This window comes from Schistocerca gregaria, chromosome 11 (genome assembly GCF_023897955.1).
Source record: "Schistocerca gregaria isolate iqSchGreg1 chromosome 11, iqSchGreg1.2, whole genome shotgun sequence".
NCBI lineage: Eukaryota > Metazoa > Arthropoda > Insecta > Orthoptera > Acrididae > Schistocerca > Schistocerca gregaria.
Window position 1 is genome coordinate 50590501 of NC_064930.1, and position 288358 is coordinate 50878858.

The 288358-nt window shown below is 40.3% G+C and overlaps 1 protein-coding gene across 5 annotated transcripts; it reads right to left on the bottom strand.

Annotated features, from left to right (window-relative positions):
• Positions 1-13925: 13925 nt before the first annotated feature.
• LOC126295151 (zinc finger protein 721-like) lies at positions 13926-215019 on the bottom strand. 5 transcript variants are annotated; one of them, XM_049987441.1, is made up of 7 exons: positions 214883-215007; positions 143567-143626; positions 129119-129193; positions 106160-106375; positions 53459-53496; positions 43588-43735; positions 19874-19952 (listed from the first exon to the last, which is right to left on the bottom strand). In XM_049987441.1, the coding sequence occupies exons 1-6, from the start codon at positions 214934-214936 to the stop codon at positions 43615-43617; spliced, it is 564 nt and encodes a 187-aa protein (XP_049843398.1). In that variant the 5' UTR covers positions 214937-215007; the 3' UTR covers positions 19874-19952; positions 43588-43614. The 5 variants fall into 5 exon arrangements, 4 of the variants coding, with proteins under 4 accessions (XP_049843396.1, XP_049843397.1, XP_049843398.1 ...); XR_007552392.1 differs by lacking the exon at positions 43588-43735 and adding an exon at positions 20059-25163 and having other exon boundaries at positions 19877-19952; XM_049987439.1 differs by lacking the exon at positions 43588-43735 and having other exon boundaries at positions 13926-19952; positions 214883-215019.
• Positions 215020-288358: the final 73339 nt, after the last annotated feature.

Sequence of the window (288358 nt, forward strand, 5' to 3'; positions counted from 1 at the left end):
ACCTTCACTCCATTACAGTAGACGTTCAGTTACTGTATATTGGACATTTACTGTATATTGGACAATAGAACAATGGAATATTACACTACTTGATCTAATTGATCAATAACACGGTCTTTCTACATTTTTACTCCAACTTTAAAGTCATTTATTATTGTATGTACATGCATATTATTCCTATGTTTATTTGCTTTATGTTCCACTTCTTTGCCACATATCAAGGAAGGAAATTTGTTTTAATTTCCTGTTCAAAATTGTTTTTTCTAGGCTTTTTTTTTTGCACCATACAATAGCTCCACAAGTTTGGAGAATTTGTGTGTGCTGCAAATTGCATAACATCGTTTACACATGCAATGGCTTCTTCAGGCGTATTAATTTTTCTAGGGACATCATTTTGCTCCCCTTCTTCGTACTATATTTCTTTTTCGTCACCCTCTGTGTTGCAGATTTTTATCAAATCTGTTGGTGAAGTGAAAGTGGATTGAGTTGAGAGAAAGTCATCACTTCTAATCTAATCATCTGCACTAAATGAAATGTCTCGCATTTTTATTAATTCACCAACTGCTGCTGCATTTTCTTGAACTTCGATGGCCACAGACGCGTCTTGTTCTTGAGCCCCAAACGCCGCTTTGTTGAAGCATTTGATGACAGTTATGGATTTTATTTCCTTTCCTGCCAAGCCAATCCAATTTACTGCATCTCGAAGGAAGCTGACTGTGCAAGAGCAAACGCACTTTCGACTTCTTTAACACTGAGAATAAAATATTGCATCTGTAATCGCCTTTAATGACGCTTGAATGTGTAAAAAAACATCTGGTAGATGGGTTGTGTGAGGCTGGTTGAACCTGGAGGGAACCAAGCCAATTTCACTTTTTCTAACGTTACGTTCGGATGACAGATAGCACTGTCTAGGAAAAGGAGAACTTGGCGATTTCCTTGTTTCATTTTGGCACTGAAAGAGCCCTGTCATTCTTCCATAAGACGACTCACAATCCACGCCTTTTTATCTCTTCGCCATGTGACTGGAAGCTTACTGACGCCTGTTTTTGAAACAACGCAGTTTTCTGCCATTCCAATCACCAGTGGCTTCTCCATTTCACCAAACATGTTTCCACACAGCAGTACAGTGAGTCTTTCCTTGGACATTTTTCCCGCTGGAATTGCTAGCGACGTTGAAGGCAGAGCGCAATGAAACAGTCCCGTTTCATCGGCATTGAATACATCTTTTGGATCATTATTCTCAATTAAGTTGGGCAGTATTGTTTTCCATTCTGCTTCTACATTTTCCTGCCCATCCTTAGCTCCTCCACACACTTCATTCCACACGATGTTGTGCCTAGCTTCGAAATTGTCCAGCCATCCTGTGGATGCCTTTAACTCCGTAATTCCAGGCTCTTTAGCGACTTTCAGACCCTCACTCTGCAACATGGGTCCAGATAAAGCTAAGTTTTTGCCCGCATACTTACGAACCATTCCAATACTGTTTTGTTAATTTCTTCATTTCCGGTGTTCTTTGCCTTTCTTTTCATCTACCCATTCCCTTTCATCAATTCATCCCGAATCTTATGCTTGTTTCTTAAAGTCTCATAAACTGCTGTTTTACCGCATTTGAAACGCAACATAATTTCGTTCACAGAGAGTTTGTCTTTCTCACTCCCTCCTATTACATTAATCTTTTCGTTAAACATTAACGACACATATCGTTTGTTAAACATCATGTTACTTTATCTCTTGAAGTGCTACTAGTCAGCTGAAACTGGCAGAAAATATTGACCTAGCCGGATAAAACCATTGTTTAACGGAACAATATCCACCTCTTTCACTGTGCACACTGCAGTAGAGTGTTGGTAGATGAGCAACAATGTTCCTGTATGCGACGGCGTGCGTCAATAATGAGGAAAACGAGAAAGCCAACAAACAAAGCGGTAACGAACGAACCATTTCCTTTGATGCACCACACCGTTTTTGCGCGGGTTAAGGTCCTCACCAGCAGTGCCGCACTGCTCTAGTCCCCTTTCCTTGGTTTTGCACCTTAACAGAAGTGTTAAAAGTAACGTCCTTGTAGAGTCGTGAATAACTAATTAACTGTAATACAGTAGTACTGCATAGGCTCTCTTTCGCTTTATACAATGAATTATTAAATATGTTCTAAGATATGCTTTCCGTTTCCGCATAAAGCACGTTTCGCTTTATATTAAAAAAATCAGCATATAAAAGTCCACTGAACGCGTAACCACTGAAATACTTGTACGGTTTTGGCAGTTTTTTCGAATTATACATATGCCGATTTGAGCACGTTTTACTGTAATTGACACTAGAACTACAGAGCACAGGAAAAGCTATATATGAGTGAATGATCTGAAAATCTCATGTGGATGAGTTGGTAGAGCATGTGGTCATCATAGCATAGGTCCCGTATTTAAAACGCACTAATGACAATTTTTTTTTAAATGTTTGCAAGTGAAACTGTTATATACGAGAACATTTTCCTGACATGTAAAAGGATTTTTCAGAGATTGCATATTCTTTTGTTAGTCTGTTTTCATTTTGTAAGCTGAACATTATGCACTTATTATTGACCTTATTTTTTGTTTATTATTACTACTAGCAGTTTTATTATTATTATTAAAATTAATATTATTATTACTATTACTTCCGCATGTTTGATGCAATATTTCTGATTGTATGTTCTGTGAAACAACGAATAAAGCCAGGTTCACAAATGCAACGAAAGTATCACCACAAGTCAAGTCATTCTGGGGTGGCGCTGTGAGCTACCGTTCACACAGGACGCCACAAATTCTTCATCATTGCACAGTTTTCAAAATGGTGTCACCTGTCTCAGCTGATTAAACGGCTGTACATATTACTAAATAAGATGTTTTGGAAACATAATAAATATAAAATATTACTTACCAAAGTGTTTCTCGTCTCTCTTGTCTCGACTACATGTTTTAAGACCCGGTCTGCAGCTTCAAACCAAGCAAGGCTGGGTTTATAAATACCGCCTTTAGACACACCAGTCTTAAGTGATTTCAGTACTTTTTAATGTTCATTCATGTAAGCATTTCGAATGCTCCGAATTTTTAATTTTGTTGTAGCTACATCAATTCCAGGTACATATTCACACATACTGTTTACTATTTCAATTACTGCAGCATCTCTCAAATTTCTGTCTTTGTATGATATGCTTCTGTGGTGCCAAAGGCATTCTCGTTCTTGATACACCTCCAAGAATATCATAATTGTCGTTGTTGACAAGTTTTTCGACATATTAATAGCAAAAGCACAAACAAAAGCACTATCTGCGAACGAATACGCACTAGAAAGGTTTGAATCCAGCCGCGAGGTAGCAATCGAATGACGTTATTCGATTGTGGAGAAGGCAAAATGGCGCAACAAAGTAGAACCAAGTTCAACTTTTTGTGGAATGACAAAAGTTACGCTTCTTAAATGGCGCCACCGAAAACTAGGTGTCCACACATGCAACTACAAGGCAACTGCAGTTCGCCATTAACAGTGGTGATACTTTTGTTGCCTGTGTGGACCCGGCTTAACTCAATAGCTTTACTACTTTCAAGGATACGAAGTGAAATCAGGCTGCCAAAAGAACATTGCAGTAAACTTCAAACATCCATTTTACATGTCACAAAGTTATTGCTCCATATAAATCTTTCACACATAATATCATAAAAAAGTTTCTCATTATTGGGGTTTGAACCCAGGACCCTCGGTACGAGGACCTAATGCTGTACCAATTTCCCCACAGGAGCAGTGTATGTAACATACTCACAGTTATTCTTTTCTTGTGCTATTTAAATCAAGTGTTATTTTTAATCATTGCTTATGCACATTCTGCTGGACGACAGCACAACGTATGAATCAAATCGGAGTTTTGGTTGATACTCATATCAACTTGGAATGCTTGGTAACGATCTGAGTGTCTGACGTCTAAAGGTTTGAGTGTAGCAGCCAGTTTGAATGCGTGAGTGGAATCAGATATGTTATTGATCTGTGAAATGTATTCCATTTAGTCATTCTGGATCTATTTTGGGTGGCCTGTTTGACTGCCTTTCCTGTATACATTCTTATAACAGTGCAATAAATGAAGGGTACATTCCATAAAAACAGTTCTTCAACACACACAGCTGGTGTCATAGATAAATATCTTCAAAAGTAAAAAGATTTCGGCACTGAGAACAGCCACCTCAGTCTTTCAAGTCAATGCTGATTGGCATTCTATAGACACATCCTGCTAATTGCATTTCTCTCTCCATATCCTTGCTCCAATACGAGCATTTTTTGACGAAGACTGTCTCTCACTTTCTATGTAACTCTCTGAATCACATGACCAACAATTTCTGTATATGTGCTATTGCTAAATTTTGATATTACATATGTCATGTCAAAGTTGAAGGCCTATTTTTGGTCACTATTTTTCTTGCAAGGAGTAGATGATTTCCCCACCTTGTAGTAGAGGAAGTTTTAACCACAAATTTCTTCAAATGTCGCTATGACAAAACTTTCTTTGGTATTCTTCCATCAATTTCAGGTGTGAAAGTCATCTTTATTTTTTCTGATGTTATCTTTTACATCTACATCTACAAACATACTCTGCAAGCCACTGTGCAGCATGCATTGGAACGTACCCTGTAACACTACTAGTCATTTCCTATCTTGTTCCACTCACAAATAGTGAAATAGAAAAATAACTATCTACTGTATATGCCTCTGTATGAGTCCTATTTTCTCGTATCTTTGTGTTCCTCGTGTGAAATAATTCTGCAGTCAGCTTCAAATGTCTGTTTTACAAATGTTTCCAATAGTTCTCCTGGAAAAGAATGTCAACCTTACAAAACATCTCGATTTCAAAATAATTCTATTTTCTCTGCACACTGTTATCTTCAATTGATCAAGTCTCATGTAGTCTGTCACGGATCTGTAGAATCACATTTCTGATGCCTCTAACTCAGCCTCTCAGCTGAAGACAAAAACTAGTGCAGCCATCAAATTATAAAATTTGATTCTTGCGCACTTCCTCATAGATACAGTTCTCTGAATCATCTCACATATCGTCCAGAACTTACATACTTTAGTATTGATATTGTAATCATTGTTGTAAGATATGTCACAGCCAATGTAATCAAAGTACGACAGTTGTTCAAATGGTTTTGCTATCGAGAGTTAGCTCTGTTTCAACTGAGTGTTTACCTATTAAAGAAATAGTCTTGGTCTTTTGTGTGAAGATCTTAGTCAGGTAACTCGAACAGATCTTTCAAAGATATTGCCTGGATCTCTGCAGGCCATTCCCAGTTTGTTCAATAATCAGATAATAGTATTACATTCTTTCATTTATTTTAATTCATGGGCTCCTCCAGTATCATCTCTGTGGATATAAAAAATGTAAAAGATAAGCTACACCTCTCACTTACCACTTGATCGATGTGCCCCTGTATCTAAAACAACTTTAGTGCTTCATATTACATCCGTAAAATGGTGGGAGGAGAACATGTAGCTATAATATTCCACAGGCAAGCTCTGACTCAATTAATTAATTATTTTTTTGCAATCAGTGAAAAGAAGGTGTCTCTCCAGATTAAAATCACTTCTGCTTAGAAGTTTTAAAATGTGTTGTGAGATGAAGCATAATGACTTACTTTGAACAAACTGGTCTTCTACATGTTAATAAGACTCTGAGGACATCAATCATATGAATCCTAACTGCACTTCGCAGTCATGGCACTCAAAACCAAACACCTCCAGTCCTGTAACCCGGAAGATGTACACGATCAAAGGCAGAGTCACGTGTGAAAGCACCCACGTGATTTACCAACTGACCTGCCTACACTGTGAAACTTTCTATGTGGGAATGACCAGCAACAAACTGTCCATTCGCATGAATAGACACAGGCAGACAGTGTCTGTTGGTAATGAGGATCGCCCTGTGGCTAAACATGTCTTGGTGCAAGGCCAGCACATCTTGGCACAGTGTTACACAGTCCGAATTATCTGGATACTTCCCACTGACACCAACCTGTCAGAACTCCGGAGATGGGAACTGGCCCTTCAGTATATCCTCTCTCCTCATTATCCGCCAGGCCTCAACCTCCGCTAATTTCAAGTTGCTGCCACTCATACTTCACCTGTCATTCAACAACATCTTTGCTTTGTACTTCCGTCTCGACTGACATCTCTGCCCAAACTCTTTGCCTTTACAAATGTCTGCTTGTGTCTGTGTATATGCAGATGGATATGTGTGTGTATGCGAGTGTATACCTGTCCTCCTTTCCACCTAAGGTTAAGTCTTTCCGCTCTCGGGATTGGAATGACTTATTACCCTTTCCCTTAAACGCCCACATCCTTTCGTCTTTCCCTCTTTCCTGATGAAGCAACCATTGGTTGCGAAAGCTTGAATTTTGTGTGTATGTTTGTGTGTCTATCAACCTGCCAGCGCTTTCGTTTGGTAAGTCACATCTTCTTTGTTTTTAGATATATTTTTCCCACGTGGAATGTTTCCCTCTATTATATATATATATATATATATATATATATATATATATATATATATATATATATATATATATATATATATATATATATATATATATATATATATGACTTACCAAACGAAAGCGCTGGTAGGTTGATAGACACACAAACATACACACAAAATTCAAGCTTTCGCAACCAATGGTTGCTTCATCAGGTAAGAGGGAAGAAGAGGGAAAGACGAAAGGATGTGGGCGTTTAAGATAAGGGTAAGGAGTCATTCCAATCCCGAGAGCGGAAAGACTTACCTTAGGGGGAAAGGAGGACAGGTATACACTCGCATACACACACATTCTGCACAATTGCAGTGCAGTAATGTGTTCATTGTAAATATGTAAATAAGTATTTAGTAGTTGTATTACACGTTTATTACCTTATAAATGAATAAAAACCTTTTTTATTTTAAATTCAGTGCATTAGTATTTGTAAAATGATTCTTTCATATAGCGTTCATTAAAAAATGACGATCATGCCGCTTGAGACCTATGGAATGGTACATTACCTTATTTGTTTGAGTTGTAAATATTTGTCATGTATTGTTGTTTTTCTGACATGTTCTACATCCTGGAGGACCTCCTCACTACAGATCAAGTGGAATGAAAGTAAATCTAATTTAATCTAATACTGAAAAACTGCAATTCAGCAAAAAAACATTGTAAAAAATCTGTGAGGTGTAAAATAAATTACTGTTCTTCAAGTATGAGACCTATTGAAGAAAGGATTAAAAGGGGACATTAAAGACAGACTCTGTGAAAGTTCATTTATTGTTTGGCTTATGTGTTACAAAACTGATCAAACATTCTTTGACAAATAGCTATAAATATGTCAAAATCTATACATACTCTTTAACCCTTACATACTGCTACCATGGGATGAGGAAGACAATATTAGACAGAAATCTCATAGTACACAAACACCCATTCTTCCTAGAAACCAACCACGAATGGAACTGGGTAGAACATAATATATTAAATATTAAAGTGCACAAAAATGTTTTGCATCACTTCTGTGAACATGAGAAGGAATGAAAAATAAGCCTCACTAACCTAAAGGAATAATCTGACTGTTAAATAACCAAAAAATAAAGGCAGTCTGTTTGAAACTGTACAAGAATGAAATTACAACCTCTTGTCAGATAATGTTCAACACCATGTTGTACCACATCATGCATTTAAACGTGCTCACCTGTGTTTGCCTTACTGGGTGGTCGAGACACCGTTTATCAAGGCTGTCCCAGTCTCCATCAAGGCTGTCCCAGTCTCCTGAGGTCATCCAGTGTGTGATGGGATTGCTATGATGAGGCATTGCAAGCTCCAACTGGGCCAGAGCTTCCTCAGATTGATTCATGTCAGCATATACTGCAGCAACCCATTTGTTCGATTTTTACCTCTTGGAAGAAAGTGCTCACACATTACTTAATGAGGCGAGCACAGTGCTTGAACATTTTTTCACGATTTGGGCACAGTATGCTCTTACATCAGTGTCCCAAAAGATGAAACTGTCACTGAAATATGGACTCTAGGACTGGACGATAGGTCAGTGGATCTAGTCCCAGTACTTCACATTCCTGAAATCATTATAATTAGCATCAGATGCATCCACCATCAGTATGTGATAGGTCAGAGTGTGAGCAAACAAACTCAATCCTCAACCTGTAGAAGTGAGTGTGTGATATGTACAATGTAACTCACTGCCTCCACACTCTCCTGCAACAGTTATCAGGTGCAAGACAAAACCTGCACTCATCAGTGCAGACACCCTCGATCTGGGTTCCATTGTGGGAGTTATCCTCACGACCTTCCTTGCACACCACAGTGCTGGGAGGGATTCATCTTGTCGTTTGTAATGGACACTCGAAGGCCAAGTCAATTGTGTAGAGGCAGCTGTAGAGGTGACACAGCTTTTCCAGTTGCCTCCAAACATGTAGTGTGTAGTTCTAACACGTATCTGTAAGTACCAGTGGGACATAATTTGTAGGCACTAATCATCAGTTAGTATTGTTGACCACAGGTGACTACTACAAAACGGATCTTAAATGTTCACTGTTTCAGAATAACAGCTGAATGCTTGAATGACTTTGTACTGGTGCAAGCCAATCAGGCAGGCAACTTCTCATGTGGATAACGCTTCATGTCATGAGGTGATAGTGTACTTATAGTCAAAACTTTAAAAGCCTTTGGAGGCATGTTGACTGACAGAATGGTGTACACAAGCATCACTGCCTCTTTCATAACTGAAGACACAGCACGCTACACTGGACTGAGAACACAGGGTTTACTGTTGCCTCCATTACACAGGAGGTAGTACAGAAAGCCATTCTGTGGTCATACAAATATTGAAAAAAGGTTTCCAATCCAAAAACAACGCTTGCAAGTCATCAGAAGTTTATAATCTGTGTGGCACACATCTTAGTGATTTTTTTAATTTTTTAAATTTATTTATAAATGGAGGTTCAGGAATGAACCATGGATCTAAAATAGACATTACACTGTGTGCATTATAATATACTCATAAAGGGATTTCCCATCATAAAGTGCATACTGTATGCAAGATGTGGGATGACTTTAATACAGATAATGTACAGGCACACAGTGATAAAATTTCCTGACAAATTAAATCTGTAGGTTGGACCAAATGCTAACCTGCACCATTCTCCCACAGAAGTGGGCAAAGCTTTCACTGACTGAGGTATTGAGACCCTTACTGAGCAACTTCAACTCTGTCATTAGCTCTCACTGACTTTCCAAACTTTAGACAAGTTCTCCCAGATACCTTGCTCGACTAACACTCCTGGAATAAAACAAGTTACAAAACAAGGCAAACTCCACTATGGAGTGAAGGATTCATTGTGTGACATTCAGACACTTCAGACAAGACAAGATTACATTAATATTAAAAGTGTATGTGGGTGGGATGTGGCAGGGGGGGGGGAGGGAGGGGGGAGAAATGAAAACCATATTGTGCAAGAGAGGGAGAAAAAGTAGCACACAAATTAAAAAGGTAATAAGCAAAGTACATGTTAAACCAACTTTTCCTGCAGAATGATTTGGTTGTTTAATATTTGAACTAGAAAGGGTTTCCAAAAGTCTTGTGCTCATTTTCTTGTCTATGTTTAATTTCCATAAAGCATTAGTGTTGTTTGAATTACCTATGACGACAATAAAGACACAGCATAGTCTCCTTTTAGGAACATACACTTTTCCCAACATTTCAATCTGTTCCATACCCTCCAAAACAGTAGGAAGTGACAAACTCTCTACAATATGCCTCTGTCTAGACAATGACTTCTGCGCATGAGAAGAATATACTACTGGTCATTACAATTGCCACGCCATGAAGATGACGTGCTACAGACGTGAAATTTAACCAACAGGAAGAAGATGCTGTGATATGAAAATGAGTAGCTTTTCAGAGCATTCACATAAGGTTGCGCCGGTGGCAACACCAACAATGTGCTAAAAAAATGGCTCTGAGCACTATGCGACTTAACTTCTGAGGTCATGAGTCCCCTAGAACTTAGAACTACTTAAACCTACTGGCCAGTACTGTATTATCTGCAAGCATTTTCTTTGTCTTTAAAATTTAGGAGAATCCTCAGGGAAACAGTTTGGATGGGAAAAGGAGGTGCAGCAATAAATCACAATGAAATTCATGCAGTTTTAAGGCGACATCTACATACAAGTATACTCGTAATGTGTTGTTGTGAAACAGCACTTTCTCCTCTGCCAGATGGGGCTCTTGTATTCTTCCAATAAGCTGTGCCAGCAGTGCAATATCTCAATACAGTATTTTCCCGTGATCCATCTCCTTGTTCTAAGAAAGCTGTAGCCTGAGTGCACTCACATTCCAAAAAATATAGTCGCTGCTTTTCCAAGCAGAGAGACCATCTTCTCCAACTTTAGAACAGATTGATTAGAAGCAAATGATTCTTTTGATTGTTGCTCAGTTTCTGATGTTTAAAAACGAATTCAGATCTCAAAACTACCTGGCAAATTAAAATTATGTGCATTGGTACTCCAACATATAAACTGGGTTTTGAGTTCAAGACCCACTACGGCACAGAGTTTTAAACTGCTAGGAACTTTCAAAACAGCAAACACTCCACTGCAGATCGACATAACAATGGTCTCATTGACAGTGACAACTAGATGGAAAACTCTCTTTTAAATTATTTATGATTCCCACTTACCTCTGCTATTCGTGCACTTTCACTTGATGATATACTTAAGAGTAACTACATATACGCAATCAGTCCCACAGGAAAGGTGACTGACTGGAAATAAAATACATTATGGCTTTTTTAGTTCACATGACTTTTTATTTAAAATATGGCCCTAGTGAGACAATACACAAAAGGAAGCATGGGAAAAAATTTTCAAACATTGTGATACTCAACCTTTGAAATCATTTGCAGTGCCATGGACGCAGTCTTCTGGATATCTCAAATCTTGTCAAAACACTTCCCTTTCATTCCCATTTTCAGCTTTGGAAACAACCAGAAGTCTCACAGTGACAAATCAGATGAATAAGGAGGATGTTCAGGCACCACACTACATCTTTGAGCCAAGGAATTGTGTGTGATCTTGCTTTTTGGCGCTGTTGATTGTCATGCAACAAACACCTTGCTCCGTTATTCCAGTATTCAAGTTGAGCCCCATGCAGCCTGCAAAATGTCTATTTCTCCAAAGTGAACGAGGGTACCAGCAGGAGTACAATAGGTTCTGTGCTAACCTTCTTAACACCAAAAATCTGTTTGTCACAGTTTATAATTACAAATGAACTCCACTGCTTCTGCTGTTCCGAAGAAAATACAATTATGAGGATTTGGCCCCATATAACTCCCTGAAGTTGGAACTAAACACCGAAATGACCAACGCTCGAAGAACGCTGTTTTCCAATGCAGAAGCCTACTTCTCAGCTTTATGTTGTCATCACCGAAGGCACATGGATGAGAGATTAATTGGGAGGCAGCAAGCAGTCAGTGTATGAATCAGGCATCTCTCATCAGCAGGGACTGTTCACATCAATCCCTGTATTTCGTTAAATAGCTGTTTTCCAGGAACAGATGTGCTGCCCTAGTAACTTGTGACTGGACTTAGGTGTAATCTTGTCATGTGACCAGCGTCCTCTCACTGCTGCCTGGTGAGGTATCTGGTGATTCGTAGTTCTCGGCGCACCTCATGGTGCTTTGCGGGAATCCTTGAAAGTCCTGTTTGGCTGCTAAGGACCATGTGATTGTTGATTTCTGTGACTTGCACATTATAGACGTCATGTGCTTTGCAGCTGGTGCCCCTGGGCACCGTAACACAATGCTCGCCCATAAATGATTTAAAAGACCCAAGTAGTAATCAGAACTAACCATCTGACACTATGGAACGAATTATTTATGCACAATTCATTTTGAATCAAATAAAGCACTGAGCAGTGTCTTGATGTAGCTTCTATGTATATACAGTTTTTTGAGTGTCAGAGATATCATGTCTTTCCATTCTGAGCTTTGCCAATTTCTAAGTGGCTCATGGTCAAAAAACACAATGTCTCAGTACCTACTAAAATGCACGACATGAAGCCTGGTCCCAATCAGCTGATCTTTTCATGTCACTGTAGTGTTCCACCTTACAATTTTTTTTATTGTCACTTAATTAGTGGGGCATGCATAAATGACAAGTGATCTTTTCCCCCAAATTTGCATGGGCTCCTAAATTGAAGTGGTAAACACATGACAATAACGGCAAAGAATTTCAGATGCTTCTTGAACATTTTCCTTGATGCAAATTGCTGATGATGCTCCTGGATGTGGACCATTTGCAATACAGTCTTTACCGCCATGAAACATTGCATATCAGTTAAAAATGTGTCTACACCTCACTGTTTCACTCTCATAAACTCTTTGTATCACTTCAAAAGTGTCTGGGCACTTTTGCCCAATTTAAAATAAGATTTAATGTTTGCAAGCTACTTTATCATTCTTTTCATTATTGACTTCAAAACATACTGTTAAAAGTTTTGGTTATTATGACCCACCCCTGATGCACAGGAAATTAAAATTAAACTGATGGTAGTCGAAATACTAAACTATATAATTCCTCCAAATAGTATTAGTAATTATGTGATTATAAAATCAGTTACAATTCATGGGGGGGGGGGGGGGGGCGGGCAGACTGTGCTCTCATCAATTAAGTATTCAACAACATACAAATTCACAGCACTTATATATAACTATTGCCATTTACTGTGAATGGTAATGATAAACAGCATATAATGTTGTCAAACACTTTCCTATCCAAAAGCGAAATTCAGATCACACGATGATATTGAACTTCTTCCGCCTAACCAGAAACCACCTAGTGCAACTTGCGGTAACTGCTGATAAATTCAAACTAACCTACAAATCTTTCATTTTTGTTCAGCCTGGTAACGCAAACAAAGCAATGCTAAGACAAACTTGCATTAGCTGTGACATCCATCCCCAAACACAGGTACTTGTGAACTGATCTGACAGACCACTGGGAGCAGTTACTTTCATAAAAAGTCTAAGAGTGTGCATATGGAGTGATTTAAAGTGGAATTGCCTCAGAAAACTACTCACAGATAAGGCAGATACCTGACTGATGTTCAGAAGAATTCTCAGGAAGGGTAGTCCACTCACAAAGGAGATAAATTCACAAAACTCTCATTTCACCAATACTTCAATACTGTTAGTCAGTCCGGGATCCGCAGCAGATAGGATTGATAGAGGAAATAGAGAAGACAAAAAAGCAATGTCTCTCTTTATAGGTTCATTCACTAAGCTCAAAAGTTTCACAGAGATGCCCAGCCAACTCCAGTGGCAGATGCTTCTAGTGGGACGTTCTGCATCATCTCGTGATTTACTGCCGAAGATCCAATCGCGTGCATTTCTAGAAGTCAAGCAATGTTTTGTTTCTTCCTACATATATGTTGCCTAACGACAATGATGGTAAAATTAGAGATATGAGTTCCACAGAAGCTTACAAGCAATCATACTTCCCGCAAACCATTCATGACTAGGACAGGAGAAAGGGATAAAGAGACACTAACCTCTGCCACACACAGTAAAAAGATGTAGATGTAAAAGAATAAAATATGTTTACAGAACTTGGCAGTGGAAAAAAGTGAGTTACAAAGAAAGAGGGAAGAATCAATATTTGTAAGTATTCACACAAATAAAACTTTTCATTAAGCCTAATAAATAAATAAATTCAGTTCATTAGTATAGAACCGAAACTTCTGAAGATATTGTTGTAAAAAATGTTAGTAATGCACTAATTGAAAACCTATTATTACTTCAACAGCACTTAAAAATATGTCAAAATAGTGATGGAAGGTCATCTTGTAATGGAGTCACAAAACAGATATAAACTAAAAAAATGTAATTCTTATACTATCAATGCAAATAAATAATGAACTGAATATATTATAGTTGTCTGATTATGTAAATGGAAAACATGTCAAGTGTCTCCATTGTACTTTAACGATAAAACAAAGAAATATGATGTAATGCACATTTAGTGAGATTAATAAATGTAGTTCAGAAGTATTTCAAAATAATATGAGTTTTTGCCAGTTTACTTGGTATGACAAATTCTTACATGCTAGCTCATTTTGAAATTGTTTTCAATCTTATGTGAATATACAAGTCACTTAAAAAAATCATGATCATGCATGGTCTACAGAAGAAAACTCCACAACACTGGATAACGAAAATTAGACCTTTCATTCTTAAATGTCATTATTAGCATTGATCACAAATACATGACATTGCGTTCATAGCCATTAATCTGTTACAGAAAGGAGATAAATGTCTAAAGGGATTATTTCACACAGTCTGCATGACACACGAAAATGCTGCTGTTACACGACATCATCTAGAACACATGAGGGCTGTTCAGTTAAGTTAACTTGGGAAATAATGACATTTTATTTGAATTTTCCACTGTCAGTACCACACTGCAATTATCCTACTTCTGTTGTGTAAATACAGGCACTGACTACAACTGTTACACTCATCTTGACTTATTGTCTAGATAGAATATTTTTCAAATTACACAAACCCCAGCTGAAAGTGTACCTGCCCTTAGTCTGCTAAAAATCACCCATCATGTGTTTTATTTACAGATGATCTATCAGTACACGATCTTCAATGTAATGAATTGAAGACATGAACTTTCCCAGTTGAAAACAAAATCCTTTTATTCCTTTATAGGAACTGTGCTGCAAAGAGCTGTGTACCTACAAGGTACTTATAAAACTTACTTCTAGCCAGTACTGTACCCTGCTGTACAAATGTAGACTACTCAATGCAAACATTATCTCTAAATCTTAAACTCGCATTTTCCAAGTATGACAAATGTTCCGTGCCCCTTAAAAGAAACTTGTAGTCTCCATGCTTTTATACATGCTTATCTTACAGAAAAATGAATGTTGTGAATTCTGAATAGAAATTAAATGCTTTCCTCATTGTTCAAAATGTGAATAATAGTCAAGACTGGTGAGAACACTGTAAAGTCTACTGAGACAGGTTTCAAATACTGAAAACAAATAAACAAACTCTCAATATGTTTTCAACAAATACAAATACAATTAAAATTGAAAGAAAAAAATTTCAGTAAGATTGTGACAAATACAATTAAAAAAACTATTTCCACTCAAGCAGTTTCACTGTAATAACATCTTTAACCTCCTTCACTCATCAATTACTCACAAGTGGACGTACACCATCACAGCAACAGCCAAGATATACAAATATATCTTGTCATGTTTACTTGTCAATGAAAATGGATCCACAGTCCAAACAGTCCAAGTGGAAATTGTTCTGTCGTTCACTGAATTTACTAAATGCTGTGGTTGCTGACAGTAAAAAATATAGGCTCACAGATAATTTATTTCAACTTAATTCACAATTCTAAAGATGAAAATGATTAGCATTAAAGTCTTGCTAGTAAAAAATTTAGTCATGCATTTTCAGCCCTTGTCAGCAAGTACTGTCCCAAATGTCTGTTGTGATCAATGTTTGTTTACAACAATCAATCAATTCAGGCAAAGTTATTTTTCTTGCAAACATGTATTTAAAAATGATGGTTTTCTGAGCAACTCTCATGTAATTTAAATTATAAAGCTGTGGATTCTGAAGTGAAATGAAATCTTTTGAGTACTTGCATACGCATTGCAACAGTTAAAATTAACATGTACATGGCTTTTAGACAAAAAACCAAAATGCTATAGCACATACAATACCAAAGGAGTTCCATTACAATGAATGAAGACGCATCCAACAATGACAATGTGATTTTCAACACTCAATTGTTTTTGTACATACTAAGCTCTGATGATATTGCTAATCATAAGTATGACTGAGCTTCTTGCAAACATTATTTAAACTGTTGCACAAAGTAGTCTTTCACAGACTAAAATTCTTGCAATATGTACATGCCATAAAGAAAACTCACAAAGTTGATGCAGCTGTTTCCTTAATGCACAAAAAACATTTTTCACATAAGATAACCAGTCAGCTCTTACGCTAAGATATGCAGAAGGACAGTTCATCCATGGCAAGCATTTTCTTTCTTTTAGTGACCCAATGTAGCAGTATCACATTACAACCAAATTTACTACTATTACCTTTCAACATTTGGATGTGAAACCTATATTTGGAGTCTTCAACTCTATATCTAGTATGCGGAACTTTAATGTGTTCCAGTGCTGTAAAACCAGTACAATGCAAACACTACCAGCACATAAATAGGAACAGTGAGTTTCACTGCTCTAATGTGGAAATCTGTCAATACTGACACTTAAAATGTTAATTAACAATGTTTTCAACATACAGTATTAGGTGTACACAACTCTATGTTGTTATACTAAGTTACTTATTAATCATTACAAAAAGCATATAAAACAATATCCAACGAATCATCTGCATGTGCTAAAATGCCTATGAACATTTTGTTCACAGAATTATTACAAACAAGCACCCAACAGCTCATTCATCAGTTTTTAAACATACATGAACTTGCAGTTCGTCCCTGGATTTTGATTCATTCCCACACGTAGTGCAAGAAAATGGCCACTCACCTGCATGTATGTCAGAATGAGTCTTGAGTTCGCCAATTGTCTCAAATGACTCACCACATTCCTCACAGATATGTACTTGACCACCAATATGCCTACGGAGATGAAGTCTCAGGTTACTTTGATAGCTGAATGATTTTCCACATATTCGACACACATACGAGCATACACCCAAGTGTGAACGAGAATGGATCTTCAGAGTGCGACTCTTCTGAAACGATTTTCCGCAAACAGCACACCTATATGGTCGTTTGCCTAAATGGATGCGGCAGTGAGACCTTAGTTCACTATTCGATTTGAATGTTTTTTCACAATTACTACATTTGTATGGACGTTCTCCCGTGTGAATGCGTACGTGTATCTTCAACTCTGTATTTGATTTGTATGATTTTCCACACTCAGAGCAGCTAAATGGTAGCTCGCCTGTGTGTATGCGAAAATGAATCTTGAGGTTACCACTCTGGCTAAAGGACTTACCACATATGGCACACCAATAAGGACGTTCACCCGTATGGACACGGTAATGGAACTTCAGTTCCCGACTTGTTTTAAATGACTTCCTGCAAGCAGGGCAACTATGATAACGTTTAGCTATGTGTGTCCGTGCATGAGATCTGAGCTCACTACTTGCTTTAAATGATTTCCCACATACCAGACATGTATACGGGCGTTCACCAGAGTGAATCCGAGAATGAATCTTCAGTTCTCCATTTGTCTTGAATGTTTTCGTACAGTCACTACAAGCATAGGGACGCTCTCCTGTGTGGACACGGATGTGAACTTTTAGATTACTTGAACAACCAAATGACTTTCCACAATCATTACAACTATACGGACGTTCACCAGTATGGATTTGGAAATGGGACTTAAGCTCACTGTTAGACTTGAAGGATTTCTCACATTCAGTACATTTATATGGCCTTTCACCAGAGTGAATGCGAAAATGTATGTTAAGTTCAACTTTAGACTTGAAAGACTTCTCACATTCACTGCATTTGTATGGTCGTTCACCAGAATGAACGCGAATATGAACTTTAAGGTTACTCGATGAGCTGAATGATTTCCCGCAACTAATACAACTGTATGGGCGTATCCCTGTATGCACATACGAATGTGATTTTAATTCACCACTCGTCTTAAAAGCTTTCTCACACTCAGTACATTTATATGGTCGCTCGCCAGAATGTACACGGAAATGGACTTTTAGCTCAGACTTCGACTTGAAGGCTTTCTCACATGCAGTACATTTGTATGGTCGCTCAGTGGTATGGACAAGAGAGTGAACTTTTAGCTCTGTAGTCGATTTAAATGACTTGTCACACTCAGGACACTTGTAAGGACACTCACCCGTGTGTATGCGAAAATGCACTTTCAAGTTGCTTCTCTGAGTAAATGACTTCCCACAGACATTGCAGTGATATGGCCGTTCACCAGTGTGAATCCTAAAGTGAAATGTTAGTTCTCTATTAGTTTTGAATGACTTCCTGCAAAGAATACAGCTGTAAGGGCGTTTGCCACAGTGAATCCGTGAATGAGACTTAAGTTCACCACTCCCTTTGAACGATTTTCCGCATTGAATGCAGCTATATGGGCGTTCATCTGAGTGTATTCGCAAATGAGACTTTAATTCATAACTTGATTTGTACGATTTCCTACAAACAGGACAAGTATAGGGCCGGGCACCTGTATGAACACGTGAATGAGACTTTAATTCGCTGCTAGTCTTAAAGGACTTCCCACACTCGTTGCAACTATATGGTCGTTCCCCTGTATGAGTACGGAAGTGAACCTTCAACTCTCCATTTGTTTTGAACGCCTTTTGACATTCAGAACAGGAGTAAGGCCGTTCACCAGTGTGCACTCGTAAGTGACATTTCAGTTCACTGCCCGTTTTAAACAGCTTACCGCATTCTGGACACTTATATGGTCGTTCACCAGTGTGTACCCGATTATGTATTTTAAGATTGCCAATCTGAGTAAAAGATTTGCCACATTGACCACAAGTATACGGGCGTTCACCAGTGTGTACACGGGAGTGTGATTTCAGCTCGTGTCTTGTCTTGAAAGACTTTCCACACTCGGCACAAACGTGTGCCCGTTCTCCGGTATGAACACGGAAATGCGACTTGAGTTCAAAACTTGCTTTAAATGACTTTCCACACTGCTCACAGCAATATGGCCTTTCCTCACTGTGGATGCGAAAATGATACTTTAAATCCATACTCGTCTTATAAGACTTCCCACATTCGGCACAACTGTATGGTCTTTCCTCTGAGTGCACGCGATGATGAGACTTAAGCTCCGCATTAGATTTAAATGCCTTTCCACAGATGCTGCAGCTGTATGGTCGCTCACCAGTGTGGATTCTGGAATGAATCTTTAGTTGGCTATTTCCCGTAAACGACTTTCCACAATGAATGCAGGTGTAAGGCCGTTCATCGGTGTGAACACGTGAGTGAACCTTCAAATCACGACCAGTTTTGTATGATTTCCCACACTCTGCACAACTAAATAGACGTGTAACTACATGAACCAATGAATGGGATTTTAGCTCACCAACTGACTTGAAAAATTTTCCGCATGCAATACAACTGTAAGGCCTTTCACCTGTATGAAGACGATTGTGTATTTTTAAATTGCTACTATGGCTGAATGACTTGCCACAAACGCCACAGGAATATGGACGTTCGCCAGTATGTGACCGAATATGGACTCTCAGTTCAGTTTTCGTTCTGAACATCTTGTTACATTCTGCACAACTAATCCTCGGTGTACTCTTGTGAGCCTTAACTACAGAACCTTTGTCTAAGTTTCCGTGATGAATCCTTACGTGCCGCCTCAGGGAACCTCTGTACCGGAATATCTTTGGACAGTCATTACATGCGTACTTATCTAGAAACTGACTACCTTCATGTTGTCTTTGACTGGTTCTTTGCATCTGGCCTTGTGATACATCATGGTGATGCTCCGGTCCAGGTGAAACTTCACCACATGCTTTACATATTTGTGATGGCACTTGTGCATCTGGAATATGACTGAAGACATGATTGGTTAGGTCATACCTAGTGTAAAAAGTCTCTGAGCAAGAACTGCACGAAAACTGGGGAATTCCATTTTCAGGGTCCTGTGGAATACAATAACTTAGTGAAATACTACTAAAAGTGTGATTATTTCTCCACTGTAAATTATCACTCTGTTCACAAGTCTCTGTCTTGATATCGCAGGCAGCAAAACCATGCTCCCCTTCTCTCTCCAGTGCTTCAGAATGTCCCGCCAGGGGGACCCTTTCTCCTCTATGTTTTGGCTCCAAGGACCTATATTTTAAATGAATACATACTGAGGAATTTAAACAGTACACAGAATTAGTGTTAAAAAGACAATGTATGTAATGTACTTAGTCAAAATTTATAAATCACATACCGTGCATTTTTGGTAAGAAACTTCTGATAGACATACACGTCTGTACACTATTATCTTGACAGACGAAAGTCTTTCTGTTGAATGAAAACAAATATAGTATGGAATGGGTGAAGGTGAAGTGAAGACCTCTGTTAGGAAATTTGTTGCTTGGAAATTTATTTAATAAAGGCCACATCAAAATGTCTCACTGAGTTATATGAATGAGAAGTTACAAAATATAACTATGTGGCTGAAAGTCTCCAAAACGTGTCGTTATTTATTCCAAAGGTGCAAGTGATGTAACTGACTGTGTGCACGACATGTTTCATCTTTTGGGAATTGTCTGTTTAGCTTCGATGGGATGAAAGTGGTATTTGTTTCTATTCTGGAGCTCTGCCAAGGTTTATGCTGCAAATTCATTGCATTTCCTTCAAATCACAATCTGACAATGTTTGCTTTATGAGTAAAGCCATTAATGAGCGAACATAGAAGACATTAGATTCCAAACGCATGTCACAGTGTGAGAGTCCTACAGCTGGCAAAAATGTTTCCATAAAAATGGCTTTTCATTTGTTATCAAATGAAACTGTTGATCCTACCCAAAACTAGAAAAAACAGCACCACACTCTCAAGTTATCTTCACTGAATTTCATTACTGTCACAATACAAGTTCATAAATACCACTGTCAGATCTACCTATGTCCATCTAAGTGTAACATCTTACTCTGTTAACTCATCATGTCATGAAACTTCCTTCCACTGATCAACAATGGCATTGCTTACATTGCTTCAATTGATCTAGTTCAATTGATCTTCATTGCTTCTTGTGATCCTTGAATTCGGGCTAACGGCACAATTATGAAAACAATGTTCCCTTGCCTTTCAACAGCCCCACCTGTCACTGATGCCAGTATCTGAGCTACAATGGAAAACAATTGCAATAGCCGACAAGGATGTCTGACATTCGATCAATACATTATTTCTTTAGACACTTGCAGATCCTATTATGGGAGGAAGGAGGATTACATTATGCATTCAATAAGGAATTCATTAAAGACAAAGCTCATGTTCCTAATGAACAAGGGTGGTGAAGGACAAAAGCTGTATCTCTTTGAAAGAGAGCAGCAATTTTGGGAAACACAGGTAACCTTTTCTGGATGGCGAAACAGCAATTCAGCCACAATTCCCCGGTTGCAATGTCAGTTCTTTAATCAATGCGTGACTTTGTTCCATCAGTACCTAATAGATAGTTTCCTATGCTTACCGTAGTCACAGATGATGTTAGCGTTTACACGGGACAATTTTAAGCAAAAAGAATTAATATTAGAGTTTAACATGCAGTCAATGATGATGTTATTTGAGACAGGGCAAAATATCAGATTAGGTTATGGATGAAGTAGCAAATTGACCATGTTCTTTCGACGGAACCAACCAGACATTTTTCTCCAGCAACTCAGGAAAAATGCTCTAAATCTATATCTGGATGTCCTGGCAGGAATTTAAATCACTGTTATATGTCTAGATCATTAACCACTTCTTTAGCCCCCAATGCTCAGTTCCACTTAAAATAACATAGTGGACTTTGGCACTTACAAAGATATGAAATTCTATTCAGAGTCATCCATACTTCTCCAGAGATTTGTTCTGACAGAAAACATTTGCATGATTGTGAAACATTGTACCTCCACTTATGTGCACAAGGATAACATCACAAAGCACATCTGGAAGTGTATGGAGACTTTTAACCACTAAGTGTTGAAGAAATTGCTTGTGGCAGCAAACAACTGCTGTGAAACATGAAAACAATGGCATGCAATGGAATGTTTGCCAAAATCTGTAATGAGCATTCTGAATACTTGTACAGTTTAATTGGCACAGGTCAGTTAGCATATAATGTGATTAGAAGAAACTATTTCTAAAAAAAAATATCATTACTATTTATAAAAAAAATATCATAAGAATAAAACAGTGGAAAGTCCAGAATGCAATGACAACAGGATCATGAAAACATTAGATTGCCACTCACCATACAGGGGAGATGCTGGGTCACAGGCAGGCACAACAAAATGACTGCTATATATTTTAGCTTTTGGCTAAAAGGCCTTCTTCTGAAGAAGCGCACACAAATTTGCACAAGCAAAACTTATACACACTGACTGCCATATCTGGTCAGTCCAGCCATAGCAGCCAAAGCCTGTAGTCATGTGTGTGAGTTGTGTTTGTGTGAATGTGTGTTTTCTTCTTCAGAAGGAGGACTTTTGGCCATTGGTCAAAATCAGAAATGTATAGCAGTCTTTTTGTTGTGCCTGTCTGCAGCTCAACGATTTTTCTATATGGTGCGATGCAATCTATCCTTTTCATAATATTGTTGTTCACATGACTAAAAGATGTATACATTTACTATCAGTCTGTTGTAAGACTAGATCAATAAAAAATCCAGGATAAAAGACAATAATATGGAAATGATAGATTGTTACTCACCCCAAAGAGGAGGCATTCTGTCGCAGACTGCTGAAATATTTAAGCTTTTAGACAAAGCCCTGCTTCTGAAATACAAAATATACAAATTCACACAAGTGAACTTGCATACACAGCCACTGTCACCTGGCACTGGAGCCCAACTATAACTCTGTCTGTGTCTGACATGAGCAGCAGTCTGCTGGAGTGGTTAGTAGGGGTAAATAGAAGGCATGAAGTGGGAGGGGGAAGGTAGGGATAGCAGGTTATGGGTGGAGAATGATAAACTGTGCCACCTGAGAGAGTGTGCAAGAATGTGTTGGAAACAGGGTACACCACTAGGTGCAGTATCAGTAGGCTGTGCAGGGGGCAAGGGATGAGAAGAGAAGGGGAAAAAACTAATAGCACATGTTGGAGGTGTGTGTAGTGCTGGAGTGGGAGCAGGGAAGGCACAGGTAGCTGCAGAACAGGGACTAGCAAGGGTTGGGGCCACGATATTATGGGAACACAGGACATGTAATGAGGGCTCTCACTTGCACAATTCAGAGAAGTTGGTGTTGGTAAGAAGAAACCAGATGGTGCACGCTGTGATGTTGTCATTCAAGTGAAGCACGTCGTGTTGGACAGCACGTTCAGCAATTGGGTGGTCCACCTCTATTGGTCATTCCGACAGACAGCCTGTTAAGTGTCATAGCCATGTGGAAAGCAGCACGGTTTCTGCAGCTTAGTTTTCATATCACATGGCTGCTTTCACAGATAGCCCTGTCTTTGATGAGGTAGAAAGTGCCTGTGACAGGACTGGAGTAGGTGGCAGTTGGAGAATGTATGGGACAGGTCTTGTATCTAGCTCTATTGCAGGGATACGAGCCATGAGGGAAGGGGTTCCCACTTCTCCCCCACCTCTACCCTAAAAACAGCCTCCTTACCCTAGCATCTAGCAGCCCTATCTTGTCCCCACCACTGCCCTGTACACTCTCACTGGCATCACAGCATCTTCCCCCATCATTAACTTGTATCCCTCCCTCTCCCATACCCTCTCCATACCTCATCACCCACAATGACAGATTGCTGCAGTTACAGTTGCAGCTGGGCCCCAGAACCTGGGCACACAGGACTGTGTGTGTGGGGGGGGGGGGGGGGGAGGAAGCACATGGATGTGTGAGAGACACGGAGATATATGTACTTGTCTGAATGTGTGTGTTTCCCATATTGAAAGGAGGCCTTTGTCCAAAAGCTTAAATATATTATCAGTCTTAACCATTGTGCCCCCTCTATGGTGAGTATCAATTTATCCTTTCCATATTCTGATGTACAACTATATCTGTGAATACAAGAACCATTGTTGTGGGCACATAATTCTCATGTTAAAACCAGCACCGATTTTGCCAGCAATACAGCAACACATAGGCTATATCCATTTTTAGAAGCAGAAGCTATAGACAGTGGCCACATAAACCTAATTTTAAAATCAGCACTACTTTTGCCAGTGATACAGCAACACAACAAGCTATACCCATTTTTAGATGCAGAAGCTATAGACAGTGGCAAAAAGCTAGTTACCATGTTTCTTCTTTTCAGTGAATGTTCCTGCACACTGCTGCATTGTGGATTATTGACAGACTCGTGCAATTTAATGAAAGTTAGCAGGAGGTGACAAAAATGATCATTTTAAGCAAAAATGTTTGGACAGACATATGCTTCATTTCAAATGGTACCCTAAAACAAACATATTTCAAGTATGAATATATTAGTCTTTGTTAGTGGCATTCATAACATGCAGATGTGATATATATAAGGGAGTGCTCCAGATGCTGTTGAATACCATTAGTGTTATACAGCACATCGACTTCAGATCTTTACCTCTTTTGAATGTGTGCATGTACCTACACATTGAGTGAAAGCAGTAGACTGCCGTGTGTGTGTGTGTGTGTGTGTGTGTGTGTGTTGTCATCTCAATTAGGAATTTGACAACATTTTAACAACATTCAGCATAGTTGTACAGTTAACATGTGGTAGCTTTCTGTAAGCCTTGATGTTCCATAGTTACATGTATGATGGACATTACATGTAAAAAAACTTGTAGCTTGTGTCCATCACATCTACAGCATGTACATCTTCACATTTACGATACTGGTGTGTGACACTGACATTTGTTACGTGCCATCAGTGATGACTATTACATTATACTGAATTAATAACACCAGCCATCAACACTTTCGGAGCAACTCAAAAAGTACAGAGAAAAAATTCACTGTTTGTCTCTGTGGCAATGTATGATACTGCCACAGTCAATTTTATGTCTGTACATCTTGTTACTCTGGAGAAAAGAATAACAGAGCATGGCTACCTGTATTGTTTTGCAAAATACATTAGCTAAATAATTTTAGGTATTATACTAGCCATACATAATGCAATGCAACTCCAGCATAAAGGAATCCTCTCATATTCTATCGTTCTTGTGTGGCAACTCCTAAACTACACTTTCCAAAAGTTCATGGCTGAGATCTGTGGACCTAGCACTATCTGATATTCATTCATGATTGAATTGGAACAGAAGGGTAAAGAAGAAAAGTGCTATGTGAAATAAGATGCTAGGTCACATCTTGCATGCTGCTGCAGTCCTCAAGGAACGCCAAGGTGTGCCAGGGTAAGGAACACGACATGCTCTCCTGAAAGTAAAAATGTGAACTGAAGTTGCTGATGGACATTCAGAAAATTAAAATGATTGTGAAATGTTGTATATTTATTGTGGATTTCTGAAATGTACTGTGAACTGTCAAAAACTTGTTGGAAATGTGCTATGTAATCTTCAAAATTTTTAAACTTGACAAATAACCAACAAATAAAAATAAATAAAATCATTTGATAATAATGGTAAGCATTTGCAAACATGTATCTCAGGAGCCATTCGAAATAACAGTGTATGTCTACAGTAACATTCTTGCTTAAAAGGATCATTTGTGTCATCCCCAGGATGCGGACTCTTCCTCCTCATATGATTCAGGTAACATCAACAGCTCTCTACCAGTGTTAAGTGTGGTTGCTGTAATTTACACAGATTGTGTCCTGAGTGAACAACTGTAAAACTCAGGAATCACAGACAATTGTTTTCTGCAGTGACTATCAATTGATCTTGAAATTATAATGTATAATATGCGCCATAGGTAACACAAAACTTCAAATGTGTACTAATAAGAGCACTAATAAGAGGAACAATCTATATATCTGATGGGCATTTGTGATTTTCTACTGGATTTGTGTCGTATCAAATACACTAACTCAAAAAAAAAAAAAAAAGACATGGTCAGATGCAAGTCTAATTTGATTAGATATGCAGTTCTCTGGAACATATAGAACAGCCACCACAGTGCATTAAATTAATGATTTTTCCTTTGTGGGGGGGGGGGGGGGGCACAGTCATGTAGAACTTTTTCAACAAAATTTCCACATTTTAATGTAAAGTACTGTTCATTTATTTCAAATAATCATGATTTTGACTTGACAGTGATACTCAAGTGCATGCTGAAATGTTACAATATATCTGACATGTCACATGGGCAGATGATATATCATATAACATTTCAATATGTGCACTTGGGAATGGCTGTAAAGTTGTCATAATGATCATTTGAATTAAATTAACATTATTATATAGTTCATTATACAGTGCATTAGTGTTGTTTCCCGGCCTGGTAGTGTATACAAGAGGCATAAGAAGCATCAGATGTTGAATGATCACTGTGAAGAATAAGGAGATGCCACATACTCATGTGAAACAACATTATCGCCATCTGATAGAGCTTGACAGCACCATAATTGTAGGTCTCCATTTGGTTGGCTGGATGAACCATGCATTACCCAGATTTGTGGCGCATCTGGAAGTGAAAGTGGCCCTATGGTAGAATGCACACAAATTTGAGGACAGCCATACTCATCATCAAGGTTCTGAACAACCATCTCTAAACCACCACATGGGAGGATCTCTCTATTACACACTGGACACATTATAACCACTTCACATCAATGCCTGCCATTCAAGAAGAAGGTATTGACTCCCTGCAACATTCTGTATCCTTGTGTTCTCCCAAACCACTGGTCAGAGACTAGCAGTAGATGTTGTTGTTGTGGTCATCAGTCCTGAGACTGGTTTGATGCAGCTCTCCATGCTACTCTATTTTGCGCAAGCTTCTTCATCTCCCAGTACCTACTGCAACCTACATCCTTCTGAATCTGCTTAGTGTATTCATCTCTTGGTCTCCCTCTACGATTTTTACCCTCCACAATACCCTCCAATAATAAATTGGTGATCCCTTGATGCCTCACGTCCTACCAACCGATCCCTTCTTCTGGTCAAATTGTGCCACAAACTTCTCTTCTCCACAATCCTATTCAATACCTCCTCATTAGTTATGTGATCTACCCACCTAATCCTTCAGCATTCTTCTGTAGCACCACATTTCGAAAGCTTCTATTCTCTTCTTGTCCAAACTATTTATCGTCCATGTTTCACTTCCATACATGGCTACACTCCATAAAATACTTTCAAAAATGACTTCCTGACACTTAAATCAATACTCAATGTTAACATATTTCTCTTCTTCAGAAACGCTTTTCTTGCCATTGCCAGTCTACATTTTATATCCTCTCTACTTCGACCATCAACAGTTATTTTGCTCCCCAAATAGCAAAACTCCTTTACTACTTTAAGTGTCTCGTTTCCTAATCTAATTCCCTCAGCATCACCTGACTTAGTTTGACTACATTCCATTATCCTCGTTTTGCTTTTCTTGATGTTCATCTTATATCCTCCTTTCAAGACACTGTCCATTCCTTTCAACTGCTCTTCTAAGTCCTTTGCTGTCTCTGACAGAATTACAATGTCATCGGCGAACCTCAAAGTTTTTATTTCTTCTCCATGGATTTTAATACCTACTCCGAATTTTTCTTTTGTTTCCTTTATTGATTGCTCAATATACAGATTGAATAACATCGGGGAGAGGCTACAACCCTGTCTCACTCCCTTCCCTTTCATGCCCCTCGACTCTTATAACTGCCATCTGGTTTCTGTACAAATTGTAAATAGCCTTTCGCTCCCTGTATTTTACCCCTGCCACCTTTAGAATTTGAAAGAGAGTATTCCACTCAACATTGTCAAAAGCTTTCCCTAAGTCTACAAATGCTAGAAATGTAGCTTTGCCTTTCCTTAATCTTTCTTCTAAGGTCAGTCGTCAGGTCAGTATTGCTTCACGTATTCCAATATATCTACGAAATCCAAACTGATCTTCCCCAAGGTCGGCTTCTATCAGTTTTTCCATTCGTCTGTAAAGAAATCGTCTAAGTATTTTGCAGCTGTGGCTTATTAAACTGATAGTTTGGTAAAAAAGTCTGAGGGTATTTCGCCCGTTTCATACATCTTGCTCACCAGATGGTAGAGTTTTGTCAGGACTGGCTCTCCCAAAGCCGTCAGTAGTTCCAATGGAATGTTGTCTACTCCAGGTTCTTTGTTTCGACTTAGGTCTTTCAGAGCTCTGTCAAACTCTTCCCGCAGTATCGTATCTCCCATTTCATCTTCATCTACATCCTCTTTCTTTTCCATAATATTGTCCTCAAGTACATCGCCCTTGTATAGGCCCTCTATAAACTCCTTCCACCTTTCTGCTTTCCCTTCTTTGCTTAGAACTGGGTTTCCATCTGAGCTCTTGATGTTCATACAAGTGGTTCTCTTATCTCCAAAGGTCTCTTTAATTTTCCTGTAGGCAGTATTTATCTTACCCCTAGTGAGATAAGCCTTTACATCCTTACATTTGTCCTCTAGCCATCCCTGCTTAACCATTTTGCACTTCCTGTCGATCTCATTTTTGAGACATTTGTATTCCTTTTTGCCTGCTTCATTTACTGCATTTTTATATTTCCTGCTTTCATCAATTAAATTCAATATTTCTTCTGTTACTCAAGGATTTCTACTAGCCCTTGTCTTTTTACCTACTTGATCCTCTGCTGCCTTCACTACTTCATCCATCAAAGCTATCCATTCTTCTTCTACTGTATTTCTTTCCCCCATTCCTGTCAATTGTTCCCTTATGCTCTCCCTGAAACTCTGTACAACCTCTGGTTCTTTCAGTTTATCCAGGTCCCATCTCCTTAAATGCCCACCTTTTTGCAGTTTCTTCAGTTTTAATCCACAGGTCATAACCAACAGATTGTGGTCAGAATCCACATCTGCCCCTGGAAATGTCTTACAATTTACAACCTGATTCCTAAATCTCTGTCTTACCATTATATAATCTATCTGATACCTTTTAGTATCTCCAGGGTTCTTCCATGTATACAACCTTCTTTCATGATTCTTAAACCAAGTGATAGCTATGATTAAGTTGTGCTCTGTGCAAAATTCTACCAGGCCGCTTCCCCTTTCGTTTCTTAGCCCCAATCCATAGTCACCTACTATGTTTCCTTCTCTCCCTTTTTGTACACTCGAATTCCAGTCACCGATGACTATTAAATTTTCGTCTCCCTTCACTATCTGAATAATTTCTTTTCTTTCATTATACATTTCTTCAATTTCTTCATCATCTGCAGAGCTAGTTGGCATATAAACTTGTACTACTGTAGTAGGTGTGGGTTTCATATCTATCTTGGCCACAATAATGTGTTCACTATGCTGATTTGTAGTAGCTTACCCGCATTCCTATTTTTCTATTCATTATTAAACCTACTCCTGCATTACCCCTATTTGATTTTGTGTTTATAACCCTGTAGTCACCTGACCAGAAGTCTTGTTCCTCCTGCCACCGAACTTCACTAATTCCCACTATATCTACCCTTAACCTATCCATTTCCCTTTTTAAATTTTCTAACCTACCTGCCCGAATAAGGGATCTGACATTCCACGATCTGATCTGTAGAACGCCAGTTTTCTTTCTCCTGATAACAACATCCTCTTGAGTAGTCCCCACCCGGAGATCCGAATGGGGGACTATTTTACCTCCGGAATATTTTACCCAAGAGGACACCATCATCATTTAATCATACAGTAAAGCTGCATGCCCTCGGGATAAATTACGGCCGTAGTTTCCCCTTGCTTTCAGCCATTCACAGTACCAACACAGCAAGGCCGTTTTGGTTAATGTTACAAGGCCAGATCAGTCAATCATCCATACTGTTGCCCTTGGAACTACTGAAAAGGCTGCTGCCCCTCTTCAGGAACCACACGTTTGTCTGTCCTCTCAACAGATACCCACCCCTCCGTTGTGGTTGTACCTACGGTACGGCTATTTGTATCGCTCAGGCACGCAAGCCCCCCCATCAACGGCGAGGTCCATGGTTCATGGGGGAGGGGGGAGGGGGTAGCAGTAGATAGGGGGAATTATTGTCTCCTGCATACAATGCCGCCAACACCACAAAACAATCTACTGCATTTGGAGTGGCGTCATGACTGGGCAATATGGACTGGTGATGATTGTTTTCACATTGTATTGAGTGATAAATTGCACTTCTGCACTACTACCAATGTTCTGAAGAGGCACAGCGGTGTTACTCCTGGTGTCACAGTCTGGGGGGCCACCATCACGAATCACTTCTGTTCACATCTGGTAGTGATAGAAGGAATTCTGATTGCACATCTGTATGTCATGGGCATCCTGTGTCTTCATGTGTTACTTCTAACGTGACAATACTGTGGTGCCATTTGTCACTATGACAATATTGATACACACGTGTCACATATCTTCATGAACTGTTTGCATGACACTGAGGTACTCTTGTTGGCAGTAAGCTCCACAGATATGTTCCTGATGGAGACCAGCAAAAATATCAACTCCATCCCATAGCCAACATCCACACTATCAAGGTCCAGTTACTTCAGTTGTAGGCCAGCTTGCCTCAGGAGAGGATGCAACACCTCTATGATACCCATCCCAACCAAATCAATGCAATCATCACATTGATAAGTGGGGTCATATTGCAAAGTTGTTTGTAAATTTGACTCAATATTGCAATCACTGAAATAGTATAATGTACCTTTTCAATATATGATATTTCATTTAGTTTCCTCTTCCCCTTCTGGGGGCTTTTTTTTCTTTTCAGCCAATGTATGTAGCTGTACCATTATAAAGTGATGTGCAACATCAACAGCAGGAAGGGCTCGATTTTTATCGGGAAAAACAATGGAAAAAAGCACTATACCTGCAAAGGAGACAATCTCTGTGAGCCCTGCACAATCAATTCTTGAACACTTTCTGTGTGTTTGGGATACTCACCAGGACAGATTAGAGTAGTCAAAGAATTCAGAGGCGTGAAGCTAAATTTATAACTGGATACTTCAGTCAGTGCATGAACGTAAGAGAAGTGTTCTGAGATGTCACACGGGAGTCTATACAACAAACACTTTTATTCCCACCAAATGAACTGAATTTAGTGATATGAGGCAAGAGGATTGCAGGTGATGAAATAGATGAAGATATAACAACATGTAATTATATAAGTGAAAATCACTCACAAACACTGAACAATGTACAATGAATGCTGATACTGCTGGACCTCTGTGTCAGACAAGGACATTAACGAGGACCTCCACATTTTACACACACTCACCTTAATCATTACACTACATGAGCATGAATCAAGTCCAGACTCAAACTGACAAAAACAAGTCAGTGAATTTCCAGTATGGTATGTGGGAATAGCACCACTGAGCGAACAGATTTGATGGTGCAGAGTGGAGCACCACTTGACAGGTATATACACTCCAGGAAAAAATGCAATGCCCTCAAAGACAAGGTCACTTGAGAAGTGAGGCAGAAGCTCATGTTCTCTTCAACTTCTTCCAAACACTAGTACCAGAGCCTCTCTCACAGTGAAATGCACCAGCATGAAATAGTTACACCCATTATAATACTTCTCTTACCATAAATATCTTTTTTATGAACTGTGTTCATTTGTAATGTGTATATTGAGTGTACTTGACATTATTAAATTCTCATTCATGATGTATTTCACTAAACTTTAGTGTTTAATGTACAGTTTTCAGTCAATTTGTGATTGCAGTATCATTAGTTTATACGGAAACTTTTTGTTCACAGAAATATTCACAGTTTTGGAGTAATGTAAACAATATGCACTTCAAAATTCGACCCTGTTAATAATCATTTGTTTTAGAAGTAACACACATTATTTGAAAAATCTAATTTTCCTACTTCAATTAAATGTTTTACATATTCTGAAAAATTGGTGTTTCAACAGTTACTCTTATTCTAAATTATAATATTATAGACTGTTCAAGTCTTAAAAATGTATACTGTCCAATATCCAGTGTTATACTTTCTTAGACCCCAATTTTTATTGCTCCAAAAATGAGTAATTTTCCTAGAATAATGTATTAATTTACAAAATATTCAGATTAGAAAATTTAACTATCCATAATGAATAATTTGTGACAGCTTATGGATATCACTGTGTTCGGGCGTAATGTAAATCTATATTCTACATTTTACATGCCTTTTCGGTATATTACCATCATAGCTGTAATAGCTTTACATTTTAACAATTTTGGAATACCTGTACTATGTACCTCTTTAAAAAGTGTCACACATGAAGCGACAGTCACAATTTGATACACAAAGTCATGTGTCAGTCTGTTCAATATGTAAGGTTTCAGAGTCAGTCAGTGGCTACTATTCATAGAGTGCAGTTGCTGTGTTATTTATCTGTTCCATCTGTGACTTTCTGTTATACCACTCATGGGAGATGTGGCATTTACCAATCTGTGATGTTAAAAGTTACATAACTCATTGCGAGCAAGCTGATCAGCATGTGTTTCATAAGAACAGATGTGCTTGAATGAAAAGTAAACTCAACTGTGGAGTGCTATTATTAACTGTTTAGAGCAACCAACAATAACAGCAACAAGACTGGCGAGAATCTACGAGACTTAAGAAGCATCAAAAGAGGTTACTGAAATTCCAATCAGATATGTGGGAATAGCACCACTCAGCAAATGGATATGGTGGAGAAGACTTGTCCACCATTCCAAAGGGATATACATTGCTGGGGAAAAAAAATCTAACTTCCTCATTGTATTTCATCATTGCAGGAGTATACGATAACAAGTTCAGACCAAATACAACACATCACAGAAGAGGAATGGCACCATGTGACAGATGTCCCACACGTCACGACCCTTTTCTTGTGCTTTGTCAGTGGTTCTTGCAGGCCTTCGAGAATGAGTAGGTTTCCATTTCATGTTCCATGCATGTTCAGTATTGCTGAAATCAGGAGTTCATGCACAAGATAGGCAACATCTTGGAAATTTTGAGCCCAGGAGTGCCGTGGTCCCGTGTTAGCGTGAGCAGCTGCGGAACAACAGGTCCTGGGTTCAAAACTTCCCTCAAGTCGAAAATCTTGATTTTTTTATTTTCAGACAATTATCAAAGTTCAGGCACTCACACATAATCAACTTCGCTCTCCAAAATTCCAGGACATGTTCAGATTTGTTTGGACATATGCAGGATTTGACAATCTACACACGGAACAATTTTAAAACGTTAAAAACATATGTTCTGACAGAGCACAAGGAAAATTGTGCAACTGTGAAACTGTTGGATTCATTTGTTCCAGTTTATTTGACAAACTCATGTTTTCATCACTTTGTTGGAAGTGATTGTCACATCCACAAGAAAACCTAAATTGGGCAAGGTAGAAGAATCTTTTTACCCATTTGCCAAGTGTACAAGTTACATGGGTCAACAACATATTCCTGTAATGTGACGCACATGCCGTCACCAGTGTCATATAGAATATATCAGACGTATTTTCCTGTGCAGGAATCGACTGACCTATGACATAGCGATCAAATGTTTTCGGTTCCCATTGGAGAGGCACGTCCTTCCGTCTTCTAAGCGCACAGTTTTGCGGTGCGGTCACAAAACACAGATACTAAACTTATTACAGTGAACAGAGACGTCAATGAGTGAATGGATAGATCATAACTTTTCGAAAATAATGAAATTAAATTTTCCACTTGAGGGGAGATTTGAACCAAGGACCACTCGTTCCGTAGCTGCTCACACTAACCACAGGACCACAGCGTGCCTCAACTTAAGTTCTGCTTGATGTTGCCTATCTTACCCATAGGCTACTCAGTTTGGATATTTTGCTTATTTTTTTGATAGTTCCACAGAACTTCTTCCTGTTTTCTTGATTGATCTGTGTTCAGTTTTTCAAGGCCTATCCACTGTGCCAACTTATAACTAAATATGAGGGGGGTGCGATGGGGAGGTTCCCTTGTCAGTGTCCAATTCAGTTGAGTTAATGTTGTGAAGTGTTAAAGGAGTACCAGAGAGTTCTGTTTTTGTGACAGTATTCATCAGTTTGCAGTGTTATGAAGTGCTTCTTCTCAGTTTGATTTCTTTGTCTGGACTCAGAGATCAATAATGCTGGACCCTACAACCTGTTTTACTTGTGGTAAATCTGTTTCGGAAGGAAAGACATCAATAATGATGAAGGCCTTGGAAACTCTGATGTGCAGCAGCAAGGAACGGAAAGAAGGGGGTCATAATCTTTTACAGAACACTGGACTAGCTGAAGTGCATAAGTTACATCGACATTAATATATTAATCAATGCAATATAAGGAAACTAATTAATCTTTATGTTGCACAAGCAAATGATAAAAGTTTGAGATCCTCTTCCTCTTATACATTCAATTTCAAAAACGACTGTTTCATATGTGCTGAAAAGTGTGACATAGAGGCATAAACAAGAGAACCACTCCGCAAACACCATGGAGTGTTTGATGTTCACTCTTTAACTGTGAAACATATACTGCTTGAGAAAGTAGAGAAACACGATGCTGATTTTGGTAGAAAGGTTGTCGAAAGCATCAACAGTGTTTCGTTTTAGAAGCTGCGAAAGCCTGTTATCATTAAGATTGCTATGCTAAATTAGTGTTGAACCCCTCCTCTGTTTGAAAAAGATACCACCCTCAAGATACCAACATTGATGCTGCTTTTCAACAATTACGAAAATTTATAGATAGTTCAGAGGAACATCAATTTTCATTGCTCAATTTGTTGCAGTAAATTAATGTGCCTCCCAGAAGGAAAGACAGTGACTATAAAAACTCTTAAAATAAACTGACTGGACACTTCAGTGATGGGGTCTTGTTTGCCACAATGCCAAAAAATCCCCCAGTTGTATGTTTACGTGGCACTTGCCTCAAACCTTTCAATCAACAGTACAATGAACGAGCTGTTAATGAAAAAGATGAGAGGAAGAGAACAGCAGAAAAAGCAGCAGCTATCATCTGTGAAGATATAAGAATGACTCCCTACAGTGTTGCACATTATCCAGATACCAATGACAACAGAGAATGCTGAAGTTATGGTTCCTGATACTTTACACGAATTTGTGAAGAGTGTGGTTTTGTCAAAAATGAAAGATACAGCAATATCCCATGCGATGGTGTCAGCTACCAGGCCTTGTTCACTTATCTTCCCACTGCAACTTGGTCTTGCAGTGTACATGTTTTGTAAAGTGGGCTCAAAAAACGTTGTAATTGTTTTGAATAAGGATTTCTGCTCTTCCTGTAGCACTGTGGCTTTATTTGAGGCTTCAGCCATTGGATTCCAGAAACCAAATATTTCAAATGATTCATTCTAACAGTTCATTTTCAATAATTCTGATTCCAACATTGTGACAATGATGGGCAAAGGTACATTCCATGCTATGGGTGGAATCAGGTGTGAGACTCCTAGGGGAGTGACAGAACATCAGAAAGTAATGGAACTCTGTCATATCAAGCTCTACTGAAACAGCAAGTAGTCTGCTAACACTCCAAAGCCAGAATAGGGTTGGAATTGAAGAAATTGTTCCACAAAACGTCTACTCAGAACAATCATTCACGAAAACAGCAGTGGCTACCAATCACAATTTGAAGCAATGGAACAGTTATGCAACTTACATTTGCTTTTGAGTGATCAACATCTTTAACTGAGGAGTGAAAGGATAGCAATTGATGAGAAAATTTGCATAAGATTTCAGCAATGGCTGCAACAACACACTCCATCTGCTTATAAGGAACAATTGTACTCATTAGGATCTGGATTAGTGGTGTCAGGAAGTGAACTGCTACAAAGCTGTGCCTGTTGGTGAAAAAGCTCTACAAACAATAGTTACTGTCTCATCAAAATTTGGTTCTCTGAAGCTTAAGCAATACAGCTTGGTTAGGACAATGTGCATGATAAAACCATAACTGAAGTAGATACAACACACTCATTTCAGAGACTACTGTGCACGTTTCCTTCACCTGATGATTTAAAGGATTTCTTCGCATTTGAATTGTCAGTGTACCAGTGTCTCTGTTTGGCAGCAGTGGATTGATGAGGAAAACAAAAAACTTGTTGCTGTACAATCTTTTTCAATCAAGTATCTGAAAGGAATATTGACAATAATGAATAGAAGTTCTTTGTTATAGATGGAGGGTTTCTCATCCACTACATGTGGCCCGAGAATGGAAGTTTTGGTGACATTTGTAAAACCTTAGTAGCCTATATTCATAGATATTATCATGATAATAATGCTGTTGTATTTGACAGATATTCAGAAGGCTCTCTGAATATAAAAACTATTGAATGCCAAAGGCGAACAATGAAGCGGGCCTCATGTGAAATTTTCCTTAATGAAGAGACATTATGGATTGAATCACAGTCTGCCTTTCTTAGTAATCTCAGCAATAAGGAAATGTTTATTACACAGCTTGTGCAAAAACTAGACAGTTTTGGTATTGAAACCAGGATTGCGAATGACGATGCAGGTGTTGAAATTGTTGCAAAAGCAATAAATGCCTCAAAATTTTACCAGCAGGTGATTATTGTGGGTCAAGATGTGCTGCTCCAGATGACACAGACATAATCCCGATGAAGCAATGCAAAGACAGCATCAGATCAAAGTGTTACAGTTCTAAAGATGTATGTAACTGCTCGCTCGTTCATGAATGCAAGAATTCAATACTGCTTTTTCATGTGGTTCTTCGTGTGGCTGCAACAGCACTTCATCCTTGTTTGAGAAAGGAAAGCTGCAAGCTTCCCAACTATTCAACTGGTATCCCCAACTTCATATTATTCCACGGATATTCAACGAGCCTTCTTCCTGTCCTGATACCATTGCAAAATCAGGAGAAAAATTTATACTTTCTCTCTCTCTACACAAAAACAGTAGAGAGTCCTGATGAGAACTTAAATGCCATTTGATTTAAATGTTTTGGGTCAGGCAAACAATGCTGTCACACTCCCTCGTTTGCCACACACTACTGATGCAGGATGCCTCTGCTCTTACTGAGTTTAGCTACAAGTCCAGCTATGGCTGGGAAACAACTTGGATCCCATAAACTGGGGCTGGAGGGAATCAAACTCATCCGTCTCTGCAATTCACATGAAATGATCACCTGACCCAGAGAAAATACTGCTACTGATTTCATGTGGCGGCACTCAAGGCTGCAGAAGTAGGTGTGGATGTGTGAAGGCTGATCTACATTGGATGGCAATGTGCAAAAACTGTCATGGACAAAGTTGCACTAATTTGCCTCACAGTGATTTGACAGAAGATTTGGATAATGGTTTGATAGATACTGTGGTATTTTTATTGTATGCATGCTGCATGTATGATTGTAAATATATTAACACATAATTGCTGATAATTTTTACAGTAATTCTTAATTTTCATGAAAAAGATTTTCATTCCAAAAATTTAAGTTGCATACATCTAAAGTAAAAGACAGCAAAATTGTTCTGTATAAATAAAAGTATGTTTTAAAAGAAATTTCACTTTCTTTATCTACAAATTTTAGCACTCATAAACTAAGTACCTTGCTTAAACATGCATTTGACCTTCTCTGAGTAGAATTTCACTTGAGATATTTTCTGTCATATAGATAAATTAGTTAAATGAACTGTTTTTCAAACAGTTTGGAAAAAGGAAAATAAATTACATTACGGGGTGGGGAAGGGGGAAGCTCCACCGATAAGGGAGGGAACTTTTCTGATTTTTACTTCTTCATCCCTAAGAGTTTTTCCTGAAGTTTCAAAACTTTATAAATTTTTCCCCCTTTTTTTCCTAATTTGCCTGGACTAGAATGGGTCTGTAGATGTTCAGTCAGTTGGCCTAAAGTGTCTGAAATAAACTACTGACAGGATATTGCTATGAAAATATTTGAAGCATGTATTATTCAAGGGGACCTTACAATGTAGAAGACAATTTTCTGACTAGTCCCTACAATTCTAAGGAGGTATAGATTATCTATGGGCAATAGTAACTCAATCCATTACCAAGTTTGTGTGCACTAGATTTTTGCAAAGTTTGTAGCTAGAATGACAAACGAAAATCAAAAGGTTGGAACAGGCACACAAGTTGAGAGATTTTGTTGTCTCAATATTGTGCATCATGTGAAATGTTATTTCCAAAGTTGTAACTATTTTATTCTTTCTCTACATAAATAAGCTCATTAGCCAAAACATTAGCTAATTGGTGTTTTGAAACTCAATGGCATTTTCATGAACCTTAATATGAAGATGAAGAAGATGAGGATGACGGAAAGTAATTGGAAAGCAGAGACTACTCATTATATTTAGTGTGTGCACAGGGCACAAAGCTGAGACATTGGAGTTGCAGGACAAGGTCCCAAAGGTTAACCAGTCAGTGAAATGATACATTTCACAGATGTGTTGCTGCATGCTATCTTGCAGGATTAGGAGGAGTTTATACCAGACTTACTGATTAACACTGATCGAAACAGACTCAGAATCAAGACATAAACTTCCAACTGGGGTTAAAAGATCACTTCACTGTGAAGAAGGAACTGTTGCAGGTTATAAAAGATTTGTCTTCCTGTTCCAGACATTCTGGAAATAACTTTGTAAAAATGAGCATTGGAGCAGAGGAGCAAAGAGGAGAATGAGGCTTTATCCTGCCCCATAGTTGTCGAGTTACACTGTACAAGGTAACATGAAAAGTCACGTGTGGGGGACAGAAAATGTACTACCTATAAATCATGTTGGTGTCTGAAATTTCCTGGCATATTAAAACTGTGTGCTGAACCAACACTCAAACTCAGGACCTTTGCATTTTGCAGTCAAGTGCTCTACTGACTGAGCTACCCAAGCACAACTCATGCCCCCTCCTCACAGCTTTTATCCCGACAGTATCTCATCTCCAACCTTGTCTCCTAGTTCCCAAACTTCACAGAAGCTCTCCTGCAGACCTCACAGAACTAACTCTCCTGAAAGAAAGGACATTGTGGAGAAGTGGCTTTGCCACAGACTGGGGAATGTTTCCAGAATGAAATTTTCACTCTGCAATGGAGTGTGCACTGTCTGTTAGTGAATGATGTGCAACATCAGTTTGGTGTTGTTGTCTTCAGTCCAAAGACTAATCTGATGTAGCTCTCCATGTTAGTCTATTCTGTTCAAACTACTTCATCTCTGCGTTACTACCACAACCTACACCCATTTGAGGTTTCTTAATGTATTCAAGCCTTGGCCACTCTTCACAATTTTTAGCTCTCAAATTTCCTTCCATTATCAAATTAACAACTCCTTAATGTTTCAGGGTGTGTCCTATCAACCAATCCCTTCTTTAGTCAAGCTGTGCCAAAATTACTTTTTTCCCCAATTTTATTAAACCTCCTCTTCTGTTATTCACTCTCCTCATCTAATCTTCAGCATTGCTCTGTAGCACCTATCTTTAAAAGCTTCTATTCTCTTCCTGTCTGAAGTGCTTATTGTCCATGTTTCATTTCTGTACATGGCTGCAGTCCAGACAATTATATATATATATTTTTTTTAAAAAAGAAGGCTTCCTAGATGTTAATAAATTCCTCTCTTTCAGAGGAGCTATTCTTGCCATTGCCAGTCTACATTTTATATCCTTTTTACTTTGGCCATCGTCAGTTATTCTCCTGCCCAAATACCAAAACTCATATGTTATTTTCAATGTCTTATTTCCTAATCTAATTCCCTCAAATTGACCTGATTTAATTTTACTACATCCCATTACCTTTGGTTTACTATTGTCAGTGTTTCATCTCTTTTGACACACTATCTGTTCTGTTCAACTGTTCTCCCTATTTCTCTACTGTCTCTGAGAGAATCACAATGTCATCAGCAAACCTAAAACGTTTTATTTCTTTTTCCTGAACTTTAACTCCCTTTCCAAATTTTCCTTTGCTTTCTTCAACTGTTTGCTCAATTTACAGATTGAATAACATTGGGGATGGACTACAATCACGTCACACTCCCTTCTCATATGACTTCCCTTTTACATTCTTTCTGGTTTCTGTATAACTGCAACCATATCACACTCCCTTCTCAACTATGACTTCCCTTTTGTGTTCTTTGACTCATAACTGTAGCCTGGTTTCTGTACAAGTTATAAATAATCTCTCAGTCCTTGTATTTTATCCTCACTACCTTCAAAATTTCAAAGAGTGTATTCCACTCAACATTGTCAAGGGCTTTCTCTGTAACTACACATGATATAAATGCAAGGTTGCCTTTCTTCAATCTACCTTCTAGGCTAAGTTGTAGGGTCAGTACTGACTCACATGCTCCTACATTTCTCCTTAATCCAAACCAATCTTCCCCAAGGACAGCTTCTACCAGTTTTCATTCTTCTGTAAATAATTTGTGTTAGTACATTATAACTATGACTTATTAAATGAATGGCTCAACAGTATTCACACCTGCCTTCTTCAGAACTGTAATTATTATTTTCTTCATGAAGCTCAATTTGGCGATCTCATAGTCTTGCATACCAGACAGAATAATTTTGCCATGACTGGCCATCCCAAGAATCTCAATAATTGTAATGGAATTTTGTCTACTCTAAGGGCCTCAATTCCTCTTAGATCTTCCAGTTTTCTGTCAAATCCTTCCCACAGTACCGTATGTCCCAACTCATCTTCACCTACTTAATCATCTCTTTCAGCAACATTGTACTCAAGTTTGTTTCCTTTGCACGGACTAATTATACAGACTGGAACAGGTATAGGTGAAGATATTTTCATATGTGGTGCTTAATATGTACATACATCAGTATGTTGGTTGTTTTTATTCTGCATCGAACCCATAAACACATCACAAACTTTACGCCCTGGCATTTTTTGCACGATCACAACTGCATTACTAAGTGAACTACTCCTGTCGCTATGCGCTTATCATTTTGCATCCGTGTCCACACTTCAATACCTGATCGGCTGGCCAGTGGAAAACAGGTATTAATGGCTAACTCTTACCAAATGTACTTGAAGGTACTAACCAACCTAAAAACATACAATTTATAATCGCTATAACTATTAGTCGGCGAATGATGTAAATACTGATGTAATGTTGTTCAGTACAGTACACCATTCTCAATCACGAATAGAAAAATATGCGCTTATTCCCATTACACCCAGTACATTACTTCCACTATGTATTCCCTTCTTTGCTTACTTTTGGTATGCCATCTTGATAAGCTACTTAACTTTTCTCCAAAGGTCTCGTTAATTTTCCTATAGGCAGCACAACCCTTTCCCTAGCTATGTATGCTTCTATGGCTTTGCACTTGTCCACTAGACATTCCTGCTTAGTCATTATGCACTTTCTGTCAATCTCATTTCTTAGATGCCTGTATTCCATTTTGTTTGCTTTATTTTTATACTTTCTCATTTCACCCCTCACATTCAGTATCTCTTGCATTATGCTATACATAGCACCGTACTCACATTCCTATTTTTTTATACATTACTTATCCCACATTACCCCTGCTTGATTTCCTGTTGATAACTCTGCACTGATATAGCCAGAACTCCTGTTCTTCCTGCCACCACACTTCACTAATTGCCAGTTTACTGAACTCTAATCTGTCAATTTCCCTTTTTAAAACCAACCTACTTCATTAACGGCTCAAACATTCCACTCTCCAAGCTGTAAAATACCATTTTTGTCTTTTCGTATAATGATATCCTCCTGAGTAGTCATCCCCCTTCCTCCACTCCCCCCCCCCCCCCTCACGGGCACTCACTCTCTCTCTCTCTCTCTCTCACACACACACACACACACACACACAGAGAGAGAGAGAGAGAGAGAGAGAGAGAGAGAGAGAGAGAGAGAGAGAGAGGGGGGGGGGGGGGGGGGAGGGAGGGAGAGAGAGACCGAATGGCAAACTATTTTACCTCTGTAATATTTTATCCAAGAGAATGCCATCATCATTAAGTCATACAATAAAGACACATGTCCTCAGGAAGGAAATATCAGCTCTCATTTCCCCTTGCTCTCAACATTTTTCATTTTTGGACCACTTGTTGGGTGAGTCAATGACAAAAATACACTCCTCGAAATGGAAAAAAGAAAACATTGACACCGGTGTGTCAGACCCACCATACTTGCTCCAGACACTGCGAGGGGGCTGTACAAGCGATGATCACATGCACGGCACAGCGGACACACCAGGAACCGCGGTGTTGGCCGTCGAATGGCGCTAGCTGCGCAGCATTTGTGCACCGCCGCCGTCAGTGTCAGCCAGTTTGCCATGGCATACAGAGCTCCATCGCAGTCTTTAACACTGGTAGCATGCCGCGACAGCGTGGACGTGAACCGTATGTGCAGTTGACTGACTTTGAGCGAGGGCGTATAGTGGGCATGCGGGAGGCCGGGTGGACGTACCGCCGAATTGCTCAACACGTGGGGCGTGAGGTCTCCGCAGTACATCGATGTTGTTGCCAGTGGTCGGAGGAAGGTGCACGTGCCCGTCGACCTGGGACCGGACCGCAGCGATGCACGGATGCACGCCAAGACCGTAGGATCCTACACAGTGCCGTAGGGGACCGCACCGCCACTTCCCAGCAAATTAGGGACACTGTTGCTCCTGGGGTATCGGCGAGGACCATTCGCAACCGTCTCCATGAAGCTGGGCTACGGTCCCGCACACCGTTAGGCCGTCTTCCGCTCACGCCCCAACATCGTGCAGCCCGCCTCCAGTGGTGTCTTGACAGGCGTGAATGGAGGGACGAATGGAGACGTGTCGTCTTCAGCGATGAGAGTCGCTTCTGCCTTGGTGCCAATGATGGTCGTATGCGTGTTTGGCGCCGTGCAGGTGAGCGCCACAATCAGGACTGCATACGACCGAGGCACACAGGGCCAACACCCGGCATCATGGTGTGGGGAGCGATCTCCTGCACTGGCCGTACACCTCTGGTGATCGTCGAGGGGACACTGAATAGTGCACGGTACATCCAAACCGTCATCGAACCCATCGTTCTACCATTCCTAGACCGGCAAGGGAACTTGCTGTTCCAACAGGACAATGCACGTCCGCATGTATCCCGTGCCACCCAACGTGCTCTAGAAGGTGTAAGTCAACTACCCTGGCCAGCAAGATCTCCGGATCTGTCCCCCATTGAGCATGTTTGGGACTGGATGAAGCGTCGTCTCACGCGGTCTGCACGTCCAGCACGAATGCTGGTCCAACTGAGGCGTCAGGGGGAAATGGCATGGCAAGTCGTTCCACAGGACTACATCCAGCATCTCTATGATCGTCTCCATGGGAGAATAGCAGCCTGCATTGTTGCGAAAGGTGGATATACACTGTACTAGTGCCGACATTGTGCATGCCCTGTTGCCTGTGTCTATGTGCCTGTGGTTCTTTCAGTGTGATCATGTGATGTATCTGACCCCAGGAATGTGTCAATAAAGTTTCCCCTTCCTGGGACAATGAATTCACGGTGTTCTTATTGAAATTTCTAGGAGTGTAGATTCAGGGTCTGGATTCCTTCAAAATGTAACATAGTCTCAAGTTATGATGTAACATTTAAGCCAGAAGAAGTCTGTAGTTTCTGTTGGGGTCATGGACGGCAGGGGGGGGGGGGTTTAGTGCTCAATAATCCTTACTAGACAACTGACAATCAAGGGGTGAAACCAGCTTTGTGATGTTCTGCAAGCATTTTAAATACTTCAATAAGTGTCAGTTAATTAAAATGATAGGTATTTTCAATGTGAACAGCGTCAAGATGCTGCAGAATTAGGTGTTTTCAGTTTCCAGATCATACTGAATACTGTAACATTACCAGCCACATATTCCGCGACGATAATTTTCATGCCAACCAGTCCAGAACTGCGACTACAGGATGAAAAAAAATGTTCTGGGTCAATAATATGCCTGAATAGCCTGTAACGTCCTTATATTTGAGCCTCAGAGAAAATCTCTGGAACAACCTGAAACAACACATCAATCACGCATGGCGTTGCACAGTCCGTTGGGAATATGAAATGGAACGATCAAATAAACTCAATGAAAGGTGGGGCAGGTGCCAGACATTAGTTGATTGGTAGGATACTAGAAAAATGCAACCTATAAAGGAGATGCTTCGAAATACACATGCAGCTATCCTAGAACATTGCTGATACTTTGGGATCCATACCAAATAGGGACAACAGGTGATACTGAAAGCACACAAAGAAGACAGGATGAACTGTCACAGGTTTGTTTGACCAATGGGAAGTGTCATGCAAATGCTGAAAAATCTTAACTGGATGACACCAACTTTCCTGTAATAACCCCTTACAAAGTTCTGAAAATCAATATCAAGTGAAGAATATAGGGATATACTACAAATGCCTACATATTTTTCCCAAAAGGACTGCAAAGATAAGGCCAGACTAATAACAGCATACACAGAGACATTTAAGCAATTGCTCTTCTCACTCTGGATTGGGAATAAAACCTTAATATGTGGTAGGCACAATGGGAAGCACCCTGTGTCATGCATGTCACAAAATATGGATGTGGATATAGATGTTGATGTAGATGTACATCTGACTGAGATGTGGTGAGAATAAGATGGGTATACACATATGTCTGCTCAATTCAAAATGCTGTCCTGTTCTTACCACAGTGAAACAAGTGTTTTTAACATATGTGGAGGTGTTAAAGTTATCATAATGACATTACCAATTTTTATATCCATGCGCTCACAACATGAGGTAGTCTTTTCTCTCATGCAGTGTACGTGAATGAAGCAGGAAGAAGAGCAAACAACAAGTGATAGCAGAAACCCTACAGACACCATACAGTGGCTTGAAAAATATACACAAGTGAGCCAAAACATTACGACTATTACCAACTGTGAGACTAAAGTCGGAAAGAAAGGATCCAAGTGCAGCAAGGAGATACGGTGTATCATTCTAGCAATGATGTGTGCTCCAAATGGGAAAATCCACTGACGGAAGCAAGTTTGAGAAAGGACGCATTATTACTTATTCAGTTACATACAATTTCTAAGTGGTGACTAATTTCAAACATAATGTTCATTCTGAAACCTTGGATGCATTTCAGTTATTAGTTTGAGCACAATTCCACTGATATAGTTACATGACATCTACATGGTATGGATCAGTACAACAAACGTGTTACAGCCTTAACAAACAATTGGTACATATGACAGAATATCTTAAGTGTAAGCCTGAGCGTAAGCTAGTCTGTTGAATGTACCACTTCTGTATTATGTAACAATATTAGGGAAGGAAAGTAGCTACTCGCTATATAGCAGAGATGCTGAGCCGCAGATAGACACAACAATCATAGCTTTCGGCCATTAAGGTCTCTGTCACAAGCGGGAAAGCGCCGGTAGACAGGCATAATAAAATAACACACACACAAAATTACGAGCTTTCGCAACCGGCGGTTGCTTCGTCAGGAAAAAGGGAAGGAGAAGACAAGATGAAAGGATGTGGGTTTTAAAGGAGAGAGTATGGAGTCATTCCAATTCCGGGAGCGGAAAGACTTACCTTAGGGGGAAAAAAGGATAGGTGTATACTCGCGCACACACACACACATATCCATCCATACATATACAGACACAAGCAGACATATTTAAAGGCAAAGAGTTTGGGCAGAGATGTCAGTCGAGGCGGATGTGCAGAGGCAAAGATGATGTTGAATGACAGGTGAGGTATGAGTGGTGGCAACTTGAAATTACTGGAGATTGAGGCCTGGTGATTAATGAGAAGAGAGGATATATTGAAGGGCAAGTTCCCATCTCCAGAGATCGGATAGGTTGGTGTTAGTGGGAAGTATCCAGATAACCCGGACGGTGTAACACTGTGCCAAGATGTGCTGGCCGTGCACCAAGGCATGTTTAGCCACAGGGTGATCCTCATTACCAACAAACACTGTTTGCCTGTGTCCATTCATGCGAATGGACAGTTTGTTGCTGGTCATTCCCACATAGAAACCGTCACAGTGTAGGCACATCAGTTGGTAAATCACGTGGGTCCTTTCACATGTGGCTCTGCCTTTGATCGTGTACACCTTCTGGGTTACAGGACTGGAGTAGGTGGTGGTGGGAGGGTGCATGGGACAGGTTTTACACAGGGGCGGTTACAAGGGTAGGAGCCAGAGGGTAGGGAAGTTGTTTTGTGGATTTCATAGGGATGAACCAAGAGGTTACGAAGGTTAGGTGGAAGGAGGAAAGACACACTTTGTGGAGTGGGGAGGATTTCATGAAGGATGGATCTCATTTCGGGGCAGGATTTTAGGAAGTTGTATCCCTGCTGGAGAGCCACATTCAGAGTCTGATCCAGTCCCGGGAAGTATCCTGTCACAAGTGGGGAACTTTTGGAGTTCTTCTGTGAGAGGTTCTGGGTTAGAGGGGATGAGGAAGTGGCTCTGGTTATTTGCTTCTGTACCAGGTTGGGAGGGTAGTTGCGGGATGCGAAAACTGTTTTCAGGTTGTTGGTGTAATGGTTCAGGGATTCAGGACTGGAGCAGATTCGTTTCCCACGAAGGCCTAGGCTGTAGGGAAGGGACCATTTGACATGGAATGGTTGGCACCTGTCATAATGGAGGTACTGTTGCTTGTTGGTGAGTTTGATGTGGACGGATATGTGAAGCTGGCCACTGGACAGATGGAGGTCAACGTCAAGGAAAATGGCATGGGATTTGGAGTAGGACCAGGTTAATCTGATGGAACCAAAAGAGTTGAGGTTGGAGAGGAAATTCTGGAGTTGTTCTTCACTGTGAGTCCAGATCATGAAGATGTCATCAATAAATCTGTACCAAACTTTGGGTCGGCAGGCCTGGGTATCCAAGAAGGCTTCCTCTAAGTGACCCATGAATAGGTTGGCATACGAGGGGGCCATCCTGGTACCCATGGCTGTTCCCTCTAATTATTGGTATGTCTGGCCTTCAAAAGTGAAGAAGTTGTGGGTCAGGATGAAGCTAGCTAAGGTAATGAGGAAAGGGGTTTTAGGTAGGGTGGCAGGTGATCGGCGTGAAAGGAAGTGCTCCATCACAGTGAGGCCCTCGACGTGCGGGATATTTGTGTATAAGGAAGTGGCATCAATGGTAACAAGGATGGTTTCCGGAGGTAACAGATTGGGTAAGGATTCCAGGCGTTCGAGAAAGTGGTTGGTGTCTTTGATGAAGGATGGAAGACTGCATGTAATGGGTTGAAGGTGTTGATGTACGTAGGCAGAGATACGTTCTGTGGGGGCTTAGTAACCAGCTACAATGGGGCGGCCGGGATGATTGGGTTTGTGAATTTTAGGAAGAAGGTAGAAGGTATACCTTGACAAATACCTCAATGGCCAAAAGCTGTAATTGTGAGAATCTTTTTGTTGTGCCTATCTGTGACTCAGCATCTCCACTATACGATGAGTAGCAACACTCCTTCTCTAACATTGTTACATTCCTTCCCTGATTTTCCATTGTTTGGCTTCTGTATTATGGTCATACCACATTTATTATACAGATTCGTATTACATAGATGCCAAGCAAGTACATCAGTGGAATTATGCTCTAACAAATACTTGAAATGTAAGCAATTGTCTGAGAATTATCATTAATGTTCAAAAGTAATCAACACCGAGAAATTGTATACAACTGTGTCACAACCCTGAATAAACAATAATGCAATTTAAGTTGCTGGTCCTTTACCAATAAAATGTTAGAATTACATAAAGACACTGATTGTTATGGCACAGGGTCCAGGAATGTGGAACTCAGACTCTGAAGTTGATCAGCTGTTCTTGTGCCACTGTCATGATTGTCTATGGAAAGCAGTTTAACCTTTGGCCAGGTGTGGCTGATCAAACTGACACACCCTGAAATTTTCTGTCAATTATATTTCAACACTTGGCAGAAATTATGCATTTTCACTAGCAGTTTCTCTTCTCCATATCCTTTTCACTATCAAGTGCTTCGGTATTAGTGTGACTGCTTTGTTGTGAAGAAACGTGCTGATTGCTCAATTTTCATATTTCACTTCAACAGTACATTATCTGATTATCAACATAGCGTTGTAAGCAGTACAAAACTACTTTAGAATGCAAAATGGATTTCTCTTCTTTTTGGGCCATTCAATCATTTGTTATGACTATGTGAGTATCAAGTGTCAAATTGATACAGCACATCTGATTGCATTATTTTAGATCAGGCGTACTTGATCACGGCAGACATAAGTTAACATGTGTAATCTCCTCAACTCAAAACATGTTAAAGGAGCTCAACAGGTGTCTGAAGTAGACAGTAATGTTTTTTAAAAGATTTTGAAAATTAAGTGGAAACAGATTGTGATGACAAAACGGAAGCTCATCAGGAAGATTCAAAAACACGAAGATGACAAAGAAGATGAACTTTTTGAGAAAAATGATCATTACTACACTACAACACAAAAACAGACAAAATAAAATGAAGTTCCACCATCACGCAGAATAAAGTTCTGCACCCACAATATTATTTGAAAGTTACCTGGACCTGTAGGTCCGCGGCAAAAGTACTGAGAATGCTTCTGGAGTGCTGAAGCTACCTAATGGGTGACACCATTTCATCCATTTTAGTGCTGTACAATATCATCACAATGAGAACATCAAAGCCTCATTACAGCATGAAAGAGACAGGAACCAGTACATGTTACTCAACTGAAAACTTTCACCAGTCTCTTATTTTTAACCTGTGCTACAAAAACTAACAGATAATGCTTAAAGATTCTGTCAGGAAATTATGGGGATGGACTGTCAGAAGTCTTGTACTCTCACAGAAAAAATGTTACGGTAGGGTAGGTGAGAACTGGAAGGATTTCATGGGAAATGCAGCTTTCAGCAGTACATACTGAGAAACTCAAACGAATGACATATTACAATACATGCTTCTGGATTCCCAGGTATTTTTCTGGCATAATTTAGAAATATATGCTGGGCTGCAACAATAATTATACCATATGAGCAACACACCTTCAGATCTTGTTCTGTGACTGTGTGAACCTATCAGTCAGGTCAAAATGTGACAGCAGACAACTAGTTCACCAGTACTGTCTTACAGAAGAGTTCAGGACGGGAAAAAAATCTTTCTTTTTTTGGAACAATGAAGAAACATAAGCATGAGTTTCTTCTGACATTTACTACCAACAAAGAGAGAAACATCCACAGTACATTACAAAATGTATCAAAAGACAATCTATTTGATGCACAGTGATACTTTTTGCTCTGATTGTGGTAAAATTCCTCACTTGTTAAGACACTCATACAATGATGGCCACGCGGGGTAGCCACGCGGTCAGAAGCATTTTGTCACGGTCTGCGTGGCTCCCCCCATCGAATGTTCAAGTCCTCCCTTGTGTGTGTGTGTGTGTGTGTGTGTGTGTGTGTGTGTGTGTGTGTGTCATCCTTAGAGTAAGTTAGTTTAAGTTAGGATTAAATAGTGTGAAAGCTTAGGGACCAATGACCTCAGTAGTTTGGTCCCATAAGACCATACCACAAATTTCCATTTCAAACAGTGGTGATAAGACAGAATGATTAATATTTCTACTGTTGTTGAGCTCTTATGCCATATTTTTCTTTCTATCTATTAAGATGCTTACCATTTATAGGGCGTTTAATTAGTGAAATTTAATTGAAAAGCAAATGAATAAGTGATGTGATCAATCTGATAAGCCACCTACAACCTGTTGTGGAGAACACTGTGACTGACAGACAGTTAAGGATGATGAAACCATAGGTAAGGGACAGAGTATCACATTTCCAAGCTTTTCACAGAAAATAGAAATTGAAGGTTTCCTCACTCTGTAAAGCAGAATAGTTGGTGATCTGTGGTAGACCTGATGACAGAGTACAATGCTGGTACAGCCACAAGTGTTTCAGAGCATACTGTTGAATGTGAAATTCCACATCAGATGAGCCATTCATGTTCCCATACAGATCCAATGAGTTTGTGATCAATGATTTCAATGGATACAGTGTCATCGAGAATAGGGTGTGGATCAACGGAGATGTACTGCACAGTAAGAAGAATCACGTTTCTGGTTATAATAGGTCAATGGTCAACTCCCGACACTCCGTTATCCAGGCAAACGGCTGCTTGAAATGTGTATTGTGTCCCAGATGCATGCCAGTTAGGGCAGTATTATGCTACAGGGGATGCTCACGTGAGCATCCATGGGGCATTTTGCAATAATCCAAGGCACCATGACAACTGTATAAGGTATGTGAGAAAAGTAATAAGACTCATGTTTTTATCTCCCAAAGCTTTTATTTTGTTTTTCCAAATATCAATGCAGTCCCTTCAAAGTAATTCCCTTTGGTAGCTATACATCAGCAGAGTCACTGTTTGCACTCTTGGTAGCAGTGCTGAAAGGTTTCAAATGATAGGGCCTTTAACATGTCAGTCACATTCTTTTGAACATTCTCCAGAGTCCCAAAATAATGTCTTTTTAAGACACCATTCAATTTAAGGAAAAGAAAAAAAAGACACAACTGAGATCAGGTGAGTAGGGAACTGCGGAACAACAGGAATTTCTTTTGAGGTCAAAAATTCCGTGATGTAAGTGGCTGCGTGACATGAGGCACTGTCATGATGCAGCATCCAATTGTCTGCAATGTCTGGTCTCACTTGATTCACCCTTTTTCTGACCCTTTCAAGGACATATTTGAGAAATACCTAGTTGACCGTTTGTCCTGGAGGAACAAACTCTTGATGAACCACACCCATACTGTAAATCAAATCAGCATTGTTCTGATCTATGATTTGCTTATTCGAGCTTTCTTCAGTCAATGAGTTGTCTCAGTGTGCCATTCCTCTGCCACTTTGTCTCAGAATTATACTAAAAAATCTGGGATTCATCACCTGAGATCACAACTGAACCATTTGCGGTCATTGGCAATCCTCTCAAAAAGATCAACAAGTGTTTCTTTGACTGAGCTTCTGCTCAGTTGTGAGGTTTTCTGGTACCATTTTAGCACAAACCTTCTGTATGTGCAAAATTTTGGTCCTAATTTGAGGTACAGTGAAAGTGTTTAGTTTAATGGGTCATCCATCATCCTTGTTAAATGTCGATCCAATCACACAAGAGCATGCACACATTCAACATTTTTGTCAGTCTTTGAAGTTGAAGATCTCCCATACCGATGTTCTTCTTCAAACTATTCTCCTTCCAAAAATGTTTTGTACCAGTGAAAATCCTGTGCTCTCGATGATTAATGTTCCCCATAGGCCAGTTTCAACTTTTTAAAGGTCACAATCGTGGATTCCTCAAGTTTAACACAAAACTTGATGGCACAACATTCTGTAAATTCTATAGTGCCATTTTTGTGACACACAAAGTGAAACAGAACTTTCCTGATGGTGCTCTCAAACATCACAAGCTGTGTGTACGGAGCTTAAACTCGAACTGAGAATCTGGAAGGGATGAACACAGTGGTCTGTGTAAGTAGAACAACACAGTGTTGCCAGATCACTCTCAGTGTTGTCAGTCTCATTACTTTTTACACACACCTCATAGGCTATGTGAGCATTACTATGAACCACCTCCAACCCTTCACATTTCACTTATTCTCTTTCAGCAACAGCACCTTCCAGCATGATAACTGTCTGTTCCACAAGGACAGAATTGTGCTGCAGCAGTTCAAGGAGCAGAACAGTGATCTCATGTCAATGTCACAACCACCCTATTTTCTTCATCTGAACTCGATGAAGCACATCTGGGTTGTTATTGGGCTCCAACTGTGTGTCCAGAAACCACTATAAGTGGACATCTTGGGGAACATATGTCTGCAGACCCACTGAGGACTTTTTGAATCCATGTTACACAGAATAACTGCTGTACTGTGTTCCTAAGGTGTGCCAATGGATTATTAAGGAGGTGATCGTAAAGTTTTGGCCCACCGGTTTCTACAGGAGCAAATCAGAACTAATGGACACCATCTACTATAAAGAAACTATTTTTTTTATTTATTTATTTTGCAATATTAATAGTCTATTTTGTAGAGTGCGAAGTAATATAAGAAGTAAACTGTATGTGAAAGGGGTATAGGACACACAGAACAAACATATCTTGTGTGACATCTACTGTGCTGGCTCTGTTTCACTATCAAAGCACTGATAAGTAACGAAATAGATTTTTGTCTTCATGATTTAAGACCTTGGTACTAAGGCACAAATATGAAGTAGTGGTGACTGTACAATGCCTTACAAAAAAGAAGTGAAGCACCCAGAAGGGGAGGAAGAAATGAAAAGCAATGACGCTTCACGGCTCGGGAGAGTACACGATATTACTTCAGTGATTACAAAATTGAGTCTGATTTACAAAAAATCTTATAACTATGATTCAACTTATCAGTATGACGTTCCACCCTCTTTGGCACGGATGCACACACTGATTCAGATGGGAAGAGTGTCATAATGCCACTGTACCTGCTCCCGATGCGAGCTGGCCAAGAACTGTAATAGCCAGTTCTCAATGTGCTGGGTACTGGCACTCAGAAAGACTTGACATCTAAGTTAGTCCCACACATTCTATTAGGGACAGGTCTGTGAATTTTGCTGGTGACGTCAGCATCACAGAGACAGTTCGTAGAGGTGTGTGCCACATGTGGACTACCCGTCCCTTTGAAAACTGTCACCAAAATTCTGTGCCACAAGAGGAATCGGGAAGTCCGAGTCGTATTGATGTGCCACCAGAGTTCCCTCAGTCACTATTAGTCATAATATGAAGTTAAACCCGGTGATTTGAACTTCGGTGACACCAAGAGTAATACTGCTGTGCCTCCGCAAAATACTGGTAAAATGGGACTTCGCCCCAGGTCGCCGCCATACTCGCTGATGACAGTCGGCGGGGTGGTGCAGAAATGCAACCCGTCGCTAAACACAATGTGATGCCATTCACCGGCACTCCGTACATCACAGTCTTGGCAATCCTTCAAATGCAGCCATTTGTTTTTAACATGTTACTGGAAGTCTGCACAGGGGACTGTAAATCCCTAGGCAGGCTGCTGCCAGTCTCTGAGCAATGGTGTGGGATGACACAAAATGATACAGAGAATACATTACATGTTTTTGAATGGCAGGCACAGATATGAAGGGGTTATCACATGCTCAATGTACAACACAACAGTCCCCACTCGTGGTGGTCCAGACATGGTTGATCAGAATCTTGACAAGTATACCTGTCCTCACATACCCGTGCAGTCCGACACTGGACCACTGTCTCAACCGAATGCCCCACAAATATTGATGCTGCACTATTTGATACCAAATGGAGATCCTCAACACCATCAAGAGCTGATGAAAATATCTCACACAAGTACAAAGCATCTGTATCCTTCACAGGGATCACTCAACATCTGATACAGTACACACACTCTGGTGGATGTTCTACCAGTCACAGAGAATTATAACTATAATCATTTACATACCTGCCAATGTTGTGTATGTGCACAAAGCAAAATTGACACCTGACCATGTCTTCTGGGTGCTTCACTTTTTCTGTCAGTGTGTGGATGATGTTCACCATTGGTTATAAAAAAGTATTATGGATCTATTAAAAAAATTAAGTTGCACAAAACAAAACTTCAGCTGAATTTCATATCATACTGGTACGTCAAATTAGTTATGTACCACATTATTTAAAGATTTATTTGGGCTTTTGTGGTAGAGAATAATCTTACCAGGTTCTCGGAGAAGTTGCATCACTCGCATCCCGCATCTGGAACCGAGAAAGTGATCTGTGTATATGTAAGTGTACTACTTGTCTGCCCTGAAAGACAACTAAATGTAAAAGAGGAATCTGTGCTTTAACTAATTTTACTGAACAGACATACTATTTTTCATTTTTCTTCTGAAACAGAAATAATTATATTCAATGACACTGACTGCACAAAGAATGCTGATATTTTGTTTGTTGCTTTAACAGCAGCAATTATTTATTTTTGCCTTTTATATTGATTTCATTTATGAAAGTGGCTATCAGAATTGTTACAACGTGCACTATTGAAGCATCCTGAAAAGCTTTTTATGCTGTAACAATGTTGTGAAAATTTATTGTATTTATGAAGAGGTGAGATTCCTTGTATAAATATTCTTTGTAGATCCTTAAATATATGCAGAAACATGATGCATATCTAACTGTTTCTTGAATCACCATAATATGTAGTCAAAAAGTACTAAAACCCTACCAATGTTATGCAATGTTCTACTATTTTAACAGTAGTAACGCCCAGTGTGACTGCTGTGTCTTTATTAATGAGATGATGTGACATTATGCATGCAATTCACGATAAGAAAGGCAACTGTGAGCCTGTTCCCTTAACAATTATGAGTAAATAAAAACTAGTGAACAAAATGATCGTCACTATCTCCTTTGTTCATACAGTTGTCTATGGGAATAGGAGAAAGTGATGGGGGAACAGTTCTTCATAATCTTCGATCCGATGTCGCGCAACCAAAAGAAACGAGTAAAAGTTTTGTGAGTAAACATTATTCAACACTTCTGCTGCATACACATTTTGAAAGTGCAGAACTTCTGAAACAATGAGTTTTCGGTTCAAGAACTATCTTCAACATCATATTTTACAGACTTTTGCTTATTTTTTGACATTATGTTTGGGCCACTGGAACAGCCTTTCATGTTACAAAATTAATGTATGTATGTATGTATTGTAAATGAAATCTTTTAACCCCCATAACTTGCACAATAGCTCTTGACATAGTCACCTGTGTGGATGACAGGTGTCATCCACAGCATAAACAGTGTATTTGTACACTTTGAACAGTGTATCTGGATTCTTTTAGTAGTGTTTTATTTAAATCAAAACATAATACATTTAATACACCAACGCAGTAAGTTATGCACTAGGTGAAAAATATTTTTGGCACTTGTTTGTAAATGGCTGCAGTACCTCCCTCACAGCACCCAACTTGTCATTCTCTGTAAACCCTTCTATTGAGGAGAGTATAAAAACTTCAGATACCTCCACTGACCCCCCCATGAACCATGGACCTTGCCATTGGTGGGCCATGAACCATGGACCTTGCCATTGGTGGGGAGGCTTTCGTGCCTGAGCGATACAGATGGCCGTACCGTAGGTGCAACCACAACGGAGGGGTATCTGTTGAGAGGCCAGACAAACGTGTGGTTCCTGAAGAGGGGCAGCAGCCTTTTCAGTAGTTGCAGGGGCAACAGTCTGGATGATTGACTGATCTGGCCTTGCAACATTAACCAAAACGGCCTTGCTGTGCTGGTACTGCGAACGGCTGAAAGCAAGGGGAAACTACAGCCGTAATTTATCCCGAGGACATGCAGCTTTACTGTATGAAAGTATTTGTTTAGAGTGTAGTCATGTATGGCAGTGAAACATGGACGATACCTAGTTTGGACAAGAAGAGAATAGAAGCTTTCGAAATGTGGTGCTACAGAATAATACTGAAGATAAGGTGGATAGATCACGTAACTAATGAGGAGGTATTGAATAGGATTGGGGAGAAGAGAAGTTTGTGGCACAACTTGACTAGAAGAAGGGATCGGTTGGTAGGACATGTTTTGAGGCATCAAGGGATCACAAATTTAGCATTGGAGGGCAGTGTGGAGGGTAAAAATCGTAGAGGGAGACCGAGAGATGAGTACACTAAGTCGATTCAGAAGGATGTAGGTTGCAGTAGGTACTGGGAGATGAAGAAGCTTGCACAGGATAGAGCAGCATGGAGAGCTGCATCAAACCAGTCTCAGGACTGAAGACAACAACAACAACAACCTCCACTGAAACCTGGAATGGTTTTCATTCAGGCATAGGAAGCATGATTCAAGTCTGTTGCCCTTCTAATTAACCCACAACCTTGATAAACTTATTCTAGAACGTCTCAAGAGATCCACACAAACATTCCAAACCCTAGAAGAGATATCATGAACTTCACTGTTGTGAATATTTGTACACATTGCAATAATGGATACTACATTTTATTCAAAAATAACTTCATAACATCAATTTCCATCATTTTTACACTACCTTCATTTTTTGCTACATATATGTGCATAATATGATTACAAGATCTTGTTCTAACATTGGTAGAATATTTACTTTTCCTCCACTAAGCTATTCCATCTTTTCCTAAGAGAAATATGTCCTCTTTATTACTTCTTCCTGCGATTCACATTCAGCATTTTCTGCACTTCTTATTCTCTTACTCAATCATGACCACTTTCTTGTACACTATCCTCATTCTCTGAGTCAGCAACACCATTGTTAGGACTTCATCACTGAGCTCATGGAATCATTCCAGCCATACATCAGGAATTCTGCTAAGCTCTGTACATGTTTTTTATTACTTTTGACACTTACTGGAAAAACTAAAAGCATAGAGGATATTTACTTCTCATAAATAAGTACTGTATGCATAAAGCAAACCAACTGTAATTAGTTTTGATATGCCTGAAATTATACAGATGAAGGTTGCATTGACTCTAACAAAGTGCTAAAGGAAATACACTTACTTTGTTTCAAATTGTAACTACATTGCTCACACAGATGGTCACTCTTCTCCATGCTATAATAACATTTCATAAACAATGCAACCCTGTGTACTTGAAAGTCAATGATGGCTAAAGCTAACAGATGGAGAGTTAATGGAAAGGTACTCTAAATGCTGCAAATTCGATCCAGTCCAATTAAAAAAAAACTGAGCTGCAAATAACATGGCTGACAAGCATCACCTGTGTAAGCAACGGAAGATTAAGAAGCATGATGGTCTACCCATTATCAGTTCTACAGAATACACCTCTTGCAGATTGGAGTATAAATATTAGAAAAGATTTTTATTATTGTTTTATGGCACTAGTCTTAGTGGCTATCAATGCCTCAGATGTAAAAAAATTACGACGATAGAATATGGTGTCATATGTATAGATATGGCATTAAAACATGATAAAAAATCGATCACATAATATAACAACTATGTGCCTAAACACTCAACACATTATACTAGCAAAAGAAACTATGATGTATCAAAGTCAAAAAAATACAAATCCCTAAGCTGGAGAGATAGAAAACAAGAACAGCACATAAAAATAAAAAGATTGTTAAGGCATTACAGTAGAAGCTTTCCTTCACAAATCACAGGAAACACTCTATGCCAACACGTGTGAGCAATAGAGGTGTGCCTTCAATTAGCTCACTCCTTAGTTCATCCAAATTAGCACACTGAATTAAAATACGTGGCTCAATGAGACCGCACCCACACATATTCATATCACATTAAAGTGAGTGAACAATGTATGCCCAATGTGAAATCAACACAGTATAGCAGACATCTTTGACAAAAGCAAAAGGAAACACAACCATACAACAGCACTGCTCTGAATTTCTTGTGACAGGCAGCATCTTGCCATTCTGTGTGCAAAGCTCACAAAATTATGTGCCTTGGCTCTGATCACAGTCTCCATTAGAATTTCTAAAACAGACTTCTTAGCCTTTCACTCACCAAATACATTCTCTGGTACACAGTAGGCAGCTGCAAAGAAGGGCTGGAAAGAGTCAGGCGAGAAGTGGGAAATAGTACTTCCCCTTTCTCCCTTCTGCCCTTCTACTGTCCACCATCTGTGCTGTCAGCTGTCACTGGAAGACTAAATTGTTATACTGTTCACCATTCATGGTTTTCCTTTTTCTTTTTACTTCTTATGTACTGCACCAGTGAGAAATATCAAAGATCTAGTTAAGTGCAGACATCGCATCTGCATTGTTATTGTTGTTGTGGTCTTCAGTCCTGAGACTGGTTTGATGCAGCTCTCCTTGCTACTCTATCCTGTGCAAGCTTCTTCATCTCCCAGTACTTACTGCAGCCTACATCCTTCTGAATCTGCTTAGTGTATTCATCTCTCGGTCTCCACGATTTTTACCATCCACGCTGCCCTCCAATGCTAAATTTGTGATCCCTTGATGCCTCAGAACATGTCCTACCAACCGATCCCTTCTTCTTGTCAAGTTGTGCCATAAACTCCTCTTCTCCCCAATTCTATTCAATATCTCCTCATCAGTTATGTGATCTACCCAGCTAATCTTCAGCATTCTTCTGTAGCACCACATTTTGGAAGCTTCTATTCTCTCCTTGTCCAAACTATTTATCGTCCACATTTCACTTCCATACATGGCTACACTTCATACAGATACTTCCAGAAACGACTTCCTGACACTTAAATCTATACTTGATATTAACAAATTTCTCTTCTTGAGAAACGCTTTCCTTGCCATTGCCAGTCTACATTTTATATCCTCTCTACTTCGACCATCATCAGTTATTTTGCTCCCCAAATAGCAAAACTCCTTTACTACTTTAAGTGTCTCATTTCCTAATCTAATTCCCTCAGCATCACCCGACTTAAATCGACTACATTCCATTATCCTCGTTTTGCTTTTGTTGATGTTCATCTTATATCCTCCTTTCAAGACACAGTCCATTCCGTTCAACTGCTCTTCCAAGTCCTTTGCTGTCTCTGACAGATTTACAATGTCATCAGCGAACCTCAAAGTTTTTATTTCTTCTCCATGGATTTTACTACCTACTCAAATTTTTTCGTTTGTTTCCTTTACTGGTTGCTCAATATACAGATTGAATAACATCGGGGAGAGGCTACAACCCTGTCTCACTCCATTCCCAACCACTGCTTCCCTTTCATGCCACTCGACTCTTATAACTGCCATCTAGTTTCTGTACAAATTGTAAATAGCCTTTCGCTCCCTGTATTTTACCCCTGCCACCTACAGAATTTGAAAGACAGTATTCCAGTCAACGTTGTCAAAAGCTTTCTCTAAGTCTACAAATGCTAGAAACGTAGGTTTGCCTTTTCTTAATCTTTCTTCTAACATAAGTCGTAAGGTCAGTATTGCCTCATGTGTTCCGACATTTCTATGGAATCCAAACTGATCCTTCCCGAGGTCGGCTTCTACCAGTTTTTCCATTCGTCTGTAAAGAATTCGTGTTAGTATTTTGCAGCTGTAACTTATTAAACTGATAGTTTGGTATAATGAATCTGCATTATAAGCAAGAAATGGATAGAAAATCCATTCTCAAATTTTTAACTGAATAAAAAAAAAACACATATTTTGCCTACAAAACTTAGTCCACAAGTTGGATACACAGTACCAGTATCAATGCTAACAATACATCAGCTAATTACACCACATATACACAAATAATTTAACTGATATTATTCTGAAAGTTTCAGCCCACTGATGAGGCGAGAGGCTTTATGTATTTATGGCACTTGGACCTCTTCAAGTCAGTCACAGTTAATAATTGCTATGTAATTATATCTGTGAACATGTTTTCAGAAGAGTGAGCACCTTTCTCAGTAGAGCACGTCACTGACTCACAGTCGGATTCCTATTGCATACATTCCTCTCAACTGCAAACAGTAACTCTGTACTTGTACACATTTAACACAGGTGCACACACGAGTATCTTAAACATCAAACCAACGTATGTGATAGTAGGCAGCACCAATCAGTTGCACCTTGACATCAGACTGGATCATAACATAGCGTGAAATCACAGTTTGCTGGGGCCCACACTTCGTACCATATCACTTCCTGGCCACACATATGCCCTCATCCCACTCACTACCTCGTACACCAGGCATGTTCATTTACAGTGTCTAGGGGATGGAAGCTTTCACCTCACATAAAGAGAATGGACCAGAGTCTTCCCTCAATCTTCTGAAATGGGCGGGGATGTGGACTTACTACACTGTTTATGAAGGTGAACTATTTCCCCAGCCTGGCTAGTATTTTAGCAGCACCTGTACCACCTGTATGAAACACACCATAGAAAACAGCTATTTTCTAAGTGCTATTAATGAGAGATGTAAATGGGCCATAGAAATACACCGCCCGCGAAAAAAGTGAAGCACCACAAGATATGGTCATAAGTCAATGTAACTTTGCACACTTAAACACCACCAGCAAATATGTAAGCGATTAGAGATGCAATTCCCTGTGACAGGTAGAACTATCGCTAAAGCATATTAGTGTCAGTTACATTTAATGTCATTAGCAGGCCAGGAGGGGTATATTAATGGCATGAACAGCATCAGACATTCAGTGATTACTGCAAAGAACATGGAGATACTACATACTTGTGTGAGACAGCATTATCAGTTTCTGACAAGAGCTTGAAAAGGGCCCCATTGTGGGCATCCATTCGGCCGTCTCATCAAATAATACAGTATCTAGATTTGTGGGGCATTCAGATGTGACAGTGGCCCGATGTTTGACTGCACGGAAATGTGAGTGGAGGCATCATCCTCGTCAATTTTTCGGACACGCGTCTAATCACCACGAGGGAGGATCACCGTATTGTTCACTGAGTATGTTGTAACCCCTACATATTTGTGTCTACCATCTGAAAACAATTAAAGCACTCCCTGTAATGTTTGGTGTTGTCCTGTGCCATCAGTCAGAGACTAGACGCAGGCAGCCTCACGTGTAGGCTACTTTTAACATTACAATATAAAATGTCTCCGTTCGGAGGGTTGCAAGACTGTGCCGCACGGTCTGCCGATGAATGCCACCGCATTACCTTCGGCAATGAATCGCAGTTCTACACTACTCCAGATGACCGTAACAACTGAGTATGAATGTGAATTGGGGAGAGCTCTCATTCTTCCAACATTCCTGAGAGGCACAGTGGCATTATAATTATTGTACTCCCAGTACCACAATGCTGGGAGCTATCACATATGACTTCTGGTTAAAGCTGGTAGTGATTAAAGGAATTTCAATGGCACTCTGGAACATCACGTACATCCTGCACCCTCACATGTTACCTCTCATGTGACAGCATTGTGGTGCCAGTTTTCAACAGGACAGTGCTCGCCCACACACGGTACGTGTTTCTACGGACAGTCTGCACAGTGTTGTGGTACTCCGGTAGCCAAAGAGATCCCCGTATCTGCCCTGACAGAACTCCTGTGGAACTAACTCAGATGTCAACTCCACCCCAGTGCCAGTATCCAGGATAATGAAGACCAGTTACAACACTTTCCCGCCAGGAGAGGGTGTGACAGCTTTACGACAACCTTCATGACTGAATCAGTGCATACATCCAGACCACACTGGATGCAATGTCACAATGATAAAGCGGCTCACACTGCCATGTTCTTCACAAATCTGACTCAATATCACATACCCACATAGTCCATTAAGTTCCATTTTCTTTTGTCCTTCCCTTGTGAGTGCTTCACTTTTTAGTCAGGCTGTGTATTCCTGAAGCAGACTGACCAAAAGACTGGAATATTAAAATAATTTCACGGAACAGTTTTGGGAATTCACAACATGGGTAGTGAAGGTAGTAGGTAAGTCATGGGTCGTGTCAGGCAGATGTGTCATTTTAAAACAGAGTTGAGAGTATCGAATTGGGAATGAATGATCCTGCCTGCACAGAAAGTTTTGGAAGAGTTCACAATTTCATTCTGGGACATGTGTACGGAAACCTGTTTGGTCACTGACCAGTTCTCTAGGGCAATATTGGAACTTAGTGAGCCAAATTCTTGGTAGGAAGAGGCCACACAACAGAGTGTAAAACCATCAGCTACTCATTTAACTGACAAAGTAGACTGTGAAAGATCTAACAGAACACAATAAATTCCATTTGTCCCAATGAAACCTGAAGTGTGGTGTTGCTCTGTGCGCTCCTCATCATCGACTTATAAACATCTATCCTAGTTTATTTATGTAGGAAATAATCGGTGGGATTTGCTAGAGACTAGCTGGAGATAGTGCAGTGGCAGATCTCATTTTCTCATCTAGTGGTCAGATTAAAGAGGCTTCTGAAAGTAGTTCAATTGTTACACATTTTAAATCCTGACTTATAGGTCAAAGTGAGCCTTATGACCCTTATTTAAACTGATTTAATATTGTGACAATGCAGCAAATTAATGCATGTCTGCCAACTAATGTTCCTGAATAAATTTGTGGATTAGTAATTTGCACCCATGTTGCGCATTTCTAAGAATGTGCAGATTCTGTCTGTGGCTGAGAGTAGGTCTTCACACAACCTTACAGAAGCTCTAAGTATGGACAAGAAGGAACATTTCAACATGTTGCAAAGCTTTAAGAAGGACAAGGAACTTAGGGTAGAATTTAATGTCCCTTTGACAACTAGATAACTGGAAACTGAGCAGGAGCTTCAACTGGGGAAGGAAACCAGCTGTGCATTTTTTAAAAGAACTCTATTGACATTCACCTTAAGCACTTTAGGCTAACCACTGACAACCAAATACTATGTGCAAGATGCAGGTATAAACTGCTGTCTTCTCAAATGTAGGTCCAGTGCATTCCCAGTGGATCGCCAAACTCGGTGTAAAGCTTGTGCTGTGGGTACCACCCTGGCAGAAAATGTGCCCCGTACAGTGGGCAAAGCCTTCTGTTTTTACACATCTGGACACACTGTGCTCACTGACTCTGGACCCAACTGAGCCCACAATTTTCAAGCAGAAGTGTCTGTAAATTACAGAAAGAAATGTGTGTTAGTACTGTAGGCTACCTTGAAGAATTGCGACTCAATGACGAATCGTGGTCACATGTGCTCGCCCAGGCTCCGTCACGCGAACAGCACCCAATTCACATTGTCTTGTATCCACGGAAATGACAGCCAAGTCCTCAGAGTTAATAACAAGGGAAAGCTTCACGAGCATAACAAAGGTAAATTTACAAGACCTGCATCACCAGGGTATGACAACAGGCTTAAATAAAGTTTCAGATGCTCCAAGTCATGCAGAAGGAATCTTTCTAACCAGTGGCACCAGAGGGATGCCGGTCAAACTTAAAAAATAACACTGTAAGGTGTAAATTCAATTTCAGGATGAGAGTAAGAGAGGGATAAGGAAGAGTGTCCCTGGAAGGGGCACATACATACCTTGACGAGCCTATAGCAGGTCCAGGATATAAACTTACAACAGACGTCTCCCTACCTCCACCCAGCTTCTGAAAGACAGTGCATAATTGGAGCCAATGAGACAGAGAGGGTTTTACAACATTACGCCAAGTCAGGTACTTGCAGGGGTGAAGGGGTAATTTATTAAAATTGGGATGCTGATGCTCTGAAGAGAGAATCATGGCAGTCAGAGCAGACAGGAGCAGAAGATAGATAGGACAGGCAGGTCCTAGTGGAGGTGGAGAGATAGCAGTACTGGAAAAATAGCCAAAGTTATTGGTTGAGCAGGACTGAGCCTAGCTGGATAGCTGAGGTCTCCTGAGTGCCATGTCATGGGCAGAGACACAGTTAGTACTGACAAGTTCTTTAAAAACACAGAACAGTGCCAGTTACTCACTACCCCTTTGTAAAGACTTAGTGTTTTATGGATACTACCCATTTTGAGCAAATGTATATTATGTTGAGGGTGTTCTCTGAATAAAGTCAAACACTCAGTGTTTGCCACTCAGTGCCAATTTGAAGGAAGATTTAATGTCGCCAACATCGATGTCATTACAGGTGGAGCACAAGTTCAGATGGTGTCAAGGATGGAGAAGGAAATGGGCTGTGACTTTTCAAAGGAACCATACTGACAATTGCCTGGAATGATTTAGGGAAATCACAGAAACCTTCATCTTGATGAAAGGTTTGAACTAATGTCCTCCCAAATGCGAGTCTAGTGTGCTAACCATTGCAAAACCTCATTTTGTTATTAATTCGAATCCTTACCTTTTGTAATAAAGAAATTTTAACAACATAGATGAGGACTCCCTCTCACTTAGGCCAACTGACTATTTCTGCTTCTCCCCAAACTTTGATGCCTAATCCCAAGAAACAATCACTTTTGGGGTACAACAGCATGTGAGTAGATTTTCAGATAATTCAACCTCTATATGCACAGTATCTTGTCTTCCATATGCATACAAAACCCCTACTTGATGATATAAATAAATAAGTCATTGTCTTGATGATAATAAGATTCTAAAACATACACTGATGTGCCAAAACATTCCACTCATCTCCTTAATAGCATGCAGGACTACCTCCTGAAGCAATGAAGCAGAAATTTAATCTGGCACAGATTCAACAAGGACTCAGTACATTTTCAGATGTATGTGGCACCATATGTCTATGTACAATTCACACAGTTCACATAAATTATGGGCCAGTGGTTTCTGGGCACAGAATTGGCACCTAATAGCGTCCATAATGTGTTCCGTAGCCTTCATATTAGGCAAATATGGTGGCCGAGACATCAATGTAAATTCAGTATTATGCTCCTTAAACCATACAGCACAACTTTGGCCTCTGACATGAATAGTTATTCTGCAGGAAGATACCATCATTGTTGGGACAGATACCAAGCATGACAGGATGCAGGCGATGTGCAATAATGTTCACATATTCCACATCTGTCACAATGCCTTTGATCAGCCCCACAGGTGGCACAGGTGACTCTCACACACAGCATAATACGACCCACAGAAGCTTGTGTCTGCCACACGGTGCACATTAGAGAAGCTATTTGCCGGGATGACCAAGTATCCAGATGTGACTGTCGACCTGGCATACAAAGAAACATCGGTCGTCCAACAATGCAACACATTGGCATTGATCTGAGGTCCAATCTCAATTTTGCCCACTGAAACTGTAACTGATGATGTCAACGTGGAAACATATAGAGTTCTTCCGTGTAGTTTCACATCTGATAATCTGTGGTTAATTATGTGCTCTGAAACACTTGTACCAACTTTGTACTCTGTCATCAGATCGCTGCCTATCCTGCTTCACATAGCAGACATTCTGTGATGAGGTGTGCACATCCAACACCTTGTAACCTATTTGTGGTTTCACTGCCATACAAGCACTTTCCATAGATGCTCAAGGCAAAGCACATGGAACAGCTTCCCCATTTCTGAGATGTTGTTTCCAGGCACAGAGTCATAACAATCTGCCCTCTGTCAAAGTCACTTACCTCAGTGGACTACCCATTTGCAGGCTGAACCATCAGTAGGTTGCTTTCCCGTGCATCTTTGCTCCTCTTACATACTTTCATTCCAGAGTCACTTACCTACACCACCAGGCAGCATTTAATTTTATGATTGGCAATGATCACAATATTTAGCTCATCAGTTTACATTTTTTTAAATACTGCTTGATGTTTAATTCTCTTGAAGTCCACAGGAAATTGGTCTGCAGATAGCAGGCAGTGGCAGATATCAATGCTGCTGTTGAGGTAGTGCTGGCAGGGTTTCGTGTCCCGAAATAAGAATTATCTTCCCCTCTATCCTCATAACTCCTCTCACAATACTACTCTACAGCTCAACCAACCTACACAATATCCTCATCTGTCTCTATTCCACCCCTGCTTTGAACCCCTTGACACTGCCATATATCCCTGCAAAAAGACCTAAATGCACGACCTGTCCCATACATCCTCCCGCTTCCACCTTCTCCAGCATTGTCACAGTATTTCCTACATCAGGGCTATCTGTGAAAGTAGCTATGTAGTCTATCAACATAGCTGCAAAGACTGGGCAAGACCACTAGCAATCTGTCTGCCTGCTTTTCAGCTGCTGACAAACTGTGGCCAAGAGACAGCTGAGCCAACCTGTTTCTGAGCAGTATCATAGCATCTTCTCCCACTTCTCAGCTGCTATCCATTCCCGTTGCCATCCCAAGTCTCTTCTGTACTCCCACACCCCATCTCAACTGAAATCGTTACTCACAGCAGTGACATCATAGTGCCCGGAGATGACAGTGGCCGCAAGTTTGTGAGTTGTGTATGTGTGAATATGCATTTGTCTCTCATCTGATGAATAACTTTCTCTGATGGCTGGTATATTGCAACCATCTACTTTTAAATGTGCCTGTACGAATACCAATCGGTCCAGTTGATATTGTTATTACATTACGAATTTTCCTTTGCATAAGTAAATGAATGAATGGAAACTGGAAGCATAGGTGGACATTCTATAAAGAGGAAATATCTATTATACAAAAATAAAAAGGAAATTTTTATGTCAAGTACCACTGTCTGGTTGAATGTAAAGAGTGATGCATAAGTGATGCCACAGAATTGAATAAAGGGCCGATGATCAACAGTGGGTATAAAAAGAATCTACACAGAAGAGAAAGAAAGTCACATGCAAACAGTATTCCATTAAGGAAAATCACTGGACAGTATTGCTCCCTCATAGCCACATCATGACTTCTACAACTTTAATATATAAATAAGCGATGAAATTTGTAACAAATTCTGGGCTAACGTTGAGTGGCTCCAAATGTTCCTATGCTTGTGTTGAAGATGGTTCCAGCACAGCCCATGTGTCTGCATTGTGTTGTTTTAGAGCAGGCGTCATGTAACTTGGCGGATGAGAACTGGATGCGCAGTAGCATGGAAGTCACATGACCTGCCAACCAATAGGAGTCAATCAGCCGTAGCGAGCACCCGATTTAATGTCGTTCTGTGCAGAGCAAGTTTACTACTGGTTTTAGCATTGTGTGTGGTGCTTTTTCGGAAGTTATTGCAAGGCATTGTGGTAATATGAGTGGCAACAGCAATTCTCACCCAGTATTATGCAGGCAGGCAAGAGAAATAATAAGTCCCCTCGTAAGTGCCGAAATCGAAAGAAATTCGTAAGGGAGCTCGACAATTTTAGCAAGCATGCGTTACGGCGCAAAATATTCGACTTGTATAGCCAAGGTGAATATCCTACGGCAGATAAATTATGTTCCTACATGAAAGAAGCCAAAAGTTTCAAAAGTCAGCAAATCAACCATGCTCAAAATACTAAGGGAGATGAGATTTAAATACAAAAGAGCAATGACGGAAGAAAACTGCTCTTAGAAACAAGTGACTTTGTAGCAGCAAGAACTGTGTTCTTGAGAGAAATGCACTTGATAAAACAAGCCGGAAAATCACGTACTTATCATCTCGATGAAACACACATTCACCAGAACCATTCAAGACCAATGTGCTAGAAGACAAGTGACGATGATGGTGGCCTGGAGGTTCCTGTGGGAAAAGGGAGACGCCTTACAGTGATTCACACTGGCTCTGCAGAGACAGGCTTCATACCACAGAGTAAATTAATATTTAAAGCATTGAAGATGAAGGAATCAGATGACTATCACTCTGAAATGACCTATTCTGTCTTCAGGCAGTGGTTTGCGCGACAGCTACTTCCGTACATGGAAGAGAATTCTGTTATTGTCATGGACAACGCAGTGTGCACTCTGTACAACCGAATAAGGCTCCTACTTCAAATACCAGGAAGGATGAAATTATTTCATGGAATTCCTCACACAGCATCACAGATGAGGGCAGAGTTACTCATGCTCCTACATGCATACAAACCTGCATATCGCACTTACGACAAAGATGAAATGGCAAGAACACATGGTCATCGAGTAATCAGGTTACCACCATATCACTGCCACTAAAATCCTATTGAGCTGGTATGGGCGCAAGTACAAGCCCATATCTCAGAAAGAAACAGCACGTTCCAAATTGCTGACATGGAAAGATTCACACATGAAGCAGTGCACAACGTAAGCATGTCTGCATGGGCAAACTGCATCAGACATTCGGAAATACTCCAGGAAGAAGATTTTAAAAAGGAAATCAACACACTCATTGATGGAGTCTTCCATAATTAATCTTCATGATTCTGATTCGTCTTTATCAGACAGCAAATATAAAAACAATGTTTTGGAATACCTGTGACAGTACTACAATGCTGCGGTAAGCATTTAAACATACGTCATAAATGATAAGCCTATATTATGTAACTTGAGTCTAGGTTTGCCTGGCTGGTGAAGTAATTATAAAAAGATTTTAGTTTCTTACGCAATTTCGTTGTGAACTTTGTTTAAAGCTTGTCTTCAGTGATTACACTCGTCAATTTTCTTATTGAATTATCTGTCAAAATACGTAAAATTTTATTTCTATTTATGCTAGTCAGACTTTTATCTTCATTTTTGAAAAAGTAATTGCTCTTGCTTTCCCAAAAATTAGTCCCAACAAACAGCACACGGAAACTTGTTTTATGTTATGACAATAACTATGTACAATAGACACAATATCAACAACTTGTTGTTAAGTGAGGTGTCTAGAAATAGAAAATTCCTTTGGTTCGTTTAATAACGGTTTTTAATGTATGACAGATTCTTTTTATATTTTCTGAAATATGATTCTGAATATGTGCCAAAAAGATGCTCAGATATTTGATTAGGTCACTTAAAAAATTTGCATGTAAAAATTTCACAAGTGCAAATATTTTCCCTGCAATCCAAATAAATAATTTTGACTACAGATGGCAAGCCACCACAGGGTGAACATATTCTCTGGCTTCGAAAGGGAAACAGAAATATTCCTGCATGTGCCGCAATTTTTCCCAGTACTCAAATATATTGCAATACATTTTATGTGTATTATAAAAATGGTTTGAGTATCAGTAGGTATACATTTTTTTGCGAGGTTTCTTCTACTTTTCAAATTTTATTTTCAAGGCAGCACAAGACGATTGTATTTTCTGAGTTAGAATAGGAAAGATAAATAAATGCGCAGCAGTTTTCCCAGTTACTCAAGACGGTATTCTTGTGTTGATCGACAGACATAATAAACAATGCAAATCTGTCTATTATTCTTGCCAATGTAAATAGCTTTTTTATTTTTACACATTTTATACAACACCATATTTTAAAGACAGATGATTCGATGACAACGTCTTTCTCACAAAGACGTATAGGTGTCATTGCACTCGTCACCTTTCCTGCATGCGCACATACTTCAATGCGCGGCGGTCAGTAGCCGACACTCGAACTGAGTGGTAAAGCATAGTGTGACTACACTGCGGCAGCCAGCACCCCCCACCTCTAACTGCTGTCTGCGCAGAACTCCCCCACCACCCGCCAAGATATGTGACACCCCCTCTAGTAGTGGCTGTGTTAAAGTTGGAAATAAATCCACGAAGAGAGAAAGGAACATTGATGAAAAGAGCAGAAAGGAGTATGTCTGTTTCTGGAAAAGTGATCCATATGAGGAATTATGCTAATATTAAACACTGTTTAAGATGAATAGTACATAACGGACTGCAGATGGTTTGAGGAAATTGTATGTTTGTTTCTTATGCCCTGGCATGCTTTCTTCCATACAATGAATTTTGATATTCAAAAGTTTAAACGGTGAACACAAAAAAATTACTCTCCTGAGCTCATAAAGAATATTCGAGTAAGTAATCTGCCATCAAAATCATGACAGAGGGTTTTAAAGATTTTAGTAATGCAAACAAAATGTTGATGAAAATAAGTGTCGATAGTAAAGTAGAAAATATGCATTAGACAAGAAAAAGGGAAAATGAAAATGTCCTGACTATGCAATGTTGTTGTTTGTAATGAAGTGCACTCAAGCAGGTTAATTAAAGAGCCAAAATACGTTAATATGTTCTACAGAAATCACAAGGTACAATCCAAAGACATCTAAATGTTCAACCCTGAAAATTTTAATCAGGAACTTAATTTCACAGCATTCTTAGGGTAATAAAACAAATAATTGCAACCATAAGAAAGACTTTTCAGGTGATAAGTCATCATGTCACATGACATTTGTTCTTTTATGTGCAAATGATATGAGCCAATAACAAATGATGAACAACCTCACAAATAGCTCATGCAACCTGTTGCACATTTGCAGGTAAAACACTAGTTAAGTTTGGGACAGCTGTGCCAAAAATAAATTCTGTAGAATTTATATACCTGCTAAATATAAAGTTCATTTTTTTCCTGAAACTAACTCCAGGTGGAATAGTCACTTCCTTCCATTGAGCAACTCAGTTTAAATAAGAGTTACAGAGGTCGAGGCTAAAGGCAGACAACTGATGGAGATGTTACTATAAGGAAACAGGTAGACAGGGATGTTTCCATGGATAGCATTTACTTCTGTTGAAAACTTGGGATGAGAAGCTGTAATGCTGGATTCGATGAATACAACTATCTAATAATGCCTCCCAGAATGAATTTCCACTTTTCATCAGAGCATGTGCTGATCTGAAACTTCCTGGCAGCTATGAGGCCAGTCTGTGAGTTGTGCCTGGATAACTCGGCTGATAGAGTGATTGCCCACAAAATGTTCTGAATATGAGACCCAGTATTAACTAATTATTAGTGTTTCACTCTCATCTACAGGAGACATCTCCAGAGCCAAAACTTGCTAGTTTTAAATTTGTCAGCAAATGTCCGAGCTTATTTGTTTGATGAAAATTAACTTAATATTTTTAATGGCAGTATGTGTGGAAAAGTGGCACAGCTTCTGAAGCACGAAAAGAAAACAGAAAATATGCACTTAATAAAAGAAAAATATGTTTTAAATAATGAAAAACTTCACCAATCAGGTATTTTTTCATGGTTGGCACAATGTGTGTCATAATTTATTCTCATTATATGGTGCAAATATCACAGACAACACACATGCAAACATCACGTAAAATATCTATGGAAATATTTGTAGATGATAATGAGAATAAATTCTCGAAACGTATCACGTTAAGTGGAAAACATCATTTCTGTTGCAGTGGTTCATTATTTAAATTATTAATGACACAATTGTTGGTTTTCAAAAGACATTAATTATGACAAATGAAATGAAGCAAAATCAAACAGTGGAAGATCCAGGATCGACTGTAACAATATTATGAAAAGGACAGTTGCTACTCACAATACAGAGGAGATGCTGAGTCCCAAGGCGCAAGTAAAAACTGTCACAAAATGAGCTTTTGGCCAGAGACTGGCTTCAGCTTCTAGAGACTGTGGTAGTGTGTGTGTGAGTTGCATTTGTGTGTGTGTGTGTGTGTGTGTGTGTGTGTGTGTGTGTGTGTGTGTGTGTCTTTTTTTGACAAAGGCCTTGTTGGCCAAAAGCTCATTTTGTGACAGTCTTTTTGCTGTGCCTATCTGTGACTCACCATGTCTGTTATATGGTGAGTTGCAATTATTGTTTTCATAATATTTAAATTAAACAAAAATATGTTGAGATTGGAGAACCTATGGTGATGCCACATATGAGGTGTGATAAAAAAAAGTAATGGGAATTTTTTAAACTTCACGAGCTTTATACAACCAACTGTCAATTTTTTTAATCTTGTTGGTACGCATGTTCCTGATATATGTTTGTATTTTCGGCTCACTTGAATATTTAGTTTATTGTTGACAGTCAAAAAGGTTATATCTATTTTCAAGGGCTCGGTAAATTTTTACTTTTGACAAGGATGGATCAAAGAATCTGCTTTAAACTGCACTTGAAAAATGGAGAAAGTAAAGCACCACATTCAAAATGTTGACTGTAGCTTTTGGCAAATCTGCTGTGAGTAAGACAAGACACTACATGAGGCATAAATGTGTCAAGGAGAGTCAAGAAGAAGTTAAAGATGACGATCGCCCCGGGCACCCTAGCGCATAAATTATTGATAACAATGAGAAATAAGTAAAGGAAATAGTTCTGGAAAATCTCCTAATCACCATCAGAGAGGTTGCTGATGATGCCGATATATCCTCAGGCTCGTGCCAGTAATTTTTTCAAAGGTTAGGGCATTTAATGTGTAGCAGAAATGTTTGTTCCGAAATTTTTTAATTTTGACCAAAAATGACATTGTGTAAACATCACTCAGAAAATGGTGAATATAGTCGAAAACAATCCAGAACTTCTATAGAAGGTTATAACAGGTGACAAAACAATGGGTATGCGAGTATGATGTCTAAAACAAGTCCCAACTGTCCCAAAGGAAACTGCATGAAGAGCGAAGATCAAAATAAATTCGAAAAGTTCAAAAGCATGTGAAGGTTCTTCTAACTGTTTTCTTGGATTACAATGGGATAGTGCATCATGAGTTCCTGTCTTATGGTTGTACAGTCAATGAGGAATACTATTTGGAAGCTATGTGCCATTTGTGTCAAGCAATCTGAAGACAATGACCAGAATTGTGGTAAAAGCACTCGTGGAAATTGCATTTGCCTGTCATTGTTCTCTGTGACTTCTTTCTATTCCCAGGGCTGAAGAGAACCATGAAAGTATGTTGTTTTCCCACATCTGAGGGATAAAAGCAGAATTACTGAAGAAGCTGAACACCACAACAAAAAGTGAGTTCCAGAATGCTTCGAAAATTGGAAAAAAAAACACTGGCGCAAGTGTATTATGTCTGAGTGGGATTACTTTGAAGGGGACAAAGTTGATGTTGATCAATAAATAAATATTCTTTACAAAAACCAAAAATGTCCATTACTTTTTGATAAGATCTCGTATATATAGACAAACAAATCACAATTAGTCCATGGTCTGCCAATGAAATTAAGAATACAATTAACTTCCTCAAACCAAAAACTATTACGATGTTAATAATAAATAAACTACTAAAATCCTGTTCTTCATATACAAGTACACAGAAGAAAAAAATTGCAGTGTCAAAAAATAATTACTGTGCATAAATGAAATTTCAGGAATACATTCATGTAGGTACCATATTTAAGTAATTAACATTGCAAGATCACACATTAATGTAAGTGCGAGATAAGCCATCAGCAATGTGAAATGCTGGTACATTAATAACCAGTATAACTGCCAGAATGCTGAATGCAAACAAGCAAACATGCACACATTGTGTTGTTTAGGTGCCAGATGTCAGTTTTTAGGATGGAGTTCCATGCCTGTTGCACTTGGTCAGTCAACATAGGGATGGTTAATGCTGTGTGTGGATGATACTGGAGGTTTCTTTTTTTTTTTTTTTTTTCACTGAAAAAATACGGCAACCAGCCACTTTTTAATGCGTTTTTTTTTATTTACGCCAATATGCATTTCGGGTTTGCACCCATCTTCAGCTGGCAAATTACATGGATCTTCAGTTACTACAGTAGTACAATCTCAACAGCAGTTTGGATGCTGCAGCAGGCCTGTAAATGATTGGAGTCGTTGCTTTTGCACAGGCCTGCTGCAGCATCCAAACTGCTGTCGAGATTGTACTACTGTAGTAACTGAAGATCCATCTAATTTGCCAGCTGAAGATGGGTGCAAACCCGAAATGCATATTGGCGTAAATAAAAAAACGCATTAAAAAGTGGCTGGTTGCCGTATTTTTTCAGTGAAATATCATTATCCACAGCCACGGAGCTCAACAGTCCAAATAAAATGGACAAATTGATACTGGAGTTGTTGTCCAATGATGTGCCACTTGTGCTTGATTGGAGGCAGATCTAGTGATCGAGATGGCAAAGGAAACATGTCAGTACTCTGTACTTGGATTATAAAAGGAAGATATGGGTTAGCATTATCCTTGCAAAACACTGGGCCACAACAAGTTTCCGCGTCTCCATTGCACTGCGCATACTACAAAACATGGCACCACAACAGGCTGAATCACCATACTGACATTTTTCAGTCAGGGTGCATGGGATAACAATGACAGTGCTCCTGCTGTCATGAGAAGTTTGACAACAGATGATAGCTCAAGGTGTAGGTCCAATGTGTTTATGACACAGACATATTTGCTGCAGTTCCTCGACTGACCTCCTAATTGACACATAGCCATCACTGGCATTGAGGCAGAAATAGCTTTCATCACAAAACACGAGACCTCCATCCTGTCCTCCAATGAGCTATCACTTGGCACCACTGAAATCAAAAAATGGCTGTCCTTGGAGCTGTCCTCAAAGCAACTAATTTGTAACTGTTTGTTGTGTCACTGTGATGCCAACTCCTGCTCAAATTAATGCTTTGGATGTAGTATGACAAGACATGTGCTGAACGCAGTGGTCTTCCCATGTGGCAGTTCCAAGTACAGTTTTCTTGCAACCACCGATGCCAACAGTCGTATACAGTGGCTACATTTCTGCCAAATCTTTCTGCGATATTGCCGAAAGAACATCCAGCTTCTCATAGCCCTATTACACAATCTTGTCCAAACTCAATGGGGTGTTGATAATGGTGTCACTGTTGCCTTAAAGGCACCCTTGACAACATCAAATCCCTATGTCCAGTCACAGAGGTGACTAATGGTCACGACTGTTAAAGCATGTATTTGGAGCGAACCTGACTCAGATCCTCATAGGGGCACAACTAGCGCCACTCTTATGCAACTGGTGCATAACCTGAATAGTCTTCATTTTTCAGATGTAGAAACACATCTACCAACTCTCATTTATATCATACAACTCATTCTTGGTGTTGAGCTTTTTTTTTTCTATCACTGTATATACAATGTTTTTGAGCACGTATACAACACATCACCATCCCAGGGGATATTTTCGAACAGACTAAAATATGACAATGTCAGAGCTCTTTACAAGAAAGGTAGTAAGGCAGATAATAGTAATTACTGAACAGTATCACTCCTTAACACTTTCTCAAACCTTCCTGGAAAAGGTGACATGTGCAAGAACCGTAACACCTCTCTCTCTCAAGATAAAATATAATTAGATAGATAAAAAATCTACTCCCCGATTGGCAACAGGAGAAAACACACATAAAAGTGATGGAAATGTACAAGCTTTCAGAGCCAGTGGCTCCTTCTTCTGGCAAGAGAACTGAAGGGGAAGGAAGAGGGGTAAAGGAAAAGGAGTGGCAAGATTTAGGAAATGGGGACTGTAATGGAAAAGTCTCCCAGAGACTTGGGTCAGTGGAGACTTACCAAACAGAATGAGAACTGGTTTTTGGCCTAACTAGAAGAATACATAGTGCTGCATTAAGAACCTCAGGTAGTGTAGTTGATTAAACAGCATCTTCAGAAGAGAAAATAATCACTAAAGTTGTACCTTAGGGATCATATCAGGTCTGCTCTTGTTATTGTTATACATAAATGACCTTCCATCATACATTGAAGTATTAGGAAAAGTTCTCTTTCTTGAAAATGCAAGAGTTATAATCAGGCCTAATGGAATAACTTCAGTACTTGAAAATCTAAATAAAATTTTCTTGAAAATTAACGAGCTCTACAGAAACAGTGAGGGGGTTTCCCAGATGTGTTGTAGCCAAAGTTTTTGGAAATTAATCATTTAAATGATTGAGGATGAAATCTCATACTAATTTTGAAAGTAATTGAACAAGCTTTATTACCAGAAGGTCTGTTTGTCTGGAAAAATCATCCAGGAGTTAAAAGTTTAATTACTATGCAAGAGGGCTTAGTAAAGAGCAGGTCTTGTTTCATATGTTTCATTATTTTTGTCTGAGGCATTTCACTTGAGCTCTATGCCATCCCAAGAATGTTAAAGCTGTAATTGGCGCCATGATGTGCAAAGTAGTCAGAGGCAGCAAAGAATCTTCTGCAAGAACCACGGAGTCATGAAACACCAATGACCAGAAGATTATAATAATAATGTAAATACTGATGTATTGATACTCTTGTTTTTGTCTTCAGAAGTCTGCAATTGTTAAAAATGAGATGTACCTGGTTGATTAACCTTGAATCTCATTTGTAGTTAAGGGTATAATAAAAGCCTTCCTACAAATCAGTGTTGATGAGTCCTGGTTTTGGTAGAAGTTGAATTCTTCTATAGATAGAAGAATTATCACCAAGCTGGTGGTTCAGAGACTTCTCAGAGCTGAAGGACCAGTGACAAGGTAATTTAACTCTAGCAAAATCAACTGCCACTGAATTTAGATAAAACACAATACATTCAATTCAGTACTGCACAAGGGCTGACCACACCATTAGCAATAATGCATATGGATAATTCAATAAATCAAACACAACATTCAAAAATCTTACATTTTTGTTATGATAAGGCTCTGAACTGGAAGTTAGACATTTCAGATCTTAAAAGTCTAAGCTCTATAATTTTTGCATTAAAAATAACATCAGATTCTGGAGCTGGAAATGTCAGACAGTTGATTTACTTTTCCTATTTTCATTCACTAGTATCTTCTAGTGCATATGGCATCATATTCTGGGGTACCTTGTCATTGAGACAAACACAGTTTGTTGCACAGAAGTATTTAATGAGAATAATGTGTGGTGCCCAGTCTGCAAACCCTTGTAAACCCCCATTTAGACAGTTGAACTTACTGCCAACAGCCCCTCAGTACATTTACTCCTTTATGAAATTCGTTACCAACAATGAAACACCGTTTGGAAACAACAGTATCATCATGGTAAACAGATCGGCCACAGTTGTAAAATGCTTTTATTGACTGCAGTCTTACACAACAGAAGCCACTATATTCTACAATGGTTTTGGGATCTTAGCCCCATCATCAAGTGTATCTGAAATCTAAAGTGAAACAATAGTTATAACCTACTCATTTAAATATTTAAAAAATTTATAAAATTAAAATTTAGAAATTAAAAACTCAAATTAATGATTAAAAATAACGTATCTGGCAGTAGTCCTAGCATGACATGCTACTACTGCTAGGTAGGTTACTTTTTAATCATGTTATCTGATTTTTTTAGTTACTAAATTTTAATTTTTATTTGTTTAAAGGAACAGGTTACAACTATCATTTTACTTTAGATTTCAGATACACCTGACGATGAGGATAAGACCCCGAGATCGTGGTAGTGTAAGGCTTCAGTCAATGAAAGTATTTTACGGATGCAGGATGGTTTTATAACTTTTTTATAACTTAATTGATTTTACAATTCCGCTATCTTCGCATGCACCTTAGGTACACATCTAATTGATGTTAAGTATTACTTTCCCAACCAGAGCTGGTTGTCAAACAAATGGCAATTTTGCAAGCCCCACATTTGTTACACCATCCCAAAATGACATCCCACTGCTAGAGATGACAGGTAACATATACATAAACACCAAAAAAATACTGAGAAAGTGTACTACGACTGTAAAACTGACACATTCCACATCATAGCGACATATCATAATTACAATATAGGGAGCACGCAAATAACTAATTACCCCATGTGGATAGGCTTGCTGCATGACCGGCTGCAGAAAACATTCTAGCCACATAAATGTATCATTTATAAGCTGATCATACCCACTGCCAACAAAATGTTGGACATTTGTGAGTCCACAGGTAGAACTGATAAACCACAGCAAATTGAGTAAGACAAGGCACAAAGGGAAAAACTGCAAATAAGTGTAGAAATGACTGAAAGAAACAGGATTCCCCTCACTCAAACGCTTTCATTGCCATAGTTTGCAGACCTACATTCACAATCACAACAGTAAATGAAATACTGGTAATGATGACTGCACATTTCGATTTGATCTTGTAGAAACTAAGGTGTTGTCAAAGTTGTGAGATTATGTGAATGCGTAATTGTTTTTCCAAATGACCGGACAACACGTATTTATATAATTGATTCACCTCGATGGGCAATCAGTCCACCACATTCAGTGCAGATGCACAATTACATCTGACATCCTGCAGGAATCTGAAAGTAGCAAGCACAGAAGACACGGGCAGGGATAGCCGACAGGTGGCACTAGGTGGAAATCCGGGTTGGCCGAGATAGTCCACGTAGTTACAATACAATAAATATTGTCCCGGGTGGTGCAGTAGTTAACAGAACTGCCTAGTAAGCAGGAGATCCTCGAATTCCGATTCGAATCCCGGTCCGGCACACATTTTGATTTGTAACCACTGACACCGCACAAAGTCCTGATGCAGCTGATATCTGTTGTCCCTTCCTTTCCTTTCCTATCCTTTCCTTTCCTTCCTCTCCCCTCCACTTTCAATTTACAAATAAAGCAATGACAGTTTGTTGCTATTGTAGTTCTTAAAACTACTGCATGTGACATATACTTCTCAAATTCTTAGATAAATGCTTTTCAAATGCTGAGTTGTTCTCAACTGCAATTTCTTTTCATTATGATACAGCAATGTACTAAGCATTAATGTAAAAAATTATTATTCTTCTTTTTGTTTCGTATAGGCCAACTAAGGACCACAATGTGCAACTACTAATTTTCATACGATACATTTTACTTTTACAGTAAAGTCATTAGCAACATCTTCTGTGCTCTATTTTTTTACTCCATTTTTGTTTTGTAACATTACCTTCTAGGCAGTGTGATTAGATTCATTCTGCTTTGGATTTCTTTTTTGGTAATCTAGTGAAATTGTCTATATTTGTCCAATTATTGGTCTTACTGACATAACCTGTTAATGTGATAACCTACAAACTCAACAGCTGCAGCTTATAAGTTATGTGAGATACGTGTTTGTACATAGGTTTGAGTTAACAAACTGCAATCGCCCCTCCCACTCTGTAGTGTTGTTCACAATGGATCTCCGCCCCCCACCCCCACCCCACCCCTACCCCAACCCCTCATACCACTGCTGTCCTCTTCCTTACTGCACCATTTGCCTACAAATGCGGTACGCTATTTAGTGCACACTCTACCCTAACAGGATCTCTAGACGAGTCAAGTACTGTAATCTTTGAGAAACCATCTAAATGACACAACAACCTTAAAATTATTCCTTTGAAAAAAGCAAGTGCCAGATATTTACTCACTGAACTCCGTTCTAGAACTGATAGTATACTGCACCCTACTGTCACTAACCTGAGAGGAATCTGTGTCATATCAGTAATGTTCATTAGCTTGCAATAGTAGATGCCAGTGTGCCTTAGATTTAGTCTCCCTAGATTTCCCAAGTCTTTTCAAAACTGTACCTCATTATTGACTGTTAACAAAGATTTGATAAGTCAAAACTAGAAAACATGGTAGTGGCTGAACTGAAAGGAGATCAATTTGCCTTCTATAGAAATGTAGAAACACGTGATGAAATACTGACCCTATGACTTACCTTAGAAGACAGGTTAACACCACAACCACAGCTGGGTCACTCGTAAACAATTCTTTAATTCTTTTGTTGGTCAATATTTTGTATTAATGCCTAGACTGCTGAATTTCTATTACTCTGTGCCAAATAAGTGAATCTGTGATCACACTTAATCTCAGTTTTTACAGGGAAACTTTAAAAGAGTAAAATCCAAATTCAACTAGAACCACAAACAGGTCAGTTCTGACCCTGCTGCTGCAGCCATTATAGTAATCTGAGACCTCTTATTGCTTCATGTTTATTTTTAGACTGTGTTTGCTCAACAGTGTCAAACTCACTTTTATGTCACTACCTGATAACGTTGCAGGTCTCCAGAACTGGAGTGGAAGGAGACCAGTTTGAAACACATCTGAATGTGTACACAAGTTTCACACAGCCAGTGCTTCGTTTCATGAAATACAGTGTTAGTAGTCGATTCTATGTAACTGCAATATACAAGTTTCATATGGCCAAATGTCTAGGAATAGAAGCGGACATTGTAAATGCCATCAACAGAATTTGGCTTACAAACCTGAGGGTGAACCACTGGAGTTTTATATGAGGAAGAATTATCGCAACCTGTAATTTCAGATTCTTCATCAGAAGCTGATTTTACACCATATGATGATTTACTAAATACTGAGGAAGAAGATACGTCTTGTTTATATGTTTATTTTACAATTGTTTATCTATGTGCTGCATACACACACTATTCAATTGCAACAATTATGTTTGTATGTTGGTGTAACCTCACTTGAATAAGTGAAGAAATGTCATGTGTAACAATTTTTTCCTCCTTCGTTGTCTCTAGAACTTGAAAGCAAGTGCTCCAAGTGTTGTGGGCACCGTAAATCAATCTCAGAGAGAACACTAGTCTCTGTCAGAAAGGAAAAACAATAGCCACATAGCACAGGGTTGCTGAAGAAGAATGAAACAACATTGACTGTTTATCATGGAAAGAGTAACAAGTGTGTCCCGATTCTCAGCACTATGCATTCTCACAGAAAAACTGAGGCTGATTTGAAAATTAATCAGAAGCAGTTAATCATTTGTAAGGTTTCATATGTGTAAGACAACTGTCACCAACAAATGCGCATAAAAATTTGTCCTTATTATGTGATGTTAGCCAATAAAGGCACCCGGCAAATGTGTGTAAGTTTTATATCAATAACTGATAATTTGAGAAAAGTTACTTAATTGTGTTAATTTTATAATAAAATATCCAGCACTTCAAAGATTAGATTCATCAGTATCCACAATAACCCACTGATACAGGATAATGAGAGTGAAATATACCTGGGTTGTAAGAGACACCACCGCAGCTCTAGGTATGATGAAATATCAGCTGTTATGGTGTTTAAGAAAGGAAAATCTACTTTTATAGACTTTATACATTTAGAGAAAGCTGTTGACTATGTTGATTTTACTACTCTATCTGAGATTGTGAAGGTGGCAGAGACCAACAACAGGGAATGAAAGGCTATAAAATTCACAAAATGTACAGAAGCCTGATTCTAATTACAAGAAACAAAGGACAGGAAAGGCAAGCAGTACACGAGAAGCAAGCGAGACAAGGTTTTAGCCTATCCTCAAAGGTAATTGAATCCCTACACTGAGCAGGCTGAGAAGAAAGCAAGGAGAAATTTGAAAATGGATCAAAGTTCAGTGAGAAGAAGTTAAGAGTTTGAGGTTTGCTGACACGACTATTAATTCTGTCAGAGGCAGCAAACAACTTGCAAGAACAGTCGAACGAATGTACAGTGTGACTCTTCAAGCTTTCCCGGTGAATATGTTGCAATTGTCTTCACAGATTAGATGCCGGATCATGTTGTACAAATCCCACAATATTTTCTTGGAGCAACTGTCTGACATCTTCAGGTAGTTCAACCTTGCTAGTGGCTAGGCACCTAGTCACCAGCAAGGATGAACTATCTGAAGATGTCGGACAGTTGCTCCTAGGAAATATTGTGGAATATGCACAATGTGATCCAACGGCAAATCAGTGAAGACTACTGACAGAATGTAGTGTCTTGAAAACAGATTATAAGATGAACATCACCAGAAAGAAAACATGTGCAAATGTCATATTAAAAGTACTAACAGCATTTTTGAAAAAGAGAAATTTGTTAATATCAAATACATATTTAAATGTTTGGAAGCCCTTCCTGAAGGTGTTTTCTGGAGTATAGGCTTGTTAAGAAGAGAAATATGGATGATGAAACAGTTCAAACAAGAAGAAAATAGAAGCTTTTGAAATGTGGTGCTGCAGAAGAATGGAGAAGATTACACTGAGTTGAAAAAGTCATGGGATAACTATACACACATAAGCAGATGCCTGTAATATCACACAAGGTACAAAAGAGCAGTACACTTGTACTCAGGTGATTCACGTAAAAAGATGTGAGTTGTGATTATGGACACATAACAGGAATTAACAGACTTTGAATGCAGGTTGGTAGTTGGAGCAAGATGCATGGGATGTTCCACTTCAGATATCATTAGCAGATTCAAGATTCCGATACCCACAATGGAAGGAGCGTGCCAGGAATACCCAATTACAGGCAATACTTCTCACCGTGGACAACTCAGTAGCCAACGGACTTCACTTAACAACTGAGAGAGGCAGCATTTGTGTAGAGTTGTCAGTGCCAACATACAAGCAACACTGTGAGAAATAGCCACAGTAATCAATGTGGGATGTACGATGAAAGCATCTGTTAGGTCAGTGAAGTGAAATGTGGTGTTTCTGGGCTAAGGCAGTAGACAACTGACATGAGTGCCTTTGCTAACAGCACAACACTGCCTGCAACACCTCTCCTGGACTCGTAAACATATCAGTTGGACCACAGATGACTGGAAAGCCAGCACCCGGTCAGATGAGTCCCAATTACGGTTGGTAAAAGCTGATAGTAGTCTTCAAGTGTGGCACAGACCCCACGGAGCCACTGAATCAAGTAGTGAATGAGGCACTGTGCAAGCTGATGGTGGCTCAGTAATGGTGTGGGCTATGTTTACATGGAATGGAGTGGGTCCTCTGGTCCAACTGAACTGATCTTTCACTGGAAATGGTTGTATCTGGCTACTTGGGAACTATTTGCAGCCACTCATGCACTCCATGTTTTCAAACAACAATGTCATGTCAATGGACCACAATTTTTGCTACTGGTTTTAAGAACGTTCTGGACAAATTGAGTGAATGATTTGCCTGAAATGAATCACACTGAACATTTATGGGCCATAATTTAGAGGTCAGTTTGGGTACAAAATCCTGCACTTACAACACTTTCACAATTATGGATGGCTATAGAGACAGCACGGCTCAATATTTCTACAGGGGACTTTTCCAACACCTTGTTGAGTTCATGAGATGTTGAGAGCTGCACTATGCCGGGCAAAATGAGGTCTGACACAATATTGGGACGTATCCCATGACTTTCATCACATCATTGTAGGAGAATAAATCAAATAACCAATGAGGAGGTACTGCACAAAACTGGAGGAAACTGAAATCTCGGGTACAGTAAGCAGGTTCAAATGGTTGTAAGTTGCGGAAGTCGTGGAGAGAGGAAGAGGCTTGGACAGAATAGACTTGCATGGGGAGCTCCAGCAAACCCATCTGAAGACTGAAGACCACCACCAACAACAACAACAACAGAAAACAATGTAGGTAAAGTCATATGGAACACGATCTCAGATTTTTAACTGTATCTACAAAACATGGTACGGCAAAAATTCAATAAAAATAAAAAAAAATATTGGTTTGTCTGAGGCAACTGTGACAGAACTGCTGAGGTTACAATTACACTTAAATAATTAATTAGATAGTGTAAGCAGCAAGCTAAGATTATTCAAGGATGATGCAATTGTGTATAGACAAAAAATATTGTAGGAAAATGCAGAATGACTTAGTATTTTCATTTGATTTACTGAATGGCTGTTCCTCATGTATGTGGTTAAACACATGGTAATGCACAAGCCCTAGAGCACAAAGCTATCAATATCAGGTTACAATGAGCAGTTCATTTGTTGAGGCTGTCACATAGTTTCAAAACTTAGGAGTACCACTAAAAACCAACACAGAAGGAAAAACACAAAACAAACATCAGTAGACAGGAAGACAAATGTGATGATAAAATGAAGTGATTCTGTCTGCAGTACATCTCTTATGACAGTTGCTTTAAAAACTCTATTGCAGTCTATCATAATGTAGTGACTGAATGCTGCAAGGACCTCAGAAAAAGACTGACTATAGATGTCAAAGTAATTCAAATGTGTGCATATAGGGCTGAAAGAAGAACGTGTAGCACATAAAAAAGCACAATGGAGATGACCAGAGATCTTAACTGGCAGCCATTGGAAAGAAGACAAGTGTTACTCACATGAAAGCTTGTTTAATAAATATACAGAACCAGTATTCACAGTTAACAGTGCACAAATTTCTCTGAGATTAGGGTACATGTGGAAGCAGCACTTTTCTTCTCACATCAGTGAAACAGAAAAAGATGTGGCTGATTTTGGTGCAAAGTAGTTTCCACCATGGCCAGTATGTTAACTGCCATAATACAGATCTACATCCATATCTACATGACTACTCTGCAAATCACAATTAAGCACCTCATAGTGGGTTAATCGAACTGCCTTCGCAATGATTCTCTGTTATTCCACTCTCAAACAGCGTGCAGAAAAAAGAATACTCAAATATTTCTGTGCAAGCTCACATTTTCCTTATTTTGTTACGATGATCATTTCTCCCTATGTAGATCAGCATAAACAAAATATTTTCACATTCAGAGGAGAAAGTTGATGACTGAAATTTCATGAGGAGATCCCACCAAAACGAGAAAAGCCTTTGTTTTGATGATGTACAACCCAAATTCTGTAGCATGTCCGTGACTCTCTCTCCCCTATTTCTGGATAATAAGAAACATGCTGCTCCTCTCTGAACTTTCTCGGTGTACTCTGCTACCCCTATCTGGTATCAATCCCACACCACACAGTAGTACTCCAAAAGAGGACAGACAGGTGTAGTGTAGGTAGCCTCTTTAGTAGATCTGCCAATAAAACACTGTCTCTGGTTCACCTTTCCCACATTTTCTGTGTGTTCTTTCCAATTTAAGTTGTTTGTAATTGTAATTCCCAGGTATTTACTTTTATTTATGGTTCTTAGATTTGACTGATTTATCGTGTAATTGAACTTTAATCGATTCCTTTCAGCACTCATGTGGATGACCTCACACTTTTCATTATTTGGGATGAATTCCCAATTTACGCACCATACAGATATCTTATCAAAATCGTTTTGCAGTTGGTTTAGATCTTCTGATGAACAGCAGCATCATCTGCAAACAACGTATGACGGATCCTCATATTGTCTTCTAAATTGTTTATATAGATATGGAACAACACTGGGCCTGGACCATTACCATAGTGATTGCCAGAAATCTCTTCTGTTTTATTCAAAGGCTTTCCATCAATTACCACAAACTTTGACCTGTCTGGCATGAAATCACAAATCCAGCTGCATATCTGTGCCGATATTCCATAAGCATGCAATTTATTACAAGCTGCTTGTAAGGTAAAGTGTCAAAAGCATTCTGGAAACCTAAAAATATTATATCAATTTGAAATCCTTTTCAATAGCACTCAACACTTCATGTGAGTGAAGGGCCAGTTGTGTTTCAAAAGAACGATATTTCCTAATTCAATGTTGTCTATGTGTCAACAGACCATTCTCTGTGAGATAATTCATAATATTCTAATGCAAAATATCTTCCAAAATCCTGCTGCATATTAATGTTAATGATATGGGCCTGTAATTTAGTGGATTAATCCTACTGCTTGTCTTGAATATTGCTGCGACCTGTGCAAATTTACAATCTTCGGGTGCACATCTTTTCTAGAGCAAGTGATTGTATTTGATTGTTAAGTGTGGATCTATTGCATCAGCATAGAAAGGAAACTAATTGGTATGCAATCTGGACTGGAAGACTTGCTGTTTGAAACAAAACAGACATTTTTGTTTTACATTTCTGTTTTGAAAGTTCTGTAATTCCAATGGTATCTAATATGTGATTTCATGTAATATATTTAATCTCATAAAATTTATGACTCCATTTGTGTACTGGTAGGTCAAGCTTGTCCAATATTTGTTCACAATATTTTGCATTTGCAAAACCATAATTAAGAAAATTTAGGTTAGCATTGTTATCTTTCAGTATTTTATATAATATGATGTATATCCTATGTAAAAGTCATTTTTTATTGTATACCCCAGTGTCAGCATAAAATAAGCAAGGTTTTGTGGATAGTTACTCATAAAATTGTTAAACTTTTAATTGTTAATTTAATAAATTTGCCCTGTAACTTTGTTGACTTCATTGTTAAGAAACATATAAATAGTAAGAGCACAAGGCTCAAGGGGGGGGGGGGGGGGGGGAGGTCAGTTGGACACGGTTTTGACACGCAACCACTGTATTGTACGTCTGTGCAATAATCTAATTGTTGTAGTACAGTATTGTGACCATGTAGCCTGTTATGTGGAGTGGGCTCCCACTAAGAAGAAGTGGTGCAGTTTGTCATAAATAAAGCAATTCAAAACAATTTGGTACCTGGATTATTTCATGGAATTCACACAACTTGATCCAGTTAGCAGATGAAATGGACCGAGGCAACGACTATTTCACCAGCAACAACAGCAGCGGCGGCAGGAAGCAGATTACTCTGAGTTACACCAAACTAAGATACGTATCAGAAATCAACTGAACTATATATGTGTCACTGCAGAACTAATTACTAAAGTGGAATGTTTTGGAAACTGTTCTAGCAGTAAACATTTACATTTGTCTCGAAGTAAGTCTTTGAGTGGTGGAGGCCAATGTGATCAGTAAGAAACACCCCCATTATCGCATGTTTCTTGAGTTTCTATGGAACACAAGAATAATTTTTGAGGTATTTGTGGTTAACTCAAATAATCTCTTTTCGATGTTAACAATTTTGCCCCAGCAAAATTTCACTGCCTCCCCACATAATGTATCAAAGAAGTTTTGTTACATGTTATTATGTGATTTAAGTTGCTTCACAACTCTGAGGCTATCGACTTCCAAGTTACTCATGTTGGCAGGTGTTATTGATTCAAACTCTGTAATATTTAATTTATCTTCTTTGGGGAAGGTATCTCAGATGGTTGCATTTAGTAACCCTGCTTTAGACAGCATTTCCATTACTATCATAAAAGTCTGCCTCAGTAGCGCAGCAGTAGCATTACCGCCTACCACGCAACGGGGCCTGGGTTCAATTCCTGGTAAGGGACTGATGTCTTTCATCGTCATTGACACACAAGTCGCCAGAGTGGCATCAGCTAAAAAGACTTGCAATATGGCAGCCAAACCCTGAAGGGGATATATCCGGCCAATAAACTTCATACGATCATTTCATTCATTCACTATCATAAAAAGAAGGCCATCACTGCATTTTGCCACTGGCATACTTGACGTACAACCAGAATCTCTTTGGATTTTCTGCCAGGTTTCGAGACAAAGTTTCAATGTGGAAACTATTGTAAGAATCTCGCACTGAAGTACAAGCTAAATTTTGAGCTTCTGTAACAGATCACCTATCTTGGGGATTTGTGCTCATTTTAATCAGACATGCTTTTTTCGTTGTTTTTGCAACAGTATTCTGACCTGTTTTCTGTACCATAGAGGATCAGCAACTTCTTTTGCTAATTTATTTTATATAAATCTCTCAATTGCTGTCAATACTGTTTCTTTGTGTTCAAGCCACACCTGGTCTACACTTACACAGTTTTTTTGTGGATTTGGGAGTTACGGTATTCTGTCTCGCTACGACAAACCTGTGCCAATAACTACTGTTTTAGTGCAACTGCACTAGTTAGGTAGGAGGCAAACCATCTACACTGTTGTGCACAACTTAAGGACAAAAGTAACTTTCACACGATGTGTCACTGCCAACTAAAATAGCTAGATAAAAACTGGATTGTCCATAGAAAGTTTTGCTGCAGGAAGGCATACTGACCTCCAAATCTTTAAACACTACTCTTTCCTCAAGTACATCCTTCTAGGAGTGCATCTGACCCTGACTTCAATTTTTACAGATGACAATTAGCGACCCGTTGACTAGCACAGGTGGAGTAGTTCGTGGAACGAGAGGATATTTGGCGAATTGACTGGCTCATCCATACTCCCTACTTAAATCCCATCAAGCACGTGTGGGATGCTGTGGGGAATGTATTGCAGGAGATCCACATGCACTAACAACTGCCCAGCAGCTGTCAACTGTGCTGGTGGAGGAATGGAATGCCCTACTGCAAGAACTCCTTACGAAACTGTGGAACTTGTGGACAGCAAGGGAGAACATTGCCCATCACGCATTGTGATTTGTGGTGATCATCACTCCGACAACCCTCGAACAGCCATGGCTGTGCCTAAAGTGTGCCAATCACAAAAAATTGTTTTCTATCATTCCATTGTTGTTTTGCAATTGCAAGGCTGTATCTATGCCTTCATTACTGATTCAGCTAACACAGTAACAAATTGTGCTGTCGTACGTCCAAATGAGGAGTAGTAATATATAAATAAAAAAAAAAAAAACCCACCTGCAAGCTAGGTGAGAATAAATTTACGATTCGTGCATGAAAATGACCCAGATTCAGAGATAGCAGCAGAATCTCACAGTGAGACTATTATTTACGAGATAATTAGTAATTGAATAAGTGGCTGGCAGGAATCTGATGCAACTGTGTTGTTTAATTTTTTGAGCCAGCCACGAACGTGATAACACTTGTGTGCGGCAACAGAGTGATACGAAGAAAGGTTTATTTTATTATTGTTTAATTAAACAGTGATTTAGCTCACATAATGTTAGTTTATTTATCATCTTTTAATTAAACTAAGTTTAAACTGTTATTTTTCAAACTTGATTACCTCAGCAACATACAAACAGCTATTCGTACATGCGTACGAAGTGCACAGTGTACCAGCTCACATTATGAAAAATGGTGTGCCCTTTCAAAGGTTGCTAAGCATGTCCCACCATCACCAATTGTGGTGATTTCTGTGTAATTATTCTCTTTGGATAAAAGTATCATTTCTGTTTCTCTCACTGTGTAGTTCTTTCAGTTCCCTTCTGTACAATATTGTGGGAGTCCTTCCTATGTAAGGTCCAACTTTCATCGAGCTATGTTAATTGGCAGTGATATATTGTGCGAAAGTTACTTTCATCCTTGAGTTTCCCACAGTAGTGTCATTTCTGTATGTTGTTGTTGTTGTGGTCTTCAGTCCAGATACTTGTTTGATGCAGCTTTCCATGCTACTCTATCCTGTGCAAACATCTTCATCTCCTAGTATCTACTGCAACCGACATCCTTCTGAATCTGCTTAGTGTATTCATCTCTTGGTCTCCCTCTACAATTTTTACCCCCCACACTGCCCTCCAATGCTAAATTGGTGATACCTTGATGCCTCAGAAAATGTCCTACCAACCGGTCCCTTCTTCTTGTCAAGTTGTACCACAAACTCCTCTTCTCCCCAATTCTATTCAATACCTCCTCATTAGTTATGTGATCTACCCATCTGATCTTCAGCATTCTTCTGTAGCACTACATTTCAAAAGCTTCTATTCTCTTCTTGTCTAAACTATTTATCGTCCATGTTTCACTTCCATACATGGCTATACTCCATATAAATATTTCCAGAAACAACTCCCTGACACTTAAATCTATACTCAATGTTAACAAATTTCTCTTCTTCAGAAACGCTTTCCTTGCCATTGCCAGTCTACATTTTATATCCTCTCTACTTCGACCATCATCAGTTATTTTGCTCCTCAAATAGCAAAACTCATTTACTACTTTAAGCGTCTCATTTCCTAATCTAATTCCCGCAGCATCACCCGATTTAATTCAACTACATTTCATTATCCTCGTTTTGCTTTTGTTGATGTTCATCTTACATCCTTCTTTCAAGAAATCGCCCATTCCATTCAGCTTTTTTTCCAGGTCCTTTGCTGCCTCTGACAGATTTACAGTCTCATCAGCAAACCTCAAAATTTTATTTCTTCTCCATAAATTTTAATTTCTACTCCGAATTTTTCTTTTGTTTCCTTTATTGCTTGCTCAATATACAGATTGAATAACATAACCTCAGTTCAGACTTTAACCACAGGAGCGTCCGGCAGCACAGTCATTGCCCACAGCGCACGCGCAGATGGTTTTTCTGCGGCCCCCAGCAGGGAGCACCAGGAGCGCCGCTTTCCTCCAACTACGAGCGTCTTCCCGCGCATGCATATTGCCTGCTCCCGGCATGATAAATTCCGTCGCCGCTGTGTGATTATCATCAGTAGCACCTTGCAGCAGTGATAACAACAGCTACCACCTGATGATGTCGAGCAGTTGCATCGACGAAATATTGTGCGAGTTACACAATACAATCCGGCGGCAAACCCGAGAAGAGTATTTGAAGCAGATCCGTCGGGGAAGCATGAAAAGTCACAATTTTCACATCTGTCAACACCTGCTTTCTTTGGGATTGGAATTATTATATTCTTCTTGAAGTCTGAGGGTATTTCGCCTGTCTCATACATCTTGCTCACTAGATGATAGAGTTTTGTTAGGCCTGGTTCTCCTGAGGCTGTCAGTAGTTCCAATGGAATGTTCTCTACTCCCGGGGCACTGTTTCGACTCAGGTCTTTCAGTGCTCTGTCAAAACTCTTCCTGCAGTATTGTATCTCCCATTTCATCTTCATCTGCATAATATTGTCCTCAAGTACATCGCTCTTGTATAGTCCCTTTATATACTCCTTCCATCTTTCTGCTTTCCCTTCTTTGCTTAGAACTGGGTTTCCATCTGAGCTCTTGATATTCATACAAGTGGTTCTCATTACTCCAAAGGTCTCTTTAATTTTCCTGTAGACAGTATCTATCTTACCCCTAGTGAGATAAGCCTCTACATCCTTACATTTGTCCTCTAGCCATCCCTGCTTAGCCATTTTGCACTTCCTGTTGATATCATTTTTGAGACGTTTGTATTCCTTTTTTGTCTGGTTCATTTACTGCATTTTTATATTTTCTCCTTCCATCAATTAAATTCAATATTTCTTCTGTTACCCAAGGATTTCTACTAGCCCTCGTCTTTTTAGCTACTTGATCCTCTGCTGCCTTCGCTACGTCATCCATCAAAGCTACTCATTCTTCTTCTACTGTATTTCTTTTCCCCATTCTTGTCATTCATTCCCTAATGCTCTCCCTGAAGCTCTCTACAACCTCTGGTTCTTTCAGTTAATCCGCGTCCCATCTTCTCAAATTCCACGTTTTTGCAGTTTCTTCAGTTTTAATCTACAGTTCATAACCAATAGATTGTGGTCAGAGTCCACATCTGCCCCAGGAAATGCCTTACAATTTAAATCCTGGGTCCTGAACCTCTGTCTTACCACTATATAATCTATCTGAGACCTTCCAGTATCTCCAGGATTCTTCCATGTTTACAACCTTCTTTTATGATTCTTGAACCAAGTGTTAGCTATGATTAGGTTATGCTCTGTGCAAAATTCTATCAAGTAGCTTCCTCTTTCATTCCTTACTCCCATTCCATGTTCACCTACTACGTTTCCTACTCTTCCTTTTTCTACAGACGAGTTCCATTCACCCATGACTATTACATTTTCATCTCCCTTCATTATCTGAATGATTTCTTTTATCTCATCATACATTTCATCAATCTCTTCACGATCTGCAGAGCTAGTTGGCATATAAACTTGTACTACTGTGGTAGGTGTGGGCTTCGTATCTGTCTTGGCCACAATAAAGCGTTCACTATGCTGTTTGTAGTAGCTTACCTGCATTCCTATTTTCCCATTCATTATTAAACCTACTCCTGCATTACCCCTATTTGATTTTGTACTTATACCCCTGTATTCACCTGGCCAAAAGTCTTGTTCCTCCTGCCACCGAACCTCACTAATTCCCACTATATCTAACTTTAACCTATCCATTTCCCTTTTTAAATTTTCTAACCTACCTGCCCGATTAAGGGATCCGACATTCCACGCTCCGATCCGTAGAACGCCAGTTTTCTTTCTCCTGATAACGATATCCTCTTGAGTAGTCTCCACCTGGAGATCCGAATGGGGACTGTTTTACCTCCGGAATATTTTACCCAAAAGAATGCCATCATCATTTAATCATAAAGTAAAGCTGCATGCCCTCGGGAAAAATTAAGGCCGTAGTTTCCCCTTGCTTTCAGCCGTTCACTGTACCAGCACAGCAAGGCCAGATCGGTCAACCATCCAGATTGTTGCCCCTGCAACTACTGAAAAGGCTGCTACCCCTCTTCAGGAACCACACGTTTGTCTGGCCTCTCAACAGATACCCCTCTGTTGTGTTTGCACCTACAGTACCGCTATCTGTATCGCTGAGGCACGCAAGCCTCCCCACCAACGGCAAGGTCTATGTTTCATAGAGGGGGAGGGGTCTTTCTGTATATAAGTAAAGTTTACACAGCAGGTTTGTCATTCATAAACTGCACCTGAAAGATTGTGTTATGCTATGCATACGAAGCAGCAATGTCTACCAACATCCGTCACAATTCGTTACTGGCAGGACTGTGGCCTATCTAGGCAGCAGTGTATTGTTCCACAATACTGCTGCTCATGTTGATTTGGATCCTCAGACTTTGACACGAGTACTGAACCGACAGATTAAGGAGTGCCACACAAGACAATAGGTAGGGTCTCGACAGTTTCACCCGATTAGTGTCCGAGAGGACATAAATATTGTCAGTTCAGCTGTGTAGGAACGTACAGACAATCACGTACCTCGAGTCAGGAAACATCTCATTTGCAGTGAGACAAGTATCTAGACAGAGAGCACACCACCTCTGGGGCAACACAGACCACTGTTGTGATTCCCTCGGTGCAGCGGCAGAGAGAGGAGCACCGACAGCAGCATGCCCTGCAACAACACTGGAGAGGGAAGGGGTGTCTGTCTGTCTTCTTAGACGAGACCAGAATGTGTGTGCAATGGACATATCTGTGTACAGAGGCTCTGGGGAGGACAAATGCCATCCAACTGCATTTGTCACTGTCATAAGTACCCAGCACCTGGTGTGACGGTATAGAGTGCCGTCAGCTACACGTTACAGTCAGCTCTGGCAATTTCGAAAGCAGGCCCTCAATTTATGATGCTTTGAGACCAGTGGCTTGTTCTCTCCAATATCTCCATTAGATAATAAAGTAAGAAAGTAAGAAAGACATACAACAAAGGAATTATTTGAATATGATGGAAACTGATAGATGTGATACAAATATAAAGACAAACACATTAACTACAATTTCAGAAGCTTTGGATGATTCATTCAAGAAGAAGAGCTTCACAAACTGAGCAAGTTAATAATCCGTCGATCCACCTCTCGCCCTTATGCTAACAGTTATTCAGCTCTGAATTCATCAACAGAGTTGTCTGATGTACTTCTGAGGGATATAGTGCCAAATTCTGTCCAACTGGCACCCCTCACCATCAAAATCCAAAGGTGGTTAGGCAGCCCTACCCATAATCCTTCACCTATTCTCAACTGGGAAGAGATCTGGCAGCCTTTCTCGCCAATGTCAGGTTTGACGAGCACAAATACGAGAGGTACAAACTCTCACTGTCTATAATCAGCACCAGGAAGGGCAACAAAACAGTTTGTGGAATATCATTGACATATTGCTGGGCCATAAGGGTGTGTGGACGACAACTGAAAGTGTTCCCATTATGAAAAGAAATGGCACCCCAGACTACCATTCCTGTCTGTGAGGATGTACAGCAGGTGACAACCAGGTTCACCTTGTTAGTGTGTCACATGTCGTCAGCCTGGAACCTCATTGACTGGAGTAGAATTGTCTTCAGTGATGAGCCCCACTTTAAATTGAGCCCCAATGACCAACAGAGACATGTCTGGAGAGTCTCCATACACCACTGTGATACCAACCAGATTGTTGTCCATCTTACAGCCTGACAACCAGAAGTGATGGTCTGGGGAGCCATTTCACTTCATAGCAGGGCCCCTTTGGTTGTTATCCACAGGGCTCTTACAGCACAGTGGTATGCCAACAATATTCTATGACAATTTTGTTGTCCTTGATGACAATTTATCCTGAGATTACATTTCGGCAAGATAATCCCCGTCGTCAGCACACAGTGAGTTTCTACTGCTTGTCTTCATGCCTGCCAGAACCTACCTTGGACCACAGGGACACCGGTTCTCCCCTCAATTGAGAATGTTCGGAGCATTATGGGCAGGGTCCTTCAACCAGCTTGGGATTCTGTTGATGTAAAGTGCCAATTGGACAGAATTTGGCACGATATCCCTGAGGAGAACATCCAACAACTCTATCAGTCAATGCAAGCTGGACAACTGCTCGCATACAGGCCACAGGTTGACCAACAAATTATTGAATTGCTCAATTTGTGAAGTTCTTTCTCTTGAATAAATCACCAAATTTTTTTGAAATGGAAATCACTTGTTTGTTTGTATATGTACATCACATCTACCAATTTCTGTTCCATTCAGGTAATTCTTTCTTGGTGGTGGAGGGGGTTCATTTTTTTACCTTAGAGTGTGTACTAACACCTGGCCACTTGTGCCTACCAAGTCAATGCCATTTTAACTACTTCTGTTTGTTCTGCACTCAGAAAATTTCTGCAAGTTTCTTTGAATATCAGAAAACACTTCACACTACAAAGACCTGGGCTATTTATAATTCGAAGGACAATGCATTTGGTCCATAGCATTAAAGTCTAAAGCTAAGTATTCTTAAAATGAATTGTATTTTACTAACAAACAACAGAAATTTGTATGTTAATTTCTTTTTTTAACAAAGCAACTGAAGTGCAACATGAAGCTCTAAATTTTTATATTTACAACTTTTAACATAGCTGCAATATTACAAGGTACTGGTAGTTGACATTGAATGTAACTCTTTGCCTTTACAAATGTCTGCTTGTGTATGTGTATGTGCAGATGGATATGTGTGTGTGTGCGAGTGTATACCTGCCCTTTTTTCCCCTTAAGGTAACTCTTTCCACTCCCAGGATTGGAATGACTCCTTACCCTCTCCCTTAAAACCCACATCCATTCGTCTTTCCCTCTCCTTCCCTCTTTCCTGAAGAAGCAACAGTTGGTTGCGAAAGCTTGAATTTTGTGTGTATGTTTGTGTTTGTTTGTGTGTCTATCAACCTGCCAGCGCTTTTGTTTGGTAAGTCACATCATGTTTGTTTTTAGATATATTTTTCCCACGTGGAATGTTTCCCTCTATTATATTCATATAATGCAATTGGATACATTTTAGGACCAGTGGATCCTTCTGGAAGGAAGGTTGAAGAGGTATGAAGGAAAGGGACTGGAGAGGTTTAGGGAATGGGGGAAGGGGGGGGGGGGTGTTTGGAAAAGTGTCCCAAAACCTCAGTTCCAGGGAGACTTACCAGAAAGGATGAGAAGGGAAGACTGACTATTGGGTAATGAACAGGACAAAATCAAGTAAGCTTTCAGTAAAAAGACCTTCTTCTGCAGTAAACATTACACACACACAGACTGCAAGCCACTGGGTAGTGGGTGTAAGGAGCAGGCAGGGGGGAGGCAGAAGGGGGGAGGGGGGCAGTGGCAAGGGACAGCAGGGTAGGGATGGGCGACGGTAAGGTGCTGCTTGTGGGAGCATGTAGGAACAGGGTGGGGAGAGGGTAGGGCAGCTAGGTGCAGTTGGGAAGTGGGGGGGGGCGGGGGGGGGGCGAAAGGAGAGAAGTAAAAATACTGTGAGTGCATTGGTGGAATAAAAGGCTGTGTAGTGCTGGACTGGAAGCAGAGAAGGGTGAAGGCTGAGGCCAAGAACGTAATGGGAATGTAGGAGATATTGCAGGCAAAGTTCCCATCTGCACAATTCAAAAAGCTAGTGTTGGTAAGAAGGATCCAGATGGCACAGACTGTGAAGCAGTAATTGAAGTGAAGAGTGTTGTGTTGAGCAGTGTGCTCAGAAACTGGTTGGTACAGATGTCACTCAGCCACAGTTTGTCGGTGGCCAATTGTGCAATCATGCAGACAGACAGCTTGTTGACTGTGATTCACACGCGGAACATTGCACAGTGGTTGCAGCTTAGCTTGTAGATCACATGAGTGGTTTCACAGGTAGCCGTACCTTTGATGCATTAGATGATGCTTGTAAGTGGAATGGAGTAGGTGGTGGCAGGAGGATGTATGGGATAGGTCTCACATCTAGGTTTATTATAGGGATATGAGCCCTGAGGCAAGGGATTGGGAGCAGAAGTTGAGCAGGGATGGACGAGGATACTGTGTGGGTTCGGGTGGTGGCAGAACACCGCTGTGGGAGGGGTGGGGAGGATAGTGGGTAGGACATTCCTCATTTCAAGGCATAACAACCCTGGCAGAGAATGTTATTCAGTTGCTACAGCCCTAGATGGTACTGAGTCATGAGGGGAATACTCCTTTGTGGCTGGATGGTGGGACTTTGGAAGGTGTGGGTAACTGGAGAGATAAGGCATGGGAGATACGTTTCTGTACGAGGCTTAAAGGTAGAAGGTGTGGTAATAAGCAAGACTGAGATTACTGGCAAAACATCATGAAAGAATTAATAAGAGCTGGTAGGAGGGGGGGGGGGGGGGGGGCGGGGCTTGGGAAATTTTGACATGCTAAGAAAATAAAAGATACAGAAAAACTAAAAGGAAGCAAAGAAAGGAATAGTTACTGAGAATAAGTGGAATTTTGACAAACTGGTGTCCGGAGGAAAAATCCAGATGGCACAGGTGGTGAAACCGGCACTGACGTCACGACTGTCATGCTATAGAGTGGGCTGTGAACCAGGATCTTGTGTGTTACCAGCATACAACCTCTATCTCTGTCCATTCATCCTAAATGATAAATTAGTGGTAGCCATATCAATGTCAAAGGCCGATTAGTGTGTACAGAACAGCTGGTATATGTCATGTGTCATTTCACATGTGGTTCTCCTTCTGACTGTATATGTTTCGCCAGTTATTGGGCCGATATAGGTGGTGGTAAGAGGGTGCATAGGGCAACCATTACGGAGGGAACAGTAACAGGAACAGGAGCCAGAGGGTAGAGAAATGGGTACAAATGGAACGTAGAAGCTATCATGGAGATTGGGAGTGTCATAAAAGGCTATTCTGGGTGCCATAGGAAAAATGTCAGACTGAATGTACCTCATTTCAGGGCATAATTTTAGGAAGTCATAGCCTTGTCAAAGTAGCTGATTAAGACATTCATGACCAAGATAATACTGAGTGACAAGAGGGAGGTGGGGGGGAGGGGGGAGATGAGCAGTACCAGGGTTGGATGTGATGGCCTGGGAAATCTGCTTTTGAACTACACTGGCAGAGTAATTATGTCCAGTGAAGGCTGAAGTGAGAATGGTTGTGTATTGCTGTAAAGAGTCTGCAACTGAGCAAATAAGTTTACCTTAAATGCCAAGGCTGTATAGGAGGTAACGTCTGACACGGAAAGGATGTAAACTGTCAAAATGTAAGTACTGTTACTGGGTTTAATGTGAACGTAAGTGTGTAGCTGACCCTCAATGAGAATGATATCAACACTGACAAAAGTGGCATGGGGTTCAGAGTAGGACCATACGAAATTTAATTGGGAAAATATATTTTGAGAGCTTCATCACGAGTCCACAAGTTGATTAAAGTGAGCAAGAAAGACATCACAGGTTTGGAACACGGTGTACAGTATGGGCATACGGGAAGGCAGTGGGCGTTGTGGAATGAATAGAATAATATTCAGACAGAGGCCATTCATTGGTGAAATCATGTTAAAAAGTGGTCACTTAGTCCTTGGGGGGTTAGGGTGAGCCAGAGCATAGAGTTTGGTGAAACATAGGAAAGCTGTTGTCTGCCAAAACTAAGTCCACAGTGCCACAGCACCGGGAGAAGTGGGAAGGTCTACACCACTACAGGGCACGTGGTCGACTTGTGGGTGAGCAAGAATACAAGAGAGCGGGCCCGGCAACGGGCGCCGGGTATATTCGACACACCATCCGGCTTCCTCCGTTCTGATTGGTCGAGACCAAGAAACCCGCGGGGGTGGCAATGGAACTTTCCAGAGCATTACCTGCTAAGCGATGCCTCGGGTGGCGTTAACTCGTAAGCATGTGAGGGAGGCGTGTGATCGAGGTGCCCTTCCTCGGTGCTGACTTCCTGTTACTAGACCGTGGGACAAAAGAATTTACAGGAAGCTAACACTGCCGGCTGTGGCTTGGCTGCAATGGAAAAATCAAGTTACCATTTGAAAGCTCATATAATAAAGTAAAATCCCCTACTGTCTGGCTCATCCTTTACAAAGGTGAGCAGTGGTCCGGGCAATGTTGAGCAGGAGATGGACCGTGTACTTTTTGGATGCTGGTATAGAGGGATGGGGCCCCAATGGTGACAAGCAAGGTATGTGACGGGAGTGGGACAGACACAGATTTCAGACAGTCTAGGAGATGGTTGGTGTGTTTAACAAATGAGGGAAGTCTTTGTAATATAGGTTGCAAGTGTTAATAAACAAAGGCAGATATACATTTGGTTAGTGATTTGAAGCCAGCAACTATGAGATGGCTAGTGTGATTGGGTTTGTGGATCTTAGGAAGAAGGTAAAACATAGGGGGGGGTGCAAGTTTTGTGTGGGGTAAGAAGTTCTGCAGATTGAGGTGAAGGCCGGGAGGTTTTAAGGGAGGGACTGTACGAGGTCAGATTTTATCACAAGGATATAATCTCGATGGAAGACGTTTTACATAGAGGTGTCTGACAGTTGGCATACACCCTCACTTACATGCTACTGTTGCTCACGTAATACAGTGCTATATCCCTTCTCAGCCAGGAGGATATTGGTGGAGTCGTCAGTTTTTAGGTAACAAAAAGTCTGCAAAGGAGAGGTTAGCATTGCTTCACAGCCCTTGCACCACACACATGGTCTCAATTTACATTAATGTCTTTGGTCTCAGCATTTATTCTCAGTAACTACTCCTTTCTTCACTACCTGTACCTGTTATTTTCTGTCTTGTCTATTTTTCTCTGTCCTCCATCAGTACCACATATAATGCACTTACCTTTCCACTCTTATTAACTCTCGCACTATGCTTTGTCTGTAATCTCCGTCTTGCTTATTACTCTATCTCCCATCTTTAAGTCCTCAGTTTCCACATCTCGTCCAGCAGCAGCAGGAGAACACACACATAAATGTATTTAAATTTGCAAAGTTTTGGAGCCAGAGGTTCCTCCTTCTGGCAGAAGGGTTAAAGGGGAGGCAGAGAGACGACAACAAAGGGTTGGTGAGATTTAAGAAATGGGGGGAGTTTGAAAAAGTCGCCCAGAACGCCAGGTCAGGGGAGACTCACCGCAGAGGATGAGAAGGCAAGACTCAATCCTCCTCGTCCTGTTTGGTAAGTCTCCCCTAAGCTGGGGTTCTGGGTGACTTTTGCCAGCTCTCCTCATATCCTAAACCTTACCAATCATTTTCCTTCACCCTTCTTCCTCCCCCTTCAACCCTTCTGCCAGGAGGCAGAACCTCTGGTTCCAAAAGCTTGCAGATTTAAATACTGTTATATGTGTGTTCTCCTACAGCTGCTTGATGAGTAGATTTTTTTTATCCATTCAGTTTAATTACATTTTATTCTATGGTGGAGAATATAAAGAGCTATAATCTTCTGCTACTAGAGGTATAAGAAAATTAGTGAAATACTTCAGCAGTCAGGGCCTCTAGATCAATCATCAGATCTCAGTTACTAGCATTTAAAACAGAAAGTTTTTACCACACCAATATAAATAATATATGTGACATTTCAACGACATAAACTGGCAGTTGTAAATTTCTGATTGCATATTCTGATGAAAGTCTGCAGCAAACAAATCACATTAATTTTGTATTTGGAAAAGTGAGTAGTGGCTTAATATCCTTAGTCAGCTCACAAATACAGTTTACAGCCACACATTAAAAAAAGTGTACTGTGGAAAAATGTAGACCGGCAATGGCAAGGAAAGCCTTTCTGAAGCAGAGAAATTTGTTAACATCCAATACAGATTTAAGTATCAGGAAGCCTTTTCTGAAAGTATTTATATGGAAGTGAAACATGGACAATAAATAGTTTAGACAAAAAGAGAATAGAAGCTATCGAAATGTTGCACTACAGAATAATGCTGAAGATTCGATGGGTAGATCACATAACTAATGAGGTGGTACTGAATAGAATTGGGGAGAAGAGGAATTTGTGGCACAACTTGACCAGAAGAAGGGATCAGTTGGTAGGACATGTTCTGAGGCATCAAGGGATCACAAATTTAGCATTGGAGGGCGGCTTGGAGGGTAAAATTCGTAGTAGGAGACCATGAGATGAATACACTAAACAGATTCAGAAGGATGTAGGTTGCAGTAGGTACTTGGAGGTGAAGAAGCTTGCACAGGATAGAGTAGTATGGAGAGCTGCATCAAACCAGTCTCAGGACTGAAGACCACAACAACTACAGCAACAACAACAGTCATAGACAATCATGTCGTGAAGTTTTATTTATTTATTTATTTTTAAGTCAACCACTGAAGTTATCAAGAACAGTAATGCACATTATCACAGCACCAAAACGAAACATAACTACTTTAGGAAAAGAATCAAATTAAAACTGACAGGGCAAAATCAATGCATAAATAGTTTGATTTTGTTTACCAAACTATATAAGAACACACAAAGGGATTGATTTTAACACTAAATTAAAATCTTTTCTGACAGAAAAATGTTTATATTCATTCAATGAATTTTAAGACACTGCTTATGATACAAATCAGTAGCATATCAACCACAGAGTAATAAATGAATAGATACAAGATATTATTATAGTCTGTAACATATATTGTAAATTTGCTGTTATATTATATATGGCATTTGCAAAAACTGCAACTGTGATACCTTCATGCAAAGAAAAAGTAAATAAATAAATAAAAGTTTATTTTGTAATTCTTCTGAAAGTTGCTTTCTTTAATTAACAGGAAGATTCTAATAAATTATTACAACACAGATATTAGGGAAACAGCTTGGTTATCTGCTTACAATTTTTCTTTTATGATATTGTTCAACTAATTCTGTGCATACATGATCATTTGATGTGTGCCAAGAGTTTATTCTCAACTTATTGTGCAAAATCTTCAATTTAAGATTATACGTCTTAACGGGTGGATTACAAAAGCATTTTAAATTTTTAAACTAGATCTGTAATTAGGGTGACCTCTAGTGAATCAGGACAAAAATTTGAAAATTTAAAATAATCATTTTAGTGTTATTAGAAGCTGTAAGTTTTCTAGTTCATTCTTTACCATAATAATTAAGGAACAAATTACAGGCATACCACTTTTGTAATGAAATACATAGAGAGTGTATTCAAGATAAAAATTAGCAACCAAATGTCCCTATTTACTCATGCCAGTGAGGATGAATTGGACAGTCACTTAGGTAAACTGGACAGTGCTACAATAACATTTCTTCTCCTTTTGTCATCTACTGAACATATTTATTACGGAGGTATACTGAGCGTCTCAGGACAACTTATGTACTACTGAATGTCTTGTTTTAAATAACACATCTATCACAAAGAAACTTCTTGTTTGTCTCAGCCACCCCACGTATTTCCCGGTCCCACTCCTTTCCCCTTCATCCCAATTTTGACGATATACAGCCACTGTATTTTATACAACTAAACCCACACATTGCATCTTTTTCCTCTGATTCTGAGCATGACGATACTGGAAGCACCCTATCCCCCCCCCCCCTCCCCCCTCCCCTCATTTTTTCCTCCACCTTCTGTTTCCATTCTTCACTTCTTTCCTTTCTGTAACATATTTTCAAGGAGATTAAGTGAACTGCTCACTGCTTCCTTCTTGATGCATTGAGTTCCATTTCTTTCTTCATAGGTGGAAGAAGACAGTGGAAAGATACCAAAGGTGATGTGGATATTGTCTACTTTTCAATGCTGGTTTCTGTTGTTATAGGAACAGGACAATGATTGGGCACAGCAACATATTCAGCAGCTTCCTCTGTTGTCATGCAACCAGGGACAAAATCGCTTTCTGAGAGAGAATATGCACTGAATGGACAAACCCCAGTTGATCTGAACCCACTCTCGGCAACAGCAGCCATCGCTGCAGTCAACTAGGCTGCTTTGAAAACCTTTCCAAAAAATATAACCTGTTGCTTTTTCTTTCCTCCAGTTTGTTTCTCACAAAAGTATTAGACTCAATGTCACAATATGACTTCAATACTTGGAAAATAAACTACTTAATAACTGAAGTCGCTGAGTCGTATGACTAGACTGTATGTCATTTTCTTCACAAACCTCCATGCCTTTTCACTTTTATGGGAAATGTGACCATCCAGAAGGAAGACATATTCCAGGAACCCAATGAGTTTGAAAATAATGCAACCATTTCGAAAAGGCATCTCCATTTATCCAAACTGAGTCTGTCATTGTTACCAACGAGCCACTAGGAAAACCAACAGAAAATTAAATATGAAACTTTTTGCCTTTAAATATTGTCATCAGCAGAATGCAATTTCCGATGGAGTTTGTGCGAGCAAGAATGATAACAAGTCCACTCCTCTTAATGCAAGTTTGCTGATAGATGGCTTTGGAAACTCTCATTGCAAATATATTGTTGGTTGGTCTAGCATTCATTAGAAAACTTGGGTTAACCACAATTATAACTCAATTGTGGCTCATGAAACAAATTAAGTTCTCCCAAGATTTTACCCAGTAAAGTAAAAAAATTGCTCAATGTCATGTTTATTAAGGCACTTGTAACAATACAATGAGATATCTTCAGGCTTCCCGAACGATATTTCAGGACTGCACTTACAGAAAACAATAAACCTACAATTTTTGACTTTAAGTCTTTTGGAAACTTATGTTCAATTTCATTTTTCACTGTAAATAAAAAACCAACTTTTCTTTCAACATCAGAGTCCAATCCGAACGCCGGCCAGAGTGGCCGTGCGGTTCTAGGCACTACAGTCTGGAGTCGAGCGACCGCTCCGGTCGCAGGTTCAAATCCTGCCTCGGGCATGGGTGTGTGTGATGTCCTTAGGTTAGTTAGGTTTAATTACTTCTAAGTTCTAAGTGACTGATGACCTCAAAAGTTAAGTCGCATAGTGCTAAGAGCCATTTGAACCAATCCAAACCCACAAGATGACAAACAAAGCATCCATTCTACTAACTGCTTGTATTATTTGACAGTAAACATAGTCTGTCCATCCATCTTTTTTCACCGATCATTATTACAACTTTGTAGATAACAGTGACAACACAAACAAGGCACCCCAAATAGCTCTGCAGCATGACACATGCTCCTCCCTCGGCAACTTCGCATGGATCATCTTCAGCTCAATCACCTTTATCTTTAACCTTCTGTGAGAGAATAGTAAAAACTAAATCAGAAAAATGTGTTTTAATTTAGTGTGTGTATTCACCCAAAAAGTAGTGTTTTTCGCTACAGAGGTTGGTAACAGTGTAACCATTTTCCACGGATGGAAGAAGTGCTGTAACTTCATTTCAGATCTCGGATTTAAAAATTACGAGAAACAAATACATAATCAGAGTAACAATTCACTTATTACACTACATTTAAAGAAACAAAACATTCGTAAGCAAAAGTTTCTGTTGCTCTTACGCTCAATAACTGGTATTTTTTATGAGACATTCAGAACACAACACTAGACTGGTAGCGTGTCAGGCAGATTCCTGATACATGAATCCTGATACATCATCTGAAGTTGGCAGCACCTTCTTATATACAGGGTGGTCCATTGGTAGTGACCGGGCCAAATATCTCACGAAATAAGCATCAAACGAAAAAATTACAAAGAAAGAAACTCATCTAGCTTGAAGGGAGAAACCAGATGGCACTATGGTTGGCCCACTAGATGGTGCTGCCATAGGTCAAATGGATATCAACTGCATTTTTTAAAATAGGAACCCCCATTTTTTATTACATATTCGTGTAGTATGTAAAGAAATATGAATGTTTTAGTTGGACCACTTTTTTCGCTTTGTGATAGATGGCACTGTAATAGTCACAAATGTATAAGTATGTGGTATCACGTAACATTTCACCAGTGCGGATGGTATTTGCTTTGTGATACATTACCCATGTTAAAATAGACCATTTTCCAATTGCAGAAAAGGTTGATATTGTGTTGCTGTATGGCTATTGTGATCAAAATGCCCAACGGATGTGTACTATGTACACTGCTCGGTATTCTGGATGACACCATCCAAGTGTCCGGACCATTCGCCGGATAGTTACGTTATTTAAGGAAACAGGAAGTGTTCAGCCACATGTGAGACGTCAACCATGACCTGCAACAAATAATGATGCCCAAGTAGGTGTTTTGGCTGCTGTTGTGGCTAATCCACACATCAGTAGCAGACAAATTGCGCGAGAATCGAGAATCTCAAAAACGTCAGTGTTGAGAATGCTATATCAGCATCGATTGCACCCATACCGTATTTCTGTGCACCAAAAATTGCATGGCAATGACTTTGAATGTCGTGTACAGTTCTGCCACTGGGCACAAGAGAAATTACGGGACGATGACAGACTTTTTGCACGCGTTCTATTTAGTGACGAAGCATCGTTCACCAACAGTGGTAACGTAAACCGGCATAATATGCACTATTGGCCAATGGAAAATCCAAGACTGCTGAAACAAGTGGAACATCAGCGACCTTGGCGGGTTATGTATGGCTCGGCATTATGGGAGGAAGGATAATTGGCCCCCATTTTATCGATGGCAATCTAAATGGTGCAATGTTTGCTGATTTCCTACGTAATGTTCTACTAATGTTACTACAAGATGTTTCACTGCATGACAGAATGTCGATGTACTTCCAACTTGATGGATATCCGGCACATAGCTAGTGTGCGGTTGAAGTGGTATTGAATAGCACATTTCATGATAGGTGCATTGGTCGAAGGATATTTCCTATCTTGATTCACCGACAACACCTGAAAACATGCGTCAGCGCATTGTCAATGCATGTGCGAGCATTACAGAAGGTGAACTACTCACTGTTGAGAGGAATGTCATTACGTGTATTGCCAAATGCATTGAGGTTGACGGGCATCATTATGAGTGATTCTTCAGTTTCTCCCTGCGTATTTGTTGCTTGAACAGTCGACGGGTATACAACCGGTTCATAGTGTCCAACGGGCACAATATTTCGGCGATCAGACATGTCGCCATCGTCAGGTGCACTGACGAACTGAGGTCCTGAAAGTGGGCAGCCGATTTAATTCCCCTCCCCCCGCGGGCCGCTCTCTTCGCCTTGCGCGCCAGCATCGCAAAGATGTGGCCGTCGGATTCTGTTGTAGCATCGATGTGCTTGCTATGTCCGCCCTGGTCGCCAGTTCCGCACTGGCGGTATGTCACGTGATACCACGTACTTCTACATTTGTGACTATTACAGCGCCATCTATCACAAAGCGAAAAAAGTGGTCCAACTAAAACATTCATATTTCTTTACATACTACACGAATATGTAATAAAAAATGGAGATCCTATTTTAAAAAACGCAAGTTGATATGCGTTTGACCTATGGCAGCACCATCTAGCGGGTCAACCATGGTGCCATCTGGTTTCTCCCTTCAAGCTAGATGAGTTTCTTTCTTTGTAATTTTTTCGTTTGATGCTTATTTCCTGAGATATTTGGCCCGGTCACTACCAATGGACCACCCTGTATATAAGAAGATGCTGCCAACTTCAGATTATGTATCAGGATTCATGTGTCAGGAATCTGCCTGACACGCTATCAGTCTAGTGTTGTGTTCTGAACGTCTCATAAAAAATACCAGTTATTGAGCGTAAGAGCAACAGAAACTTTAGCTTACGAATATTTTGTTTCTTTAAATGTAGTGTAATAAGTGAATTGTTACTCTGATTATGTATTTGTTTCTCATAATTTTTAAATCCGAGATCTGAAATGAAGTTACAGCACTTCATACAAACTGACGACCAGGGCGGAAGTAGCAAGCACATCGACTCTACAACAGATTGCGACGCCCACGTCTTCGCGACCGCCGGCGTGCAAGGCAAAGAGAGCTGCCCGCAGGGAGAGGGGATTTAAATTGGCCGCCCGCCCTCAGGAGCTCAGTTCGTCAGCGCACCTGATGATGGCGACATGCCTGATCTCCGAAATATTGAGCCCGTCGGACACAATGAACCGGCAGTATACCTGCTGACTGTTCGAGCATTATTTTGAGCATTTACTGCATTAATGTGTTGAGCGTTTATTGCATTAATGTGCTATTTATAGGTAATCACGGTGTAACGGCATGCGTTCTCAGAAATGATGAGCTCACAAAGGTACATGTATCACATTGGAACAACCGAAATAAAATGTTCAAACGTGCCAATGTTATGTATTTTAATTTAAAAAACCTACATGTTACCAACTGTTAGTCTAAAATTGAGCCATATGTTTGTGACTACTAAAGCGCCATCTATCACACAGCAAAAAAGGTGGTCCAACTAAAATATTGATATTTCTTTATGTACTATACGAATGTGTAATAAAAAATGAGGGTTCCTATTTCAAAAAAACGCAGTTGATATCCGTTTGATCTATTGCAGCGCCATCTAGCAGGTCAACCATAGTGTCATCTGGTTTCCCCCTTCAAGCTAGATGAGTTTCTTTCTTTGTAATTTTTTCGTTTGATGCTTATTTCGTGAGATATTTGGCCTGGTCACTACCAATGGACCACCTTGTATATAAGAAGGTGCTGCCAACTTCAGAGTTTCGTTCTTAGTAGTTTTCCGTTTGACGCTTATTTCGTGAGATATTTGGCCCAGTCACAATCAATGGACCACCCTGTACAGTTCATTTCTACTAAAGAATGAAAATTCTATAATTGTCCCCATTTAGCCACTATCCTGATTCCCCAGGCTTCCCTTATATGAAACACTGAAAATAAAATTTTTGTTGACTCTGGAAGCCACTGGACAGGCAACCGGGCAACTGGAACCAGGTGACAATTTTAGCAATTCAGTAACATAGACGTACAAGAACTGAAATGGAACAGTAAGAACGTAAGATCACAAACTGCGTACTCAGATTAAAAAGGTGTAGCACAGGAATGCAGTCTTTCACCCTTACCATTCAATCTATACATCGAAGAAGCTATGACAGAAATAAAAGAAGAGTTCAATAAATAGATTACAATTCAGGCTGAAATAATGTCAATGAGAAGAATCGGTGATGACACTGCCATCTTCAGTGAAAGTGGGAAAGAAGTGCAACACCTGTTAAATGGAATCAACAATCTAATGAGCACACACTATAGATTGCTTCTCCCATCAGGCACGGTGGCTGGTGGTAAAGTCTCGGGGGACAGATATATGTGGTCACGTGTGTTGTACTCTAACTCGTCTGCAGGTTAGCAAAGTTCTAAGTCCAGTTTATGTGCCTTCGGATAAGTCAGTGCCTCTACTATTTGAATTACTTCTCAACTTCTCAACTGAACAGTTTACAAACATTTGGTGGTGTCCACATCGTGTGACGAGGGGGGGGGGAATGAAAGCTACAGCTACTTACCTCTTCAAACCTCGAGAACTGAGACGGCTGCTCATCTTCAGCCTCCGTCTTGATTCCTTCAATCTTCGGGTACAACAACGGGAATGTTTCGTCATCTTCCACCTGGATGTGACTCTCCGTCTCCTTCAAACTGCTTTCCCTTGTTCCGTTAACAGGCGGTGAGGTTTCGGTATCTGTTTCTTCTATTTTAACATTAACTTCACTGTGCACTGATATCTGAAAGTATAAAATAGCTTATTACTGATTTAAATTGTACTGAAAATTGTGAAATAAAGCAGGCAACTACAAATCCAGGTTAATGCCAACCCGAGACTCCACGCATAATTGAAAATAAACGTGTTATTACCAGAAACTGCTATTTTATTTTGAAAATATGCTACACTATCTGAGCAAAACTATCTGGCCGCCTCTTAGTGGACATAAATATGAGGTCTGTACCCTTCACTTTTATGATGGCCCGAACTCTGTCAGGTACACCTCAGATGAGGTCTCCAAATGTCTGTGGAGGAATGGCATCCCATTCTTTCTCAAGAGCTGCAACACGAGAAGACAGTGATGTCAGACACCGGGAGCGAGTCCACATTCTTATTCACCCGAAAGATGTTCCACTGTGTTCAGGTGAGGTCTCTGGACGGGGCAGTCGATTTCAGGAAAGTTGTTGCACACAAACCGTTGCCTCACAGATTCTGCTTTATGACAGGGTGCACTGTTATGCAGATACAATCAGTCATCGTTTCCAAACTGTTCTTCTACTGTACGTGTACACAATAATGTAAAATCTGTTCATATCCTTCTGCATTTAGTACTTTTGTAAGCACAAGAAGGAGACGAACACCCTATACAACAAAAAATACTCCTGTGCCGTAAAACCACCTCCTTCCTACTTTATAGCTGGAACTACACACAGTGGCAGATAACATTCCCCAAACCCAAACCCTTCCATTAGACTGCAGCAGAATACGGCATGACTCATCACTTGGAATTACCCACCCACAATCCAGTGGCACTGATCTTTATACCATCACAAATGTCACCTGGCATTAACTACAGAAATACGAGAGTGGTTTGAAAAGTTCTCAGAATCACCACGAAAAGTCAGCACTAGTGTGACGAGTTGTTCACGTGATATTCATTGGACTGTTGCCCTAAACATGTGCCACGTTATCTTGGAAGTGAGCTTCAGCGGTGACGTGGTTCTGCTGTCATTACCGTGTAGCGATTTACGAAGGTGGACAAAAATCGAGATTCGAGGAGTGATTAAGCACTTCTTAAAGAAAGGTACGGACGTGGAGGACATTTGTGCCGATTTTCAGAATACACTGGGGGACTCTACTCCTTTCTATTCAGACTGTTGCCAAGTGGACAAACGAATTTAAATTCGGTCGGGAGAACGATCCGCGCAGCAGTCGGCCGAAAGTGTCACTACTCCGGAAATCGTTGCAAAAGTGCACAAAATGGTCATGGAGGATCGCCGATTGAAAGTGTGTGAATTGCTCACTCTTGCCAGATGTCATCTGAAAGGGTATATCGCATTTTAACTGAAGAATCAGAATTGAAAAAATTATCTGCAAGACGTGTGCCGCAACTCTCGACGTCGGATCGTAAACACACGATAACGGACATATCGAAACAACGTTTGGCCGGTTTTAGGAGAAACGAACAAGATTTTTTGCACCAGTTTGTGACCACAGATGAAACTCTGGTGCACTACTACACCCCAGAGACAAAACGACAGTCAAAGCTGTGTAAACATGCTGATTCTCAACCACCCAAGAAAGCAAAGACAATTCATTCAGAGCGAAAGGTTATGGCACCAGTGTTCTGGGATGTGAAGGGGATTCTGTTTGTAGATTATCTCCTCACTGGGCACACAATTACTGGAGAATTCTATGCTAACCTCCCGGACAAACTGCAACAAAATATACACAAAAAAAGGTCAGGTTTAGCAAGGAAGAAAGTCAGCTTCCATCGAGTCAATGTGTGGCCACACACACGTGCCATTGCCATGGCAAAATTACACAAACTAAGGTACGAAATGTTGCCACACCCACCTTATTCACCTGATATGGCTCTGTCAGACATCCATCTCTGAAAATTTTTCTCAGTGGATGAAGATTCACTTCAAACGAAGAATTGATAGTTGGAGTTGACAACTATTTTGCAGGACTGGAGGAAATTCATTTTCGAGATGGCATCGAAGCACTGGAACATCATTGGACTGAGTGCATTAATCTACAAGGAAACTACATTGAAAAATATAAAGAATTTCAGTGATATAAGTACTTTTTTCTGTTCCATTCTGAGAACTTTTCAATCCACCCTCGTATATGGCTTTCGAGGAGCTGCTCGACCAAAATATGTGGCTTATGGAGAGCTGCTCGAGCACTGTAATCCACTCTTTTCAGCTCCATACTCACATTTGTTGTGCTACTCAACTGCTGGAAGCACTTTGAAACTCACAACTAATTCCTTCTGTTGATTTTGAGCAGTTTTTTACAACTATCCTCTGTCAGTACACAAGGTCTCCCAGGTCTCAGTTTAGCTGTGCCAGTTCCTTCACTTTTCTGCTTCATAATCACCTCACCACATTCAACTTGGGAAGATTTACAAGGGTTACAATGTCTCTGATGGATTTGTTACTCCAATGACATCTGACGACTAGTCCACGTTCGAAGTCACTGAGTGCTCCCGAGCAATCCATTCTGCTTTTAATGCTTCTCTACTGACAATACAATATTCTCTGTTTCTTTTATACTGGCGATTCTGCCTCTCGTGGCATCTAGCGATCGAGTGTCACAAATTTGTACAAAATAGCATGTAACACTCAAGGTTTAACTTAGCTGACAAAGTGTGTCGGAAGGGTAGTTAGGCAAAAACACCAGACAGCCTACACTGTGGGTAATTCTGCACAGCGACGGAGTAATCTGTGGGAGCCGTATGTCAGGGGAGCAAAACAGGTATTAAAGCATTTCCACCTGCTAAAATGTCGGACAGCTTACTCTGTGCAGGTGCCACTCCAGAGACGAGCTCAACCCACAGAATGGTGTCGATTTGGGCCTAGTGTGACAATCTGTCACAAAGAAAACACTGTCTGCTCGGGCGATTGTAATACTAATCTGGTGTTCTGAAAGTTGTTGGTGTGAAACATGGTTTATGATGCTGAAGAATGTGTAAGTTAATCTGATGTCTGATTATTTGTTGATTTGGTGACATTATTAGGAGCACAGCCCCTCTTGCAGCTCCACGCATAACTGCCAAGTGAAGAAGAACAATAAGCACGGCAGTAGTGTGTCCGGTCTTCTACTGCAAAAGGTGATCAAATTATTTATAGAAATTATGAGTATTCAGAACACCTGCAGAGATGGTATAAGCACTTGCACGTACTACACACATAAGTACAAAAATCGATCAAACCACCATGACACCACACTCCATACTACGCAGCGATGTCTGGATATTTTGATCAGATAGTGTATCTGTTACATCTAAAAGCCCACAGCATTACTTACACACTACTTGTGAGAACTGACAGGTGATCTTTTGCTCGTATTTGGAAGCAGGATAACAGGGGATGCTAGAAGCGAGAAATAAACTGTGGGAGAACACAGCAGGACAAAACCTGTATTTAATTTGACAAAGAACCAGCATGAACGTCACCCTGGAAATAAGGAAACTGATCATGAAAGAATTTGTTTGCAGTGTGGCCCCACACAGGTGTGAAACTCAGACAATACAGAAATGAGAGATAAGCTGCTAGGAACCCTAGAAAGTTGGTGCTACAGAAGGATGATGAAGATGAGCTGTAAACAGAGAGTTACAAATGAAGAGGGTCAGAGAAGAGTACATGAACCATGTGGAGGCACATCCAAACATAAAAAGACAAGCTGATAAGATTAATTTTAAGATGCAATAACATCACTGGAACAGTAGAAGAAGGAGCTACAGAGGAAATGAATTACCATGGCTTACCAGGATGTGACAGATGTAGCACATTAAGAGTGATGTAGGGTACTCCTCAAGCACAACAGTGTATTCTAAACGAAAATAGTTGTCGTAAGTAAGAGAAAATACTTCAGGCTTCTTTTTCTTTTTTTCAAAAATCTTTAAAGCTGTGCACATGTAACCCACAAACCTGATAATCCGCAACTTGATAATTCATAGCTTATTGTGCTTGCAAAATATTTTGATAAACAGTTAAATGCCTGGAGTCATAAACTAGAATTCTCAGACTTCACTGACTATTGAGAAGGTATACCACAGACCATTAAATAAACCAGAGAAAAAATTAAAACTCTGAAAAATAACAACATGAGTGAGGGAAGATTCCATAACAGCTGACTTCTAAAATGATCCCAAACAAAGATTATATAAGATCTGCAAATGATGTTTTGAAGAATTATGGAAAATAGAAAGTTTCCAAAGGAATAGCAAACCAACTTAATACATCCTTTTTATAATAAAGATGTCAATAACAACATAGAAATATCTCTCCTATCAGCTGCCTATAAAATATTTTTTGAATATTCTGTTGAATAAAACTGAAAAAATATCTCCATTCACAATTACACATATCACAGGCTGTTGGAAGAGGCAGATACTGCCCAGAGCAGATGTTGTTGTTGTCTTCAGTCCTGAGACTGGTTTGATGCAGCTCTCCATGCTAGTCTATCCTGTGCAAGCTGCTTCATCTCCCAGTACCTACTGCAACCTACATCCTTCTGAATCTGCTTAGTGTACTCATCTCTCGGTCTCCCTCTACGATTTTTACCCTCCACGCTGCCCTCCAATGCTAAATTTGTGATCCCTTGATGCCTCAAAACATATCCTACCAACCGATCCCTTCTTCTAGTCAAGTTGTGCCACAAACTTCTCTTCTCCCCAATCCTATTCAATACCTCCTCATTAGTTACGTGATCTATCCACCTTATCTTCAGCATTCTTCTGTAGCACCACATTTCGAAAGCTTCTATTCTCTTCTTGTCCAAACTAGTTATCGTCCATGTTTCACTTCCATACATGGCTACACTCCAAACAAATACTTTCAGAAACGACTTCCTGATACATAAATCTATATTCAATGTTAACAAATTTCTCTTCTTGAGAAACGCTTTCCTTGCCATTGCCAGTCTACATTTTATATCCTCTCTACTTCGACCATCATCAGTTATTTTACTTCCTAAATAGCAAAACTCCTTTACTACTTTAAGTGTCTCATTTCCTAATCTAATTCCCTCAGCATCACCCGATTTAATTTGACTACATTCCATTATCCTCGTTTTGCTTTTGTTAATGTTCATCTTATATCCTCCTTTCAAGACACTGTCCATTCCGTTCAACTACTCTTCCAAGTCCTTTGCCGTCTCTGACAGAATTACAATGTCATCGGCGAACCTCAAAGTTTTTACTTCGTCTCCATGAATTTTAATACCTACTCCAAATTTTTCTTTTGTTTCCTTTACTGCTTGCTCAATATACAGATTGAATAACATCGGGGAGAGGCTACAACCCTGTCTCACTCCTTTCCCAACCACTGCTTCCCTTTCATGCCCCTCGACTCTTATGACTGCCATCTGGTTTCTGTACAAATTATAAATAGCCTTTCGCTCCCTGTATTTTACCCCTGCCCCCTTTAGAATTTGAAAAAGAGTATTCCAGTCAACATTGTCAAAAGCTTTCTCTAAGTCTACAAATGCTAGAAACGTAGGTTTGCCTTTTCTTAATCTTTCTTCTAAGATAAGTCGTAAGGTCAGTATTGCCTCACGTGTTTCAACATTTTGATGGAATCCAAACTGATCCTCCCCGAGGTCTGCATCTACCAGTTTTTCCATTCGTCTGTAAAGAATTCGCGTTAGTATTTTGCAGCCGTGGCTTATTAAACTGATAGTTCGGTAATTTTCACATCTGTCAGCACCTGCTTTCTTTGGGATTGGAATTATTATATTCTTCTTGAAGTCTGAGGGTATTTCGCCTGTCTCATACATCTTGCTCACCAGCTGGTAGAGTTTTGTCATGACTGGCTCTCCCAAGGCCGTCAGTAGTTCTAATGGAATGTTGTCTACTCCGGGGGCCTTGTTTCGACTCAGGTCTTTCAGTGCTCTGTCAAACTCTTCACGCAGTATCGTATCACCCATTTCGTCTTCATCTACATCCTCTTCCATTTCCATAATATTGTCCTCAAGTACATCGCCCTTGTATAAACCTTCTATATACTCCTTCCACCTTTCTGCCTTCCCTTCTTTGCTTAGAACTGGGCTGCCATCTGAGCTCTTGATATTCATACACTTGGTTCTCTTCTCTCCAAAGGTCTCTTTAATTTTCCTGTAGGCAGTATCTATCTTACCCCTAGTGAGATAAGCTTCTACATCCTTACATTTGTCCTCTAGCCATCCCTGTTTAGCCATTTTGCACTTCCTGTCGATCTCATTTTTGAGACGTTTGTATTCCTTTTTGCCTGCTTCATTTACTGCATTTTTATATTTTCTCCTTTCATCAATTAAATTCAATATTTCTTCTGTTACCCAAGGATTTCTAGCAGCCCTCGTCTTTGTACCTACTTTATCCTCTGCTGCCTTCACTACTACATCCCTCAGAGCTACCCATTCTTCTTCTACTGTATTTCTTTCCCCTATTCCTGTCAATTGTTCCCTTATGCTCTCTCTGAAACTCTGTACAACCTCTGGTTCTTTCAGTTTATCCAGGTCCCATCTCCTTAATTTCCCACATTTTTGCAGTTTCTTCAGTTTCAATCTACAGGTCATAACCAATAGATTGTGGTCAGAGTCCACATCTGCCCCTGGAAATGTCTTACAACTTAAAACCTGGTTCCTAAATCTCTGTCTTACCATTATATAATCTATCTGATACCTTTTAGTATCTCCAGGGTTCTTCCACGTATACAACCTTCTTTCATGATTCTTAAACCAAGTGTTAGCTATGATTAAGTTGTGCTCTGTGCAAAATTCTACTAGGCGGCTTCCTCTTTCATTCCTTAGCCCCAATCCATATTCACCTACTATGTTTCCTTCTCTCCCTTTTCCTACACTCGAATTCCAGTCACCCATTACTATTAAATTTTCGTCTCCCTTCACTATCTGAATAATTTCTTTTATTTCATCGTACATTTCTTCAATTTCTTCATCATCTGCAGAGCTAGTTGGCATATAAACTTGTACTACTGTAGTAGGTGTGGGCTTCGTATCTATCTTGGCCACAATAATGCGTTCACTATGCTGTTTGTAGTAGCTTACCCGCATTCCTATTTTCCTATTCATTATTAAACCTACTCCTGCATTACCCCTATTTGATTTTGTGTTTATAACTCTGTAGTCACCTGACCAGAAGTCTTGTTCCTCCTGCCACCGAACTTCACTAATTCCCACTATATCTAACTTTAACCTATCCATTTCCCTTTTTAAATTTTCTAACCTACCTGCACGATTAAGGGATCTGACATTCCACGCTCCGATCCGTAGAACGCCAGTTTTCTTTCTCCTGATAACGACATCCTCCTGAGTAGTCCCCGCCCGGAGATCCGAATGGGGGACTATTTTACCTCCGGAATATTTTACCCAAGAGGATGCCATAATCATTTAATCATACAGTAAAGCTGCATGTCCTCGGGAAAAATTACGGCTGTAGTTTCCCCTTGCTTTCAGCCGTTCGCAGTACCAGCACAGCAAGGCCGTTTTGGTTAATGTTGCAAGGCCAGATCAGTCAATCATCCAGACTGTTGCCCCTGCAACTACTGAAAAGGCTGCTGCCCCTTTTCAGGAACCACACGTTTGTCTGGCCTCTCAACAGATACCCCTCCGTTGTGGTTGCACCTACGGTGCGGCCATCTGTATCGCTGAGGCACGCAAGCCTCCCCACCAACGGCAAGGTCCATGGTTCAGAGCAGATATCAATTTCAAATCTATAATGCATCACAGTCTAATGAACTCTAAAGATATTGGCAAAACATTCGTCATTTTCAAGAAGTCACGACAATACACAAACCGTTACATTAACTATTCCAAAAATTTGATATCAAAAATAAATTGGCAAATCTAATCAGCAAAATGCTTACAGACACAGTCTCAAAAGTCAAGTTCATGGGAGAAAGATCTAAGACCTTTAAAAAAATAGTAGTGTAAGCCTAGCTGGTGGTTTGTTTTTAGCCCTCTTCGACTGAGTACTACAAAAAATATTGCAAGGATCTAAAATGAAAAATTAAAGAATTTTAAGAGTCACAAATACAACTTTTATGAAAGAAACAGTGTATTGAAGTAAGCTGCCTGCATTATATGGAAATCTAGCACACAGAAATTCAAGTCAATCTCTTGGAACAGACAACAGTGAAAATACAAAGTTTATCACTGGCATAAAAAACCAACCAAAAGCAAAGATTGCCTGCAGTATTTGTTTTATTTGCGTAATATATCTATTTGTTGGAGTGAAGAAGTATGAATTTAGGTAGTTACAGAAAAATACCTAGAATATGTGCTGTCATGATTTTATAATTTTTGTGAGTTATTTAAATCTGCCTATTATATTTAAGTGCAGGCAGTTCTCTCCCCCCCCCCCCCCCCTTAGACATCATTGAGAACTTTTCTCATTAAAATACAGGGTGTTACAAAAAGGTACGGCCAAACTTTCAGGAAACATTCCTCACACACAAAGAAAGAAAATGTGTAATGTGGACATGTGTCCGGAAACGCTTACTTTCCATGTTAGAGCTCATTTTATTACTTCTCTTCAAATCACATTAATCATGAAATGGAAACACACAGCAACAGAATGTACCAGCATGACTTCAAACACTTTGTTACAGGAAATGTTCAAAATGTCTTCCGTTAGCGAAAATACACACATCCACCCTAGGTCGCAAGGAATCCCTGATGCGCTGATACTGCCTTGGAGAATGGCATATTGTATCACAGCCATCCACAATATGAGCACGAAGAGTCTCTACATTCGGTACAGGTGTTGCGTAGACAAGAGCTTTCAAATGCACCCATAAATGAAAGTCAAGAGGGTTGAGGTCAGGAGAACATGGAGGCCACGGAATTGGTCCGCCTCTACCAATCCGTTGGTCACCGAATCTGATATTGAGAAGCGTACGAACACTTCGACTGAAATGAGCAGGAGCTCCATCGTGCATGAACCACATGTTGTGTCATACTTGTAAAGGCACATGTTCTAGGAGCACAGGTAGAGTTGTTGTTGTTGTTGTGGTCTTCGGTCCTGAGACTGGTTCGATGCAGCTCTACGTGCTACTCTATCCTGTGCAAGCTTCTTCAACTCCCAGTACGGACTATAGCCTACATCCTTCTGAATCTGTTTAGTGTATTCATCTCTTGGTCTCCCTCTATGATTTTTACCCCACAAGCTGCACTCCAATACTAAATTGGTGATCCCTTGATGTCTCAACACATGCCCTACCAACCGGTCCCTTCTTCTTGTCAAGTTGTGCCACAAAATCCTCTTCTCCCCAATCCTATTCAATACTTCCTCATTAGTTACGTGATCTACCCATCTAATCTTCCACAGCAGCACATTTCAAAGGCTTCTATTCTCTTCTTGTCCAAACTATTTATCGTCCATGTTTCACTTCCATACATGGCTACACTCCGTACAAATACTTTCAGAAACGACTTCCTGACACTTAAATCAAGACTCGATATTAACAAATTTCTCTTCTTCAGATTAGCTTTCCTTGCCATTGCCAGTCTACATTTTATATCCTCTCTACTTCGACCATCATCAATTATTTTGCTCCCCAAATAGCAAAACTCCTTTACTCCTTTAAGTGTCTCATTTCCTAATCTGATTCCCTCAGCATCACCCACCTTAATTCGACTACATTCCACCTCGTTTTGCTTTTGTTGATGTTCATCTTATATCCTCCTTTCAAGACACTGTCCATTCCGTTCAACTGTCCAAGTCCTCTGCTGTCTCTGACAGAATTACAATGTCATCGGCGAGCCTCAAAGTTTTTATTTCTTCTCCATGGATTTTAATACCTACTCCAAATTTTTATTTTGTTTCCATTACTGCTTGCTCAATATACAGATTCAATAACATCGGGGAGAGGCTACAAACCTGTCTCACTCCCTTCCCAGCCACTGCTTCCCTTTCATGCCCCTCGACTCTTATAACTGCCATCTGGTTTCTGCTCCCAGTATTTTACCCCCGCCACCTTCAGAATTTGAAATAGAGTATTCCAGTCAACATTGCCAAAAGCTTTCTCTAAGTCTACAAATGCTAGAAAAGTAGGTTTGCCTTTCCTTAATCTATTTTCTAAGATAAGTCGTAGGGTCAGTATTGCCTCACGTGTTCCCGTATTTCTACGGAATCCAAACAGATCTACCTCCAGGGTTGGCTTTTACCAGTTTTTCCATTCGTCTGTACAGAATTCGCGTTAGTATTTTGCAGACATGACTAATTAAACTGATAGTTCGGTAATTTTCACATCTGTGAACGCCTGCTTTCTTTGGAATTTGGATTATTATTTTCTTCTTGAAGTCTGAGGGTATTTCGCCTGTCTCATACATCTTGCTCACCAGCTGGTAGAGTTACCCTTATATAGTCCCTCTACATATTCCTTCCACCTTCCTGCTTTCCCTTCTTTGCGTAGAACTGGGTTTCCATCTGAGCTCTTGATATTCAAACAAGTGGCTCTGTTTTCTCCAAAGGTATCTTTAATTTTCCTGTAGGCAGTATATATCTTACCCCTAGTGAGATAAGCCTCTACATCCTTACATTTGTCCTCTAGCCATGCCTGCTCAGCCATTTTGCACTTCCTGTCGATCTCATTTTTGAGTCGTTTGTATTCCTTTTTGCTTGCTTCACTTATTCCATTTTTATATTTTCTTCTTTCATCAATTAAATTCAGTATATGTCCTGTCACCCAAGTATTTCTACTACTCCTCGTCTTTTTACCCACTTGATCCTCTGCTGCCTTCACCACTTCATCCCTTACAGCTACCCATTCTTCTTCTACTGTATTTCTTTCCCCTATTCCTGTCAATTGTTCCCTTATGCTCTCTCTGAAACTCTGTACAACCTCTGGTTCTTTCAGTTTATCCAGGTCCCATCTCCTTAATTTCCCACATTTTTGCAGTTTCTTCAGTTTCAATCTACAGGTCATAACCAATAGATTGTGGTCAGAGTCCACATCTGCCCCTGGAAATGTCTTACAACTTAAAACCTGGTTCCTAAATCTCTGTCTTACCATTATATAATCTATCTGATACCTTTTAGTATCTCCAGGGTTCTTCCACGTATACAACCTTCTTTCATGATTCTTAAACCAAGTGTTAGCTATGATTAAGTTGTGCTTTGTGCAAAATTCTACCAGGTGGCTTCCTCTCTCATTTCTTTGTCCCAACCCATATTCACCTACTTCGTTTCCTTCTCTCCCTTTTCCAAGTACCGAATTCCAGTCGCCCATGACTATTAAATTTTCATCTCCCTTCACTATCTGAATAATTTCTTTCATTTCATCATACCTTTCTTCAATTTCTTCGTCATCTGCAGAGCTAGTTGGCATATAGACTTGTACTACTGTTGTAGGCATGGGCTTCGTGTCTATCTTGGCCACAATAATGTGTTCACTATGTTGTTTGTAGTAACTTACCCAAACTCCTATTTTTTTTATTCATTATTAAACCTACTCCTGCATTACCACTATTTGATTTTGTATTTATAACCCTGTATTCACCTGACCATAAGTCTTGCTCCTCCTGTCACCGAACTTTGCTAATTCCCACTATATCTATCTTTAACCTATCCATTTCCCTTTTTAATTTTTCTATTCTACCTGCCCAATTTAGGGATCTGACATTCCACGCTCCAATCTGTAGAATGCCTGTTTTCTTTCTCCTGATAACAACGTCCTCCTGAGTAGTCCCCTCCCGGAGATCCAAATGGGGGACTATTTTACCTCCGGAATATTTTACCCAAGAGGACGCCGTCATCGTTTAACCATACAGTAAAGCTGCATACCCTTGGGAAAAATTACAGCCGTAGTTTCCCCTTGCTTTCAGCCGTTCGAAGTACCAGCACAGCAAGACCGTTTTGGTTTATGTCACAAGGCCAGATCAGTCAATCATCCAGACTGTTGCCCCTGCAACTACTGAAAAGGCTGCTGCCCCTCTTCAGAAACCATACGTTTGTCTGGCCTCTCAACAGATACCCCTCCGTTGTGGTTGCACCTACGGTACGGCTATCTGTGTCACTGAGGCACGCAAGCCTCCCCACCAACGACAAGGTCTATGATTCATGGGGGGAGGGGGGGGGGGGGGTTTCGTGATAGCTTGACCTCTGGTGTGTCAGAATCTTTCCAAATGCTTATAACTCCGAAAACAATGAAGATTATCATGGACTATACAAACTAAGAGACTCCTAATAAGAACTTAAAACTTACAACCGTAGATGAAATTTATGCCTTCACTGGTATTTTGATATTCATGGGCACAAATAATGACACTAGAGTGCCTCTTGAGGACTTACGATGGAAAGTACTGGGAAATAATATCTACATAACTACAATGAGTTGTATTCGATGTGGAGAACTTCTGTCCTGATTAGATTTGATGATAAAGAAGCAAGAACCAAAGGATGAAAGCAGGATAAGTTTTGCCCCCTTCATGAAGTTTTCAACAAAATTGACAAAATGTTTGTGAAATACTACATACCAAGTGCAGATCTAACAATCGATGAAATGCTCTCCCTATTTCGAGAAGGATGTCCCTTTAAAGTCTTTATGAAAGACGAGCCTGGGAAGTATGGCATATTGGTTAGAATGTTATCAGATGCACACACCAGGTATGTTCTAAAAATGGAGGTCTATGCAGGGAAGGATGAATGACCTGCCGAGGAACGGAGTGCAAAGGCAGTTGGTAGACACTTACTGAATCCGCTGGCAGGAAGTGGAAGAAATATAACAACAAATCGTTATTATACATCCACAGACCTAGCCGAGGAGCTCTACAATGATGACAAATTAACTTTGGTAGGAACACTGAAGAATAACAGAAAACACAGACCAGGACAGCTAAAGAAGACACATGGTCAAGAGCTATATTCCTTTCTAAGTTCTTACTCACAGATCTGAAAACAGGAAACACACCAGTTACCTTGGTGTCATACATCTCCAAACTGAAGCCTACTAAGAATCTTCTACTTCTTTCCACAGAACACAATGATAACAAAGCGGTGAGCCAACAGAGAAAAAAAAGACAAACCTCAATCTCTACTACAATGAAACCAAAGGGGGCACAGACAGCATTGATCAAATGACATGACATCATTCAGTAAAACGAGGGACGAGAAGGTGCCCTTTATCTATCTTTTTCACCTAGATAGATATTGCCTGTCTCAATGATCTGACAATTTTCATGATACACAACCCAAACTGCAATAAGAAGAAGTATAATGTAAGAAGGCTGTATCTGCTAGAACTAGGTCATCAGTTCGTTAGACCAGCTGTGGAAGAGAGAGCAAAGAATATCATGGGTCTACAAAAGCCTATCATCTCTACAATGGAAAGTGTTCTAGGGAAAATGCTGCCCAGCATTACTGCAACAGTTCAATCTGTTGAATTTTATTCAAGAGAAAGATGTCACATCTGTTTGAAGAGTAAAAACTCTAAATAGGAAAAAGACAAGATGGCAAAAGTGTCTATAATTTGCTGCAGATGTTCCAAGAATGTGTGTTCCACTCATTCTGCAAAAACAGTGTTTTCCAGTCATTCTGCAAAAACAATCATATGCAAAGGTTGTGAAACTGAAAGTGAAAGTGAGTGGGCAGGAAAAACTCAACTGTAATTTCTTACTTTGATTTTCTGTTTTCTTATTTGTGGTTTGCAATTTTACATCCTTTTATGATTTCTTAATATAAGTCTGATGTATATGAAAGTGTTAGTACCATGATAAAAATATAATAATATTTCTTATACTCATTACTTTATTTATTGTATTTGTATAAGTTATAATGTTCCTGATAACTATGGAAAGTGTGTTGCAACCTAGTAAAGAAATTCCTAAAATAATCAAAACAAAACAAACAAAATGTTAAAAAGTTAAAAGAATGTGAGGTAAAATTTTGACCCCCCCCCCCCCCCCCCTCCTCTTCAACATCCATGGGACAGATCCAAGCTTAGTGGTGCCAGGGTTAATATTGTCTGTGATGTCATTAACATACATTATGAATAGCAAGGATCCCCACACATATCCCTGGGGCAGATCTCTGTACTAAGAAACCCACATTCTAGTCACAAGCTTCTCCCAATATCCTACATGATCCTACTTTCAGTACTTAGTGTGTGCATGTGCAGGGGGGAGGCAGTGGAGGTTACTGAGTAGAATACTTTTTGGAAATCAAGGAATACTCCATCTACTTCACTGCCTTGGTCACAGGCGTTCAGGAAATCATGTGACAGGCGTGGGTTTCACATGATTGATGTCTTCGGAACCCGTGATGATTTACATAGAACAGGTCATTCTGTTTGAGACACTTCATTATTATTGAGCATTAAGAATCAACTTCTTCCTACCACTGAGTATGATTTTTGTTCAAGGGATCCACAGGAGATTATGTTTAAAAGAGGGGCTTACTCAGCCACAAATTGATTATAAGCTACGATAGGGATTCCATCAGGACTAGAGGTTTAATGGTAACGATGCTGTCTGAGAAGTTGTCCCCTTTGTTACCATAGTGATCCAAATGTTTTTTGCAGCTGTCAAAGTGCATTTGTTTATGCAACTGTGTGAGTTGTTTTGGGACTCATCTTGCACAAACTTTATGAAACCCAAGTCTGTTGTGGATGATTTCATAGGCAGAACTGTGAGTAATTTGCAGATGATGTGCTACTTCGTCAATAGTTAATCGTCTGTCTAAGAGAATCATTTCATGTGAACACTCAATGGTTTCTTCATTTGTGGCAGTAAACAGTCATCTGGCTCCTTCATTGTGCGTAACACTTGTGCGACCATTTCGGAATTTTTCAATCCATTCGTAGACACTCCATTGTGGCAAAACACTGTTCCTGTACTGTACCAAAAGTCTTTGATGAATTTCAGCCCCTGATACGCCATCCAATGACAAAAAACGGATCACTGAATGTTGCTCTTCTTTGGTGCAAAAACAGACAGCAGAGCAGCCATGATTAACAGCACGGCAGCGGTAACGAAACTAACCTAGCAGCTTGAAACAAAGTATGCGTCGTCAATGTAAAATGACAGTGGTACCAAAATAAACAAAAATATAACTTAGTTGCAGATAATAACTCACTTGCCCTCTTATGTGTATGCTTCCTCCCAGAAATGATAAGGTGGGAAATAACATTCAGCAGAACAAACTGCAAGATCAGACAACATGGTGCTGATAAATCTAACACTATAGCAAAACAAGTGTAGCCATCTGAAAATGGATACAATAGCCTGAAACTGGTACGGTAGTAAAAGATAGCTTTTTAAAAGTGTTTGTGGATGGTTGCATTCTCCGTCAACAGGTCTTAACAGAATAACAGTCACAGAGTTCAACAATATTTGGGTTGGGTACTGTAACATGTAGTAGTAATTTGGTCCTTAGATAAGAGTGCTTTGGTAGCAGCCATTGTAATGAAACTGGTCAATAATAAACTCTCAGTCTCTATTGAAGAAATCAATGCTCTGCACTAATAAAAATCATAGCCCAATAACATTTCTCAAACAATAGCATTTTTAAATCTATAATTATAATGTGTATATTTATGGATATTATTTGTACGGTATACACATATGTCTCAAAATGAAACACGTACAGTGGGTGGCTATAATTAAACTCTCCCTATTTAACATGTTATACCACGGAAACTAATTACGTACATGTAACAAACTTGGTAGCATTAATGTCAAGGACTTGGGAAGAGAAATAATGCAAAATCAATTCAATTGAAACACTTTTAATGTGCTACACAATACATCATACCTTTACATACCAGTACCATTACTGCCACAAAAGGGTCTCAATAAGGCACCCATCAGAGTCCAGAAGAGTCTGGATGAACATGATTGCTTTCTGCGAAGCATAACAAACCACGTCTGTAGGTATGCTGGCTACCTCTCTTGATATGCTGCACTTCAGGCAGCACATGTGTGAGTGTTCCCCTGGTAAATCTTGTCCATCAGGTAACCACACAACCAGAAATTAAAGGGAGTGAGGCCAAGTATTTGGAAACGATCAGCTGATAGTGCGATTGTTTCCAAAATGCATCTCTCTCCTGTAGGGTGGGCATGACATTGACGAAGTATACTGTAAAAACGCTGGTCAGTCACGCTGCAAATCTTTGGTCCTTGACTGCAAACCAGTTCAAAAAAGGTTGGGCCAATTATGAATGTAGCCGTGAAACCACACCATATGGTGACATGTTCACCGTACATGCACAGTTACTAGAGGTGAAGATCCCCCCACACTTGGCAATTCTGTGTACCCACCTCATCTGTCAGAGATGAATGAGCTTTGTCTATCAACAGGATGATCCAGGGTCAGCCCTCGTCAACTTTAATCCTCCTGAGAAAGTGGAAAGTGAAGTCAACACACCATCGTGCATCCTGTGGTGGAAGCTGCTGTAGCATATGGATTTTGTACAGATCCCACGTGAGAATTGTTCAAAGTAGCTTCCATATGGTGGACCATGGGATGTTCAACTGTAGTGACACAGCATGCACACTGCCTGATGATTGGGAATTGTGCACAGTGTTTTTTGCCATAGCAACAGCGATTTCATCAACCACCTGTGATGCAAATCAGCCTATTTCCAGAGTGGCACCCAGTTCTCCAGTTGATTCGAACTTCTTCACAATGCTCCGCACAGCAGGTGGGGAAAGAGGACCCTTCATAATCCTTTCAGCCGACGAATTCATGAAGTGCAGCTGCAGCATTACTGTTGCTTCAACAATAGAGTTTCACTAATAATGCCCCATGCCTTTTGTCCAAGCTCACTATGACAAGTCAACAAGTGAACTGCGACTGTTCAGGGGTGTGATACTACGAATCACGATGACTAATCATGGCACCTGGTGGCAATAGTTGGAACCGGCACTGTGACACATGGAAATCATCCACCTCATACTCTGGACATTAATGCTACCAAGTTTGGTACTCGTACGGTAATTTGTTTCTGTGTCATAACATGTTAAATAGGGAAAGTTTAAATTATAATCACCTGGTACAAAAAAATATTTTTCCTCAAATTACACTCTGAGAGTAGAAAAAAACAATAACAACAACAACCCACACATAATGTAGTAATTATCCAAATGGGATAGAAATTGGTAGATGATGATTAAAATCTCAGAAAATTTCTATGACTTAGTCAAGAGAATGAGTTTCATAATTTGAGCAAGTCAATAATGTGTTGGTCTACATCGGGTCTTTATATAAGCTTAAACAAAGAAATGCAAACTACTGCAATATTATTACCAAAGCGACCAAACAAGACCGATGCAGTCATTCACTTCTTGGCTGCTGAAGGAGAAACACCACCAAGCACCCTTTAGAGAATGAAGAATGCAGTAATGTCACTCGTTGTCCCCTCATCCCAAGAAATTCAAGAGTCATTCATTAACGAAAAGGTGTTGCTAATCCTGTTCTTTTATTACCGAGCCCACTGTTTACTGACTTCGAGGAATCTTACGACACTGGAGAAATTACATCGTGCACTTGAGGCAAAACATCCAGAAAAACTGCAACACAGGGTGGTGTTCCATCACGTATCGCAAATGTCTTAATGCTGCAGTTCCACCGACCGAAATCTCTTAAAAAAGGCCCGGGAGGGTCACCAGTGCTGGTCAGATGACGATATGCAGCAGGCAGTTAAAGATTTCTTATTGCGGCAGGACACAGTGTTTAACAAAATGGGTACCTTCAACCTGGTATGTCAGTGAGATGATTGCCTCAATGCTCACAGCAATTTTGCCTGGGTAACAAACTGATTCTAGACCGCACAGTCTCCAAACAGAAACTTTTTGATCGACTGCCGTGACCGGAAGTGAATTGTAGGGCAACACGGGCCTAGTAAAACTAGGGCCCACATAGCCCGGCAGCCTCATCCGGCGACTAAGTCCCGTTCGAGGTCACCCGCCTAGCGAGCAACCAAGAGCAGCACAGCCACCAAAACAAAAAGTGAATAGATTTTTTTAACTAAAAAAGAGAGGGAGATAAGGGAAAGAGATAAAGAAAGGACAGAACACACTTTATTGTCTATAATAAATCATACAATAACTGTCGATCTTTATTTTACAATTGCGTTTGCCGACTTTAGCCCGTATAAACAGGTACTCGTCAGCATTTAACTTCTTCTTCCTTCTCATAGTCAAAACAAATGGCATGCTCAGAACAAGAGTACCGTAAGGCTGTTTAGCCAACAGTCCTGTAGTCTCAGCAATGCTCCATGTCTTCCAAGCCAAAATGTTAGCATCTGGAAATGCTTCAAGGCCACCATAATCTACTCGATTGCCCCGTACAACAGCAAGTGTCAGCCAGGTACTACATCCAAACACTGCTTGTACATCACAGGTAAAGTTGAGATGCAGACCACGAAAAACATTTGGACCTCCAATCAATTGCCGGGCTACACGGGCCCTAGTTTTGCTACACCCGCGTCGCGCTACAATTCACTTACGGTCGCGGCAGTCGGGCCGGTAAGGCGTGCTGGTGCACTGGAACGGGAGGACGTGGCACGTTAACACGAGTGAATGTAGTGAGCCACACGTCTGCACTCCTCGATGTTCGCAGGGGGGAATGACGCTCCATGATGCGGCGCAGCTGGACCCCAGTAGCGCTTATCGCAACCCCAACTTCCGGTTCCTGTACGCCAGAGAGCCAGCAGTGTACCTGTGTATCGCAGTTTGAAGGCGATCGATATTGACTTGGCTGGACAGTTTAATAAACAGCAATTGATTGGAGGTCCAAATGTTTTTCGTGGACTGCATCTCAACTTTACCTGTGATGTACAAGCAGTGTTTGGAGGTAGTACCTGGCTGACACTTGCTGTTGTACGGGGCAATCGAGCCGATTATGGTGGCCCTGAAGCATTTCCAGATGCTAACATTTTGAAGAGATGGAATATTGCTGAGACTACAGGACTGTTGGCTAAACAGCATTACGGTACTCTTGTTCCGAGCATGCCATCTGTTTTGACTACGAGAAGGAAGAAGAATTAAAAGGCTGACGAGTACCTGTTTATATGAGCTAAAGTCGGCAATGGCAATTGTAAAATAAAGATTGACGGTGATTGTGTGATTTATTATAGACAATAAAGTGTGTTCTGTCATTTGCCATATAGTACTAGGGACAGAAAGTTGGCTGAAACCAGACGTAAACAGTAATGAAATCCTAAACTCAGATTGGAATGTATACCACAGAGACAGGCTAGTCAGTGAAGGGGGAGGCATGTTTATAGCGATAAGAAGTGCAATAGTATCGAAGGAAATTGACGGAGATCCGAAATGTGAAATAATTTGGGTGAAGGTCACGGTTAAAGCAGGCTCAGACATGGTAATTGGATGTCTCTATAGGCCCCCTGGCTCTGCAGCTGTTGTGGCTGAGCATCTGAAGGATAATTTGGAAAATATTTCGAGTAGATTTCCCCACCATGTTATAGTTCTGGGTGGAGATTTTAATTTGCCAGATATAGACTGGGAGACTCAAAAGTTCATAACGGGTGGCAGTGACAAAGAATCCAGTGAGATTTTTTTAAGTGCTTTATCTGAAAACTACCTTGAGCAGTTAAACAGAGAATCGAGTCGTGGCGATAACATATTAGACCTTCTGGTGACAAACAGATCCAAACTATTTGAAACAGTTAACGCAGAACAGGGAATCAGCGATCATAAAGCGGTTATGGCATCGATGATTTCAGCCGTAAATAGAAATATTAAAAAAGGTAGGAAGATTTTTCTGTTTAGCAAAAGTGACAAAAAGCAGATTACAGAGTACCTGACGGCTCAACACAAAAGTTTTGTCTCAAGTACAGATAGTGTTGAGGATCAGTGGACAAAGTTCAAAACCATTGAACAATATGCGTTAGATGAGTAGGTGCCAAGCAATATCGTAAGAGATGGAAAAGAGCCAGCTTGGTACAACAACCAAGTTAGAAAACTGCTGCGGAAGCAAAGGGAACTTCACAGCAAACATAAACATAGCCAAAGCCTTGCAGACAAACAAAAATTATGCGAAGCGAAATGCAGTGTGACGAGGGCTATGCAAGAGGCGTTCAATGAATTCAAAAGCAAATTTCTATGTTCTGACTTGACAGAAAATCCTAAGAAATTTTGGTCTTATGTCAAAGCGGTAGGTGGATCAAAACAAAATGTCCAGACACTCTGTGACCAAAATGGTACTGAAACAGAGGATGACAGACTAAAGGCTGAAATACTAAATGTCTTTTTCCAAAGCTGATTCACAGAGGAAGACTGCACTGTAGTTCTTTCTCTAGATTGTCGCACGGATGACAAAATGGTAGATATTGAAATAGATGACAGAGGGATGGAAAAACAATTAAAATCGCTCAGAGGAAAGGCCGCTGGACCTGATGGAATACCAGTTTGATTTTACACAGAGTACGCAAAGGAACTTGCCCCCTTCTTGCAGCAGTGTACCGTAGGTCTCTAGAAGAGTGTAGCGTTCCAAAGGATTGGAAAAGGGCACAGGTCATTCCCGTTTACAAGAAGGGACGTCGAACAGATGTGCAGAATTATAGACCTATATCTCTAACGTCGATCAGTTGTAGAATTTTGGAACACGTATTACGTTTGAGTATAATGACTTTTCTGGAGACTAGAAATCTACTCTGTACGAATCAGCACGGGTTTTGAAAAAGACGGTCGTGTGAAACCCAGCTTGCACTATTCATCCACGAGACTCAGAGGGCCATAGACACGGGTTCCCAGGTAGATGCCGTGTTTCTTGACTTCCGCTAGGTGTTCAATACAGTTCTCCACAGTCGTTTAATGAACAAAGTAAGAGCATATGGATTATCAGACCAATTGTGTGATTGCATTGAGGAGTTCCTAGATAACAGAATGCAGCATTTCATTCTTAATGGAGAGAGGTCTTCCGTACTAAGAGTAATTTCAGGTGTGCCGCAGGGGAGTGTCATAGGACCGTTGCTATTCACAATATACTTAAATGACCTGGTAGATGACATCGGAAATTCACTGAGGCTTTTTGCAGATGATGCTGTGGTGTATCGAGAGGTTGTAACAATGGAAAATTGTACTGAAATGCAGGAGGATCTGCAGCGAATTGACACACAGTGCAGGGAATGGCAATTGAATCTCAATGTAGACAGTGTAATGTGCTGCGAATACATAGAAAGATAGATCCCTTATCATTTAGCTACAAAATAGCAGTTCAGCAACTGGAAGCAGTTATTTCCATAAATTATCTGGGAGTACACATTAGGAGTGATTTAAAATGGAATAATCATATAAAGTTGATCGTCGGTAAAGCAGATGCCAGACTGAGATTCATTGGAAGAATCCTAAGGAAATGCTATCCGAAAACAAAGGAAGTAGGTTACAGTACGCTTGTTTGCCCACTGCTTGAATACTGCTCAGCAGTGTGGGATCCGTACCAGATAGGGTTGATAGAAGAGATAGAGAAGATCGAACAGAGAGCAGCGCACTTCATTACAGGATCATTTAGTAATTGCGAAAGCGTTATGGAGATGATAGATAAACTCCAGTGGAAGACTCTGCAGGAGAGACGCTCAGTAGTTCGGTACAGGCTTTTGTTAAAGTTTCGAGAACATACCTTCACCGAAGAGTGAAGGTATGTCTCGCGAAGAGACCGTGAGGATAAAATCAGAAAAATTAGAGCCCACACAGAAGCATACCGACAATCCTAAACAATACGAGATTGGAATAGAAGGGAGAACCAAAGGAGGTACTCAGGGTACGCTCCGCCACACACCGTCAGGTGGCTTGCGGAGTATGGATGTAGATGTAGATGTAGATTATTAATATTACCACTGATTATTAAAAACTGTGGAGATAATGAATTGGAAAATGGGTTGTAACATGAAAATCTTTCCTGTTAAAATGTTAATATTGAAATTGCTGGAATAACTGCATGATAAAATATCTTTGAAGTTAGATACTTGGCAGGAAGAGGTGTTGGACATGTGTTCGTAAAAGTCTTAAATTCCATCTTGTGACAATTGATTGTGTTGTGAGAAAAATTGTATAGAATGTTTTAATTAAATTTGGAAAGTTGACGTCTAACTTGCATCATTTCATTTAAATTATGTACATGAAGAATCCTAAAACCTGGAAAGAAATTTGCAAGCAAGAATTTCATCCACCTTAGACTAAAATTATGCTAACAAGGACAGTAATATGAAACAGACAATGAGCAGAAAAGTAAAACACATTTATTTTTAATAATGTCAGTTTATAATTTATGGGCATTCTAGCTGGTCCCTCTTAATTGTTGTTAAAGTTTTACAAAATAGATGAAAACAAAATTACAGAAGATTTGTGTGAGGTTTGCTAAGTAAAAATAATTTTTGTGAATAGTAATTTCTGACTCAGTAATGATATCCAATAAATGAAAATACACTCAATACAACAATAAAACCAGCCAAAGTTGCAAATTTCACTTTTATTTACTTAATGACTGGTTTCCAGTCAGACCCATTTTCAGATCATTCATATTTTCCAAAATATAGGAACAATAGCAAGTTAACAAACATATACATATAACAAAAGATGCAAATGAACAGTTACAGAGCATACTGGAAGTTCCCAAAATACCCTCTTGTGAATTAGTACTTTCTTATGCCAACTCATTGAAATTTCAAGGTGAGACTGCCATTAATTTCTCACATTTAGGTTGAATTCTAAACACTGCCCCCTGACTGAAGTGTGTGCAAGGGTAACAATTTAGCCACTGGGAGTCAACACGATGATGACAAATCAAGATGATACTCACTACATCAGTGTCCTCCTGTGCCTCCACATTCAATGGGTCACTCACGTCTCCTCCATGTTCTCCGGACGCCCAGTCCTGAAAAGTTGACAAAATGTTTTCATAAAAGATATTTAACATTCATACTTTATAATGAATCCTTTCCAGTATGAAGCATATATTATTACAAAATAGACACAATTATATTTTTACTGCTTTCATAATGTCACCTATATTAATAATTACGTGTGATACAATGGCTTGCTGCAAGTCTTTCAAATGAATGCAACTTAGGTAGCTTGCATGTCTCTAGGCTGCACCAGTAACCCTACAAGGGAACCTTGCCCTACAATTTAATGTACATTCCAGACCACGTGTCATCCCTGCTGAATCTCCACATTATTAAAAGACAAAGGCTCGGTTAAAAGGCACATTAAAATATTCCATCAACAGACTGAGATTCAATCCCACACCCTTTCGGTTTACCAGTCACATGCTTTACAAAAGACCACCAGGTCTGATATATTTTATGTACAAGATCCATAAAATTGGCTGCTTTGTAATACATCAATATTTACTACTTCATCATCATCATGATCATCATTGTCTTCATCACCTTCATCCAATTCAATCACTCAGTGTTGTGGCTTCTCTGAGTCAGTGTCCAACACAGGATTCCAGCAGGTTCTTCCATTTCTGCTGATCCCGAGCTTCCAGTTGCCAATTCAATCCGGATGTCTTTCTTTGGTCTCTGTCCCACCGTCCGGAGGTCTTCTCCTTGGTCTTTTTTGGTAAATTAGGCTCCACTCTCATAACTGTTTCGACCACGTGTCATCTTTTTTTTTGAGCAACATGACCAGCCCACTGCCATCTTGAGGAACTCAATCTTTCCATTACGTCAGTGAACTTCGTTGTCTGTCTGATATCAACTGCTAACTTTCTGTCTTTCTTTTTGTAGCTGAACATTGAACTTTCCGTTCCTCTTTGCACTAATATTATTCATTTAATGTCCATGTCTCTCACCCATTAGTTGTTTCTAGCATTATACATCAGTCAAAGCAGGTGCTGACAGATGTGAAAATTACCAAACAATCAGTTTAATAAGTCACGGATGCAAAATACTAACGCGAATTCTTTACAGACAAATGGAAAAACTCGTAGAAACCGACCTCGGGGAAGATCAGTTTGGATTCCGTAGAAATATAGGAACACGTGAGGCAATACTGACCCTACGATTTATCTTAGAAGAAAGATTAAGGAAAGGCAAACCTAGGTTTCTAGCATTTGTAGACTTAAAGTAAGCTTCTGACAATGTTGACTGGGATACTCTCTTTCAAATTCTAAAGGTGGCAGGGGTAAAATACAGTGAGCGAAAGCCTATTTACAATTTGTACAGAGCCAGATGGCAGTTATAAGAGTCGAGGGACATGAAAGGGAAGCAGTGGTTCGGAAGGGAGTGAGACAGGGTTGTAGCCTCTCCCCGATGTTATTCAATCTGTATATTGAGCAAGCAATAAAGGAAACAAAAGAAAAATTCGGAGTAGGTATTAAAATCCATGGAGAAGAAATAAAAACCTTGAGGTTCGCCGATGACATTGTAATTCTGTCAGAGACAGCAATGGACTTGGAAGAGCTGTTGAACGGAATGGATAGTGTCTTGAAAGAAGGATATAAGATGAACATCAACAAAAGCAAAATGAGGATAATGGAATGTAGTTGGGTGATGCTGAGGGAATTAGATTAGGAAATGAGACACTTAAAGTAGTAAAGGAGTTCTGCTATTTGGGGAGCAAAATAACTGATGATGGTCGAAGTAGAGAGGATATAAAATGTAGACTGGCAATGGCAAGGAAAGCGTTTCTGAAGAAGAGAAATTTGTTAACATCGAGTACAGATTTAAGTGTCAGGAAGACGTTTCTGAAAGTATTTGTATGGAGTGTAGCCATGTATGGAAGTGAAACATAGACAATAAATAGTTTGGACAAGAAGAGAATAGAAGATTTCGAAATGTGGTGCTACAGAAGAATTCTGAAGATTAGATGGGTAGATCATATAACTAATGAGGAGATATTGAATAGGATTGGGGAGAAGAGAAGTTTGTGGCACAACTTGACTAGAAGAAGGGATCGGTTGGTAGGAAATGTTCGGAGGCATCGAAGGATCACTAATTTAGTATTGGAGGGCAGTGTGGATGGTAAAAATCGTAGAGGGAGACCAAGAGATGAACACACTAAGCAGATTCAGAAGGATGTAGGTTGCAGCAGGTACTGGGAGATAAAGAAACTTGCACAGGATAGAGTAGCATGAAGAGCTGCATCAAACCAGACTCAGGACTGAAGAGCACAACAACAACAACAACAACATGTCAGACTTCAAAACTGAATAGTATGTTCCGTACACTTGTCATTCACTTTAAGTGACACTTAACGGAGGTTTGGATGTCTATCAACAATCAGTTTTATCTCCATTTTTAAGTATTTTTCCTACTTTTCAAACTGTAGAAATAGAATAGGCCAAAACTTCATGGTCATAATTTTAAATCCAGATCATGTGAAAATGATATGATGTATCACAAGCAGCCATCAATTTCTCTTTCATCCAATGGCCCTTTTCTTTCTTATTTTAAGTCACAAAAAAGTAACATCAATATTACTGAAGCTACTACAAGTTAAATATTATGTTTTAATACAAACTATTATATCCCACACTTGCTCCCACCACTGCCCCTGGGAATACATTCGTGGAGATTACATAAAATCTTTGACTGCCTCAACTCTTAAAAATATCCCAGGAAGAGAATTCAGCTGAAGCATAATGGTCGCATTGGATAGATATAGCTAGAATATTAACATTCGCATAAAAATAGCAGTTAGTGAGGAAATTCACTTTTCATTGTTCCCAAATGAGGTTGAATGTAACCTTCGCATTCACAACATAGTAAGTTCATTTCAATTTCAGAATGAGTCCACAACTACGGCAAAACATACTGCCTTGTCTTGACACCAAAAATTAAATTTCAGTTATGACTGAGACATTCTAACAGGCATATTTCCAAAGAAGTTTCGATATCTCATCTATATAAATAAACATGTAAATGTTCATTTCTTCAATAACTCTGAAAATTCTTCACTGATTTCTCTGAAGTTTTGACACAATGCTGAATTTTAATACGAGTTTGTTTTCATATACCCACTGAAGAGCCATATGGTGTATATATATGTAATATACAAAGTGATATGTTGTTAGCAAAAGCTTCATGTCCATTTGTTCAGAATCTTAAATCTCCAAAATTTCTCTACAAAACCTCTTTAAATTATGACACAATGATACATTTAAATACACGGTGAGCACTAAGTCATGCCCTGATTATAAAAATTTATAACAGAATAATCAATTGACATAATAAGTTACATTCTATGCCATTACTGTTGTGACAGTGCCACGACATTTAACAGTGCCACCACGACAGTACGCGCAAATGGCGATAGAGGCGCTCCTCAAATCGGCTGAGTGCGGGAGCGCCACCTAGCTATGAACGGCGCCAGCCGCACGTCACGGCACGGCACTCGAATACGAGAGACTGAGTTGTAATCATGTAATCAGCTATTGTTTCTAAGAGAGAGTGTTGAATATCCACGCAATTATTGGTGATTAAAGGTTATAACACTTTTTGGCGACGACGTCGGATATTTTCACTGCGTTGTGGATTTGCGTGTTCGTGACGGGGCAGACATGGAACAGCTTATGCAAGCGCTCATTGAACAACAAACACAGCTGACGGCTACTATTCAGGCTCAACAAACACAGCTGACGGCTACGATTCAGGCGCTGTCGACGTCGCTTACTCATCGTCTGTCTTCCTCTTCTCCGCCCCCATTCCCTCCTTACGACGAGCCACTGAAGACTGGGAGGATTATGAGAAGCGTTTGCGGCAACACTTCTTGGCTTTTGGCGTTGTTGATGCTCCTATGTGTAAGTCGTTATTTCTATCTTGAATTTCCCCTCGGGTCTATCAGTTGCTATCTCAGTTAGCCCCTCTGCAGGAACCTGCCTCCCTGTCCTTCCAAGAATTGTGTGACTTACTGTCTGATTATTATCGAAAAAACACCCATGTTGTTGCCGCCCACGTGGCGTTCTACCGGTGTCGTAAACAGCCCCATCAATCCTACCGGGCTTGGGCGCCGGAACTACACGGTCTGAGCAGGAAATGTCAGTTTGTCACGGACACACATCACGAGTCATATGCTGATTCAATGGTTAGGGATGCTATTCTACGGCTTGCTCCTGATAAGGAAGTTCGGCAACGTGCCCTACAACTGCCAAACCCGTCGTTGTCGGAAATTCTAAGCATCGCTCAATCCTTTCAAGTGTCTCACACTGCTGGCACGCAAGTAGACACGTGGTGTGATGTAGGCGCGGTACAGTCAACTCTCGACACGGACAATTTGCCTGTTTCACAGGAGAACGACGATGTGGCGGCGGTTCACTCGCGTCAACATCACGTTGGGCCGCAACACTCGCAGCGAAACCAGCAACCACAGAAGCCGGTTTGTTCCGCACTTCCTTCTTGCCCCCGTTGTTTCGTACCGCACGACAGGGCAGCGTGTCCAAAACATTGGGCCACGTGTAATTCATGTAGGAAAAAAGGCCACATTGCTTCTGTGTGTCAGTCCCCTAAAATTCCTGTCGACGAGGACGAGGTGTCGGACATGGATGTTCACTGTGTGCTTTCTCAAACAAATAAGTTGTTTGTTACTGTTTGTGTTCTGGATAAAGACATCCGCATGCAAGTGGACACTGGCTCTGCAGTAACTCTCATTAACTCTCGCACGTATTTGGCGATGGGCTCCCCTCCTTTGTCTCCAGTTACGCGAAATCTGAGGACTTATAATAAACAGAAAATTCCTATCATGGGCCAGTTTGATGCTTCCACTGCCTACAAGTCTGTTGTTCAGCCCCTCACGTTTTATGTGGTGGATCATGCGGGCACTGAAAAACCTGTTGGTTATGATGCTTTCCAGTTGTTCGGGTTCTCCATTGATGATGCTGTGCACCTCATATCTGAGGCTATTCCGTATCAACAGCTGGATGGATTGTGTTCTGAATTTTCGTCCGTGTTCTCTGCTGGTCTGGGTTGTGCCAAGTATTCTGAAGCCCACATTACTCTTAAACCTACGGCTCGCCCTAAGTTTTTCCGGGCACGCCCTATTCCGGTGGCGTTGTGTGCACCTGTTAAGGCTGAGCTATACAGGTTAACAGCTTCAGGGATTCTCCTTCCGGTTACCTCCAGCGAATGGGCATCGCCGATCGTGGTGGTTTCTAAACCAAACGGGAGTCTGCGAATGTGTGGTGACTGTAAAGCCACTGTCAACGCTCAGAGCCTCATTGACACTTATCCTCTTCCCCGTCCTGAGGAGTTGTTTACCAAGCTCGCTGGGGGCCAGTTCTTTTCCAAACTTGACTTATCGGAGGCGTACCATCAGTAGCCGTTGGACGCTACTTCCAAGGAATTTCTCGTTATCAACAATCCTTGTGGGTTGTATCAGTACCAGCGGTTACCATTTGGCGTCACTAGCGCACCGGCCATTTTTCAGCGGGTTTTGGAACAGCTCACGGCTTCCGTTCCCGGCTCATAAACTATCTGGATGACATTGTTGTCACGGGGGCCTCCACTAAGGAGCACCTTCATAATTTGCGTTCACTGTTTCGGGTTTTGCATTTGGCTGGGTTGAGGTGCAATCTGGACAAGTCACAGTTCTTCCAACCCTCCATTGTGTATCTTGGTTTCCACTTGTCCCGTGAGGGTATACGTCCTCTACATCAGCACGTTGCGGCCATTAACGCTCTACCCCGGCCGTCTACGGTCAAAGAACTTCAGGCATTTCTAGGCAAGATTGCTTATTATCATAAATTCATTCCATCCGCAGTGGCGGTAGCTTATCCTCTACATCAGCTGTTACGCAAAAACGTCCCCTTCTGTTGGTCCGACGGGTGTGAGCAGGCTTTTGTCTGCCTGAAGGCTCATTTGCAGTCGGCGCCTTGTCTTGCCACATTCCATCCAGGTCAGCACTTGGTTCCAGCGACTGATGCGTCACAGTATGGCCTAGGGGCTGTTCTTGCCCATCGGTATGAGGATGGGTCGGAACGACCCATCACCTATGCTTCCAAGACCCTCAACGAGGCGCAACGGCGTTACTCTCAAATCGAAAAGGAGGCGCTCGCTATCATTTATGCCCTAAAAAAGTTCTAAGTTTCACCTCATCTCCGACCACAAACCGCTGGTCTCTCTGTTCAGCCCATCGGCGTCACTTCCGGATAAGGCAGCTCATCACCTGCAACTTTGGGCCTTATACTTGTCTCGTTTTCATTATGAGATTCACTATCGCCCCACGGCCCAGCACGCCAATGCTGATGCATTGTCGCAATTGCTGATGGGCTCTGACCCGGTTTTCGATCGTGATGAACTCCTCTGTTTCCACATTGATGAGGAAGAATGTCGTGCGGTTGAGGGTTTTCCACTTACAGGTTCGCAGGTCGCGTCGGCTACTGCGCGAGACCCGGTCCTGCGTCGGGTGATCGGTTTTGTTCAATGGAGTTGGCCGGACAGGACCAAGGGCCGGACATCGGATCCCCTTCGCAACTACCATGCCTTGCACCTTCGTCTGTCTGTTCGTGATGGTGTTGTTCTTCTGGCCACGGATGGCGCATCTCCACGGGTCATGGTGCCATCCTCTCTTCGCAAAGATGTTCTCAAACTGTTGCACGAAGGCCATTGGGGTATTTCTCGGACTAAGTCCCTGGCCCGCAGGCACGTTTATTGGCCCGGTATTGATTCGAACATCACCCATATGGTTGCTGCGTGTGGTCAGTGTGCTCAACAACTGGCTGCACCTCGTACAATACCTCTCTGTGGCCTGATTCAGCTCAGCCATGGGAACGGGTGCGAACCGACTTTGCCGGCCCCTTCCTCGGTACTTATTGGCTACTGTTGATTGACGCCTTCTCGAAGTTTCCGTTTGTTGTTAGATGTCCGTCACCCACCACTGCGGTGACGACGCTGGCTTTGTCCAAAATCTATGTGCTAGAAGGTCTTCCATCCACGATCGTCACGGACAATGGCCCTCAGTTCTCTTCGCAGGCCTTCCGTGATTTTTGTACTGGACAAGGGATTCATCATGTTACAGCACCTCCCTTCCATCTGCAATCGAATGGGGAGGTCGAGCGCCTTGTCCGCACTTTCAAATGCCAGATGAAAAAATTCCTTAGTGATTTTTCCACAGATGATGCTCTGCTGCAATTTCTGAGTTCTTATCACTTCACGCCTCTGGGTGATCGCAGCCCTGCTGAGCTCTTGCATGGCCGCCAACCGCGCACTCTACTGCACCTGCTTCACCCTGTCAGGCCTTGTTCTGTGTCCCCGTCCCCATCCTTCGCCTCCACCAGCCCGTGAAGCCAGTCCTGTCGCTGCTGCCGATCTACCGTACGTGTTGATGCAGCCGACGTCGCTACTGCTTCCGAGTATGCCGGAACCGGCCCCAGTCATGACGCCGCCTTCTCCGGGACCCATCTCGCTGGAGCACACTCGCAGGTCCATGACACATATTGATGCTGCTCCGGAGTTTTCACCCATCATCTCATCCAGGAGGCACGTTCCACGCTCGAGCTTCCGCCCTGGACATTTTCAACCATACTCTCGTGTCTCTCCGTGGGATCTCCTCGGGGCCTCACAAGAGGCCATGGATGTCTCCGCGCTGTCCATGTCTCCAAGGAAGTGAGTTTTTTTTTCCAAGGGGGGAAAAGTGTTGTGACAGTGCCACGACATTTAACAGTGCCGCCACGACAGTAAGCGCAAACGGCGATAGAGGCGCTCCGCAAATCGGCTGAGAGCGGAAGCGCCACCTAGCTACGAACGGTGCCGGCCGCATGTCACGGCACGGCAGCTGAATACGAGAGACTGAGTTGTAATCATGTGATCAGCTATTGTTTCTAAGAGAAAGTGTTGAATATCCACGCAATTATTGGTGATTAAAGGTTATAACAATTACATTCCACGTGGGAAAAATATATCTAAAAACAAAGATGATGTGACTTACCAAACGAAAGTGCTGGCAGGTCAATAGAAACACAAACATACACACAATTCGAGCTTTCGCAACCGGCGGTTGCTTCATCAGAAAAAAGGGAAGGAGAGGGAAAGACAAAAGGATGTGGGTTTTAAGGGAGAGGGTAAGGAGTCATTCCACTCCCGGGAGCGGAAAGACTTACCTTAGGGAGAAAAAAGGACAGGTGTACACTCGCATACACAATAAATTTGTACAGGAAGGAACAGTATTGGAAGCGAAGCGACCTCGGCCTAAGCCTGTTTGTTCGCTGGAGAATATTGAAGCGATACTAGTTGCTGTACAAAGAAGTCCCGGTAAATCGTGTAGAAAGGCAGCAGTGCAACTGGAAATATCCAGGCACTCTGTACAAGATGACCTGTGCACAGAAACTCACTGAAGAACACAAGCAGCAGAGACTACTGTTTGCTCAGTGGGCGGAGGATAGGGAAGAAACTCTCACCAACGTTTGGTTTTCAGACGAGGCGCATTTTCATTTAGGCGGTGTGGTTAACAAATAGAATCTATGGTTTTGGGCCACTGAAAACCCACAAGTGCTTCATGAACGACATCATTATGCTCCGAGGATTACAGCATGGGCAGCAATTTCCAGTCACGGACTCATTGCACCCTTTTTTTTTTGAAGAAACTATGAACAGCATGCATTATTTGAGCATGCTTCACAATAGCGTCCTTCCACAGCTTCTTGCTACTGCCTTGCCCTTCAACATAAAGTGGTTCATGCAAGATGGTGTAAGGCCACATACTGCAAACACTATGTTGGGGTTTTTACACGAGCATTTCGACATGCGGATCATTTCACTCAGGTTTCCAGGTCCCTTCAATGACGGATAAAATTGGGCCCCCAATAGTCCAGACCCCAATCCATGTGACTTTTTCTTTGGGGGTACCTAAAGGAAAAAATTTTCCTGAAACATCCACGTGATTTAATGGAGCTCAGAAGACTTATTCTTCAAGTTTGTAGTGAAATTACGGACGACATGTGTCGTAGGGTAATCACTAACTTCAGTGTTCGTTTGAAGGAAGTTAGGAAATGAAATGGTGAACATATTGAGCATGTGCTGAGTTAGAACAAATCTAGATGGACAGCGCTTCATTGTAGTATATGTTCCTTTCAGATTGTATTGACAATATAGAGTATAAAGAAACTTCTACATGGGAAAAATATATTAAAAACAAAGATTCCAAGACTTACCAAGCGGGAAAGCGCCGGTAGATAGGAACAATAAATAAAACACACAAACACACACACAGAATTTCGAGCTTTCGCAACCGGCGGCTGCTTCGTCAGGAAAGAGGGAAGGAAAAGGAAAGATGAAAGGATGTGGGTTTTAAGGGAGAGGGTAAGGAGTCATTCCAATCCCGGGAGGGGAAAGACTTACCTTAGGGGGAAAAAACGATAGGTATATACTCGCGCGCCCACACACACACACACACACACACACACACACACACACACACACACACACACACATATCCATCCATACATACACAGACACAAGCAGACATATTTAAAGGCAAAGAGTATAGGTAGAGATGTAAGTCAAGGCGGAAGTGTGGAGGCAAGGATGATGTTGAATGACAGGTGAGGTATGAGTGGCGGCAACTTGAAATTAGCGGAGATTGAGGCCTGGTGGATAACGAGAAGAGAGGATATATTGAAGGGAAAGTTCCCATCTCCGGAGTTCGGATAAGTTGGTGTTGGTGGGAAGTATCCAGATAACTCGGACGGTGTAACACTGTGCCAAGATGTGCTGGCCGTGCACCAAGGCATGTTTAGCCACAGGGTGATCATCATTACCAACAAACACTGTCTGCCTGTGTCCATTCATGCGAATGGACAGTTTGTTGCTGGTCATTCCCACATAGAAAGCGTCACAGTGTAGGCACGTCAGTTGGTAAATCGCGTGGGTGCTTTCACACGTGGCTCTGCCTTTGATCGTGTACACCTTCCGGGTTACAGGACTGGAGTAGGTGGTGGTGGGAGGGTGCATAGGACAGGTTTTACACCGGGGGCGGTTGCAAGGGTAGGAGCCAGAGGGTAGGGAAAGTGGTTTGGGGATTTCATAGGGATGAAGCAAGAGCTTATGAAGGTTGGGTGGACGGCGGAAAGACACTCTTGGTGGAGTGGGGAGGATTTAATGAAGGATGGATCTCATTTCGGGGCAGGATTTTAGGAAGTCGTATCCCTGCTGGAGAGCCACATTCAGAGTCTGATCCAGTCCCGGGAAGTATCCTGTCTCAAGTGGGGCACTTTTGGGGTTCTTCTGTGAGAGGTTCTGGGTTTGAGGGGATGAGGAAGTGGCTCTGGTTATCTGCTTCTGTACCAGGTCGGGAGGGTAGTTGCGGGATGCGAAAGCTGTTTTCAGGTTGTTGGTGTAATGGTCCAGGGATTCAGGACTGGAGCAGATTCGTTTCCCACGAAGGCCTAGGCTGTAGGGAAGGCACCGTTTGATATGGAATGGGTGGCAGCTGTCATAATGGAGGTACTGTTGCTTGTTGGTGGGTTTGATGTGGATGGATGTGTTAAGCTGGCCATTGGAGAGATGGAGGTTGACGTCAAGGAAAGTGGCATGGGATTTGGAGTAGGAACAGGTGAATCTGATGGAACCAAAGGAGTTGAGGTTGGAGAGGAAATTCTGGAGATGTTCTTCACTGTGAGTCCAGATCATGAAGATGTCATCAATAAATCTGTACCAAACTTTGGGTTGGCAGGCTTGGGTAACCAAGAAGCCTTCCTCTAAGCGACCCATAAATAGGTTGGCATACGAGGGGGCCATCCTGGTACCCATGGCTGTTCCCTTTAATTGTTGGTTTGTCTGGCCTTCAAAAGTGAAGAAATTGTGGGTCAGGATGAAGCTGGCTAAGGTGACGAGGAAAGAGATTTTAGGTAGGGTTGCAGGTGATCGGCGTGAAAGGAAGTGCTCCATTGCAGCGAGGCCCTGGACGTGTGGGATATTTGTGTATAGGGAAGTGGCATCAATGGTTACAAGGATGGTTTCTGGGGATAACAGACTGGGTACGGATTCCAGGCGTTCGAGAAAGTGGTTGGTGTCTTTGATGAAGGATGGGAGACTGCATGTAATGGGTTGAAGGTGTTGATCTACGTAGGCAGAGATGAGTTCTGTGGGGGCTTGGTAACCAGCTACAATGGGGCGGCCAGGATGTTTGGGTTTGTGAATTTTAGGAAGTAGGTAGAAGGTAGGAGTGCGAGGTGTCGGTGGGGTCAGGAGTTTGATGGAGTCAGGTGAAAGGTTTTGTAGGGGGCCTAAGGTTCTGAGGATTCCTTGAAGCTCCGCCTGGACGTCAGGAATGGGATTACCTTGACAAACTTTGTATGTAGAGTTGTCTGAAAGCTGACACAGTCCCTCAGCCACATACTCCCGACGATCAACTACCACGGTCGTGGACCCTTGTCAGCCGGAATAATGATGATGGATGGATCAGCTTTCAGATCACGGATAGCCTGGGCTTCGGCTGTGGTGATGTTGGGAGTAGTGCCCACAGCCGAAGCCAAGGTTATCCGTGATCTGAAAGCTGATCGATCCATCATCATTCTTCCGGCTGACAAGGGTTCCACGACTGTGGTACTTGATCGTCGGGAGTATGTGGCTGAGGGACTGCGTCAGTTTTCAGACAACTCTACATACAAAGTTTGCCAAGGTAATCCATTTCCAGATGTCCAGGCGGAGCTTCAAGAAATCCTCAGAACCTTAGGCCCCCTACAAAACCTTTCACCTGACTCCATCAAACTCCTGACCCCACCGACACCTCGCCCTCCTACCTTCTACCTACTTCCTAAAATTCACAAACCCAAACATCCTGGCGCCCCATTGTAGCTGGTTACCAAGCCCCCACAGAACGTATCTCTGCCTTCGTAGATCAACACCTTCAACCCATTACATTCAGTCTCCCATCCTTCATCAAAGACACCAATCACTATCACGAACGCCTGGAATCCGTACCCAGTCTGTTATCCTCGGAAACCATCCTTGTAACCATTGATGCCACTTCCCTATACACAAATATCCCGCACGTCCAGGGCCTTGCTGCTATGGAGCACTTCCTTTCACGCCGATCACCTGCCACCCTACCTAAAATCTCTTTCCTCGTCACCTTAGCCAGCTTCATCCTGACCCACAACTTCTTCACTTTTGAAGGCCAGACATACCAACAATTAAAGGGAACAGCCATGGGTACCAGGATGGCCACCTCGTATGCCAACCTATTTATAGGTCGCTTAGAGGAAGGCTTCTTGGTTACCCAAGCCTGCCAACCCAAAGTTTGGTACAGATTTATTGATGACATCTTCATGATCTGGACTCACAGTGAAGAACAACTCCAGAATTTCCTCTCCAACCTCAACTCCTTTGGTTCCATCAGATTCACCTGTTCCTACTCCAAATCCCATGCCACTTTCCTTGACGTCAACCTCCATCTCTCCAATGGCCATCTTAACACATCCGTCCACATCAAACCCACCAACAAGCAACAGTACCTCCATTATGACAGCTGCCACCCATTCCATATCAAACGGTGCCTTCCCTACAGCCTAGGCCTTCGTGGGAAACGAATCTGCTCCAGTCCTGAATCCCTGGACCATTACACCAACAACCTGAAAACAGCTTTCGCATCCCGCAACTACCCTCCCGACCTGGTACAGAAGCAGATAACCAGAGCCACTTCCTCGTCCCCTCAAACCCAGAACCTCTCACAGAAGAACCCCAAAAGTGCCCCACTTGAGACAGGATACTTCCCGGGACTGGATCAGACTCTGAATGTGGCTCTCCAGCAGGGATACGACTTCCTAAAATCCTGCCCCGAAATGAGATCCATCCTTCATTAAATCCTCCCCACTCCACCAAGAGTGTCTTTCCGCCGTCCACCTAACCTTCGTAAGCTCTTGGTTCATCCCTATGAAATCCCCAAACCACCTTCCCTACCCTCTCTGGCTCCTACCCTTGCAACTGCCCCCGGTGTAAAACCTGTCCTATGCACCCTCCCACCACCACCTACTCCAGTCCTGTAACCCGGAAGGTGTACACGATCAAAGGCAGAGCCACTTGTGAAAGCACCCACGCGATTTACCAACTGACGTGCCTACACTGTGACGCTTTCTATGTGGGAATGACCAGCAACAAACTGTCCATTCGCATGAATGGACACAGGCAGACAGTGTTTGTTGGTAATGAGGATCACCCTGTGGCTAAACATGCATTGGTGCACGGCCAGCACATCTTGGCACAGTGTTACAACATCCGAGTTATCTGGATACTTCCCACCAACACCAACCTATCCGAACTCCGGAGATGGGAACTTGCCCTTCAATATATCCTCTCTTCTCGTTATCCACCAGGCCTCAATCGCCGCTAATTTCAAGTTGCCGCCACTCATACCTCACCTGTCATTCAACATCATCTTTGCCTCCACACTTCCGCCTTGACTTACATCTCTGCCTATACTCTTTGCCTTTAAATATGTCTGCTTGTGTCTGTGTATGTATGGATGGATATGCGTGTGTGTGTGTGTGTGTGTGTGTGTGTGTGTGTGTGTGTGTGTGTGTGTGTGTGTGCGCGCGCGCGCGAGTATAAACCTATCCTTTTTTCCCCCTAAGGTAAGTCTTTCCCCTCCCGGGATTGGAATGACTCCTTACCCTCTCCCTTAAAACCCACATCCTTTCATCTTTCCTTTTCCTTACCTCTTTCCTGACGAAGCAGCCGCCGGTTGCGAAGGCTCAAAGGGAAATGGACATAGGAAGTGGAAAGGAGGAGGGAGGATGTGGACAGAGAGAGGATGGAGGAGGAGATGGAGAGAGAGGGATGGAAAGATGGACACAGAATGGAGGAGGAGGTGGTGTACAGAGAGACAGGGAAAGAGGGATCGCAGGAGGAGCTGGAGAGACAGGGGGAGGAGAAGATGGACAGAGAGAGGGGGACAGAGGAGGTGGACAAAGCATGGGAGAGGAAGGGATGGACAGAGACAGAAGGGAGAAGTGAGTAGGAGAATAGGGCATGTATCAATATTCATAAATATTAGAAAGTGTCTTTAAAGTCAATACCACCATTAGACTGTTTTTTATTTGCAGTGGTACATTTACTGTCTAATGGCGCTACTGACTTTAAAGAAATATATTATGACTGTGGGCCCACATTATGAAAAAATTATTATTAGAAAGTGCTTTCTCTTTCTTTCTTTTCCATTTACTCAGACCGGCTCACAGCAATGCATGGCTGGGAACAGCTAGTATTACATAAAAACAACATATGTATGATATTAATTAATAGTAGAGATTAAATAATAGTACTGACTTGTATTTGTGGTCATTGAAAATAAATATTTCAGAACAACTTACATTGTCCTCCACAAGGAACACCTGGTGGAACATGTGTGACGAATCTGCCTTATTGGTCACCTGTAATGTAAATATTAAGACATTGCATTACGTGAGGCACAAGATACTTTCAAAAGACAAACACCCACACTAATGAAATGAGCATATTACGAGCATCTGTTTCAATAACATGTGACGAGCCATCTCTGTAACACAATACAGCAGCGATACTGCGTGGCACAAATTTGACAAGTCGTCGGTACTTTTCCAGAGGTATGTGACGTCAGACGTCATTGCACAGGTCACGCATTCCCATAAATTATGGGCTGTCGGTTTGTGGGCACAGAGTTAGTGCCAAATAATGTCCCAGGTGTGTTCCACTTGGTTAAAACCAAGCAAGTTTGGTGGCCAGGACATCAACACAAGTTCACTATCATTCCCCTAAAAACAACATTAGCACAATTTAGGCATCGTGACAGGGACAGTCATTCTGCTGCACAATGCTACCACAGTTGTGAAAATGTCGATCACAAACGGAGGTAGGTGATCCGGAGACCCACGTTTAGTAATGTGTGCTGAACAAAAATATTTTTTCCTGCACCAGCATTGTACTCTGTCATCAAATCTGCCACAGGTTGGTCTTATCTTGCTTTATTGAGTGGGCAACTATCCGACCTCCACATTCCTCAGTGAGGTGTAGATATCCGACACCTTGTCGCCTACTCACTGTTTCACTGCCCTTTGACCATTTCCCATGGACACTCACAACAGCAGCACGTAAACAGCTAACAAGTTTTGACGTTTCCATGATGCTAGTCCTCAGGTCTGTCCTTTTAGACAAAGTCTCTTACATCAATGGATTTCCCCGTCTACAGCCCGTATTCTTGCTAGAATGGATCCCTATCCATGTACTGGGTCACGTCTCTATAACACTGCCTGGTGCCATTCAGTCTCGTGGTGGTCAGTGGTCACAATGCTCTGGTTCATTAGTGGAGTATACATATGACATCAGATAAGCAAACACACAGTTCCAAGGTGTCTAAAACATGACACAACCTTATCAAATACCTTTTTTTTCTGGGTATAATCATTGATTTACTGTGAAGCAATGTGGTACACATTACAGGACAGAGTATTCATTCTCACCCAGTACACTAGATGAGCCAATAACAACAAGACTCAGAATACCTTTAGACGAAAGTACGGCCACCAGCAAGCCGGCGCACAGCAAGTTCCAGAATACAGGACATGTGGGAGACACAGCAGGTGTGGTTGACCAAAAGTATAATATCAGAAAAGCTTACACGTGAGGTGTAGGAGCTGGGTATTCTACAGGTCCCACGAAGTCTGTACAATGCCTATCTAGCCACTAATGTTTCTCTGTATGTGTCACACAGATGGCACTGTTTCTGTGTTTTAAAGATGTACCTGGGCAGAATTCATGCTGTGCAATTTTCTAACAGTGGTTCATGTCATTCACATCATTAAATGAGGAACACCCCTCTAATCTGTTTCAGTTCGATGAAGCACGGTACCATTTCGAGAAATACGTGGAGACACAGAATTCACATACTGAGACTACAAAAAATTCACAATTTCTGTACAAATCCTTCCAGAAAGCACAAAAAGTGTATGTTTGGTGCATAACACGACATAGGCAAATCTTTTATCACATTCTTGTGTGACACAGCATGGCAAGTGCTGTGTACAGACGGTGTCACAATTTGTGACTACAATGTCTGAAGATCAGCTACAACACCATGGTTTCAGGAGAACTGTACAGTTTGTAACTGCCAACAAGAGCACGACTTTCTCAGATCAGTCAGTGTTTTCAGGAACTATTAATCCACTTGATCTCAAAATTTATCTGTATTTGACTTTCTGTTGTATGGACATCTTAAGATTGCTTGTTGCAAAACTCACCCACACACTATTCCTAAACTGCAGTAAGAAGTTGAACGATATGTTGCCGCAATTCTTAAAGAAATGTTACAACTGGAGAAAGATGGAATTACATCTTATAAAGTATCATAACAAAGCAGAGCCATAACTGAGGGACAGCTGCCTGGATGAAAATGGGATTTTAATGTCTTTACTTAGCTATTTAGTAATGTTACTTTGGAGGATTGGAACTTATTTTGTATTTACATTAATGCTACAGATGATTCCACATAAAGGAGGATGGCACTGCACAACACCAAACACAAAGTAGCCCTGTTGTCGAAAGATGAAGTAGCCATATCACTGGCCATTTCCCAGATACTTGAGGGTCCTGGTAGACACACCTAAGAGCTAGGATACAAGTGAGGTTTCTGCTCTTAGACAGTTTGGAACTCTCAGATAGTACTCTAAGAACTGTTTGCACTGAGGGCAAATTTTTTGCCAATAGTTATTGTCTGATAGTTACTTGTGGCTACTTTCTGTAGTCTGGGATAGAGTTGTGAGAGCAGATGCCTGAAGTGTTTACACACACTGGAGTGAGAGAGTCTGTGAGAGCTGAGAGAGTGCTCACCACAAGTTCTGTGTGTAAAGGAAGAGGTTGTGATGGAAGAGTGTCTGGCTGCAGCTGCACTTTCAATACTTTGAGTGGCAAATAAAAAACATAAAGACCATGTTCGTGTTGGATAACAGAGCGGATTACATGGAGGGATGATTTTGGAGCATACAAGAATCTCATAGCAGAGCTTGTGGTGGGAGATCTACAATAATATCAAAAGTTTATGAGAATGGCAGAAATGGAGATGGAAGAAATACTCCTTATAACTGGACCCAAGACTGCCAAGCAAGCACTATTGGGCATAAATTCATGAGTGTTAAAGATAGACAGCTTGTGACAGTAGTATTTCTAGCATTGGGTACATTTATTCTCTTTAATATTTGGTAAAATAACAATTGCGATGAAATAAAAATTATGCCAGATTTCATCTTGATACCCACACCTCTTCAAGAGCCAAACAGGGTGGATATCTGATAAATGAAGCATATCTGGGCACACTTTTACCTGAACAATTTTACTTATATTGACTTCAGGAACCACCTCTAATTCTGGAAGGTCTGTTCTTTAACACCAAATATAATAATACAATCAATAATATCACAACATATAAAACTAGATATAGCCGTATTACCGCTTCTTGAAGTTAAATGGCAATTTTTCGATTTCCAAAACAATTATTTTCAAACGTAATGTCACTTGTTTATGTAAGTTAATTAACATATGTTACGAAACTAGTTTGCCTGGTCCTTTAAACTGAGAATATTCTGGTAAATACATTTTGTGGAAATGTTAAAAACTGCACCAATGTCAGCCAACAAACTTTGCTTCTTAACTTGGTTCCCTTAGCCCAGAAACCATACATTCCATAACACTGATCTTTTCTCATATAAACTGATTAAATGCAGAACTTCGTCCTGATTCCACTTCCTGACAGCTTTTGTTCATCACTTTTCTTACTGACACATTAATAACATTCACTTCACTGTAAGTATCCGACGTGACAGTAGTCTCAACTGTTCAGACTGTGCCGGTATACATTTACAGAACAGTTCAATTCCAGTGTTAAAACTGCGCAGCTGATAACTCGCGAGTTTGTCCTTCATTTTTTTATACAGGTTCATCCGAAACGATATTACCACCCGTATGTTAATACATAATTTTGAATTTTGTTTTGTTGCAGACCAGAGATGGTCACCCGACTTACTTCGTAAGAGAGAAGGAAGGTAGCAGCTTGGATGGTAGAATTTGGGTCACCCTCAACAGCAAGAAAGAAATTTCAGCAGCGATTTCATAAGGATCCTCAAAGCCTTTTACCTATTCGTCGACTGCACAAGAAATTTACGCTCACTGCGCCTGAGACCAATGACTGTAAAGGAAACAATGGACTACAGCAAGTATTTGAATGGAAGATAACAACATAACCAGTCCAGGCACAATGATTAGGAGTTCAGCAAAGTTAAGTACCATATTAGCATCCGAAATGGGAATCGTGTGGACAAGTCTATTAAGATTTCTCCACCTCGATCTGGGAATGAAGACGTAAGGTTTTCAAATGATAAAGTCTCTATCTGTCACTGATAAAACTGCTGTTGTACTCGCTGCAGAAGTGTTATTAGAAATGGTGCACATAGACCTTAATGTTGTGTTCTGAATGTCAGATGAAGCTACATTTCATGTCAACAGCAATACAAATATGCACAACTGTGACGGAGTATACACAACCCTCATAAACTAAGAGAGCACACACTCAATCCTCTCTGAAATTTAATGTTTGGAGCAGCATTTTGAAGTTTTGAGTGCTCGGTTGACATTTTTTCGATGATCAGACTGTAAGGGGATATTCTTACCCACAGATGTTGCAGAATTTGTTGATGATAATCTTCCCCTCCATATTGTAACATCAGGTTACTTCCAGCAAGATGATGCACCGCTACATGTTTCCTTAAAGGTTTCATATTACCTAGATCGAACATCTCGTAGATGCCAGACTGAAAGAGGTGGACCCCTTGGTGTGGTCACCACAGTCATCCTATTTGACTCCATGTGGTTTCTGGCTTTGGAGAACGATGAAAGAACACCTGTATTCTACAAAACATACTGTCATTAATGACCTCAAAGAATGCATAACACAAGTTGTCTACTCTATACCTACATAAATGATTGAATGAGGTACGGTAGAGAGACTAAGCACGTGCACCGAGAGCCACGAATTACTGGTCAAAGAAGTGCACTAGTTCCATTTCGACTTGTGTACACAGCATGTGTTTTTATAATAAGATAAACACAAAATAATAATAAATAATAAAATAAAAGTCAATCTCATATAAGTGGTAACATGTTTTTGGAAAACTCTGTATTCATGTAGGATCAAGTATCCTCAGGGACAATATTTTTCTTTCCAGAATGAGATTTTCACTCTGCAGCCAAGTGTGCGCTGATATGAAACTTCCTGGCAGATTAAAACTGTGTAAAGCTATGAGGACGGGGCGCGAGTCGTGCTCGGGTAGCTCAGTTGGTAGAGCACTTGCCCGCGAAAGGCAAAGGTCCCAAGTCTCGGTCCGGCACACAGTTTTAACCTGCCGGGAAGTTTCAATATTTTCTTTTTCTGTTTATTAATGCTATATAATGTGTCTATGACATTTTTATAAGTTCTCTGTTATGTTACACAGTTTAAGTCCAGACATACTGAAATAAGCTAACTGCTCGTGCTGTTCATGTAGGAGGTCAAACAGGTGATTTCTTTTCTCAGGAACATGCCAAAGTCACAAATTACTGTTCAAAACACATAGTTGCTGGGGTATTTTCATTTTACGTGTCCATAAGTACGGCGAAAAATCTTATCAAGATGCGGTAGGGCAAAAACTGCGACATACGGCACAAATCCCAGACACAATACGGCTGCACATTACTCTCCGACTACTCACAGCTCTCCTGACAGTGCCGGTATAGTTTTCCTCCTATGGAAGCTACGGTCAGCAACTCTAGAGAGTTGGAAGTTGCCATACAAACGACACATCTAAACTTGCAGAGTGTGACTACCTAAGATCTTGCCCCAGTCTCGGGTGCTGCCGGCAAGCTGATTCTCTGCACTGTTTACGTGACGTGTTACTCTCAAAAGTTCTCTGAGAGTGAAAAACTCTCACATTTATGCCTAGCTTGACAGCGAGCACAAGATTCACTGTCAATTGCAATGTAAGCACACCAGATAAAAAATTATTTAGGAGATATTATGTAACACGCACTCCAGCACTGAATAGGCTTCAGTTCAGCAAGAAAGAGTGAGAATCCACAAGTTTCTTGAAATATGCCACTCATACAGGATTAGACCCCACAGAGCTGCCAAAACTGTACTGTGTTGATTGCTACATTTCACCCACTGTACCAAACAGCCCACACATTTTGTAGGTTTAATTTGACATAGAGGGCCTGTCAAGGTGTGACAGGGTCCATCAGTGTGCGCCAAACTGAGAACATATGTGTGTGACCCTGTGATCACGGCTATTGTCATCTTGTAAGCTGAGAGTGCCCACCGTGTAATCATTGTGAAGGTGCACAAAATGAAGACTGTTATAATAAACATCCCAGTTCACGTTCTCAGTAACTTCAATTAGTCACACTGCAAAAGTACCCATAAACACCGCAGAACCATCCTCCACACTCTGTAGTTAAATGCCTGGAATGTCCTCAGCATACCTGTTAAGAAGATACAGAAGAAAGGGTAACACATGGTTACAAAAAATGTTACAATAAAGATCCCAATTCACATTCATAGTAACTTCAATGGAAAAAACAAACAAAAAAAACATCACAGAACCTCCTATGACCCAAACTGTACCCTCCACACTCTGTCTCGATGCCTCACATCATCAGAAAAGGAGGCTCGTTGGACCATACTACATGTTTCCAGTCGGCTACTGTCTAGTTTCTGCACCGTTTGACTCACTGAGGAATTGCAACTTTACGTGCACCTAAGAGGGACGTCACTTCTCAGTGTTCTCTTCACAGTGGTCACTTGGAAATTGACTGAGATGGACCTGCATTCACTGACACCAGCAATTCCTGTCTGGTTCAAAAACGACTGCCGTTGACAAGGAGGTGCGACACTCGTCTCCGGCCCCTGTCGACTAGCGTGTTTCTACCATCTCTATTCTTACCCCGTGCTACACAGCTGCAGTGGTACGTCATTCTTTATACACACGTCTGACAGTCAGCATTCCTGCACTGAGAAATTTGGAAACCTCATTTACTGTGTGGTCTCGGGCACATCCTTTATGTTATTTCTGTCACGTTTCCATGTTGACCCACCTTACTGTGTCAATTCTGTACAAACAAGTGTTGCACACAGACCACTTCACTTGGGCGGAGGGTCACGTGACTGCCGGTCCCAGTTGTACACCCTCCACAGCTCTCCTAACCAACCATTGTGCTTGTGCAAGAAGGTGACTAATATTTTTTCTGATCTTGTAAAAGAATGTATTGACTGAACACTGTTTACTTACTTATGTGCCAAATATTAAAGGTAAACTCATAACTGGATTGTGAAAGAGAAAACTTGCTATCTTTTCATAATTGCATGTAGTTGTATATGAATATGGATGGCTATAATAAAATTGTTTAACCGACATCTTGCAACTAATTATCTACCTGTGCAAGACAATTAAATGTATCTTTGAGCTACATGACAATCCTATACTAGAAGTCTCAAGTTCACACAAAATATGCAATGAATGCTGCTAATTAACGGATGGAGTGCAAAGGGCTTATATAACTTACCATTACCCTTAACAGTAAGTGACAATGTCCAAAGCAAAAATTACCACTGCTCCTTTGCACAACATGTGGTTAAGAACGGAAAATCCAGGAGGGAAGGTACCAATGTCCAATGTTATGACAAGGAAAGTTGCTATTCACCATATAGTGGAGACGCTGAGACGCAGACAGGCACAACAAAAAGACTCCCACAGTTATATCTTTCAGCCATTAAGGCCTTCATCAACAATAGACAGACATTTGTTGACAAAGGCCTTAAGGGCTGAAAGGTATAATTGTGAGAGTCTTTCTGCTGTGTCTATCTGCGTCTCAGCATCTCCACTATGTAGTGAGTGGCAACTTTCCTTCACTTAATATTGTTAAATATAATATTTCATTGTGTGAATCATTTCCAAGAACTTTTGTAATTTAGTGATTTCCCGATAAGATTATGTTACTTGTTTAAGAACACAAAATAACAGCAAAAAAACAAAAGTTAACTGCAGAAACAGACTTTCCTTCAAACAGGGGTGTATTACACACTCCACTTAGTGGAGATGATCATTATCATAATTCAATGCAGACTTCAACACAGAATCAGAACTTGGGACCAATAATATTAATACTTACTGATAAAGTGCAGTATGAAATAGTGCAACTTAATACAAACACTTTCAGCAGTCATGACAGAACAACAGATTTCAGTATAATCTAAGTGTTTTCATAGACTCCAAATGGATATAAACTTCAAATTAGAGAAAAGGGCTCGAGTGCGATATGCCCTCCCCCTCCATTCCTGAAATCTTGGTGGTGGTGACACACAGGTCTGTGACATAGTTCAATACACAGATTCAATGTTACGTACATTCACTTCATAGTTAATATATATCTTCATGACAATATAAAAATCAAGCTTTGTGATGATTTCATAAAAAATACATTCACCAACAACAATCACTCCATTTTTATAACACTTTAAAAATAATTTAAATTTCAAGGTAAATTCAGAAACTACAAAGAAGATGAGAAGAGGGGAGGGTGGTCGTATAACTCTTACCAGAAAATAAGGCTGTACAAGTACTAAATAAGAACATCCACAAGATCCTAGAACATCCCCATGCCGCCCCGAATCCTAACACTTGCCACTGGTATCATATCCGTGTGAAAGAGCCAGGTGCGAGACCTGCACAGCCCATCCATCCCGCACTTCCTATTCCATTCCTGCTACAGGCTTATCCTACCAAAGCAGAGGCCGGGCTATCAGAGGAAGCAGCCACGTCACACTCCAGCTCTGCTGCAATCATCGCACAGATTTCTATATTGGGACAACTACCAGCTAGCTGTCCACCGGGATGAACAGCCACTGCCAAACTGTGGTCACGAGCCAAGTAGACCACCCTGTGGAATAATTAGCATCAGAACATAACAGACTCGATTTTCACAGCTGCTTCCCTAAGCGAGCCATCTGGATGCTCCCCTCCATCGTCAGCTTTTCTGAACTGCGGAGATGGGAGTTATCCTTATGACACATTCTCTGTTCCTGAAATTATCCTGGCCTCAACCTGCACCCAACCAACCAACAGTTTCCACTCCTCCTGTCCTATCACCTACTCCCCATTCTCGTCTCCCACCCTCTTGTCTGCCATCCTCACCCAATGCACACAGAAATCTTTCCCCAGTCCTCTCCTTTTTCACTCCGTATTGCACTCCTCTCTGCCCCACAACCTCCTGACGCTGTGAGTGTTAAGCAGTGTAGTCTCTGCACACTCAATCAGACGGCACTCTTCTCTCCCATCACTCATACAATGCTATTGCTTCCCCTTCCTCACCTCCTCCAGATTGCTGCTTCCATTCCATGTGACAGTGCAGTTTCGTCTGAGGTGCTGGAGTTGGCATTCATGAGTGTGTGAGGTGTGCTTGCTTGTGTGAATTTTTTTTAAGGCTGTGACTGAAAGCTTATATGTACGTGTCTTTAAGTTGTGTCTGTCTCCAACTTAATGTGTCATCTTTATGGTAAGTAACCATCTATATTTTCCTACATTCTAGATTTTTCTCTGATAGTTTTCAGCTGAAGTTTGTTTTGAAGTGTGTGATTCCAATGTATTTGGGCCTGTGTGTAAGAGAGGCCCATCACAGATCAGAATGAGCATTGACAATGCTGTGACAACAAATAGCGACTTGTGTAGTTTTGGTGGTGCAGTTGATTTACCGTGTGTTTGGGCTAACAAAACTAATGATAATGATAATAGAACTAACTACAAGAGAAAAAAAAGTTAATGAATATGTAATGGTTTCACTTGGCGTGCGCGCGCGCACACACATACACACACACACACACACACACACACACACACACACACACACACACACACACGTGCACAGTGGAAGACATATTTTATAAATAAAATATTGCCATCTGTCTATATTTCAGTTGTTGTTTGCTATATGGCTTGCAAAGAGAAAGCTTCATCACTGAAATTTCTACTTATCACCTGAAGCTTTCTCTCACTGCCTGGTGCTAATGAAACAGTCTTACTTTGGGGAGGTTGAACAGAATCAGATGATGTTGAGGGAATTGGATTAGGAAAATTTGACACTGAAAGTAGCACGTGAGTTTTGCTGTTTGGGAAGTAAAATATCACAAACGCAAAGGTAGAGAGGATATAACATGCAGACTGGCAACAACAAGCAAATCATTTTTGGAAAAATAACCCTAATAGCGTGGAGAGCTCCTTCAAATCAGTTTTCAGACTGAAGGCCACATCAACAGCAGCAGCGGCAATAATGACAACAAACAAAAAAAAGACATATGACCACTACTGAAAAACAAATTACAGTACTACACTATTGCCCATTAAAATTGCTACACCATGAAGATGACGTGCTACAGACGCAAAATTTAACTGACAGGAAGAAGATGCTGTGATGTGCAAATAATCAGCTTTTCAGAGCATTCACACAAGGTTGGCGCAGGTGGCGACACCTACAACGTGCTGACGTGAGGAAAGTTTCCAACTGATTTCTCATACACAAACAGCAGTTGACCGGCATTGCCTAGTGAAACATTGTTTTGATGCTTCGTCTCAGGAGAAATGCCTTGTGTAAGGAGAAATGCTTACCATCACGTTTCCAACTTTGATAAAGGTTGGATTGTAGCCTATCGCGATTGCGGTTTATTGTATTGTGACATTGCTGCTCGTGTCGATTGAGATCCAATGACTGTAAGCAGAATATAGAATCCGTGGGTTCAGGAGGGTAATACGGAACGCCGTGCTGAATCCCAACAGCCTCGTATCACTAGCAGTCGAGATGACAGGCATCTTATCCGCACAGCTGTAATGGATCGTGCAGCCACGTCTCGATCACTAAGTCAACAGATGGAGACGTTTGCAAGACAACAACTATCTGCACGAACTCAGGAAAAAAGGACAGATTGAAGAAGTCATACAGAACCATTGAAGAAGAGCAAGTTAAAGGGTTCTGCTAATTTAAATAGAGGACCTGTAAGCAGGCATGTGGCAGTAAATGAGCAGAAAGTGTGTAAAAAGTAGGTACCACAAGTTTTGATTTTGCAGTGTGCTGAGTACATGGAATTTTCTTTCAGAGGCACAGCCACAGAGTAAGAGATTAGTTTCTGAAAGTGGGAAAATTCATTGCATGATGTTAATTTTCCAATTAAATATTCTTGTTGCAGGTCAATTAAAGAGTCAAATATGACGACAGTATAAAACTCTAAATTTATAGCTACCTTGTACCAGATGTTCTGCGAAGTAGAAACTGAATACACTTCGAACACAATAATTTCTCATGGTATCTCATAACAGAATACAGTTATCTGAAAATGGTGTTACACAGCTTCAAGAGACGAAGAATCCACATTCCGGTAACTGGAAGTAAAAAATGCTGAGTCGTTGGATGAGAGAAGGTATGGAAGAAATCAGGTTTCTAAAAAATCTAACTCACATCAAGCATCCAAAATTCCATTAACAAATCTTTTGAAAGTCTCTGTAATTTTGCCAGCTGACTAGGCACCATCTGGAATCTGACATGAGCGAGCATGGTGTTTTTGTGGTGACTGCTAACTTAATTTATGTCCTGTGTACACCAAAACATTTAGCCAAATAAACCCGTACAAAATAATTACGTCTATGTGTTTTACGATTATGAGAGCCACGCCAAAAACTTAAAACAAATAAAAAAATTTATAATACAGTTTTTGGTATAAGCTCCTAAGCATAGAACTTGCACGTAAATATGGCCCGCTTCTATAGGGACACATTTCAAAAGTCTTTATTCTCTCATTGTCTGTACTGTGCCATAGGTAACACCAGAAGAACCAAAATATTTTTGAGGTAATATCATACAAAACCAAAATATTTTTTGTATCACTGCCATGTATGTGCCAGGTCACAGACATTACAGACATGAAGAGAGAGCTGTGTCCACAATGCCAACATAACAAACACTTGACTGAACTGTTAAGAGGGAAGTTTTCTCACACAGAGTGACCCCCCCCCCCCCCCCCTTTACACTGACCAGTGCAAATTCCAAAAACATCACTCATGGGAAAACCAACTCGCTCTCACATGACATTCTAAAATTATGGATTGAGGCAGTCAGGCAGATGAAGTATTTTTCAAATTTTGAAAGGCATTTGATTCAGAATCGCACCTAATATTATTATCCAAAGTATAATTGCATAAGATATAATTGATAATTTGTGATTGGACTGAGGGTTTCGCGGTAGGGAGGATGCAGCAAGTTACTGTGGATGGAGAGTCATCAACAGATGTAGAAGTTACTTCAGATGCGCCCCGGTGAATCGTTTGGCAGCTTTGTTCTTTCTGTTGCAGATGAATGAACTCATAGGCAATATATTAATTCTATAATGAAGTACAATCTGACAAAATTAGCACATTATTCAGTCAGACTGTGATAAGATTTTGAAGTGGTACAAAGATTGACAACTATTTTTAGATGTTGAGAACTGTAAAACTGTGCATTTCAAACAATGGAAACTCCAAATAAGAACATCAAAATGAAGGAAAAGGCAGATTGATATTTACCATAAATAGGCACATCCAGTTGCAGACAGGCACAATGTGTCTTAATTGTGGCTGTCTGCAACTTGATGGGTCTTCTTTATGATAAGAAGCAATCTGTCCTTTCCTTCAAACTGTGCATTTCATAAAGCAAACAAAAATGAAGTACCCCATCACTAGAATATCAACAAGTCACAACTGGAATCAGTGACTCATACTTATACCAGTGTGTAACACATCATTACAATATTAAATGGAATGATCATATAGGCTCAGCTGTAAGTAAAGCAGGTGGTATACTTTGCTTCACTGGTAGAACACTGAAGAAATGCATTTAGAACTTTTTGTAGATAACTATTTACGGCTGTCAAGAATTTGAAGAAAAGCATTTTCGAGCCACCAACTGAACAAATACGCCTTTATTCTCATCTGGTTTCAGTTTTAACAACCACCACCATGGACGAAAAGCTGTACATTGATGAATCGAAAATACATAACATTGAAACAGGAGACAGTTGTATGTCCATTACAGACTTGCTCCACAACAGCATGCTTGAACTCAACAACTTTCAAAACACTGTTGTTGTTGTTGTGGTCTTCAGTCCTGAGACTGGTCTGATGCAGCTCTCCATGTTACTCTATTCTGTGTAAGCTTCTTCATCTCCCAGTACTTACTGCAACCTACATCCTTCTGAATCTGCTTAGTGTATTGATCTCTTGGCCTCCCTCTACGATTTTTACCCTCCACGCTGCCCGCCAATACTAAATTGGTGATCCCTCGATGTCTCAGAACATGTCCTACCAACCGATCACTTCTTCTAGTCAAGTTGTGCCACAAGATCCTCTTCTCCCCGATTCTATTCAATACCTCCTCATTAGTTATGTGATCCACCCATCTAATCTTCAGCATTCTTCTGTAGCACCACATTTCAAAAGCTTCTATACTCTTCTTGTCTAAGCTATTTATCGTCCACGTTTCACTTACATACATGGCAACACTCCATACAAATACTTTGAGAAACTTCTTCCTGACACTTAAATCTATACTCGATGTTAACAAATTTCTCTTCTTCAGAAACGCTTTCCCTGCCATTGCCAGTCTACATTTTATATCCTCTCTACTTCGACCATCATCAGTTATTTTGCTCCCCAATTAGCAAAACTCCTTTACTGCTTTAAGCGTCTCATTTCCTAATCTAATTCCGTCAGCATCACCCGATTTAATTCGACTACATTCCATTATCCTCGTTTTACTTATGTTGATGTTCATCTTATATCCTCCTTTCAAGACACTGTCCATTCCGTTCAACAGCTCTTCCAAGTCCACTGCTGTCTCTGACAGAATTACAATGTCACTGGCGAACCTCAAGGTTTTTATTTCTTCTCCATGGATTTTAATACCTACTCCGAATTTTTCTTTTGTTTCCTTTATTGCTTGCTCAATATACAGATTGAATAACATTGGGGAGAGACTACAACCCTGTCTCACTCCCTTCCCAACCATGCTTCCCTTTCTTACCCCTCGACTCTTATAACTGCCATCTGCTTTCTGTACAAATTGTAAATAGCCTTTCGCTCTCTGTATTTTACCTCTGCACCCTTCAGAGTTTGAAAGAGAGTACTCCAATCAACATTGTCAAAAGCTTTCTCTACGTCTATAAATGCTACAAACGTAGGTTTGCCTTTCCTTAATCTTTCTTCTATGATAAGTCGTAGGGTCAGTATTGCCTCACGTGTTCCAACATTTCTACGGAATGCAAACTGATCTTCCCCGAGGTTGGCTGCTATCAGTTTTTCCATTTGTCTGTAAATAATTCGAGTTAGTGTTTTGCAGCTGTGGCTTATAAACTGATAGTTCGCATCTATCAACACCTGCTTTCTTTGGGATTGGGAATATTATATTCTTTTTGAAGTCTGAGGGTATTTCGCCTGCCTTGTACCTCTTGCTCACCAGATGGTAGAGTTTTGTCATGACCGGCTCTCCCAAGGTTCTCAGTAGTTCTAATGGAATGTTGTCTACTCCAGCGGCCTTGTTCCGACTCAGGTCTTTTAAGTGCTATGTCAAACACTTCACGCAATATCTCCCATTTCATCTTCATCTACATCCTCTTCCATTTCCATAATATTGTCCTCAAGTACATTACCCTTATATAGTCCCTCTACATATTCCTTCCACCTTTCTGCTTTCCCTTCTTTGCGTAGAACTGGGTTTCCATCAAACCTCTTGATATTCATGCAAGTGGTTCTCCTTTCTCCAAAGGTGTCTTTAATTTTCCTGTAGGCAGTATCTATCTTACCCCTAGTGAGATGAGCCTCTACATCCTTACATTTGTCCTCTAACCATCCCTGCTTAGCCATTTTGCACTTCCTGTCGATCTCATTTTTGAGACGTTTGTATTCCTTTTTGCCTGCTTCATTTACTGCATTTTTATATTTCCTTCGTTCATCAATTAAATTCAATATTTCTTCTGTTACCCAAGGGTTTCTACTAGACCTCATCTTTTTACGTACTTGATCCCCTGCTGCCTTCACTATTTCATCCCTCAAAGCTACCCATTCTTCTTCTACTGTATTTCTTTCCCCCATTCCTGTCAATTGTTCCCTTATGCTCTCTCTGCAACTCTGTAGAACCTCTGGTTTTTTCAGTTTATCCAGGTTCCATCTCCTTAAATTCCCACCTTTTTGCAGTTTCTTCAGTTTTAATCTACAGTTCATAACCAATAGATTGTGGTTAGAGTCCACATCTGCCCCTGGAAATGTCTTAAAATTTAAAACCTGGTTCCTAAATCTCTGTCTTACCATTATATAATCTATCTGATACCTTTTAGTGTCTCCAGGGTTCTTCCATGTATACAACCTTCTTTCATGATTCTTAAACCAAGTATTAGCTATGATTAAGTTATGCTCTGTGCAAAATTCTACCAGGCGGCTTCCTCTTTCATTTCTTAGCCCCAATCCATATTCACCTACTATGTTTCCTTCTCTCCCTTTTCCTACCCTTGTATTCCACTCACCCATGACTATTAAATTTTCGTCTCCCTTTACTACCTGAATAATTTCTTTTATCTCATCATACATTTCATCAATTTCTTCGTCATCTGCAGAGCTAGTTGGCATATAAACTTGTACTACTGTAGTTGGCGTGGGCTTCGTGTCTATCTTGGCCACAATAACACGTTCACTATGTTGTTGTAGTAGCTTACCCGAACTCCTATTTTTTTATTCATTATTAAACCTACTCCTGCATTACCCCTATTTGATTTTGTATTTATAACCCTGTATTCACCTGACCAAAAGTCTTGTTCTTCCTGCCACCGATCTTCACTAATTCCCAACCTATCCATTTCCCTTTTTAAATTTTCTAACCTACCTGCCCGATTAAGGGATCTGACATTCCACGCTCCGATCCGTAGAACGCCAGTTTTCTTTCTCCTGATAACGACGTCCTCCTGAGTAGTCCCCACTCAGAGATCCGGATGGGGGACTATTTTACCTCTGGAATATTTTACCCAAGAGGACACCATCATCATTTAATCATACAGTAAAGCTGCATGACCTCGGGAAAAATTACGAGTGTAGTTTCCCCTTGCTTTCAGCCGTTCGCAGTACCACAACAGCAAGGCCATTTTGGTTAATGTTACAAGGCCAGATCAGTCAAACATCCAGACTGTTGCCCCTGCAACTATTGAAAAGGCTGCTGCCACTCTTCAGGAACCACACATTTGTCTGGCCTCTCAACAGATACCCCTCCGTTGTGGTTGCACCTATGGTACGGCTATCTGTATCGTTGAGGCACGCGAGCCTCCCCACCAACGGCAAGGTCCGTGGTTCATGGGGGAGGGGGGTGGGGGTGGGGGGCGGGTTCAAAACACTATAAACCACAAAAATACAATACTGTAAACTAGGCAAGTCTTACACCCAAATCTCCGCATGTCAGGCACTCAGATCAGTACCAAACATCGTATGTCGACAGAGTATCAACTAAAACACTGATCTAATTCAACAGATCAGTACCAAACATCGAATGTCAACAGAGTGTCAACGAAAACACTAATCTAGTTCATGTTATGTGCTGTCGTCCAGTAGAACACATGTAAATGGTAATTAAAAGCAACACCAGAACTATGGAGCACAGGAAAAGTGTATCTGTGAGTGATAGTTTTGTACATCTCACACAGGTGAGTTGGTAGACTGTGAGCTCATCGCACCAAAGGTCCCGCTTTCAATTCCCCACTAGTGTCAATCTGTTTTAATTGTTTACATATGAAACTGTTAAACATTTTTCTGACATGTAAAAGGCTTTTTGAATTTTGAAGAAATGTTCTTTTGACAGTGTGCTTTTGCTTTGTTAGTTGAAAGTAGCAAACCTATAGAATACATGTGTATAGACTGGCATGGTGTTCTGTCAGACATGCAACAGAACGGACATCACTCATGATGAACCAATATGTGCATTTGTAGTTTCACAGGATATATATAAACAATTGGAACAGTAGAATAAAGAAACAATTGCATCACACATGTGGAAGTATTAATAGTCCCATATAATAATACACCCCACCCCCACATGAACCATGGACCTACTGTTGATGGGGAGGCTCATACCCCCCCCCCCCCCCCTAAGATACAGATAGCTGTACAGTATGTGGAACAACAACAACAGTGGGGTACCTGTTGAGAGGACAGACAAACGTGTGGTTCCTGAAGAGAGGCAGCAGCCTTTTCAGTAGTTGCAGGAGCAACAATCTGCATGGTTGACTGATCTCGCCTTGTAACATCAACCAAAACGGCCTTGCTGTGCTGGTACTAAGAAAGACTGAAAGCAAGGGGAAACTACAGCTGTAATTTTTCCTGTGGACATGCAGATCTACTGTATGGTTAAATGACAATGGCGTCCTCTTGAGTAAAATAGTCCCCTATTCAGATCTCTCGGTGGGGACTACTCAGGAGGACATTGTTATCAGGAGAAACAAAACTGGTGCCCTACTGATCAGAGTGTGGAATGTCAGATCACTTAATGAGGCAGGTAGCTAAGAACATTTAAAAAAGGAAATGGATAGGTTAAAGTTAAATATAGTGGGAATTATAGACGTTCAGAGCCAGGAGGAACAGGTCTTCTGGTCAAGTGAATACAGAGTTATAAATACAAAATCAGATAGGGACTATGCAGTAGGTTTAACTATGAGAAAAAAATATGAACATAGATACGCTACCATGTACAGCATAGTGAATGCACTGCTGTAATCAAGATAGACATGAAGCCCACACCCATCACAGTAGTACAAGTTTATATGTCAACTAGCTTCACAGATGAGGAGATCAAAAAAATTATTAAGATAGTTAAGGGAGCCAAATATTTAATAGTTATGGGGGACTGGAATTTGATAGCAGGGAAAGGAAGAAAAGGAAATGTAGTATGTGAAAATGGACTGGGGGGTAATGACTGAAAGAGGAAGTCGCCTGGTAGAATTTTGCACAGAGCATAACTTAATCATAGCTAACACTTGGTTTAAGAATCATGAAAGAAAGTTGTATACATGGAAGAGACCTGGAGATGCCAGAAGGTTTCAGTTTGATTATATAATGATTAGACAGAGATTTAGGAACCAGATTTTACATTACCAAAAATTACCAGGTGCAAATGTGGACTCGGGCCACAATTTATTGGTTATGAACTGCATATTAAAACTGAAGAAACTGCAAAAAAGGCAAGAATTTAAGAAGATGGGACCTGGATAAACTGAAAGAACCAAAGGCTGTAGAGAGTTTCAGAGGGAACATTAGGGAGCAATTGACAATAACAGGTGAGAGGATTACAGTAGAAGAAGAATGGGTAGCTTTGAGAGATGAAATAGTGAATGTAGCAGAGGATCAAGTAGGTAAAAAGATGAGGGCTACTATAAATCCTTGGGTAACTCAGGAGATACTCAATTTACTTTATGAAAGGAGAAAATATAAATAAATGAAGCAGACAAAGGGAATAAAAATGTCTAAAAAATGAGATCCACACAAAGTGCAAAATGGCTAAGCAGGAGTGACTAGAGGACAAATGTAAGGTTTTAGAAGCATATATCACTAAGGGAAATATAGATGCCACCAATAGGAAAAGTAAAGAGACCTTTGGAGAATAGAGACCCACCTGTGTGAATATCAAGAGTTCACATGGGATTCCAATCCTAAGCAAAAATGGGAAAGCAGAAAGGTGGAAGGAGTACAAAAGGGGTCCATACAAGGGAGATGTACTTGAAAGCAATCTTATGGAAATGGAAGAGGACATATATAGGCATAACAAAAAGATTTTCACACTTAAGAACTTTTTCTTTTTGTTGTGCCTATCTGTGACTCAGTATCTCCGCTATATGCTGAGTAGCAACTTTCCTTCTCGTAATACTGTTACATTCCAACCTGAATTTATCATTGTTTGAAGAGGACATAGAGGAAGATGAGAAGGGAGATATGATACTGCGTGAAGAATATGACAGAGAACTGAAAGACTTAAGTCGAAACAAAGCCCCAGGTGTAGACGTCATTCCGTTAGAGCTACTAACAGCCTTGGGAGAGCCAGCCATGACCAAACTGTTCCGTCTGGTCATCAAAATGTATGAGACAGGCGATATACACTCAGACTTCAAGAAGAATATAATAATTCCAAATAAAGCACGAGCTGACAGGTACGTAAATTACTGAACTATCAGTTTAATAAGTCACGGCTGCAAAATACTAACACGAATCCTTTACACAAGAATGGAAAAACTGGCAGAGCTGACCATGTGGAAGATCAGTTTGGATTCCAGAGAAATGTAGGAACACAACTTCTCATAGAAGATAGGTTAAAGAAAGGCAAACCTATATTTCTAGTATATACAGACTGAGAGAAAGCATTTGACAGTGTCTTTTTCACATTCTATGGGTGGCAGGGAATGAAAGACTGTTTACAATTGGCACGGAAAACAGATGGTAGTTATAAGAATCGAGGGATACAAAAGGGAAGCAGCAATTGAGAAGGGAGCGAGACAAGGTTGTAGCTTATCTCTGATGTTATTCAAACTGTATATTGAGCAAGCAGTAAAGGAAACAAAAGAATTTGGAGTAGGAATTAAAATCCAGGAAGAAAAAAATAAAAACTTTGAGGAATGCTGGTGACATTGTAATTCTGTCAGAGATAGCAAAGGACTTGGAAAAGCAGTCATGCAGAATGGACAGTATCTTGAAAGGCAGATACAAGAAGAACATCAACAAAAGCAAAATGAGGATAATGGAATGTAGTTGAAGTAAATCAGGTGTTGCTGAGGGAATTAGATTAGAAAATGAGATAATTCAAGTAGTAAGTGAGTTTCACTATTTGGGAAGCAAAATAACTGATGTTGGTCAAAGAAGGAAGGATATGAAATGTAGACTGGCAATGGCAAGAAAAGCATTTCTAGAGAAGAGACATTTATTAACATTGAGTATAGATTTAAGTGTCAGGAAGTCCTGTCTGAAAGTAATTGTATGGAGTGTAGCCATTTATGGAAGTGAAACATGGACAATAAATAGTTTAGACAAGAAGAGAAGATAAGCTTTTGACATGTGGTGCTATAGAAGAAAATTAGATGGGTAGATAACGTAACTAATGAGGAGGTATCGAGTAGAATTGGTGAGAAGAGAAATGTGTGGTACAACCTGACTAAAAGAAGAGATCAGTTGGCAGGACACATTCTGGGGCATCAAAGAATCACCACTTTAGTACTGGCCGGAAGTGTGGTTGGTAAAAATCATAGAGGGAGACCAAGAGTCGCATACAGTAAGCTGATTCAGAAGGATGTACGTTGTAGTAGTTGCTTGGAGATGAAGTGACTTGCACTTGATCCTAGAGAGCTGCATTATACCAGTCTCTGGACTGAAGATCGCAACAATAACAATACCTGGTGTACCGGTATGAAATGAGCGTTAAAATACAAATGTGTCAATGGGGAACATTTGTTGTGAAAGAGCCCTTTTTTTTTTTTTTTTTGCGGGTATGACACTGTAAAAGATATTTAGTATACATCAAGTCATGGAACAAACAACATCATATGTTATCATCGTGATAACAATGTCGAATTTTGTACCAGAAAGTGATAATTTGCAGAGAGCATTAATTTTTTGTTTTAACTTGAAAAAAAGTGCTGCAGAGCCACATCGAATGCTTGTCGAGGCATATGGTGATTATGCTCTATTAGAAGCAACATGCAAAAAATGGTTTCAACGGTTCAGAAATAATGATTTCGATGTAAGAAATGAAGAATGTGGAAGACTACCAAAAAAGTTTGAAGACACCGAATTGCAAGCAATATTGGATGAAGATGATACTTGAGTCAGAAGCAAATGGCAGCAATACTAAATGTTGCACAACAAACAATTTCTGACTGGTTGAAAGCTATGGAAAAGATCTAAATGTGTGGAAAATGGGTGCCACATGAATTGAATGAAAGACAGATGGAAAACCGAAAAACCATTTGTCAAATTTCGCTTCAAAGACATGAAAGAAAATCTATTTTGCATCGAATTATTACTGGCAATGAAAAATGGATTTATTTTAAGAATCCTAAACGGGAAAAATCATGGGTTAATCCGGGACAACCCTCAACATCAACTGCAAAACCAGAACGATTCAGCAAGAAGACAATGCTCTGTGTTTGGTGGGATCAGAAAGGTGTGGTGTATCATGAGTGTCTAAAACCCAGTGAAACTGTGACTACTAATCACTACGGACAACAAATGATCAATTTGAACAATGCACTGATCGAAAAAAGACCAGAATGGGCCAGAAGACGTGGCAAAGTAATTTTTTTACATGACAATGCACCTGCACACAAAGCAAAACTGGTTCAGGATACAATCAAAACACTTGGCTGGGAGCTGCTACTCCACCTGCCGTATTCACCAGACTTGGCCCCTTCCGACTACCATTTTTTTTTTTTTTTTCATAAATGGGACACGCATTGGCTGAGGAACACTTAAATTCCTACGAAGAAGTCGAAAATTGGGTGTCTCATTGGTTTGCTTCAAAAGACAAACATTTCTATTGGTGTGGTGTCCACAAATTGCCAGAAAGGCGGTCAAAATGTATAGAAAGCAATAGTCAGTACTTTGAATAAAATGTTTGTACTTTTCAATTCAAAATTAGTGCTTCATTTTCACAAAAAAACGCTCATTTCTTACCAGTACACCTGGTAATATTTTCATGTGTAAACCAGCGAAAAAAAATTTCATCAATGGGGTTTGAACGCATGACCCTTGCTATGATGATCTAACACTCAATCAACTTCTGCATGGAAACTATACATATTAGTTACATATTAGTTCTGGTGCTACTTTTAATTCATATTTACACTTGTTCTGCTGAATGACAGCACATAGTATGAACTAAATCCAAATTTTGATTGATTCTCTATCAACATAAAAAATTTGGTAGCAATCTGAGTGTCTGACATCTGTAGGTTTGGGTGTTAGGTGTTAACGGCTGTGTCTTATGATGATAAGGCCTGCACCAAAGACTTGAAACAAACAAAAAATTTTATAACAATTTTTTTGGTGAAAGCCCCTAAGGTTACTGAGCTTATGCACACGTTTGTACTGGACATGCAGCTATATCCTGTTTGAAAGCAACATATTTTTGATCCATCGATGTACAGCTTTTCCTCCATTACGATGATTGCTTGAACTGGAACCGGTTGACAATAAAGGTGTGTATGTATACTGCTGGTGGCTCAAAAACACTTTTCTTGAAATTCAGTTAGTGCCACCCACTCAAGAATATTGGTCAAGTATGTGGGAGCTGTAGTAAAGTTGTAGTTGTGCACACTGGATGCACATAAAGAAGAGCAGCAAGTCTGTCTGAGCCATGGGAATGTGTCACAGAAATGCTCAAGAAACTGAAGTGACAGACATCTGGAGAAAGGCACACATTATCCTGTCAAAGCCTGCTTACAAAATTTCAAGAATTAGCTTCGAATGATGAACCTCAGAATATAATACAAACCCCTAGGTACTTCTCCCGTAGGGTTCACGAAGATGAGGTTAGTTTAATTACAGCACACATAGGGGCATTCAAATAATCATTCTGCCCACACTTCATACGCAAATGGAAATGGAAGATGCTCTTATAATTGGTACAACAGGAAGTACAATTATTCAGTATTAAATAGAAAACACTTCGATGTCATTCTGCTAAATATTATTTATTTGGTCACAAACCAGCAATCAGCAGGCGGCAACTGAATGTCACAAATACAGAAAAAAATGATGTGCAACCTACAAAGATACCACAGATACACAAACTGTTTACAGAGGATTATATTTTTTTGTCACACAGAAGTCATCACATTTAATTAAAAATAAAGTTTTATGTGGATATTGTTACATTTTTAACTGCAGATGGAAATTACAACTGGAATCTAATATGTCCATATCCGAGACTTAATTTAATAGAAGGGAAGGTCATTTAATATTAACCTGGCATTCTGTGTCATATGTTTAATAATTTCAAATATTTCCAGTAGAGTTACCTTTCTGCTTGTCTTAACTGTGTCTAAAACTTAACAACCTACATTGTATGTGTGGTTTTCTATTAAAATAGGTTCCAATAAGGTTGAATTCCTTTTTCCTGATCTGTAGCTTCTTTCATGTTCTGATGCCTTAATTGCTACAGCTCTGCCAGAATGACCAACATATACTTTTCCCCACGCTTGCACGTGATTTTATATACAACAGTCTGCACAAAATTTTCATTTTGTCTCTACTATTGGAGGGTAGTAAATAGTTTACATTGTAAAACACAGATCAGTAGTTATGAGACTAACTTTTTTGCAAGGTTATCTGAAATTTGACCGACATATGAGATAATGCACCAGTTTATGTAACTACTTTCTGGTTGCAATGTAAAGAAGTGGTGCAATTTAACACATTTTCCTTTTTCATGGAATATTATCAATCAGTTTTGTGCAACCAAAATAAATAATATTTTTGAGAATATCAGGAATGCTGAGGTAACAGGACACTTCTTCAGGGTACCAGAAGTGATTCACAAAACTACTGTTCATTGTCCCCTGACATCCATTTATTGTAGAATCTTAGAATATAATCTGAGATGAAATGTAATGGGCTATCTCAAACAGAATGACGTCCTCCGTGGCAACCGGCACATATTCTGAACACATCCATCGTGAAGCTCAACTCTCGCTTTTCTCGTATGACATCCTGAAACGGATGGATCGAGTCAGGTAGGTGCAGTATTTTTTTCTTTTCCAAAAACCTTTCGACTCAGCACCACACCGACACATATTGTCAAAAGTTTGATCGTATGGGATACCGTGCAAAATTTCTGATCGGAATGAGGATTTCTTGGCAGAGGAGATGCGGCATGTTATCTCGAATGGCGAGTCGTCGACACGTGTATAAGTAACTTCAGGTGTGTGCCGTGGAAGGGTGTTTCTACATCTACATCTACATCTGCATCTACATCTACATCTGTACTCTGCAAGCCACCTGACGGTGTGTGGCAGAGGGTACCTCGGTCGTGTTCTATATCGATGACCTTGCAGACATTAGAACAGCGACCTCAGTCTTTTCAGAGATGATACAGTCATATGTAATGAAGTACAGCCTAAAAAAACTGCACCATTATTCAGTCAGATCTTGATAAGATTTCTAAGTGGTGCTGGGATTGGCAACCTGCTTTAAATCATTGGTAATGTAAAATTTTGAATTCATCGAGTGAAGAAATGTAGTGTCCTTCGGGTGTAATATATATGAGTTACAATTTGAAGCAGCAAACTCAAACAAATACGTGGGTTGAATTAGTACGGGTACGAAATGGAACAATCGCGTAGGCTCAACTGTGTGTAACACAGATAGCAGACTTTGTTTCTTTGGCAGGATTCTATGAAAATGCATTAAGTATACAAAGAAGATTGCTAACACATCATGTATGTAACTGATTAAGTATACAGCTGAAGCTTGTGAGACCAGTACAAAGTAGGACTAACAGGGGATATTACACATATACAAAGAAGGCCAGCACGAGTAGTCACATTTTGTTTGGCTGATGGGAAGTGTCACGGAGATGTTGGAAAGCTGAACAGGCAGATGACTGAAGACAGACACAAGCTATTCCGTGAAAGCCTACAGACAAAGTTTCAAGACATACTACAACCCATACATACTGCAAATCGCAAAAGCAAGATCAGATGATTATGGTACACACAGCCGTTCTTCCTGGGCTCCAAGTGTGAATGAAATGGGAAAAAGTGCAAATAGGTAGTACTATTCGACATACCCTCTGCTGTGCACTCCACAGTGCTTCACAGAGTAAAGGTGTAGATGTAGTGGTTGCAATGGAAAAAGAATTGCTTTGAGCCTGACTTCTCTAAGATGGATATCTTATCTTTGTTATTCAGCAGCAAGGAGATTTCTTGTTACTCTCCTGCTTTAAAATTTTAGAAAGTTGGTACAAATTTAATTTTCATCAGGTGAGGAACTAAAAGCTAATCCATGCAGTACTTTTCAAAATCTCACTAAGCTGCTTTTCACATTATACTCACAGACAGTGTGTTGAAAGAAAGCTATAGAAGGTTAAATGTCTCTAATTTTTCTAGAATTACCAATTTATGAGATACACGTCAGAGGAAGCAATGTGTCTGTCGACTCTTCTCGTGGTAGATTCTCTAATAATGTTAACAGTAAATCTCTTCTCGGTGCACAAAACCTCTTTTATAGCATTTATCACTGCAGTTGGACTGTAAGCCCCACAACTCTCTCGTGCTCACCAAACAGACCCACAACAAAAGAAAAGAAGCTGCTCTTCTTCTTCAGGTCTTCTGTGTCACCCCTTTCAATCCAACATGATGAGTGTCCCATATTCAGATACAACACTTGAGAATCAGTCACGTGAGTGTCTTGTTTACCTCCTGTGTGGGTAAATTAAATAGTCTCGAAATTCACTAACCTCTGCCTCACACCAGCATTTCCTGCAACTTGTTTTTAGTCATTCTTCCTACAGTATCTGCTGTAGGTTGCACAAGGAAACTCACCCAGGTAGAATACATTTAAAATGTTTATTAAATTTAAGCAATCTGCTCCAATGGGGGGAACTGTTACACACACAGACTTCAACAAGGTTAGGTCTGCATAAGTATCAAACAAAAAATACTCTGACATTTACTGGATAGGGCTTGAATATTTGGTTAACTGTGTTATCTTCTCAAAGGAACATAATGTTGAAGGCCAGTAACCACTTTCACATAATTTTGTGGTGAAATACTTATGAAACCAAAGAGACTTCTTGTATAATTAAAGAAGACAAACAAGGTTATTGTGACTGAGACCATCACAGTACCTCGGGTCTCTGGAACTTTGTGTGCAACGACTTAAAGTAAGAACATCACACTAGCAGTATCAATGAGAAACATGTAAGTCCTGTGCGATATCAATAGTTAGCAAGAGAAAACATTACGGGCCCCATCGGCCAGTCACAGCGACAGTGTTCACATCTTCTGCAGGGGAGGCCACATCGGAGGTTCCGCTTTGCGGACTCCGGTACAGACAGTGACGGCAGTGTACTGCTGGCTCCAAGTGAGTTCCCAATATGTGAAATGTGAGTGCGCTTGGCACACGGTCCAGGAAACTCACTCCGGGTGAACTGGCTTCCCAGGGCCTGAGCACCGACTGAAGTACAGCCCGAAGCACCAGGATACAGTCGGTCCCACTTCCTGTCACGTGGCTGCCTTAAGAAAGAGGTCCACGGAGCCAGTGACTGCCAGTACTCGGCTTGCTACCCAGTAACCGTGGGCAGAGTGGCAGCCCTCGAGTGTCGTCTGCTAGAATGCCAGCTGCCTGCACAAGTTGGATGTAATGTGTGTCACTGGTGGGTAGGCATATAAACCCACAATTAGCAAGTCCATCTTTAATCACTCCATAAACGTCCTCGGTATCTGCAGTGTCTGCATTGAGAAATGCTTGGCGGGGGGTACTTCTTCTTGTATCACATACTATAGTTCCTTTCCATTCCATTCACATAAGGGGCACAGGAAGAATGACCTAAATTCCTGTGTGTGTGCAGTAATTTGTCTTATGTCTGTGGTCCCTGCTGGAGTGTTATGTAGTATAAGGGGCAGCCAAATCAAAATCGAACACCCACCACGCCGGGACCGTGGAATGGTTACATTCGAAAGTAATCACTACACACGCTAAGAAATTCATCCCTTCAGTCTGCCACCGACCGTAAGTATTGTGGAATAGACCACTAGACACCACGACAAGCGGACCTGGCAGAGAGTAGTGTGTTATCAGTAGAGAATCAATAACAGCAGAGTGGGTCGGTCACAAGAGCTCGGTCACTTCGAACTTCAGCTCGTCATTGGATGTAATCTGAGGGATAGATCCCTTAGAAACACTTCAACCATTTTAAAGCAGCCCAGTTCAAGTGTCGACGTGTGACTGTGAAGTGGACATGGGAATGGACAATCACGGGTAAACTGAGACCAGGTAATCTCGTGTGCTGACAGACAGGGATCATAGAGTACTGTAGAGCTGGTTGTAAAATATTACACATCAGCAGAAGGAATCACTTGTGATTTCCAAACTGCTATCAGCAGTCCAGCTAGCACAGTAACTGTATGTAGAGTGTTTTAAAAAAATGGGACATGCTTATGACAGTTTCCACACTGAAACTTTGTCTCGAAACCTGGCAGAAAATCCAAAGAGATTCTGGTCGTATGTGAAGCATGCTAGCGGCAAGAAACAATCAGTGCCTTCTCTGTGTGACAGCAATGGAGATACTATAGAAGACAGTGCTGCCAAAACAGTGTTACTAAACACAGCCTTTCTGAAATGCCTTCACAAAAGAAGATGATGTAAATATTCCAGAATTTGAATCGAGAACAGCAACCAACATGAGTAACATGGAAGTAAATATCCTCGGAGTAGTGAAGCAATGTCAATCACTTAATAAAAGCAAGTCTTCTGCTCCAGACTGCATATCAATTAGGTTCCTTTCAGAGTATGCCGATACATTAGCTCCATAGTTAACAATCGTATGCAACTGTTAGCTTGATGAAAGATACATACCCAAGAAAGGTAGTAGGAGTAATTTACTTAATTGCAGGCCCATATCACTAACGTCAATGCAGCAGGATTCTGGAACATATATTGTGTTCGAACATTATGAATTACCTCAAAGAAAATGGTCTATTGACACACAGTCAACATGGGTTTAGAAAACGTCGTTCTTGTGAAACACAACAAGCTCTTTGTTCGCATGAAGTGTTGAGTGATATTGAGAAGGGATTTTAGATCAGTTCCATATTTCTGGATTTCCAGAAGGCTTTTGACACTGTAACACGCAAGCAGCTTGTAGTGAAAGTGCGTGCTTATGGAATATCATTTCAGTTATGTGACTGGATTTGTGACTTCCTGTCAGAGAGGTCACAGTTTGTAGTAACTGACAAAAAGTCATAGAGTAAAACAGAAGTGATTTCCGGCATTCCTCAAGGTAGTGTCATAGGCCCTTTGCTGTTCCTTATCTATATAAATGATTTGGCAGACAATCTGAGCAGCTGTCTTAGGTTATTTGCAGATGACGCTGTCGTTTATCGACTAATAAAGTCATCAAAAGATCAAAACAAATTGCAAAACGATTTAGAAGAGATATCTGAATGGTGAAAAAATTAGCAGTTGACCCTAAATAACGAAAAGTGTGAGGTCATCCACATGAGCACTAAAAGAAACTCATTAAACTTCAGTTACATGATAAATCAGACAAACCTGAAGACCCTAAATTGAACTAAATACCTAGCAATTACAATTACAAACAACTTGAATTGGACGGAACACACAGAAAATGTTGTGGGGAAGGCTAACCAAAGACTGCATTTTATTGGCAGGACACAGGAAATGTAACAGATCTACTAAGGAAACTGCCCTCACTACAATTGTCCGTCCTGTTTTAGAATACTGCTGCACGGTGTGGGATCCTTACCGGATAGGACTGACGGAATACATCGAAAAAGTTCAAAGAAGGGCAGCTTCTTTTGTATTATCACGAAATATGAAAGAGGGTGTCACTAAACTAATACAAGATTTGGGCTGGACATCATTAAAACAAAGGAGTTTTTCACTGCGTCAGAATCTTCTCAGAGAATTCCTATCACCAACTTTCTCCTCCAAATGCAAAAATGTTTTGTTGACACTGACCTACATACGAAGAAACAATCACTGCGATAAAATATGGGAAATCGGAGCTCATATGGAAAGCTGTAGGTGTTCATTCTTTCTGCACACCATACAAGACTGGAATAATAGAAAACTGTGAAGGTGGTTCGATGAACCCACTGCCAGGCACTTAAATGTGATTTGCAGAGTATCCATGTAGATGTAGATGGGGTACAGTGGTCTAGCACCTCCTCATAAGCCACACATCTCTGTAGTAAACACTAGACAGTTCTCATGGTAGTGTAAAGAGTGACGCCACTGGACAGCAGATGACGGGGAACCAATGACTTGGAGTGATGAATCACACTATACCCTGTAGCAATCCAATGTAATGGCAAATGGTTGGAAAATGTTACCTGCCATCGTTTGTAGGGCCAGCAGTAAAGTATGAAGTAGGTGACAGTGTGGGTGTGTCCTTTATGGTTAGGATGTTGTCCCCTTATTGTGCATAAACAAACAAAAAATGAGAAAAGATTTTATACCATTGTTTACAGAATACAGCAGAAGAACAGTTCGGAGATGATTGTTTGCATCACCGTGGCAATACATCCTGTCTTTAACAAGCATCTGTGAGGCAACAATTTGATGGCAGCAATACTCCTGAAATGTACTGGCTTGCCCCAAGTCCCGACTTGAACTCAATGGAACACCTTTGTGATGACCTAGAAAGTCGATGTCTTTCCAGACCCCGTGAACCGAAATCAATACCTTCTCTGGTTTCAACTCTCGGGGACAAATGGGCTGCCATTCCTCCACACACTTTTAGACATATCATTGAAAGTTTTTCCATCAGAGTTCACCCATCACAAAGATGACGGATGGACACATCACATATTAATGTACACTAATAGGTGTGCAGATACTTTTGATCAGATGATGTACACTGACTTCTCCAATACACATTAAACAAATTACATCAAGACTTACCATGAATGCTGATGGTCAATAATAGAATGAATCTCAAAAAAACATTTCATTTTCTTTTTACAATTCATTGTTTGTGTATACATACTCTTAGAAATTCAGCTCATCTTCAAGGCAGACTGACAATACCTGGAATTTCTATTGTCACATTTGAGCAAGTGTTTCCTACAACCTCTCATTATACCTGTGCCTTTACGTTCTCCTTTGGAGTAGTGTTTATTACCACAAGCTGCTGTTTATCTGCTGTAAGTAGCTTAATATTTGTTACAAGGATATCTATCAATGATTTTTGAATTTATAAATACTGAACCCTATTTGTATTACTTATTACTTGCACACAGCTTTGCAACGATCACTTCTACTTGCCATGTAGCTAACAGGACTTTTCAACCCCTGATCTATATATTCAGATTATTAGTAGAAAATGTCAATAATGAGTTCAATTTTCTTTTGAACTGGTAGCAATTCCCAATTTTTTCCTTCATTTTAGACTGCTGCTTGTTGAATCTCTCCCCACCACAGCACATAACTCCATTCTGAATCCTAGACAAAGAGGCAAAGTCTAAATAAAGATTATTTTTATGTTTTGCATTGTGACTACATGTATCACAGTTCAGTTCAAACTGATTTTTAATATCAGCAACAAAAACCTTAAAGGAGTAAATGTGTTGGGATGTTAGTGTTAAACCTCCAAGGTCTTTCAAAAATGCGTTTTACAGTTGTAGGCTTATCTACTTTACACAATAGTCTTACAGCTCGCTTCTGCTGAACAAATGCCTTAGTTATGTTGTGCACTATCCCAGAATATAACTGTGTAGCACAACAGGGAGAGAAAACATTCAAAACGAGCAAATACTCTTGTCTTCGGGTCAATGTAACAAGAGCTGTTTCTAAGGGCATAATATGCTGATCTGAGTTCCTTCATTACCTTATCTATGTGTCGGTACCAATTAAATTCAAAAACTGGACTCCAGAGAATTTTACACATCTTGTTTCATTTAGTGTTTGACCATTAATGTTGACTTCTGATGCCACCAGGCCATCACTGTTTGTTTGAAATTGCATAAACTGTTAGCTGTGAAGCAATTGTAGGAATATTCAACTATTATCTAAGCTGTTTCTCCTATATCCAAATGAAAGAAGTTTGTTGAAGTATATAACAAATTGAAACTTTTTTTTGTGAGCTACCTGACAAAAAAGTGAGAAGCACAGAAGGGGAGGAGGAAATGAAATGAACCTTCACAGACTAAGAGTGTATGTAATTTTATTTCACGGACTACAGAATTGAGTCAAATTTACAAAAACACTTTTCAGTATGATGATTCACCCTTGTAGTCTGGCTATATGCACTTTTTCTGTTGGGAATGGTGTTATAAGCTGAGGCTAGCTGGGCCACACCTGTTCCAACCAGTCTTTGATGTCCTCAACACTTGTACTGCAATGGAGTTGACGTCCAACCTGGCCCCACACATGTTGTATTAGGAACAGATCTGGGGATCTTGCTGGCCACAGGAATAAGTCAACATCACACGTGTATAGGAGCAATGTTTGATGAATAATAGCACCACAATAGTATCACATAAGAGGTGACACATAAGGATGCAGCATGTCCATCATGTACCATTATGCCACCAGTGTTCCATCAGTCACTACCAGCTGTGACCTGAAGCCACACCTTACGGCTCCCACCGAGATGTGGCACAGTCGTTAGCACACCGGACTCTCAATTGAGGGGATGACAGTTCAAACCCGCGCCCGTGTCTGACCATCCCGATTTCCATGACTTCCCTAAATCACTTTGGGCAAATGCTGGTGTAGTTCCACCAAAAGGGCACGGTCAATTTCCTTCCCCATCCTTCCCTAATCTGAGCTCGTGCTCTGTCTCTACCGTCCACACTCTCGGCGGGACGTTAAACACTCATCTCCTCCGACGGCTCCCTACACAGAATGCCGGCAATAAGGCTGTTTTGTCCTCTCCAAAACACGAGAAAGAAGGGACCTTTCCCCATGTCACCACCATATTTGCCAACAACGGTCATCCACAACAGTGCAGAACTGCAATTTAGGGCTGAGCGCAATGCGACACCACTCCAAAGTAATCCTTAGTGATGTGGTAATAACAGCAGCAATGCCCTCAAGTGGCAAGGAGATGACCCACCCCGGACATCTGGCACTCATGATTTGGAGGTCTCCAGAACCACACTTATTTTCGTCAAACATCAAACAAGGCCGAATATCTCCACTAAACAAGGGGGCAGTCTGGAGTTTAAGGCCCCATATGTGCACAAAATATAAAAATAAATATCTACTTACCTATTTTCAGGCATGGCAATTGTCAATGTGTGCGTTTAGCATTATTTTAAAATGTTGTATGAATCTTATAATTTGCAGAAAATAATCAGTTGTTTGCTAGATGCAATTATTCTACATGCAACTTTTTTAAAACATCTGTCATCTACAATGGTGTATTACTAAGTACAGTTTAAAAATCCACATACAAGTGAAATGAAGAGCTATCAGTGATTTATTAACTTTTTGACTGGAGTATTAGTAGTGAGCACATTGAAAAATATGCAAGAACCATGCAAGGGAAACCTTGATACTAGATCTGGAGCAAGCTTGCTCCCTCCAGCTCTATGTGGTTTTACCTTTTTGACCTCTATCAGCTGCTAGCACACTATACTGGAGGAAGTAAATTTAGTCCAACAATATTTATTTATTTATTTATTTATTTAGATTTTTTTGCATGGAGTTATCAGTATAATGACTTATCCAAATGTCACATAATTTAGTTTTCAGTAATACAGGTTGTAATTAAACACAAACAATAATGCTTGTCAAAATACATTACAATCATTCCACATATTAGACCTACATAAATTCTTAATTTACCACATATTATGAATTTCATATAAAATGTTTTGTTGATTTATAAAAATGATTTAAACATCTTACGTCAAGACTGTATATATATTATTTTGCAATACATCAATGGCCCTTAATCCTTACTGCTTTAAAATTCATTGAGCGAATGTAGACACCTTTCAATTATGATCTTTCTTTAATTTTTGGTTTGAATTGTTTTTTTATTACTATTTTTCAGGGACTCTCTTGCCATATCAGCCCATTCATGTATGGGCTCCAGTTGGTCATTTTTAATGTAGTTCTTTGACTAAAGTAATCTTTAGTCCTAGTGTTGTGGTCATGTATATCCCTCCATTTAGTTACTTCAGTTATCTTAGATACAAAAAAAGGAATTAATTTATAGAATAAATGGTAAAATATTTGTACTGTATGAAAACTTCATGGCAAGTATCTTTATAGCCCAGTCCATGCATAATTCTTAGCCCTCTCTTTTGTAGCAGCAGTATGCTGCTAAGATGTGTCTGCAGCACAACCCCATATTTCTATGCAGCAGCTAAGATTGGGACAGATTGTCCCATTATACACAATTTTCAGGGTGTGGGTGGGCATCATTTTGGAGAGACGGCTAAGAAGATACATGCCATTTCTGACATCGTTATTGTGGTTAATCCACAGAATGTTTGAGTCTAGATGGACACTTAGGAATTTACAACCGTTTGCTTTCTCCACCATTATCTCACATACCTCATTTACACTTCAGTAGTGCGAGCTGCCTGCTGCATACATTAGCATCTGAGATTTACTTATAATGACCTTTAGTCCTTGTGCATAAAACCTGAACTTAATTCTAATACCCCATTGGTTGCTGAAAATTCCAGTTTCTCACAGTCTGAGGTGTCATCTGCATAATTTACAATGTGTGATTTAAAGAGGTGTACAATATCAATAATATATGCTAAAAGCAGAAAGGTCCCAGAATTGAGCTTATGTCACTATTTCACATGCATATTTGAGAGCTAAAACCTTATTATCAATTTGATGACTAAGGTTGATACACTGTTTCCAATTCATTAGGTATGTGGATAGAAGTTTCAATGATGAATCATTGATATTGTATGCCCACAGTTCTGTTAAGAAAAGCCAACAGTTATCGAGTCAAAAGCTTTGCTCAAGTCTAGAAATATTCAAGTTGTGTGCATACTGTGTTCTATATTACTGTATACTTCATGGAAGAAAAAGGTAAAAGCAGTGGCCATGCTTAAGTCATTCCTATATCCAAATTGAGATTCATTATGCATTTCATTTCTTGAGAAAGAGGTTGAGAGACGAAATTCAAGAACTGAATGCAATATTTTACTAAAAGTAGTGTTAGCAACATCAGTCTACAATAAGAAACTTCTTCTATACTTCCCTACAGTCTCCAAAAATGACTTGCCACACTACAAATCCTGAATGAGATTTTAGTGACAGAATGAACTACTCTTATTGGTAATGCTGTTACTTTCAGCACTAAAAAATGCAATAATATGGATAAAGAAGAGAGAGGGTAAATAAAATAATGCCAAGGGAACTAACTCGAGTTGTTGGATTACTGATTCAAAAATTAGTTTGTTGATCAATGTTTGAATGCACAGACCGACTTATCCAAGAATTCTCAGAACAAAACACAACTATGAAGGAAACCACCAAAATTTTCCCAAATTGTTGAAACAATATTTATGTCTGAAGCTCCTAATAACGCTCTGGCTGTAGCATCAGAGAATCTGGTAGAAATTTACAATGCGTTTGAAAAGGAACAGCTACTATATGCAACCAATATGAGTGTGGATGTTGCTGCTAAATGGACAGCCCAAAAAAGCTTCAATTTATAATTAAATGAGACTTCAATTAATCATTTGCCCGTAATCACTTACAAACCAATACTTCTTCACCATTTGTGTCTTAGTCATATCATGTGGGGGAAGTTTTTCTGAACTGAAATTAATAAAAAATTATCTTAGTTTTATGATGAATCAAGGAATAACTAGCCAATCTGATTTATCAACTGAAATAAAAATTTCAAATGAAAGAAATTCCAACAATTCTGTTGACAATTTCATAAAAATAAAGGCAAGAAACCAAGTAATATAATAATATCAGTAGTTGTTACCATGTACTAAGGTTAGTATAAGTATATTCTATTCTTTATTATTGCTTTGCACTCTACCTGATAATTGCCATGCCAAACACTGATTCATGTTCTAAGTGTTTCATCTACATCTTTAAGTAAGGATATCACAATTACTAGAGCATATGTACACACATTATAATTACTTTTTGTCAGCCATTATGCCCATATTATTGAATTTTTGTAAAACGTACACCACAAATACATCGGTTTTTAAACAGGCTGGGGCCTCAATTAATTTCACCGACCCAGTGCTCTGATGGACCTAGCCAGAAACTATGTCGGAGTGTCTGGATACGGTTGAACAGATAATTTATGTGTGTTACATGTTATTAACTCCAAATGGACTTCATGTCTTATTTGGTGTACGTTAAAAATTCGGTATAATAATTTTTAATACTAACTCAAATACAGGTGGATCAGAAGTCCAAGAAGAACCAAAAGATGTCACAGTCTAGAATAAAAGGTAAAAAGAAATAAATTTAATTTTTGACATCACCACCCACAAGCTATTCAGTAAAACAGGAGAAGCAGCAGCTGCTTATTAATTTACTCGGTGAAATTTATTTGGTAGAAGTGTGAATAGCTTTAAGCACTATACTGATAAGTTTATTGTTAATACGGTCTACAGATTAAGTTTCTATGATTTCTGTCATTTCCTAAATAGCTTGACTCATTCCTCGTCGCTGAAGGGACTTTTCCTCGATGAGATCTAAGGAATGCAATTAATTAATTAACTAACTAACTGCATAAACCAAGTGCTTCACAAAAAGGTTGCAATGTGTCACTTTAAACAAAACTCCCCACACATTGTTTAAGCGACACTGCATCAAGGAAAAACCTAGATGCTCATCTCACATATTACACTCAGTGTCAACAATTTGGAACAAACAGACAGCAGCAGAGGGCTGTTAAGCATTCTTTTTAGGTCATCACTCTTTCGAATGGTTTGATGCCGTGTTCTATCTTTCAGTAATCTTCTCACCCCTACGTAGCTACCACACCTGTCTCGTATAATCTAGTTTCCTGTAGATATACTGGACATCTTCAAAACATTTAACACGTCAAATGCATCAAGGCCACTGGCCGACACTAACACAGCTGCACGCCAAGTCCTGTGTCCTCTGGCGACTGTGAACTTCAATCTGTTTTGGTGAGCATGCCTTTGGATGGCATGTTTGCATTGCCGTTACAGCCATGTGCAGCTTATTGGTGAAATATACAAGGTGGGTTGCATAATATGTAACACCTATTTTCTTTCATACACAGTTACAGATATCGAAATGAGGTTCTCAGAAATTGACTGTATGCAGAGGGACAGGGGTAATGTTTTGTATGAATAATGCTCTGAACTTTGGTATAAATCAAGGGATTGAAAAAAGTATGACTTTTTTTTTAATGGAATCATATACTTTTCATAGTGGCATTCAATAGCTCTCAGAAAGACAATTAGTGTTATAGAGCTCGTTAATATTGATGCTGAAACTTTCCTGAAAAGAATTCAAGAAGTGTACCAAATTGGAAAGCAATGCAGCCAGATTTGGGTATTACTATGTAAACATCATCAACATGCCAGCTCCCGCGTTATATGCAGTAAAACAGGGTTACGCTACTATGATAAAACTTCATTTCCGATATGACACGGATACAGAGTCAACAATTTTTGTGTACGGAACCAAGGCATATGCTAGCTTCTGGTGCATCTGACAGGGCTTCAGAAAACTATTCAAATGTGTGTGGATTTCCACATTTTTGTGGAAACTACAGTTTCATCAGGCATTTTGCATTTAAACCCTTCCCGTTGCTGCCTATTCATATAAAAAGGAAACTACTGCATTAACTTCCTTACAGTTGAAAAAAATATATATAAAAATATCAGACGTCGTTGCCTGGAGACATCTGAATGTTTCTTAAAGATAAAGCTTTTGTTGTTGGACAAATGCGTCTATAGATACTACTCCAAATTTTAACTAGATAGAAAATACTTTTCATAAACTAAACAATTTATTCAGAATGACTGATGACATGTTACCCAAAAAATACTTTTCTTAATGAAACAAAGTTTTAAAGTTTACTCAGGCATGAGCTCATATTGTCCAACATTTGCAATCACTTTGTGAGAGATAAATGAAGAGATGAAAGTAGATTGGGTGATATGCCACTGCACGATGATTCAACGGAGCATATTGCCCAACACTGTTTGCGGCTGTGTAACAGACTGCATCTGTCGGCACTCCCAATAGAAACAAATCGTGGGAAGTCAAATCAGGTGACCTGCCTGGTCATTGTACTACAGCATTCTGTCCTATCCCACGGTCAGCAAACTATCCATTCAGTATTTGCATCAAAACACGAGAGGAGCGAGCTGGGCAGCCGTCATATTGTAACAATGTAGATTATCGTTTATCCAGTGGCACCTCATCTAGAAAAACAGGTAGAATGTTCATACAAAAGTATGTGTACAGATTTCCATTTAACAGCCCTCAGGTGAAATAAGATCCCACAGTGAAATTTCCTATCACGCCACACTACGTGTTTACGCTTCACAGGCAGTGTTGCACCTGAAGAATCCAGCATTGATTTTTAGATGTCCAGCAGTGAATATTACATAAATTTACATTATTGTGGTTCACAAATGTTGCTTCACCAGTAAAGAGACCAAGGTGCAAAAACACAGTGTTGTCTCTGAGGAGCCACAGAGTAAACCGACAATATTCTATTTCAGAATTACGTACTCTGAGGGCCCGATGCAGTGACAGGTGAGAATAGTAAAATTTATGTCAACACCGTATGCAAATGATACTTGTCTGGACGAGCCCACATTCCTCGGTAATATGCCCGATGCCACTACGCAGATTGGTGAGCACCACGGACGGAACAGCATCTACACGTGCTCTGTCAGTTGCAGTCTCGATCTCGTCCTCTGATGCTGCAGCTGACTGTTTACACTAGTGACCTAATAATTCAAGCAGGTGTCTGGCGTAACAAACAGCGACGGTCCAGAGAGACATCCCTACATTGCTGTCCAATTTTGACAGCATTTCAACATTTGCCTTATTAAAGAGGCGTGTCTAACTTCTGCTCACCGGTGTATATACACACATGCAAGGAATGTTGTAGCAGGAGCAACCTGCCGATAGGCGACACAGTTCCTGCTAGTTCCGCAGGGCATAAAAATGACCAATTCAAACATTTGATATGATAACATGGCATGGCATGAGCATGTTTACAATACAATTGCCCCTTCCGGCTGACATGCCATTCAATTTTAAAATATATCTCATTTTTTTGCTAAGAGTTTCAACCTCAAAATTAACAAGCGTTATACCACTGTAATCATCTTTTCAATAGTTTCTGGATGCCATTAAAGTACTGGGTGATTAAAAAGTCAGTATAAGTTTGAAAACTGAATAAATCACGGTATAATGTAGATAGAGACATACAAACTGATAGACATGCTCGGAATGACATAGGGTTTTATCCGAATTAAAAAAAAAATACAAAAGTTTAAAAAATGTTCCGACAGATGGTACTTTATCTGATCAAAATAGCAATAATTAGCATAACAAAGTAAGACAAAGCGAAGATGATGTTCTTTACAGGAAATGTTCAATATGTCAACCATCATCCCTCATCAATAGCTGTAGTTGAGGAATAATGTTGTGAACAGCACTGTAAAGCATGTCCGGAGTTACGGTGAGGCATTGGCGTCGGATGTTGTCTTTCCGCATCCCTAGAGATGTCGGTCGATCACGATACTCTTACGACTTCAGGTAACCCTAAAGCCAATAATCGCACGGACTGATGCCTGGGGATCTGAGAGGCCAAGCATGACGAAAGTGGCAGCTGAGCACATGATCAACACCAAACGACACGCACAAGAGATCTTTCACGCATCTAGGAATTCTTTGTGTGTTCTCTCTCTCTCTCTCTCTCTCTCTCTCTCTCTCTCTCTCTCTCTCTCTCTTAAACCCATGTCACTCCAAGCATCTGTGTCAACTTTTACCTCTCTATCTGAATTATTCCCTGGTTTATTAAGTTTTCAAATTTATACTGACTTTTTGATCACTCGGTATATCACTCTATTTAAAATATCATTCTTGCCTCAATATCTCAGTCAATACAAGAGTTAAGACACTATCACAAAAGAAAAGTAATTGCCTCTTAGCATACTATCGTTTGCCATAAACCTAATTTTGGTATACAGAACCACTTACAAAATAAAAGGGGTATTACATCTTACGTGACTCACTCTGTATAAACATCTTACATACGATTCCATCAAGTAGGGACTGATCTACAATTGAACAATTTAAAATTATTAGTCATTGTTGAATATAAAGAAAGGAAAACAAGGAGTAGACATTCCAGATCAAATACCTACTCACTTCACATCCTCACAAAAAAAACACATGATCGTATCACAAAATAGCCTTTGAATTTCTCTTTTACACTTCAGAAGTAAATGCATCAATATTGTATACAATACTCATTTGAAACACAATACAAATTAAGAACTTAACGAGTACAAAATTATACAACATTTACTTGGACTTTCAACTGAGTAAGAATTGTTGCAAGGCTCCAAGAGCCTGGTAGTCCACAACTACATGTGTCACTGTCAATGTGCATCGAACCACTAAAAGCAGCAGTAATAATATTTGCCACAGATAACTGGTTCTGCTCCGGCAACAATCTTCAAGTAGTGGATTAATACTAGATCAAGTGCTTGATTCTTAGGGAATAATTGTGGACAAATATCTGTCACGAAATGCATATATAAGTAATATTTGTTGAAAAGGCACTAGAAATATGCATTTACTGAAGCATGTCTCAGTATTACTGAATGCAATAGCTTAAGGTAAATATATTTCGAGTCGACAAATTCACATCTGGAGTATGGATTGAGATCTGGGAAGGACAACAGCAGTCTATCCAGACAGTCTTTTGAGACTACATAAAAACTAATAAATTTAAAAAAATTAAAAATGGGGAGTATGAGTGATACCCAAGGTAAACCAGAGAGTGCCTTGTAGAAAAGTTTTCAGAAAATATAAAACACTGACCATCTACCACTCTATAAGCACCCTGCATGTAATCATTTTTGTGAAATTAAATCCAAACATAATATAGTGTACAGCTTGCGAAACTAAAACCAAACATAATGTTGTTGTTGTTGTTGTTGTTGTTGTTGTTGTTGTTGTTGTTGTTGTGGTCTTCAGTCCTGAGACTGGTTTGATGCAGCTCTCCATACTAATCTATCATGTACAAGCTACTTCATCTCCCAGTACCTACTGCAACCTACATCCTTCTGAATCTGCTTAGTGTATTCATCTCTTGGTCTCCCTCTACGATTTTTACCCTCCACGCTGCCCTCCAATGCTAAATTTGTGATCCCTTGATGCCTCAGAACATGTCCTACCAACCGATCCCTTCTTCTAGTCAAGTTGTGCCACAAACTTCTCTTCTCCCCAATCCTATTCAATACCTCCTCATTAGTTATGTGATTACCCATCTAATCTTCAGCATTCTTCTGTAGCACCACATTTCGAAAGCTTCTATTCTCTTCTTGTCCAAACTATTTATTGTAAATGTTTTACTTCCATACATGGCTACACTCCATACAAATACTTTCATAAACGACTTCCTGACATTTAATTCTATACTCGATGTTAACAAATTTCTCTTCTTCAGAAACGCTTTCCTTGCCATTGCCAGGCTGCATTTTATATCCTCTCTACTTCGACCATCATCAGTTATTTTGCTCCCAAAATAGCAAAACTCCTTTACTACTTTAAGCGTCTCATTTCCTAATCTAATTCCCTCAGCATCACCCGACTTAATTAGACTACATTCCATTATCCTCGTTTTGCTTTTGTTGATGTTCATCTTATATCCTCCTTTCAAGACACTGTCCATTCTGTTCAACTGCTCTTCCAAATCCTTTGCTGTCTCTGACAGAATTACAATGTCATCGGCAAACCTCCAAGTTTTTATTTCTTCTCCATGGAATTTAATACCTACTACAAATATTTCTTTTGTTTCCTTTAGTGCTTGCTCAATATACAGATTGAATAACATTGGGGAGAGGCTACAACCCTGTCTCACTCCCTTCCCAACCACTGCTTCCCTTTCATACCCCTCGACTCTTATAACTGCCATCTGCTTTCTGTACAAATTGTAAATAGCCTTTCGCTCCCTGTATTTTACCCCTGCCACCTTTAGAATTTGAAAGAGAGTATTCCAGTCCACATTGTCAAAAGCTTTCTCTAAGTCTACAAATGCTAGAAACATAGGTTTGCCTTTCCTTAATCTTTCTTCTAAGATAAGTCGTAAGGTCAGTATTGCCTCATGCATTCCAACATTTCTATAGAATCCAAACTAATCTTACCTGAGGTCGGCTTCTACCAGTTTTTCCATTCGTCTGTACATAATTCGCGTTAGTACTTTGCAGCAGTGACTTATTAAAACTGATAGTTTGGTAATTTTCCACATCTGTCAACACCTGCTTTCTTTGGGATTGGAATTATTATATTCTTCTTGAAGTCTGAGGGTATTTCGCCTGTCTCGTACCTCTTGCTCAGCAGATGGTAGAGTTTTGTCAGGACTGGCTCTCCCAAGGCCGTCAATAGTTCTAATGGAATATTGTCTACTCCCGGGGCCTTGTTTCGACTCAGGTCTTTCAGTGCTCTGTCAAACTCTTCACGCAGTATCGTATCTCCCATTTCATCTTCATCTACATCGTCTTCCATTTCCATAATGTTGTCCTCAAGTACATCGCACTTGTATACACCCTCATATACTCCTTCCACCTTTCTGCTTTCCCCTCTTTGCTTAGAACTGGGTTTCCATCAAACCTCTTGATATTCGTGCAAGTGGTTCTCCTTTCTCCAAAGGTGTCTTTAATTTTCCTGTAGGCAGTATCTATCTTACCCCTAGTGAGATGAGCCTCTACATCCTTACATTTGTCCTCTAACCATCCCTGCTTAGCCATTTTGCACTTCCTGTCGATCTCATTTTTGAGACGTTTGTATTCCTTTTTGCCTGCTTCATTTACTGCATTTTTATATTTTCTCCTTTCATCAATTAAATTCAATATGTCTTCTGTTACCCAAGGGTTTCTACTAGGCCTCGTCTTTTTACCTACTTGATCCCCTGCTGCCTTCACTATTTCGTCCCTCAAAGCTACCCATTCTTCTTCTACTGTATTTCTTTCCCCCATTCCTGTCAATTGTTCCCTTATGCTGTCCTTGATACTCTGTACAACCTCTGGTTTAATCAGTTTGTCCAGGTCCCATCTGCTTAAATTCCCACCTTTTGCAGTTTGTTCAGTTTTAATCTACAGTTCATAACCAATAGATTGTGGTCAGAGTCCACATCTGCCCCTGGAAATGTCTTACAATTTAATACTTGGTTCCTAAATCTCTGACTTACCATTATATCATCTATCTGATACATTTTAGTATCTCAGGGATTCTTCCATGTATAAAACCTTCTTTTATGATTCTTGAACCAAGTGTTGGTTATGATTAAGTTATACTCAACATAATGTAGTGAACAATAATGTACACAACTACAAAAAAGAGGAATAGAAAAAAATCTTCCAGGATTACGAGTAATGAAACAGTTCGCACACCACAGTCCATGTACAGTTTTGTGACAATTATTTAAATATCTTAAAGAATAAACCGAAACACTTATTAATAAAATATTTCAAATTGTAATGATCCCTTTTAAAACTTTTGGTGTACACACACATTTCTATTTCTATCTCTCTCTCTCTCTCTCTCTCTCTCTCTCTCTCTCTCTCTCTCTCTCTTTTTGTTAACATATGCATTACAATTAGAACACACTTCTCTGTCATCATATATGGAGTGTTGATCAAAAAGTATTCCATATTTTGAGTAGAGTAAAACATGACAAAAATGTCCAGTGAACATACCTTATGAGCTATGAGCACTTGGCAGCAGACTAATAGGACCTTACAATAACTACCGAACAGTTTGACTGACGAAAGGTATGATCAGTTTCTATCAAACAATATCCTTGTCCTGCTGGAGGGCAACGGCTGGAGACATTTCCTGCACGATGGAGCACCAGCCTGTGTTCTCCAAAAGATCCGAGAACACCTCACACAGATATTTACTGGGCCACAGATTGGTCAGCCAGATCCAATGCATTGGCCAGATCTTTACTCTGATCTTAATCACTCGGACTTTTGGCTGTGAGGACACTGGAAAATCTTTGGCATATGAGAACCACATTAATGATGAACAGACAGTACAGAAACACATCCTTGATGCCCACTAGCACATCCAGGACCGACCTGGAGATTCCAAAGTATGAGTTCTTCTGTCCTCAGAACCTTTCACAGGATAAAACCTTGCCGGTTCGCAAGCCGTATCATTTCAAATAAAACATTCCAACTTTCTATAGTTGTCTCCGTCATAGTCATCGGGAGTTGAAATCACTGGCACAGTGTTCTGCCTATATAGATGTAATGGCAGCATCTGGCACTTCCTAGAGAGGGCCAGAGTGCTGCACGCGTGGAAGGCAATTTGAGCATCTCCTAATGGCTCAATCGTCACCGTACTGGGAACCTGTTTTCAAGGAAGTGGCCGAAATAAGCAAAGACGTAGGCTCGACCTTTGTCAGGACGCGGGAGCGGCAGTTTCAAATATGGTGCCGGCTGTTTGTCCCCGTGAAGTCACTCAGTCCCGTCGCAGGACAGAGCTGCTAAAACCTGCGACTTGCCTTCTGTACATGCATCATAATGGTTCCGGACACTGTCATTACATCTACATAATCAAAACACCACGCCAGCCCCAGCAGCCAGTGATTTCAACTCCCAATGCCGATCTCAGAGACAGCTATTGAAAGCTCAAGTGTTTTATTCGAAATGACATGGCTTGTAAAGCAAGAGATTTTATTGATGTGAGTGATTCTCTACACATGCCTTACTATGAATGGATACGTCTTTTAGTGATGACCATTAGTGCAGGTCACACGTAATAGCAAGTAGATCACATTAAAAGCCCTCCTGTTTAAGAGTAACAGAATAATGTTTTCTCATTTGTTTACTGCATTCTGTAGATCATTTGTAATAGCAAAAAAACTTGCAGTAGAAAATGCATCGTTTCACAGCAAGGAAGATGAACAAATGCTTGCAGCTCTTAAGGCGGGGCCAGCCATGGCGTGCCAAACTTCACACGTGCAATGTGTGTGGGCCTTGGGTGCGCCGAGGTCTGGCCCGTCACTCTGGTTTGCTCAGTCCTCCTCGGAAGCACTCAGTATGGCATAACATTTCGAGTAGTAGTGCGATGCATCACTGTCTCTTCCGGCATACGTTCATTATTTTTCGAAGTGACAGAATTCGCATTTCTTGCTTTTTGCTTGTGGTTTAAAGGAAGTGAAAAGGGACAGTGTTTGTTAGAATGGCACAAACACTCAAAAAGAGACAGTGCAATGATGCACTGACATGACCATTTAAAAATGAGTGGGAATCACAGTAGTATTTCAAAGAAGAGAATGAAAATTCTCAGTGTCTACTTCACAGTCATATAATCAATGGGCATCGCAGATATGCTATCAAGTGACATTACACCACAGCGCACAAGGAATTTGAAGATTTAGTTGGCGATGAACAAGAAAACAAGTTGGCAAACTTAAAAAGGTGTAGTGTTGCGCAGGGAACCAATCTCAGTGTGAGTAACCCATGAAAATCATTGTGTTTGTGCTGTCTGTATTTGTACATAAATGTTTGTAGAAAGCGAATGTGATTACAGTCCATTCTATTCTTTATTATTCTCAGCCAGAAACCAACCGTAGCAGCCCATCATTAAAACCAAGCTATAAAAACAAGTAGCCATACGTAATAAACCTTTCATTGATGGCGTGTTCATTAAAGAGTGCATTGTTGAAGCAGCAGAACTCTCAATGCCAGTGGAAGTAAACAAGTTTTCCAAAATTACCTTGTCACAACAAACAATAACTTGCCACATAGTTGTCATGGCTGCAGATGTCTACAGGCAGTTAATTGACAATGCCAGCATGTTCATGTCAGTCTCAGTTACCACCGACGGAGTAGCGTGAGGAGCACAAAATGGACTCTTAGTATTGTTGCGCAAAAAGCTGCAATGATCAACAGGCAATTCGTACAGAATTTATTCTTTCATTCATCAAGAATCACTTTGTGCTAAATTTACAGGAATGGATCACATCATGAAATAGCAGTACAAATAGTAAATTACCCAAAGTCACATGGGTTATTAAATTGTCTGCTTCAGCAGTTTTTGAGAGAACTGCAGAAACAGTATGGATACATGCTTTACAACAATGAAGTACATTGGTTAAGCCAACAGCCAAGCCTGGAAAAATTTTTCAAGTTAAGACTGCTACTCTTCACTTTATGAAAGAAAAGAAAACAGGAACTAACATTAGAAGATCTAGAATGGATTGCAGACTTCGCATTTTTAGTTGACTTGCCTCCTCACTTGAATGCCCTCAACAAGACTTTGCAAGGGGAGAAGCATTTAATATCTGATTTAATAAGAAAGATGGATGCATTTGAAACAAAAATTAGCATTGTGAAACGGACAACTTATAGAAAAGAAAATGGCCCATTTCCCTTAGCTCTCTGATGTGAAAGAAAATGCACATTTTGAACAATTCACTTTGATGTAGTAAGAAATACAGGAACAGTTTTCAAATCATTTTCAGGACACAGCCAACCTCACATCTGTTTTTGAGATGTTTTCAAGACCATTTCTCGCATCAGCTGAAAACACCCACGTTCATTTGCAAATGGATCTACAGTGTAATTCTCAATTCAAGGACAAATACAATTACATTAAAATTGTAAATAAGTTTTACGAAGGTTTTCCTCGGGACGTGTTTTCACATCTCCATAATGAGGCTGCAAAAGTGATATCCACGTTTGGATCTACTAATGTCACGATTACGTGGCAGTCTCGGTGATGACAATCTGATAAACTGCCCGTGTATGTCAGTGTGCTGACAATTTGTACCAGATTGCAACTTTATTATGTCTTCAGCAAACCAAAACTAATTAACAACAACAAAAATTTTGTTTTGTTTTTGATACATTATGCTGCGAATTGTAACCATGGCACTGTCGGTAGAGAAGTGCAAGGTAATAATTTCTTTTTCTTTCATATGAAGTTACGATAATTTATTCCACTCGTAATGGTATGCTACTCTGACTAATTTGTGTCTCTTCCTCTATATCTCAACTGAAATAAAAGAATTTTACACATAACAACATGACTTGCACAATATCACTGGTGTAACAGAACACCACCACTCGCCCTGCTACAAAGCTTACGTAATATGAAAATAAGAAACCACACCACACGCAAGCCGGTGTGTGTTCTGTGCTCAACTGTTCTGCCGTCTAAGTGACACACCTGCAGTTCCCCCTCAGAAAGTATAATGTGATGGTGGGGGAAATGTGAACAGAGACGAGACGCAGTCACCCAATTGCCAAAGTGCCACCCACGTGCTGAGTTTCTGGACGGCCCTGTCTTTAAGTATGCATTTTAGAGCCCACGTGTATTTGGACATTTTTGTCTCATTTTGGCCCCTTCTAACACCTGCCAAATGTGGAGTACTTTTTTTTTCCTAAACAGGCAGCATGTAAAATAAAGCTATAACAATGTCTGGAAACTTGCTGTTACGTGGTCACCTGCAGAAGAGAATTGTCAGAGACATAATAATCTGGTTGCCCTTTATTTCAGAAGATAGCGGCCTTCCCACAATGGTAACACTGGTTCCCCCCACAGATCTCCAAAGTTAAACACTGTCGGACTCGGCTAGCACTCTGATGGGAGACTGTGCGGGTCTGCTGTGTGCCCCTGGCAAGCGGGGTGCACTCGGCCCTTTTGAGGCTAATTGAGGAGCTACTCGATTCAGAAATAGCTGCTCCTGCCACGAAAACTGAAAACGGCCAGGAGAGCAGTAGCACTGGGCCTTCATGGCCTGTTTGATTAGATGTTGACTAGACTTATTTCAGAAACTACAAATAGAACTGTTCACTACCTATACACTTACAAAATTATAATGTTCTTGCACAAAAGAGACCAACTATTTGAGAACAATCACACACACACACACAAACACACACACACACACAAAACACAAGAAATAAAAAGACTTTTATACTTCCCACATAATGAATGAGATTACATGGAAGCAACTCCACACTAAACTGTACATGGAGATGAAAGTATGTAAAAAATTGTAGGTAAAATCATGTTGTTGATGTTGTTGTTTTGTTGTTGTTGTGGTCTTCAGTCCTGAGACTGGTTTGATGCAGCTCTCCATGCTACTCTATCCTGTGCATGTTTCTTCATCTCCAGTACCTACTGCAACATACATCCTTCTGAATCTGCTTAGTGTATTCATCTCATGGTCTCCCTCTACGATTTTTACCATCCACACTGCCCTCCAATGCTAAATTTGTGATTCCTTGATTGCTCAGAACATGTCCTACCAAACGGTCCCTTCTTCTTGTCAAGTTGTACTACAAACTCCTCTTCTCCCCAATTCTATTCAATACCTCCTCATTAGTTATGTGATCTACCCACCTAATCTTCAACATTCTTCTGTAGCACCACATTTCGAAAGCTTCTATTCTCTTCTTGTCCAAACTAGTTATTGTCCATGTTTCACTTCCATACATGGCTACACTCCATACAAATACTTTCAGATACGACTTCCTGACACTTAAATCTATACTCGATGTTAACAAGTTTCTCTTCTTCAGAAACGCTTTCCTTGCCATTGCCAGGCTGCATTTTATATCCTCTCTACTTCGACCATCATCAGTTATTTTGCTCCCCAAATAGCAAAACTCCTTTACTACTTTAAGCGTCTCATTTCCTAATCTAATTCGCTCAGCATCACCCGACTTAATTCAACTACATTCCATTATCCTTGTTTTGCTTTTGTTGATATTCATCTTATACCCTCCTTTCAAGACACTGTCTATTCTGTTCAACTGCTCTTTCAAGTCCTTTGCTGTTTCTGACAGAATTACAATGTCATCAGCGAACCTCAAAATTTTTATTTCTTCTCCATGGATTTTAATACCTACTCCGAACTTTTCTTTTGTTTCCTTTATTGCTTGCTCAATATACAGATTGAATAACATCGACGATAGGCTACAACCCTGTCTCACTCCCTTCCCAACCACTGCTTCCCTTTCATGCCTCTCGACTCTTATAACTGCCATCTGCTTTCTGTACAAATTGTAAATAGCCTTTCGCTCCCTGTATTTTACCCCTGCCATCTTTAGAATTTGAAAGAGAGTATTCCAGTCAACATTGTCAAAAGCTTTCTCTAAGTCTACAAATGCTAGAAACGTAGGTTTGCCTTTCCTTAATCTTTCTTCTAAGATAAATTGTAGGGTCAGTATTGCCTCACATATTCCAATATTTCTAAGGAATCCAAACTGATCTCCCCCAAGGTCAGCTTCTACCAGTTTTTCCATTTGTCTGTAAATACTTCGAGTTAGTGTTTTGCAGCTGTGGCTTATTAAACTGATAGTTCGGTAATTTTCACATCTGTCAACACCTGCTTTCTTTGGGTTTGGAATTATTATATTCTTTTTGAAGTCTGAGGGTATTTCGCCTGTCTCACACATCTTGCTCACGAGGTGATAGAGTTTTGTCAAGACTGGCTCTCCCAAGGCCGTCAGTAGTTCTAATGGAATGTTGTCTACTCCCGGGGCCTTGTTTCGACTTAGGTCTTTCAGTGCTCTGTCAAACTCTTCACGCAGTATCGTATCTCCCATTTCATCTTCTTCTACATCCTCTTCCATTTCCATAATATTGTCCTCAAGTACATTGCCCTTGTATAGATCCTCTATATAGTCCTTCCACCTTTCTGCTTTCCCTTCTTTGCTTAGAAATGGGTTTCCATCAAAGCTCTTGATATTCATACAAGTGGTTCTCCTTTCTCCAAAGGTATCTTTAATTTTCCTGTAGGCAGTATCCATCTTACCCCTAGTGAGATAAGCCTCTACATCCTTACATTTGTCCCTAGCCATCCCGGCTTAGCCGTTTTGCACTTCCCGTCGATCTCATTTTTGAGACTTTTTATTCCTTTTTGCTTGCTTCATTTACTGCATTTTTGTATTTTCTCCTTCATCAATTAAATTCAATATTTCTTCTGTTACCCAAGGGTTTCTACTAGCTCTCGTCTTTTTACCTATTTGATTCTCTGCTGCCTTCACTATTTCATCCCTCAAAGCTACCCATTCTTCTTCTACTGTATTTCTTTCCCCCATTCCTGTCAATTGTTTCCTTATGCTGTCATTGATACTCTGTACAACCTCTGGTTCTTTCAGTTTATCCAGGTCCCATCTGCTTAAATTCCCACCTTTTTGCAGTTTCTTCCGTTTTAATCTACAGTTCATAACCAATAGATTGTGGTCAGAGTCCACATCTGCCCCTGGAAATGTCTTAAAATTTAAAACCTGGTTCCTAACTCTCTATCTTACCATTATATAATCTATCTGATACCTTTTAGTATCTCCAGGGTTCTTCCACGTATACAATCTTCTTTCATCATTCTTGAACCAAGTATTAGCTATGATTAAGTTATGCTCTGCGCAAAATTCTACCAGGCAGCTTCCTCTTTCATTTCTTAGCCCCAATCCATATTCACCTACTATGTTTCCTTCTCTCCCTTTTCCTACCCTTGAATTCCACTCACCCATGACTATTAAATTTTCGTCTCCCTTTACTACCTGAATAATTTCTTTTATCTCATCATACATTTCATCAATTTCTTCGTCATCTGCAGAGCTAGTTGGCATATAAACTTGTACTACTGTAGTTGGCGTGGGCTTCGTGTCTATCTTGGCCACAATAACACGTTCACTATGTTGTTGTAGTAGCTTACCCGAACTCCTATTTTTTTATTCATTATTAAACCTACTCCTGCATTACCCCTATTTGATTTTGTATTTATAACCCTGTATTCACCTGACCAAAAGTCTTGTTCTTCCTGCCACCGATCTTCACTAATTCCCAACCTATCCATTTCCCTTTTTAAATTTTCTAACCTACCTGCCCGATTAAGGGATCTGACATTCCACGCTCCGATCCGTAGAACGCCAGTTTTCTTTCTCCTGATAACAATGTCCTCTTGAGTAGTCCTCGCCTGGAAATCTGAATGGGGAACTATTTTACCTCCGGAATGTTTTACCCAAGAGGACGCCATCATCATTTAATCATACAGTAAAGTTGCATGCCCTCGAGAAAAATTACGGTCGTAGTTTCCCCTTGCTTTCAACCGTTCGCAATACCAGAACAGCAAGGCTATTTTGGTTAGTGTTACAAGGTCAGATCAGTCAATCATCCAGACTATCCCCTGCAACTACTGAAAAGGCTGCTGCCCCTCCTCAAGAACCACACGTTTGTCTGGCCTCTGTTGTGGTTGCACCTACGGTACGGCTATCTTTACCGTTGAGGCACGCAAGCCTTCCCACATACCGAATTAAATTACATGGCAACGACTCCACACCAAACAGTACATGGAGATGAAAGTATGTAAAAAATTGTAGGTAAAAGCATACTTGATATGAAGTCAGATAATCTATAAATAAGGATGCAGCAGATTCTGTGAAAGAAATGCTACTATTTGAAAGAAGACTTCATGGATAATTAAATTATAATTTGAACACGGAATAACTTAGCACTTGATTTTTTTATTATTTGTTACAAAATATTATTTTTGTCAGAGTACTGTTATTACTGTCAGTTTTTCTATGTTTATGGTAAACTCATACACAATTTTTTTGATGCAAATCTTGTACCTTAATCAGACTATTCAAATTATGTACATTTTAAGACTACTAAATCACAATCCAAAGCAAGCATATAAATATAAAAAATTGTTTCCAGTTGTAGCACCTAGTAGTATCAGTAATTTTTTTGTCCACGAAACATACATTTTTCAATATGTCATGTTTGTGGAGCTTTAAACAAATATGTGATCTATTTACAATTAACTTAAGACACAGAAACATGGGCTGAAAAGCATTTTAACTGATAAATTAAAAATTTTGCACAGATAAGTACTAATAACAAGCATTAACAACATACAAATCTTGCAGCTAACTATGTACGAAAAGTAACGTGTATGCCAAACTACAGAAATATTAAACAGTAATTTAATATAAACTGAAACATTATTTCTGAAGTTAATTAACACCAACACACTGCAACAGAAACAGTTTTCCACTTAAAACAATTCTGTTCTCAGCACTTCCATCTGTCAAGCACATGTCTATTTCCTAAATATTTTTCATCAACCAAAAATCTGAAACCCCTTATAGTTTACCTACTGATTACAACTAGTTTTGTTTCTAATTCTCCTTGGCAAGTAACTAACCTGCAGCAATTTGTGTTCTCATTATGTGCCTAGTCCACATGTAACACTGAAATGTCATGCAGATACAGACATGCAAAACATTTTATTTTTTAAAATGTTGAGTGGCTGAGTTTTGCACTGAGTGACTACTCAAGAATACAGGTAATAATAGACAATGTAATGGACTTGATAAAATATTAATTAGGAGCAAAGGTAACAACTCGTCAAATTGTTGAGGCACGAGTTTTGATAGATACATATACTTGCTAGCTTTCAGACGCACAAACGCAAACACTGCTACTTTGTACAATATCCGATTAAAAGTATCTAGACACCCCGCGTAATGACAAACTGGACACTAGATGTCGCAAGTATTGGACTCACCAGTATAAAAGGAAGTGAGCAGTATTGTACTCATTTATTTTATTTTATTTTGGGCCATCAGTTCCTCTCTTACACTGGACCAGGGTTTCACATAAACAGTACTTTTATTTTTTTACATCATAGTTACCTAAGAAATTAATTAAAGGAAAATCTCATATAAAGATGTGAAACAATTACTAACAAAGAGATAGAGGGGCTGGCCAGTACTTAGCTCAGTACAGCCGATAGAAACACAAAAAACAACCGAAAATTTAAGCTCCTAGCTTTCGGAATAAATGTTCCTTCATCAGGGAGGAGAGAGGGGAAAGAAAGGGAAGAAGGGAAACTGGATTTAGTTACTCACAACCCAGGTTATGAAGCAACAGGGAAAGGAAAACAGGGAAGGTAGCAAGGATGGAGGCATGGTTGTCAGAGGGAAGCCAAAGATATTCTACTGCAGGTACTGTGCCAGCTTCAAACCAAAGAGGATGCATACAGAAGTAAAGAGGTGTATAGTATAAAGATGAAGGATGGAAAGATGCATGAATGGCTAAAGAGGAAAGGGAAAGAGGAGAAGACTGAAAAGTAAATGGGAGTGAGGTTGTTTAACGTAGGTTTAGTCCAGGGGGATGGCAGGATGAAAGGATGTGCTGGAGTGCAAGTTCCCATCTCCGCAGTTCAGAGGGACTGGTGTTGGGTGGGAGAAGCCAAATGGCACATACAGTGTAGCAGGTTCCTAGGTCCCTAGAATTATGCTGGAGGGCATGCTCCGCTACTGGGTATTGGACATCTCCTAGGCGGACAGTTCGTCTGTGTCCGTTCATGCGCTCAGCCAGTTTAGTTGTTGTCATACCGATGTAAAAGGCTGTGCAGTGCAGGCATGTCAGCTGATAAATTACATGTGTAGTCTCACACGTGGCCCTGCCTTGAATTGTGTATGTTTTCCTTGTAGCGGGGCTGGAGTAGGTGGTTGTGGGGGGATGCATGGGGCAGGTTTTGCAGCGGGGTCGGTTGCAGGGGTAGGAACCGCTGGGTAGAGAAGGTAGTCTGGGAATATTGCAGGGTTTAACAAGGATGTTACGGAGGTTAGGGGGACGACGAAAGGCAACTCTGGGTGGTGTGGGGAGAATTTTGTCAAGGGATGATCTCATTTCAGGGGTTGACTTGAGAAAGTCATATCCCTGGCGGAGTAATTTATTGATGTATTCGAGGCCAGGATAATATTGGGTGACAAGGGGGATGCTTCTGTGTGGTCTGAGGGTAGGAATATTTTGTTGGACGGGGAGGAATGTATTGCTCGGGAGATCTGTTTGTGGACAAGGTCTGCAGGATAGTTGCGGGAGAGGAAAGCACTGGTCAGGTTATTGGTGTAATTGTTGAGGGATTCGTCACTGGAGTAGATACGTTTGCCACGAATACCTAGGCTGTAGGGGAGGGAGCGTTTGATGTGGAATGGATGGCAGCTATCAAAGTGAAGGTACTGTTGTTTGTTGGTGGGTTTGATATGGACAGAGGTGTGGATGTGAGCTTCAACAAGATGAAGGTCAACATCCAGGAAGGTGGCTTTGGTTTTGGAGAAGGACCAGGTGGATTCAGATTCGAAAAGGAGTTGAGGTTATGGAGAAAATTAAGGAGTGTTTCTTCACCATGAGTCCAGACCACAAAGATGTCATCTATAAACCTATACCAGGCCAGGGGAAGCAGCTGTTGGGTCTTCAGGAAAGCCTCCTCCATGTGGCCCATGAAGAGGTTGGGATAGGACGGAGCCATCCTGGTTCCCATGGCAGTTCCCCTGATTTGTTTGTAGGTCTGGCGTTCTCCCTGATGAAGGAACATTTATTCCGAAAGCTAGGAGTTTAATTTTCGGTTGTTTTTTGTGTTTCTATCGGCTGTACTGAGCTGAGGTAAGTACTGGCCAGCCCCTCTATCTCTTTGTTAGGTTGGCATAGGACGGAGCCATCCTGGTTCCCATGGCAGTTCCCCTGATTTGTTTGTAGGTCTGGCGTTCTCCCTGATGAAGGAACATTTATTCCGAAAGCTAGGAGCTTAAATTTTCGGTTGTTTTTTGTGTTTCTATCGGCTGTACTGAGCTGAGGTAAGTACTGGCCAGCCCCTCTATCTCTTTGTTAGTAATTGTTTCACATCTTTATATGAGAATTTCCATTAATTAGTTAGATCACCTATATGGTCCACATTCTTCATTGTTTTGTCCCTTTTGTTAGCTATCACTTACATCTAACATCTAAACACTTTCTCTTCTTCAGTGTTTTATATATACATAAATAAATATTTTCGTCACTAACTGTGCTAGTTTCATCTGCCTCCTATTATCCTGTTCTATTTGTAGTCCACTTTTTCTATTTATTGATTTATTTATTTAACATTCCATAGTTTTAACGTTCGTTATTCGCTGTTTTCCAGCCAACAATCACTGCCAACAATCTCTTCCACACCTATCAGTATCATCCAATTCCGTCGATTTCGTGTTGCTGGTGATATTTTTGTGCCATTGCCTATCTTTCTCTGCCACAGGAAACATTTTTTGGAACATTTCTGCGCCACCCGCGAACCTTTTTGCGGCACACGCGATCTTTTTTGCGCACGCACGATCTTTTTTGCGGCACGCGCGATCTTTTTTGCGTCACGCGTGATCTTTTTTGCGTGACGCGCGATCTTTTTTTCGCTACTCGCTATCTCTGTTTTTGAGCAGCGTGTGTTCTTTTTCCCTTGATCTGGACATACTTGCTTGGTCTGGTCAACTTTTTCCGTATTTTTCTTATTCGGTGGTATTTCTTTGGTATTTAACGTTACCAACACAATTTCTTTCTTTCTCGCCCTTCCTTCCGTGTTTTATTCCTTCTTATGATTACTATTCTAACTTTAGTTATTTAATTTCCCTACCCACCAGTTACCCACTATGTACCCTAATCCTATACCACATTATTTACATTCATTCCGGAAACATGCATTTACCGTAGCCAAACTGCAATCCCATATACTTTTCCTCCGTTCCTGCTTAACCTTTGGAATTACCCCTAAAGGACTTACCTTAAAAGTTCCCATCTCTGGGTGCAATTCCTCCTTCCACCAATCTCTCCTGGACTTCCAGAACCTCCAATCCTTAGCCCTTACCCAACTTGTCCTGAACCTCTACACTACTTCATGTAACCACCACTCCCAACAGCTCCTATCTCTCTTCAAAGTCCTCCACCTCTCAAACCCTTGCTTGGAGAACACACTCAGGAACATCATCCTAGAAGCCAGCCGCAAACTTGAGTCCCATGCCACACACCACCTGAAAAAACTATCCACAGTGCTAGTGCAACACCTAAGAAGTGGGGTCCCTCTCCCTATCCCTCACAAACACCAACCAAAACAGAACCGTCAACAAACCCCCCTCATAGCCAACAGACCTAGCCTAGCCACCCTACTCAATCTCCCCATCCCAGCACATACCCCACACAGACCAAATCTCAACTATAACCACAGTCAAATGCCACATATCACCAACTCCAATTCAGTTCTAAACCTCTCATCCAGATCCCTCTCTCCTCAAGAGACATCTGTTCTATCAAAAGGCTTAACCTTTAGCCCCGCACCTAAATTCAACCACACTGCCCTGGTTAAAGATCTCCTCTCTTTCACCCGGAACCTCAACTGTAAATATCACTTCACCACCCAAACACAGCCCCCAAATACTAGACCCAGTGTTGAACCTTGTTTAGAACAGTTCCGACCGCCTTCTCAAAGGGATCCTCCTCCCCTCCCCCAAAAACATCCCTTGCAGACGTTTCAGGAATTCCTCACATCCAGTGTTGCCTCCCAGTCCTTCTTGAAGAACATTCCGACAACCCCCAACATCACCCCAGCTGAATCCCGTGCCATTAAGCAGCTGAAAACAGACCACTCTATTGTAATCCTTCCGGCGGATAAAGGCTCCACAACTGTGGTACTTGACCGTGTGGAGTATGTGGCAGAAGGACTGTGTCAACTCTCCGACACCTCAACCTACAAAGCTGTTACCCAGGATCCAATTCCCTCCATTCAGACTGAGCTGCAGAAAATCCTAAAAATCCAAGGTCCCTCACAAGGCCTCACAATGGCTTCCATAGACTTACTCACTCCACCTGAGCCACGTACCCCAACCTTCTACCTATTACCCAAAATCCACAAAGAGAACCATCCTGGCCGTCCCATTGTAGCAGGCTTCAAAGCCCCAACAGAACGTATCTCAGCTCTGGTAGACCAACACCTCCAACCTATCACCTGCAGACTCCCATCCTACATCAAGGACACAAACCACTTCCTAGAACGCCTCAAATCCATTCCCACTCCTCTCCCACCTGAAACCTTTCTTGTCACCATAGATGCTACATCCCTTTACACAAACATCCCACACACCCATGGTCTCTCTGCCCTTGAGCACTACCTCTCCCAACGCCCACCCGAAGATCTTCCAAAAACCTCATTCCTTATCACACTTATCAACTTCATCCTCACCCATAATTACTTCACTTTTGAAGGCCAGACCTACAAACAAATCAGGGGAACTGCCATGGGAACCAGGATGGCTCCGTCCTATGCCAACCTCTTCATGGGCCACATGGAGGAGGCTTTCCTGAAGACCCAACAGCTGCTTCCCCTGGCCTGGTATAGGTTTATAGATGACATCTTTGTGGTCTGGACTCATGGTGAAGAAACACTCCTTAATTTTCTCCATAACCTCAACTCCTTTTCGAATCTGAATTTCACCTGGTCCTTCTCCAAAACCAAAGCCACCTTCCTGGATGTTGACCTTCATCTTGTTGAAGCTCACATCCACACCTCTGTCCATATCAAACCCACCAACAAACAACAGTACCTTCACTTTGATAGCTGCCATCCATTCCACATCAAACGCTCCCTCCCCTACAGCCTAGGTATTCGTGGCAAACGTATCTGCTCCAGTGACGAATCCCTCAACAATTACACCAATAACCTGACCAGTGCTTTCCTCTCCCGCAACTATCCTGCAGACCTTGTCCACAAACAGATCTCCCAAGCAATACATTCCTCCCCGTCCAACAAAATATTCCTACCCTCAGACCACACAGAAGCATCCCCCTTGTCACCCAATATTATCCTGGCCTCGAATACATCAACAAATTACTCCGCCAGGGATATGACTTTCTCAAGTCAACCCCTGAAATGAGATCATCCCTTGACAAAATTCTCCCCACACCACCCAGAGTTGCCTTTCGTCATCCCCCTAACCTCCGTAACATCCTTGTTAAACCCTGCAATATTCCCAGACTACCTTCTCTACCCAGCGGTTCCTACCCCTGCAACCGACCCCGCTGCAAAACCTGCCCCATGCATCCCCCCACAACCACCTACTCCAGCCCCGCTACAAGGAAAACATACACAATTCAAGGCAGGGCCACGTGTGAGACTACACATGTAATTTATCAGCTGACATGCCTGCACTGCACAGCCTTTTACATCGGTATGACAACAACTAAACTGGCTGAGCGCATGAACGGACACAGACGAACTGTCCGCCTAGGAGATGTCCAATACCCAGTAGCGGAGCATGCCCTCCAGCATAATTCTAGGGACCTAGGAACCTGCTACACTGTATGTGCCATTTGGCTTCTCCCACCAAACACCAGTCCCTCTGAACTGCGGAGATGGGAACTTGCACTCCAGCACATCCTTTCATCCCGCCATCCCCCTGGACTAAACCTACGTTAAACAACCTCACTCCCATTTACTTTTCAGTCTTCTCCTCTTTCCCTTTCCTCTTTAGCCATTCATGCATCTTTCCATCCTACATCTTTATACTATACACCTCTTTACTTCTGTATGCATCCTCTTTGGTTTGAAGCTGGCACAGTACCTGCAGTAGAATATCTTTGGCTTCCCTCTGACAACCATGCCTCCATCCTTGCTACCTTCCCTGGTTTCCTTTCCCTGTTGCTTCATAACCTGGGTGGTGAGTAACTAAATCCACTTTCCCTTCTTCCCTTTCTTTCCCCTCTCTCCTCCCTGATGAAGGAACATTTATTCCGAAAGCTAGGAGCTTAAATTTTCGGTTGTTTTTTGTGTTTCTATCGGCTGTACTGAGCTGACGTAAGTACTGGCCAGCCCCTCTATCTCTTTGTTAGTAATTGTTACCTAAGAAATTACAATTTTAACATGGTAAATAGTATTTAAATGATTTGAGTGTCTCTGATGACAATCTGATTAAGTAAATACTGAGTATGAACTAATAAACTTAAAAGACTAGTGCTACTGCCGCTGCCAATAATAATGAGGGAGTAGGGAAATGGCACATGTGCTCAGTAGCCCCCAACCAATGACGATGCATGAAATCTCAGGAAACAAACTATTTCATCTACTGAGACAAAAGTGAAAATTTTCCAATTATTATTATTTTTTTTTTTTTTCAATTTCCCCGATATTTTCCCGATTTCCCAGACGTGCTTGAAATTCCCTGATATTCCGTGATTTCACCGATTTTCAGAACCTGTGGCAACCCTTGTCGCTAACTGTCTACTGGTGCCGGACATTTTATTAAGTTCTCTAGTATAACACGAGAGAGGGGGATTGGGTGGGGGTGTGTGTGTGTGGTGGGGGGGGGGGGGGGAGGTTATTGCAGGGGAGGTTTCTGCTACTGAGAAGGACTCTGAGAAAGTGGCTGAATGGTGGAATGGAAGAGAAAGGATTTTACTCTAATGGGAACGTGTTTCTGTTATGTTAGTCAGAAAAGAGTGTTAAGAATGAGGAGAGATACAGGGGAGAACCTACATCGATAAGACAGTAGTGAAGACAGAGGGTACGGAAATCTCTGCGCTTGTCTCTGCACACTGCCAGGGTAGTGTGCAAACGATTGTGAAATACGACCAAAAACTCGAACATGACAGATATAATGAACGCGGGCATTCGTAACCGAAACTGGCACTGTGGGCTTTCCTGAGAAAGTCCCTGCAGAATAACATCACTGCAATCAGTAACAGGAAGTACAACCATTTACACAAATTTCTTTTTCAGGTCAAGAGGAAAGAGCTTTTTATATTTTTGTAGGACGTGAAGAGACGCTGATGTTCTATTGCACATTACGGTTCCATGCTAAGTCCAATTTAGATTTTCATCTATTATTACTCCTAGACTCTTCACTGAGAGGGAGAAGTTGATATTGGTCCCATTTAGGGTTAAAGACAGTAGGGGGTTCCCGATAACTTAAGCTAATGAGCCTAAAATGACCGACCTGTACTTCTCGGGTTTTAGACGGATTTAGCCTGAGATCGATTTCACTTTAACCCTTTATCCTGTGCCAAATTTGATGGAGCATGCAGCCCAGTACTGAGATTCTTGGTAGCTGTCTTCAGGTTTATTGATTTTGCATTTAGGTACACCTGGAGATCATCAGCATACATATGGATTTGCAATAGGACAAAACTGGTGACATGTCACTGAGATACAATGAAAAGAATCTATAACTCTAATCCCAAACGATTGGCAACACCTGATACTATCTGCCTCCTTTGTGAGTTTAAGGTGCAGGACACGACACACTGCTGCTAAGATGTCAGGTTCGGGCAAAACCTAAATTTCTCACCGAGTGCACTGCAGAGTGCACTCAGTGAGAAATTTAGGCTGCAAAGTTCGACAAGTAAAATATCTACGTCCACAGTGTCAGAAGCTTTACTGAAGTCATCTCACTACCATCAATCGCAAGTGTCAGGTCATCTGTTATCTTTGTTGAAGCAGAAGTTGCTCTCCAATGTTTACAGGAATCTAATTGGTATTTGTCTAGTAGGTTGTACATGGTTATGCAGTTTGTTAGCAGTTGTTGACTACATATTCTAAGAAAGAATGCAAATAGGTCTGTAATCAGAGGATGCTGTGGTGGCATAACTAGTCCCTGTCTCAGGGAAAACACGTGTGGTTAGGGAGTGTTATAGTGGCCAGTAGTGGGTCAATCGTTTGGACTGTGATGCTATCATGTCCAGTAGATGCTGATCTGTTGCGGATGATGGCTTTTTTGACAGTACTGCAAGTAACACGTGTTAGATAAAAATTTTCATGGCTACTGTTGTTCACCCACATGAACTCATCAATGAGTCTCTCTTTGATTTGTGATTCAATTGTAATTGTAGGTAATGTGAAGTACCAGTTCAGTTCTTCAGTTGGGATGGTCAGATCAGCTGCAGCATGCCTATACAGGGGGGTTCACAAAGATATACAAATATTTTAATGTGTTATTCTAAAAATAAAATTAAAGAAAAAAGTTCATTTAAATGCAGGTCTGCAAATGTTTAGTTATGGAGTTACGGCTAATGAAAGATTTTGTCTCAAATTTAACAACTTCACTAATATGAAGCTATTGTAAAACTGTACGAGGTTAAAGTAAAGCACAATTTCGATTTATTTTGTTGTTACTTGTCTGGTGAAACTAATAAAACGTGTCCCAGACGTGTATCTACTGTAGCTTTCCAGAACATACAGAGAAGCAATTATTATTATGCACATAAATCTGTTTACTTTCCATTAATAATGTAGAAGCATTAATGTCATTGTTGGCAACCATTAGTGAGTTGTTTCCGTCATTTCCTAAGCTTAAATTCTCTACAACTTCTGTTGAAAACTTTGTGCAATTGTCTGGAATTTAAACTGGACCAAGTAGTTAATAAATTAAAAATTTTACGAAATTACTTCTTTGCTTCTCTGGATGTTCTGGAAAACTACTGCAGATACAGGTCTGTGACATGTTTAATTCACCATACCAATAACAACAAAATAAATGGAAATCGTGCTTTACTTTAACCTCATACAGTTTTATGATGACATCATATTAGCGAAGTTGCTAAATTATTATTATTTTGAGCTTTTCCTCATTACAGAGGTTTATCTCCAACATAATAATTTACTTGGAAATTACAATATAAACAATAACCGTTCTTAAACTATATTCTCAAAATATTTCTCCACGTCTTTCGATCTTGTGTGTCTTCTTCCTCTGCACCCATTCTCCTCATTGTGTGCTGCACATTTTGGATCCAGGTGGTCATAGGGCATCCTCTTCTTCTTCTTCTCCCCTCCAGTTCCCACTCCAGTATCAATTTTGGTATTCTGGTTTTCTCCATCCATCGTACATGCCCATACCACTGTAATTTCTTCCTATCCGTTACGTCATATATTCTTTCTTTTATTTCCATTCTCCTTATTACTTCGGTGTTCCTTTTCTTTTCTATCCTGGAAATTCTTGCCGATCTTCTCCAAAAGTCCACCTCTAGAGCTTGTAATTTTTTAATGTGCTTCATGTTAATTGTCCTGGTCTCCGTTCCATACAGAACCACACACTCTAATATGGATTTGTATATTAATTTTTTAGTTCTGCTCATTACATTCCTGCTCCATAAGACTGAGTTAAGCATCCCAATGACCCTCCGTCCGCTACTAATTCTTTTATTGATTTCTGATTCTGATTTTCCCTCGATTTCTAAAATGGATCCCAAATAACAGAAAATGTTTATCTTTTTGATTTTCATTCCTTCAATGTATAGCTCATCTGAATCATCAGTCAAGTATTCTGTTTTTTGGTAATTAATCTTCAAACCCCAAGTTTTGTATGCTATTCCTAGTTGATTGCACATATAGTTAGCATCCTCCCCATCTTGTGCTATGACTACTTGATCATCAGCAAATAATAAATGATGTAGGCAAACTCCATCTCTTATTTCTAATCCCATATTATTACATTTACGAGACCATGTTCTAAGGCTAATATCTATACAGATTTTAAATAATGATGGTGACATGGGACAGCCCTGTAAAAGGCCTTTGCTTGTTCTAAATTTCTGTGAAAGTTTATTACCAACTTTCACTTGGCAAATGTTATGTTTATACATTTGTTGTATTATTTTAATCAAGGAAGGGTTTATGTTTGCCATACGTAGTGCTCTCCAAAGTAATTTTCTTGGAACAGTATCATACGCTTTTTCTAGATCTATGAAAATTAATTCTATATTTTTTGATTTTTCCCTATGTTTCTCCAAAATCTGTCGTAATGTGAAAATATGGTCTACACGATCTCCCAGCCGTGAATCCACATTGTTCTGCTTGGGTTCTAAAATCTTTTTCCAGTTTGTTTTTAATTACTTTTGCAAAAATTCTCATTAATGTGTTTGTAACACAAATTCCTCAATAGTTTGAACAAATTTTGCGATCACCTTCTTAAATATTAAAAATTCTCATTAATGTGTTTGTAACACAAATTCCTTGATAGTTTGAACAAATTTTGCGATCCCCTTACTTAAATATTGTATTAATGTAACCTAGTTCATCTCGTTGGGTATTGACTCTCCATGTATCATTTTGTTGAAGAGCTGTGTTATCAGTTTCACAACTTTGTCACCACCATATTTCAGACACTCCAGATTGATATTGCCTGGTCCCGGTGATTTACCATTCTTTCCTGTTCTCAACGCCTGAAGTACTTCACTTTATAAAACCTGGATCATCATCATCTTCATGTCCTTTATCTTCCCCTGTTCCTTCTTCTAGATATTCTTCTCTGTCCTCATTTAATAATTTTCGGAAATACTCTTCCCATTCCTTTTGGGTTATCAGTTGGAGATTAGTTTTGCTTTTTGTATCCTGTCGAAGCTCTTTCAATACTGACCATGCTTCTTTTGCTCTCCCAAATCCTAATTTGCTATTCACCTTGGCACAGTTACTAAACTTCAGGCAAAATCTTTTATTAGCCATAACTCCATAACCAAACATTTGCAGATTATGTTTATATGAACTTTTTTTCGGAAGCTTTACTTCTAGAACAACATATTAAAATATTTGTATATCTTTGTGAATCACCCTGTGTAACAAGAGCACACAGGTTTTTCCATAGAACAGGCGATTGGTTTTTATTGTCAGTTAATGTAAGGGCATGCCTGAGTTTTCCATGTCTCACAGCTTGACTGACTCTGTTCCACTAACGCTTGTAAGCAATATTCAGGTCTGGGGTGCAGTTTGTATGTCCAATATGCAGTGTCTCTGATATTCATGAGCTGTTTTAGTTCTTCAGTTAGCCAAGGTGCAGATTTCCTTTTTACTTTTCTGGTCTTCAGGGGAGCATTCTTGTCACATAGTTGAGTAAGTTTGTTACCAGATCCACAAAGTTTTTCATTTTTGTCTGAGAGGGAAATGGAAGATATCCCTCAAACTACTATTTGGACATCTGTTGCAAGATCCGATAAATTAATGCATTCAAAGACTCAGTATGCAGTCAGTTGGGGTTTCTTTCTGTGTCATTCTAGAAGTACAGCATAAAAATTATAACATGCACAGACATGTCACTTGCAGATATTTGATAGGTACAAATAACTCTGAGCATTTTGTTGCAAATATATCTATGAGAATGTGATTACTGTTTGTATGATGGGTAGGAACAAGCTAAAGTAATGAAAGATTCGAAGAAGAAAGCATCCACTTAAATTTCACACTGGAAGGACTATTTTTACAGAAAAGTTATGTTAATGTCACCAGCATTCTTCCATAGCATACTGTCTCAAAATCTTCAGTCTCCACTTGTTTGACCTGCATATTGTCTATGTTTCACTTCCATACAAGGCGACATTGCAGACACATACAATCAGGAAAAAATTCTTAACACTGAAATCTATATTCGATGCTAACAAATTTCTCTTCTTCAGAAACATTTTTCTTGCCATTACCAGTCTACATTTCATATCCCTTGTAATTCACCCATCATCAGTTATTTTGATGCCCAAGCACCACAACTCATGTACTTCTTTCAGTGCCCTGTTTCTCAATTTAATTCCCTCCACATTGGCTGATTAATGGCCATTACCACTGTTTGAATTTCATTAACATTCATCTTATAATCTCTTTTCATGACACTATCCATTCCATTCAACTGCTCTTCCAAAGCCTATGCTGTGTCTGACAGAACTGCAGTGTCACCAACAATCTCAAAGTTTTTATTTCTTCTCCCTGAACTCTAATTTTCTTTCCAGGCTCGCAAAATACTACCAGGCAACTTCCTCCTTCAGTCATCTTCTAGAATTCCCTTGTCCTATTTTTATTTCTCATCCTTTTCTGCTATCAAATGCCAGTCCTCTGTCACAATTAAATTTTCATCTCCCTTAACTGTTTCAATAATTTCTTTTACCCCATCGTACATTCTTTCAATCTCAGCACCATTTGTGGAGGTACAAGCCACATAAACTTGTAATAGTATCGTGAGTGTTGGCTTCTTGTCTATTTTGGCTACTATAGTGCATTCACTATGCTGTTCATAGTAGCTTAACCACATTCCTCTCTTCTTATTCATTATTAGACCTGCCCCTGTGTTACCCCTACCTGATTTTGTGTTGATAACCATGTACTGACCTGATCCGAAGTCCTGCTCTTACTGCCACCGCACTTCAGAACTCCCACAACACATTACCTAGTTTCAACCTATCTATTTCCCTTTTAAAATTCTCTAGTCAACGTGTCCAATGAAGCGATCTAATACTCCACACTCTAACCCATAGAGCATCACTTATTTCTTTTGATAACTACAGGCTCCCGAGTTGACCCCACTGAGAGGTACAAATGCGGTACTATTTTACTCATTCAGTTGAGTTGCATGTCCCCAGGAAATCTAACAGCTGTAGTTTCCCTCACTTTCAGCTGTCTGCAGTACCAACATAGCAAAGCCATGTTGGTTAAGATTACAGAGCCATCAGTAATCCAGACTGATATCCTTGCAACTATTCAAAAAGGCTGCTGCCACTCTTCAGGAACCACAGATTAGTTTGCCAACTCTACAGATAACCCTACATTGTGACTGTAACTGTGATATAGCTATATCTATATCATCGAGACACCCAAGATACCCCAACGTCTGAAAAGTTTATGGATCATGAAATGGGGCACTGACAATGTAAAGAAACTGAACGAAAAAATTCAAGAACTACACTTGACAACAAAATAACGTAGAACACTCTCACTGAACACACAACTGTTATGTTATCAAGAGTGATATATCTACCAAAGCAGCCTGTGTAATTTTGAAATATGCAAGAAAAGAATATTTTTGTCTTTTCTCAATCTGTGTTAAAAATATTCATACATTTATTCATTGAAGCACACATCATGTTTCATTAATCCCATCACAGGGGAGAGTTTTCAGGGATGTGGAATGAATCAAGTTATATAACACCCAAATCAGCCACTGCTACCTACTGTGGTAATCTACGAGGTGTTACACAAGATATCCGAGAACTTCATTGCATTACGACATTTAGCCACTAGATATCTCAAGGTACATATATTAGGTACTGTGGCACAAAGTTGCATCATCTTTGGCTGGTGCAGTTGCGAGTTGTCATAGTGCATGTCAGGATATGTTTCAATGCTGCGAGTCGTGGAATGTATAAAATAAAGGAGTAATGCATTTGCATCAAATTCTGTTTCAAATTAAAGAAAACTGCAGCATGTGAAACCCACCACCAGAGGCATTTGGTGAGAGTGCACTGATTCAAGCAAGAATATTTAAGTGGTTCATGTTCTTCAAGGTAAGCCAAGAATCTCCGAAACATGACAAACATTCTGGTCAACCGTTAGCATGCACATCAGAAATGATCACAAAAGTCCGTGATGTGATTCACAAAGACCAAAGGCAGAAAATTCATAATGTTTGTAACAGACTTCGGCTGTTGTACGGCACATCTCAACGAATCTGGTCAGACTGTCAACAAGCAGTTTTCCTGCTAATTTTTGAGACAACTGTGGGAATTCAGCACAAATGGCCAGGGATTTGGGAGAGAGAGAGAGAGAGAGAGAGAAAAAAGAGGGTTTGGTGAACCATGAAAACGCACCCGCACACACTTCGCTAGTTGTGGAGGAACTTCTGGCTAAAAACACCACAGCAACAAACCCTCACCCTTCCTAATTGCCAGACCTTACCCCGTGCAACTTCTACCAGTTCCCAGGATGAAAATCACATTGAAAGGGAGACGTTTTTACTTAACTGTAGACATCCAGGTGGAATTGCAATGGGTCCTGAACAGACTTCACCCTAGATACTTACAGGAGTGCTTCCAAAAATGCAAACAACATTGGCATTAAAACTTCCTGTCAGATTAAAACTGTGTGCCTGACCGATACTCGAACTCGGGACCTTTGCCTTTCACGGGCAAGTGCTCTACCACTGAGCTACCGAAGCACGACTCACGCATGGTCCTCACAGCTCTACTTCTGCCAGTATCTCGTCTCCTCCTCTGTGAGGACCGGGCGTGAGTCGTGCTTCGGGAGCTCAGGGGTAGAGCACTTGCCCGCGAAAGGCAAAGGTCCCGAGTTCAAGTCTCTGTCGGGCACACAGTTTTAATCTGCCAGGAAGTATCATATCAGCATATCAGCACATACTCCGATGCAGAGTGAAAATCTCATTCTGGAAACATTGGCATTGTTGCATACAAGTCCGAAGTGACTACTATGAAGGCAGAAGAGGACATTAAGCCATAAATATAGTTCCCTCATTTTTACAATGAAATTCTCGGATATTTTGAGTAGCACCTCGTCTACTAACAATAAATTATAACCAGTACTAATCTGCTCAAATTGATATTTATAATTACCTCTACATCACTCTATATATGTATATTAGGCCTGTAACAGCTACAATATACCATTCAGATACTGTTTTCATCTAGTACCTCAAACAAGTAAGTGTTCAGGGGGAAAAGCAAAAAGTAAATGATATTCTTGTAATTCAGAAGGAAGCAATCACATTATTGGTGTGGGCAGATAACAGAACACAAAGCAAGCCTTTGTTCATTAAATATATCATCAGCATCATCGTGAACAGCTTCCAGCCCCAAGCTGGGTGTGTTTGGGACAGAAGCCTCTCCATCTAATACTGTTTCCCCACCAGCTTTCTATGTTCACTCCGGTGCAGTCCTCGGCTCTTCTTTCAGCACACTCCTCCAAATCTTTCAACCATTTATCCCTCAGTCTTCCTCTCGGTCGTTTCCTTTGCATTTCCATTTCATGTATCTGCTTGGGAGTCCCCTGATTTTCCTTTCTCTTTGAGTGACGTACCATCTTAGCCTTGGTGTTTCTATCCTGCTCTGCAAGGCTTCCTCTTTTGCTGTTTCTCTTACCCTTTCATTCCTCATCCTGTCTCTCCTTCTTACTCCAAGCCTACTTCTGAGGCACTTTATTTCACATGCTTGTAATCTGCTTACATCTCTTTTCTTCATTACACATGTTTCAGATGCATATGTCAAGAGTGGAATGTAGTAACTCTTCTATGTGACTTCTTTACCTTTTTGTGGGATGTCTTTATTCCAAACGAGGCTCCTAACACTTCGCAGGAAATCTTCTGCTCGTCTGTAATTGAGCATCCAAGCCTTTTCCTTGTGCATTGCTGTCGATAACAGTTTCCACAATCAATAATAGGACGTCAGTATAATGAATTGTGAGTCAGTCAATGACTTCTCATACATAATCTCCTTTGCTTTGTAAATAAATTCGGATGATATTTTCTTTCTTTTGCACCAATTTAATATGCTCTATTAGCTCTCGAACTAAGCTCAACCATGGATATCTTAACATATTCAGAAAAAGGAAGCCAAGTATAAGTGACAACCATCATTACTAACACGTAAAAAAAGAATCAAATATTTGTGAGAAGCAAAATTACAAATATTAATGATGCTCATTTCACTCTCAGAAATTTAAATTGTACATCCCACCCTAACTACAAAGGGGAAATCACGACTTATTCCGGGGAGGGGTGGGGGGGTGGGGGGGGGGGGGTTGGGGGGGGTGGCAGAGGGTACCCTGAGTACCTCTATCGGTTCTCCCTTATATTACAGTCTCGCATTGTTCGTGGAAAGAAGGATTGTCAGTATGCTTCTGTATGGGCTCTAATCTCTCTGATTTTATCCTCATGGTCTCTTCGCGAGATATACGTAGGAGGGAGCAATATACTGCTCGACTCTTCGGTGAAGGTATGTTCTCGAAATTTTAACAAAAGCCCTTATCGAGCTACTGAGCGTCTCTTCTGCAGAGTCTTCCACTGGAGTTTATCTATCATCTCCGTAACGCTTTTGCGATTACTAAATGATCCTTTAACGAAGTGCGCTGATCTCCGTTGGATCTTCTCTATCTCTTCTATCGACCATATCTGATACGGATCCCACACTGCTGAGCAGTATTCAAGCAGTGGGCAAACAAGCGTACTGTAACCTACTTCCTTTGTTTTCGGATTGCATTTCCTTAGGATTCTTCCAATGAATCTCAGTCTGGCATCTGCTTTACCGACAATCAACTTTAAATGCGCATTCCATTTTAAATCACTCCTAGATGGCAGGTAGATGGCATTTTCCTTGACTTCCGGAAGGCGTTCGATACAGTTCCGCACTGTCGCCTGATAAACAAAGAGTCTACAGAATATCAGACCAGCTGTGTGGCTGGATTGAAGCATTTTTAGCAACAGAACACAACATGTTGTTCTCAATGGAGAGATGTCTACACACATTAAAGTAACCTCTGGCATGCCACAAGGGAGTGTTATGGGACCATTGCTTTTCACAATATACATAAATGACATAGTGACAGTGTCGGAAGTTCCATGCGGGTTTTCGCGGATGGTGCTGTAGTATACACAGAAGTTGCAGCATTAGAAAATTGCAGCGAAATGCAGGAAGATCTGCAGCGGATAGGCACTTGGTGCAGGGAATGGCAACTGTCCCTTAACATAGATAAATGTAATGTACTGCAAATACATAGAAAGAAGGACCCTTTATTGTATGATTATATGATAACGGAACAAACACTGGTAGCAGTTACTTCTGTAAAATATCTGGGAGTATGCGTACGGAACGATTTGAAGTGGAATGATCATATAAAATTAATTGTTGGTAATGCGGGTGCCAGGTTGAGATTCATTGGGAGAGTCCTTAGAAAATGTAGTCCATAAACAAAGGAGGTGGCTTACAAAACACTCGTTTGACCTTTACTTGAGTATTGCTCATCAGTGTGGGATCCATACCAGGTTGGGTTGACAGAGGAGATAGAGAAGATCCAAAGAACAGCAGCATGCTTTGCCACAGAGTTATTTGGTAAGCGTGACAGCGTTATGGAGATGTTCAGCAAACTCACGTGGCAGACTCTGCAAGAGAGGCGCTCCGCATTGCGGTGTAGCTTGCTGTCCAGGTTTCGAGAGGGTGCGATTCTGGATGAGGTATCGAATATATTGCCTACTTATACCTCCCGAGGAGATCACGAATGTAAAATTAGAGAGATTCAAGCGTGCACAGAGGCTTTCCGGCACTCTTTCTTCCCGCGAACTATATACGACTGGAACAGGAAAGGGAGGTAATGACAATGGCACGTAAAGTGCCCTCCACCACACACTGTTGGGTGGCTTCCGGAGTATAAATGTAGATGTAGATATACAACACGAAGTACATACCAACCAGAAAATCATTTTTTTATTGGCCCATGAGACAGTTTCCAAGCTGTTATATATAATGACTATGGAAATTCATGTTGTATTGTTCAATACGCAATTGTATAAATACACTTCAATTAAACATTTTATAGACTGGCTAAATTTAGTTAAACAATACAAAGTGATTCTACACACACACACCCTTAAGAATGGTAAAATGTAAGCTGTTTGATTATAATTAAATTAAGAGATCGTTTGCATCACTATTTATAAAGTCATCTACAGTGTGGAAAGCTCTTTCTTTCAGATAGTATTCTACAGCTTCTGAACTTATTATTTTTAAATGCCTTCTCCCACTGGGTTGTTGCTTAAAGAGAGATTTTCATATATGAAGAAAGTATTTTTGTAGGTCTAGTCCAGGGAATATTCAATGAGTTCCTATTCCTAGTTCCACAAGAGTCAATATTTAATCGACTATCATGTTTACCCCAATTGTTCATGGTGTGCATAAAGATGCAACACATGTATCGACTTGTGACAGTCATAATTTTGTTCTATATGAAACAAATTTTGCATTAGTGTATGCTCTTAACCCTACATATAACAAACAGCTTTTTTCTGCCAAAGAAAGACACCATAACAGTTGATGCATGTGTGGGAAAAGGCGAAACTGACAAGGATTATCAGTTTAGCACTAACATAGGATTTAACTTCCCGAGTAGGTACAACACACAGTACAGTTTTGCTGCATAAATCAGCCGTGTTTGTGTTCCAATTCAGTTTGGTTTTGAGGTGGATACCCAGTAATTTGACAAGCTTTTGCCATGCCAGTCATTATCCCTCAAGAACATTATACTCTCAATTTTAACTATTGTTTACTTGTAATCCACTTTCCCAAAACCAGCAAGATGCCATCTATATCATACATTACTATTTCCACATTTGTGTCATTAAGAAAAGTGATAAAAATTTGGTATCTCATCTGCATCCATTATCGCTTCAAAAGCTTAGACAGATCATTAAAAAAACTGTCCGAACAATAATCCTTCACACAGACACACACACGCACACACACACGTGTATGCGTATGTATTATAGTCATCTCTGTAAAATAGTGTATGAAAATAATATGAAGACCTGAATATAAAACTGTGGATAAATATAAATTATGCTATGAATCATATGCTTTTGTATATCTGTTAGTTAACAAGTATCTAATAACTTAAGTCTTACATATACAACTAGAAATAAATGTATACAACACTACATTGGCTAAATATTTTAAGTCATTTGAGCAAGTTGACATGGCATATATGACAAATGCACAGACTGTACATAACTTAGAGAAAGGGGAATAAATAAAGGCCAATCAATCAAAACAAAGTAACCAGTATACTAGCAGAACCTGTAACCTCTAGTTTTTCACAAAACTTATCAGAAAGTAACCAGCAGTAGCCACGTTTACATAGTTACCTGAAGTGTAAGTGGGTCCCCTATAACAAAGTTTCCAAACAAACCCTAAGGATGCCAGTCAAACTGTTTATGAAAAAGCACCACCATTTCCTATGATCTAGTTCATTTTATACATTTTAAGAATTCCTTTATCTGCCCAATGTTATCAGAACTAAGTAATTGTGTATTTTTGTACGATTTAATATTAAGAATTAATAATATGTTGGCTATACTGATAAACTCTACGCATGTTCTTGTGTTAAATTGTCATAAACAATCTGAAACTGATGACTGCTCTGCATGACAAATGCAAATATGAAAGAATAATGCATGTGAGGTGCAAAGGTTTTAGCGAGTCTTCAGTTTGATGTCAGTTTGGCGACGTAAAATTTAGTTAAGCAGCTCCTCAATTACCATCACAACACTTCACAAATCTGGAAGCTTTGACGGCTGTTAATAGGCTGCTTAAATTTACGCTGTTCCGGAGGATTAAATAGTACATTATCTTACCAGTTACCTTTTAATTTACTCGACATGCGGTATTATTACTATTCAATTCAATCATTTACTACCCAAAAAAGCAAGGGAAAATTTCGATCTAATTAAAATTAGCATATTGTATGAATACAAAACATGACATCAGTAACAGACAACAATCTCGAACTATATCGGTATTCATACTAGCTGATATTAGCGACAAATTTTTGTATGTATGTGTATTGGAGGGCGCATGTGTGCTGGAGTCATTAAGTCGAAGATACAACTGTTGAAAAGTATGTAACAAGTAACATTGCGTCAATTTAATTTTGTCAGTAACCACAGACGTCAACAATTGCATTTTTTGCTATTCCTCTTCACATTAAAGAAACACTAGCTGACATTAGAAAAATTAAAATCTACGTGAATAAATAGTTCCGCGCGACTGAAATATCTGTAATCAAATTACATGATTAAAATACAAAACAGGATATTCCCTAACTCTCGATGTTCACGTTACGTAGCTACGCGATGTTAACATGTCAGCTGTGCAGCGTAAGCAGTAACGACGCTGCAAGTTGCCAAGGCACCTGTCAATACGTAAGACGCCCTCCTCCATCTTTACTTCCAATTATTAAGACAGAACACAATTTCTTCTGACTGCCAGTTAACGAAGACTACCAATTCTGGCGTAATTACACTTTCTCCTGACATATCTTACCTCAGTGACGTTACTATTTTCTGACGAATGTTTTTCATTTCCATTCGAATCCATTTTCCTTAAGAAATACTACTTGTAAACACTACGGTACTTGATAAGAAACAATCAAACTTTCGTGAGCAGAATCAAAGATCCTTACAGATGATATTGATCGGAGGAGCTGCACTACAAGAGCAAGCGAAGTACTTTAATTATATAAAAAAGAAATTTAAATTATGCGATGAAGGAAGGTCGAACAAAGCATTTGAAAAAATGCATATTCAAATTAAAGCTAAACAAGAAATACGATAGTAAAGTATCAGCGTTATGGAAATACTGTATGCATATGACAATTGTTGGGATGCTGCATAGGGTGTAATCAGAAGGCTTAGAATGTTTCCCACTTTAGGTAGGAGAACTATCTAAAGTTTCGACGAGCTGTTCCACTTGCGTTTGCACGTTTCAATAGAGAACGAATACAGCATTTTTTGGTGATTTTAACTGCGTGTTATTAGAGCGAAATGTCGTTCATATGCAAATACCTTTAAGAACAAAATGAAAAATAAAGCATTGTTACGTAACCAGAGGTTGGATTGTTTCAGAGGATTGCTAGAGTACTCATGCATTTAGTGTGGTGGGGCTAGGAACTTGAACGGACTAAAAATGTAGGCGGTTTTGAAATATCGCAACCTAGCCTCTGTTATTACAAGAACCACTTTAAACTTACTATTACACTACTTTAAGTTCGTTTTTGCAGCAATGTCAGCATGTACCATCAATAAGTGCGAGGCCATCTGGCGTTCCGTTCGACAGGAAAGTTAGATGGGACCAACTGCCGTTGTATTTGCATTTGTATGTCCGATATTTTCGAGCGATTACTTCCAAACCAAATAATTTGCCGACAAACATTTATATCTAGTTAAGAAATAATATTAACAACTGTAAACACAGTCTGGTTTAGATGCATATTCTAGCAGTTCCACACATTCGTTTTACAACATAAATGTACCATATCAAAAAATTAAACAGGTATTTTAGAGCTACCGGAGTTAATTGCTCTGAATATTTGTCGTAATTATCGAATTTAACAGTTGATACATTGAAGAGTTTTATGCCATTACTGAAAGACTATCAAGGGCTTTGGAGAATTGGTAGCTGCAGATGCCTCTATATTGTTTTTATGACACTGTATAATAACTAACTGTAGTGCTTCTCACTTATTTTCACCCATATAACTGAGGCAGATGTCTAGTGACAAGACTGACATTCCTCGTGAAAACTGATGACTGGAGTGGTCACAGTTATTCAGTGACATTAGCATACTGTACTGTAATGGTCAAAGGTCTGTGCTCATCCCTAGTAGAGACAGCACAGAAGGCAGTTGGAGATGCCAACAAGTGCTCCACACTAAACACAAATTATTATTTAATAAATTGCAGCCAAATAGCCATATACAGTTACTTTGCTTCACATTTTACAGTTACAATTTTTGCATATTCATTTATAGATTTCATTCCTTTACTGCAAGATTCTGTGTGATATCATTCACAGTCTTCGTTACACAGTTCTTATACACATGTTGTGGTTGGGTCATTATATTTTTTGTTTTTGTAAATTTAATGATGAAAGCCATGAATAGATAATGTAGTTACGACATGTCCCAGTTTGAAGTTTGGTGCTGTATACGAGCTGTTCGTTTTGCTTCAGTGCCATAGAACTCCAGCCTTACAAACAAAGACTCATATTATGCAATTGTGAACCAGGAATAACTACATGTTAGCAGCAGAAGTAGACATTAATTGGAATTAAATGAAAATATGTTTAAGATTATTTTTTTTTTTTTTATTTATTCAACATCCATGAGAACCATTTCACTTGTGATCTCTGGAAAGTACATTAGACCACTTGTTTTTGTTTGTAAATACAAATACAAATGTTTTATTCCACTTTTAAGCATATTTACATAAATACTTATTGTATATTCTTATTTTTCTTATATGTTTGATATTCTGGAGGATCTCCACATAATGGACCTATCACAAAGAAAAGCAATCTAATCTGATCTAAAAGCTAAATGAAAAATAACTTGTAGAATTCCTTTGTACCCTGCTGGATAACAAGTTAAAATGGAATCAAAACACAGATAAGCTAATCAAGAAGTTCAGAGTGGGCTTATTTTGCACATTTTCTCCCCTTTTTTCCCTTCTCCCCCTTTTGTCCCTTCCCTTTCGAGCAGAAGCGAGCTGTAACAAAACTGCATAAAATAAACATCTGTACATCTTGCAGAAGCCACCATAAAGATCCCAGAATTATTACACTGACTTCCCAATGTATTCACTCTTGTATGTAGTGGAATGTTTGCTACAAGTTGTTGACTTTGACCAGTGACATAGGAAACATACAAAAAAATCCAAAAAACAATATAATGTGATGTTATTGGCAATTTTTTTTAAACAGGATGTGCTAGAGATCAGTTGGTTACCACAACCGAATTCTTTTAGTATCTCATAAGTTGGCTTCGCCAACTCAAACCAAAACTATCTTCAAAAGTAACCCATACCTTGGGCTAAGCTACAGATCAACCTGTGACCCCAACCAGTCCCCCCCCCCCCCCCCCCCTGCCCCCATACTCATAGTCTATGGCAACTAGAAACAAAACTGGTAATATACACATGAAAAAGTGGCATGACAACTGTCAACATTACCTCACTGGCTTAAACCAACAACTCACCCCGTATGTTACAACTGACAGAGTATTGACATAAGTTTAAGTGAGAGCTTAACAATGAAGAATAAATGAAGGTACATATCTTTATCCTAATGATACAAATAAGAACAATAAATTTGCATTTCCTCCATCATAATTTAATTATAATATAATGTACCCTTCATGACATGAGTAAAAGTATCACTTTTTTTCCCTTTAAGAGTGTTATTTTACTGAAGTGGTTTCCTCTGTTCTTACACTAAGGGATGCCTTTTAACTGTGAGAATTCATTTATTTTATAAAAACTTTGACCTATAAGGAATGTTTTTAGCAGCTTTTTGAGTACTTGCACATTACTATTTTCCTTTTTTATATCAATGGAAAGCACACTGTGAACATTTGTAGTTGATCCAGTAAATCCCTTTAGAGTTTCAAGGCCTCGGTGCAAGTTTTTCACCTATTTTGCGTCATGGTTGTGAATGTCATAATTTGTCTGAAAAAATTCATTGTTGTTACCGACAAATGACATATGTATTGATCTTTAATAGTAAATCCTGAGAGACTCAAAGATACCCAGCAAAAATGTTCTGTTAGAGACCCCGTATATTAATCTCACTGCTCGTTTTTGAAATTTGAGAACTTTTTCAATGCTTGAAGCATTTTCCTAGAAGATTATACCCTAGGATATTATAGAATGTAAACATACAATAATTGCCAACAGAATAATTTCTCTGTCAAAGAAGTAAGAAATGGTTCTCAGTACAAAGTATGCTGAGCTCAGTTTCTTGAACAAATGATCAATTTGCTCATTCCATCTTAACTGATTGTCCATCTGGATCTGTAGAAATTTTGTATGTATGGTTTCATAAATTTTCTGGTTTTTAATATCCATTTAAGGAAGTTGAAGTCTTTATTTGTTGTCTGAAAGGGTTGGTTGGTTGGTTGGTTGGTTGGTTGGTTGGTTGGTTGGTTGGCTGATTTCATGGAGGGGACCAAACGGCAAGGTCATCAGTCTCATCAGATGATGGAAGGATGGGGAAGGAAATTGGCCATACCCTTTCATTTGTATGTGCCTCAAGTGATTTAGAGCAATAGCAGAAAACCGAAATCGGGCTGCCAGTATGCGGGTTTGAACCATTGTCATTCCGAATACGAGTCCAGTGTGCTAACCACATCTGAGAGTGTACAACGTAAGTTTAAGAAAATAGGAATCTGCTGTTTGCTGTGAACCATTTGCAATTGCAGTAAAATAGCCAGCAAACTCCAATCTAATATAAAGCAAGAAATTGGGAATCCGTACTGACCCAAAATAAAGTTAAAAAATATACAGCACTATCACTCTTCCTACAAATTATCTGAATATGAATATAATAGAAGAAAACATTCCACATGGGAAAAATATATTTAAAAACAAAGATGATGTGACTTACCAAACAAAAGTGCTGCAGGTCGATAGACACACAAACAAACACAAACACACACACAGAACTAAAGCCCTCGCAACAACGGCCGCCCCCCCCCAGGAAAGAGGGAAGGAGGGGGAAAGACGAAAGGATGCGGGTCCTAAGGGAGAGGGTAAGGAGTCACTCCAATCCCGGGAGCGGAAAGACCAACCCTAGGGGGAAAAAAGGACAGGTGCACACACACACACACACACACACACACACACACACACACACAAAAGCAGACATTTGTAAAGGCAAAGAGTTTGGGCAGAGATGTCAGTCGAGGCAGAAGTACAGAGGCAAAGATGTTGTTGAAAGACAGATGAGGTATGAGCGGCGGCAACTTGAAATTAGCGGAGGTTAAGGCCTGGCGGATATCTAGAAGAGAGGATATACTGAAGGGCAAGTTCCCATCTCCGGAGTTCTGACAGGTTGGTGTTAGTGGGAAGTATCCAGATAACTCGGACGGTGTAATACTGTGCCAAGATGTGCTGGCCGTGCACCAAGGCATGTTTAGCCACAGGGTTATTCTCATTCCAACAAACACTGTCTGCCTGCGTCCATTCCAGCAACAAACTGTCCATTCACCTGTCTTTCAACAACTTCTTTGCCTCTGTACTTCCGCCTCGACTGACATCTCTGCCCAAATTCTTTGCCTTCACAAATGTCTGCTTGTGTCTGTGTATGTGCGGGTGGGTATGTGGTTGTGTGCGGGTGTGCACCTGTCCTTTTTTCCCCCTAGGGTAGGTCTTTTTGCTCCCGGGATTGGAGTGACTCCTTACCCTCTCCCTTAGCACCTGCATCCTTTCGTCTTTCCCTCTCCTTCCCTCTTTCCTGGGGGGGGGGGGGGGGGGGGGGCGGCCGTTGGTTGCGAGGGCTTGAGTTTTGTGTGTGTGTGTTTGTGTTTGTTTGTGTGTCTATCAACCTGCCAGCACTTTTGTTTGGTAAGTCACATCATCTTTGATTTTAAAAAATAGAAAGAAACTTCCACATGGGAAAAATATATTAAAAACAAAGATTCCAAGACTTACCAAGCGGGAAAGCGCCGGCAGACAGGCACATGAACAAAACACACAAACACACACACAGAATTACTAGCTTTCGCAACCAATGGTTGCTTCTTCAGGAAGGAGAGGGAAAGACGGAAGGATGTGGGTTTTAAGGGAGAGGGTAAGGAGTCATTCCAATCCCGGGAGCGGAAAGACTTCCCTTAGGGGAAAAAAAGGACAGGTGTACACTCGCACACACACCCACACTCGCACACACACCCACTCACACACACACACACACACACACACACACACACACACACACACACACACACACACACACACAGATATCCATCCGCACATACACAGACACAAGCAGACATATTCCAATGCATACACCCAGAAATTTTGAATATTCTACCTTAGCTACCGATTTCTGATCGAAGTCTATATTTATTAATGGGGTCATTCCATTTACTGTATGGAACTGTATATACTGTGTTTTGTCAAAGTTTAATGAGAGCCCATTTGCAGAGAACCACTTAATGATTTTCTGAAAAATATCATTTACAATTTCACCAGTTAATTCTTGTCTGTCAGGTGTGATAGCTATACTTGTATCATCAGCAAAAAGTACCAGCTTTGCATCTTCGTGAAATTAGAATGGAAAGTCATTAATATATATATTAAGAACAGCAGAGGGCCCAGAGGGTGTCGGGGGATGCAAAAAAACAGTGCAATCGTTATTGTAATGCAAAAATGGAACAATTTAGCTGATGTCCAAAATGGGCATGATCACTGGCTTCTGGACCAAGGATGGAAGCATTTCCAAAATGTCTGATTGTAAAATGGTGCTGTGTTTAAAATATACCATGTGTGGCAAAGTGGTGCTACCCAAAATGGGCACCAAGCAACTGTGATATACTATGTACCATAATGATGGCATGAATATTGGTTACAGAGGTGTGTGTGGATGAATAGACAGGCAGCTGTAGAACAACTGACCACTCAGGGGAACTGAGGAGCTACTGACACTGTCTCCTCTACGATCGTATGGCAAACATTGTTGTGTCTGTGTCTCTGCAGTAGGCACCTGGTTCATGCACCTGAGTTGACAGCTGTTCGTCAGCTACAGGGGCTGGAATTTGCATGCCAATAGTGCAACCAGACACCCACTGAGTGGCAACAGGTGGTCTTTTCAGATGAATCATGTTTTATGCTCTATCAAATAGATGGCCATTGGCTTGTACAGCCTTGCAATAATCTTGGCAAGAGTCCAGGCTGGAGCAGGGAGTGTTATAGCCAGGGGAATGTTTTTGTGGTAGTCCCTGGGTGATATCATCATTCTGGAGGATTCTGTCAATCAACGTACACTATGTGATCAAAAGTATCCGGACACCCCCAAAAACATACTTTTTTTTCATATTAGGTGCATTTTGCTGCCGCCTACTGCCAGATAATCCATATTGGTGACTTCAGTAGTCATTAGACATCGTGAGAGAGCAGAATGGGGCGTTCTGCGGTACTCACAGACTTCAAACGTGGTCAAGTGATTGGATGCCACTTGTGCCATACATCTGTACATGAGATTTCCACACTCCTAAAAATCCCTAGGTCCACTGTTACCGATGTGACAGTGAAATGGAAACGTGAAGGGGCATGTACAGCGCAAAAGCATACAGGCCGACTTCGCCCTTTGACTGACAGAGACTGCCAACAGTTGAAGAGGGTTGTAATGCGTGATAGGCTGACATCTATCCAGACCATCACACAGGAATTCTAAACTGCATCAGGATCCACTGCAAGTACTATTACAGTTAGGAGGGAGGTGAGAAAGCTCGGATTTCATGGTCGAGCGGCTGCTCATAAGCCACACATCACACCGGTAAATGCCAAATAATACCTCATTTAGTGTAAGGAGCATGAATATTGGATGATTGAACAGTGGAAAAACGTTGTGTAGAGTGACGAATCACGACCCACAATGTGGCGATCAAATGGCAGGCTGTGGGTATGACGGATGCCAGCGTGTTTAGTGCCAATAGTAAACTTCGGAGGCAGTGGTGTTATGGAGTGGTTGTGTTTTTCGTGGAAGGGTCTCTTACTCGTTTTGAGTGGCACTATCACAGCACAGGCCTACATTGATGTTTTAAGCACCTTGTTGCTTCCCACTGTTGAAGAGCAATTCGGGGATGGCGATTGCATCTTTCAACACATCCCTGTAATGGACTGGCCTGCACAGAGTCCTGACCTGAATCCTATAGAACACCTTTGGGATGTTTTGGAACGCTGACTTCATACCAGGCCTCACCGACTGACATCGATACCTCTCCTCAGTGCAGCACTCCGTGAAGAATGGGCTGCCATTCCCGAAGAAACCATCCACACCTCATTGAACGCATGCGTGCAAGAGTAGAAGCTGTCATCAAGGCTAAGGGTGGGCAAACACCATATTGAATTCCAGTGTTACCGATCGAGGGCACCACGAACTTGTAAAGTCATTTTCAGCCAGCTGTCCAAATATTTCTGATCACAAAGTGCATCTATCCTTGGGGACCATGCCCATCACTACATGCAGTTGTTTTTGTTTTCCTCAGAAAAATTGCATCTGCCAGCAGGACAGTGCAACTTGTTACACAGCTCACAATGTATGCGCGTAATTCAAAGAACTCCAGGATGAGTTACCTGTACTCCCCTGGCCACCAAATTCCCTGGATTTAAACCCAATCGAGAATCTGTGGGACCAACTCATTTGGGCTGTTCGTGCCATGGATCCTCAACTGAGAAACCTACTGCAGCTGGCCACAGGACTGGAGTCAGCCTAGCTCCCCATCCCTGTCGTACCTTCCAGAAACTCACCGACACTCTTCTCGAGTGTCTGCAGTGCAAAAGGTGGTTATATTAATTTGACTTGACGATGTATTACAACGTGTAGAGTACGGCATAGCTTGAAGTGAATGCTTAAAAATGAAGAAGAAATCAAAGTACATATTTTTCTTCTAATGACACAAATATAAAAATAAATGGAAATTTCTGTTATCATAATTTAAATTAAAATGCAGTTTTATCTTAATGACATGGGCAAAAGCTTCACATTTTTTCCTTAAAGAGTGTGATTTTACTGAAGTGGGTTCCTCTTTTCTTACACTAACGTATGCCTTGTGATCCTAAGAATTCATTCATTTTATTAACAGTTTGATCTACGAGGGACATTTTTAGCCTCCTTTTGAATAATTTTACATTAGTATTTTCCTTTTTTATATTAATGGTGAGCTTATTGTTATACTTTTGTAGCTGACTCAATAACTCCCTTGAGAGTTGCAGGGCCATGCGTCATAGTTGTGAATGTCATAATTTATCTGAAAGAATGCTACAAAAAAATATATATATATTGACCTTTAATAAAATGTATCTTGAGAGACCCCGACAGGATTTTCTGTTAGAGACAACCTATATTAATCTCAATATTCATTTTTGAAGTCTGAAAATTGTCAACTCGTGAAGCATTTCCTCATAATATTATACTGTAGGAAAATATAGAATAGAAATATGCAAAAAATGACAACACCATTAAATCTCTGTCAACAAAGTGCAAAGCATGTTGAATTGTTTCTTGAGCAACTGATTGATTTCCTCATTCTGTCTTAATTGAGTGTCCATCCAGGTGCATAGGAATTTTGTATGTGTGACTTCGTTAATTTTCCAGTTGTCAATACCCGTTTAAGGAACATGAAGTTTTTTATTTGTTGTTCTGAGACTGCATAATATTATGAGCTTCCAGTATGCTTTAGCAGTTGCAGGGCAGCAACTTGTGTTAATCAATATAATGGGAAAACAGCTAAAGTTGCAAATTTCACTTTTATTTACCTGGGTTGGACCCATTTTCAAACCATCCTACAGGACAGGTGGTATCATCTTAACCACATCCACTTATGAGGATACAAACACAATTTTGCAGGAACATTACAGAGAGAATAAGAGAATCATTCTCAGGCACACCTATATTATTTGGAAGTAATTGCATCTATTCGAGATTCTTAGTTCTGAAGATATTGTGCGCCTTCCCAGAAGAAATTTGTCTCCGCTGGATAATCTGACTTAAAAGACATTACTTCTCTGAAGGAGACATTTAAAGTTAATGGAGTTTCAAGCGGAAGAAGTAGACTGAATGCTCATTGCTCAGCAGATCTGCGGAGAAGCACACCCATATTAAAATGTGCTGCCCTTGACTTCAGCTCTTAATATACAGTCTAAAAATCTCACTCTAAACACAATAATAATGGGATGCCAGAACCGTACTGCATATTCTGTGTGCAACATAGTCATTGGGCTTAGAACCGCCAAACCATAGTAGATTTGCAGGACTTTATCTAGATACTAAAGTCGTGTAACCACTGTTTGCATTGCCTCAAGCAAGGCCATACTTTTAAAAATTTCATGAGGAAAGCCTAGTTTTTCTAATCATTATGGAAAAGCAACTATTACAAATCTATTTGTGACCACAAAACATTTACATCTTCTAGAGCTCAAATGAGTTCTAGTTCAGTGGACAATGTGAACACAGAACGACCTGTCTTCACTTATCTGCAGGTGTCATTCATTTATTTTGCAAGACCCACATGTGAGGGAAGACTTATACATTGTATTCTGGACACTGGCAGCTAGTCCACATTTGTTAATAGGTCTCTGATTGCCAGTGTGAATTAACAAGTGATTAACAGTCGGACCCTGGCAGTCGATGCATTTGAATCTGCTGTTACCATATCTGAATTACAGTCTTGTCTGGCTGAATTTAAGAAGTATGTGGAATGATGAGCACATTAGTTTACATTCCTTCAGCAGCCACCTGACAGTACCTCGAGATGCCACTGTTATGCGACACACATGTAACCCCTCATTGGCTCCTCCTATTGACAAACATACGGACGTGCCCATCGATCTAATTATAGGCGCCCAGGTCATTCCACGTCAAGGGGACCACAAGTCCCCACTCGACTATCTCCAAATCTAACAAAATTTGGTGTATGGTCTTTGATGGTTATAAACCAAATTTCAGTCTAGTATCTTCAGTAGTTGAATTTTTAGGGGCTTTTAAAGAGAGGCTACTCATCTTTGCATCACATACAAAGGTGCAAATGTGCCAAGTTTGCTAGGCTTTTTTTAAAGTTCTAGCAAACATTTGGTCATTTGCTTTAATATACATAGACAACTTTTTATGCTGAATCACACCATGCCAAAAATTTAACAACACGAGAAAAGGAAAGTCACCATATAGCGGAGATGCTGGGTCACGGTAGGCACAATAAAAAGATTCACACAATTATAGCTTTCAGAAATTAAGGCCTTTGCCAGCAGTAGACACACATACGCACAAGCATGCCTCATGGCAAAAATTTGGGATTTAGGCACAGCTAAATATAGATCCGAGCCTCTAAAGTAGCTAAAAAATTCAGTGTGCTATTCTGAGAACCAAGGTCTGACTGATCACTGCTGCTTTTCATATAAACCAATCAGAGGGTTATTCCTACCTATGATATCTATAAAGCCCACCTCGATAGCTGAATGGTCAGCACGAAGGAATGCCATGCTAAGGGGCCCAGGTTCGACTCCCTGTTGGGTCACAGATTTTCTTCACTCAGGGACTGGGTATTGCGTCAACGTCACCTCATCCCCATCGACGCACAAGTCGCCGAAGTGGCGTCAACTCAAAACACTTGCACCAGGCGACCTGCCTGACAGGATGCCTAGATGAAAAGATATCCATCTGCAAAGTTGGCCAAAATTTCTTATGGTCAAATTTTAGGGTATTTTTAGAGGCCAATATCTCAACTGTGTCTTGTTCGATCCTTTCTTTTTGTAGCCATGGCTGGAAAGAGCAAGCTTTAAGCTTTCAAAGTTGTATTGTTTAATTTCTGGATCTTGCATATTGGTGAGTAGGAATATGTTTCACAAGTTATTTTAGTATTTTGAGAAGACTGAAAAGTGAAATATTAATTTATTTTTTTATGTGAGTATATAAATCAGTTTCAAACACTAATTTAACATATGCCATAAAACAAGTATAATACACAACACAGCAAATTTGAGAAAGAAAAACACTAAAGAGTCAGTTCTATTTTTGGTTAACTAGCTTTAGAATTTTGTCAAGGACAGATCAGAAAAAAACTGTATTGTCTTCCTGGTGATAATGTTGAAGGTGCTTCTAAAGTCATGACAATATGTTGCTCAATACAGGAGGTGTCTTCAGCAGTTGGCCCATGGAAGAAATGAGCAGAACGATGCGGGTGCATAAAGCTGATGAGGACATCTTGTTGTTCATGTGTAGCTTCATACACTTTTCCAACCCACCAAAAATTGTCATACATACATACATACAGACATACAACATACTGCCCTGATTATAAACTTGCAATTGAGATTGCTGGAATTTCTTCATGTGCTTCTACATCTACATCTACATCCATACTCCGCAAGCCATCTGACGGTGAGTGGCGGAGGGTACCCTGAGTACCTCTATTGGTTATCCCTTCTATTCCAGTCTCGTATTGTTCGTGGAAAGAAGGATTGTCGGTATGCTTCTGTGTGGGCTCTAATCTCTCTGATTTTATCCTCACGGTCTCTTCTTGATATATACGTAGGAGGGAGCAATATACTACTCAAGCCTTCGGTGAAGGTATGTTCTCGAAACTTTAACAAAAGCCCGTACCAAGCTACTGAGCATCTCTCCTGCAGAGTCTTCCACTGGAGTTTATCTATCATCTCCGTAACACTTTCACGATTTCTAAATGATCCTGTAATGAAGTGCACTGATCTCCATTGGATCTTCTCTATCTCTTCTATCAACCCTATCTGGTACGGATCCCACACTGCTGAGCAGTATTCAAGCAGTGGGCGAACAAGAGTACTGTAAACTACTTCCTTTGTTTTCGGGTTGCATTTCCTTAGGATTCTTCCAATGAATCTCAGTCTGGCATCTGCTTTACCGACGATCAACTTTATATGATCATTCCATTTTAAATCACTCCTAATGCGTACTCCCAGATAATTTATGGAATTAACTGCTTCCAGTTGCTGACCTGCTATTTTGTAGCTAAATGATAAGGGATCTATCTTTCTATGTATTCGCAGCACATTAACTTGTCTACATTGAGATTCAATTGCCATTCCCTGCACTGTGTGTCAATTCGCTGCAGATCCTCCTGCATTTCAGTACAATTTTCCATGGTTACAACCTCTCAATACACCACAGCATCATCTGCAAAAAGGCTCAGCGAACTACCGATGTCATCCACCAGTATATTCAGAGGCATTAATTGTGAATGCTATAGCATTACTGGAAACTCTGTCTACTCTGTGCTGATTACAATGAATTGGCTTAAATTGATGATTTTCTCTTGTTCCAGATATTGTATGTCCCATGTCAAACCTCGTTTCTTGATCAGGCTGACTTTTTTTTTTTTTTTTTTTTTTTTTTTTTTTTTTTTTTTTTTTTTTTTTTTTTTTGCAGTGTCTCCTTCTGGTACATAAAAAAACTGAAAAACTGGAGTGGAATACTATCTCACAGAATTTGAACAAATTATATGGAGTCAATATTTGGTTGTCCAAGAGCCTCTGCAAACTAGCACAGGCTGATAATCGTTTTGCTGTCCCCCAACTGCCCCCTCAAGGTGATTTACCGTGGTTTGTTCCAAAAAAATTCCATTCGTCAGTGATGCAGGTCCTTTTCGTGCAATAAACGGATGAAATTTTTGAAATTCTTATGCTAAGCAGCTGAACCATCACTAAAGAAACAAATGTTCTTAATGTTCTAAATCTTTGTCTTTAAATAAGGTCATAGTTTTATTTGAAAAGCATGGACAGAAATGGTAATTGTGACAGAGACAGTTGCTGATCGCACAAGTGCTAATAGTCTGACATTCTTGGCCACCAAAAATAGATAAGAAAAGGCCTCACTATGCTCCCAATGAAATCTTTCCACAGCATCTTGAACAACAAATTAATAATTCTCAACAAAATCTATCAATATTATTAATTCATTTTCTGCAAGATTTCTTTGTAGCTGCTTAAGGTATAAACTTTAGTGTTTTGCCACAAAGTGATGGCTTCTTACACTAGTATTTTTCAAAAACAGCGCCTCCATGAAATCTTCATCAGTGCTCTAACCTGCCTCCAATGTACTGTATCTCTGTCACTATGGACCCATTGCTTGTATTACATTGTTTCTTCAGCATCATAGTCTTTAAAAGAATCTTCAAGAAAAGCCTCTAGTTGTATTTTTTTCCTGGACATTGCTCACAACATTGCAGCATACAATCTTTTGATTCCTTACTGCATACAGCTTTTTTAACAAAACCTTGTACTAGTCTTGGATGGATGTTTCTGAAGCCAACATTAATTTGGCATTTTGATGAATTGCACATACACATACAGAATGTGATCCAGAAGTACTAACTGCGGTACACCATTTCTGCCAAAGTCCACAAAATTTTGAGTAGGTCAGTTTGCCGGCTGGTGTGGCCGAGCGGTTCTAGGCACTACGGTCCCAGGATCGAATCCTGCCTCGGGCACGGATGTGTGTCACGTCCTTAGGTTAGCTACGGTCACAGGTTCGAATCCTGCCTCGGGCGTGGATGTGTGTGATGTCCTTAGGTTAGTTAGATGTAAGTGGTTCTAAGTTCTAGGGGACTGATGACCTCAGATGTTAAGTCCCATAGTGCTCAGAGCCATTTGAACCATTTTTGAACCAAGCTCAGTTGATTCTCATGTTGCTTAAAATAAACAATGAATATTTCTTTCATGTTACAAAGGAGCAGGTGTTTCTGCTTGTGAATCTTTTTCCCATTTATTCTTACTGCAACACAATCCTTTAAGCCCAAGTGTAAATCAGAAAACTTATGATGTCCAAAAAAAGTGAGGACATTTTGTTTTACTTCATCACTGACGTTTTTCCCTTTTCAGTTTGCAGGTGTTGCTAAAATTCCATCTTCAGTTTCATAGACTTCTTCACCATTTTAGTCAACACAGCTAATTCTTTAGCCATTCTTTCAATACTCCAGCTATTTGGGGCCAGGGTCAAAACTTGAACTATACTGCAATTTCTTGAAGCCTAAAGCTCATCTTAAGTTCTTCAATTCAGATGTCCATATCTTTACACTGGCACTCCTCCGTTGCCTTTGAGCAATTACTTGGTTCACACCAGCACCTGTGGCAATTACCTCATTAATGCTGCCTTGGGCTCCAGAACTTTGCACTTTATGTATCCCATTGAATCCCTTTTGCTGATCCCTTGAAGCTATAATAGTGACTCTCCATGTGATGATAATGAAGTATTAGCAGCAAAGCAAGCATCAACAACATCCATGTCTTCAGTAGATAGTGAGTCTTGCTTATTGAGGTGGTATGATTCTTTTTCTACATCTATTTACATGATTACCCTGCAATCCACATTTAAGTGCTTGGCAGAGGGTTCATCGAACCACAATCATACTATCTCCCTACCATTCCACTCCCGAACAGCGCGCGGGAAAAACGAACATCTAAACCTTTCTGTTCGAGCTCTGATTTCTCTTATTTTATTTTGATGATCATTCCTACCTATGTAGGTTGGGCTCAAAAAAATTATTTCGCATTCAGAAGAGAAAGTTGGTGACTGAAATTTTGTAAATAGATCTCGCCGTGACGATAAACGTCTTTGCTTTAATGACTTCCATCCCAACTCGTGTATCATATCTGCCACACTCTCTCCACTATTACGTGATAATACAAAACGAGCTGCCCTTTTTCGCACCCTCTCGATGTCCTCCGTCAATCCCACCTGGTAAGGATCCCATACTGCACAGCAATATCCTAACAGAGGACAAACGAGTGTAGTGTAAGCTGTCTCTTTACTGGACTTGTTGCATCTTCTAAGTGTTCTGCCAATGAAATGCAACCTTTGGCTTGCCTTCCCCACAACATTATCCATGTAGTCTTTCCAACTGAAGTTCTTTGTAATTTTTACACCCAGGTACTTAGTTGAATTGACAGCCTTGAGAACTGTACTATTTATCGAGTAATCGAATTCCAACAGATTTCTTTTGGAACTCATGTAGATCACCTCACACTTATCTTTATTTAGCGTCAACTGCCACCTGACACACCATACAGCAATCTTTTCTAAATCGCTTTGCAACTGATACTGGTCTTCGGATGACCTTACTAGACGGTAAATTACAGCATCATCTGCGAACAACCTAAGATAACTGCTCAGATTGTCACCCAGGTCATTTATATAGATCAGGAACAGCAGAGGTCCCAGGATGCTTCCCTGTGGAACACCTGACATCACTTCAGTTTTACTCGATGATTTGTCGTCTATTACTACGAACTGCGACCTTCCTGACAGGAAATCATGAGTCCAGTCGCACAACTGAGACGATACCCCATAGGCCCACAGCTTGATTAGAAGTCGCTTGTGAGGAACGATGTCAAAATCTTTCCGGAAATCTAGAAATACGGAATCAACTTGAGATCCCCTGTCGATAGGAGCCATTACTTCGTGCAAATAAAGAGCTAGCTGCGTTGCACAAGAACGATGTTTTCTGAAACCGTGCTGATTACGTATCAATAAATCGTTCCCTTCGAGGTGATTCATAATGTTTGAATACAGTATATGCTCCAAAACCCTACTGCAAACCGACGTCAATGATATAGGTCTGTAGTTCAAAGGATTACTCCTACTACCCTTCTTAAACACTGGTGCAACCTGCGCAATTTTCCAATCTGTAGGTACAGATCTATCGGTGAGCGAGCGGTTGTATATGAGTGCTAACTAGGGAGCTATAGTATCAGCGTAATCTGAAAGGAACCTAACTAGTATACAATGTGGACCTGAAGACTTGCCCGTATCAAGCGATTTGAGTTGCTTCGCAACCCCTAAGGTATATACTTTTAAGAAACTCATGCTAGCAGCTGATGGTGTTTAAAATTCTGGAATATGACATTCGTCTTCCCTGGTGGAGGAATTTCGGAAAACTGCGTTCAATAACTCCGCTTTAGGGGCACAGTCGTGGGTAACAGTAACATCGGCACTGCGCAGCGAAGGTATTGACTGCGTCTTGCCGCTTGTGTACTTTACATATGACCAGAATTTCTTCGGATTTTCTACCAAATGTCGAGACAATGTTTCATTGTGGAACCTGTTAAAGGTATCTCGCATTGAAGTCCGTGCCAAATTTTGCACGTCTGCAAATTTTAACCAATCTTCAGGATTTCGCGTTCTTCTGAACTTCGCATGCTTTTTCCATTGCCTCTGCAACAGCGTTTGGACCTGTTTTGTGTACCATGGGGGATCAGTTCCATCTCTTACCAATTTATGAGGTATGAATCTCTCAATTGCTGTTGCTACTATATCTTTGAATTTGAGTCACATCTTGTCTACATATGCATAGTCAGTTCGGAAGGAATGGAGATTCTGTCTTAGGAAAGCTTCTATTGACACTTTATCTGCTTTTTTAAATAAAATTATTTTGCGTTTGTTTCTGGTGGATTTGGAAGGAATGGTATTGAGCCTAGCTACAATGACCTTGTTATCACTAATCCCTGTATCAGTCATGATGCTCTCTATCAGCTCTGGATTGTTTGTGGCTAAGAGGTCAAGTGTGTTTTCGCAACCATTTGCAATTCGCATGGGTTCGTGGACTAACTGCTCAAAATAATTTTCGGAGAAAGCATTTAGGACAATCTCGGAAGATGTTTTCTGCCTACCACCGATTTTGAACAAGTATTTTTGCCAACATATCGAGGGAAGATTGAAGTCCCCACCAACTATAACTGTATGAGAGGGGTATTTATTTGTTACGAGACTCAAATTTTCTGAACTGTTCAGCAACTATATCATCGGAGTCTGGGGGTCGGTAGAAGGAGCCAATTATTAACTTAGTTCGGCTGTTAAGGTTAACCTCCACCCATAGCAATTCGCACGGAGTATCTACTTCGACTTCACTACAAGATAAACCACTGCTGACAGACACAAACACTCCACCACCAATTCTGCCTAATCTATCTTTCCTGAACACCGTCTGAGACTTCGTAAAAATTTCTGCAGAACTTATTTCAGGCTTTAGCCAACTTTCTGTACCTATAACGATTTCAGCTTCTGTGCTTTCTATTAGCGCTTGAAGCTCAGGGACTTTCCCAGCACAACTACAACAATTTACAACTATATTTCCGACTGTTCCTTGATCTAAGCACGTCCTGTATTTGCCATGCACCCTTTGAGATTGCAGCCTATCCCGTACTTTCCCGAGGCCTTCTAACCTAAAAAACTGCCCAGTCCACGCCACACAGCCTCCACTACCCGTGTAGCCACCAGCCGAGTGTAGTGAACTCCTGACTTATTCAGCGAAACCCGAAACCCCACCACCCTATGGCGCAAGTCAAGGAATCTGCAGCCAATACGGTCGCAAAACCGTCTAAGCCTCTGGTTCAGACCCTCCACCGGCTCTGCACCAAAGGGCCACAGTCGGTTCTGTCAACAATGCTTCAGATGGTGAGCTCTGCCTTCATCTCGTAAGCAAGACCGGCAGCCTTCACCAAATCAGATAGCCACTGGAATCCAGAGAGAACTTCCTCAGATCCAAAGCGACACACGTCATTAGTGCCGACATGTGCCACCACCTGCAGCTGGCTGCACCCTTTGCTCTTCATGGCATCCGGAAGGACCCTTTCCACATCAGGAATGACTCCACCCGGAATGCACACGGAGTGCACACTGGATTTCTTCCCTTCCTTAGCCGCCATATCCCTAAGGGGCCCCATTATGCGCCTAACATTGGAGCTCCCAACTACCAAAAGCCCACCCTCTGTGATTGCCCGGACCTTGAAGGCTGAGAATGATCCTCTGAAACAGGGCAGGCAGCTGCATCTGGCTCAGCCAGTGACAGTACCTGAAACCTGTTTGTCAGACGAACCGGGGAGGCTTTCTGATCAGCCTCTGGGGGCGTCTTTCGCTGCCTGCCACACCTTGGAACGACCTCCCAATCAACCACAGGCGAGGGCTCAGCCCCACTGTGGGCAGCAACAGGGGCAACCACAGTGGCAGACCGGCTTGGGGACAGACGGGACGAGATTGACATCCCCGTGATACCCAAGTCCAACTCCCCACAGTGGTGCCCACTGGCAACAGCCTCAAGCTGCGCAACTAAAGTCAGTGCCGCCTGCAACTGTGAGCGAAGGGATGCCAATGCAGCCCTCATTCGAACACAGCAATCACAGCCCCTGTCCATTCTAATCGATGTTGAACAACAGTTACTGAAACACGAGTCTGTGCCTAGATAAAGCAAGGGAAACGCGCAAGGAATGTATGAACTGACCTGTACAAATGCCAAATGACTGCACTGCAATTATACCTCCTATACGAAACTATGTAACAAATAAGTGAGCTAGGAGTATACGACTTGCTGCTGGCACCTGTTGATCCAACGGCGGCAGGGAGCACATTGGCTGTGACCAATCGACACTGGCCGTTCAAAACAAAAACAGAAGACAAACGACTACGCGAATTATACTATGCAGGTATTAAAACGAGATGCTACAACTCTCAAACACTATAATACGCTGAAAATTTATGAAGTAAACAATGCAAATACCCAAAAACACGCAAAGAAATTAAGAATTAAACTATGTAACAAATAAGTGAGCTAGGCGTGTACAACTTGCTGCTGGCAGCTGCTGATCCAACAGTGGCAGGGAGCACTTTGTGTCTACATTTGGTACAAATTTTTTGACAAGGTTTAAAAACGTAATTAGTCCGTAACCTATCAGACATTGCAATGGTAACTGCTGTTAAAGCCTTCTTGGTTACTCATTTTTCTTTACCAAGTGGGTCGCAGCAATTCTTCTGCAAGAACAGAAATTTTGTCATCAACAAGGCATCATGGTATGAACAAATTCAGGCATCTTCAGTAAAATCAAGCCCAGACCTATGCCATAGAAGCTCCTTGTCCACTGGTGACATTTCCTTAACTGACTGTATTTGACTTTTGTCACAATAGAATGATAATGACTTACGGCAACCAGCTCCATCTGATCCACAAAAGTAGCTACGTGGAAGGGTCTCTTGGTTCGTTTTATACAACATATTATTAACAAATACAAGCAATTTTGAAAGATAATGAGCACATGGGTTTGAAGCATAGAAGATTCAGTCTTGTTTGAATACAAATTAGGCCATCAAAACATATTGTTTTAGTGTTTATCTTCAGCTACAACGATGGCGGTTTGATTACTCAAACCCTGATTGCTGAACACTGAGATTGTACAATATCAACACCAAAGGTTACCCTGCACAAAAGACCGACACTGTGAAAATTTCCAATCAGCAACAGTTGAAGCATTGTATCACTGCTGCGAGGATAGAGACTTAAAAAACTTTTGCTGCTTGATAATGCTGATGGAAAATGAGTGACAATGCATATATGCACCACCATGAATAGTAATGTTAAAACATTCTAAAGCAATGTAGCAATCTTCAAGATTTTATAATTTTAAAAGCATTTTCTGAGGTTTTATAATATTTATATTCTATACTGAAAAATACTCATCCATGAACCATGGACCTTAATGTTGGTGGGAAGGCTTGTGTGCCTCAGTGATACAGATAGCCGTACCGTAGGTGCAACCACAACAGAGGGGTATTTGTTGAGAGGCCAGACAAACGTGTGGTTCCTGAAGAGGTGGAGCAGCCTTTTCAGTAGCTGCAGGGGCAACAGTCTGGATGATAGACTGATCTGGCCTTGTAACACTAACCAAAATGGCCTTGCTGTGCTGGGACTGTGAATGGCTGATAGCAAGGGGAAACTACAGCTGTAATTTTTCCAGAGGTCATGCAGCTTTACTGTATGCTTAAATGATGATGGCATCCTCTTGGGTAAAATATTCCGGAGGTAAAATAGTCCTCCATTCCGACCTCCAGGCCAGGACTACTTAGGTAGACATTGTTATCAGGATGAAGAGAACTGGCATACTACATATCTGAGCATGGAATCTCTCTCTTAATCGGGCAGGTAGGTTAGAAAATTTAAAAATGGAAATGGGTAGGTTAAAGTTAGATACAGCGGGAATTAGTGAAGTTCGGTGGCAGGAGGAACAAGACTTCTGGTCAGGTGAATACAGAGTTATAAATGCAAAATCAAATACAGGTAATGTTGGACTGGTTTAATAATGAATAAAAAAACTAGGACTGAGGGTAAGCAACTACGAACAGCACAGTGAACACATTATTGTAGCCAAGATACACACAAACCCCACGTCTAGCACGGCAGTACAAGTTAATTTGCCAGCTAACTCTGCAGATGATGAAGAGATTGATGAAATGTATGATGAGATAAAAGAAACTATTCAGATAGTGAAGGGAGACAAAAACTTAATAATCATGGGTGACTGGAATTCGATAGTAGGAAAAGGAAGAGAAGGAAAAGTAGTAGATGAATATGGAATGGGGGTAAGGATTGAAAGAGGAAGCCTCCTGGTAGAATTTTGCACAGAGCATAATTTAATCATAGCTAAAACTTGGTTCAAGAATCATGAAAGAAGGTTGCATAGATGGAAGAGGCCTGGAGAAACTGGAAGGCTTCAGATAGATTATATAATGGTAGGACAGAGGTTTAGGAACCAGGTTTTAAATTGTAAGACATTTCCAGGGGCAGATGTGGACACTGGTTATGAACTGTAGATTAAAACTCCAGAAACTGTAAAAAGGTGGGAATTCAAAGAGATGTGACCTGGATAAATGGAAAGAACTAGAGGTTGTAGAAAGTTAGAGGAAGAACATTAGGGAACGCTTGACAAGAACGGGGGAAGGAAATACAGTAGAAGAAGAGTGGGGTAGCTTTGAGAGATCAAATAGTGAAGGCAGCAGAGAATCAAATAGGTAAAAAGATGAGGGCTAGTAGAAATCCTTGGGTAACAGAAGAGAGACTGAATTTAATTGATGAAAGGAGAAAATATTTAAAAAAATGCAGTAAATGAGGCAGGCAAAATGGAATACAGATGTCTCGAAAATGAGATCAACACGAAGTGCAAAATGGCTAAGCAGGGATGGCTACAAGACGGATTTAAGGATGTAGAGGCATATATCACTAGGGGTAAGATAGATAGAGACTACAGGAAAATTAAAGAGACCTTTGGTGAAAAAAGAACCCCTTGTATGAATATCAAGAGCTCAGATGGAAACCCAGTTCTAAGCAAAGAAGGGAAAGCAGAAAGGTGGAAGGAGTATATAGAGGGTCTATACAAGGGCATTGTGCTTGAGGATAATATTATGGAAGTGGAAGAGGACGTAGATGAAGATGAAATGGGAGATATGATACTGCATGAAGAGTTTGACACAACATTGAAAGACCTGAATCGAAACAAGGCCCCGGGAGTAGATAACAATGGCAAGGAAAGCATTTCTGAAGAAGATAAAGTTGTTAACATTGAGTATAGATTTAAGTGACAGGAAGTCATTTCTGAAAGTATTTGTATGGAGTGTAGCCATGTATGGAAGTGAAACATGGATGGTAAATAGTTTAGACAAGAAGAGAAGATAAGCTTTTGAAATTTGATGCTACAGAAGAATGCTGAATATTAGATGGGTTGATCACATAACTAACGAGGAGGTGCTGAATAGAATTGGGGAGAAGAGAAGTTTGTGGCACAACTTGACTAGAAGAAGGGGTCGGTTGGTAGGACATGTTCTGAGGCATCAAGGGATCTTCAATTTAGTATTGGAGGGTAGTGTGGAGGGTAAAAAACGTATAGGGAGACCAAGAGATGAATACACCAAGCAGATTCAGAAGGATGTAGTTTGCAGTAGGTACTGGGAGATGAAGAAGCTTGCACAGGATAGAGTAGCATGGAGAGCTGCATCAAACCAGTCTCAGGACTGAAGACCTGAACTACAAACAACAACTGAAACATAATGTAAAAAAACACTTCTTATTGGCATTATTACATTCTCTGAACTACAGGGAAATGTTATACTATTAAAAGACACTACAATTACACATTTTTTATTTACAACTACAGATTTGATCAATTTTTTGTATTTATAGATAATCCATTTTCCCTACTTTTGATAGCTATTCTTACCCATCAATATGCAAGATCCAAAAATTAAACAATATAGTTTTGAAAGCTTAAAGCATTTCCAGCTTTAGCAATAAAAAAGGAAAGATTGAACAAGACACAGTTGAGATATTGCCCCAATTTTGGCCAACTTTGCAGATGTGTTCTTTTCATCTAGGTATCCAATGTTAATTAAATTTGATCCACATATAGACATCATAGGTAGGAATAACCCTCTGAACATTTGGTGTCATTGGTTCATATGAAAAGTAGCAGTGAACAGTCAAACCTTGGCTCTCAGAACAGCACACCAAATTTTTTAACCGCTGTAAAGGTTTGTGTCTATATTTAGCTGTAGCTAAATCCCAAATTTTTGCCATGGTCTCATTCAACATAAAAAGTTGTCAGTTGACAGTGCCTTCATAAAGTACATGGGCTAAGTAGTTGGATGAGGAGGGATTTCAAACTATTCGAGTAAGCATCAAACTGCACTCAAATCGAGACCTATCTCCCAGACTGATGACAAAGTTTTCTCACCAATGCACATATTGGTACCAGGAATACTTACCAGGAAAGTACTTGGGCTCGAACAAACACAAATACACCAAAATCATGTGAGAAATAATGTAAAGGTCTTTTATTGCACTAGTGATACTCCTGCATCTGCAAAACTCTGCAGTCGTCCATTAGAGGCCTCTGCGTATCACATGTCGCACTGCACACTGACCTGTCGGTACGCCAGTCGGGACGGTGCAGTGTGCCTCTGAAGTTGCGTTTTGTGACATTATTTGTGTATTGAAGTGTCAGATGGCTTGGCAATTGGTAATCAATCCTGCTAATGTATTGCGATTGGTTGAGATGAAGTTACGAAGAACCCTTTTTTGTGAAGGTATTGGTGTAGAAGATGAATCATTTGCATGTTTTCTGGTATCTATTATAGTGCAGAAATATGAGCATAAGTTAGAAACAGATACTGTTGTTACACTAACACATAATGATGATGATAGGGATGATAATGACAAACAACTCATTGCAAACAGTAGTGGTACGGCAAGTGCGGGAAGAGGCGATGGAAGCAGTGATAGTGAACACATCCGCCTCCCAAGAAGAAGGTTAAAGTTGCAAGTATTATCACAGCATTTGATGTCAACACACTGGAGAACACGTACAGTGATTATTACGGAAGAGGTTTCAACACACGACAAGCTTCTGTAAAGAGACCCTAAACTGAAGTCTAAAAGCAACATTAAAAACATACTGGATTACGTGGCAAATAAAAGAGAAGGAAATACAATTTTAAAGGAAATCATACACTGTTGTTCAAGACCACCAAGGAGCGTGTAATGGCGAAATTCGATGAAGCGCGAGAAAGCAGTTCCGCCATTCATTATTGGTATTTACAACACTGGGCATTGGATGTAGCCAGAAATCTTGGGTGTAGAAACTTTACACCTTCACTTGTATTTATTACTAATTTGAAAAAGAAGTTTAGGATAACATCACGCCGTATCACTATGCTCCAAGAATGAAAAGATAAGGATGACACAGAAGAGCTGATTGAAAGAGCTCAAACATTTGTTGCTGACATCAATGAGCATATCATGAGAGAAAACATCAACATTAGTTCTATATGGAACTGTGATCAGAGTCAGTTCAACTATGAACTTTCTTGTGACAGAACACTATCCATGAAATGGGAAAGAAACACTGTCGCCACGTGGCAATCAATTAACTGTGCAACACATAGTTACAAGATCGATGTTGCTGTATCAATGGATGGGCGATTGGCAGGCAAACTTCCAAGAATCCAGTGGAAAATTTGGACCCCGCATGTCAAGGGAAATAGAAACGCGGTGCCCTCCAAACGTTGTCGTCGATGCAAGTGTGAGTGGGAAGATGATGAAACAACATCTGAAGACGTTTTTTCTGTCAGTTTTGAATCCACGTTTGTCAAGAAAGTCGTTAGTACTTTGTGACTCCTGGTCTGGACATAAGGATGAACGAGTACTACTGGAAGCATCTGGCGGAAAACGTGTAGATTTAAAAATCATTCCGCCTAAAACTACAAAATACGCACAACCTCTGGATGTGTATTTCTTCAGGCAATATAAAATATATGCCAAGAGAATAACAGACTTCATTAAAGTACGTTCCAGTAATATGCAGCCGAAATTTGCACAACAGATTCTTCATCATGAATATGCATTCTGTCATTTACAATCAGTTACCTGGGGGAGTATACTGACCAATGCTTCGTTACGCGTGGCAGAACGCTGGCTACGATATTGGTGAACCGGTAAACAACTTCAAAAGTGTCATTGACGTGGTGTTCGACACTGATATTATAGAATGAGCAAATACGCCATGCAATCAACTTGCATTTCTTCACTGTGCGTTTTTCAGTCATTCGTATTGCTCGGAGCATTTTATTGACATTCTGCATTTACATTTATAGTTAAGGTTGCTGCATTGCATCTAGTGTCTACAATGACATCTACAGTTATATCTAGAGCATGACTGCAGAGTTTTGCAGAAAAACGACACCCACCAGCACATTCAGAGGTACATTATGGTCCTGTAACCAAACGTTCATAAAGATCTGCTTGTTTGAGCCCAAGTACTTTCCCGGTTAGTACTTTGCCGAGAGGAATTCTACCGTCAAAGTGAACTGCCTTAGTCAAAGAATCCAGAGTGCAGAAGAAACTAACATAAGCCTTCTGGAATCATTCGAGTAAAAATTACTTCCTGCTACTCTAGAGTTTTCATCGAGTTCAGAACATTAGTAGAAGCCAGAAAACTAGAATCATCAACATCATATTTCTTCAAGAAGCTGTCTTACTCCAACACACGAGGGTGAGGATGAGAGACTTCGAACTGGCCGAAGCAGACTTGATTGGACTTTAATTCTTACTGTTCCAGAACGAAGACAGATTACCGGGCCAATACAACTGGTTTTACCAACAAGTTTCCACAACCAGGGCCCAGAATACTAAACTTTCCACAATTTGGTCAATAATGCTCTTAATGAGTCATCAGTAGCACATAATAAGTCCATAATTTAATAATTATACTGCTTTTAAGTATTTTCATACAAACAAAAATACTGTTTCTATTAGCTGACCACAACAAGTTTCAAAGTTTACTCCTTAATCTTCAAGTGGTACCTGCTCATTTTGCACTGATTTAAGTTCAGTTTGTAAGCAACAAGATTTATTGTCAGTGGACAAAAATGTTTTGAGTCTTCTTGCAGTTCTACCTACACTGACAAGTTTATCTGTATTTTGACATAAATTTTCTTTGTTGTTGCCAGTGTACAAATAAATCACCACTGTTTATTGTTTTTGATAAAAAACAAATCTAGCGTGAGCTGTTTGGAGTTGTTGTTGTTGTGATCTTCAGTGCCGAGACTGGTTTGATGCAGCTCTCTATGCTACTACATCCTGCGCAAGCTCCTTCATCTCCCAGTACCTACTGCAGCCTACATCGCTCTGAATGTGCTTAGTGTATTCATCTCTTGGTCTCCCTCTAGAATTTTTACCCTCCTCGCTGCCCTCCAATACTAAATTGGTGATCCCTCGATGTCTCAGAATGTGTCCAACTAACCGGTCCCTTCTTCTAGTCAAGTTGAGCCACAAACTCCTCTTCTCCCCAATTCTATTCAATACCTCCTCATTAATTATATGATCTATCCATCTAACCTTCAGTATTCTTCTGTAGCACCACATTTCGAAAGCTTCTATTCTCTTCTTGTCTAAACTATTTACTGTCCACATTTCACTTCCATACATGGTGGCTACACTCCATACACATACTTTCAGAAATGACTTCCTGACACTTAAATCAATACTCGATGTTAACAAATTTCTCTTCTTCAGAATCGATTTTCTTGCTATTGCCAGTCTACATTTTATATCCTCTCTACTTTGACCATCATCAGTTATTTTGCTCCCCAAATAGCAAGTGTCTCATTTCCTAATCTAATTCCCTCAGCATCACCCGACTTAATTTGACTACATTCCATTATCCTCATTTTGCTTTTGTTGATGTTCATCTTACACCCTCCTTTCAAGACCCTGTCCATTCTGTTCAGTTGTTCTTCCAAGTCCTTTGCTGTCTCTGACAGAATTACAATATCATCTGCGAACCTCAAAGTTTTTATTTCTTCTCCATGGATTTTAATATCTACTCTGAACTTTTCTTTTGTTTCCTATACTGCTTGCTCAATATACAGATAGAATAACAATGGGGAGAGGCTACAACCCTGTCTCACTCCCTTCCCAACCATTGCTTCCCTTTCATACCCCTTGACTCTTGTAACTGCCATCTGGTTTCCATACAAATTGTAAATAGCCTTTCGCTCCCTGTATTTTATGCCTGCCACCTTCAGGATTTGAAAGAGAGTATTCCAATCAACATTGTCAAAAGCTTTCTCTAAGTCTACAAATGCTAGAAATGTAGGTTTGCCTTTCCTTAATCTTTCTTCTAAGATAAGTCATACGGTCAGTATCACTTTATTCAATAGCCACTTTATAAAATTTGGGTGGGGGTTGCAGTGGGGCAAGGAATTAACTATTATATTATGTCTATATAACTAATTTTCTCTTTGGTGTAAATAAATGTTCTTGTTGTTGTGAAATCAAATAGCATCTTACTTATTTATCTTGGAAGTACACAATAGCTCTATCATTTATATACACACAGATGATGTGTATGTGGACAAAGTTACATTGATATCCAACTGTGTCTTCTTGGCATTTCACTTTTTTTGTCAGGCTGTGTAGATATTGGAGATTACAATTATTTTCTCAATTACATTTACATGAAAGGCAAATTGGTCAGTAGCATTCAAATTAGATTAATGGACAAAGATGGGGCATGTCTGGATATGTAAGGCACTCTTTCTGTCTGCAGAATGGCTTCACAGCTGTAATCCATAACTGACATGGCTGTCATGGAGCACATACTTCCTGGATGAAGTTTTTGCATTGTAACTATCATTGGGCAAAAGGTGAAATGTCAATAATCTCCACAATATGCACAGTGAGTTATTGCCAGGTGGACTGGTTTGTCAGTGATGAAACAGAGATATGTTACTTCATCTAAATTATGCAAGAGGCTACTGTCACCAAGACTACAAAATACGAGGAGCAATCAAAAAGTAATGGGAACTTTTTAATTTCACATGCTTTATACATCCAATTTTCAATTTTTTTTATCTTGGTGGTACATATGTTCCTGGTGAACGTTTGCATTTTCAGATGTTTTGAATATTTAGTTTACTGTTGACAGTCAAAAAAAGTTATATGTATTTTCAAGCTCTCGGTGAATTGTTACTTTTGAAGAAGATGGATAAAAGTATTTGCTATAATACTTGTTTGAAAAATGGAATGTGGATTATGCTGAATCTGCTGTGTGTAGGGCAGGTGTTTGTGTGTGATATAAATGTTTCAAAGAGATTCAAGAAGAAGTTGAAGATGACAGCTGCCCTGGACACTCTAGCACATCAATTACTGATGACAATGTGAAAGAAGAAAACGGTTCTGGAAGATCACTGAATCACTATCAGAGAGGTTGCTGAAAGGTGGGCATACCCTTTGGCTCATTTTTTGGATGTTTTGGGCACAAAACATGCAGCAGCAAAGTTTGTTCCAAAACTGTTGAATTTTGACCATAAACAATGTCTGTAGACATAACTCAGGAATTGTTGAATGAAGTTTTCAATGATCCAGAACTTCTAAAGAAGGTGATAACAGGTGACAAAACATGGGTATACGCGTACAAAGTCAAAATTAATGCACAATCATGCCAATGGAAACTGCCTGAAAAGTCAAGACTGAAAAAAATTCGACAAGTCCAATCACATGTGAAGGTCCTTCTCACTGTTTTCTTCAATTGCAATGGGATAGTGCATCATAAGTTCCTTCCTTATGGTCACACGGGATACTACCTAAAAGATATGAGCTGTTTGTGTGAAGCGGTACAACAAAAATGACCAGAACTGCAGAAAAATCACTTGAGGAAATTTCATCACAATAATCCTCCTCATCCACTGTTTTCAATGAACATGGACCCCTTCGACTTCTTTTTATTCCTGAGGCTGAAGAGAACCACGAAAGCACAAAAAATAAGTTTCAGAAGTGCTTCTATGGTTGGAAAATGTCCTGGCATAAGTGTTTTATGTTTGAGGGGGATTACTTTGAAGGGGACAAAGTTCATGTTGATGAATAAATGAAGATTTCTTAAGAAAAACAAAAATTTCTATTATACTTTGATTACACTTTGTATGCGTTGTGTTTCACCTTCAGTTATTTTCATTTTGTTCACAGTGTACTACTGCTTCGGCTACATCTAGAGCTGTACACATATTCAGCAAACCATTGTCAACTGCATGGCAGGCTGTACTTAGTTTCATACTACATGTTAGGGTTACAGAGCGTGGGAAGAATGACTGCTTAAATGCCTCCGTGCACACTGTAATCAGTTAATCGTGGCTTCACATCTGGGGACTGAAGAATATTTCTACATTCTTCACTTAACATGGATTCTTGAAAATTTGTAAGTAAGGTTTCATGGCATAGGTGGCATCTATCTTCAAGCATATGACAACTCATGTTTTTCAGAATTTTCATAATGCTCTCCCAGGACTCAAACAAACATGTACCATTAGTGCCACACTTTCTTTTACACATTCAACATCCTCTGTTAGTCCTGACTTATTTGGTATTGGTCCCGCACACTTGAGCAGTATTCTAAGATGGTACACACAAGTGATTTGCAGGCAATCTCCTTTGCCAACTGACTGTATTTTTCCCAGTATCTTATTTATGAACCGAAGCTTGCCACCTGCCCCCCCTATGACTGAGCCCATGTGATCATTCCATTTTATATCCCCCAAAATACCCTCAGACTTCAAGAAGAATATAATAATTCCAGATGTGAAAATTACCGAACTATCAGTTTAATAAGTCACAGCTGCAAAATACTAACGCGAATTCTTTACAGCCGAATGGAAAAGCTAGTAGAAGCCAACCTCGGGGAAGATCAGTTTGGATTCCGTAGAAATGTTGGAACACGTGAGGCAATACTGTCCCTACAACTTATCTTAGAAGCTAGATTAAGGAAGGGCAAACCTACGTTTCTAGCATTTTTAGACTTAGAGAAAACTTTTGACAATATTGATTGGAATACTCTCTTTCAAATTCTGAAGGTAGCAGGGGTAAAATACAGGGAGCAAAAGGCTATTTATAATTTGTACAGAAACCAGATGGCAGTTATATAAGAGTCGAGGGACATGGAAGGGAAGCAATGGTTGGGAAGGGAGTGAGATAGGGTTGTAGTCTCTCCCCGATGTTATTCAATCTGTATATTGAGAAAGCAGTGAAGGAAACAAAAGAAAAATTCGGAGTAGATATTAAAATACATGGAGAAGAAATAAAACTTTGAGGTTCGCCGATGACATCGTAATTCTGTCAGAGACAGCAAAGGACTTGGAAGAGCAGTTGAACAGAATGGATAGTGTCTTGAAAGGAGGATATAAAATGAACATCAACAAAAGCAAAACGAGGATAATGGAATACAGTCGAGTGATGCTGCGGGAATTAGATTAGGAAATAAAACACTTAAAGTAGTAAAGGAGTTTTGCTATTTGGGGAGCAAAATAACTGATGATGGTCGAAGTAGAGAGGATATAAAATGTAGACTGGCAATGGCAAGGAAATCGTTTCTGAAGAAGAGAAATTTGTTAACATCGAGTATAGATTTAAGTGTCAGGAAGTCATTTCTGAAAGTATTTGTATGGTGTGTAGCCATGTATGGAAGTGAAACATGGACGATAACTAGTTTGGACAAGAAGAGAATAGAAGCTTTCGAAATGTGGTGCTGCAGAAGAATGCTGAAGATTAGATGGGTAGATCACGTAACTAATGAGGAAGTATTCAATAGAATTGGGGAGAAGAGGAGCTTGTGGCACAACTTGACCAGAAGAAGGGATCGGTTGGTAGGAAATGTTCTGAGGCATCAAGGGCAGCATGGAGGGTAAAAATCGTAGAGGGAGGCCAAGAGATGACTACACTAAGCAGATTCAGAAGGATGTAAGTTGCAGTAGGTACTGGGAGATGAAGAAGCTTGCACAGGATAGAGTAGCATGGAGAGCTGCATCAAACCAGTCTCAGGACAGAAGACCACAACAACAACAATCCCCAAAAATTGTGACACTCAATCACTTGTATGAATTGATTAATCCAGCTATAACTCATTGATATTGCAGTTAAAGAATATTACTTTTATGCATTTTGTTATAATGAATGGTACAGCAACCTAAAAAGTGACCTGCATAGGGTATTCGTTTCACCTTTTTGGTCACCTCAGCTGCACAATTGTACCACATGATATTGTACAATACAGCAGACTATAATTCAACATTAAAATACATTTCCATATCAACAGTATACATCCAGGTTCCCAAGTGAGGTGGCACAGAGGTTAGTACACAGGATCTACATTCAGGAGGACAACGGTTCAAACCTGCATCCGGCCATGCTGATTTAGGTTTTCCATGATTTTCCTAAATCAATGCACGGATGGTTCCTATGAAATATCATGGTCGATTTCCTTCTCCATCCTTCCATAAACTGATGAGACTGATGATCTTGCTGTTTTGACCCATCCCCACAAATCAACCAACTAACCACCTTCATTTGAAACTTCTTATTAGTACCACAATAAAATGAAAGAATAATTCATTCTAAATAGAAGTACAAGAATAATTTTCAATGGAATACAATTTTAGTTGAAACTTAATGTACAGTAGAATGGAAAGACTGTTTACCTCTTAATAAATAAGAACGTCTTCACGCTATAATACACAATCCAGATATTCTTTTAAGAGAACAGAAAAGAAACGATAGACTCAATTCTTTAAGGAATTTATCTCCCAAAAAACAGCTCCAGATGTCTGATTACTGTACAAATTAATTAATGTTTTAAATATTTGATTTTAAGCATGTAAGCAAGAAAAAGTCTGGAAAAGATATGAAATTATAGTGTGTTGGAAGTTTCAAAGTGCTCTCATTCTCAAAAACTGGTTGAATATTTTATTTATTTGACCTGATCTGACGAGGGCCATCAGGCTCTCTCTTACATCGGACCAGATTTTCACACATACAGTATCTTCTTTTAATTTGCACATAGTCAGCTACACTGCCTGAAGACACGTAATACTTGTCTTACTGTGTTAAAGCTTCAAGAATTTAAATTCGGTCAGTAATTATATGAAATATTGAAAATCAAATTTTTTGTGTCCCGGTGGACATTAAATCGGCAACATGCAACTGAGATTGTGTGAACTATGAAACATGTTAGTCAGTTACTAACATGCATGGTACAATAAGTGTGCTGTATCTGACATTTGAAATAATTTTGTATTATTGGTGTTCTTAATATTAATAGCTTAATTCCCATGTGAAAAGTTCTTCTAAATAGATGCTTACAAGATTTCCTACTTTTTTGCCAGTTATTATTCTGAAGGGTCTCTTTTGTGTTTTGAAAGTACAGGGTGATTATAATTAAAGTTAAAGTTTCAAATTGCTTTAGAAATAACACCACTGGTTAGAATGACATCCAATTGCAATGGAATATTATCGGAGAAAGGGGAAAACATATGGCAGAAGAAAAATAAATAGTTACAAAGTGTAGCAGTAGATGGTGCTGTCAGCATCATAATTTAATAGTGGTCAACTACAAATGACAAATTAATCGTACAACAATGCCTAAGGTGTACATTTGACATTAAACAAACTGTATTACTCAGTGTGCATGGCTGTACAGATGTGATACTATTAGTTATGTAAGCCCATCCACCACGGCAAGGTCATATCACATCGGATAGGAAAATTCAGTTTTTAATTGTCCTGAGGCCAAAAGCCGCAAAAAAGGCATCACTCACATCAGTTTTTAATTGTCCTGAGGCCAAAAACTGCATAAAACACATCAATCACATCAGTTTTTAATTGTTCTGAGGCCAAAAACTGCATCAAAAGCAGCAATCAAAATAAAATCAGATTATTAATTTTAGTGTGACTGGTGCAAAACTTGTTCAATATGCTGTCCATCACTTTCTGCAACAAGTTGAAATCGAGAAACGGCACAGTCCACAACTGATCGAAGTGTTTGCTGGGGTCACATTCAGAATGTGTTGTGCAATGCGTGCCTTCGATGCAGCTAAGTTTGTAATCGGAACATTGAACACAACATGTCTGAGATAGCTCCACAGCCAGAAGTCACACCGATTAAGATCAGGTAATTGGGACAGCTAGGCTATAGGGAAATGGTGGGTGATAATTCTAGAATTTCTGAAATGGCATTTCAGCAGCTGCTTAACTGGATTTGCAATGTGCGGAGATGTACCATTTTGCATAAAAATGATCCCATCCACACATCTGCGGTGTTGGTGCGCTGCAAGATGTGGTTGTGCAAAAGACAGTCATAGCGCTTACCAGTGACAGTACAGTACAACAGGACAAGAAGCACCTGTGTCTTTGAAAAAATATGGCCCTACGATACACGATGCTGTAAACCCGCACCACACAGTGACCTTTTAGGGACGAAGTGGTACCGGTCGAATTGTGTGTGGATTTTCCGTTGCCCATATTTGACAATTCTGTGTAGTGACATATCCTGTCAAATGGAAGTGTGCTTCGTCTGTCTACAAAATCTTCCATGACCAGTCACTGTCCAGTTCCGTGCGAACAAGGAATTCCGAAGCAGAGATCTCTCTTGCTGCCAGGAAGCAACTTGTGTACATGTGTAATTCTGAGTGGATAGCAAAGAAGGACGTTTCATAGGATTTTATGCACCACGTTCTCGGTTACGTGCGACGGTCGGGCAATTCTCCGCGCACTACACATTTGCGCACCACCGCTCGTTTCCTCCTGCACTGCTGTGGCCACTGCTTCCACTGATTTCAAATCGATTCCTTATCCTCTCTCTACCAGGTCGCACACCAGAAGAACCCGTCTTTTCAAATTTCCAAATAATTTTGTCCAGCCCCACGGCACTCGTCGGACCAAAGCGTATTTTGAAACCCGTCAGTGTCCGGAACTTCTGTGGAGTGACACCTCCACAGTCACCATTCTCGTAACACGGCTTTACGAGCAGAGCGCGATCTCGCACCGAGACAGTCGCGGCAAATGTCACAGATGCGAAAAGAGGAGAAGCAGTGTACTCAGTGTGTTTATACCGACTTCAGTGGGTCGTACGCACAACAGATGTTTTCACTTACGTATTCTGACATGTGCAGTGCCACGTATCGATCAATTTTCACACTATTTTTTTCCTTCTGCCATACGTTTTCGCCATTCTCCGATAATATTCCATCGCCATTTGTCACCGTTCTGACCGGTGGTGTTATTTCTACAGTGTTTTGAAAGTTTAATTACAATCACCTCATATTTATTGCAGGTGATGAGAATCTCCAGAAGAGTAGTCTATATATCGAGAGGCTGTGAAAACTTGTGTGACACGCATTCTTTACAGTAATGTCAATTGTACATTCCTTCAGGATTCTCGGTGCACAGCATATTTTACTCGATTTTGCATTCACAGATAGAGTACGTTTGCTCCACTCGACGTTATTTCGGATTTACGTGCGTAAGAGTTTAGCCTCTTTGCAATCGTCAGTATGTTCCTAGTTGACAGTGACACTAGGATTATGTAATGGTCGAGTCACTTTAATGTGAGCACTGCCTGTGTTTGATGTCAATGTGCAATAGTCAGTCACAGATGGCAGGAGGCAGCAGTTGCAGTGGAGGGTATGCAAAGCGTGTCACAGGAGAGGAGGCGTGGGAAACAGCACAGTCATTGTCGTCACGTAAACTGTTCACACGCTGCCCATGGAAGATGTTGCAACTGTAGTGAAACATGTTTAGATTAAAAAACAAAATTGTGTTTTGCTATCGAAAGCCATTGCTAAGGCAACTGTAGTTCACCACAGGCCACAGATGACACAGGTGAACAATGGCTGCGGAGGTGTGTAGGGCAGGTGTACGTCCGTTATGGAACTGACTGCACGAGTGAACCGAGGGCTACTGACAGTGTCTCCGCGACGAACGATCCGCGGACGTTGCCGAAAGCTAAAGCATTTTACGTACTTACAGAATTTGAAAACTATTCGCAGGTGGACCCGATTTACTTAATAGCTCGTAAAACCATTTGTTTGTAGCATCTTTCAATGCAATTTTGTCTGTTCTGGTATGTCATCCGTGTGCAGGGTGTTCGTAATTAAAGTTCCAGTTTCCAAATGCCTTAGAAAGAGAACCGGTGATCGGAATGACATCGAATTTGAACGGCATATTATTGATGCAGGGAATTACGACACAGAACAAAAAAATTGACGGTGTCGTAAGCACCAGAATATGCACCGACAGGCGCACGGCACACGGCCGTTCTCCAGTTCGTGTCCAAGCCACCCGACGTGACCGTCAATGTGAAGAATCGCACACTCCCGATAGAGCGTTTTTACGAGAACGGTGGCCGTGCACCGGTACCTCTACAGGAGTTCCCAACATTCGAGTATATGGAGAAAGATGCAGGGAATTACGCCACAGAACAAAAAAATTGACGGTGTCATAACCACCGGAATATGCACCCACAGGTGCACGGCACACGGCACACGGCTGTTCCCCAGTTCGATTACAAAACTTCAAAAGACAAATTCTCTCGAAGTGCAATGTGGCAGAGGGAAGAAAGCACCTGATCTGACATCTGTTGCATATGTGGTCACAGGACTGAAAGACAGGTAGAGTACTGGTGTGCGAACAAGCAGTGGATGCGAAATTGCCAAAACATTGGACACAACTGTGAGCACGGTGCATAAAATCCTACAAAACATCTTTCATTTGTATCCGTGCAAAATCACCCATATTCAGGAGTTGCTTCCTGCTGACCTGCCAGCAATTATTTACTCCAGAATTTCTTGCCCACATGGAAGTGGACAATGAATGGCCATAGAACATTCTGTTGACAGACAAAGCCCATTTCCATATGCAAGGTCACGACAATACACAGAATTTTAGAATACGGGTAGCGGAAAATCTCATCGCAAATCAACCGGTACCATTTCATTCTGTAAAGATGACAGTGTGGTGCAAGTTGATGGAATTGTTTATTGTAGTGCCCTATTTATTCGAGGAAATGAGTGCTGTGGGTCTGTTACCTGTACCGGCACTGCTAAACACTATGAGAATCTTTTACATACTGCCATTCTTACCCTCCTACAACACGGTCATACGGGTAGGCTCATTTTTATGCAAGATGGCACTCATCTGCACATTACATAGCCAGTGAAGTGGCTGCTGCACAGGCATTTTGGGAATTATCAGCCATAATTTCCCTACAACCTGGCCATCCAAATCAACTGATCTTAATCCGTGTGACTTCTGTGTGTGAGGTTATCTGAAAGATGTTGTGTTCACAGCTCCAATCATGAACATAGCTGAATTGAAGGCACACATTGCACAGTGGGTTCTGAACGTTACCCCTGAGACACTCAGATCTGCCGTGGAACGTGGTGTTTCTCAATGTCAGCTTGTGGCAGAAAACAGTGGACACCGTACTGCCCATGTCTTGCACCAGTCTCACAACAGTTAGAAACTGATGTCATTTTGCTTTTATGCAGTTTGTGGCCCCAGGACAAGTAGAAACCAATATTATCCATCCAGTGTGCAGTGAACTTACCATCACTCCTGAATGCCAAACTTGTGCAGTCATGCACATTGAACAGTACAGATGGTGTAATGTCCAACACAAATCACAGTCATTGTATTGTAATTCATCTTTCATTTGTAGCCGATCCCCTTTATGTTAAGACACCCTTCTCCCATAACATTACCCTCAGCATTAATAATATACTGTTCAAATCTGACATCATTTTAAGTAGTGGTCCACTTTGTGTAGCATTTTGAAACTGGTACTTTAATTACAGACATTGCATGTACTGTGGCTGTGCAAGTAACTAAATGATGTTCAGCTCATGTACTCATCAAACCTTGGGCTATTTTTGTGTATGCCCTCTTTTCTTTTATTGTGTGAACCTTAATAGGTGAATTACCAATGTTCAGTTCCATATTTAACTGTTAACCACTTGTAGAAATCTTTGTATATCACCTACATTGTTTTATTATGTATACTCTTTTACTATGTGTACTTCAGTAACGTGTAGCACCATAGTGCACGTAAGTACATTTTCTGACACACCCATCATCCATATACGGTGTAGTATAAAAGTAAGTGTACAATGTGTGTGCCACTAAAACTCAGAAACAAGTCTTGGTAGGATCAACTGAGTTATATGTTGCGGTTGCCCTCTATCCCTCATCCATGAAGAAGGTTTCCATTTTTACCTGAAGGACATGCTTTTGGGGGTATTAGGGCTGGGAAGTTTTGCCCCATAGAGCATTCGAGAACATTCAAGAGTATTCAAGATCATTCCACAACATTCCAGAATGTTCTGGAATACTCCAAAATGATCCAGGATGTCCAGGAATGTTCGGGAATAGTCTGAAACATTTGAGAAGACTCCAGAATGTTTGGGAACATCTCAGAACATCCTACACCATTGTGGAAAATTCCAGAATACTGTCAAGTGTTGTGAAATGTTCTGGAACATTGTGGACAGTTCAAAGACTTGGAATTTGCCACTGGTGGGGCTACTCATTGGTAGGGGTATATAAAGCAAGACCTGTCATGGGTTCAAACTTCAGTTTTTTATCAGTGATGAAGGGAGGAACCAAAAAAGTAGTGCAGTGAGTGAATAAAAACAGTGAAGTGTGAGTAGTCTAAGTGATATAGTGGCTGAATATAAATAAATGTGAAAAATGTGTAAAGTGTACTTAGTGTATTTGTTAATAAAAAGTTGATTTTATTTATATTTTAGGCAATGCCCAAATGAAAAAGAGGATGAGATCTTGCCAGTTCTGAAGCAAAATGGAGAAAACAAAAAGAACAGCAAAAAAAAAAAAAATAAATAAATAAATAAATAAAAAAATAAAATGTGCAAAGAGCACAATGCATGTTTACATTCCCAAGAAATGAAGATGAACACCGTGAGAAGCAGAGGGCAGTTTTGGCAACTAAAAATAATATTGTTGACGATACCAATTTTATTATTTAAAAGAAAATTCCTGGTGAAGAGAAAATATACAAATCAGTTGACAAGATGGTAAACTTTGAAAGTGTGAACTTGCCTATAGAATTTCTAAGCTCTTTCAACTACTAGGAATGCCATTACACTTCCTTTGACTTAAAATTACATCTCCAATCGTACTACTCAGAAATCTCAACTCACCAAAACTATGTAATGGAACGAGGACAATCATCAAGCAGCTATCGAATAAGATCATTGAAGCCAAATTTATGACTGGAAAGTACATAGGACACACACTTTTTATCCACAGAATACCACTGATCTCTACTGAACTGCCATTCCAATTTAAAAGACTGCAGTTTCTGATCAAATAACTATGGTTTCACAGTTAACAAAGTGCATGGATAAACTTTAAAATATTTCAGCACCACCCTCAAAGACTCCTGCTTCTCTCATCTCCAGCTATACATAGCTTGCTCTTGAGTGGTAAATTCGAAAAATTTTTATGCTTGTACACTGGATAACAAAACGAACAATGTTGTTTATAAACAAATTTTGTAAATAGAACATGTTTTCAATAATTTTTTATTTTTTTTAGTTACCGATACTTTCAAGTTTACTTTTATTCCCACTTCCACACAATCTCATATCAATTCCCTGAGCAAAGCTGGGTACACCAGCTAGAGCTTTATGAAACCTCTCATACTTTACTCATGACGACATTGACTGTACTGCTCAACTGTGGTTCAAATGGCTCTAAGCACTATGAGACTTAACATCTGAGGTCATCAGTCCCCTATACTTAGAACTACTTAAACCTAACCAACCTAAGGACATCACGCATATCTATGCCCGAGGCAGTATTCGAACCTGCGACTGTAGCAGCAGTGCGATTCCGGACTGAAGCGCCTAGAACTGCTCGACCACAGTGGCTGGCTGCTCAACTGTGGTATTATTGCACTCGGTGGTTATCAGAAGCACTCGGTGGTTATCAGAAGCACCCAGTGACATTACAGTAAACAAGTACAATTGTCACTAAGGAAAACTCATTGTACAGTCAAATGTTTTCAGCTCAATTGTACATATGCTATCAGCCCCGATTATGCACTGACTCGAGATAAAGGGACTGAAGTGTGCTCATTCACAGGTGCACTAATATTGTGGTCAAATAATATGCGAATGCTAAAAGGTGGTTGAGTAAATATGAAGCGCATCCAGAAAGTAAATTCTGGTTGCATCCAGAGATGGCACGAGTAGTTGGATAGGAATGTGCATGTGCAGGAGTAAATCAGAGATATATGGGAGTTATACAGTGCAGTGGTTACGACACACGGATAGAATAAAATGGCTATCTGATACTGTCTCCTATCAACTGCTCGATTCATACAGCTATCCAATTTTTGCACACTCAGACAACGTCTCCAGCAGATACCTGTTGCCATTTGTGCCTCACGTATGGAAACAACATTGTGAGCAACACTACAGTCAGATCATAGTGCATGAAATTTGCTAGAATGTGAACCAATATTCACAACGAAGACCATAGTGGTCAACTCTCCTTGGTGCCACCAGAACTGATGGAAAGTGTGTGGCAAGCAGTTTTGCAGACTGGGCACTTCACAATTTCAGAACACTTTCATCACTTTTCCCAGATGTCTCACTCAGTGCTGCACGAAATTGTCTGCCAGTGGCTTTGTTTTCATAACGTGTGTGCAAGATTGGTGCCACGGCAAGACAGATAAACACAAAACCAAATGTCTCACTGCAACACTGACATTCCTACAGTGGCACACAAAGAAAGGTAACGAGGTTCTTGAACGTACTGTCACTGGACATGAAATGTAGGTGTTACACGCCACACCAGAAACAAAACAAAAATCTGTGCATCGGCAGCATAGTGGTTCACCTGTGAGTGGCCACATATGTACCTAACAAATGGAAAATGCACATTCACATGAGTGCGAGTTTTTTTCAATATTCATACATGGAATCGCACCAAAGGCTCAAGTAAACAAAACTGCAACACTGCCACTTTCCAATATCAAATTCAAGCAGATGGTTTCTGTCAAAAAAAAATCATGTGCACTGTCTTCTGTGATCAACACGGTGTCATCCTATGCGAGTGTGTACCATGAAGGGAGGCTATGAATGCTGAGCAGTGTTGTCAAACACTGAAAAATCTGAGGGGGGGGGGATCCAGAACAAGAGATGTGTATGACAAAGTGAGACCCCAAGCCACAAATACCAAGCGAAATGTGTCTCATCGATTTGATTGGGAGGTCTTCAACCCTCCACCCTACAGCCCCATCTTGCACCAAGACACTTTCATCTTATGAGGCATTCCCTGGCAAGAAAACATTCCCATAATGATGCTGAGGTGCAGACTGAAGAGACTTCAAGGCTCCAGGTGTTGGTGGCAGAATCTTATGACATGGATATACAACTGACGGTGCACCTTTACAATAAATGCCGCAACAATGGTGGTCACTATGTTGGGGAGTAGCCAGTGAATCCAATAAATATTGCATACTTAGTGAAGTTTTTGTTTTCTTTATCAGTTATTGGAACTTACTTTCTGAATGCAACTTGTAGATAAATACTTTTTTCACTTTAGCTACAATGACCCACAAGAGTATGCCATAGCGCACAATTGGATCCTGTGTGTCATCAACTTCAGAAGTTGATGCTGGCCTGCTGGCAATTTTCAATCTCTCCTGCAGTATCACACAGCAATGTACTGCCTGTGACAGACACCTGAATGTCACGAACAGTAAGTAGCTGGGTGTATATACTACCTCTTGTCTGTGAACAGGGTTGGAGCTTCTGTAAGTCACTGAGACTGTGTAAGGCACTGGCTTTCATCAACCCGGGGGCTCCATTGTGCGAAGTAATGAACATATCAAAAGTAAATAACACAGGTTGTTCGATTAATAGCAATTTTGTCGTATTACTGGGAGGACTGAATGACACTATAGAAATGAGACATACTGAGCTACCAGAAAAATGAGGAAATTCTTCATTAGCGTAGCCATAGTGTCCGTAGTTCCTTTATAATTCATGAGGGTATTTTTGATCCATCGTTGCAACTATAAAAATGCATGATTTTTTCACCAGACGCATTTCGCTTTATTGAGGTAAAGCATCATCAGTGGTCTGTAATTAAGTTTTATTTACATATTGATTTGCTTTGTTAGATCAAAAAACAGTTCATTAAGAATAGGTTGGTCTGTTCTTATGGTGATTTTTTGGCTGCTTTCTCGCTTACATTGGCATTTCCTGATGTAAGCGAGAAAGCAGCCTAAGTACAAACCAACCTATTCTTAACGAACTGTTTTTTGATCTAAAAAAGCAAATCAAAATGTAAATAAAAATTAATTACAGACCACTGATGATGCTTTACCTCAATAAAGCGAAATGCGTCTGGTGAAAAAATCACGCATTTTTGTAGTTGCAACAATGGATCAAAAATACCTTCATGAAACAACGAAATGATTATGTAATTTAATCCATACAAATTTATTCCTCATTACTATCCTGAATGTTCATGATTTACAAACCTGCTCATGTGTGAACTGTGAAATTAATGGTGCTAACAGGTGTATCTCTAACATATGTAGTCATTTCAATAGTATTGTTGATGTCGATAAAAGCAGCTCAGAGTGAAGGTTGGATGCAGTCCATGGAATACATGTAAATGTGTCACAAAATGAGATAATATCCAATAAAATAATACGTACTCATACTACGGGTCAAAAGTTTTTGTGTTTTCGTTTTGAATCCATTGAAGGGGCAAAGAAACTGGTGTAGGCATGCATATTCAACTACAGAGATATGATAGCAGGCAGAATATAGGACTGCAGTCAGCAGTATCTATATAAGATGACAATTGTCTGGCACACTTGTTAGATCAGTTACTGCTGCTACAGTGGTGGGTTATCAAGATTTAATTGAGTTTGACCATGGTGTTATAGATGGGACACAGCATCTCTGAGGTAGCGATGAGATGGGGATTCTAGCATACAACCATTTCACAAGTGTACCATCAGTAATCCAGTAACACATCGAATCTCCGACATCACTGCAGGTGGAAAATGATCCTGCAATAACAGGACCAATGATGATTGAAGAGAATCCTTCAATGTAACAGAAGTGCAACCCTTCCACAAACTGGTGCAGATTTCAATGCTGGGGCATCAACAAGTGTCAGCGTGTGTACCGTTCAACAAAACATCATCAATAAGGGGTTTTGGACCTGAAGGCCCACTCGTATACCCTTGATGACTACATGACACAAAGCTTGGCCTGGGTTGGCCAACATTAACATTGAGCTGTTGATGACTGGAAACATGTTGCCTGGATGGACGAGTCTCATTTCAAATTGTATCAAGTGGATGGATGTGTCTGGGTATGGAGACAACCTCACGAATCCATGGACCCTGCATGTCAGCAGTGGATGGACATGTACAGGTATGGAGACAACCTCATAAATCGATGGACCCAGCATGTCAGTAGGGTACTGGTCATGCTGATGGAGGCTCTGTAATGGTGAGGAGCATGTGTAGTTGGAATTATATGGGACCCCTGATACATCTAGATGTGACTCTGACAGGTGACATGTACGCAAGTATCCTGTCTGATCACTTACATCCATTCATGTCCATTGTGCATGCCAACAGACTTGGGCAACTCCAGCAGGACAATGTGACACCTCACACATCCAGAATTGCAACAGTGTGGCTCCGGGAACACTCTCCTGAGTTTAAACACTTCCTTTGACCACTAAACTCTTCAGACATGAACATTATTGAGCATATCTGTGATGCCTTGCAACGTGCTGTTCAGAAGAGATCTCCAACCCCTTGTACTCTTTTGGATTTATGTACAGCCCCGCAGGATACATGGTGTCAGTTCCCTCCAGCGCTACTCCAGACATTAGTCAAGTCCATGCCACATCAAGCTGCGACACTTCTGTGTGTTCGCGGGAGCCCTACATGATTTTATGTGTACCGGTTCCTTTGGCTGTTTAGCGTAAAACAAGTATGAACAGGTGAAACCTGTTTTGTACTTAACTGATTGTTCACCTAGAGGGGAGCACATGAGTATCCATAACAACACTGATGTGCCTTTATCTGAACACTTTCATCTGAATATGTCTATGCTGTCTTTGTAGCAATCAGTTTGAACTAGTTTATAGTATATTGAGTGCATATAGCTGTGTGTCTGTATACATGATCAGGTTTATACCTTATTACCTCCTAGTAAGACAGAAACAAGAGGCTGGAATTGAAAAACATGCTGCAATTATGCATCAGGGAGGCTTTTCTAGTTTGACAACACCAACACAAGTTGGCATAGCTCAATCTACACTGGTGTAAAAGTTGTAGTGGATCAAGCAAACTGGTGCCAATGCAAGGGTGTTGCAATCTGGAAGACTGAGGGATGATCAGTTCATATGTGCGTAGAGAAAACATCAGAGGACTCACACTGCACCTGAAATTCACAAGGAAATAAGCAGTATGTGAGCAGTTCCAATCTCTGTGTCAACAGTGTAATGCTGTCTTCTTGAACAAGGTTTAAAGGGAAGCATAGCAACCAAAAAACCTTTATTATACAATAAAGTAAGGTGGCACAACTTCAATGGGCACAGCAACGTAAAAACTGTAGCATGCAGCAATGGTCCAAGATGTTATTCACATATGAATCTAAATCATGAGTCTTCGAAGCCATTATCAAATGCTTGTTTGTCAACTTCATGAAGAATGTATAACGAGTCAGTGTGTGGCACCAACGGTGAAGCAAGGTGGAGGATCAGTCATGCTGTGGGGATGCTTTGTGGGTGATAAAGTCAGTGATATAGTGAGAATTAAGGGAATAATAAATAAGAAAGGGTATTACAGATACTGATCAACAATAGAGTTCCATCTGGCAAGAGAACCAGTGGTGCTGAATTTGTTCTGCAGCAGGAAAATGATTCCAAACATGCTTCTAAATCGTAGAGATGATATGTCAATAGGAAAGAGAAATGTGGGGAACTTAAAAACACGATTTTGCTAAGTCAGTCATCTGACTTGAATTCCATTGAACTCTTATGAGATTAACTTGATCAGAAGGTCAGAAAACTGAAGTAATCTAATGTGCAGATCGATGGGATAATTTACAGATGTGTTGCATTGCAGCATCTGTAAAAACACTACAAAAACTTATCTCCGGAACACCAAGAGAGTGCGCAGATCTTCAGACGGCAGAGGGTGGATGCTTTGAAGGGGCTAAAATCTAAACCATATTGTATTGTACTTAATGATAGAGACAGAGAGAATATATTTATTTTGTTGGTCTATTTAATTTGTACCCTGTGTTTGTAAACTGACATAAATATATAGCTTTTTTCATGGGTGGTCGAAAACTTTTGACAGACAGTGTATTTAAAAGAACAATGTAGAAAATAGGATAAGTCATTAATACATGCAAATCACAAATTGTTTTATGTAAGTTGTAAACAACAAAGTCATCGATCAGACACATGTCGAGCAGTTTAAATTGAAAAGAATAGAGGTGAGGAAGTACAAGTTTTACAAGTTCTAGAAGATAACTCACCAACTGATAGCCACCAGCAAGCAGAAGCCACACATGACAGAGACAACATCGCCTCCAGTTTCACGACCTTCGCACGGAACTTCGCGATAGTACCTCTGTCTACACTGACGGCTCTCGGACCGACTGTGGAGTCGGGTTTGCCTTCGTCATTGGCACCCGCGTCTTTCAATATCAGCTTCCGGCACAGTCCTCAGTATTTACAGTTGAGCTCTTTGCCTTTTATCAGGGCACAGAGTACATCGGGTGACACAGCCCTTCCAATTGTGTACTCTGCTCAGACTCTCTCAGTGCCCTCCAAAGTCTATGTGCCCTGTACACTGCTCATCGCTTAGTGCAGAAGGTCCAGGAAAACTGTCACTTGCTCTCGGTGGAGCCAGTGTCACGATTCTCTGGGTCCCCGGTCATGTCGGTCTGCCAGGAAACGAGGCTGCTGCCGAGGCTGCAGTCCTCGTACCTCAACCCGCGAGTACTTATATTCCCTTCGATGATCTCTGCGTTGCTGTCTGTCAGAAGATGGTGTCCTTTGGCACCACCAATGGTCCTCCCTTCACGCGAATAAGCTTCGGCTCATTAAGCCTCTTCCGGCACCTCGGATGACCTCCTCTCGGCCCTCCCACTGGGAGGAGATTATTTTTACTCGGCTGCATATTGGGCACTGCCTTTTTAGCCATCGTCATTTGATAAGTGGCACTACCCCACCACTTTGTAAGCATTGCACCCAAATTTTAACTGTCCGCCACTTCCTGCTGGAATGCCCCCCCTTTTTTTTTTTACCATTTATGCTTCAGCTTGGGTTTGCTGCCTGATTTATCAGCAGTTTTAGCAAATGACACGTGGGCTGTCGACCACATTTTACTTTTTATCCGCCGCTGCAATATGGCATATAGTGTTTTTTTTTTATTTTTTATTTTTTTTTAGCCCTTTTGCCACGTGCCTGTTTTTAGCTGTCTCCTATTCTGCCCATTGGGACTAACATATAGTTGTTTAATTCCTCTCTGGGTTCGTATTCCATAGTTTTGACTTGGGGGCGTATGACCTCAGTTGTTTTTTGTTCCCTAAAGCAAAAACAAACGAACAAACTAGAAGCTCTACTGGAAAGTCTCAGTGCATTAAATATTGTGGTGATTTCAACTTTTATTTTTCAAAAGTCAGCAATGCTGGAGATGCTTTGATAAATATGGACAAGGCATTTAATATGATCCCCACAATACACTGCCCACCAAGGTCGACAGAGTGTACAACTTACACCACTGACTTATTCATCTCAGGCACAAGAGACAAATTTACAAGCAGAGCACTGAGGATTGGTAATAGTAATCAAGAGGTGTATCTGCTATGAATAGAGATGGCACCATGTAGTGGCAGTTGCAAAAAAGTAGTTCAAAAAAGAACGTTCTCTGAAGACAACATTAGAATTTTTAACTTCCTATTGCCTATGGAAAACTGGAAACGGATTTCAATTCAGAACAGTGTTGATAGCATGTACACGAGTTTTCAGAGCATCTTCCTTTACTGTTTTATGTGGAATGTCCTATTAAAGTAACAACACATAAAACTAAGAAAATAACCAATGGGTACCTAGAAGCATAAAAATTAAAGTAAGAACATTTAAAGCTAAGAACAATAACCAATGGGTACTGAAACGCATACAAGATTTCAGTGAGAATCAGATTCCTGCAATATTATTGTAAAAAATACAGTAGCCAAGAATTTGCAGATTTTTCTCAAGCCTACAAAAGGAATCTATGGTAGGGTAGTCAGACAGACTAAAATTCTGTGGTATGACAATCTGGTAGGAAATTTATCAAACAAAATGAGGTCCATGAGGAAAGTTATTAAGAAAGAAACTTGTAGCTCAGTACCAAAAAGATAGACTACATCATTAACACTAGAGGGCTCTAAAGTTACAGGCCCATAATCGGTTATGAAAAATTCAATGAATACTTCAGTTCACTAGCTGATGAATTGATTCACGTAAACTCTAAAAGATCAACCCACATTTCTTGAGTAAGTCAGCAGTATCAGATGCCTTTATGTTTGTTTGTGAAATAAATCCTGATGAAATTATAAATAAAATTAAATCATTAGGCAATAAAATGTCAACTGACCTTGTTGAAGTACCTGCCTTTATATTAAAAGCATGTGCTCACCACATAGAAACACTGCTGGCAAAAATTGTGACCACTCTTTAGAAGCTGGTTTCTTTGCAGATGTTCTTAAAAAGGTTATTATGATTTATATCAAACTGTGTCAGAGTTAAGTTTCTTTTCAAAAATTGTAGAAAAACTTTTTTTATAACAGGCTCATAAACTTTGTAAACAAACCTCTTATAATCCAATAATATGACTGTTAAGTCTTTAAATCTGCACAAATAGCAATTTTTGAATTATTACTCTGAACTTTAAAATCCTACAACCATCATAAAATGGCTACAGACCTTTTCTTAGGCCTTTCATAACTTTTATGACCTGGACCATAAAATCCTACATAAAATATTAGAAAGATTGTTGTGTCCATACCTTAAAATCAGCAGGCAGAAGGTATAACTTCAATAAGGGTTAAACATACTCAATAAAACATGAAACAGCTCTTTCCATTCCAATGAATTGCCAATAAAATGTGCTGTACATAAGCACTCAACCCTAGGACTACTATTCTTCTTGATTTATGTGGATGACTTCTATCCGAGTTGGCCATGACACCAGCATATTACTCGCTGGACCCATACTGTCCAGAAACCTTGCACTTAACTGCAGAAAGTTCTGAAAAGAATTTCAGAGTAGTTCATCAGAAACAATCTCATTGTAAACACTTGAAACCTTTGTGTGTCAACGTTCATTTATTCCGTCCGTCATCTAGCCAAATGTCTATTCAAGTTAAAAAGAGAGAGAGAGAGAGAGAGAGAGAGAGAGAAGATGAAGAAGAAAAATGATCCTCTACAAAATCTGACAAAATTTTTGGCTCTCTGGGTTCAGTAACACTTAAACTGGCATACACATGTAAATAACTTGTCAAAGTAACTCTCACCCCTAAACTACGGTCTAAGAACGTTGCAGTCTACAATCTGCAAAACAACAGTACTGAAGGTACACTGTGCACAGTTACACTCACTGCTCCAATATGCACTCATTTTCTGGGAACACTCAACTCAAAGCATAAATGTTTCTATAATGCAATACAGGTATCTGAGAATAACCTGTGGCCTTAAAAAAATGGATTCCAGTAAATTTAACTTAACTGAGCTCGGTACTCAGACTGTTCCATTGTTATTCATTTCTGAGACTATCTTATTAATTACAGAGTTCCTCTTGAAAATACTGCAGAAGACAGATGTACATAACTACCGTACCAGAGGGCAATCAAATATACACCAAACATAACCTGAAGTGACGAAAGTCAGGGGACAGAAATATTCACACGTACAGATGGCTGCAGTATTGCCTACACGAGGTATAAAAGGTCAGTGCATTGGTGTAGCTGTCATTTGTTCTCAGGTGATTCACGTGAAAAGGTTCTGATGTGATTGTGGCCGCACGAACAGACTTCAAACTTGGGATGGTAGTTGAAGACAGATGCACGGGATGTAACATTTTGGAAATAATCAGGCAATTGATTATTCCATGATCCACAGTGTCAAAGTGCACTGAAAATACCACACTTTAGGCATTACCTCTCATCAAGGACAATGCTGTGGCTGACGACCTTCACTTAACAACCAAGAGCAACTATGTTCGCATAGAGTTTTTGGACAGTGTGGCAAAATATAGCGTTAATGGGCTACGGCAGCAAATGGCCGATTCGAATGCCTTCGCTAACAACACATCATTACCTGCTCTCATATTGGTTGGACCCTAAATGACTTGGAAACTGTGGTCTGGTCAGATAAGTCCCAATTTCAATTAGTAAGAACTGACAGTGGGGTTCAAGTGTAGCGCAGACCACTGAAACTGTGGACATAAGTTGTCTACAAGGCACTGCGCAAGCTGACGGTGGCTTCCCGATTGTGTGAGCTGTGTTTACACGGAATGGATTGGGTTCTCTGGTCCAATCGAACTGATCACCGAGTGGAAATGGATATGTTCAGCTACATTTCATGGCCTACATGTTCTCAAACAATGACAGAATTTTTATGGCTTACAATACACCATGTCATTGGACCAAAACTGTTCATGATTATTCTGAAGAACATTCTGGACAATTCAAGTCAATGATTTGGCCATCCATATTGCCTGACATGAACCCCATTGGTACATCTGTGGGACATAATTGATAGGTCAACTCGTGCACAAAATCCTGCACTGTCAACACTTTCACAATTATGGATGGCTATAGAGGCAGCTTGACTCAAGTTTTTCTGCAACATTTAGAGTCCACGCCACATCGAGTTGCTGCACTATACCGGGCAAAAGGAGGTCTCTTGTGATATTAGGATATATCTCATGACTTTTGTCTCCTCAGTGTATTCCAGAACAACAGCCTGTCAGAGGAGTATAATTTTTTTTAAAAAATATGCCCTTTTATTGCACAATAGTTCTTTCATTCCAAGTTGCAACCATCAGTCTTGGCTCACCTAAATGATTCTGTTATGTCTATTGTAATTTGACTACATTTTGTAATACTGATGTACATTTATTTTGTGATGATTGTAAACTTATTTCTCTGCACTTACATACTAATTATTACTCATGTTGGTATTATGTTTATATTGTACCATACCAATTATTGGAAACAATTGTCTTTTGTTTGATTACTGACTACAGACTACCTCTGTTAATGTTTTTTATTATGTTACCTAACAACACACTTTTTGGTCTGCTAGTATGAGTTTCTCTTGGCAAATTTGTTCATGAGGTGCTGACATACTTAATTGCAGTGTACAGAAGTTTCTAAGGTTACTCTTCAACTTGCTTTCTATGGTCAATGCTAGCGCCACCGACTGGCCGTCATTTTCCTCAACGATAGCTCAGTCACCATACTCAGTTTGGCACTGGTTCTATTCGGTAGACAACAGAACTGTCAAATATGCCTACATAACATGAGATTTGTATAGTACATTTATGTGCTGATGTTCATGAGCTTTGTACTAAAATTTGATTTTCATGTAGGTACAATACTATTAGGAATTTCTGTATATCGGAATACTTAGCTACACACTTATGTATATTTTCTGTCATTAATTTCTTGTACACTTCATTCCTTGCTTTCAGTCTGATGACAAAATTTTGAAATGCATAATCCTTAATAAATAATTGTGTAATCAAGCCTTTTCTATATTTCAAAGTTGTGTCATACTACACTGTAACATACCAGAGAAAGTAAAAATTGCTTTATACCCAATACTTAAAACAAACTCAAAGGCATATATAACAAAGCACTGTTTCATTTCTGTAAAATAATTTTTGAATGTGTAAAAATAAATTTTACTTAAATAGTTACTGATAAACTTAGATTGTGAGAGTAGCTACCTACCTTCAACATGGCTACTTATTTTGCTGGTACTCCAAGTGCTGTTCAAAAAGTAAGGTGACTTTTCAAATTTTGCAGGCAACGTACATTTGATTATTGATTGATTGATTTATTTATTTTTGTCATGTTGGTACATATGTCCCAAACATGTGTTCACATTTTCAACTGTACAGCATTCTTAATTTGGTTTTGACAGATAGAAAGATTAGACATGTTTTAGTGTGCTTGGTGATTTCCAATTATTATTAAAAATGGAGCAAAGAATGTGCATCAAGTTTTGTGTGAAAAATGGAATCAAGTGCTCTGACACACTTGAAATGTTGACAATTGCATATGGTGAGTCTGCTCTACATTAAAAAAATGTTCGCAAGTGGTACAAGCTCTTACAAGGTGGCCAAGAAGATGCCAATGATGAACCTTGCTCTGGACACCCCAGCACATCAACAACAGATGGTAACCTCGAAGCTGGGAAGAAAATTGTTTTGGAAAATCGTCGAATCACTATAAGAGATATTGCTGGGGATGTTGGCATATTGGTTGGCTCGTGTCATGTAATTTTTTCACATGTTTTGGGCATGAGACGTGTGTCAGCAAAGTTTGTTCCAAAACTTTGTCATTTTGATCAGAAGAAACGTCACATGAGCATCGCTCAGGAGCTCTTGAATGACGTCACTGATGATCCTGATATGCTCAAAAGGGTCATAACTGGTGACAAAACATGGGTTTATGGTTATGACATTGAAACCAAAACCCAATTGTCCCAATGGAAGCATCCCAGAGAGCCATGACCGAAAAAAGCATGCCTAGTTCAATCAAATGTCGAAGTTTTGTTCACTGTTTTTTTTACAATTACCGTGGCATAGTGCATCATGACTTTTTGCTTCAAGGTCATGTGGTCAATAAGGAGTGTTACCTTGATGTCATGTGCGCTGTTTGTGGGAAGTAATGTGCAAAAAACGTCAAGAATTGTTGAAAAACAATTCACGGATTTGCATCACAGCAATGCACCTACTCATTCACCGTTGCTTGTGAGTAATTGTTTGGCCAGATACAACATGACAATCATGCCTCAGCCACTGTATTCACCGGATTTGGTCCCATGCGACTTTTTCCTTTTCCCAAAGGTGAAGAGGCCTGTGAAAGGGCGAAGATCTTCAATGATTGAGGAAATAAAAACTGCATCGCCAGAAGTACTCGAGGTTGTACCAAAAAGTGCTTATGAGGAGTGCTTTGAGGATTGGAAGAAGTGTTGGCACAAATGTATTGTATCTGAGGGGGATCACTCTGAAGGGGCAACATGAATATTAATGACTAAAAAAATATTTTTTCATAAAAGATAAAGCCGTCTTACTTTTTTAACACACCTCATACATATTACTGCATATTTACCTTGATATGTCCTTACACAATCACAAGTAAACTTAACCCTCTAACGGTAAGGTTGGGGTTGGATCTGACCCCGGCGAGTCTGTTTTGTTTATAACTCCCTTTTCTGAGAGCGCTGTGGTTCCAGCTACCCTACCAGCCAGTCGTCCTGAGAACGCCAAGGAGATCACGTCAGTCTGGTGAATAACCTGCAGCTATCCGAAACCCGCATTACTTGCGCTTGGGTTGGATCCGACCCTACCTTACTGTTCACATCACACTTTTTAGTTTCTTCTCTGGGGAGGATTCAACCCCACATTGATGTTTATATTACATCTAAGTTTTGTTTTGTCTTCTAGTACCTTACTAAAATGGCACATCAACTCCTTAGAACTCCTGAGGAGATATACGAGTTTCTCCAACAGGAGGCTGAGTCAGAGGATGGTGACAATATCAATGCAGAAAACTGTTCGGAAACCGAGGATGATGTATTTCATTGAGCGGCAGGAGCAGTCGAGTTGATAATTCTCAGTCAGGTGTAGATGATGAGAGAAATTTTCAGCTAGGTAAAGACTTAGAGACAATATGGACCAACAAACCTATCCATTCAAAATTTTCTAGGACACCAGCATCAATTATTATTACTCATCTCCCTGGTCCATGTGGGGAAGCAAGGGGGGGTTACTTGTGAATTGGAAATATTTTTATTATTTGTAGATTCAAAAATTATAAAAAAATTGTTTTGTACACAAATCTTTAAATCGAGAAATCTAGGCAAAAGTAGAATACAGTGGTTTCATTCACCAACAGATAGCATTGAAATAAAAGGATTGATGGGCCTTCTCTTCATGAGTGGTGTCCTAAAAAATTCTATGCTCAGTGTAGATGAGATGTTCTCAGCAACCTATGGACCTCCGGTATTCTGTTGCACTAACGTGCAAGAAGAGGTTTGCATTTCTTCTAGAAAACCTCCGCTTTGATGATAAAGCCACCAGAGAGGCCAGAAAAATCAACGACAAATTTGTGGCTTTCAGAGAAGTGTGGGACATGTTTGAATCTAACAGTGAAAACAATTATAGTCCATCTGAATATGTCACAGTAGATGAGACCCTACTGAGTTTTCGGGGTACCTGTCCATTCAAAATGTATATCCCATCGAAACCTGATAAATATGGGTTGAAAATAATGTCACTATGCGATGGAAGGACATTCAATTTTTTGAGTGGCATTCCATACACTGGCAAGCACAACAGAATAAAGAGGAGACCTGGAGACCTGCCTTTACCTGCGCAGTATGTTTTGCACCTGACAGAAGCTATCAGGGCTTCTAATAGAAACATTACAGCAGACAATTGGTTCTCCTCACTGGAGGTGACTGACGCCCTCCTCCAAAAGAAACTCACATTTGTAGGTACACTGAGGAGGAACAAACCTTAAATGCCACCATCAATGCTGCTTTCTGTTCTAGTAGGCTCTTCAACATTTATGTATCAGGATGACAAAACTTTGGTGTCATTTACTCCAAAGAAAAATAAAAAAGTTTTGCTGATATCGTCTATGCACTTCTCTGGAGAGATAAATGAAAAATCAAATAAGCCTGAAATTGTGGAGTTCTACAGTCTAACTAAAGGAGGCGTCGATGTATTAGATATACTTTGCCACAGCAGGACCACAAAAAGAAAATCGAGAAGACGGCCCATGCGGTACTTTTGTGCTATTTTAGACATCACTGCTATAAATAGTTTTATCATTTACAAAAGCAAGAGCAAAATGGACAGCTTTTCAAATGACGCGAGAATATCATTTCTCAAAAATCTTGTGCTCTCTTTGACAAAACCTCTTATGGAAAAGATGTTGAACAACACACATCTTCCCCATGAGCTCCGTTCGTCTATTGGAAAACTTTTAGAAAAAGAACCAATGGAATTAGACAAGCCTATCCAAGCACAGCCACTAAAGAAAAGAAGATGTGATTTTTGTGACAGATGAAAAGATAGGAAGGGGAATGCTTTTTGTAGTAAGTGTAATTCTTCTATATGTGGGGAGCATAAAGTTTTATATGCCCTGGCTGTAAAAAAACTGAGATGTGATAAATTATGCCAAATATGTATTTTCAGGGCTCTATGTGATCGTTTCCAGGACAACATTATACATTTATTATTTGTTTTCCTATTACATTATGTGTACAAAGACATTTATTATTGAGAACTTTATCTTTTGAGACTGCAAACACAATAATTATTTTCTACAATTAGTAACAGATGTTTCAAATTAAGTTCCTATCTTTAGAATTTCTAAAGCACTCAAGTTCCTAGTTGATGACTGAATCTATTGATTTTTACTATGTTTTCAATAATTTTATAGAGAATATTTCTATTAAGGTATTTTTGTGTAAACAAGTTCCTATCTTTTTCCAAAGTACTTTATATTCTTACTTATTGACTATAAAACTAAGAAAACTTGTTGTTATAGCAAATATTATATGTGTTTAATTGATAATAAAACTTTTTCCAATTATTCATTTTTTTATTTTACCCCGAAAAATCAATATTTGGAGGGTGGGGTCTGATCCAACCCCACCTTGCTGTTTATGTCAGGAAACTTCGCCTTACCATTACAGGGTTAAGATTGTAAGGATAAGTATGTAAATATTTCTGCTCATACTAAATATGACTGTAACCTCACTTTGACCTGTCCAATATCACTTGTACAATTTGTGCTGCATGATAAAATTGGTCCAATAAATATCAGCCACACAATATTACAAATTTCCTTGGAATATGTTAACTATTGTCAGTGTTTAACATTATACACTGACAGACCACTGCCCACTGTGAAATTGAATGTCCCCTGTCGGCACTTTACAAAACTGTCTTCTCAAAACTTGGATGTACTTATGAATAACCCTTTATTTTGATGGGGTGTTACAATGTTAGGAACTATAAATGCACATAAAACTATCATATTTTTCATTTCAACATTCTGTGTCACTGATATGTTTGTTTTTTAATATCTTTTCTCATTTAACACATTAATTTTATTTGTGTTATTAACATTTGTGGTTCAATAAGATTAAACTGAATTAACAGCTTGACTGTCACAAAACCCCTGACAGACACAACAGAGGTTCACGGCTGACACTGTGTGCCAGCCGGCAGCTACACACTCCAGTATATAATACAATATTGGGCATTTGTATGAATTTTTTGACTGAGCTGATACAAGAAATCAAGTACAATATATTGATAAATGTTTTTAAGCTGGGGCACAGCACCCAGACCCATTTTCAGGTAGCCTATCTAATGATTACAGGGGCAACAATAATTTGATTTCAATATTTTGTGTAACTATTAGTCACACTTAAAATCACTAAGAGCAATACTCTTATGTTAAAAGTTTAACACAATAAGACAAATATTACAGTCATAAATTGCGTGTTTGTCTCGAGGCAATGGAACTGATGGTACGAAAATGCCCAGATGTCACTCGTCATTATTTGAGAATGAGCACACTTGACGATTTTGAACAAACTTTACACATAAATTCGAACCTGTTCAAAAGGTTTTACTCACTCACACCCCATCCGCATAATGACGAAAGGAAAAAGTTTCCATTTACTAAATTTCTGCTGTTCACGCAGTAAGATGCATCGGGCATGACATTTTACATTATTAGTTCTTTACTGCTGACACTATTTGCAATAATGCTTGCAAACAGTATCCACATCTGCCACTGTACTTGCACTGTTATATCATTGTAGCACCCACAGTTCAGGAGCTATGACATCATAAAGATTGAGATGCTTAATAAACTATATTTTGCTTAAAACACAGCACAAATAACCCAATTTATATTCATTAAGTGTTTCATAATACGAGCACTTAGCGACTTATAAGAAACTTAAAGCAATATTTCAAACCTTTCCTGAATTTTTTCTCACTTACAGGCTCCAAGCAAATTTTTAACATGACAACTCATTTTTAATCAGATGTTTGAAGCTGTTTTATACTTGGATGTTTCATTCTTTAAAGAATATGAGGTTTACAGACCCTGTACTAAACAGCGTGGAGTACGTTACGACTAGCAGGTCCTCTGCCGTGTTTGACAGAAGCCTTGCACTAGTCGACGTGGGCCACTAATTGTAAATGCTTTTGTAAGGAGCACTAACAAGGAATTGGAAGAAATGTAGAATTGGCAGTAGAAGTGGATGTTGAAGTAGCACTGTCATGCCTCGTAACATGGGGAGTTGGTGGCTGGCAGGGCTTGTCGGCCAAGCTGATTCGTCAGAAGCAGGCAGTGGTGTGGAGTGACAGCTGAAACAACTCTTGTGGTCTGATTCCATTCATGTGTTGTTATTTGATCTCCACAACGGAGACCTAGAACAGAAGTCTCTCATACCTACAGCACGTCAGAGCAGCCTTCACCTTATCTACACTCCTGGAAATGGAAAAAAGAACACATTGACACCAGTGTGTCAGACACACCATACTTGCTCTGGACACTGTGAGAGGGCTGTTCAAGCAATGATCACACGCACGGCACAGCGGACACTCCAGGAACCGTGGTGTTGGCCGTCGAATGGCGCTAGCTGCGCAGCATTTGTGCACTGCCGCCGTCAGTGTCAGCCAGTTTTCCGTGGCATACAGAGCTCCATCGCAGTCTTTAACACTGGTAGCATGCCGCGACAGCGTGGACGTGAACCGTATATGCAGTTGACGGACTTTGGCGAGGGCGTATAGTGGGCATGCGGGAGGCCGGGTGGACGTACCGCCGAATTGCTCAACACGTGGGGCGTGAGGTCTCCACAGTACATCGATGTTGTCGCCAGTGGTCGGCGGAAGGTGCACGTGCCCGTCGACCTGGGACCGGACCGCAGCGATGCACGGATGCATGCAAAGACCGTAGAATCCTAAACATTGCGAGGACCATTCGCAACCGTCTCCATGAAGCTGGGCTACGGTCCCGCACACCGTTAGGCCGTCTTCCGCTCACGCCCCAACATCGTGCAGCCCACCTCCAGTGGTGTCGCGACAGGCGTGAATGGAGGGACGAATGGAGACGTGTCGTCTTCAGCGATGAGAGTCGCTTCTGCCTTGGTGCCAATGATGGTCGTATGCGTGTTTGGCGCTGTGCAGGTGAACGCCACAATCAGGACTGCATACGACCGAGGCACACAGGGCCAACACCTGGCATCATGGTGTGGGGAGCGATCTCCTACACTGGCCGTACACCTCTGGTGATCGTCGAGGGGACACTGAATAGTGCACGGTACATCCAAACCGTCATCGAACCCATCGTTCTACCATTCCTAGACCGGCAAGGGAACTTGCTGTTCCAACAGGACAATGCACGTCAGCATGTATCCCGTGCCACCCAACGTGCTCTAGAAGGTGTAAGTCAACTACCCTGGCCAGCAAGATCTCCGGATCTGTCCCCCATTGAGCATGTTTGGGACTGGATGAAGCGTCGTCTCACGCGGTCTGCACGTCCAGCACGAACGCTGGTCCAACTGAGGCGCCAGGTGGAAATGGCATGGCAAGCCGTTCCACAGGAGTACATCCAGCATCTCTACGATCGTCTCCATGGGAGAATAGCAGCCTGCATTGCTGCGAAAGGTGGATATACACTGTACTAGTGCCAACATTGTGCATGCTCTGTTGCCTGTGTCTATGTGCCTGTGGTTCTGTCAGTGTGATCATGTGATGTATCTGACCCCAGGAATGTGTCAATAAAGTTTCCCCTTCCTGGGACAATGAATTCACGGTGTTCTTATTTCAATTTCCAGGAGTGTACGCACATGGGAAGCTCCGTCAGGCTGTCACAGGTGCTGCATATCCCTGTAAGAAGGCAGCAACACGAGACTGCAGGCGATCGATGACTGGTGCCCAGTGTAATGTAAAAGACCAATGCACACCGTAATGAAATGACAGGTACTCTAGTCTGTTACCATACTACGAGATCCGTACTTTGCTTTGCTGACTATGTTTTTGTCTGATTACATGTGTTAGTTATTTGTGTCAGTCACTTGTGAAAAACTGAAGTCAGATTTATTGTAAACGTACTAGCAGTTACTGTTTTGAGTGTAACTTGTGATGATGTGTCACACTAAACGTAGCTACCTTTTGATGTAATACAAATACTAGCAAAACTGGTGATCCAGTAATTAGATCAATAATTACGGACTAATATTTAAGTAGTGCTGTAGTCACATATACCGGGTGATCAAAAAGTCAGTATAAATTTGAAAACTTAATAAACCACAGAATAATGTAGATAGAGAGGTAAAAATTGACACACATGCTTGGGATGACATGGGGTTTTATTATAATACACACACACACACACACACACACACACACACACACAAACAAACTATTGCTAGACGCGTGAAAGATCTCTTGTGTGTGTCGTTTGGTGATGATCGTGTGCTCAGCCGCCAATTTCGTCATCCTTGGTTTACCAGGTCCCCAGACCTCAGTCCGTGTGATTATTGGCTTCGGGGTTACATGAAGTCACAAGTGTATCGTGATCGACCGACATCTCTAGGGTTGCCGAAAGACAACATTCAACGCCAATGCCTCACCCTAACTCCGGACATGCTTTACAGTGCTGTTCACAACATCATTCCTCAACTACAGCAATTGTTGAGGAATGATGGTGGACGTATTGAGCATTTCCTGTTAAGAACATCATCCTTGCTTCGTTTTACTTTGTTATGCTAATTATTGCTATTCTGATCAGATGAAGCTCCATCTGTTGGACATTTTTTGAACTTTTGTATTTTTTTGGTTCTAATAAAACCCCATGTCATTCCAAGCACGTGTGTCAATTTGTACCTCTCTGTCTACATTATTCCGTGATTTATTCAGTTTTCAAATTTATACTGACTTGTTGATCACCCGGTGTATCAATTTTTCTGATGTAAATATCCAGTGTTTCACTATTCCAAGTAATCGATTTACGTCTCGATGTAAAATTCTGCGATTGTAACTCTGAAAATTGTAAGTTAAACAGTATTTATAAACATTACGATCATTGGAATACACCCTAAGAAAGGGGGGAAAAAAAGACACATCGTGAAGGAATTAACCAAATGGAACGAAAATCATTAGCTGCGATGTACACATGCAGACAAACAAATAATTACAATTTTAGAGAAAATCGGATGATTTATTCAAGAGAAAGAGCTTCACAAATTGAGCATGCGAATAACATGTTGGTCCACCACTGGCCCTTCTGCAAGCAGTTGTTCAACTTGGAACTGATTGACAGAGTTCTCGGATGTCCTCCTGAGGAATACTATACCAAATTCTGTTCAATGGGCATATCAGATCATCCAAATCTCGAGATGGTCTTGTGGGGCCTGTCTGTAATGCTCCAGACAATCTCAACTGGAAGCAACCTGACGACTTTGCTGTCTGCGGCAAGCACAGAGACAAGCAATAGAAACTGTTGTGTGAACGCAGCATCACCTTGCTCCAATGTAAGCCAAGGATGGCTCTACATCCACATCCACATCCACACTCCGCAAGCCACCTGACAGTGTGTGGTGGAGGGTACCTTGAGTACCTCTATCAGTTCTCCCTTCTATTCCACTCTCGTACTGTTTGTGGAAAGAAAGATTGTCGGTATGCCTCTGTGTGGGCTCTAATCTCTCTGATTTGATCCACAGTGTGACTTTGCAAGATATACGTAGGAGAGAGTAATATACTGCTTGACTTCTTGGTGAAGGTATGTTGTCGAAACATCAACAAAAGCCTGTACCGAGCTACTGAGCGTCTCTCCTACAAAGTCTTCCACTGGAGTTTATCTATCATCTCCGTAACGCTTAAGTGATTACTAAATGATCCTGTAACGAAGCGTGCTGCTCTCCATTGGATCTTTTCTCTCTCTCTCTCTCTCTCTCTCTCTCTCTCTCTCTCTCTCTCTCCCCTATCAACCCTATCTGGTACAGATCCCACACCGGTGAGCAGTAATCAAGCAGTGGGTGAACAAGTGTACTGTAACCTACTTACTTTCTTTTCAGACTGCATTTCCTTAGGATTCTTCCAATGAATCTCAGTCTGGCATCTGCTTTACAGATGATTAATTTTATGTGGTCATTCCATTTTAAAACACTCCTAATGCCTACTCCCAGATAATTTATGGAATTAACTGCTTCTAGTTGCTGACCTACTATATTGTAGCTAAATGATGAACGATCTTTCTTTCTATGTATTCGCAGCACATTACACTTGTCTATGTTGAGGTTCAATTGCCATTCCCTGATGTGTCAATTCGTTGTAGATCCTCCTGCATTTCAGTACAAATCTCCGGACACGAAAAAGTGAAGTTCAGAAAAATGTTCCATTGTTACAACCTCACGATATACTACAGCATCATCCGCAAAAAGCCTCAGTGAATTTCCGATTTCCACAAGGTCATTTATATATATTGTAAATAGCAACGGTCCTACGACACTCCCCTGCGGCACACCCTAAATCACTCTTACTTCGGAAGACGTTAGAATGACGTGCTGCATTCTGTTATCTAGGAACTTTTCAATCCAATCACACAATTGGTCTGATAGTCCATACACTTTTATTGTGTTCATTAAACGACTGTTGGGAACTGTATCAAATGTCTTGCAGAAGTCAAGAAACACGGTATCTACCTGGGAACCCGTCCACATGATCATCTTTTTCAAAGTCCATGCCGAGATTCCTAGTCTCCCGAAAAGTCATTATACTCGAACATAATACGTGTTCCAAAATTCTATAAATGATTGGTTTTAGAGATATAGATCTATGGTGCAGCACATCTGTTCGACGTCCCCTTCTTAAAAACGGGGATGACCTTTGCCCTTTTCCAATCTTTTGGAACGCTACACGCTTCTAGAGACCTACAGTACCTCGCTGCAAGAAGAGGGCAAGTTCCTTCGCATACTCTGTGTAAAATCGAATTGGTATCCCATCAGGTCCAGCGGCCTTTCCTCTGAGCGATTTTAATTGTTTCTCCATCCCTCTGTCATCTATTTCAATATCTACCATTTTGTCATCCGTGCGACAATCTAGAGAAAGAACTACAGTGCAGTCTTCCTCTGTGAATCAGCTTTGGAAAAAGACATTTAGTATTTCAGCCTTTAGTCTGTCATCCTCTGTTTCAGTACCATTTTGGTCACAGAGTGTCTGGGCATTTTGTTTTGATCCACCTACCGCTTTGACATAAGACCAAAATTTCTTAGGATTTTCTGTCAAGTCAGAACATAGAACTTTGCTTTTGAATTCATTGAACGCCTCTTGCATAGGCCTCCTCACACTACATTTCGCTTCGCATAATTTTTGTTTGTCTGCAAGGCTTTGGCTATGTTTATGTTTGCTGTGAAGTTTCCTTTGCTTCCGTAGCAGTTTTCTAAGTCAGTTGTTGTACCATGGTGGCCCTTTTCCATCTCTTACGATCTTGCTTGGCACATACTTACCTAAGGCACATTGTATGATGGTTTTGAAATTTGTCCACTGATCCTCAACAAAACTTCTGAGTTGAGCTGTCAGGTACTCTGTAATCTGCTTTATGTAACTTTTGCTAAACAGAAAAATCTTCCTACCTTTTTTAATATCTCTATTTATGGCTGGAATCATCAATGCAGTAACCGCTTTATGATTTCTGATTCCCTGTTGTGCGTTATCTATTTCAAATAGTTCGGGTCTGTTTGTCACCAGAAGGTCTAATATGTTATCGCCATGAGTCGGTTCTCTGTTTAACTGCTCAAGGTAGTTTTCAGATAAAGCACTTAAAAAAATTTCACTGGATTCTTTGTCCCTGCCACCCGTGATGAGCATTTGAGTCTCCCAGTCTATATCCAGCAAATTAAAATCTCCACCTAGAACTATAACATGGTGGGGAAAACTACTCGAAATATTTTCTAATTTATCCTTCAGGTGCTCTGCTACAACAGCTGCTGAGACAGGAGGCCTGTAGAGACATCCAATTACCATGTTTGAGACTGCTTTAACCGTGACCTTCAGCCAAATTATTTCACATTTTGTATCTCTGTCAATTTCCATCGATACTGTTGCACGTTTTATTGCTATAAATATGCCTCCCCCTTCACTGTCCAGCCTCTTCCTGCACTATAGATTCCATTCTGAGTTTAGAATTTCATTACTGTTTGCATCTGGTTTCAGCCAACCTTCTGTCCCTAGTACTATATGGGCATTGTGACCATTTATTGATGAGAGTAGTTCTGGGACCTTTCTATAGACGCCCCTGCAGTTTACTATTACCACATTAATATTGTCATTCCCTGTTGCATTTTGCCCACTGCTACCTTGTCGCATCTCAGGAGGCAACTTGCCGGGCCTAAGGAGGGAATCCTTTAACCTAAAAATCCCACACGTACTCCGCTACCCTTGTAGCCGCTTCTTGCGTGTAGTGCACTCCTGACCGATTCAGGGGGATGCTACATTTCTCCACCCGATAGCAAAGGTCGAGAAATTTGCACCCCAGATCTCCGCAGAATCATCTGAGCCTCTGGTTTAAGCCTTCCACTCAGCTAAAAACCAGAGGACCACAATCGGTTCTGGGAATGACACAACAGATAGTTAGCTCAGATTCCACCCCACAAGCGAGGCTTTCTGCCTTCACCAACTCCGCCAACCGCCTGTACGAACTGAGGATGACCTCTGAACCCAGACAGCAGGAGTCTCTGATGCCGACACGAGCGACAATTTGCAGTCGGATGCACCCAGTGCTCTATCGTCACCGGCAGGGCCTCCACATCTCGAATAAGACCCCCCCCGGCAAGCAGACAGACTGAACACTGGCCTTCTTCCCCAGCCTTTGCGCTATTTCCCTAAGGGGCTCCATCACCCACCTAACGTTGGAGCTCCCAATCACTAATAAACCCCTCCCCCCATGTGCCTGCTCGGACCTTGCTGAAGGAGTGGCCACATGTCCACAGGCAGACCGAACGATGCCACACAGCCAGCCTCCACATTGACCCTCCGCCTCGTGTGACACGAAGGGCGTTGAACCCATCGCTTCCCTTGGGGAGAGGATGGCTCAACCACACCCAGTACCTGCAAAGATATCTTGACAGCAGGGACCGTGGGTGAAGCACGTAACACCTGGTGTGTACCGGGCGATGCACCAGACTCCCCACTGCCGCTACACTCCGAGGCAGCAGCCCAAATACGGCTGACCGCAGCCAACAGCACGTTCAGCTGTTCGCGAACAGTAGCCACCTCCTGTGTCTGTACCCAGCAGTCACACATCCTATCCATCCTAAGAAATCAACAATTTACTGTAGAGATTTAAGTAACTAACTTTTAACTCGACTGCTAATTCACTAAAGGCCCCTGAAGGGCAACAAAGTGGGATGTACAATAATGTCGCTGTATATTTGGGGTGCCACAAATGACAACCACAGGGTTCCTGCTATGAAAACAAATGGCACCCCACACCACCACTCCCAGTTGTCAGGCCGTACGACAGGCGACAGTCGTCTCTGTATTCTGTTGCTGTTCAGGACATCTCCAGTCACATCTTCAGCCTGGAATCTCCTTTGCTGGAGTAGGACTGTCTTCAGTTATGAGTTTTACTTCAGAGTGAGTCCTGGAAACCAGCGAATATGTATCTGGAGACTTCCCATACAGCAGTCGGATACTGACCTGTCACCTGCTATGTGGCCTTAAAACCAGGAGTGATAGTTTCGGGTGCCATTTATTTCCACACCAGGCTCCCTTTGATTGTCATTCACACAGCTATACATCGACGATATTCTACGTCCCATTTTGTTTACCTTCATGGCGAGCCATCCCGGGCTTATATTTTGGCAAGATAATGACCACCTGCATGTGGCGAGAGGTTCCACTGCTCGTTTTCGAGCTTGCCAAATCCTACCTTGGCCAGAAAAATTGCTGGATCTCTGTCCAAATGAGAATGTTTTGAGCATTATGGGCAGGGCCTTCCACCCAGATCTAGATTTTGATGACCTAATGCACCAGTTGTAGAGAGTTCGGAGTGATATCTCTCAGGAATCTAACAGCTATCAACCAGTGCCAAGCCAAATAACTGCTTGCCTAAGGGCCAGAGGTGCACCAATGTGTCATTGACTTATTCCATTTGTGAAGCTCTCTCTCTCTCTCTTGAATAAATCATTCAATTTTTTTGAAATTGCAATCACCTGTTTGTCCGTACATGTACATCACATATACTGATTTCCACCCCATTCAGATAATTCTTTGGGAGAAGGCGTGCGTGTGGCACTTGATCGCTATCTCCAATGGAGGCCTTGTTGGCTGAAAGCTCATTTTCTGGCCATCTTTTTGTTGTGCCTATCTGCAACTCGGCATCTCCACTGTCCTTTTCATAATAATGTTACATTGCATCCTGGATCTCCATTGTTGAATTTTACAGGTTGTTGGGAGCCATTTTAGGCAGTCTGCAGCAGGTTATGAAGTACACAAACTCTATGTTTGCCGATAGGGAGAAATGTACGACTGATGAGTTGGCACAAATTACTGCTCGTATAATATGCTGAGTTTTATCTAAATTTTGCATCCGTGAGATCATTTTGTAATTAAGTCACTATCTTCAGTAATTGACTTTGAACTTTCAATTAATCTCAAGAACTGTGTTACTCTCCAGTAACGCATTCTGCAAACTGAGACAATAGTACTTGACTGTTTGGTTCCTGCATTCTAACAATCACATTATAGGACACTGACAGAGTGTAATACGCGGCTAACCACCTACCTACGCATAAATTACAGTAAATGAGACTATCTGGCCACAACAGAGGTTATTCAACATACAAGTGCAATTAAGGTGTGCAAACCTGATGTAGACAGCATTTAAAAAGGCCTACTTTCACCAATCACTTTTCGGCCAGATTCAATGGAGGCGCAGCTACCAGAGGCATATTGGCATAGATAAATACAATTACACTTCAAACAGAAAAAGTGAAAGAGACTGGGCAGTTACTTGTAGAGATTGCGGAAGACATTTCCAAGACCAGTGTAAAAGTAAACAATCAGAAAACAAAACACATGATGCTAGAGATGAACAAGATAACCAATAACATCTAATAATCGGCAAACGCAAATTCGAACACAAAGAACAGTTATACTTTCTGGACACAATGATAGATGAACAAATCAGAGAAGAGCAGAAGTGAAAATGAGACTGCAAAATGCTAATAAGACCAGTCATAGCCTTTGGAGGAAAACACAGCTTAACTGAAAGGGAAGAACGCAAATTACAAGTATTTGGAAGTAAAGTTTATGGGAAAATCCATTATGACAATGAATTGCACAACTAGAAGAGGAGAGGCAACACAGAAATTCACATGCTATGATGGCAAGAAACAATAAGTAGCATTTTAAGTTCCAGAAGATTTCAATGGACAGGCCACATGGTGAGAATGAAAGAGGAGCAAGGGTTTCAAGAATATTGAAGGAAAAGTCGTTTGGTAAGTGACTAAGGGAAGGACCCAGGAGCATGTGGTTAAATATAACTAAAACAATATGCAACCAATGTGGGCACAAATAACTGGCAGGAAATAGCAAAATATAGAAGCATTTGGAGGCATGCAAAAGACTGGCACAGGAGAGGCCGAGGATGAGCAGCAGCAGCCTCATTATCAGTGAATTCAATGACAGCACACAGCTCACAACATGCGTCTCCTGGAAATTCCAGTTTGATGGTTCACTATGACTGCCATCTGTTGTTTACAGCTGGCAGTTCAAGCTGCCACCCTACATACTGCACTGTTGTCAGTCACTTATACACCAGGAATAAAATCAGCCTCGAAACTTTTCAAATGAACTGCATAGTTCACACAAGTCTGGCGGTAGCAGTGAGTTAGCCATTTTGTGTGTGCAACTATTTGTGTATTTTGGAGTGATGTTTGTGGCAGCAGTAAACCAAAGCCCAAAATGAACATTTCTGAAATGCAAATGGAAACTTCGATGCTAAATGTAATTGTATAATGGACTCCAAGGTTATACAGGGTGGTCCACTGATCATGACCGGGCCAAATATCTCACGAAAATATTACAAAAAAACTAAACTTGTCCAGCTTGAAGGGGGAAACCAGATGGTGCTATGGTTGGCCCGCTATATGGCTCTGCCATAGGACAAACAGATATCAGCTGCATTTTTTTAAACAGGAACGCCAATTTTTATTACATATTTGTGTAGTACGTAAAGAAATATGAATGTTTTAGTTGGACCACTTTTTTCACTTTGTGATAGATGGCGCTGTAATAGTCACAAACATATGGCCGACATGTTTAGACAAACTGTTGGTAACAGGTAGGTTTTTTTTTACATTAAAATACAGAACATAGGTATGTTAGAACAAGCAGCATACATAGCACATGCCCATTGGGCATTTTGATCACAATAGCCATACATCAACACGATATCAACCTTTTCCGCAATTGATAAACGGTCCAATTTAACATAGTTAATGTATCACAAAGCAAATACCGTCCACACTGGCATAATGTTACGCGATACCACGTACTTATACGTTTGTGACTATTATAGCGCCATCTATCACAAAGCGAAAAAAGTGGTCCAACTAAAACATTCATACTTCTTTACGTACTCCATGAATATGTAATAAAAATGGGGGTTCCTATTTAAAAAACACAGTTGATATCCGTTTGACCTATAGCAGCGCCATCTAGCGGGCCAACCGTAGTGCCATCTGGTTTCTCCCCATCAAGCTAGACGAGTTTTGTGCTTTGCAGTTTTTTCATTTGATGCTTATTTCGTGAGGTATTTGGCCTGGTCATTATCAATGGACCACCCTGTATATATGTGCACGTACAATATATATCCTTGTGAAATTACATAGTCCATTACACAACAAAACTTTGTAGATCTATGCATAAGTTAAATTCCAACACAAGTGTCTCTCTTTACTCATGTAAAAATATATTATTAAACAATGGAAACCCCAGGTAGGAATATGAACAACATAGAAAAAGACAAGATTGCTACTTACAAATAGGAGGATACATTAGGTAGCAGACACACACAATTAAAACACACCTACACGCAGCTTTCCGCCACAGCCTTTTTTAAAAAGAGAGAGAGATTACACCATTCACTCATACGAGCAACAACACCTCGAGCACACATCACTGCCAACTCTGGAAGCTCGGGCCAGAATGTCAAGCTACAGAAGATGGCGGTCATGTATGCCTAAGGTGTGCTTGTAAAGTGATGAAGTGTTACCTAAGATGTAGAGATACTACTAGTTTCATAATTAGATAAGTCAGCACATGAGCACAATTTCAGGGCTTGCTACAATCTATAGTGTCTACCATTGTGCTGTCCTCTGTCATATCTGCATTTTGTCTCTCAGTCACTTGACCACATTTTAGTTACTTTGTAAAATAACAATTTTTTTTACAATTGGAGTGGATTTATCTCACATCACAATCCATCTAAATCTATATCTACTTTATAATTCACATTTAATTCTTTGGCCTGTGGGAAGACTGAATGCCTAAATATACCCCCCATGAGCTCTGATGTATCTCATTTTATTCTCCCTACGTACGTGAGATCGAACAAAAAATTTTGTAATTCAGAGCAGAAAGTCAACAATTCAAGTACCATAACAGGATCTCACCACAATGAAAAATGTTTGTTTTGCAGATTGCCAAGCCAACTTATTATTCATATCCACAACACTGTCTCCCTTATTTTGGGGTAATACAAAACAAGCGCTCATCTTTGAACTTTTTTGATGCCCCCATCAATCCTATCTAGCAAGGATCCCATGCCACATAGCAAAACTCCAGAAAAGCATGGACAAGTGTAGTGTAGCAATCTGTTTGGTACATTGTTGCAACTTCTAGGTTCTCTGCCAATAAAATGCAGCCTTTGGCTCACCTTCTCCGCAATGTCTGTCTTGTATGTGACGGTTCCAATTTGTTTCCTGATTGTAATGCATGGGTGTTTAGTGGAATCAAAAACCTTTAAATTTTTGAGGTTCATTGTGTAACAAATTTATAACTTTTTATTTCTTGTACTAGTATGAAGGATCTCCCAATTTTTTTTTTATTTTTTGGGGTCAAATGTCGATTTTCCCACCATACAGATGCCATGTGTAAATCATTTTAGAATTCATTTTGGCTTTTAATAGCTTAACTAAATAACAGCATCATTTTTATCAACTTCCTCAATGATTTCTTTGTCATCACATTAGATTTCACTACTGTAGTCAAAACTTTTGTTTTCTTCAGAGTCTGCCTTGGGCAAACTTTTTCACTTTCCTTTTGTATTTTTTCAGTATACTTTCAACGTCTTCCTCAGTGTCTGGTGTAGGTGTTTTTGTCATTCACATATCTTAAGTTATTGACCATATGCCCACCAATCAATTCCAGTTTCCATATCTGTTGCACTTTCAGTTTTAATTATGTATTCACCATACAGATTGAAAGGAATGGATAGTATATGTTCTTGTCTATTTTGTCTTTCTTAAACATTTCTGTACATTCTTGCTGTGTTTTTACTGCCAGTTCTTGGTTTTTGAACAGATTTCTGTTGTATTGTATGAGTACTGAAGTAATAAATCACAAATTGGAGCGTGTCTGACATTGTGTGACCAAGAGGAACCAATTGTGAACCCACAGCTTCTGTCTCTGTTCACTGGTGTCAGACTGCTTTTTTAGTACATGGGACATGGTTGGGGCTAAGGGTAGGGAAACTTTTCTGTATTGGCATAAATGGAAGGAGTGAATCCTTGGTGGAGGAGAGAAGTGTGTTAAAGCACAAAAGAAAATCACAAAAGGTTTAGAATGATAAAGTAAAGTGAAAAAGATCAAAAGTGATTTTTCACTGTAAGACCTACATCTACATCTACATCTACATCTACATCTACATCCTAACTCCGCAAGCCACCTGACGGTGTGTGGCGGAGGGTACCCTGAGTAACGGAGGGTACCCTGAGTAACTCTATCGGTACTCCCTTCTATTCCAGTCTCGTATTGTTCGTGGAAAGAAGGATTGTCGGTATGCTTCTGTGTGGGCTCTAATCTCCCTGATTTTATCCTCACGGTCTCTTCATGAGATATACATAGGAGGGCGCAAAATACTGCTGGACTCTTCGATGATGGTATGTTCTCGAAACTTTAACAAAAGCCTGTACTGAGCTACTGAGCGTCTCTCATGCACAGCCTTCCACTGGAGTTTATATATCATCTCCATAACGCTTTCGCAATTACTAAATGATCCTGTAACGAAGCGCGCTGCTCTCCGTTGGATCTTCTCTATCTCTTCTATCAACCCTATCTGGTATGGATCCCACACTGCTGAGCAGTATTCAAGCAGTGGGCGAACAAGCGTACTGTAACCTACTTCCTTTGTTTTCGGATTGCATTTCCTTAGGATTCTTCCAATGAATCTCAGTATGGCATCTGCTTTACCGACGTTCAACTTTATATGATCATTCCATTTTAAATCAGTCCTAATGCGTACTCCAAGATAATTTATGGAATTAACTGCTTCCAGTTGCTGACCTGCTATTTTGTAGCTAAATAATAAGGGACCTATCTTTCTACGTATCCGCAGCACATTACACATTACACTTGTCAACACTGAGATTCAATTGCCATTCCCTGCACCATGCGTCAATTCGCTGTAGATCCTCCTGCATTTCAGTACAATTTTTCATTGTTGCAACCTCTCGATACACCACAGCATCATCTGCAAAAAGCCTCAGTGAACTTCCGATGTCATCCACCAGGTCATTTATGTATATTGTGAATAGCAACAGAACTATGACACTCCCCTGTGGCACACCTGAAATCTCTCTTACTTTGGAAGACTTCTCTCCATTTAGAATGACATGCTGTGTTCTGTTATCTAGGAACTCCTCAGTCCAATCACACAATTGGTCTGATAGTCCGTATGCTCTTACTTTGGTCATTAAATGACTGTGGGGAACTGTGTCAAACGCCTTGCGCAAGTCAAGAAACACGGCATCTACCTGTGAACCCGTGTCTATGGCCCTCCGAGTCTCGCGGACGAATAGTGCGAGCTGGGTTTCACACGACCGTCTTTTTCGAAACCCATGCTGATTCCTACAGAGTAGATTTCTAGTCTCCAGAAAAGACATTATATTCGAACATAATACATGTTCCAAAATTCTACAAATGATCGACGTTAGAGATATAAGTCTATAGTTTTGCACATCTGTTCGACATCCCTTCTTGAAAACGGGGATGACCTGTGCCCTTTTCCAATCCTTTGGAACGCTTCGCTCTTCTAGAGACCTACGGTACACCTCTGCAAGAAGGGGGGCAAGTTCCTTCGCGTACTCTGTGTAAAATCGAACTGGTATCCCATCAGGACCAGCGGCCTTTCCTCTTTTGAGTGATTTTAATTGTTTCTCTATCCCTCTGTCGTCTATTTCGATATCTACCATTTTGTCAACTGTGCGACAATCTAGAGAAGGAAGCTCAGTGCAGTCTTCCTCTGTGAAACAGCTTTGGAAGAAGACACTTAGTATTTCGGCCTTTAGTCTGTCATCCTCTGTTTCAGTACCATTTTGGTCACAGAGTGTCTGGACATTTTGTTTTGATCCACCTACCGCTTTGACATAGGACCAAAATTTCTTAGGATTTTCTGCCAAGTCAGTGCATAGAACTTTACTTTCGAAATCATTTAACACCTCTCGCATAGCCCTCCTCACACTACATTTCGCTTCGTGTAATTTTTGTTTGTCTGCAAAGCTTTGGTTATGTTTATGTTCTCTGTGAAGTTCCCTTTGCTTCCACAGCAGTTTTCTAACTTGGTTGTTGTACCAAGCTGGCTCTTTTCCATCTCTTACAATCTTGCTTGGCACATACTCATCTAATGCATATTGTACAATGATTTTGAACTTTGTCCACTGATCCTCAACACTATCTGTACTTGAGACAAAACTTTTTTGTTGAGCCATCAAGTACTCTGAAATCTGCTTTTTGTCACTTTTGCCAAACAGAAAAATCTTCCTACCTTTTTTAATATTTCTATTTACGGCTGAAATCATCGATGCTATAACCGCTTTATGATCGCAGATTCCCTGTTCTGCGTTAACTGTTTCAAATAGTTCGGGTCTGTTTGTCACCAGGAGGTCTAATATGTTATCGCCACAAGTCGGTTCTCTGTTTAACCGCTCAAGGTAGTTATCAGATAATGCACTTAAAAAATTTCGCTGATTCTTTGTCCCTGCCATCTGTTATAAACGTTTGAGTCTCCCAGTCTATATCCGGCAAATTAAAATCTCCACCCAGAACCATAACATGGTGGGGAAATCTACTCGAACACCTACAGTGGACAAAAAACACAGCACGAAAATGGGATGAGATGAAACTGTAAAAAATAAATAAGAAATTCATAATAGAGGGGGATGCATGTTGGTATGTAAACATGTGTGAAGAGGAGGGCAACAGGCGTAACAGGACTAGTAGAGGCCAACATGGGCATGCTGAAACAAGAAAAGGGGGGCGGTTTGGCGTGTGGTGCTACGCAGTACATGTGACACAGGAAAATACGAGAAAATATGTGAGGATGAAGGGAGGTAGTGTGATGAAATTGAAGCTCCAGGAATAATCATATCAGTGAGAAAAATATGGGACACGAGATGCTGTGCCAACAATCCACTCAGTCACGTAGGCGTGTCTTGTGCAGAGATGAGACTGTCAGTACAGTAAGTCTGACTGCATGCAGTTTGGGAAGCAACAATAAAATTTGGGAACGAAGAGAAGGAAAAGGATGGACACTGAGTATTGTAATGCGACAGAGCATAGTAACAAAGGAAAACAGCACTGGATCGCTCCAGGTCCTCTTGTACAATAAAAGTAGTAGTAGTAGTAGTAGTAGTAGTAGTAGTAGTAGTATTATCAAGAATCCAGGAGTTTAATGGAGTGACTACAACTTCCATCATGATCAATTATTTGAAAGGTAAGTTAGATTATGTTGCACTTCCCTGTTCTCAAGTTTTAACACATTGCACAAACTAGTTTGGAGTTCATTGCAACTAATGTTAGAGTCTCAATGAATTTGTTGTCGAGAACAGAAGAACAGAAGCATTTCAGTCATGTAAGCAGATGCGTGTTACACACACACACACACACACACACACACACACACACACACACACTGGCAGTTCCCTGCACTTACCGAGATAGTACAAATCTGAACCAAAACAATATCAGTGCTTTACAGGAAAGAAAAAAAAAAGCTTTTAATGTATTTACAACACAGTGTTCAAATTTTTGGTCCGGGACCAGTCAGTTGTAGAGGGAAATAGTGAACAAGAGCAAAAATAACTATCCAAATTATCTTTTCACCAAATTTTTAATTAGTTCCCACATTGTTAATTCTTATACACTAAAACCAGATTACAACATGCTTTATTACTGAACTTTCTGGAAAAGGGTAATGAGGATACATTTTCCATGAAACCATACATGCTCACATAAGTATTACTTTTTACGTATTTATTACCAACATGTAAAAGCTCTTGCAAATGTAAGTAAAATATATAGTAAACAATTTGTTTATATTAAAAGGTATGTGTCACAGTTACACACACTCGTGACCATCTCCCAACAATACAAAGAATACACGTGCTACAACACTTAAATGGATAAACAAAGATAATATCACCCGAACAGCTGCATCTAATTCACTAATTACTAACCTACGGCATCTGAAATATGCCTCTCAAACAAAGTGCTCATCTGCACTTGTGCGTACAGTTGTGTTCTCAGAATACGTTCCCATTCTACCAATTGTTATATCCTCGCTTAAAATGACAATCCTAATTCTCCGTCACTACACTATATATCACAGCTAAATGCAAATAGTGGTAAGAAATTGTGCTACAGCTATGATTAATACAACTTTCAAAATTCTCTCACTGTTATCTGTATTTGGAATTTTATCTACTTTCCTTAGAAAATAATAACATTAAGCCCAGTTTATACTAACTGAAGTATAGAGTGTAAATGTTCATAAAAATTGCACATTAAAAATTTCTGCATGAGAATTAATGGTATTTTGAAGGGGAAGTGTTCACATTATTTTTTCTGGCAGCAGGGATGGGGTGGGTAGTGGGGTTTGGGATGGGAGTGTATATGAGGAATGGGAAGCATAACAAAGTCCTTATATAAGAAGATTATTAATCCTTCTATAAGCTAATGACACTAAATATAATATTGTGACAAAGAGCTTAAAATTTCACCACAACCTCTCCATAATTGCAGCCATTATGCCCATAAAGCTATAGATAAAAAGAACATTGGCAAAATATGACTAGACACCACACCACTAGAGTCAGTGTAAAGCTATACATTATCACTAAAGCTCTGACAAGCATATCACTAAAGAGTGTCATATCCAGAGCCTCACACCAGAACACACATCTCGTGCCTGAAGAGCACCCTCAAACTAGAGAAAATTAACAACTGTAATAATAATAATAATAATAATAATAATAATAATAATCTATTCTCTCTTCCCTGAAGTAATGCATTTGAAGCAGATACATTAAATAGGTATGTCAACTACCTACTTTAACAAAAACATTATACTGACACTTTCCTTACCTACAACACATTGAAACAATGGAAAATTTGTGATAGAACAACAATACAAATTAGGATAGATTTTTAATAACTACATAGAGCAGATACCAAACAGCAGACAGATTTAAGAGCAAACGATCTTTGACAGTCATCAGATGAAGGACTTTATCCAGGGAGGGGGTGCACCATGACGCGAGAGTCTACTTCTAAACTGCCTGACTGCTGTTCAAAATCTTCTCTGCATCATGAGTAGCAAACATTAATATCTAAGGACACAGCAGACAAGGCAAGAGGCCTTCACTGGAATTCTCCTTTATAACAGATTAAAGCTGTAGCTCAGACCAAGGCTCAAACCTAGGGCTTTTACAAGCAGTTCTCAAGCAACTAAAACAGGAAAAACTTAAGATTAGGGCTTAGCATCTCTTTTATGGTGATGTCATTAGAAATGGACCAAAAACACAGATACAGAAAGGACATTGGCTGTGGCCTATTTTAAAGGAACAATCGCAACATTTGCCTTAGATGATACAGGGGAAATCACTGAAAATGTAAATCTGTATGGCTGAACAGTGATTTAAATTGCTCTACCCCCAAATTAATAGTTCACTTTACTCACTAAACAATCGGAAACTTTCAAAATAGATCATAAGGGAAGTAAGTACCACAAGTTTACCTAAATAAAAGTAAGTACAAAGGCAACAACATCCTTTTTTTTTTAACCCTCAAACAAGGAAGCAGTGTATACAGTCCCAAGCCGTGTGTGTGTGTTCGCTGGCAGTAGATTGACTGCACACTCACCACCAGCACTCTTAGGTGAAAGTGTTCTTTTGTGCCGATTGTTGACAATTAGCAACATCATTCTGTCACCTAATGTAGGGCTCTCTCTGCTGACCCACACACAGAAGGATACTTCTGGGCAAACTGCTGCAACATCTTATAAAATACTTACAATTTCGAAATAAACTCAAGTTTCGGCCAAATTACAGCGGCCTTTCTCAGGGCGAAGGAAGGCTGCTGCAACTCAGACGAATCATCTGCTTTTAAGAATTTTATATGGTGACAGCAGCTCCCCTGAAGGATTTCAGTGAGACTGACACTGTCAGTGGATGAAATGCATGTTTTAATATTA

What these genes read in the sequence shown, in the direction of transcription:
- LOC126295151 (XM_049987439.1), bottom strand. Translation starts at nt 214,936, where the DNA reads ATGGATTCGAATGGAAATGAAAAACATTCGTCAGAAAATAGTAACGTC. An exon ending in CACAGGAGGACACTGATGTA is followed by an intron (nt 106,376 to 129,118) that starts GTGAGTATCATC and finishes TTATACTTTCAG; the next exon opens with ATATCAGTGCACAGTGAAGT. An exon ending in AGTTCTCGAGGTTTGAAGAG is followed by an intron (nt 53,497 to 106,159) that starts GTAAGTAGCTGT and finishes TCTCGGTTCCAG; the next exon opens with ATGCGGGATGCGAGTGATGC.